The sequence below is a fragment of the Gymnodraco acuticeps genome, unplaced genomic scaffold (genome assembly GCF_902827175.1).
Source record: "Gymnodraco acuticeps unplaced genomic scaffold, fGymAcu1.1, whole genome shotgun sequence".
NCBI classification, from domain to species: domain Eukaryota; kingdom Metazoa; phylum Chordata; class Actinopteri; order Perciformes; family Bathydraconidae; genus Gymnodraco; species Gymnodraco acuticeps.
In genome coordinates this window covers 1,130,340-1,418,697 of record NW_022992085.1, presented here as the reverse complement: position 1 = coordinate 1,418,697, position 288,358 = coordinate 1,130,340, and the positions used below count along the sequence as shown (strand labels likewise).

Sequence of the window (288,358 nt, the reverse complement as noted above, 5' to 3'; positions counted from 1 at the left end):
TCACAAATGCTGCAAACGACACGAGCAGGGATTCCAGAGACAGAGCAAAGTACAAGGGCCTGGATGATGTGCTCACATCTGCAACGTTTGTCAGCAATCTGGGACTGATGTACGATGCGCTCACAGAGCTCAGCGACCTCTCTCGGCAACTCCAAAAAAGAGAGATGACACTGCCTACAGCAGATAGGCTCTTAACTCGAGAAATACGAGTTTTTGAATCCATGGTCACCATGCCTGGCCCACACATGACTACAGTTCATACAGCTCTAGCTGAGAAGTCCTTCAAGGGTGTTGCCCTGCGTGAGAATGGCAGGCTTGTACAGATTCATGCAGGTCAGTTTTTCCGCAGTATGGAGACACAGAATGACTTCCACAACCTCCTCTCATGTCAGCACAAGAGAAATCCCATTACATGGCCGGGAGGCCCGGGACAATCAGCTAATCCAGGACATGAAAGTTATCCATCCTGGAAGTTGGCCTGAAGAGGAGTTAGACGTACAGTATGGGGACGTAGAGGTGCTACGTTTGTGCGAAGTGCTGAAAGTGGACAGAAGAGAGACTGTTCAGGGCTTTCGCGAATACAAGGAAACCAGGGCATCCCGTACACCTGCTGCCATGGAGCCTCTACTGAAAGAAGTCCGAACCATCGCTGTCTCCACTAGTGAGTGTGAGCGGGCATTCAGCTGCATGAACGATATCCTTACTGCAAAAAGGAATGCTCTCTCTGTCAGCCGACTGTTCAGCCTGGTTTTCATTAAATGTAATGGACCATCACTAGGACAGTTCAATCCGGAACAGTATGTGAGGTCCTGGCTGGCAAAGGGAAGGAGAAGTGCTGATGAAAGAGCCTGTCCAGCTCCAGCCCCTGATACTGATGTTCCCAAGGCCTTCTGGAGCCTTTTCTAACAATGTGAAGTATATTGCAAAGCAGCTCACCCAGTGAGAAGACTTTTGGCATAATGTGCCGATTTGTACAGATCCTGGAGATAGAAGGACTTCAGACCAACCAGGGAGTTATCTGATCAGCTTGGTGTTCAATGTAACTCCTTACCATGGCTCAGACTTTGTTACTTGCAGTTACAGTTTCTCATTTTAGATTGTGCAAATTTTGCATTTGTTTTTACATGTTCTTTGTTCATGCTCTTTATCATTTTTCTGAGTTGGAAAGTTAGATTGCATCATAGTTTACTTTATACATATTTGTATTCTTCAGTGGTGAAGTATATTGCAAAGCAGCTCAGCCATGTGAGAAGACTTTTGGCACTTTTTCGTTTTTCGTTTTCTGAGTTGGAAAGTTAGATTGCATTCAAAATGTACAGAAATACTTAATTTTGTTAAAGCTTTTTATAAAAAATGCTTCTGACCAGAGCTTTGTTTCCTTGTCATTAATGTTGAACACCACCAGAGGGGCTCTCACCTGAAAGGTCTCTGCTTCATGTGTCTTCAGCAGAAGATCTAGACTTTGATTGCTATATTTTCAGTTAATATTGACCTTACTGAGCTTTAGCCATATCCGCTGCCTATCATAAAAAATGTTAAGTACAGTGAACCTTTCTAAAATATACAGTAGTAAAGAGACAAACCCACCAGCATTATAGTAGCCAAATTCTTGTTTGTGGGCTGTATATATAAAATTGACTTGAAAAAGTTGCTGATTTTAGAGTACTGGCACCTTTTTCATTCCAATTCAAGCACTGCTTAGATCTTAATAGCGACCGCATTAAGTTTTAATTTACGTCACTTAACTGCAGCACTTCTACGCTACTGCAGTCAGGCAATGTGTGTTTCCCTCGCTTTTGTTAACTTTTACTGAGCGATAGTAGGCTACGAGGTGCAGATAGTTTTAAACAGATAGTGCTGTACTTTTTTCACTTGTTCGTGTTCACTGAAAGACGTAGATTTTTTTTTCACCCAGTTGCTGTTTTTGTCACCTTTCTTTTAGTCGTGTGAGTCGGACACCACCCCACATTAAAAGCCGGATGCTAGAACCCTGCCACAGGCTGTCTCAGGCTTCCATCATAGGGAGAGGAGGATGGCGCTTGGACGGCTGCTTTGTGCTACTACATCAGGTGAGACGCCATTTAGCTAACATTAGCGACCACATTACGTTTTCAGATGTTGTTGATTAACGTCCCTTAAAGGTGGGGTATGTCATTTACTTCAGAAACACTTGTTATATTCCATGGAATGCTCTTAACATCCCGATAGCAATATGAAATGCTTTGACAATAAATACATACAAAATGTTCATCTGTGGAAGCCGTAGCGCTGTAAAAAGCACGACCAATCATTTTAGCAGGCCCGGCTAAAATAGCTGGATGGCCTACCTGCCTGTCAGCCTGACCCCCTGATCCCACTGGAAGCGTCTGCGCTGCGTCTGTGCCGCGCTGCGACCTCCTCCTGCGTCCTAACCCACCAGGCGCGTTTCAAAACGTTGCGGAAGCGGAGCGTCGTGTGTTCAGCCTCGCAGTTGTTGGATGAACATTCCACTTCCTGCCTGCGCCGCGTCAAAAATAGGATTCATCCTATATTTTAGAAATTCCTTGCGGCGAGGAGCTTCTGGGACGCTTCGAGCCGTGGCGCAGCGTGTCTGGTGGAATAGCACCCATTGACTAGAGTGGCCGCGATCGCTAAAAACGCCGCAGCCGCAGCGCAACGCAGCACAGCGCAGACGCTCCTGGTGGGATTAGGGGGTGAGAGTGGTCTGCCTGCAGGCCTCCACTCTCAAGACAGTTTCGGTGCAGGCTCCACTCTCAGGACACCTCCACTCTCACGGAGGTGATGAGTCCGCTCACCATGCACTTTGGGTCGGCCTTGGTCAGGCCTTTTGAACCCCCCATCCTGGTTCTCGTAAAAGTTGACTTAGCCATTTTTTGCTCAAATGAAACCATGGAGGAATGTCACGGGAGTTGACAGGGGACTCTGCCCGCCTCACGAGTGCCTGTTTTCGGACACTTTTTTTCACTTTTCCCCCCGGTTTTATAAATTTTTCTTTTTTTGGCTATTTCACCCGGTTCCTTCTAACGGGGACATAGCCCGGTCTCGGGTGTCCCCCCACGGCCTGTGTCCAGCTGTTCCCACCCCCCCACTGTAGGAGTTTTGAGGTTTTTACAACCCCACTCTGCTCCGCGTGTCGTTTTGACGAGTCCTGCTTAAAATCATAACAGGAAGGAAATCAGAGAACACCCAGATACCAGTTGAAACAATAATCTGTTTTAATTATCAAAGGTAATAATGCAATGCAATATAATACATTACAATACAATATAATATACTACAATTATATTGTAATGTGTAAGGAGTATGCCGGCCCACTCCTGCCCTGGTTCGCGTGCTGCGGAGATCCTTTCGGTCCTGACAGCCGGAGAAGAGAGACCGAACGCCAAGAATCAACAGGAGATATACCATAATAAGAAGGAGGGGTTAGGTCAGCTGGTCATCTTTTCAGGTCATCTCATTGGGAGACGCAAAATATGCTGTATCACAGTGACTCAGCGCTGGCCAGCAGAAAACCAAACAGGCTCACTTTGCAACAAAACACATCTTATCACCTAAGTCATGTGTTTCTTTATGAAAGCCATACTTGTTGGAAATGTAACAGTCATCATCCCATGACATCCTCAGAACCAGCAACAACGCTTAACTGTCTTCATACCTCCAGGCCATCTCTGAACTTCCATTCACCCGAAGTCAGCTCACCCATAATCAGAAGGACCATTGTCTCTCTAATTGTGTGTGACTCAATTCTCCTGCTCCTTTAGGAGTCCTGAAATGAACGCACATACATTTCTCTCACAAAGATAACACAAAGATTTCATCCCTCATATCTCCAACTTCTGGTTACACAGACTGCTTATTAATTAAACCCACACATATACTATTCAAGACATGTAGACTTCCCTGAAACATGACATGCTAGAGATCTTAAGCAGAATATACTCTCATCCACCTAGCCCCCTGTCCTGCATACCTACACCTCCCCCACAGAGCAATAAAACCCTGTTTACTCCAACCAGCCCAGAATGTTTATAGCCATTTTTAGTCCTTACATTTATGAAAGGATAAAACAGAGAAATCAATACAAAACACAAACACAGGTATTGTTTGAACAGTATTCACTTAACTGCTACTATTGATAACCACCAGAGAAACCCAAAGGACCTCTTTTAATATCTATCTGGAATTTGCAACAAGACTTTCTGCCATTTCAAATGTAACACACTTCTTACATATCAGATGATAATAATCTTCACCACTCATCCATATATTAACGGATTTTGACAATTCTTGTTGCATTTTTCTCCTCTCCTCTCACTGATCGAATGGCAAACGCGACCCACCATCGGAGGGCCTCCACCGGCCCGGCCTAGTGTCGGTGTCCTGGCGGTCGGTTCCTCCGAACTGCGGGTTCGACTCTGATGGCCGGGAGGGTGTGCTGCGTGTCTCTTCCCGGGCCAGCCGATATGAAGCGTGACCAATGCCCCTTTCACACCAGCGCTTTTTCAGCTCCGGCTCGGAGCTGGAGCCTGAAAAGCGCCGGTTTTTCCTGTTCCCACCGCAGCGGCGCCGGCTCTTAGCTCCGGAATCCGGTTCACTTCCAGCTCCAAAAATCGGTCTAGAGGCAAGAGCTTCGGAGCTAAGAGGTGGCGTCGCTTACGTCTCTCTTACGTCGAGGCGTGCAGGGAAACTAAACCCTCCTCCCCTGAACATGGGTCGACTGTCATGCCTGCCTACAAGCAGTAGTGCTTATAAACACACGTTATAAAGTCAGGCAACACTAACCAGGCTTCGTGTGATTCTGTTTATTTGTACCTTACTTTGACCATCCGTTCACTGTTATTGATCATTGTGGAGAGAGGCAGACGTTTTGTTTTGTATTGTAGCAGCTATCGGATGGAATCAATACCTGGGCGGCACAGGTTGTCGTGTCCGACTATCACAAGTAGAATCATAATAAAAATACGCCGGTAAAATGTGCCTGTAGAAAACGGTTTATGCCACAATAGGATAGCAAGTAGTCAGTTTGGCTTCGGTTGCTATGCTAACATCACCCATTTTATACCAGAGAAACTTTCATAACAGCGTTGTGATGCCAAACAGCATCAATTCAGACTGACACACATTCAGGGGAACTGGAGATATGTATCAGCTGCTTGTGTGAGTCGGACAGTGAATACTTTAGAGCGGCCGCTGCAGTGTGAGCTAACCGGGAGCTAACGGGAGAATAAACTCCCGTGGCAGAGCAGCCAACACTGCAGCGGTCAGTAAATGCCGCAGAAACACATTAATAAACAATGAACCACGGCACTCTGGAGAAAAGCATAAGGTTGGAGAAGTCGTTATTTAATTTAATCTGGCTTCGTGTGATTAAAAGCAACACGATCATCGACCCGACATAGTTGTTGTTGTTGTGAGCGCCGTAACGCCGTTGGGGAGCAAATCAGCGATGTAAACGGTGACGTCATGACGCAGCAGCGGCAGCACCAGTCGGGTGCTGGGCGGTGTGAACAGAGCGGGAGCAGAAAAGGGAAACCAGAGCTGAACCAGAAAAGCTCTAGCTCGGAGCTAGAAAGGGAAAAGCGCTGGTGTGAAAGCCGCACAAGACGCATCGTCTGACTCGGGGGTCCCACCACGGGTCCCCCAGCGGGGTGGAGGTTCCAGGCTGAAACCTCCCCAGGTTTGTTTGTCCTTTTGTGTTCTAAATGTAATGTTCATAAAATGTAGTTATATCCTCATACCTACTTAAATATCTGATTTTATTAAGATATTACTGTGAGAAGTGCACAGAGGCATCTTGAAAAATCAGATGGTGAAGCAAGCAAAAGCTGTCTATATAAAAAATGCACTTATTTGTTTCACCAAGGATGATTTTATTTGACAGTTTTACATGGTTTGTTCTCTTTTATGTTTCAGGTTTATTGCGAGTTCAACAAAGTGGTGGGGAAAAATCTCAAGGACAACTTCTTCGATGCACTTGACCGTTTCTCTCCGAGCTTGATGGACCTCTTTGAGAAGAAGAAGGGTGTCACTGGCCAATTTCTGTCTGAGCTTTTAAGTCAGACAAAGGTGGGTTTACTTAACATCTGTCTACCCAATCTCTTTCCTCTCTCCTTGTTCCTCTTCTGTCCCTTTGACTTCCTTCTCATCTCTTCTTTTCTCTCATTTGCTGCTCTTGTCCTGTCAATTTAATTGCATCTCTTCATGTGTCATTGTTTCCTCTTTTCCTTTGTTCATTTTGCTTTGCTCTCTTGTTTTGTTTCCTATTATATTCTTTGGTCAAGAAGAAGTTATGTTCTCTCCCTTTTCTATTCTCTCCCATCATGTCATCTCCTTTTGTCCTCTCCTTTACTTTCAAGTATATTTGCAATAAAGTAATTGTGTAGAGTTTGTAGAATGTATTTGATGAATACATGACCATTCTTTGTTATCTCCACTATATTCCAGACCACTGAGCCAACAGACATCAGATGCCTTTGTGTTTTTGTGTTCGGGGACTGCCAATCATCTTGGGGGATGAGCCTTCTGCCTTCTTCAAGACCTGCACCGTAAATTACTTTAACCCTTGTGTTATGTTCACATTTTGCACCCTTTGGTAATTTTTGGGTGAAATTGACCCGGGACATTATTCAGAGTTTAAAAAAATACGGAACTTACACTATTCCTTATATATATTGTCTTTAATTAATTCACCAACAATATAAACAAAATATGATACGTTTTTTTAAATATGTATGATGCTTTTCATTATAAACAGTGGAAGCTACTTTTTGGTGGACGATGTCAAATTATCTGTCAATCTCTTTATTTCTCTGTTAGGATGCGGCTGATAAGGAGGTGTACAGTCAAACTGCCGGAGAAAATCCTCAGCTCAACCCATCCAGTGTGGCAATCGTCTTGGAGGGGAATGTGGTGATGGATGGACCGGCTAACCTGCCTCAGGCCTTCTGTGTCCTGTTCAGACTCATTTATGCCCTGCAACTGGAGTACCCAAAGTGCATGAAAAACACTTTCCACTTTGCTCAGCAGGTGATGTTAAAACTTGGTAAAGTTGAGCTGGCACCCAAAATTCAGATTTGAAAAATGAGCTTACATTGTGAAACGGGGTTCTGAAAAGTTGGCTACTGTTACATATGGCAAGTATTTAGGCTTCCATATTGCATTTTGTTGTTGTTGCATGTTTGCACTTTTTGACCTATTAAGCTTGTTGGCATTTCCATTTGTGTTTTATTCTATAAACTACTGACAACATCTCTCCCAAAAGTCATTTAGAGCATTTATTTGCAGAAAATTACAACTGGTCAGAATAACAGAGAAAATGCTGTGTTTTCAAACCTCAAATAATCCAAAGAAAACAAGTTCTTCATTATTTAACAACACAATACTAATGTTTGAATTTAGGAAGAGTTCAGAAATCAATATTTGGTGGAATAACCCAGATTTTTCAATAACAGCTTTCAATGCGTCTTGGTTGCTCGCCACCTGTCTGTCACATTGTTGCTGGGTGACTTTATGTCTCTCCTGGCACACAAACTCAAGCAGCTCGGCTTTGTTTGATGGCTTGTGACCATTCATCTTCCTCTGGATCACATCCAGAGGTTTTCAGTGGGGTTCCAACTGTTCCATGACAGGGTCTTGATCTGGTCTTCCTCCATTCACACCTGAATTGAGCTGAGGGTGGGTTTATCCAGCAGGACAATGCTCCATGCCCCACAGCCAGGTCAATCCAGATGTGATCCAGAGGAATATGAATGGTCACAAGCCATCACTCAAAGCCAAGCTGCTTAATTTTTTTGTGCCAGGAGTGGCTTAATAAGTGACCCAACAGCAATGTGAAAGGTGTTGCAGAGCAGCCAAGACGCATGAAAGCTGTGATTGAAAATCTGGGTTATTCCACCAATTATTGATTCCTGAGCCCTTCCTATGTTAAAACATTAGTATTGTGTTGTTGAAAAATGAATTTTAAATTGTTTTCTTTGCACTATTCGAGGTCTGAAAACACTCCATCTTTTTTGGTTACTTTGAACATTTGGTATTTTTTGTAAATAAACGCTCTAAATGAGGATATTTGGAGTTTGCGATAAATGTTGTCGGTCATTCATTTATAGAATAAAACCAGTTTTTACAAACAGTAAAACGAGAGAAAGTGATCATTTTAAAGAGGTTTCTTAATTTTTTCAGAGCGATATATATCTGTTTATATATATATATATAGAGAGAGATTGCTATGGTTTAATGTGAAAATGTATGGTACAATATTTTTGCTACAGTTTTTATAGGATGCTCAATTTCATTGTATCCAAGTTTTAATAAAAGGTAAAACTTTATTTTTGTGTCTTTTTCTTTTTTGTAGTTGATGGAATAAAAAGGTAACACTTTATATTAAGGTACACAAATTAACCATCAACTAGTTGTTAATTAGCATGCATATTAGCAGTATAATGGCTCTCTATTAGTCATTATACAACACTTATTTGTCACAATCTTAAGGAGAACCCAAATGCAGCACTCGAGAAACCAAGGAGAATTGGTAATACACTTTATTGGAGATTCCACTGGATCTGAGGAATTCCAACCGAGCAGTTTAACGCACCGGAGGACAGCGGGCAGAAGGTGAGTCAGGGACAGGCAGAGAGTCAGGGAGTAAGCGAGGCGGTCAGCGGGGATACAGGCAGGGTCGGATAACAGGCCAGACAGGATAGTCGAGGGACAGGCAGGATCAGGGAACAGGCAGAGCAGGCAGATCGAGGACAGGCAGGGTCGGAACCGGGTAGGCAATCTAGTTTCAAACGCGGGAAAGACAAGCATGAGGCAAAGTACAATCTGGCAAAGAGTGTGTGTAAGGTGCGGGTTTAAATACTGGCAGAAGCTAATGGGTGCAGAAGAGAAAGAGAGTGAGCTAATGAGTGGGTGTGGAAAACAGGTGAGACAGGTGAATGGAAAACTACTGGTGAATGATGGAGCAGACTATGACAGAACCCCCCCCTTAATGGACGGCTCCTGACGTCCCTAAATGCTAATCTACAGAGGAGGGTGGGAGGTGGGATTAATACTCATCTGAAAAAGTTCTTTTGGCCTCGCTCTCCTGCCCCCTGTCGGAATCTGCGTCCTCATCAGAAGCCGGCCCCTCGCTGTCCTCCTCTGAAGAGCTGACGGTAAGAGGAGAGACTCTCCCTGTGTTTCTGCCCGTCGACGTGACGGTCTTAGACGGTTGCTCAGGATTACGCCGATGGAACTCCCTGATGAGCCGGGGGTCCAACACATGACGAGCTGGAACCCAAGCCCTCTCCTCAGGGCCGTAACCCTTCCAGTCCACCAGGTACTGGACTCCTCTTCCTCTGCGACGGGAACGAATAAGTCGTCGGAGAGTGTACGTAGGCCCGCCGTCAATCATCCGGGGCGGTGGTGGGGGAGGGACCTTAGGAACCAAGGCACTCTCTCGCACAGGTTTGATCCTGGAAACGTGGAAGGTGGGATGGATCCGCAGAGTCCGAGGCAGTCTTAGCCTTACTGCTGCGGGATTGATTATCCTGACAATCTCAAAAGGTCCAATGAATCGAGGTGCAAGCTTCTTCGAATCCACCCGTAAAGGAATATCCCGGGAGGAAAGCCATACCTTTTGGCCCACCTGGTAGACAGGTGCTTTGGAACGTCGGCGGTTGGCAGAGGAGGCGTATCGGTTGGCCGAACAAACGAGAGTTCTCCGGGCTTGATTCCAGGTCCGTCGACAACGACGGATGAAAGCCTGGACGGACGGACAGGTAACCTCCCTCTCCAGGGCTGGAAACAGAGGGGGTTGAAACCCGTAAGCACACTGAAATGGGGACAACTTGGTGGCCGAACTGACCAGAGTGTTGTGGGCGTACTCGACCCAGAGCAGTTGTTTAGCCCAGGCCGCTGGGTTCTTGGAGACTATACAGCGTAAAGTCGTCTCCATCTCCTGGTTCTTTCTTTCTGTCTGACCGTTGGATTGCGGATGGAAACCAGATGACAGACTGACCGTGGCCCCAAGGAGCGTGCAGAATTCCCTCCAGAACACTGAGGTAAATTGAGGACCACGATCGGAAACCACATCAGTAGGCAGCCCATGGAGCCGGAACACATGGAGCAGGACCAGCTCCGCCGTCTCTTTGGCTGAGGGGAGCTTGGGTATCGGCACAAAATGAGCCATCTTACTGAATCGGTCTACCACCGTCAAGATGGCAGTGTGTCCGTTGGACGGTGGCAGACCAGTAACAAAGTCCAGAGAAATGTGAGACCAGGGGCAATGAGGGATAGGCAGAGGTCGTAGGAGACCAGCAGGAGCTTGGTGAGAAGACTTGTTTTGATTGCAAACAGGGCAGGCATTAACAAATTCCCTGGTGTCCTCCTTAAGTGTTGCCCACCAGAACCTTTGCTGGACTACCTCCCATGTACGTTGGATCCCAGGATGGCAGGTGAGTCTGGAGTTATGAGCCAACTGGATAACATCAGACCTCAACGTCTGCGGAACGAACAGGCGGTTCGGCGGACAGGCACTGGGTCCCGGCTGGTCCTGCTGGGCGGCCTTGACCCTCTCCTCCACCTCCCAGATGAGGGCGGCGACGAGCTGAGGAGTCGGAAGGATGGTGTCCAAGCCCCTGGAATGTTACCTCCCTCTCCAAACTGACGAGAAAGAGCGTCAGCCTTAATGTTCCGAGAACCAGGGCGGTAGGAGAGGGAGAAATTGAACCGAGTGAAGAAAAGGGCCCATCTAGCCTGTCGGGAATTCAGTCTGCGGGCCGACCGGATGTACTTCCAAATTCTTGTGGTCGGTCCACACCAGGAAAGGTTGACTGGTCCCCTCGAGCCAGTGACGCCACTCCTCCAGAGCCAACTTCACTGCTAGCAGCTCCCGGTTTCCCACATCATAATTTCTTTCCGCTGGAGTCAAGCGCCTTGAAAAGAAAGCACAAGGATGGAGTTTTTGGCTGTTCATTGCTCGCTGAGACAGGATGGCTCCCACCCCCCATATCAGAGGCATCCACCTCCAAAACAAACTGTCTTACAGGATCGGGTACTCGGAGGATGGGGGCGGAGGTGAACCTGGCCTTAAGGTTCTGGAACGCCTCCTCAGCCGAGGAGGACCACTGGAACATAACCTTAGAGGAGGTCAGGGCTGTGAGAGGAGCGGCCAAGGTACTGTATCCACGAATGAACCTCCGGTAGAAGTTGGCGAACCCGAGGAACTGTTGTAGCCGCTTCCGGGATTCTGGAACCGCCCAGGAAGTGACTGCATCAACCTTGGAAGGATCCATCTCGATACTCCCCTGTCCCACAATGTATCCCAGAAAAGAGACAGAGGATGTGTGAAACTCGCACTTCTCCGTTTTAACAAACAGCGAGTTCTCGAGCAATCTCTTGAGAACCGCCTGGACGTGGTGCACGTGTTCTTTCAGTGTCTTGGAAAAGATCAGGATGTCATCCAAGTAAACAAACACGTGTCGGTCCAACATGTCTCGGAGCACGTCATTTACCAACGCCTGGAATACTGCAGGGGCGTTGGTAAGCCCAAAAGGCATGACTAGGTACTCGTAGTGCCCCGAGGTGGTGTTGAAGGCTGTCTTCCACTCATCCCCCTCGCGAATACGTACCAAGTGGTACGCGTTACGCAAGTCCAGCTTTGTGAATATGGTTGCTCCCTGCAGCAACTCAAATGCAGAAGAGATAAGAGGCAGTGGGTATCGATTCTTGATCGTAATGTCATTAAGACCCCGAAAGTCGATACAGGGTCTTAGGGTCTTGTCCTTCTTCTCTACAAAGAAGAACCCTGCGCCAGCAGGTGATGAGGACGGGCGAATAATCCCAGCCGCCAGAGAGTCATTGATATAAGTCTCCATGGAAACTCTTTCCGGAGCAGACAGGGAGTACAATCGACCCCTGGGGGGGCTGGTCCCGGGATGCAGGTCGATGGCACAGTCGTAGGGCCGGTGTGGTGGTAAGGAAGTAGCCCTCGACTTGCTGAATACTTCCTTGAAGTCCAGATATTCCGGTGGAACCCCTGTAACATCTGGAACTTGGCTGGGGTTTACCGAACGCTGAGGCGCGGCAGCCTGTTTCAGGCAGATCAGATGACAAGAAGGACTCCAACCCAAAATGGCTCCCGTCTCCCAGTCAATGTTAGGGTTGTGGCGGCGGAGCCATGGATAACCCAGGATCAGCGGAATATGTGGAGACCGGAGAACATGAAACTGAATAGTTTCGTGATGGTTCCCAGACAGGAGCATGTGAACGGGTACAGTCTGATGAGTCACTGTCCCCAGCAGGTGACCGTCTAAAGCGTTGGCTGGAACTGGGCGAGACAAAAGAACCCGGTCTATTCCCAACTGCAGCATAAGCTTCTCGTCCATAATATTCGCGTCCGAACCAGAGTCAATAAAAACAGCAAGCGCCTGAGAGCTATCCGGTAATAGCAACCTGGCGTGGCTCAATGGTCTCTGAGTGGGAACAAATCCAGGGGTTTGGCTCACCAGTATGTTCCCCATTACTGCTGAGCCTTGCCTTTTACCGGGCAGTGAGAAACAAATGGCCGGCCCGGCCGCAGTAGAGACACAGATTACGACGTCTGCGATGCTCACGTTCCTCCAAAGTGAGGTTGGTGCGACCCACCTGCATGGGCTCATCCCCCCCTGGTTGCGGCTCTGGAGTGAGGTGAGGTGTCGTAGCCAAACTCGGACGTCGGGGCGCCCAGGCATGTTGAACTCCCCGCCGATCGTCGCTCCCGTCTCCGTGTCTGGATGCGCCGATCCATGCGGGAAGTCAGTTCAATCAACCCATCCAGTGAATTGGGCAGATCAAACGACACCAGCTCGTCTTTAATGTAATCCGCCAAACCACGCAGATAGGCGTCACACTGGGCTGCAGAATTCCAGTTGCTGAGGCGGCTCCGGGTGCGAAACTCAATGGCATAATCCACCACAGATCCATTACCCTGGCTCAGGTTCAGTAGTCCTCCTGCAGCGTCTGGACCCACAGACACGGGTCCAAACACCTTGCGCAGCTCCGCAGAAAAAGCGGGGAACGAAGAGCAGGCGGGTGTTTGTTGCTCCCATTCCGCTGTGCCCCATAGTCGGGCTTTCCCAGTCAAATGATTGACCGTGAAGGCCACACGAGCAGCTTCAGAAGCGAAAGTGTGTGGCTGCAGCGCAAACAGGATAGAACAGTTCGTAAGAAACGGGCTGCAGCCCTCCGGTTCCCCGGCGTAGCGCTCCGGAGTTCCCACCCGAGGCTCCGGGGTAAATCCCATCAGAGGTGATGCAGAAGCCGGTGTCGACGGCATAGGAAGAGGCGCTGGAGCGGCCACTCCTGCCACTAGCTGCTGCACAGTAGCCGTTAGCTGCTGTAGCTGCGCAGCTAAATAGGTTAGCGTCTGGTCATGTGAAGAGTTAGCATGATGAGCCTCGGTGGCCAGGGCGGCTATCGAGGCTTCCTGCCTCTGGAGAGCGTCCTCAACTCTCACGAAACGGTCTCTAGGTGCAGAGGAGTGCGCTGGGTCCATGTTCTGGCCAGATTGTTCTGTCACAATCTTAAGGAGAACCCAAATGCAGCACTCGAGAAACCAAAGAGAATTGGTAATACACTTTATTGGAGATTCCACTGGATCTGAGGAATTCCAACCGAGCAGTTTTAACGCACCGGAGGACAGCGGGCAGAAGGTGAGTCAGGGACAGGCAGAGAGTCAGGGAGTAAGCGAGGCGGTCAGCGGGGATACAGGCAGGGTCGGATAACAGGCCAGACAGGATAGTCGAGGGACAGGCAGGATCAGGGAACAGGCAGAGCAGGCAGATCGAGGACAGGCAGGGTCGGAACCGGGTAGGCAATCTAGTTTCAAACGCGGGAAAGACAAGCATGAGGCAAAGTACAATCTGGCAAAGAGTGTGTGTAAGGTGCGGGTTTAAATACTGGCAGAAGCTAATGGGTGCAGAAGAGAAAGAGAGTGAGCTAATGAGTGGGTGTGGAAAACAGGTGAGACAGGTGAATGGAAAACTACTGGTGAATGATGGAGCAGACTATGACATTATTAATGCCGTATTCTACATGACCATATTCTACAAGTAATAAGCCATTAGTTGAGAGTTTTTCCTCAATAACACTCTAATTAGTGCTTATTTATTGCAAGTAAGGAAGTTGTTGTACATGAGTTTTGGTCTTAATATGCACTGCTTAATATGGGCGTAATAAGGCAGTAGTAGCACAAGAATAGTAATTCTCCCATAATAACACTTAACAAATATGATCTATTCTTATGGAACAAGACATGAAACTATAAGTGTTAATTGTGTCTAAATAACTCAAAATTAGGTATTTATATCTTATAATATGTTTTGGGGTATTGACAGTTCAGCTACCAATAGCAAGGTGATATTGACCTGTATGTTTCATATTTGCACATTTATATTTTTGTAAAATGTGTACTGAAGGTTAGACCCGGGTACAGGAAGTAGGAGACAGTGTTGCCAACTTGGCGATTTTCTCGTTAAATTTGGCGGATTTCCAAACCCTCCGGCGACTTATTTGTGTCAAAAGCGACTAACCCCCAAAACACACCAGGAGCGTCTGCGTCGTGTTACGGCCGCGCCGCGGCGGTCGTAAGGATCGCGGCCACTCTAGTCAATGGGTGCTATTACACCACACGCGCCGCGTTACGGCTCAGACGCGTCCCAGAAGCGGCTCGGCGCAGCGCTTCTCTAAAATTAGGATGAATCCTATTTTTGCCGCGGTGCAGCCGTAAGGTAAAGTCGGGCAGGCAGCCCCCCCCTCGCAGGAAGTGGAAAGGTGAGCATCCGGGCCAGGCCCATCCCCCACATATACTAATTTAGCAGACCCCACAACACCTCCACTACGAAACGCACCATGGACGACGAGGTGTTCATAATGGAAGTGGAGAAACACACAATTGTATATGATGTAACCAATGCTTTTTACAAGGACAACATCAGAAAGGACAAGGCCTGGTTTTTAGTCGCTGCAGTTTGTGGAGTGGAAGGTAACAACTACATATTAATGTTTTAAAGTTAATTAATACTTGTAGGTACAGTACAGAGCCATTCAGTAGTTTAACATCTTGTGAAAGTTGTTAAAAAACTGTTCAGTAAACTTGCATTTCACAATAAAGTAAGATCTTATTTCCTATATCAAGATTATTATATTATTACTATTTTGTATTTATATTTTTATAAATATTGTTTTTTTAACTATACTTTATCTTGTGAATTTCGCCCAGGGATCAATACAGTTGTGTTTAACTCTTTATAATGATATTATATTTTTGTATTATAATTTGTTTTTATTCATGTGTTATAACAACTACCCAAAATACTCTCAATAATGTTTAAATACAGTATGCTGTGGTGGAAAACCTTGCATTTATAATGGAAATATTCCAAAATCAACAACAACTGCGAGGCTGCACACACGACGCTCCGCTTCCGCAACGTTTTGAAACGCATCTGGTGTGTGTTGTCGCAGGAGGAGGTCGCAGCGTGGCGCAGCCGCAACGTAACGCGGCGCAGACGCTCCTGGTGTGTTTTGGGGGTAACGGCCCGTCCACACAGCGGCGTGCGTTGACGCTTGCCGGCGGGCGTGTCTGACACTCGACCAACAACCAATCACATGAATCTCCCGCCCCTGACACACAAGCAGCGGTTTGATTGGCTAGAGCTTGTACTGGCATATGATTTGATTGGCTGACGCTTCTGCCGAGGCGTCAAAAGTTGAACATTGCTCAACTTTTGCAGCGAGCCACGCCAGCAACGCTCCGCGTCACTTCCCACGATGCAGTTCGGCTAAAAGTGACGTCACCCCATTCAAAGTGAATGGGCAGAAGCGTTGGAAGCTTCAACGCACGCCGCTGTGTGGACGGGCCGTAACAACTACTCTAGCGATTTATAATGGTGTTATTAGCGACTTTTCCGGTGTTTGGAGACTCACATTGTTCTGCAGTTAACGAGCCGCGGGTGCTGACGTGAGCCCCGCCTCCCTCCCATAGTACTCACAGGCGCTCAGACTGACAGTTGCCTGGCCGCAGCAGAGCTGCTGCTGCAGTCAGAGCAGAGAGGAGACAACCACACTCCCCCGCGTCGAGACTGCAAATGAATTGCGCATGCGCCAACTGCCAAGCCGTCCTGGTTTTGAGCGGGATTTAAATGTTGAATGTAAATGTTTCGTCACTCACTTTCACACTATAATAAATAACTGCCTTTGCTTTGCTTTGCCTCACACAGCCTCAGTCACTCAATCACCTCGTCCACTGTGTGTGTGCCTCTCTGTGACAAGCTAAACATCATGGCACAGTCTAAATTGTATTCTCAAAAATACAGAAAGGAGTGGGAATCAAACCCTGAGTATAAAGGATGGTTGAAGCCATTTATTGGAGATGACACACGGGCATACTGCCTTTATTGTAAGGGGGATTTATATGCCAAACTGTCATGTTAAAACCCCAAAACATACTCAAAAGGCAAAGACATTTCTGATCTACTGTCGTCTGGATTTAACTCCGGTGGTTTCAAGTTTTGATCCTTGAAGGGTTGGGAACGTTTTTTGCCTACAGCCGCAATTACATGATATGCAAATTAGGCGATGACGTCATTTAGCGACTTCTGGCGATTTTTCGGACAGCCAATAGCTACTTTCCTTACTATGGAGTTGGCAACACTGGCTAGGAGAACGTGAACGGAATATAATGGCAGTAGACATCCATGAGTACACTGCCACTAATTTTCCCTATGCAACCTGAAGAGTAAAAGGGTCAAGTCCGTCAGAAAGCAATGACTGGAAGTGTAAGTGTGAGCCTTACACTTACACTGTAAGGATTAGTAACATGTATTGTGTTTATGTGATGACATGTGGAGATGTTTAAACTCAATGAGAAAATGCGTTAGCATTCGCGCTAGCGTTAGCATACACGGTAGCGTTAGCATACATGCTAGCGTTAGCCATACTAGCCTGTATACATGCTTATTGTACAGCTAGCATTAGCTATGTTTACCTTGTTTACACTAAGCGGTCCTAATGTGTTCATCTGTGTATGTTACACTTGCATGCATGAGATCATTAAGTGCCTTGTAACTTCTTTTTTTATAGTTTCACTCCGTTTGAATGTCACTGGACTGCAAATAAGTCAATAAAGGAGCATGGCTGCTCATTCCCTGGCTCTCAAAAGAGTTTGGCTGGCTGTTTAATCTATGTTCACACTGAGACAACACAGAGAGAGAACAGTACACCTATTGTGTAAGAACATACAAGCAGGTCACACAGTATGATAACAAATACATAAACTCTGTTAAAATCAGTTTTTATTAAAAAGTACAGGCTGCATATATGTTCTCAGCCTTGGAGAAACTTGACATGTTTTGGTACATGTATGTGTCTGAACCTCTCTTTAGTGGTTCATTAATAAAACAGATATTTCAACGTGTGCCTACTTTGTTCATATACTGTTGAGGTTAATTTCAGTAGTTGTGTTCTATAATGTATTTACAAAGTGTGAAGAGGAGGCAACTTTAGAATAGGGAACCTGTTCTGGTCAATTAGAGTCAAACTAATAGCTGATTGGTTATGAACAAGACTTCACTTTAGAATAGGGAACATGTTCTTAGATATAAATACCTAATGTTGAGTTATTTAGACTTAATTAACACTTGTAGTTTCATGTCTTGTTCCATAAGAATAGATCATATTTGTTAAGTGTTATTATGGGAGAATTACTATTCTTGTGGTACTACTGCCTTATTAGGCCCATATTGGGCAGCGCATATTAAGACCAAAACTCATGTACAATAAGTTCCTTACTTGCAACAAATAAGCACTAATTAGAGGGTTAATGAGGAAAAACTCTCAACTAATGGCTTATTACTTGTAGAATATGGTCATGTAGAATAAGGCATTAATAAGTGTTTTATAATGACTAATAAAGAGCCAATATAGTGCTAATATGCATGTTAATTAACAACTAGTTGATGGTTAATTTGTGTACCTTAATATAAAGTGTTACCAATAAAAAATATAAATACGAAATGTAACCACTTTCAACTAAAAATTCTAAGTTATATAATTGGGCAAAGCAATTGATATTACACAATATTTTAAGTAAAATAAACTTCACATGAAGTGCATTGTACTTCAAATAACAATTCCAGTCCTTGAATAATTTAAGTTAAATTCACTCAAGTTTTCCTAATGCATTACTTCAAAAAATAGAAAGTGGTTGACTTAAAAATGTACCGGTAAGTAAAATCAACTTGACATGAAGTGGATTGTACTTCAAATAATAATTAAAGTCCTTGAATAATTTAAGTTTAATTTACTCAAGTTTTCATAATGCTTTACTTAAATTTTTAAAGGCAACCACTTTACTAAATTTTTTTAAGTAGATTCAACTTATCTGGGTTTATAGTGATATATGAAGTGTCATGGACGCAATAAATCATACCCTCGTGGGGGTGCGCTCATGTGATTGGCTTAGAATGAAGGAGACATCTGATTGGCTATAGATAGAAACAATTACAAGTACGAATCGGGTGAGCGTCAGGGGAGTCTCAAAAAACCCACACACGAATGCGTGTGAATCCTTTTGCGGATCATGAAATACAAGTGTGAATCCTTCTGTGTGCATGTGTGTATTATGAGACTGTTCTGAGCCCATATTTATGAAGCTGAAGGAGCCTGGAGCGTCCCAACTGCACGCCTCGGGACCCTGACCAAACGTCGCTCCTGGACGCTTAGGGAGTGAGAGTGTGTTGGTTAAAGAGGTGACGTAATAAATGGATAAGCATAAAAGTAATGTGTGATTTTTAAGATTTAGCAATCCAAAAGTTCAATATTCTCCTACTTTTTTTTACTTAAAACTCGTGATAAACTGAATATCTTTTGGGTTTTGGTTTGGAAAATACACAAACAATTTGATGATGTCACCTCAGAATCAAAATGTACTTTAAAATAAATGTTTTGGCATTTTACATCAGCAAAAAAGATAAATGAAAATATACAATAGTTCCAGCCCTATTCTATTGATAGCAGTTTGTGGTCCACGACAACCAGACACACAGGAAGTGTCAGCTAATCGAAGAGAAGCTCGTCAGGCGTCCACAGTGGGCAGCGGCTCTTTAGAGTGATCGTTGTACATGAAGGTCTGCTCAATGTTGAAGTCCAGCGGCAGGTGGTCCTTGTGCAGCTCCATGTGTGACGCCACCATCTTCAGCGTGGAGAAGAAGCAGGGCCGCCCCTCCCTACAGGCCAATCACGCAGGCTGCATGGGGCCCCACCTTGCGCAGGTGGCCCCGCCCAGAGGGCCTCAGCTGCTGCGCAGTTCTCCGCTCAGTTATCCGCGCACCCCCCGCTGACACGCGAGAGTGAGAGGGATTCCACCGGGTCCGTCTGCGGCGTGTTACGGCTGCGCCGCGGTTTTGGTCCGGCCTCCTCCAGGCGTCATACCCTACCGGGCGCGTTTCAGAAGCATTTCAGAAGCGCAGCGTCTTGCCTGCCGGCTTGCATTTTTGGTTGATTTGGGCATATTTCCTGGACAGGCTACTTTGTACAGACACAGTTAATAATAATAATAATAATATTCCAGTTATAAACGACATGAATCAAAGATGTGTTGCTGTATTTTAGTGGTAAAAAAATGCATTCATCATCATAATTATTCTATATATATAATTCACACAGTGCCTGTAAACCGGAGGAGAACGCTGGCATTTCTCCTCCTACTTGAAAGACTACGGAGGGATAGGGTGATACGCAGAGTGAAGCAGGTAGGACCCAAACGCAGATAGCACTTGATAATACCTTTATTTCAAGGACTTAATTATACTTGGACAGACAAAACACTCTATGGTGAACTAGGTCACAAACAAAAGAAGCACCAACACTGAACACAGGAAGAGACAAGACTAAATACAGGGAGGGGTAATCACAAGACGAGAAACAGCCGGGCAGGGGAGGAGAAACACAAGGGCCACAGGTGAACACAATCAGATAACTAAACACAACAGGGAAACTAACGACAGGAGGAAAAACACAGGGAAAAGGACCAGACAATAACCCAGGAGGAAAACATGACAGAGAGAACAGCAAAAACACCCAAACCTAGACATAGAAATGTGACATGACATGATAATCGTGACAGAACCCCCTCCTCAAGGGACGGATTCTAGACGTCCCTAAACACAAAAACAAAAATCCAACAACGTCCAGCAGGGTGGGTGGAGGGGGTCCGGAGGACGGGCCTTGGCTAACAGCCCAGGGCAATGCAGAGTTCGAAGAGGGGGTCTCGGGCGGACGGCCCGGGGGCAAGGCAGAGTTCGAGGAGGGGGTCTCGGGCGGACGGCCCGGGGGCAAGGCAGAGTTCGAGGAGGGGGTCTCGGCGGACGGCCCGGGGGCAAGGCAGAGTTCGAGGAGGGGGTCTCGGGCGGACGGCCCGGGGGCAAGGCAGAGTTCGAGGAGGGGCGAAGACCACAGCGGGCGAACTCAGGGGACCGGGCTCGAGGGCGAAGACCGGACAGCTCCGGAGGCCGGGCAGGAGCCGGTGTCGACCGGACAGGATCCGGAGCCGGTGGGAGAGGTGTCGGCAAGATTCCCCACGGCAGAGGACTTGGAGTTGGCAGGACCCCTGGCAGAAGAACAGTCTGCGGGACCTCCAACGGCACAGGACATAGGGTTGGCAGGACCCCCGGCAGAAGAGCAGTCTGCGGGACCTCCAACGGCACAGGACATAGGGTTGGCAGGACCCCCGGCAGAAGAGCAGTCTGCGGGACCTCCAACGGCTCAGGACATGGAGTTGGCAGGACCCCCAGCGGAACCTCCAACGAAACTTGAGAGTTGACTTGAGAGGTGACTTGAGAGGGATCTCGAGAGGTGACTTGAGCGGGATCTCAAGAGGGAACTTGAACGGAGACTCGAGAGGAGACTTGAGAGGGAACTCGAGCAGTGACTTGAGAGGGAATTCGAGAGATGCCTTGAGAGGGAACTCGAGAGGAGACTTGAGAGGGGACTCGAGAGGGGACTCGAGAAGAGACTTGAGAGGGGACCTGAGAGGGAACTCGAGAGGAGACTTGAGAGGGAACTCGAGAGGGGACTTGAGAGGGGACTCGAGAAGAGACTCGAGAGGAGACTTGAGAGGGGACTCGAGAAGAGACTCGAGAGGGGACCTGAGAGGGAACTCGAGAGGAGACTTGAGATGGGACTCGAGAGGAGACTTGAGAGGGAACTCGAGAGAGGACTCGAAAAGGGACTTGAGAAGGGACTTGAGAGGGGACTTGAGAGGGAACTCGAGAGGAGACTTGAGAGGTGACTTGAGAGGGGCCTTGAGAGGGGACTAGAGAGGGTACTTGAGAGGGAACTCGACTGGGAACTCGAGAGGGAACTCAAGAGGAGACTTGAGAGGTGACTCGGGTAGGAACTTGAGAGGGGACTTGAGAGGGAACTTGAGAGAGGACTCGAGATGGGACCTGAGAGGGGACTCGATAGGGAACTCGAGAGGGGACTCGAGAGAGGGCTTGAGAAGGAACTTGAGAGGTGACTTGAGACGTGACTTGAGAGGGATCTCGAGAGGGAACTTGAAAGGGAACTTGAGAGGGAGCTCGAGAGGGAACTCGAGAGGGAACTCGAGAGGGAACTCGAGAGGAGACTTGAGAGGGGACTCGAGAGGGAACTCGAGAGGAGACTCGAGAGGGAACTGGAGAGGAGACTTGAGAGGAGACTTGAGAGGGAAGTCGAGAGGGGACTTGAGAGGGGACTTGAGATGGGTCTTGAGAAGGGTCTTGAGAGGGGACTCGAGAAGAAACTCGAGAGGGGACTAGAAAGGAAACTTTCGGTCGGTACGCCGACAGGACACGGGGAGCTGGCGTCGGCTGGAGAGCCAACAGGAGACGGGGTGCTGGAGTCGGCCGGTACGCCGACAGGACTCGGGGAGCTGGCGTCGGCTGAACAGCCAACTGGAGACAAGGAGCTGGAGTCGGCCGGTATGCTGACAGGACTCGGGGAGCTGGCGTCGGCTGAACAGCCAACTGGAGACGAGGAGCTGGAGTCGGCCGGTACGCCGACAGGCCTCGGGGAGCTGGCGTTGGCCGGTAAGCCAGTCCTGGAGCCGAAACTGGAGTCGGGACCATGGGTACTGGAGCCGGTACTGGAGCCAGAACCATGGCTGCTGGGGCCGGAACCATGGCTGTGTGGGCCGGTTCCATAGCCGGAACCATGGCTGCTGGGCACGGAACCGGAACACGAGACCATGGCTGTGTGGGATGGTACTGGAGCACAAAACCATGGCTGTGTGGGCCGATACTGGAGCATGGAGCCATGGCTGCTGGGGCCTGTACTGGGGCTGGAGCCATGGCTCTTGGGGCTCGGGCTGCTAGCTTGGCCTTGCGACTCCTTCTCTTAGCAGCCGCCTGAATACTCCGTGGACCTCCATAAGCCAGACGAGTTCCAGAATATTACTCCTGGACAGGAGCAGGAACTGGGGCAGAAGCATGGGTTGACTTCAGACGGAACCCAGCGAGGCGTATGGTACCAGGTTGGGAATTGGGAGACAGGGAGCTAGCATGCCTGGGGCTAGCAGGCCGGGAATCACACACCGGGAGGATCTTTGAGACAAGATTAAATACAGGGAGGGGTAATCACAAGACGAGAAACAGCCGGGCAGGGGAGGAGAAACACAAGGGCCACAGGTGAACACAATCAGATAACTAGACACACCAGGGAAACTAACGACAGGAGGAAAAACACAGGGAAAAGGACCAGACAATAACCCAGGAGGAAAACATGACAGAGAGAACAGCAAAAACACCCAAACCTAGACATAGAAATGTGACATGACATGATAATCGTGACAGAACCCCCTCCTCAAGGGACGGATTCTAGACGTCCCTAAACACCAAAACAAAAATCCAACAACGTCCAGTAGGGTGGGTGGAGGGGGTCATTCTGGGATGCTTCTGAGCCGTAACACGGCGCGTCTGGTGGAATAGCACCCATTGACTAGAGTGGCCGCGATCCTAGCGGACGCCGCGGCGCAGCCGTAACCAAGCCCACCTTAACCTGCCATCAGGCCCTGGGGCTGATAGGTTTTGTAGGCCCCCTATTTAAACAACAAATCAAAGTCATTTATAGCCTCAGCATGCTCTGTGATCGCACTTCTCCACTCTGCTCTACGCGCGCCTGGTCCTCTCCTCCAGATGAGTGACGTATCGGGCCTCCCTCATGTATTTGTCCGGTTGCCATTGGCTCCCCTCCACGTAGCAAGTCCTCGTCGTCCTCTCCATCTCCTCCAACAGATAATGTCCCTCCTGTCTGTTTTTCCTCTCCCGCTACTCCATCGCTATCAGAACCAGACGGCCTACTTGGCTCCGAGGCCCCGCGGCCGGCACCGCTGCCGCTCGTACAGAACTCATCTGTCCTTCCTCCTCATCCTGGCCTACAGGTTTAAAATAACCTGTAAGCTTCAGCATTTTTTGTAATAGCTGCTTGTCTCGAAACTCCTTTTCCCTCAACAATTTCCTTTTCCGTGTGCCACTCTCAAACTTTTTCTTCTCAAACTTTTTCTCCTAAACAACCTTCATCTGTCACTCAATCGCTCGCAATTTGAATAAGTCACATGTGAAACATATTCTCATTCTGATTGGCTGTTAAGTGGTGCCCACTGACTGTTTCGGAGTCATCATTTTTGAGAAAAATGGAATCCATCGATCTGATTGATTAGCGGAGCAAATGATCAAAATACTACGGAGGGAAGATATTTTCGTTTGAATTACTGGTCTGGGGGAAGCTCACGAGTGTGTGTGTATACGTGTTTGTGTATTTTTGCGTTTGTGTGTATTGTGTTTGTTTCCCGGGGAAAACACTCACGAGAAACACCGGCTGTTGTTATGCCTGCTGTGACGTCAAGTTACTCCGTTCTCCGGTTGTAATTATGCCGTTACAAGCTTCAAAGTTGTATTTATCATCTGAATTTGCCGAAACAAGTTTAATATTCTGAAAGCCAAGACATTTTGTTTATTGGAAATCAGATGAAAACAAACTGTAACGGACCCTGCCGTGTTATCTATGATTACTATACGCTTACATTCATAATTTCAGCGGAGGGAGGGGAACAGCAGAGTGGCGAGGGAGAGCTGTCTTCTTCCCTTTACTAGCTTCAAAAATGTATTTATCGTGTGATTTTGGAAATAAAAGTTTCATATTCTGAAAGCCAAGACTTTAACATTTTTTTAAAACATCCGAAATAAAAAACTTTTATTAATTTTTATTTATTTTTTATTGGCTCATGATAGGCCCCCGATCTCCGTAGGCCCCTGGGCTCCAGCCCAGGTCAGCCCGTGCATTAAGCCGGCCCTGGCCGTAACACGCCGCAGCCGTAACGCGCCGCAGACGGACCCGGTGGAATCTAGGGGTGAGAGGTGACAAGGGGAGCATGTCTGTAACCCGACACCGTTCCAATGAATCGACATCTGACAAATCACGGCTTTGATACGGCCACTGGTGCAGGTGAAGAGATGTTGGTGAAAAGGCTGTTTCAGTCCGGCGCGAGCAAGAGGGGAAAAAAACTAAACATGAAGAAACTAGAGCATCACTCGAAGGTGGGTTATTGTATGAGTCAAATGTACAACTTGCGAATGTTGTATAAGTCAAATTGCCAATTGCCATATTAAAACATCAGCTGCAATTCACGACATGAAGAAGGCAGTCTCTGCATAGCATATAGGCTAATGGAGATGCAGTTATTTCCAGCATTCTTTATTTAACATTCATTCAAGTATTTTATGCCTTTTATCTGCTAATGTACAGGAGGAAGAGTGATAAACTGTCTGTCTAGTTGGCTTACATAACAGTTAAAGTTTACAGCCTAAAAAACATGGAGCATTTTTTCCCCTTTTATTCATTTTTATGTCAATTTGCACATTTCATGGTGATGCTCAGCCTCTCCCCTTAACTCCTAACAGTCATCATCATGTCAACCACAACACAGAGAAATACTGATAGAAATGTGTGTGTAGTTGTTGATACATTGCTGACAGAGGGAACTACATTTGAATACAAATTTAAGAAATATCAGTTTTTGAGCATGTAATAAGCATGTTTTGTCTTGACTATATTACAACTATATTATAATAAAATAATATAGTATTTACATTATTGAATTGATTATGATTATTATTATTAGTAGAATTAGTTTATTTGCATTATTTGCATTTCATCTTTTTGAGGCTAGTATTTGGCAGGAAATGCAGACATAAGGCAAGGCAAGGCACGTTTATTTATATAGCACTTTTCAACACAATGCAATTCAAAGTGCTTTACAAATAATGAAAGACATTAAGAAAATGGCATTTAAAATCAGTCATTAAAAGAAAAGCTAATAGAATAAACATTAAAAGAAAAAAATACATGGATAAAAGTTACAGTGCAGGCTAAGATATGAATTGTTCAACTAAACATTAAAAGAAAAGAAAAAGTACATGGATAAAAGTTACAGTGCAGGCTAAGATATGAATTGTTCAACTAAACATTAAAAGAAAAGAAAAAGTACATGGATAAAAGTTACAGTGCAGTCTAAGATATGAATAGTTCAACTAAAAGCAGCGACAAAAAGAAAAGTCTTCAGCCTGGATTTAAAAGTAGTCAGAGTTGCAGCGGACCTGCAGGTTTCTGGGAGTTTGTTCCAGATATTTGGAGCATAATAACTGAATGCTGCTTCTCCATGTTTAGTTCTGACTCTGGGGACAGAAAGCTGACCAGTCGCTGAAGACCTGAGAGATCTGGATGGTTCATAATTTAGCAGGAGGTCAGAAATGTATTTTGGGCCTAAACCATTCAGTGCTTTATAAACCAGCAGCAGTATTTTGAAATCTATTCTTTGACACACAGGAAACCAGTGTAAAGACTTCAGAACAGGAGTGATGTGATCCACTTTCTTAGTGTTAGTGAGGAGTCGAGCAGCAGCGTTCTGAATCAGCTGCAGCTTCCTAATAGATTTTTTAGTGAGACCTGTGAAGACACCATTACAGTAGTCGAGTCTACTGAAGATAAAAGCATTGACAAGTTTTTCCAAATCCTGCTGTGACATTAGTCTTTTAATCCTAGATATATTCTTTAGGTGATAGTAGGCTGATTTAGTAACTGTTTTAATGTGACTGTTGAAACTCAGGTCAGAGTCCATGACTACACCTACTGTAGATGTCTGGCTTTATCTGTTGTTTTGAACATTGCAGACTGAAGCTCAGCGCTAACTTTTATACGTTCTGACTTGGCTCCAAAAACCATTACCTCAGTTTTATCTTTGTTTAATTGGAGAAAGTTCTGACACATCCAGTCATTGATTTGTTCAATGCACTTACTCAGTGTTTGAATTGGAGCATAGTCTCCTGGTGAAATTGTTACGTAAATTTGTGTGTCATCTGCATAGCTATGGTAACTTATTTTGTTGTTTTTCATTATCTGAGCCAGTGGTAGCATGTAGATGTTAAAGAGAAGAGGCCCCAAGATGGAGCCTTGAGGTACCCCACATGTCATATTTGTCAACTCAGATGTGTATTTACCTATAGAAACAAAGTTGTTTCTGTCCTTTAAGTAGGATTCAAACCAATTTAGAACTGTTTCCGAAAGTCCCACCCAGTTTTCCAGTCGGTCTAGTAATATGTTGTGGTCAAGTGTCAAACGCAGCACTGAGATCTAATAATACTAACACTGAAGTTCTGCCACTGTCTGTGTTTAAGTGGATGTCATTAAAGACCTTTACAAGAGCAGTCTCAGTGCTGTGGTTTGGACGAAAGCCTGACTGGAACACATCGAAACAGTTATTTAAATGCAAGAAATTACTCAACTGTTGAAAAACAACTTTTTCAATGATTTTACCTAGAAATGGGAGGTTTGATATGGGCCTGTAATTGTTCATTACTGAAGCATCTAGATTATTCTTTTTTAAGAGCGGTTTAATGACTGCAGTTTTCAGGGCCTGTGGAAAAATACCTGAGTGAAGAGATGTGTTTACTATATGAAGTAGATCTGAGGCCATGCAAGGCAAAACATCTTTGAAACATCCTGTTGGAATAATATAAAGGCAGCAGGAGGAGGATTTCAGAAGTTGAATAATGTCCTCTAGGTTTTTATCATTAATCTGATGGAATTGTGTCATGATGTCTGAATTGATGTTAAGTGGAGATAGGGACAACACATTTGCTGTTCCTGATGCAGAGGCACTGACTGCTTGTCTGATTTTCTGAATTTTGTCAGTGAAGAAGGCAAAATCATTGCATGTCCTGGTGGATAGAAATTCAGAGGCTACTGACACTGGGGGGTTAGTTAGTCTGTCGACGGTAGCAAACAAGGCACGTGCGTTGTTTTTGTTTTTGGTAATGATGTCAGAGAAGAACGATTGTCATGCGTTTTTCAATTCCAAATTATAAAGGCCAAGTCTCTCTTTATAGATTTCAAAGTGAACCTGGAGTTTTGTTTTTCGCCACCTGCGTTCAGCTTTTCGACATTCTCTTTTTTCTGTTTTCACGGTCATGGCCTTTCTCCATGGAGATATTTTCTTGCCAGACACTTCCTTTACCTTAGTTGGAGCAATGGCATCTATAACATTTTAAATTTTTGAATTAAAATGATCTACTAGCTCATTTACTGAAATGTTAGCAGGGGCAAGTGTGGAAGAAAAAATTCTGAGTAAACATTTCCCTAGTATTTTCAGTTAAACATCGCTTTGTGGTTATCTCTTTTTGAACATTTTTGTGAACAGAAATAGAGCTCTCAAAGAAAACACAGGAATGGTCAGAGAGTGCAACATCAGTCATCATAACCTTAGAGATATTCAGACCCTTTGAGATAATTAAGTCCAGAGTGTGCCCCTTATTGTGCGTGGGCTCCGTCACATGCTGAGTCAGTCCATAGCTATCAAGAACACAAAACAGTTCTTTAGCCCCTCTGTCCTGGGGGTTGTCAACATGGATGTTAAAATCACCAACAATGACTAGACGGTCAAAGTCAATACACACTATAGACAGCAGTTCAGTAAAGTCATCAAAAAAGCTTGCACAGTATTTGGGTGGTCTATAGATATTTAGGAACAGAGCTCGAGAGGAGCATTTCAGCTGAAGGGCCACATATTCAAAAGAATCAAAGTTTCCATACGATGTCTTCCTGCATTTAAGGGAATCATTGAACAGAATAGCAACTCCACCCCCTTTCTTATGCATTCTTTCCTGACTCATAAAACTAAAGTTGGGAGGGGTTGATTCGATAAGAACAGCTGCACTGTTATTTTGTTCAATCCAAGTTTCTGTTAAAAACATAAAATCGAGATTGTGCTCAGTGATAAAATCATTGATTAAAAATGTTTTTCCTGCCAAAGACCTGACATTTAATAAAGCTAGTTTAAGTTTGTTAAACACACTATCAGTCATGTTTTTTGTAATAAGCTGTGGCTGACATGGAATCACTGCTAAATTAGATAAACTCACACAAACGTTTGAGCGCTTCCTGTTTCTAAGATGATTCACCGCTCTTAATCTATTACCTATCAACACAGATATCGGCAAAGCTACTGGCAGGCAGGGCCCCGAAATTTCCTGGAAAGAGTTGAGAGTGCCATACGCCCTTGAGCCTGGACCCAGCAGATATCAGTAAGAATTTGTTGTGTTTTATACACACACATCCTTATCAGGCTTCGGAGACTGCAGATGCTTTCTTGAAGGGAGGGGAGGTGGTTGACCAGGGGGGGGAGGTGGTTGACGTAGGCGCGGTGATGAAGACAGGGGAGATGGTGCGCGTCTCTGCGGTGATTTTGGTGGGCGTTGAGGAGCGGGGGTAAAGGACATGACAGCCTTTTGTACACACACATCCCTATCAGGCTTTGAAGGGGAGGGAGGACCCACCACCCTGCTCCTCTCATCATAGGAGGGCAGGGTGAGGGCTACACTGTAGGAAGGGGGGTTTGGAAATCTGCTTCCATCTTCCTTGTATTGTTGTGGTTTTGATGATTGTGGTAGGCATGGTGATGAAGCCGGGGGAGATGGTGCGCATCTCTGCTTTGGTGATTTTGGTGTGCGTCGTTGAGGGGCGGGGGTAAAGGACATGCAGCCAGCCCTGCGTGTCGCCGTCATGCGGTCATCGAACTCCAGGGGGGTGGGCGAGGGTGAAAGGGTGAGCGGAGAGTAGAGAGAGCTGGGGGATGAATGAAGAGTATCCTCAAAGGCGTTGACAGGGAGGGTGACGGGCAGTGGAGACTCCTCCATTTGTGTCATAGGTCTCCCATAATCGGAACATTCCTCAGGCGGGTGCAGTGATACTTCTTCAGGGTTTTCTGCGCGATGTGTTGTGTCTTTCTGCTGTTTTGATTCCTCTTGCCACTTGTCCTTGGCAGAGGGAACAGATTGATGACGCAGGCAGTTGAATATGTTAGAGATAAACAATTTCACTCCTGACTTGTTCAGACAAACTCCATTTGCCTTAAAAAGATGTCTGCGGTCCCAGAAAAAGTTAAAATTGTCAATAAAATGGACAGAATGGTCAGTACAGACAGTTGAAAGCCAGGTGTTCAGTGCAAACAATCTGCTGAATCTCTCCACTCCTCTTCTGACTGGCGGTAGAGGGCCACTGATGAACACCTCTGCATTTAGAGAGCTGACAGTTTCCAACAAACATTTAAAGTCTTCTTTCAGCACTTCTGACTGTTGTTTCACAACATCATTTGTTCCAATGTGCAGTACCACATTTTTTATATTCTGATGTTCAGCCCCAATATGCAGGATCTTCTCAGCCAAGTCAGAGACCACATCCTTGGGAAAACAGAGTACTTTGGTGTTGTTCTTACTACACAGACCTTTTACATCTCTTACAGCAGAGTCACCCACAATCAGAGTTTCAGGCCCAGTCATTAGCTTTCCCTCTAGCCTTTTACTTTTGGAGTAGCTATTGGTCCTTACCCTGCTTTGTGAAGAGGACAGGTTATCCGGGTCATCAGAAAGAGATCTCCGGCTCTCGGTCAGCGGAGCGTATCTGTTCTGAATTGGCACACTTGGAGGTTTAGGAGGATTGTTTGTAGTTCTCCCTTTAGCAGCTGTCCACTGCTGTTTCCTAGTATGAATAGGGGTTGAAGAGGCGCTCTTCCTGGGTGATAACAATGCAGGCCAGCCGGTCGCATCACATATTTCAGAATGCTGGGCTCTGCCTGTTATCCGTCCTCCCAAATCCCATGGAAATGATTTACTCTTAGGCTTTGCACCCAGAGAGTTCCAGGGAGGACTACCACTTGTAGATTTATTACCCGGTACACAGCCCTCCTGTTCCTTGGAATCCTTGTAGCTGCTAACTAGCTGTGAGTTAGCATACCCTTTTCCATTATTTTGCAACACTGGTAAAGTGGTGTCATTCCCACGACATAGTCCATTCACTTCCACGTTAACTTCCAACCGTTGCATTTTCATTTCCAACACAGCCAACTTCTCTATAAGTTTGTGGAAGTCATCTGTAGAGAACGAAGGCATTTTGCTACCAACTAGCTTAAGCTAAACAGCATGCAGTAGCCTACCAGGCTTTAGCTGTTGCTAGGCCACGCTACTGTAAGACTGAGGTCGTCGTAAAAATGTTGAAATATGGCTGAAACCCTCCGTCTATTTACGAAGATTAACTGTCCCAGTGATAAGTTAATGTCCAGGAGCCGCTGCTCGAAGTTTTCAGGGAATAAGAATAGGAAAATCCGCATAAAAAGTAAGCAGAGGCAAGAGCAAGCAGAAAAGCGTCTGCACTGTAAGAAAGATAGACACCTGTAAACGCATACTGAACGACATACATGCACATTTACCATTTACCTCACTGTATAAAAAAGTAACTGTGTTGATAATAATAATAATAAACTGGAATTATATTTGCAAAATAGCCTACTTTGTTTCCAAAAAAAATTGTTTCACTCCTGTCGGTTGGGGGGGGGCCTCATCTCACAATGCTCGGGGCCCCAAGTTGGCCAGGGGCGGCCCTGAGAAGAAGAGTCCGCAGACGGTGTCTTCAGGTGGCAGATCATGGTGGAGCGGCCTCTGAAGAAGCTGTCACGATCTGTCTGTGTTGTGTTTTGTTTTGTCTAGATCTGTCTTTGGTTTTCTGTCTGCGTTGTGTTTTGTCTTGTTTAGAACTGTCTTTGGTTTCCTGTCTGTGTGTGTTCCCTCCTACCTGTTTTCTTGATTGTGTTCACCTGGTGCCCCTGTGTTTTCTCCTCCCACCTCACCTGTCTCTTGTTTCCTTGATTAGTCCTGTGTGTATTTAAGTTCTGTTTTTTCTGTCTGTCATTGTTGGTTCGTCATTTGTCTGTGACTGTGTTCACCGAGGAGTGTTCTGTTTGTCCGTGTATCCTTGAAATAAAGGTATTTTCAGTGTTATCTGCATTTGGGTCCTGCTTGCTTCGCTCACCCGTAACAGAAGCGCAGGCACACTTTGCACTGATAGCGTTTCTCTCCTGTGTGGATGCGGAGGTGGTCGGTGAAATCTCCCGAGTGTGCGAAGCGTTTGCCACAGTAGCAACACCGGTACCATTTCCCACGGACCCCCGCTGCCCCGAGCCCCTTGTCCTGCGCCGCACTCCCGTTGGTCAGGACCCCGAGGGCAGGCTGTGAACCTTGAAAAAACGTATCTGGCTAGCTGAAGCTCATCCATCCCCAAACCCAGGTTGCTAATTTGCACAACCTCACGCTGAGAGGAGGAAGAGGCAAGGCACTCCAGAGGCTGGTCAGCTTTACGTTTTCCAAACCAGCCCGGGCTTCAGTGCTGTGCAAGCCGAGGTGGTAGCAGGGGCGGATCTACTGGGCATGGGGTGGCAACTGCCACCTTAAAAAATAGCCTTGCCACCCCAGCTGCCACCCCAGTTGGCAGCTTTGTTTTGAAATCAAAGTTGTGGCTCATCAGACATTTATGAGAGAAAATCCCTAATGTCCGAGTGCAAGTGAATGTAGCACAAGACGGGAGTCTTGTAACCCCTCCCCTGTATGGGATTAGTTTTCTTTCATAACGATAAAGCAACACTTTCTAAGAATCAAGCAAAACTAAGAGTTTAACCTCTTCTACACCGCACCCCGATACCGGGGGTGAAAACGCGTCATCTGCAGGAAACAGTATCTGAGGGCATTTTAATATTCAATAAACTATGAATGTTTTATATCCATGTAACGGGAAGAAACTCAGCTAACTGATCTTTTCTTTTTTTCTTTTTCAAAAAAACCCACAAAGCTAGCGCTGAGCCTATGAATTAGCCACGAGCGAAAAATGCTAACGGCGTGTTGCACAGAAACTCACTCATAACACCCTTATTACTTATCGTAGCTGCACGTCCAACCCATCGATCTGATCGTGAGATGACACAGAATCGATGGGTACATACATCATCACTCCATGATAAGAACTTGCGAAGATATTAACAAGAACAGACATCAAAACACGTGGTGCTAGGTAGCTAAAAACGGCAGCATGGCTCACCTTGGTCGTTGTCTGGTCAAAAGTTGTCTTCAATGGTATTAAAACGATAAAAACGCTGCTGAACTTAATCCATAGGTTAATCCAATGTGTCTGTGTCCCTTTGAAATGATTTATGATAATCCATAAGCAATAAACCTGCTTTTCCATTTCCAGATGTCAGAGCGAGAGAGAGGTTCACTCTGATGCAAACCTTCATGTGCAAATTTAAGCCCCCCACCTTTTTTTTACCATGTGTGTGTATGGGGAAATTTCCCTTCGATTATATTGGCTCTAACGGTCAGAAAGAGATGTCAATCACCATAATCGACCAATGGGTTCCAGAGAAACGGTACAAACTGCCATTTCCACCCAAATCACCTCAGAGGTGGAGTTTTTTTGCTAAACTTCTCTAAAAAGGTCAAATGTTACTTGTTTTGCATCAATCTTGATACAGGGTACTTATTATATGTTGTACTTTGGATTCCTAAAGCTTTTAGTCTACCTTACCATCATCCAAGTATAAATAATTGTTGGACCTGACACTATAATTTACAGTTTTTTACTATGTTCAATCTGAATTTTCTTTAAAATAAAAAACATCTATATTGATTCTGACTTTTCTAGAAGATAAGTAAAGAAAAGCTGTGCTATGAAAGTTAGCTTTTGCTACCTTCAGATCCATAACAATGCAAGCTAAGTAGCCTAATAGCAGGGACAGTTATCTACATAGCTAGCAGTGAGTGAGCGTTCAGACACCGGCACACACACTCAAACGGACTTGTGTGCCTGACTCTACCAACAGGCTTTCATGATTCTGTTTATATGCAAGTATAAGCCATGATAGCTTATTTTATTAACACACTATAATTGAAAATCAATGGAGGCTGAGTTAACTTTGTAGGAAAACCTACCGTCCATGACTGCCCCTGAGGTGAGTTTTATTTGTTAACTTCATATTTTTCCTTTTTCAGTGTATGAATGCTTCAGCTCTTCAGACCAACATAGTAAGATGTGAGCATGTTCCTAATTGTGTTGGTATGCAACCTAGGTCTGTTTAATAAAGCAAATCTGCCACTTTTATATTGTAGAATTTGTTAAATTAAAGCAGTCTTTAATTGTTTGTCCTAAACATAACAATATATGCCTTTGAAATGTATAACATGTCTTTGAAAAAATAACAGTATACAGTTTATATTGTGAATATAATAATAATAACCTTTAGCTTGAAAATATGATGTGGTTTTTTTATCTATAAAATAAATAAATAGACAGACACTTCATCGATCCCAAATTGGGGAATTATTTAACAGCAGCAGTGTGTTCAGGTATTAAAATATTTAAAGTTGGAATAAAGTGTAAACTACACAACACAAGTATAATGCACAGCAATCCATAAATTAAGTCCGATATGTTCATGAAACTCCCCAGGAGCAACCCTGTCTCCTAAAAATTACGTTCCCACAGAACTAAACTGCATTCTGAATTACGTTTAGCTAGAAACGTATTTACTCCCACGTTACGTTCGTTATGAACGTATCTCAAATACGTTTATTTTCTACATATCTTCTAGAAACATATTTTCTCCCACGTTACGTTCCTTATGAACGTATCTTAAATACGCTTATTTTCTACATAGCTTTGCCATTTATTGTCTTGCTTATAATAATGATAATAGTCATTTATAAATATCATTTTAGAGCACACCTTTGAAATCGAGAATCGGGCTCGATATATGGTTAAATTAAAATGAGTAGGCGAGGCTGTAATTTCGCCAGCTGTTACTCTCATGAGCGAGGCAGAAAATAATAGTTTTAACATGACAAAAAGCTGCTGTGTCGTTTATTGCACCTCAAACATTAAAACAAATCCAGAGTTACGTGTTTCTGTACTTCCTATAAGAACAAAGGACAGTAACAGAAGAGCTCTGTGGCTTCAGGCTTGATCGCTGTTCAAATGACAGCGTTGGTTTCCCCAAAAGTGGGCAGGGCTGTAAAGTGAAGTAGATTTTCCTCTCATCTATTATTCAAAACCATTCTATTTATTCTAATGTAAATTACATGCCAGTGTTTTATCTTTTTATTTATTTGTTTTTATTTTAAATCGTATAATGTCTGACTTTTTTTGTCGTCTTTGAGGGAAATAAATGGGGCTTAGAGCCTCAAAATACTGAAATCTGTATTTTTAAAAATCTTTTCCTTCTAATTTGTTATTCTTTTCTAAATAACACACTGTTATTTACTCAACAATAACACACAATTATCCTTGTTTTTATTTATTCGTTTAATTCTATAATCTTGGGCTTTTTAGCATGCTTTTTAGCCGTAAATAAAGTCACCAGAAACAGACGGGACATTTCGAGATTTAGGATGGCCGAAGACACTACACTACCCATAATCCCCAGCTATCGTTTGGGACTACAGTCCCGTTGACAAACCCCGTGATGTTGAAGTGGCAGTGCGCCAAGGTTACGCTGAGCGTCAAGCTCTTTGAAATGGAACGAAACCACGGCAGACTATTCAATACTGGACTTGAACGCCCCCCGAGAAATACACATGTTTCGCAACATGTTCTCTATGGCACGTCTCTACTGAGAATTGTAGTTTTAAAAGACGTTTTTCCCAAATTTAGAAGTTGACAGTATTAAACTGTGTACAGCCCTGGAGGTTTAGGCGATAGGAAACACATTGGTGTGTACACAAAATAACGCACGTGCCTTGTTTGCTACCGTCAACAGACTAACCAACCCCCCAGTGTCAGTAGCCTCTGAATTTCTATCCACCAGGGCGTGCAATGATTTTGCCTCCTTTTTCACTGACAAAATTCAGAAAATCAGACAAGCAGTCAGTGCCTCTGCATCAGGAACAGCAAATGTGTTGTCTCTGTGTCCACTTAACATCAATTCAAACACCATGACACAATTCCATCAGATTAATGATAAAAACCTAGAGGACATTATACAACTTCTGAAATCCTCCTCCTGCTGCCTTGATATTATTCCAACAGGATTTTTTAAAGATGTTTTGCCTTGCATGGCCTCAGATCTACTTCATATAGTCCTTCAACATCCATGTTGACAACCCCCAGGACAGAGGGGCTAAATAACTGTTTTGTGTTCTTGATAGCTATGGACTGACTCAGCATGTGACGGAGCCCACGCACAATAAGGGGCACACTCTGGACTTAATTATCTCAAAGGGTCTGAATATCTCTAAGGTTGTGGTGACTGATGTTGCACTCTCTGACCATTCCTGTGTTTTCTTTGAGAGCTCTATTTCTGTTCACAAAAATGTTCAAAAAGAGATAACCACAAAGCGATGTTTAACTGAAAATTCTAGAGAAATGTTTACTCAGAATTTTTTCTTCCACACTTGCCCCTGCTAACATCTCAGTAAATGAGCTAGTAGATCATTTTAATTCAAAAATTTAAAATGTTATAGATGCCATTGCTCCAACTAAGGTAAAGGAAGTGTCTGGCAAGAAAATATCTCCATGGAGAAAGGCCATGACCGTGAAAACAGAAAAAAGAGAATGTCGAAAAGCTGAACGCAGGTGGCGAAAAACAAAACTCCAGGTTCACTTTGAAATCTATAAAGAGAGACTTGGCCTTTATAATTTGGAATTGAAAAACGCACGACAATCGTTCTTCTCTGACATCATTACCAAAAACAAAAACAACGCACGTGCCTTGTTTGCTACCGTCGACAGACTAACTAACCCCCCAGTGTCAGTAGCCTCTGAATTTCTATCCACCAGGGCGTGCAATGATTTTTGCCTCCTTTTTCACTGACAAAATTCAGAAAATCAGACAAGCAGTCAGTGCCTCTGCATCAGGAACAGCAAATGTGTTGTCTCTGTGTCCACTTAACATCAATTCAGACATCATGACACAATTCCATCAGATTAATGATAAAAACCTAGAGGACATTATACAACTTCTGAAATCCTCCTCCTGCTGCCTTGATATTATTCCAACAGGATTTTTCAAATATGTTTTGCCTTGCATGGCCTCAGATCTACTTCATATAGTAAACAAATCTCTTCACTCAGGTATTTTTCCACAGGCCCTGAAAACTGCAGTCATTAAACCGCTCTTAAAAAAGAATAATCTAGATGCTTCAGTAATGAACAATTACAGGCCCATATCAAACCTCCCATTTCTAGGTAAAATCATTGAAAAAGTTGTTTTTCAACAGTTGAGTAATTTCTTGCATTTAAATAACTGTTTCGATGTGTTCCAGTCAGGCTTTCGTCCAAACCACAGCACTGAGACTGCTTTGTAAAGGTCTTTAATGACATCCACTTAAACACAGACAGTGGCAGAACTTCAGTGTTAGTATTATTAGATTTCAGTGCTGCGTTTCACACTGTTGACCACAGCATATTACTAGACCGACTGGAAAACTGGGTGGGACTTTCGGAAACAGTTCTAAATTGGTTTGAATCCTACTTAAAGGACAGAAACAACTAACAACTTTGTTTCTATAGGTAAATACACATCTGAGTTGACAAATATGACATGTGGGGTTCCTCAAGGCTCCATCTTGGGGCCTCTTCTCTTTAACATCTACATGCTACCACTGGCTCAGATAATGAAAAACAACAAAATAAGTTACCATAGATATGCAGATGACACACAAATTTACGTAACAATTTCACCAGGAGACTATGCTCCAATTCAAACACTGAGTAAGTGCATTGAACAAATCAATGACTGGATGTGTCAGAACTTTCTCCAATTAAACAAAGATAAAACTGAGGTAATGGTTTTTGGAGCCAAGTCAGAACGTATAAAAGTTAGCGCTGAGCTTCAGTCTGCAACGTTCAAAACAACAGATAAAGCCAGAAATCTAGGTGTAGTCATGGACTCTGACCTGAATTTCAACAGTCACATTAAAACAGTTACTAAATCAGGCTACTATCACCTAAAGAATATATCTAGGATTAAAAGACTAATGTCACAGCAGGATTTGGAAAAACTTGTCCATGCTTTTATCTTCAGTAGACTCGACTACTGCAATGGTGTCTTCACAGGTCTCACTAAAAAAAATATTAGGAAGCTGCAGCTGATTCAGAACGCCGCTGCTCGAGTCCTCACTAACACTAAGAAAGTGGATCACATCACTCCTGTTCTGAAGTCTTCACACTGGCTTCCTGTGTGTCAAAGAATAGATTTCAAAATACTGCTGCTGGTTTATAAAGCACTGAATGGTTTAGGCCCAAAATACATTTCTGACCTCCTGCTAAATTATGAACCATCCAGATCTCTCAGGTCTTCAGGGACTGGTCAGCTTTCTGTCCCCAGAGTCAGAACTAAACATGGTAAAGCAGCATTCAGTTATTATGCTCCAAATATCTGGAACAAACTCCCAGAAACCTGCAGGTCCGCTGCAACTCTGACTACTTTTAAATCCAGGCTGAAGACTTTTCTTTTTGTCGCTGCTTTTAATTGAACTATTCATATCTTAGACTGCACTGTAACTTTTATCCATGTACTTTTTCTTTTAATGTTTAATTGAACTATTCATATCTTAGACTGCACTGAAACTTTTATCCATGTATTTTTTCTTTTAATGTTTATTTTATTAGCTTTTCTTTTTAATGACTGATTTTAAATGCCTTTTTCTTAATGTCTTTCATTTTTTGTAAAGCACTTTGAATTGCCTTGTGTTGAAAAGTGCTATATAAATAAACTTGCCTTGCCTTGCCTTACACATTTAAAACATGTAATTACTGAATGGGTGAAAATCGCTTGTATCCATAATGGGCAGCATTAATATATACCCACACGACAGCTCATTGTTACTTTGTAATTCTACTCCACTACAATTCAGAGGTTAACCTGGTATTTTTACTTCACTACATTTAGTTTAGTTACTTTGCAGATTCTGATTAATGATGTGGAATATAAACAACCCTTAAAGCAGACTTTAGTTACACCTGAGTAAAATTCAGGGAAGGTGATTGTCAAGTGCCAACAATCAGGAGAGATATTTGATAGTTGGTGCTTGAGAAGACTAAACATTTATCTGCAGATCTTTATAAAGAATATTCATTACTCGTTATTCTCTACTAATAGTTCATTAAAAACTGTATAATGGCTATTTTGCACATCCCTTTCAAGATTTCAAGATTTTCTAAGGTGTATTGATCATATACACAACTTGGGTCGCAGGTTCCTCAACAGCGCATTACAAGACATCTATCAATATGTGTGTACCTCCACCATTAAACTGTCATATTCTGCACATTTCTTATACTATCTACAAACATAAGAGTATAATTAATGTGTATAATATCAGTTAAAATAAGTGCTTCAACATAGTTAACATTGCAGGAAAGCAATATTTTAGACGTTAAGTACTTTGTTAGGCTTAATATTCATTGGTAGATAGATACCCCCAAGCTTTGTTCTTGTTTAAAAGAAGACCTTAACCTAAAGTATTCTTTAATGTGTTAATAAAGGTTAATTCGTTTTTCTGTTTTACACATCCTCCTATTAATATCTTTGTACATCCGGCACTAAACTGTTTTATTATAGAGATCACTTAGTATCTTCTTGACTTTTTATATTCTATATTTCTATCATTGACCTTCTACTTTCCCCCTATGAAAGTATGTACTCTTAATATTGTTTTAATCAAATAACATTATTCATCAAAAATAATTCAATAACATGCTTTAACCACTAGGCGGTGCACACAAGGTACACACAGCATACTAATAATAACTTTGTATTATTAGTGTAGGACACCTATGTGTAACATCTGAAGATGTGTAGTTGTATTCATGTTTTTACATAATTTTACAGGATATTGCTATACTATTTCTCTTGTTTTACTTCTACACATTAATATCTGATTTGTAAAACACAGTGTTGTGCTAGTTACTGAAAACCAGTAACTAGTTACCATTACTAGTTACTTCATTTCAAAAGTAACTCAGTTACTTTACTAGTTACGTACACCCAAAAGTAATGCGTTACTGTGGAAAGTAACGTTTTCGTTACTTGACAAAAGGGCTCCCATTAATGCCCTTATAGCCTTCATTTCAGTACTGTTATTGCATTGGAGAATAATACAATCTGTTGATCAACTTGACATGCATTATATGCAATCTGGATTGCATCGATATTAGCTGGCTTTCCATTTTTGTATATTCTTTCTCCAGGTAGTTGGAAAAGTTTTCCGTCCCATATGCCGTGTGCCGCCCGGACATGCTATCATGCTAACTAGCTCCCTGAAAGCGGGTGACTCCACTGTAGCAATAGCCTGCATGTGTTCTACAACATACCGTGCAATGGCTTTATCGACTTTTCCTTGGCTAGTAGTCTCTTGGTTAAAATCCAGCCGCTGTTGCTTAGGTGGAGGTGGAGTGGCGTCGGCTGAGTCTCTGTGGTCTTAGCTACTAGCTTCGTCCCAGCATGTTGTTTTTGCAGATGTTTTAAGAGATTTGAATGACTGGTTTGGGCAGTAGATAAGATCTTTGACCCGCCAAGACACAACTTACATTTAACTAAAACGTTATTTTCTTTGTGCTCGACAAAAGTGAAATAGTGAGAATATCTCCAGGTGGAGAAACTAGACTTGAGCTCCGCCGCCGCCATGATAGTCTTGTTAGTAAACAACACAAACACGCCCACAGCCCGTCTCAGCATGTGACACAGGAAGTATCTAAGTACATTTACTCAAGTACTGTACTTAAGTACAGTTCTCATCTCTGTTCGCCTGGCTGTTGACTATATAAAAAAAACTAACGGAGTAACGCACCATGTAGTAACGGTAACTGAGTAACTGAATTTAAAAGTAATGCGTTTAGAGTACTCGTTACTGCCAAAAGTAACGACCCTCGCTCATGAGAGTAACAGCTGGCGAAATTACAGCCTTGCCTACTGATTTTAATGTAACCATGTATCGAGCCCGATTGTCGATTTCAAAGGTGTGCTCTAAAATGATATTTATAAATAACTATTATCATTATTATAAGCAAGACAATAAATGGCAAAGATATGTAGAAAATAAACGTATTTAAGATACTGTAGCGTTCACAAGGTGAGTCGGAAACAGGCTTCTCGTTATTAGGCTTTAATAACTCTTGTTTGACAACAGATGATCACAGGTACATGTACACTTTGTGGGTTCTACCTCACACTAACACTAACTCCTACACATAACCATATATATAACAGTGTCTACGTCACAACTTCCCGCCCTCCCCCGTCTGCTCCCCCAACCACAGGCCCGCACCTCAACCAGCATCACTGTGCAGCTCTATGATTGGCAGAGAGACGGGGGATGCCTGAGTGACACCCTCAGCATCCTATACAGGGTCGCTACACTACCCCCCCACTACAAAGTTCCTCGCCCACGAGGAACAAATAAAACTCAGCACAAACACTACCCCCACCCTCTCCAGTATTCTGCAGGGACCAACCCACTGGCTGTCCAGTTTTGGGCACCGGCCTTTCTTCCGTTGTGGGCTGTAGACCCAGACCAGCTCCCCGGCCCGGAAATGCTGCCGTCTTGTCCTGGTGTCATAGTTCCGCTTCTGTCCACCTTGTCCAGTCTCAGCTCCATCTCCTTCAGTTGGCCTCCGAGTCTGAACCTCACAGAGTCCAGGGTCTGCTCCGCCTCTGCCTTCATCGAGCCCTCTCTGTGTTGGGCGTTCTGCTCCATGGTACTCCTCTCCGCTATAGCTACGCTTGCCTGCTTCTGGGCCTCATCCAGCTGAGATTTACAGGTATCCAACTCTGCTTCTGTCCTTTTCAGGTCTTCTAGAGTTTTCGAAGTCTCCAGTTGGGATTGTTCGAGCTTATTCTGGAGCTCGTTGTAACCTTGCTGCAGCGCCTTAGCGTCTCTACCCATCTCGCTGATCCTCTCCTGGTACTTGATGCAGTCCCTCTGCAGCTGCCGGACCTCCAGCTGCTTCTCCCTCAGCAGCTCCTCCAGCTGCTGCGCTCTGCTCTGGCTGCCTTCCCTGACCCTCTGAGCGGACCTCAGCTGCTGCTCCAGCTCCCTCTGCTTACCAGACTCTGCTTCTGCTCTCTCTCTCTGTGCTTGCCTCATGTCCTCCTCCAGCCTGGCGGCCCAGTCGCTCCCTCGCCAACCGCTCCACCTCCCGCTGCAGCTCGGCCAAGTGCTCCCGGTTGTCCGCCGCCTCCTGCTGGTAGTCTGCGATGCTGCCGTTGAGCTGGGACAGCTGGTTCGTCAGACGCTCCTCCAGGTTGTCCTTCTCGGCTTCCAGGCTCCTGAGCAGCTCTTTGAACTGCGCCTCCCTCTTGGCACCCTCCTCCACCAGGCTCCTTTCTCTCTCTTTGCCCTCTTGGAGGCACTTCTCCAGAGAGGCCACAAGGCTCTCCTTCTCTTTACTCTCCTGGAGATCTCGCTCAAGAGAGGCCAGCTCCGCTTTGAGTCTAGCCTCCTGTTGCTGCCGCAGTTCCCTCTCTGCATTGACAGCTGCTTCCATCTCCCTCATTTTCTCCTCTAATAAAACTTGAACACTTTCAGTCATTTCGGTAACCCATACAGGCTTCTCCTCCTCTCTGCAGCTCCTCACAGCCGGTGGTACCGGCCCTCCGTTGCTCCTCGCCGCTACACTCCACACAATCTCTCTCTCCACAGCCATCTCCAAGGCCGCCTGCAAGGACTGTGGATGCTGCAGCTGTACCCCAACCCTCAAGTCTGCAGGGAGGAGAGCCCTGATGAATTGATCACGTGCCAGCTCACTCTGCACTCCGGGTGGCATGTGTGCATATGCCCCGCCGCGTCAGGCTCTCCAGGTTGTTAGCCAACGCACGCAGCGTCTCTCCAGACTTCCTACAGCGGTTACTCAATTCGTTCCGGAGCAGCTCTGGCGGGAAACACTGTCCAAACCGCCTCTTCAAAGCCCCCGCTAACGCTTCATAGCTGTGTCGGTCCTCAAGGCTAAGTAGTAGCAGACATGAAAGAGCCTCGTCTGTGAGGCACAAAGCTAGCTGTAGTGCTTTAGTCTCTATCGAGTTAATTCATGTACTTATTGCAGCAGTCTTCATAGATTTGGTACCCCTGCTCTAAGAGTGAAACAAACTCATTCAATTATTGTTCAGTTACAATTCGTTAAATTATGTCTGCCACCTTATATATTTCTATTTAAGCTTTTGAGCTACTTATCTCATCAAACAGTGCTCTAAGGTGAGTAATATGCATATATAGCAAGACCAGAGATTGTCCTGAACATTTTGATATGTAACACATGGGGTGCCATGTTAGAAGAAATACATTTAAAAGGTGATTTAAGAAAACATCTAAAAATCGAGAAAATACCCTTAGACTCCAGAAGGTTAAGGCTTTACTGATGTGCCACAATAATGTATCCTGGTGTTATTAAGTTAAAATATAAATATTGTGGCTTTCCAAGTTCACATTGAACTGCTCTGACCCTCGGTCCTGACGGACTCCAACTTGTTCAAACAAATAAATAAACACAAGGATAATGATGTGTTATTGTTGAGTAAATAACAGTGTGTGGTTTAGAAAATAATACAAAATTAGAAGGAAAAAACGATGAAACAATACAGATTTCCGTATTGTGATACTCTCCCCATAACTGACGGCAACAAAAGTCCTACATTATTCAATTAAAAATAAAGAAGTAAAAACAATAAGCGTGGCTTGATATTGAGTAAGAAAAAGGTTGATAAACGCTGTGAGAATGGATCTGCGGAGAGCATTTCGCCGCGATCCCAACTCCTCTATTACCAACGTTCAGGGAGCTATATGCAAGTCAATGGGACGCCCTGCCCGTTGAAAACTGACTTCCAAGGGGTACCCTGTAGTGTACGTATAGAGTGACGGGGAGGGGCCCTGACCGTCCGTCAATATGTGACGGGTTGGGAGTGAGAATGTGTGGGAAATACAAGTGTGAATCCTTCTGTGTGCATGTGTGTATTATGAGACTATTCTGAGCCCATACTCCTCCACTCCTGCCGAACCCCCGTCTCCATCCCCGTCCGACCCGACTCTGAACGCCCTCAGCGCCAAACGCTCTCGCTCTTTCGCCACCGCCTCCTCTGCGTGCGCCGCCATGTGTCGGTCCAGCATGCAGCGCTGCACGAAGCAGAGGGCGCAGTGCGGGCAGCGACAGGTGGGCCAGGCCGTGCCACAGCAGCGAGCACAGGGAGAGCTGCGCGAGGCGACACACCCCACAGCTCAGGCTCTGAAGACACAAGTGGCTCTGTAAGGGAGGGGACTGGGAGAGTAGATATGAGATCATAGCCTACTGTATAGACATTTTGCACTACTTTTTATTTTGTATTTTATATGTTGCATTGTTGGAGGAGCTCAGGTCAGAAGAATGTCATTGCCATTTCTACACTGTAACTTTGTGCATATTTTTTTGCAGGGCCGTCCCTGGCCAACTTGGGGCCCCAAGCGACAATGTGAGATGAGGCCCCCCCCCCCCAACCAAAAAAAAAATGTTCATGTGCAAATTGACATAGAAATAAATAAAAGGGGAAAAAATGCTCCATGTTTTTTAGGCTTTAAACTTTAACTGTTATGTAAGACAACTAGACAGACAGTTTATCACTCTTCCTCCTGTACATATATATTGCGGGGAGAACTGTGCACAAGCCAAGCTCATAAGCCGAGGCCCCCTGCGCAATGTGAGGCCCCATGCAGCCTGCATGATCGGCCTGTAGGGAGGGACGGCCATGCCCGGCGCCGTGGGAGGGCCAAGGAGGGCCAGGCCCTCCCATTTGACATTCCTGCCCTCCCCCAATTTTTAAGTTTCTATTATTATTAGGGCCAAGACCTATTGAAATCGTCAGCAGTATTATTCTTATTTTACCGGTTCTGCACTTTCGACCTGTTTTTGAGGGGGTTACGACACTATTCATGTAGCGACATTTGGCAACGCCGCCAGGACGGGTGAAAATGTTGACATTCTGGATTCGATGGGTGAAACATTTCAAACTTGCTCTCTAGCGCCACCTGTGAACATTCAGTTTTTCAAACAAATGCACAAAGTCCCAGCGTAACTCTGACGGACCTGAAATTTTGCACACTTATCCGGGTGCAGCAGTTCTACATATTATCTCAAAATCCCCATCAAATCCCGAAGCTCCACCTACTTTCATTTTTTTTTTATTAGCATAATGTGAAAAACAGTGAAATATTAACTGAAATTCCAATTTCTTGATTTTCCACACCAAACTTAGTGCACAGCATCAGTGGAGGGTCAGACACATTACCGTAGAAAATGAGCACGAGGTGTGGACAAATGTGGCCAACATCAATCAAAACATATTAGCAAAAAGGTGTGGCCTAGACATAAATGCTCACAATTCATCCGAAATGTATCCAAATATCACAGATTTCGGTGGATAGGTTCAGTGTGTCTTGGGGAATAGGCATAACAAATATTTCTCATTTCGGACAATAGGGGGCGCCAAAACCACAACTAATTTATATCTCAAGAACCGATGGACTAAAAATATATATGTTGCCATAGACATACTGGCAGGGTGAGTATAAACTGAGATTTAAAGGGTCGCAACCAATGAAAAATGTGGGCGTGTCCTATTCCGTTTTTTCTCGAAATCGAAGGGTTAAAAAATGTACCGAGCCATAAGTAGGGGAAAAAATGAGTTACAGCCTTTAAATTCGGAACACATGTCACAGCCCACAACTTTTTCCAGACTGTAGAAAAAAATCGTACGTTTTAGCAAATACGGCTCAGTAGCGCCCCCCTATTGTGCGCTATTCAAATATAGTTTTCTTCGAACTACCCGAAACTTGGCACAGAGATTCCTCATGGAAATGCGGACATATTTCAAAATAGCTTCCATTATCCCCGCCCCCCCATGAAGTCGGCCATTTTGAAATATGTCCATTTTAAGCGTATCTTCGCATACTTCTCCTAGGAAAATGATCGGAAAATTTCCAAACCAGGACAAGATCTGCCCATATCCAATGTGATGCTAAATTGCAAATGAATAGTCGACTGCTCAAACGGGGAGCTCGTAAGCTAACGGAGAATGTACCAGTTTCGACGATTTTAATGTCACAAATTCGCTACAATGAGCTTCGGACGCGAAACTTGGGACACACGTCACAGCCCATGACCTTTTCCAGACTGTACAAAAAAATCGTACGTTTTTGTACACCAGCTCAGTAGCGCCCCCTATTGTGCGATAGTCGCATATAGTTTCTCCAAACTACCTGAATCTTGCCACAGACATTACTGATGGAATTGCGGACATATTTCAAAATGGCTTCCATTAGCCCCGCCTCCCAGAAAGTTGGCCATTTTGAAAAATGGGCGTTATTCATGCCTTTTAAGCGCATTTTCGCAAACACCTCCTCGGGAAAAGAAAGGAAAAATTCCAGTCCAGGACAAGTTAAGCCCATATCCAATATCATGTTAAATTGCGAATAAAATAGTTCCTAGCTCAATCGGGGCGAACGTAAGCTAACAGAGAATGTACCATTTTTGACGATTTACATGTCTCAAATGACTCCAAACTACTCGCATATAGTTTTCCAGATATTCACGAAACGCTGTATACACATTGCTATTATGATGGCACACACATTTACCAGCAACAGCTCTGCTTATTAATTTCCCACATGAACCATAAACACCCAATACATATAAAAGTCCAAAACAATGTATGGTGAAATGTTTTCCATCTTTGTTTTTCTATCTACGACTACAAACAGTCTTTCCACTACAAGCAGAACAGTAACAAATATTTATATGCAATACAATAGAACACATAATTTAAACCAGCAGGATGTAAACAGAGGAGAACAGACGACGCTGAAGTTGGCTTCCGATTCAGAGCATCCGATTCGGCAGTTAAGGGGAAAGTTAAGGGACATTTAATTTACAACGCTGAGCGAACAATCTTCCGTGTTTGAACCTCTTAAATCGCTGCATACCCGATTTATTTGGACTGGATTATCCCAGAGGGTCTAAAGATTCTTTATAACCCAGTTTGAGATTTGTGAAACCTTTATTCTATTTGTGAAAATACAAACAAGGGAGATTGCAGTGCTTTTTTCGCATCCTGACCACATTAGACCAGGTCCTGATCTAAAACCACTAGACCTAGACTCATCAAATCTGGACTGGATTATCCCAGAGGGTCTAAAGATTCTTTATAACACAGTTTGAGATTTGTGAAACCTTTATTCTATTTGTGAAAATACAAACAAGGGAGATTTCAGTGCTTTTTTCGCATCCTGACCACATTAGACCAGGTCCTGATCTGAAACCACTAGACCTAGACTCATAAAATCTGGACTGGATTATCCCAGAGGGTCTAAAGATTCTTTATAACCCAGTTTGAGATTTATGAAACCTTTATTCTATTTGTGAAAATACAAAAAAGGGAGATTTCAGTGCTTTTTTTACATGTAGACCACATTAGACCAGGTCCTGATCTGAAACCACTAGACCTAGACTCATCAAATCTGGACTGGATTATCCCAGAGAGGCTAAATATTCTTTATAACACAGTTTGAGATTTGTGAAACCTTAATTATATTTGTGAAAATACAAACACAGGTGGAAGGCTGAGGTTGCTGCAGCAGGCCAGGATCAGGATCAGAAAGTGAACCTCCCAGCTGGGCAAGCCTTTATGCCTTCTTGAGGCTCCACCTCTAGATGGGCGGGCACAGACAGGACAACACTCCCAGTACCTGCCAGAGGACAGCAAGGCAGGGAGCACAGACAGGCAGAAGGGGGAAGGGGTCGTCACAACATGTTCTTTTGTTTTGTTTTATTGTTCTGTCTTTTTATTTATTTAAGTATTGCAGTAATGTATGTTGCATGTTTTAATTTGATTGTATTTACTTGTTTAAATGAAATTTGTTTTAGGTTCACTTATAAAATCTGTCCAGGGACAACAGATGAAAAATAGCCTCTTGGCTAACTCTGGCACATTTACAGGAATGTTAATTAATGTGCACTGTCCCTGTTAAACAAATGAATAAATAAATAAAAATAAGTGTATGCTCCTCATTTAGGTGATAATTCTTTATCTAGAAAGTTTTAGTATCTTAAATACTGTTTCATAGCAAACAAAAAAATGAAAGAGATGTTAAAGGAATTCAGGTTCATGAGATAAAGAAAAAGGCTAACCTTCAGTCTTTCATCCACTTTGAACAGCTTCTGCTGCTTTGTCCTAAAGCAAAATATGAATAGCAATTATTTTTCTGAGAGAGAAGACAGGATTACAATGAACCAACTTTCTCATACCATTGTTACCAAAGTGTTATTTTCTAATCTTGTAATGTTTTTCACATTCCAAGCAATCCTAGTACTCAAGATGACATACTGTAATTAGGCAAACAAAGCTTGTTGCTTAAAGTAAACTTGAACAATGCTAGTTATAGACTATATTTAATTTCCTGTTGAAATGTTTTGCCTGCAACTGTAAATACATTAAGTTTATATAAGTATACCTACTTATCTGTTGAATTTTTATTTGCAACAAAACATTATAATACATTTGAGAAGTAAAGACTTTATTCTTCCTTAATTAGCTGTACATACTTACCCGATTTGATGAGTGTAGGTCTAGTGGTTTCAGATCAGGACCTGGTCTAATGCAGTCTACATGTAAAAAAAAGCACTGAAATCTCCCTTGTTTGTATTTTCACAAATAGAATAAAGGTTTCACAAATCTGAAACTGGGTTATAAAGAATCTTTAGACCCTCTGGGATAATCCAGTCCAAATTTGACGAGTCTAGGAAAAGTGGTTTTAGATCAGGACCTGGTCTAATGTGGTCAGGATGCGAAAAAAGCACTGAAATCTCCCTTGTTTGTATTTTCACAAATAGAATAAAGGTTTCACAAATCTCAAACTGGGTTATAAAGAATCTTTAGACTCTCTGGGATAATCCAGTCCAGATTTGATGAGTTTAGGTCTAGTGGTTTTAGATCAGGACCTGGTCTAATGTGGTGAAGATGTGAAAAAAAACACTGAAATCTCCCTTTTTTAAATTTTCACAAATAGAATAAAGGTTTCACAAATCTCAAACTGGGTTATAAAGAATCTTTAGACTCTCTGGGATAATCCAGTCCAAATAAATCGGCTATGCAGCAATTTAAGAGGTTCAAACACGGAGGATTGTTCGCTCAGCGCTGTAAATTAAATGTCCCTTAACTTTCCCCTTAACTCCCGAATCGGATGGTTTGAATCGGAAGCCAACTTCAGCGTCGTGGAGAACAGCCGGTCTGATTTAGTGTCATGTGATTATCCTGTAATGAGTAACATACACGGTGTTGATCGGCTATATAAACAGTTCATTTGTTGTCTCGATACATGTGTTGTGTAAGACATTTGAATCAATTTGATACGTCAATATTAAATGTACCTTTATTTTGAAAAACTTTATTGTGAAGGACAAACCGGATGTCACATTTCCGGTATTGCCGGTTTAGGGAGAGACTTAATTCTGGTAGCTTGCCTTGGCTGTGTGTGTGCTCATTAAACTACCCACTTCTCGGTACATATAAACCCTGCTCCACTTTGTCAAACGTGAGTAATATAGCAATTGGTGTGTTATACTGAAATGTGTTGACGTTGTATGCTTTTCATTGGAACACGCGGTGGGTGTGTGCATTGCTAATGCTAGTTAAGCTAATGAAGCATGTCCATGCTACCTCACGCGGATAGCAATGCCATTGAAGACCAGTTTAGACCAGACAAAGAGCTATGTTATCCTAGCGCATGTTAGTACCTAGCGCCACTTGTTTTGATGTACGTTTTTGTTGATAACCTCGCGAGTTTGTATCTTTCAGTGTTGAGGTGGGCACCGTTAGATTCTGTGTCTTTACGATCATAAACAATGTGTTGATGTGGAGCTAGGATAAGTAATAAGGGAGCTAGGAGTGATTTTCGGTGCAGTAATAGGTTAGCATTTTTCGCTCGGGGCTAATTCAGAGGCTCACTGTTAGCATTGTCTGTTTTTTTTGTTTTTTTAAATGAAAAAGATCAGTTAAATGAGTTTTTTCCCGTTATATGGATATACAATATTCATAGTTTATTAAATATTAAGGTTCCTTAGACGTTGTTTCCTGCAAATGACGCGATTTCGGGTCCGTGGGGCCTAAGAGGATAACAGAGTAGCCTATGTTTTTTTTTTTTTTCACAACAGTTGTATTTGGATGGAATGAATACCTATAGTGATAATTCAAAGTAATAAAATGATTTGTACAGTGAAAAAGTTCAAATGGAACTGATGGTTCCCAAATTACCCAGAGGTGAGTCCGCCTGGACTTTATTTTTCTAAACCTCTCTAAAAAGGTCAAATTTCACTTGTTTTGCATTAATCTTGATACAGGGTACTTATTATATGTTATAGTTTGGATTCCTAAAGCTTTTAGTCTACCAACCCATCATTCAAGGGTGGTTTTCACCAGGCCCGGACTGGCCATCGGGAGGACCGGGAGGTTTCCCGATGGCCTGGCCTGTTAAGTGGCCTGCTGGCCTGAGGATTTTTTTTTTTTATGTATGTATTGTGAACGCAACGCTGCGCAAATGTGGGTCTGACTCTGCCTCACAGAGAGTGACTGGCTGTCTACATGATGTGGCCTGCCGACATGGCCCGTCATACAGATCATACACTAAAGCCCTCGATTGGTCTCTCATTCAAGCTCGGGAGGGTGTGTATGTGTGGCGGGCGGGCGCGAGCGTGCGAGAGAGAAAGCGCGCGCACCGGTTACGTGTTTTGTTGTTGTTAGCATCTGGTGCTAGCGAGCGGCGCTAATGGATATAATGAGCTGACTGTCAACAAGGTGGAGGAGAGTCCTCTCCTGTCAGACTGAGAGACTGATAACTACAGCTCAGGTGAGGTAAAGGACTCTTGAGTGTTTAGATAGTTAACTTAGTCTGAGTTATCTCAGTGGGTTGCCCCCGGACCCCCTAGAGCAATTGAGGTCCACCTCCACTTAAAATATGTTCACATGGATAGGTTCCTAAATAGATTTGCAATTTTTTTTTAAATAGTAACCCATGTCCATGTTTATTCTGGGGTAGTAGATTTAAAGTTTAGGGCTATCACTATGGGCAGCAACGCTGTAAATATTGACAAATAAATCCAGGAAAATGGCACAAAAGAAAACTGGTAGTGGCCTGGCTGGGTGTATAATTCCCGGCCTGACTTATTGTCCCAGTCCGGCCCTGGTTTTCACTATAAGTAATGGGGTTTTTTTAGGCGGACATTAGAATGTACATGTTTTTACTATGTTCCATCTGAATTTACTTTAAAATAAAAACATCTATATTGTACGGTGGCCGTGAAGTGCAAGACACCACAGAATTTCACAAAACACAACAGCATTTCACAAAACACAACAGCATTTCACAAAACAACAGCATTTCACAAAACGCAACAGCATTTCACAAAACGCCGCAGCATTTCACAAAACACTGCAGCATTTCACAAAACGCAACAGCATTTCACAAAACACCGCAGCATTTCACAAAACACCGCAGCATTTCAGAAAACACCACAGCATTTCAGAAAACACCACAGCATTTCACATTGGACGGAAAGGGTATTCCTTTAGGGAGAACACTTCTTGTTTATGATTGGACAGAGCCAGCCAGAGAAGCACTGCTGTGATTGGTTGTTTTTGCTGCCAGTGAATAAATGACGCTTCGTGATATATTTTGTCATAGACATACTGGCAGGGTGAGTATAAACTGAGATTTAAGAGCCTCCTCTGTCGTCCACTTGTTAACTGTATTAATGGCACTTGTTTGAACTCGTTATCAGTATAAAAGACACCTGTCCACAACCTCAAACAGTCACACTCCAAACTCCACTATGGCCAAGACCAAAGAGCTGTCAAAGGACACCAGAAACAAAATTGTAGACCTGCACCAGGCTGGGAAGACTGAATCTGCAATAGGTAAGCAGCTTGGTGTGAAGAAATCAACTGTGAGAGCAATTATTAGAAAATGGAAGACATACAAGACCACTGATAATCTCCCTCGATCTGGGGCTCCACGCAAGATCTCACCCCGTGGGGTCAAAATGATCACAAGAACGGTGAGCAAAAATCCCAGAACCACACGGGGGGACCTAGTCAATGACCTGCAGAGAGCTGGGACCAAAGTAACAAAGACTACATTCAGTAACACACTACGCCGCCAGTGACTCAAATCCTGCAGTGCCAGACGTGTCCCCCTGCTTAAGCCAGTACATGTCCAGGCCCGTCTGAAGTTTGCTAGAGAGCATTTAGATGATCCAGAAGAGGATTGGGAGAATGTCATATGGTCAGAAGAAACCAAAATAGAACTTTTTTGGTAAAAACTCAACTAGACGTGTTTGGAGGAGAAAGAATGCTGAGTTGCATCCAAAGAACACCATACCTACTGTGAAACATGGGGGTGGAAACATCATGCTTTGGGGCTGTTTTTCTGCAAAGGGACCAGGACGACTGATCCGTGTAAAGGAAAGAATGAATGGGGCCATGTATCGTGTTATTTTGAGTGACAACCTCCTTCCATCAGCAAGGGCATTGAAGATGAAACGTGGCTGGGTCTTTCAGCATGACAATGATCCCAAACACACCGCCCGGGCAACGAAGGAGTGGCTTCGTAAGAAGAATTTCAAGGTCCTGGAGTGGCCTAGCCAGTCTCCAGATCTCAACCCCATAGAAAATCTTTGGAGGGAGTTGAAAGTCTGTGTTGCCCAGCGACAGCCCCATTTCTGTTTGAATTACAAAATGGACATCAGAAATTGGCTTATAAGGTCTAAGGACGAAATAGCGATGAAAGAACTACAGCCGATGCAGCTGCTGGCGACTCTGCACCTGCCGTTGCAGCAACACACCTTAATGTCACAAGCTTGACCTCGACAAACCCCGGGGCTGAGTTAGCGAGCCCAAGCCTTGACTCATCAAGGCGGCCACCACCAACGCTGTCCTCCGAGGCACAGCTCCTTGTGCCCCTACCATCACCACCTGCGTTGCCACACCCTGTACCACACCCGTCCTCCTCCTCCTCCGTGCCGGTGCCTCCACTACAGACGATACCTTGCAGCACATCAACAGGTACTATTGGGCCAGCAACCGCTTAAAGAACAACAGCCCTAGATGATCTTGGAGTTAATAAACCCAGCAGGTGAAACTGGATCCTTATCCAGGGAGATTGTTTTCAGGAAAGAAGCGCACTTTTGCCACTGCATGGTACAACAACAGACCATGGCTTGAATATTCGTTAAAAGCAGACGCAGCCTTTTGTTTCCCCTGTAGACAGTTTAAAGTATACGTCTTCATCTGATGCGGCTTTTACTGTCAAAGATTTTTGAGACTGGAAACACGCATTACAGACTGATAAAGGGCTACTAAGGCATGCCACATCAAAAGAACACATTTCATGTGAGAGTTTGTGAGGAGAGAGACAGATACGCGAGGAAACAAATAAGGAAATTAGTACTTTGGTGCAGATCAGCTGGCACGGAACCGTTATTACGTGTCAGCTGTCGTTGATATTATAGCTTTTTTAGCTGTCAACCAGAGATAGAGTACTCGAGTCCATGGACTTGAACTCGAGTGCCGATTTTCGGGACTTGTGACTCGACTCGGACTCGCGCACTGATTGACGCAACTCGGACTTGGACTCGTGAATTCTCGCGCATGATGACTTGGACTCGGACTCGTGAATCTTTCCCCCCACGATGACTCGGACTCGACTTGTACATTGATGCTCCGACTTGGACTCGGACTCGAGCACATTTTCTCTGGAGTCTGATGTCCTCTATCCTGGCGTGTGCACCTGCGAGGCGAGTTCACGTACTGGGCCCCGCTATTCCAGTCTAAAGATGTCTAGAGACACACCCCGCATCGTGCTGTATGCTTTCACACATTCTGCTTCCACATTGGAAAAGTATGGAGCCCCCTGACTAGGGGACATTGAGAAGAAAAAAAATTATTTGAAGAAACAAAAAACAAAAAAATGCTTTGCGAGATCTCGCAAAACCCCGTTGCAGTTTGTAGACGGTCCCTAAGCACTCCTCTCCCTCCTCAAGCTGCGGATTGTGAACAATTCTTGATGTTTAGTTCGGATGACAGCGCGTATCGAACTGTTCTGATAAAAACGACTCTGTAGCTCGTTGTCTACCTTGCTATGATTGTAAAGTCATGTTGTTTGTATTTTTACAACGTTATGTTCATGAGTTATTGATCCGTGAAATTCGAATCTGTCAATAACTCAGCTCAGAGTATGCTTTGCGACGTGCATGTCCCCTCGCTCTGAGTGTTCTCTTGAGGTGTCTTTCACTTATGTGAAACCCGTGCCTATTGCCGAGCACTGATGTTATATATTTATATTTAAGGCCAAGCTCAAAGTAAAATCGATGAACCGCTCCATTGTTGTGGTTTCTGTGTTGCCATAGCAGCCGAACTGACCAGGAAGTACATTGAGCTAAATGAAAAGTTTTGCGATCTCGCAAAGGTTATTTTTTTCAAATAATTTTTTTTTTCTTCTCCATGTCCCCTAGGGGGCTCTGTGGAATAGAGCAGCGCAACATGCTCGTTATGTGGAAACAATATTGAAGAGAAGGCTCCGTAACACATTACTCTAAGGATCAAGTTCAGACATATGGTCTGTCTTGCACACTATCATCGGAGTAATGTGATCTAATCAATCAATAAAGATTCAGCCAATAACAAGAAAGCACATGGCTACTTAACATGCAGAATGACTCATTTTGCATGCTAAGTAGCCATGTGCTTTCTGGGGCTAAATCTTTATCAGTACACCGATTTAACCGGTAAAAGTTCCTTCATCTTATTACTATCAAAATAAAAGTGCAAAACTAAAACTTTACCATAGGAAAATATAATCACTTCTCTAAAAGGTAACTCATTTTAAATATAATTTATTTATATATAATAATAATATTAATATTAGTAATAAGCTTTATATTTGTATAGCACCTATTACAAGAATTGTAGCCAAACTCGCTTCACAGCAGTTCAATAGACAGATTAGTATAACATGACAGGATAAAAGCAATGTAGAGGAGCAGCTACATTTCAACACATATATCCACGAAGATTAATACATGAAGACTTGTAACTCAGACTTGACTTGCGACTCTTCTTAGGTGACTCGGACTTGGACTCGGACTCGAACACAGGTAATGATGACTCGGACTCGACTCGGACACTCCTTGGGTGACTCGGACTTGGACTCGGACTCGAACACAGGTAATGATGACTCGGACTCGACTCGGACACTCCTTGGGTGACTCAGACTTGGACTCGGACTCGACTACGACTCTCCCTTGGTGACTCGGACTCAGACTTGGACTCGGACTCAAAGAGTGGTGACTCGAGAGTGACTTGGACTCGTGAATTGGTGACTTGACTACAACACTGCTGTCAACCAACTCCCTCTCAGAGGTGACCACGATTCACTCCACAGCATGTCCGAGTCAGGCAGTGGGCTCTTCCTGTCGCTGTTTGAGTATACGCTGCACAAAGATGCAGAGTTGGCCAAAATAATGGAAAGCATTCCCCACACAGCAACATACACCTCTCACGACATGCAAAATGCCATAATAGAACTAACAGCAGTTCATCGTCTCCGTCTCTACTATTTCTTTCCGAGTGCAACGATGAGGAAGCTGCCATCCTTAACCATGTGTGCCTTGCTCGTGATTTACCGGTGTTTGTGCTGCCCCGCACACAATGTTTCAAAAGTGGTTTCTATGTTGCCCTTTATTTGTGTATGTATTTGCGATAAGTGTGCGTCTTTGCGCAATGCTATTGGCCTTGCTGTTTGATATATATTGTGCTGCAGGCCCGCAGCACATGACGGTTTTGTGTGCCCTCCCATGAAAATCATATGCCCTCCCTTTAGATTTGTTCTGGCGCCGGGTCTGGGGACGGCCCTGTGCATATGACAATAAAACCTTTGAATCCTAAAACCTTTGAATCATGTGGCTGCAGGCAGGTATCAAAATAATGCAATAGGGTTACTTTTTCTCCATGATACTCCCAGATGTCTTTTGTAAAATCAGTTGGTATTAATTCTACTTTATTTGTTTGTTCTTCTATTATTCCAAGAGTAAACATTCACCAGAGTGACACAACTACAAGTGTTCTAAATAATCTAATAATATTGTTTATGTGGCATATATTGGGGGCAAATTACATTTTTTTGAAAATTATTAAACAATCTATCATCAAAATAGTTGCCTATTAGTTTTTTTATGTTGATCATTTAATGTAATGATTGTCTCACATTGAAATATGAGATCTCATGTGGCTGCAGGGAAAATAAATAATGCAATAGTCTTTTTTTTCTCATCATACTGTCAGATGTATTTTTGTCAAATCTGTTTTCTGGTATTAATTAATTCGGAGCTAGATTTCTACTTCCTTTTTCTTGAGGGTAGAAATTCAGTGACACAAGTTTTCATAATTAATCTAATAATATGATTTATGTGGCATATATCGGCAGCAAATAACATTTATTTGAAAATGATTTAACAATCTATTATCCGACAATAAATTCTAAATAATACTTTTCTATTTCATTTTTTTTAACTTATGAGCAAGAAAATTAAGAACGAAATAATTTACAGTATGCTTGTACATTTGAATAAAGGAATTCAATTAAATAGTGATGAGAAACAGCAGAAAATGGCAACACCCAAGTTTCTATGTCCTATTCTCACATGAGTGTTTAATATACATTTTGAAACACATGTTTATATTGCATACAACCTGTGTAGGCGTTCCTGGATTTCTACACCACTCCCCATTACCAACTGAGGATGTCCTGTCGTGTGTGTGTGTGTGTGTGTGTGTGTGTGTGTGTGTGTGTGTGTGTGTGTGTGTGTGTGTGTGTGTGTGTGTGTGTGTGTGTGTGTGTGTGTGTGTGTGTGTGTGTGTGTGTGTGTGTGTGTGTGTGTGTGTGTGTGTGTGTGTGTGTGTGTGTGTGGTGTGTGTGTGTGTGTGTGTGTGTGTGTGTGTGTGTGTGTGTGTGTGTGTGTGTGTGTGTGTGTGTGTTAAAATGAGAAATGGGAGGGTAGAAGCTCCTGCTGCTTGATTGCTCAGATATCCGTTAACATCAGAGCTGGAAGGAGTCACCTGGTGGCTTCAGGCTTCACTCAGAAACACAGCGAGGCCTCAGGAGGGACCCTAACCCTCTTCATCTACACAACGCGGCTCTTCACAACAAGGTACAGTAATATATTTTTTTGTGATGTAACAACCTGTTTCCACCATATATTTCTAAATAAAATGGAAAGCCTATCCATTCGAGGTCAAAGTCTAACTTTAGCTATTCAAGCCTACATATCTTGCAAGAGTTTTGCAAATCGAGGGTTACCATCTAGAAATCAGACTGTTAGTGAAATTATGGGTAATGTAGGTGTCATGTTTTCTTAGAGAGAAATGCATGTATACTAAAGTAATAAAACATTTCTTGATATTCAGTCCTTTGTGAGTACAACAGTGTTGCTAAATATATGCAGTAGTCTACTCTTTAAAGGGCCATCGTGCAGTATTTCGGGGAACAATTCGCAGAAATGTAATAAAATATACAGAACTATGTTTATATTAGTGTCAGGGTTTCCGTTATTATTATTGAAATATGACCGGTAAGTTTCAAATTTATCCGGTAAAATAAATTCTGCCCGGACATTTGACAGGCGAGAAAAAATCCTAGCGGAATCCCTGATTAGTGTATAATATAAAGATAGGGGAAAGGGTCCTCATCATGGAGTCTGAATACATGTTGCACCACCATGTTCCTACATTGGTTTAGAAAGGACAAATCAAATGCTCTCTAGACAGTGTATTTCACGCTTTAATGCTACCTGAAGTTGTTCTTTGACATGCTTGTAAAGCTGCGGTAACACCAGTCGCCTCCTGAGATGTATTGCTTTTAAAATATTGCTATGTCTGGGATGGCCTTTATACTAGGTAAAGTTGGTGAAAGATACAACGGTCTCTCAAAGGGACGGGTTAGCCTTTATTCAGTTTGGCTGCAACCAAAACACCAGATGTCGCCAAATCCAACCGACTGCTCCTTTTAAATCACAAAATGTGCAATGAGTCAGCAAGTATAACTTATAAACTAAACCAAATATTGTCCCAAGTGAGACATTTATAACTTCCATTTGTCGTTTTTTGCTTCTTCTCATATGTTGAGGCTTTTATATCCGACTCTCAAACTACTTTTTGTAATATTCCAACCCAGCACGTCTCCCACCCTCCTCCTGAGTTTCTATTGTGTAACATAATCAGATTAACCCCAGAATAAACCTGAACTATTTCCAGTTATATTAAACAGTTTTCCCTCTGCTTTTCACTCCAGACCATGAGCGCTCACGAGCACAACGCCACGCTGGATTTATATAATGACACATTATGGTTCTACCACTGCACCATTGACCTGGATTCTGCCAGAGACTACCGGCGCATCGCCCTCTTCCTCATCTACCTTTTCATCTTCATGGTGGGCCTGCTGGAGAACGTGCTGGTCATCTGGGTCAACTGGCGCCGACGCCACTCTGCCAACGGGGTCCTGTTCTGCATCCTCAACGTGAGCCTGTCGGACCTCATGGTGATCGTGACCCTGCCGTTCTTCATGATGGAGGTGACCACGAACAATGTCTGGCTGTGGGGTCGCTTCCTCTGCAAGGTGACCCACCTCGTCTACACGGTCAACTTCTACAGCAGCTCCTTCTTCCTGGCCCTCATGACCGCGGAGCGTTATCTGTCCCTGACCAGACCCTCGTTTCCCGCCTTCTTCCCCGTGCTGGGTCGTCGCCGCTGGGTGCTCTGTGGAGGCCTTTGGGTGCTCTCCTTGTTCCTGGCGCTGCTGGAGAACGTCCATGTAGATCTTCTGGAGTGGGACGAGCCGGGCTGCCACTTTGTGCCTGAACACAACTTCACAGAGTGGTTTGTCTCTGTGGGTTTCCTCTGCCTGGTCTTCCAGTTCTTGGGGCCCGCCGCCGTCATGATCACCTGCAACGTGCTGATTGCTCGTGCGGTTCGGACGGCGCCGAATGTTCAGGGCCGGCGGGACGTTTGGCTGGTTCACGTTTACTCCCTAGTGTTCGTCCTTTGCTGGTTGCCCTACCACTTCGTCCTGTTCCTGATGATCGTAGACGACATTGACCCCTTCATCTTCAGCTGCAACACGATGGATGTGCTGTACTTCTCGTTCACCGTGGTGCAAAGCCTGTCTCTTTTTCACTGCGTGGCAAACCCCATCCTCTACAACTTCCTCAGCAAGAGCTTCCAAGACAACCTGGTCAACACCGTGCTGAGCCAGTTACCCAGAGATGGAGCCGGGAACCAGCTGGGAGCCGGGACCAACGCTCCCAACGGAGGAGGGGGAGACCCGGGGAAGCAATGCAAGTTAAGTAACGCCAGCACCAGCCAGTCCGATGTTGAATCATAAAAATAAAAGAAGCTGAGTTGAGAAAACTTTTCGAGATGTTTTCTATAAAGATTTGACAGAACTGAATGGAGATCATCAGATCATCTCTTTGGTCAGAGACTCATTGTGATGTTTGTTACAGCCTCACTCTCATAATCCATTTCCTGTTATGTTTTTGTTTTTTACCATGTATCTGATCACAGAGGAAGGCAAGACATGTTTGAAGTGCTTTTTTTGTAGTTTAAGCTGCTCAACTCCCACAGGAACCCATGGCAGTCTAATGCAGGGGTCTCCAACCTTTTTTAGGATGAGAGCTTCAAAAAATAAAACAAGTCGTGATCTACTTTTACTCCTCCCTTTTTTCTTTTTTTTTTGCAGTTACATTTTAACATTATTATATGCTTACCTTTAACCTTTGTGTGCTGTTTGGGTCTGTGGGACCCGTTTTCAGTGTTTACTAAACTAAGAAAATGTATGCAATTTAATTATTTTAACCTGCTTTATTTGGGGGTGGACCTCATATCCTCTAGGGCAGTGGTTCTCAACTGCGGGTGCTGGTGAATTGTCCGACCGGCCCACCGGGAAAACTCCCGGTATTCCTAATGGCCAGTCAGCCCCTGGTCCGGGGGCATGCACCCCCGGGAAGATTTTCTTTTTAAATGTTGAAGTTAATTGCATCAGGACGGGTGGCGCAGTGGTCTGTGCATCTGATCATCAGATCAAGGGGGGTGCTGGGGAACTCCAGTTCGAAACCCGCTCCTGCCGCCACTTCACCCGGATTTGCTCCTGTGGGTAATGTCCACAGTACATGTATGATACTAATGTGTACTTGTAAAAGCGCCTCGAGGCGTGAAGATGGACGGTGTGGCGCAGTGCGCTGTGCAATGATCAAGGGGTGAAACCCGCCGCTGCTGCGTCTGTAAAGCCTGGGCAAGACACTTCACCTTGCTCCTGTGGGTATTGTCCACAGTACATGATTTGTAAAGCGCTTTGAGCATCTGGAAAAGCGCTATAATAAATGTAAGGAATTATTATTATTAGGGCTGTCAAGTTAACGCGTTAATAACGCGTTAAAGCAAAAAGAAATTAACGTCACTAATTATTTTAACGCAATTAACGCATGTGTATTTTTTTTCCTCGGCCACCCCGTCCGTAGTTTGAGAGCGCATCGAGTTTAAAATACCATCTACAAGCTGATGCTGACAGCCCCGCTCCTGCCGCCCGCTTGTGGCAGACCACACTTCCACGCTCACTGGCAGGCACCGACTGGCTATTGGGAGGACCGGGAGGGTGTGTGTATGTGTGGCTCGAGCGAGCGAGAGAGAGACCTTACGTGCATTGTTGTTGTTAGCATGCCATCTGGTAATAGCTAGCTGCGCTAACAGATATAAGGAGCTGCTTAAATGAAAACAGAGGAGCGACATTTCGCCGACAACTGTGCCGAGCACTTGACTTTATGCAGGCAGCCAGACAGTGGGACATTGTACGAGAAGTCAGCACACTCAGCACGGATAGTGCAACATGATTGCAGCGTCCAGGCAGCTCCCGTTCGAGCATATGCCTTGAGTTGCACATAGCTCCAACGATCCATCTCTCTCTCACTCACTCACTCACTCACTCACTCACACACACACTCACACTCACACACACACACACACACACACACACACACACACACACACACACACACCATTTGTATTGTATTAGGTTCCAGGTTGAATTGAGGCGAATATTTGTAATGTTCAGAAGTTGTTGTGTTTAATATTCATGAGTATATTTGTCATTGTTCAAATGATAATAAACATTAGCATAAAGCATATTTGTCCACTCATATGTTGATAAGAGTATTACAAACTTGAAAAATATTCCTCTAAGGTACATTTAAAACAGATCAAAAATGTGCGATTAATCGCAATTAACTATGGACAATCATGCGATTAATCGCGATTAAATATTTTAATCGACTGACAGCCCTAATTATTATTAATTATTATCAATCTGGTGCACTTTGAGCACAAAATGAATGTATGGGTACAGCTCTCAACACTCATATGAAAGGGAGCTGTATAATTTTCATTAATCCAAACATCTTTAGAATATGATCACAACCAATCATGTAAAGTTGTTTATTCATTGCTTTTCTTCCCGACTGCAACGCTGGTCCCGCAAATCAAGCAACAACGTGAATGTGTGTAAACAAAGCTGATCGTGCCAGATAATCCTCATAAACATCTTGCAACTGTTTAACTTTCAACAGATAAATCATTACTTCATTCTTATTATTCTGTTTCAGGATGCTACTGTAGTAGCAACATTTGCTGTAACATATAATAAAACTTCATAAAACACTGTTTGCGTTTAAGCTGCAAAACCTGAGCTTGCACTTTATCACAAAGAGCAGAAACGAGCTTTCGGGACGTGAATGTTTTAAGCCTAAATGTATTTAGCTAAAGAGAGATGTTGCTGCTCTTGCACTTAGTTATCTCCCTTCTCACAGTCTTTATTACATTTACTTCAATTGCTGTCCATCTGGAATGTGTCACTTTCAACAGTTTAAATGATAAGGAGGCAGAAAAAGGAAAAGGGGGTGTTCGTCCACACATGGCACAATAGCAGGAAGAGACCGCAGCTTTTAAAAAGGGCAAAGGTCACGTGCCCCTGGAAGCAGGAGGTTCACAAAACTGCACACATTTCTGCAAGTTCATCACTGGAAATCTGATGATGGATGTTTTTTTGTGATTCAGGAAAGGCACGTGCACACAGACATCAAAGTGGGCTTGAGCCCCGGCCCTTTTTCTTCCTCCAGAGAAAGTGCCCTTTTTCCCCCTTTTTTCTTATTTTTATAAATGAATATATATCTACTGCTGTTTGTGCACAGTTTCCCTTTCCAAAAATATATTGATTGAATACAAAATATCAGGTCGGGACTCGGGAGATTAGACTGTTCCGTAGCTCTCTCTCTCTCGCTCGAAATTAACTAATTAAATAAACGAAACGAAAAATAAAGCCTCTCTCTACACGTCTCCTGCACAGCGGTGCGGAAATCGGCAGTCACTTCAGACAGACAGCAGCACCTCCCACTTTACTATCCCATGTAATGCCAGCTTTTCGTGGCTTATTTTGAAGGTGACTGGTGATGAACAAATGACTAAACTGCCAGTGCCTCGAGTTTACAGCTAATTAGCTAAAAGACAATAACAAATATAGTTAACTAAGGTAGGCTACTAGCTAATGGACAAGTTAGCTCGAGGTTTAGCTAAGGCAATTTATCATGGGCATAGGCTACAGGCTAATGTACTGTACTTAAGGGGAGACACTTAAAGTGAATACAGTAAAATGTGTATCTAATAACGTCATCACAATCACCACATTGATATGCAAATGAGGCGTTAACTAGGCCTAATTAAAATGCGCTAATTTGCATGCAGTTACTTCAGGACACTAAAAGGTCGTTAAAACATCATCAGGCGGTGATAACAGTCTTCCAAAAGGCATTTAATTATTTTTAAGAATCCATATTTAAAAAAAGGCCAACATTCAAACATAGCTTGAAAAGCAGATATGTATAAAGGCAAATAACAGTTACACTGCCATCATAAATATGAGGTAAGACACATATCACACAGAAAGGTGATGGGCATTTAAATATCTCTATAACACGCTCTAAACAAGTGAACACAGCATGTGGCTAAAATGCACATTCTAAAATCATATAGAAGGAAACATTATTCAACATAAAACAACACGTTTCATGATTCAATGACGAATAAAAAGCACTCAAGTGGATGGTCATGCTGTACCTGTGGTTTCAATGTGACAAATAGTGACTGCAACTCTAGGAAAATAATTGATATGCTACAATGAGGTGCTACTTTAATAACAGTGTAATTATCAACCACTGACATAAAAACCTATCCTCATATTAAAGTTATAAAGTTACAGAGTCAATCGGAGTAGATACATATGATACACTGCCATCAAGTGGTTGCTTTTTATCTTAGTTCAAAGAGACACCTCAGACTCAATGAACAGCATCCGACAGATTATATATGTCCACTACGCTCTTAAAGTATAAACATGATAAAGAGGTGACGTAATAAATGAATAAACAGAAAAGTAATGTGTGATTTTTAAGATTTAGCAATCCAAAAGTTCAATATTCTCCTACTTTCTTTACTTAAAACTCGTGATAAACTGAATATCTTTTGGTTTGGAAAATACACAAACAATTTGATGTCATCTCAGAATCAAAATGTGCTTTAAAATAATTGTTTTGGCATTTTACAGACTACTCATCAACAAAAAAAGATAAATAAAAATATACAATAGTTCCAGCCCTATTCTATTGATAGCAGTTTGTGGTCCACGACAACCAGACACACAGGAAGTGTCAGCGAAGCGAAGAGGAGCTCGTCAGGCGTCCACAGTGGGCAGCGGCTCTTTAGAGTGATCGTTGTACATGAAGGTCTGCTCGATGTTGAAGTCCAGAGGCAGGTGGTCCTTGTGCAGCTCCATGTGCGACGCCACCATCTTCAGCGTGGAGAAGAAGAGTCCGCAGACGGTGCAGCGGTACATGAGCGCGCCGGCGTGCGTCTTCAGGTGGCAGATCATGGTGGAGCGGCCTCTGAAGAAGCGCAGGCACACTTTGCACTGGTAGGGTTTCTCTCCTGTGTGGATGCGGAGGTGGTAGGTGAATTCCCCCGAGTGTGCGAAGCGTTTGCCACAGTAGCGACACCGGTACCATTTCCCACGGACCCCCGCTGCCCCGACCCCCATGTCCTGCGCCGCGCCCCCGTTGGTCAGGACCCCCGAGGGCAGGCTGTGGATGGAACCTTGAAAAAACTTATCTGGCAAGCTGAAGCTCATCCCCAAACCCAGGTTGCTCATTTTCACAACCTCACGCTGAGAGGAGGAAGAGGGAAGGCACTCCAGAGGCTGGTCAGCTTTACGTTTTCCAACCCAGCCCGGTACCCCCCCTCCTCCACCAGGAGCCTCAGTGCTGTGCAAGCCGAGGTGGTACTGGAAGGCTGAGGTGGAGCGGAAAGACTGCGGGCACAGGAAGCAGTGCAGCTCCTCCACTCCTGCCGAACCTCCATCCCCGTCCGACCCGACTCTGAACGCCCTCAGCGCCAGACGCTCTCGTTCTTTCGCCGCCGCCTCCTCTGCGTGCGCCGCCATATGTCGGTCCAGCATGCAGCGCTGCACGAAGCAGCAGGCGCAGTGCGGGCAGCTGAAGACGGGCAGCGACAGGTGGGCGAGGCCGTGCCACAGCAGCGAGCACAGGGAGAGCTGCGGGAGGCGACACACCCCACAGCTCAGGCTCTGAGGACACACGTGGCTCAGCAGGTGGTCTCTGACCGACTGTAGGGAGGGGAGAGACAGGGAAGAGTAGATATGAGATCTCATGTGGCTGCAGGGAACAAAATAATGCAATAGTTTTACTTTTTCTCCATGATACTGTCAGATGCCTTTTTGTAAAATCAGTTTTCTGGTATTAATGAATTCTGAGCTAGATTTCTACTTTATTTGTTTATTCTTCTGTTATTCCAAGAGTAGAACTATACGTTTTCTTAATAATCTAATAATATTGTTTATGTGGCATATCCGCAGCAAATAACATTTATTTGAAAATGATTTAACAATCAATCTATTATCCGACAATTAATTCTAAACAATATTTTTCTATTGAATAGTTTTACTTATGAGCGGTAAAATTAAGAATGAAATAATTTACAGGGAGACTGTGGCTGCGAGGGAGTGCGGTCGTCTTTCAACCAGAAGGTTGTGGGTTCGATCCCAGCCCGTGCAGTCAACATGTCGATGTATCCTTGGGCAAGATACTTAACCCTGAGTTGCTCCCGATGGCCAACGGTGTGTGAATGTGTGTGAATGTTAGGTCCTAGAGCAAGTGGTACTGCTCTGTATGAATGGGTGAATGACAAAGCGTAAGTATGTAAAGCGCTTTGAGGGGTCGTAAAGACTGGATAAAGCGCTATATAAGTACAGTCCATTTACCATTTACAGTATGCTTGTACATTTTTATTATGTAACCCCCTTTTTTAATCTATTTTTTATAAAATGTAATTGTGTATTTGATTTTAGATGCCTGATTTTATTTAATTCTTAAGTTCTGAATTTGTTTACCTTTATTTCCCCCCCATGTTTTGAAAAGTACTTTTTAAATAAAGTTTGATTTCATTATTACTTTACATTATTTATGTATTCATTTTATTTGCAACTGTAATAATAATGATAATAGATTACATTTATTATAGAGCCTTTCAAGGGACCCACGGCCGCTTTACATGTTGTGAATGAACAAACAAACAAAGTAACAATGTGATAAATAGCAGTGGGAGTGGAAGCAGGGGGCTGTGATGGGTTAGGGGTCAAAGGCCATGGTGTAGACTGTGTAATAGAACAATATTAAACTCACTTACTTACTTGAATAATATCATAGCGTGATTCTTATTTGCTAATGTTGATCTATATTTATTACTTCTCACACTTGTTAGCTAAGCTTGCGAACATTCCTTATTAAGAAGATGTGTTGCAGTGTTGTTAGTTACACTGTGTGCACCAACAGTATGACCTTCCCCTCAGGTGAACTGAGAACTTCCTGATACGACCTCCTAACTCCCTAAACTTCCAGAATGCTCCTTTCAGTATCACCAAGCTTCCCTTTCTGCTCTCTGTGTTTAAATACCCAAACTCTATTCTTGGTCTTTCACTCTGCAGGCTGGACGCTCTCTGTACGACTGACTGAACTTGATTCTCTATCCACATTTGATAAATACATTCCCACCACAGACTGGCAACACATGTTCAGTGTCCCCTCACCTGGAAGTCCTTGCTGAGGGGTTTGTTGCACACGGCACACTGCAGCTCGGCGCCCGGCCCCTCCCCTCTGCTGGTCAGCGCCCCCTGGGGGATGGTGTAGCTGGAGGCCGTCTGCCGGTGGTGACGCAGCAGTTTGCTCTGGCTGCAGAACTGCAGGTGGCACATCTCACAGGTGAAGAGCTGCACCCCCACGTGGGAGTGGGAGTGGGCCAGCCCGGCGTGGCGGTCTGGGAACGAGGCCCCGCAGACCCTGCAGAGCCCCTGCTCCGTCAGGTGGGTTTCTGCGTGTCTCCTGATGGCCGCCGGGTCTGCTGGGAGCGCCGCCGCACACGCTTTACAGGAGAACACGTTGACCTGGAGGAGAGGAGAGCAGGACCGCTGAGTGAGGGGCAATATAGACATGTTGTTGCTATACTGTACAATAATCACTTTTATGTGAAAAACGTCCCAACAATTCTATAAGGTTCAAGGTTAGTTTATTTGTAGGGATGCACCGAATATTCGGTCACCGAAAATTATCGGCCGAAAATGGTTAAAAAGGCCCTTTCGGCTTTCGGCCGAAAGGGTTTTAGCACCGAAAAAATATCACCGAATGTCAGAACAGACTTACTTACGTACATTCCTCCGTCTGCATGCGGTGCACTTTTGCTAAATGTTTAGACAAATTGCTCGTGCTTACATGCTAAACTCTAATTGCACTTATGGTAACAAGTATTCTCCACATCGAGACAGGTAAAGTTTAACCACACCTCGGAGCGCGTTCTCTCCGCCATCTCCGCAGTGTGCTCCGCTGCATGTAGCAGCTGCGTGTGTGTAAACTGCCCCCGCCCCCTCGCACACAGACGGGGGAGAGAGATCTCGTCTGATCGAAAATACATCATAGACGCATTTGTTGTCTTTGCATATTAGAAACGAGTTGGCGACACTAAGACTGCGATATCATGTTTTTTAGCAATAATACATGACATCTATAAATGTACTGTATGCATTCAAAAGTGCTGAATAAATGTTTTATGGACCCATAATAGTGATTATTATTTAAGTTAAGTTTTGCCATAATCATGTCTATTTCCATAATCAGGTAGCTGAACAACATTGGTAAAAAATGTATACATTATATATATATATATATATATATATATATATATATATATATATATATATTTCTATTGATCATTTTCGGCATTCGGTTTTCGGCCAAGAATTTCCCATTCGGTGCACCCCTATTTATTTGTATGGCACATTTTAAGACACAGAGGCAATTCAAAGTGCTTCACAGGCATTTAACACATAATAATTAAAAAGAAAACAAAAACACAAACAAAATTCATAAAGCGATGAAATGCTGGCTGCAACTAAAAGTGCAATGATAAAGGCACGGTTAAAGGATCTCAGGATAGGCTGCAGGTTTTTAACCTTGGTTTAAAAGAACCCAGGGTTGGGGCGGACCTCAGAATTGCAGGCAGTTTGTTCCAAGCGTGTGGTTCGTAAGAGCTAGAAGCTGCCTCTGCAAATGTAGTTCTGACTCTGGGGACGACGAGTGAACCCGCTCCTGTTGACCTGAGAACTCTGGCTGGCTCGTAACAGTGAAGCATCTCTGACATGTATGTTGGTCCCAATCCATTAAAGGTGGGGTAGGTAAGTTTGAGAAACCGGCTCGAGATACACTTTTTGTTATATTCCATGGAATGCTCTTAACATCCCGATAGCAATGAATATATTAAATGCTTTGACAAAAAATTCATAAAAAGCACGACCAATCATCTGAGCCGGCCCGGCTAAAGTAACTGGATGGCCTACCTGCCTGTCAGCCTTCCGTCTGTGCACACACTTATCTCGTGCCCTCGTTGGTCATGTGCGCGTAAGGAAGTCTGAAGGAAGTGGCAGATTTTCTCCGGGTGTGTATTTTCAAATTCTAGCGCACTCAAGCTGGTTTCTCCAAAATGACCTACCCCACCTTTGATTGCTTAGTATGTTGAAAGTAAGATTTTTAAGTGTATCCTTTGTGTAACAGGAAGCCAGTGCAGATTGTTTTAATGTCTCAACACCTAATATGTCACTTAGTTCTTTAAATTGCTGTTCCTCATTTTTAGCCATGGTTGTGTACTTATTTGTATTCTATAGTTACTAATGTGAGCTTTTCTTCGCTATATTTAATACATTATTCCTATATTTTTCTATAGTATTTTATTTTAAATATACTGCTACTTTCTTTTACCAAGGTGTGCATATTTATTTCGTATTACTTGTGTTTTTATTATTAATAACGTGTTCCTACTTTTTTATATAATATGTAAGTCCACTCTTTTGAATGAATCTGCACTCTTGGTGTAAATGTTCCCATTGGGGACAAATATCTGCATGACATATTTCAGTGTTTTATTACCTGGCTGCCCTCTCCGTTCTCCACATACACCAGGTCATCTTCATCCTCTTCCTCCTCCTCCTCCTCACCGTCCTCCATGAAGTTCTCGTCGTCACTCAGCTCGATGATCTCTCCCGCCAGCTGTCTCCACTGCTCCTCCTCTGTCCCCTCCATACTCCCCTTCAGAGCCTCCCTCTGCTCCCCCTCCTCCACCTCCCCAAACAACATCAACCTGCCATCCCTCTGCAGCTCCACCACGCTGCCCTCCACCGGCCCCACCTGCAGGCCGCTCAGAGGGTCTCTCAGAGGGTCTCCTGAGGACAAGGAGGATGGGGCCTCCGCTCCGATCTGAGCTGAGGAGTCTGGGAAGGAGCAGGAGTCAGACGACGCGGCGTGGTTTCTGTGAGAGCTTCCTGCGCTCTCAGAAACCCTTCGTCCACCTGCGTCCTCACAGCTGCCTTCTGCCTCCTCTTCCTCCACCCCCTGCTCCATCTTCAGCTGGAGCACCGGAGGCAGTACGTCTTCACTGGACTGGCTGCTGGTTAAAAGACTGTGTCCTCCCGGTGGATCCGCTGAGATCTGCCCGTAGCCGATATGAGAATCCATGTCTTCTGCCTTCAGGTGCAAAGACGCAGTCCCAGTGTGAGCATCACAGCCGCGGGGGGTCGGGGCGGCAGATGGACCTGCTGATGAGGACAGAGAGGAGCAGGAGGCGGCGGAGGAGCAGGCCGAGACACCTGTGGACGCAGCAGCAGCAGCAGAGACCATGCCTGAGTCCAGCTCCCCGGGACTCCCTGCCTTCACAGACACAGAGGCCTGCAGGTCAGGGAAGGTGGAGTGACAGGCCTTCATCAGCTCGTTCACACCCAGCCTCTCAGCCAGCTCGTACAGCACCCCCACATCGATGAGGTCGGTCAGGATCTCCCCCGTGTAGACGAACGTCAGCACCCTCTCAAAGTTAGCCGGGGAGATGAACTCCAGAGAGAAGGCGGCGGAGGACGTGGCCGGAGCCCGGGTGAACAGGTTACGGAAGTACGACCCGGCGCAGGCCAGCACGGCACGGTGCGCTGCGAACGTGCGGTTGCCGACCTGCAGGAACACATCGCAGTACTGGCGTGATTGGCGGCAGCGGTTGAGCTCAGCGAGGAGGCCGGCAGCGTGGTCGGAACCCTGCAGCCGGATCCTCATCCTGCTGCTGCACCTGGAGCGCTACAGAACCACTGCAGGAGCACAGGAGGACACACAGGAACATGTTTGTTAGTGAAACAGTATGGGGAACTCTTCCTCCTTTCATAATGTATTCCATTATCATTTTTAAATGTTAAACTGCAAATTAAGGAATATCTTTGATACGTTTATGATTGTATGAGTTCATAAACACCAATGTCCTTAAAGGTTCTTATAATACTATATTTAGTCTTTGGGCACATTCAATAAAACAAAAACAAATATAAGGAAAAAAGGGTGTTCCCATATAAAACTAAATATACACTGATGTGGAAAACTCACCTTTTAGCAAAACAGTTTGAACAATTTTAACAAAAGCCAAAGAACATTTCTATCTAAATTAGACTCAGTGGTTTCAATGTTAACATAAATAATGTAATCATTTTTTTATTAAGTCAATGGTGACTACCCAACAATTGGTATTTCTCAATTTGGTTTCTGTCTTCAATTATAAATTATCTTTTAATAAAACAATAATTCATTATTATATTTTCTTTAAAATATGTAATAAATATATAGAAGAAACAGTATTCCCATGTACGAAACGACCTGGTACAGAATGATAACAAACTCACTTTCCAGTCAAACAGTTTGACAGATGAGTTTTGTTACTTTACAAACCCAGAGAACACTTATGTATGAAACTAAACTGAAGTATGCGACGCATTTGATGAGAGTATGGTAACCTCCCACTCCACTGGCTGTTTGTAACCCTGGCTTCGGTCTTGATTTTATCATCGACTAAAATAGTTTTTTAAAAAGATTAATTTACAGTTCAATCATTATTAAATACAGACCTTTAAACACAGAGAGCTGGGACTTTGGTGAAGTATTCACATGTATTAAGGACCTTTTTTTGTAAACCCTTAAAACAAATATAATAACTATCAAGACATACAGTGTCAGTGACAGAGATTTAGAAATAAATAAAGCTGTGGATAATCTTTACTCCGCCTCCGACATACCAAGACAAACACGTATGTTCTCAAGGAACCATAGAGGTATTAGTATTATACTCAAAATGTATTATAAGCCGTTAATTCCAACAAGAAGCTAACGCAGCTTAGCCATGTTTGTATTGACTGTCCACTAAACCAGACACATTTTACACACTTATTCGAAACAAAAATCAACCTATTTGTAATGAAGTCACCTCGTTAGTATCCTTGTTATGACTTACCCATTTAAAATGTGTTTGTAGGCGAAGAATACTCTTCTCCTTTTATTGTGATTTTCAGTCTGGAGCTCATTAAATCCCTTGTGATCTGCCGTCGCATTTTGGTGACGTATGTCAACAAAAGTGAACTGCGGACGCCCCCTTCAGTCTGAACGAGGAACTGCACCAAGTATGTTTCACTCAGTGATGGAGTACACTTTTTGTTTATTTAATTTTTGAAATGTCGTTGTGTTTTGTGAAAGGCTGTATTGTTTTGTTGTAGTGTTTTGTGAAAGGCTGTAGTGTTTTGTTGTAGTGTTTAGTGAAAGGCAGTAGTGTTTTGTGAAAGGCTGTAGTGTTTTGTTGTAGTGTTTAGTGAAAGGCAGTAGTGTTTTGTGAAAGGCTGTAGTGTTTTAGTGAAAGGCAGTAGGGTTTTGTGAAAGGCTGTAGTGTTTTGTTGTAGTGTTTAGTGAAAGGCAGTAGTGTTTTGTGAAAGGCTGTAGTGTTTTGTGAAAGGCAGTAGTGTTTAGTGAAAGGCTGTAGTGTTTTGTGAAAGGCTGTAGTGTTTTGTGAAAGGCTGTAGTGTTTTGTGAAAGGCTGTAGTGTTTTGTGAAAGGCTGTAGTGTTTTGTGAAAGGCAGTAGTGTTTTGTGAAAGGCTGTAGTGTTTTGTTGTAGTGTTTAGTGAAAGGCAGTAGGGTTTTGTGAAAGGCTGTAGTGTTTTGTTGTAGTGTTTAGTGAAAGGCAGTAGGGTTTTGTGAAAGGCAGTAGTGTTTTGTGAAAGGCTGTAGTGTTTTGTTGTAGTGTTTAGTGAAAGGCAGTAGGGTTTTGTGAAAGGCTGTAGTGTTTTGTTGTAGTGTTTAGTGAAAGGCTGTAGTGTTTTGTGAAAGGCAGTAGTGTTTTGTGAAAGGCTGTATTGTTTTGTTGTAGTGTTTAGTGAAAGGCAGTAGGGTTTTGTGAAAGGCTGTAGTGTTTTGTGAAAGGCTGTAGTGTTTTGTTGTAGTGTTTAGTGAAAGGCTGTAGTGTTTTGTGAAAGGCTGTAGTGTTTTGTGAAAGGCTGTAGTGTTTTGTTGTAGTGTTTAGTGAAAGGCAGTAGTGTTTTGTGAAAGGCTGTAGTGTTTTGTGAAAGGCTGTAGTGTTTAGTGAAAGGCTGTAGTGTTTTGTTGTAGTGTTTAGTGAAAGGCTGTAGTGTTTAGTGAAAGGCTGTAGTGTTTTGTTGTAGTGTTAGAGGTGAACAGGGCTGTAGTGTTAAGTGCAAGGCTGTAGGTGTTTGTTGTAGTGTTTAGTGAAAGGCTGTAGTGTTTAGTGAAATGGCTGTATGTTTTTTTGTAGTGTTTAGTGAAAGGCTGTAGTGTTTGTTGTAGTGTTTTGTGAAAGGCTGTAGGTAGGGTGTTTGTGAAAGGCTGGTAGTGTTTTGTTGTAGTGTTAGTGAAAGGCTGTAGTGTTTAGTGGAAAGGCTCGTAGTGTGTTTGTTGTAGTGTTTAGGGTTTTGTTGTAAGGGTTGTTGTGAAAGGCGGTAGTGTTTTGGTGAAAGGCTGTAGGTGGTTTTGTGTAAAAGGCTGTAGGTGTTTAGTGAAAGGCTGTAGTGGTTTTGTGAAATGGCTGTAGTGTTTAGTGAAAGGCTGGTAGTGGTTTGTGAAAGGCTTTTGTGAAAGGCTGTAGGGTTTTGTGAAAGGCTGTAGTGTTTTGTTGTAGTGTTTAGTGAAAGGCTGTAGTGTTTAGTGAAAGGCTGTAGTGTTTTGTTGTAGTGTTTAGTGAAAGGCTGTAGTGTTTAGTGAAAGGCTGTAGTGTTTTGTTGTAGTGTTTAGTGAAAGGCTGTAGGGTTTTGTTGTAGTGTTTTGTGAAAGGCTGTAGTGTTTTGTTGTAGTGTTTAGTGAAAGGCTGTAGTGTTTAGTGAAAGGCTGTAGTGTTTTGTTGTAGTGTTTAGTGTTTTGTTGTAGGGTTTTGTGAAAGGCTGTAGTGTTTTGTGAAAGGCTGTAGTGTTTTGTGAAAGGCTGTAGTGTTTAGTGAAAGGCTGTAGTGTTTTGTGAAAGGCTGTAGTGTTTAGTGAAAGGCTGTAGTGTTTTGTGAAAGGCTGTAGTGTTTAGTGAAAGGCTGTAGTGTTTTGTGAAAGGCTGTAGTGTTTTGTGAAAGGCTGTAGTGTTTTGTGAAATGATGTTTTGACTTGCACTTCAGGGCCACCGTATTTAGATGATACCTTAAAATAATCCTACTTTTAAGAACAGTTTACAGAACCAAAAGTAAAAGCCATCATCTTTCACAATGGCCGATTTTAGAAGAACATAATGTTACTTAATCGAGTTATAATTATTGATGCCATTTCTGTGTATATCCCATAGACTGTATATATAAACGTATATCCCCTTATTGTAGCTGGTAAAGGAGGATGTGTTATTTAAAAAAATTCTCCTAAATATACTAGCTGAATAGCTGAATTTAACCAAAAACGTTTAATGTTGATCTGCAATTATAATATATTATGTTTTACCTATAGTTGGTTACGTTTTGTATTATTACTCTCAAATTAAATATTCAAAACAATTAAAGGTAATAATTAAATTGAATAAGAGTTTTAGTGGAGTTGAACCATACAACCATAGACTAAATAAAATAGCAGAAAGTTCAACACAGAATAGTAAAAGTCCATTGTTATTGTCTGCCTATATTTCTTACATTTATAAAACCAGTAGATTACCAACAATTGCCATGCCACAAAGGAGAAGTATAGAAATTGTAAATTGTGATTCTGATTGTTACGAATCAACCAACGCACTGTAATGCGTATCGTGAGCACTGTCATAGTTCAGGGTCAAACCCCTACAAATGGTGACATAATCTAAAAGATAAAACTAAGCGAAGGTGAGATATGTAATGCTAAAACGGAAGAAAACAAAATATCTAAATATTGTATTTAAATAGTACTTGAGTAAATGTATTATATACATACATTCGACGACTAAGGCTAAGAATATGCCATAATGTTGATAGGGGCAAAGAGAGACAAAATAAAACACAAAAACGATCCTAATAATGCTAATTAAAAAAAGTTTATTTTATCCCAGTAACCATTTCTTTAGCTCATGAGACTCACACCACCCACAGTGTCAGAAACTGATGACACCTGCAACTCTTCATACTTCACTGTAAACTCATGGGATCGACCTACACAACAGTAACGTGAACAAAGTCTCTTTGCCGCCTGGCCCTCCCAAATGAAATACCCACATGTTCACATCATGAAAAAGCATTTTGTTTACTGGATTATGCTTTTATGACATGGATAGTAAGAAATCATAACATAGACAATGATAAAACAAACTTGACATATTTTCAAAACTACCAGTAGAAATCATTTACAAAATTGAGTCTTTGATTTTTCAGTTGTGTCTTCGTTACAGAGAGAACATTAAGTATGTAGTATAGATACATTTACAGTATAATAAAACGCCATATCTTTGACCTGTGAGAGTAACACTGACATATTTCTTATTCCAAACCATTCATTTTTCTAGTCTAAGCAGAAGTATTTCAGCTGATTCGTCACTGAAAAACTGTTTATATTGGCCAAACCAGCCTTTAAACTGCTGCAACAGGCACACATATCTAACAACATGACTAACTGTATTTGTAAAGCCAAAGAAAATAAGAGCTGTTTTGGTCCAGTCACAACACAATGGAATAAAAGCAGCACCCTCGACAGTCATCCGACACCTCTCAAACTTGTTGCTTTTCATCGTTGGATTATTGCACTTCTCCTGGAGGAAGTGAAACAAGAAGCAGTTCTCCTGCTCTACAGTTACAGCTACAAAGTTTCTACTCGAGTCATTTTGAAATGAGGTCAACGACAACACAGTATTTCAGCAACATAAGTCATCAACAAATCGAATGAATATTGCTTTTAAAGTTGTTTGATATGTTGTTCAGTCTTCAGAAACTACTTTTTGAATGCTTAGTACTACGGTGAAGTCCTGTCAAGAATCCATGTTTTTTTTTTTTGAAAGGTTCTCTAAAACACTGAGCGTCCTGCAGTCGTGTCCAGCTCCTCCTCCGCGCTACGAGACCCGTTTCCTGGAGCTGGTGCGGCCCAGGCTGGCGGTGCTGGAGCGGCGGGAGAGGACGGGCGTGGCAGTGGAGGGCGACGTGTCGCTGGGGCAGCCGTGCTGGAGCAAGATATCGATGCATCCTTTGCTCCCGTTCTTTGTGGCCAGCTTCATCGCCGTCTGGCCGTGGTTATCTTTCGCCTTGACATCGATTCCGTACTGTGAGGAGAAAGAGATGATATTCACTCATTTAAAGGTTTATTTAGAGATAAGATCAGGAACCTTTTCTCTTTAATGAATGTAAAACATATGATTTGTCGTATCCACTCTAGATTTGTCTGGGTTACCCCTTGTCCCATGCTACACTGGCCCAAACAATTACGAGAACCTTTTGAGGAACTCAAGAACTTGTTTCGATCGGGTGAAACCACAGGGTTCATTTACTGTTAATAATCATATGATACAGACAGACGTGAAGCTAATACACAGAAGAACAGTACCTTTCTGTGTTGTTGTTCCTTCTTTTTTTCGTTATCGGTCTAGTTTGGCTTATCTACACATCACTTTCACAGGGATGTGCAACTTTTAATTCTAAGTTAAGTTCCCGTGGTTTCATATGTGTACGTTCTGTCTCTACTGTGACATGTCACATGATTTAATGTTCAAAAAGCTCTTTGTTTTTCTCATACTGCCTGTGCTGCAGCACCTGTTTTCACCCTCTGTCTGAAACCAGAGCCCAGTCTGCTCTGATTGGTTAGCTGGGCAGGTCTGTTGTGATTGGTACACAGCTTAGAGATGTCCCGCCCCTTAGCCTATCACAAACAAAGTGTGGGAGAGCTAGCCAATAAAGGTGTGAGTGTTACATAGTGATGTCACAGAGTCCAAAGGAGGCATTTCAGGCAGGGGGGAGTGTGTGGGAGGAACCTCTGGAGGAAACTTTAGTTTCTGTAGACCATTTACATGCACACAAACCTATATAACACACTACAGGTAAGGGAAACCCCTAAAAAGCATAATAGGACCTCTTTAATTCTTGCTGTAGTGGGTCGCAGTCATCCCCTCTCTTTCCCCGTTCCTAAACGTATTGTACAAGTCTATAATTAAAACTATTATTTAGAAACCAAATAATTAATTAGACGTTTTTTAAGCTTCTTCTTGCCCCTGTTGAACATGATAGAGACTATTTGAGAAACTATTTATTAGAATTGTTTTTGTTTTTTTGCATCTCTTTGTTATAATTATTATTATATATATAAATATATTAAAAAAAGAAATGTTTTTGACATGTTCAATAAATGGACTAATAAAAATAAACTCTCTTTCAAGGCAAAAAAACAACAAAACAAGTTTTAAATGTGAAGGAAGTGGAGACCTACCCAGATGAGCAGCTGGGTCATGACCACGTCTCCCAGCTGGCAGGCGGCATGCAGCGCGGAGTGAGGCGCTGCGTCGCTCAGCTGAGCGTTGATCTGCTCCTTGGAGCTGTGGGCGAGGAGGATCAGCAGCCGGGGCAGATCTCTCTCCGTCACCGCGGAGAGGAGCCAGGCCGGCATGCCTCCGTCAGGGTGCTGGGGCCCCTGGGGAGGGACAAACAACCGCTGCTCGTACTTTGCACGAATCCACGACTCTCTTTCCTCCCTGGGAAAACAAACACACAGGAGATCCAGTCAGGAGGAGGTGACCACAGTTAACATGGTTCATCAGCACAGAGCTATAACACAAATGCAAATACAGATTCACATGTCATTTGGATTAGAAGTCACATATCTTGAGTAAATATTTGAGGAATTGTCCTTATTCCTCTGAAAAGACAAGTTATACAACTAATGCTTTTATTTTACGATTTGATATCCCACAAGTACTTTAATGCCAAGAAAGACCCCCCAATTCAGCTACTATAACATAATAACTAAATGGTTCGTATGCAAATATGAGACCACGTGTTTCTATCAACTAATGTGTAAATCTTCCTATAAAACATTAAGGAAGTGCAAAAAACTAAATGTCAATATACTGTCAATCCTTTTTTTATGAATACTCTTCGACAACTGAGCACATTCATTGAAGAAATGTATCTTTATTCCAATAATATAATATAAATAAATCTGAAAAAGGAGGCAACTTGGAGTATATTATTTTATATTTTAATTTGTACTATTAAGTAAGTGTTTGAATGCAGGACTTTCATTATGACACTATTGCTACTTGTATTTATTAGATCTGTGTACTTTGGTGGATTTGAAGCCTGTTGCTGTCTGAAAAGCATGAATCATCTCATATTCTGTGCTCGTGTTACCCACCGTGTCGCAGTGGGCGTGGGTTTGACCCGGCCCTGGGTGCAGCTCTCCCAGATGTTGTTGGCCATGTGGTTCCCGATGGCGGCCAGGACCTGCGTGAGCTCGCCGGGCCAGTCGTCCAGGTCCAGGGAGCGCACGCGGGACAGCTGAGTGCCGAGGTTACGGTGGACCCCCGAGCACTCGATGCAGATCAGAGCGCCGAGGTTCAGACTGGCCCAGGTGGGGTCTGCAGGGCGGAGGAATTATAAGAAAATGATCATTCACTTACACAGATTAATGAGATGCAGTGGTGAAGGAAGTGGTGAAGGAAGGACTTTAAATTGTAACGATATAGCTACTTTCTAAGATAAGATCAGATAAGAAGTACTTTATTGATCCCAATTTGGGAAATGTTTGGCATTGCAGCAGCATCAAAAGACATGGCATTTTACATTACAGAAATTAAAAGACTAGAAGTAAACAATCCAAAATGTAAACATCTCAAATAGAAAAAAAATTGCATTAAAAAAAATGAAGATCTGTGTTTCTATTTGACTTTTCTTTGATCTATTTTCAGCTGCTTTATTCATCTACTGCACTACAGTTCAGAAGCAAACAATATACTTTGTGCTGCAACACATTTCAATTGAAAGCTACAGAATATGTACTTTTCAAATTAAGATTAATAACACAAAAATAACAAACAAATATTATAAATAACACTTTATTGATCTTCAGGAGAAATTACCAAACTAACCAGAAGAATAAAAACAATTGCATTTAAAGAAATATGAATACATTAATTTAAATAGGCCAGCTGAAATATTAACGAGATGAAGAAATTAATAATTATAACCCTGTTATAAAATATATGTTATTCTGAAATGGGCCGGTTTTCATAGTGAGTACTTTTTGGTACAAAGTTTATTTTATTGCCTATGACACTTTTGCATTTTTACCTCGACTCATCAAAACGATTTGTTTGCATATATATTGCTTATTTTACACAACTGCAGGCTCTGGATGGGGAACATAAAAGACACATTTATCCTGCAGCGGGAGATAAAATGTTTCAACGTTAGAAACTTACTGGCTGCCTCACAGTCGACACACTGACTGTTGCCCTTGGCGTTGCGGATGGCCTGCAGCGCGACAGCTTCACTCTGGCTGCTCCTCCGAGCCTGCACAAACACAAACAAACACACATGAAATCCTTTATTTGTTCACACGATTACTTAGATTACAAGAACAAAGTGTTTAAATCTATCTTGCGCTCTATGTTAACTAGGGCTGTGTAATCAGAATCACAGTACTTTTACACATATAAGGAATGTTCTTTGGCATATAAGGAGCATACATTAGACCATATGTGTCAAACTCAAGGCCCGGGGGCCAAATCAGGCCCTTGGTGGATTTCATTTCGGCCCGCAGGATAATTTCTAATTACTATTAGATCTGGCCCGCCGGTATATTGCACGCACACCTTCACTCCATCCTGAGGGTCTCCTCAGCTCAGAGTCTGACCCCAAACATTGATCAACTTGCACCCAAGATGAGATGCCAAGTATCTGCTTGAACTATATCACAGAGCAGCACACTGAGTTTAATGGATGTTTCCTTCTGCACTTGTTCTCTCACAACAACAGGGCATGTTTGGTTTGTTCTTTGAGGGGAATAGTTTTTTTGAAGCTGTTGTTGGCCTGTGGAAAAATGTAATCATAAGAAATGATGCAGATAGAGCCATAAGAAATTAATGCAACTGATTATTTAATGTTGTTTTTATAGGCACTAATTTAAGCTTTGTTAGTTCCAGGTTTAATATGTGCAATAAGTTCATTTCAATATGTTTTGCAATAAACATTGAACCAGTCCGGCCCTCGACTAGTGCCGATTTTTAACATTTTGGCCCACTGTGTATTTGAGTTTGACGCCCCTGCATTAGACAATACGAGGAATAAAGTAGAAGAAAGTAGTAAGAAATATTTCCACGATATATAAATATACGAACACCAAAAGTACATCAAAACATGTAACAAAGTACTTTGAAGATCCCATACATATCTTGATTGTGTAGACGTGCAGGAAATGCAATAGAAAATCTCTACATTTTCTCAGGGTAGACACTCTGCAAAATGTCCCTACCACTTTCTAAATTAAAAGAATGCCCTTTGACATCCAACATTAAAACACACAATGCACATCTGTCTGCAAAGTATCAATGAATGTCAACTTCTAATTACTATTTGTTCTGTGTTGTTTAAGAATGAATACAGCATCAAAAACTAAAATGACTGTGATACTCTAAAACCCCTTATGTGAATGTTGGTATAATGGCATGTAGGGTGTGCAATGTGACACTGCATCATATGGTATTGATTTTGGAGACTCTCCGTCCCTCCTTTCAGCCCACTTCCCACTTATCCCAGGCTCATTTTCCAGGAAGTATATGGACATGCCGTTCCACCAGATGCCCCTTCAGATTGACCTATTAGTCCAAGTCAACTGACTCACAAATACTCACCTACTTCTCATTCCCTAATTACCCTGCAGTTGGACTCAGTGGGGAAAAGATGGTGCAAGATGTACTAATCTGCTAATCACAGCCTACCAATATTTATTTTGCTGCAAAATGCTCAGATTCCAAATGCTGCTCGCGACTCAAAACTCTGCTTTCCTGGCAAGTTTTGTCTTTATTAGATGTGATTAACAGTGCTGGCAGAAACCAAACAGCTGTGTGCTCATGTAGGATCCCGTCACTGATTGAGGAAGTCGTTTTTTTGGGGGGCTTTTAAAGCGTGTGTACCTTGTTTCTGCCGCTCTCACAGGACTGCAGGCTGGCCAGGATCTGGCTCTCGATGGCCGACACCCACGAGTCTCGGTCCTCCAGACTCTGAGCCTCGAAGTGCCACGTCTGCCCCGTGAACGACACGATGATGAAGTCTGCGTTCTCTTCATCTGCGAGTTAATTGGAAGCAGAACACACTCAAGTAAGATTTGCATGTGTGAGAAGATGAGTAATTTGCAATGGATTAATATGAATCCACCGTCGGTGAAGGGAGAACAGAAAATGCAAAACAAAAGCAGTTTGGTGGAAGGGGAGAACAGACACATGTTGGGGTTGTTACGAGGAGAAAAAGTCAAATGAACAACTGAAGCTGGGGATGTCAGACACTGAAAGGGAAATGTCATTGTATGTAAATCACAACACAAGCTCCGTCACGTGTTACCTGTCTTATTAATGTTTCTCAAGCTACCAAAGCTCTTTAATTTCCACATTTTGCGTTTGGCTGCGGAGCGACAGATAAGCCCAGGGAAAGAAAACAGAAGAGAAACAGAGAAAAGCAAGTACAAGTGTTAAGAAAAAGCTGTTAAGAAACATTCAGAGGAAGACCAACACTAATCTACTGTAAACCCTCACAACAGAGAAGGACAATAGAGGCTTTAGGAAAAGGAAAACTGCCTAGGATTATGTAAATATTGTGAATATATAAAAAAAAATGTACTCGGTTTGTTTAGAATAGCAGTTGCAGGAATTAAAAGCCTTAAGAATATACATGAATGCTTCATTAATGCATTCATTTTCTATTCGTTGTTTAAAAAACTCCCTATATCAGACTTAGACTTAGACATACTTTATTGTCATTTCAACAAGACACAGAGTGTACTATTAAAACAAAATTTCGTTGTACCGGCTTACAGGAACAGGACAATATAAAAACTTGCTAAAATTGTACATATAAATAAATAATAGTGACGTGGTGCTGATAAAATTAAAGATAAAGTGTGCGTTTAAAATATAAAGACTTACTATACATATAAAAAAAATAGACATACTATATAGAACATATGTGCACTTTACGCAGCGTAACGTAATATCACTATAGATTGTTCATATTTGTATATTTATACAAGAAAAATACTAAAAGCAGACACATTTTAAGCATTTACCTTCCGCCTGCCCGACGGCTGCGTCTCCTTTCTGATTCATGCTCTTCTTCCTCCGGTTCTTCTTCCTGTCGCTCATGGGCGATGACTGTCCGGGGTCTTTTCCAGCAAATGGACCGGCTGCTCCTTCAATGGCGTCTGACATAAACAAATATGAATCATATACTGTATGTGTAACGGCATTAAATGCAGACATAGGAGAGAGTGTTTTTTTTTACTTGAGGAAAATGAGTGAAAGGTTTTCATTAACCTTGATACGTACCAACACTCTGTGCTTTGGTGGACAGTGAGGAGGAGCAGCGCTGAAGTCCTCGGTCTCCACTTTTAGACGACAGACCCCCAGAGCGATCCTCCACCACAGACAGAGTGGACGGACACAACTGAGGAACTGAGAGACAGAGAGGAAGGGAAAAGCTTTAATACAGTATGCCATATGTTATACACAATGTTCCTATTTGTTAAAGCTTTTTGACGCAACGTAATGCAACAAATACTGGGAAAAATATATGTATTTGATTGTATACATACAGTATACTACATTACAGGTAATTGGAGCATTATAACTTTCACTTGAAACTACTACAATGAATATTTGTGAATTTGTCTCAACTTAGCTACTAATGCCTCTATATGATTAGCATAAACACATTTTGTTAGTAAGTTGTACATTAGTCAGTTAAATGGATAACTTGTAGTAAGAGAACAACATTTTTTACGGTTTATTTTCTATGTTTAAAAATGAAAAATAGTACTTAACAAAAGCAGTAGTAACTGAACTATCACCTTTTGGTTTTGGTCCTTTCGTGGGATTCTTGACAAAAATATAGCTTAAAGGTGACCTATAATGCAAAATGCACTTTTGTACGTCTTTTATACATGAATATGTGTCCCCGGTGTTCCAGGGAACTCACCAAGTGTCAGAAAACACAACCCTCTCTATTTTCCTCCATACCGAAATCTCTTAAAAAGGGGCTGCAATGGATCTGATACGGACTGATCCAGATTTGAACACTTCTCTGACGTCACAGAAGTGGCGCTACGGCTATTGGGCCAACTCCACCAATCAGGAGGAGACAGCCACGGACATTGCCGTTCGAAAGCGCTGGAGACGCTGTAGTACATATGCCAGGCCTGTAGATGGTGCTACACTATATTATTCAAATATAGCATGATAGGTCCACTTTAAGAAAAATACCAGACTAATACTAAAATTGAAAACCCCAGACCCTGAGGCCTCAGCGACAAAGCTCTGTATACACATTATACAGAATATCTACCTGTACTGGTGGTCTCGGCGGTGGTGGGCTCCTTGCTCAGCCCGTTGACCCCGGGTCCAGCGCCGGGCGGGGGGGGGGGCCGCAGGAGCCACCGCTCTCGGGGGTCGTTTACCGGGAACTTTAACCGTCACCCGCAGAAGGTCGATCTCCTTTCCATGGGTGTTCTGCGTGTAGTCCTGAAACACAGAATACATATAACATGAGACACTTTCCCCAGAAAAGGCGATGAGTGAGAATATTCAAGTTTTAAAAGAAGAAGTATGTCTTCCTCTTATAAATGACAAGTTTAATTCTGAAGTCAGGAGCCTAAGTAAGCAGAACTGTGCTATTACTGCCTGATATGCTGGAGGAAAATAGACATTGCATTGTTTAGTATCAGAAAAACCACAACTACATTGACTCAAGAACTGAAGTTTGAGGTAGTTTTACATACTTGAATTTCTCCATTTTATCCTACTTTTATACTGATAAATTCATATATATATATAATATACGTTAGCCTGCAATCTTATTCAATACTTTTGGTAAGGGAAGATTGTATATTTTACGTATGGAAAAGTAGAAACACAACAGTGAAGAAATACTCGGTAACAAATGCATTCAAAATCTTGCTTGAGTAAGAGTACACAAGAATATACTTAAAGTAAGATTATTCATAAGGCACAACGTCCAATTACTGAATAATATACAGTATATAATATTACTGGATTATAATTAGTAATGTATTTATCATTTTGAATGCATTACTTCTAGTTTTGCAGCTGGTTAAGGTGGAGCTTAGTTTAATGAATTCATTTTGTATTGTCTTTTTCTGAATCTGCAAAATAACCTAAGTTAGCAAATAAATGAAGTGGACTTAAAGGTACAATATGTTCCTTAATTGTAGTGGAGTAGAAGTATAAAGAAGTGGAGAAGAAGTATAAAGTACAAGTACCTACAAATGTCAACACTTACATAAATGTATGTGTAGGAAACTTAATGACATGCTCAATATACATGCGTAATCACTCTGAATGTCATTGGGTATAACAAATAAGAAATCAATAGTGAGTAAGAGTTTCAAAGCAGTTCCTGCGGTCTCTTTGAAGTAGAAACTGCAGTTAAATCTAAAAAGCCTCAGATATAATCCCCCCCTCAGAGAATCCTTCACAGTGTGTTTCACATCGACCCGCTCTTACACTGGAGCTGGAGTGGTAGGACAGCGGGCCGTTGTTGGACAGCGTGACGTATTTCTTCTTCCACTCCTTATTCAGAGAGCTGCCGCTTCTCTTCCACAGGATGCTCTGTCAAAAACAACAAGCGAGGTCACACTCTGCAGCGACAACACACCACATCTCAATCTGCCTATATTTAGAGTCGACATAAAAGAGACAATTTCCTCAAAGAGTTAATCAGTCTGACAACAATAGCTGAGAGCACTTGCACGATATAAATAGAACACCCTTGAGAAAGGTTGTTTTGTCTCTGGATACTCATGTTAGATGTACAGACATAGAATAACCAAGACATTTCAGATAATTGAATTAAATATATGATCGTTTTCTCTGTGCAGCCCCTCTTGGTGTAAAGAGAGAGCAGGTTACAGACCGGGCGTTCGCTCTTTACCATGAAGTGCACATATGCTCGATGATTGACAAGCTGTCAATATCCTCATCAGTTGCCATTACTCACAATAATCCCTTGCAATGCAGTGCTGTAAAAATAGTCTCTATATTTATACTACCAAGGACAAGAGCCTTAGGAGGCTACTGAAATAAATGACTTTGTTTTGTGCTCTGCGAAAATCATTTCTGTCAGGGAATAATTTGCTTAGGTATTCAACCTTCGACCCAGTTCATCATTTTCTCCTCTCACTGTCTCTTGTCCCAGGGCATAGGTCTACGGCCTTGGGTATTGCTGCTATCTCTCTTAAGGAGGAGCAGCTTGGGCGCATTGTTGTTGCCAGTCTATGACGGAGCACAAGCCGACATGAGGTAGTTTACTGTTCAGGGACGTAGGTTCCCTGGCGCACATTCTTTTCTATGGACGAGAGCTCTAGTTGGATTCAGGGTCCATATTGCTTTAGTCTCAGTGATGAAGAATGTTGATTATTACACTCAGAACTAGTTAAAACCTCGAGCTACAGAAGAGTTCTTCAGAGTTGGTTTGGCAACCGCTGTGTCAACTCGTGACGCACCACCTGTCTTGTCAATTCTCCGGCCGAAACTCCAAATAAACCCTCAGTGTTTGCCATCAAAGCTCCAGCTCTCCCGTGTCTCTCTGAGTCCTGACTCTCCATTGCTAAAGATGTTTCCCCCACAATTTCAATATTTATTTTCCTGCCCACAATAAAAAGAAAAGGAACGATTTATTTGTATTGGACCCTATGGTTAGGGTTATAATAAATCCTTGGCACAAATGAGTACCCTGTGTTTACAAAAGCATCAACACATTTGGGTTTTAACACTTTTTTTTTACCATGGATGTGTAGTTGTTTAATTAAAAAAAAACATGTGCTTGCCTTTATATTTAATATGTTAGTCTACTATTTTACTCTTTTTTTTGTGTTGCCTTTTATCTGAACTGTAACCTTTGCTCTCGCAATGCACATGTCCCCGCTGCGGGACTTGTAAAGGATGTCTGATTCTGATCTTAAATGATTAAGTCAAACTGAGGAAATTCTATATCTAAGAGCGCAGTAATAAGTCTTGGATATATAGTTGTGTTGTATCCCTCCATTAAAAAGGTGAAACAAGTAGCTTTTCCTCACTGTTTTACTAAAGAGGGAGATGGTGCATATGATTGTGCTTCAAGCAAACTGAAGCCTCATTAATATATCTTTTTTAATGTATTAACAGTTGTTTTTTGTACCTGTTTGATAGGGACGCCTCTCGTGTTGCTCTGATCTCCTTTACCATCACCAGACTTCTTATCTGAGTCCCGGTTCTGGAATAAAAATGTAAAAAAAGGTTTGAAAAGAGCAGAATATTACAGCAGAGAGAGTGAGATGGAGTGAGATGATGATGAGAGACGACGGGGGAGTAAGAGGTGTGAGACACTCGGCATTTGGGCGACAACTGACCTTGAAGAGGGAGGGCCGGCGGGGGATGCTCTTCAGCGAGCGTGAGTTGACACTTCCTCCTCCCCCCCCCTCTCCCTGAGCCACCCTCAGATCTCTGTGAGCGATCACGGGGGTGGAGGGGAGGGAGTGGGCGTAGCCACAAGTCGAGCCATTACTGGTCTGAGAGGAGGAGGAGGAGGAGGAGGAGCGGGGGGGTGGAGGACGGCGGAGGTCACGAGGCGAGATGGAGGGGGTGAGAATGGGATGAAATATGAAACACAGGTGAAGTACATGTACAATACAATAGGATCTGATCCACAGGGTGATTGCTGCAGATCAATGAGAGCGAGGTGAGGGGGATATTGATGGAGCTGAGATGGATGAATAGGAAGTGATGGACGGTCTTTGAGATGCCGGGGAAAATTAGATTTCAGTTTGATTGATGAGTTTTACTTTATAAGGCACCTCCTCAGATTTAATGCTTACACTGCTCCGAGAGAAGGCCACACATTCTCACTTTGAGTCTGGAAATAATACCTTAGTTTCACATGGTTTTTGTAACCTTATTCAAGAGATGATTTGTCTGACATGTGTAGAAAAATATTACTCTTTTGCAGTAGTGTAAAGTAAACGTACTCAAGTGCTTTACTGTTAGCGGTACATGTACTTTGCTTACTTTTTACTGTTCCATGTTATGCCACTTTATACTTCTACTATTGCTATTTTTACTTTATGGATGCTACCTGGCAGTAAAAAACGTTATTAATGGGATCTCATCCTTTACCAGCTGCACACTTAAATGATAGACACATGAATGCATCACCGATTATAAACTAGTGATATCAATTATACTGTTCAGAATACAGAGTACTTTAAGTATATTTTGATGCTATTACTTTTATACTTAAGTAACATTTTGAATGCAAGACGTTTACTTGAGTATTTCTACACTGCGGTATAAGATCTGAGTCTTTCTTCCGAGACTGCTCTTTTGGCATCGGGAATAATAAAAACGCTCCTGGATCTTTACAGAGGTGCTTCAAAAATGCTGAACTTAGTAAGAAAACACCAGCATGGCAACAGCAGATCACTTTCATCTGTGTCCTATTTAGATCAGGTATTATGTAATGTCTGTCTAGACTGCAAAACAAGATTGTGTTTACCCAAACAAAAGAGCAAGAGCAAGTTTCACACCTGGATGTGTTAGTATTCAGCGCTTTTATATCAATGCATTGTTTTAAAATATTTATTTCATCCTTCTGTCAGGGGATTGGAAATATGTATCTGTGTGAATCTGTGCTAAACAATGCTCATACATATTGATGATGAGCTTTGAAGGAAGCTTCATAGTGGAGTAAAAGAACGTATAAGGATACTTTACTTCCTCCTGTTTTGGATAAACAACTTTAAATCATGACAGTTCATATCGAGAAGTATTCTGATGTTTTACCTGAGTAAAAAGTAAAAAAGCAATAATACTATTTGACAATTCCTTATACAAGTGAATGTCCTGCATTCAAAGTAAAAGTACAAAAAGATACTTGGAAGTGTTTTTAGTTTATCAAATGTATGTGTTCATCACTTCAATGTCGTCGCTGGTAAAGGTGACTAATTATAACTTCCTTATATAATTACGATAATATGTGATTGCTAATCAGTTCATATATATATTGTATAAACAATCAGAATGTGGATCGTAAGCGTGGCTTTAAAATATATGTCGGACATAAAAATAACAATATCTGCCTCCAAAACAGAAGTAGATAAATGGAATATTCAAATAAAGTATGAGCACCTTGTCTCAAAATGAAGTATGGTACACTAATATATGTATATCTGTTAGCAGTTGTTTAATACTAATTAGCATTAGTATAATTTAAATTAGTTTTGTGTTATGTTTTGGATTTTTTGATATCCAGCAGTGTCTTATAACTCCACATGTGAGATGATCCAAATGTTTGTCATGTTGATGAATAAATTGGGCCCTACCTACAGCTATTAGAAAAATAGAGATGTGTACCTGGCTGGGGAAGGATGCGGACCCCGGGGTGGAGCCCCCTGAGTGGCTGGGGGAGTTGGGCAGAGACTTGCAGGCTTGCAGCGCCGCCAGCTTCTTCTGAGCGACTATCTTCTGTGCAGCTGGAAGACACACAGCAGACGTTAACATACTGTACGTTAACATACTCGTGCTGACTCAGACCTCTGACTCTGTGTTTTGCGTGAGAGATTTCAGCCAACTCACCCTCTGAAAACACTCGATCCACGTTGAACCCGTAGGTGGCGCAGGTCTCGTAAAACAACGAGTGACGCACATCGATACACAGCTGTCTGGCTCTCTGGTTCTCAATCACACGAGGGTTCGTGCTACTGATTTTATCTGGAGGAAAACAAGATCAAAGTAGAGAAAAACTGTTAATCACAATAAATAATGATGACATAATTAGGTTTGCTAAGGGTCTGAACATTTCTGGAGAAATACAAACACAAGTGTGTGCATTCTCCCGTCAGCCCACACTACTACCAAGTTGTACCAACACTGCTGTACTGCCGGAGCCAGGCACGGGATTACATGCTTTCAGGTACGTTTTGATAACTGGGGTAAATATATCTTCTTTTATTTTTGATATTTTAGTTAAACAATAGCCTACATTGACTAAAGCAATGTACAAAGTTATTAATGTGTTACTACTTCTTATTTATATTATATAATTTGAGCATGCTATTCAGGAGTTTTAATTAATCTGTTTCCGTTTATTATTTACTCCAAAACTGTTTATTTTTTAAATAAGTAATTATGCAAGATACCATAAAGTTGGATCAGAGTAATTGTTATAGCGAGCTAGTTCCAACAGTTGTTGATTGAACTTGGTTGGTTTCATATTTTCACAACTTTGAACCAGCTTTAAATGTGTTACAGTGTCATGTGTTTGACATGCATGGAAGGCCAATTTGTGTGAAAATGCTAAAAGAACAAGATAATGTGAGTCATTTTAGAGAGAAACTCCCTGAGAATACTGACTTAGTAACTCAAAATATTTAGTTGTGTCATTATTTTTGACAAAGCTTTTAATTATGATAAGATTCTAGGACATTATTTTGAGTTATCAAATCCTTATTTTGAGAAAGTAAGTATTATTTAGCGACTCTTAGTCATTTTCCCACACCACACCGCTCCTCCGCTCCCTTCACTGGCTTCCAGTAACTGCGAGAATCCACTTCAAGACAATGGTACTTGCGTACCATGCTGTGAATGGATCTGGCCCTTCCTACATCCAGGACATGGTTAAACCGTACACCCCAGCACGTGCACTCCGCTCTGCATCAGCCAAACAGCTCGCTGCGCCCTCGCTGCGAAGGGGGACCCAAGTTCCCATCAGCAAAAACACGTGGGTTTGCTATCCTGGCTCCAAAATGGTGGAATGAGCTCCCCATTGAAATCAGGACAGCAGAAAGCTTACACACCTTCCGGGGGAGACTGAAAACTCATCTCTTTCGACTCCACTTCGAGCGATAGAATTACTAACAAAGAATTGCTAACAAAACACTTATATACTAATAAAGGACTGGCTTACCTAAAGCCAGTTGAGTAGCACTTGAAATGTTTTTGCTCTATGAAACCTGATGTACTTATATGATTCTGTTTTCTTCAAATTTGTATCTTCTTCGTCGAACGCACTTATTGTAAGTCGCTTTGGATAAAACTGTCAGCTAAATGTAATGTAATTTTTGGGAAACCAAGTCATTATTTTGTTTCTGAGGATTCTTTACGCTGCTGACCTTGTGTGCCGACCACTATCACGGGGACGTCGCTGCGGTGTTTGCTCAGCTGGCTGTAGAGCTGGTAGAGCTCCTGGAAGCTGCTCTCGTTCTCCAGACTGAAGACCAGGATCACTGCGTCCACCCAGCTGCTGAACTGGGGGAGGAAGAGGAGGAGGAGGAGGAGGAGGAGGAGGACGAGGAGGAGGATGTTACAGTCACAGTATTGCACAATAACTCTCTGTTTCTCTCTCTCACACACACACCTGTGCATCAGGAGGTCCAGGTTCTTCTCGGATCAGTAGTAAATGACTCTGTCCGTCCACCAGTACTTCCTTCTTATACCTGCCACCTGACAAGAGTAGTGACGGATATGTTAGTCAGCAGAGTGACAAACAGAGGATGACAGGCACATAATAACCTCAGAACAAAAATGATTACATTTGACCAAACACCGTTTTTGACTAGCACTGAACTCTATTGAAAACTATTTAAAGGACCAGTAGTTGGGAAAAGTATTCAGGTGCTTTACATTAGAAAGTCAAATAAATGGCGTCATAATTAACAATGGCCCAAATGTTCTATTCTATCCATTGGTTAATGAACTAGTCATTTTAGCTGCTTGTATCTTTTCATATGTTTTGTGTGTAAAAAAGCCGTATACTCAATGGGTCAGATAATTGGAGAGGGGGACAAATGTATCTCCCCCAATATTCAATGTTTTGAAGTGTAAGTATAAAGTACCATGAGAAAAAAAGACTTCAATAAGTACACGTAACTCACATTTTTACTACAATACTTAGCTTAGAAATGAATGTGTTACTTGCCACCACAGTGAAGGACAGACATTATAGAAGACGTGTATAATATTTCTTACCCTCAGTCTTCTCCAGTGCAACATAACTGCCTGTGATGTATTTGTTCACGAGCGCTGACTTGCCGCTTTTTAGACTTCCCAGAATGCCCTGAGAGAAGAGGAGAGGAAATACAACACTGTGAAGTTCGTTCACGGTCAGCTAGCAGCTCGATCACAGTGTGCTGAATATAATATTACAGTCAGACCTCCATCCAATATGTTTCATTCAGTTTTAGCCGGGCAACAAATCTATAGTTTCAGCTATAAAATGCTTTAATGTTTTCTGCATCCTTATGTTAACATAAAGTCAGTGGGGGAGGAAGTATTAAATGAGCAATATCACATTATAATGATACTTTTTTACAACTAAATGTAATGTATTTGACATTTTGCATGAATTAAAAAGCACATTAATAAAGTATAGGCAGAATCATATTACATATTGAGATTCACTATCTAATATTACTGTACCCTCATTGCAACAGATTTAACAATCCACATGTATATAAAGTATATAATTGTCTCTAAATCAACCAAATTAAACTGATTTGATGTGTTAGCAGTAGTAATTTACTTTAAAACAAAATTATTATGATTAATATGAACCAAAAGTAATCAAATAGCCCTGATTATAGCCTAAATGTATATCTTGAGCATCAAGGAATAAGTTTAACCAATCTTCACATAGCATTTGAGAACTCCAGTGTGTGCTGTTTTCATAAAATGGCACAGCTCTTAATAAATTCAATCATTTCTTCAGTTTCAGATGCAGATACAATCACTTTTCTCCTCACCAGTCTGAGCTCGGGGATGGATCTGCTCAGGCTCCACTCCTGGCTGTTGGCAATATTTACTACAAAGAGACAGAGAGACAGAGACAAACTGTCAGCGAGGCAGAGACGCAGATTCATCATTTTGATCATGTACAGTAAAAAGGGCCGCCATCATAACGGCCTGTGGGAGAGCGATAAATCATACAGCTGCTGCGTGACCAGTCGCCATAAACACATGTGCAGCCTCGCAAGTCGTCTTAATGAATTTAACCTTTCAGTCGTGACGGGGATCCTACAAGTTGCAGTCACACTTGTCGTTATCCACTTTACTCCCCGTGTGCCGTAATGATGGGAAACTGCATGGAGATCACTGGCTGCCATTCAAAGAGTTAAAGGCTTGTGTGTGGATTCGTAAAGCATCTCCCCTCTGAACTAAAATGACCTAAAGGTGAAACTAATGATCATTTCATCCATTGATTAACCTTTGACTTGAAATGTCATAAAATAATGGAAAGATGTCCATCACCAATTCCTCTAGAGATCTAGTTGACATCCACAAATGTCTGATGGATAGATTCAATTTACGATTATATAATACACACAAGACAAATTCTCCCATTAGCAGGGAAGCTGGAACAAAAGGATGTTTGCCAATGTTGCTAGAAAAATAGTGACTAAAAAGGTTATTTCATTATCAAAATATTTGGCGTTTACTAATCACTTGACCAACTCATCATAATTGTTCAAAATAGGGTATGCCGTTTTCTGGAAAAGGAAAAAAGAAAACACCAGAATTGGAAAATAAACACTTCCCGCCAAACTATTAGCAACATTTCAGATGTTTTAGCCTCTTATGCTTTGCAGTGTAGGCATGTGTTGCCAATGCTGGAATCACGGATTATTTGAGAGGTTTACGAAGCTGACGAAGACATATTGAGGCAACCAAAATGTTACTTTTAACTTTCATCAACTGAAAACAATCTTAGAAAGTGTTGAATGAAAACATGGAAAGGTCACAGACCGCACAACACAAAGGTAGCGACCTGTCAATCACAAGATAGCCCAGCCTAGAGCATGAGGGCAGCGCAGACAGCAGACAGCGACCTGAGAAGGCACCACCCTGTCCCTCAAAGCGACCATGCCCAGAATAATATGTATATACCGTTATATAATTTAGACGAGTGAGTAATATCCACCCCCGTACAGTTGTCAAAAAGGGGGGTATAAGTTATAGAGACAAAAAAGGGAGTTGGAACCTCGCTGTAAACGTGTTTTTCTGCTGTGAAAATGGGCATTTAAACAGGGGGTTCTATGACCTTCGCTTCTTTTGGAGCCAACCTCCACTGATCACTCCATGAACTGCAGCTTTTGGCCCAAACATTCGTACTGCTCGACCCGGCAGGTTGCAGCTCTGCACTCACATGCACATCCTACAGTACAGCAGTCCAAGGGGGTTGGGTTGCACACAGCAGTGCTGCCCTCTGATCAAAGAGAGGTGGCCTTCCCCCAAATCTGATGTGCCGCTCACACCCTGACACCCAGCTGCAGCGCGAGACGGACGAGATTAAAGGGAGAGAGCCTGAGGAGGCACTAACACTGATTCATAGACAGAAACAAACATACACTCAGCTGCCAGTTCGTAAGGTAGATTTAGTTAAATTCAAATAGTCTAATACATTAATCTCCATTCCAAGGTTACAATGTTCAGTTTTGGTTGAATCTGTTTTAGAGACGTGTTGACTCAACCGTGTAAGCATTTTGGAGGACGTAGGTTGTGTCGTGTCTAGCTGCATTGAATTGTACATGCTATACTTAGCATTCTCATATTGATATAAATAAGCTGCACAATAGAAGAATCTCTCAAAAATAATAGCATTAGACAGCAACACAACCTAGAAAGAGTTTCAACACAAATTGAACATTTTAACCTTCAGGAAAGGAGGATTTATTGCAGAACTGTAGCATTAGACCAGAATAGTTTAAGCTAGGTTTATGTACCTTAATAACTGGTAAGTCTACAGCCACGTTGGCAAGATTCTGCATTGAGCTAAATGCTTATATCAGCAGGCTAAAATGCTCCAAAAACTCCCAAGACAAAGCTAACACAACAGTAAACACAAAGTCCTTGAGGGTTATGGAAATGTCAGTAGGCCTTGTTTTGTTGCATTTAAGTAATACATCTAAATATTGGGCAACATCTGAGAACCATGAATGCCTCTAGAAAATATAATGCCAATCCCACAATAACATAGTGAAATGTATCACTGGATACAAGAACATTTGGACCTGCTGATGGTGCTAGAGACAATAGGGCATGGGTAAACAGTAGTATTCATCCCCTGAGGAACATGTTAAAATATAACAGAAAAAACATAATGACAAATCACAGTAAAACAGAGAAAGACAACAGAGGACACCAGAAGGTTTGGCAGACTGTACTGCGTGCCATGCTGGGTGTGACTGTGTGAAATGTCCTTCAAAGACGGATGATGATTAAACTGCCTCTAAACACCGAGCAGATGCAGCCGGTGATGATGTGCTTCAGATGAAGACTAAAAGGGGCTTACATACGAGCCGTCACAGCAGGCATCTCACTGGGAAAAAGGGCAAGCCCTACCACACAAACACACACACACACACACACACAAACGTACACACAGAGGTTGACTATCTCTCTCTGAGTCAAAGCTCTCTTTATGGCCTGCTGCTGTAGCTCAAAGTGGTCGGACAGTGTTATCCCCCTGCTGCTTCGACTGATTTATACAGAAAGCTAATTATCCACACTCGCTGCAGCGAACCAATCGTGTGTGATGCACTATGCAACCCCTCCCATGCTACATGTCGCCTGTAGCATTTATCCATTTTCTAACTTACATTTGTTAGGGGTGAATTGTTTTACAATCATCTCAGTGTGTGTCAATGCACGGTCACACACACACACACACACATGCACACACACACACACACACACACACACACACACACACACACACACACACACACACACACACACACATGCACAGAAAACGTCTCCTCCTCCACCCTTTGGTTTTATCAGCCTCTGTAGCAGCAGTAGAGGCAGCAGTCCTGCCGGTTGCCATGGCAACACTTCCTCCTGCCTTCAGTGAGTGTGTATGTGTGTGAATGTGAATTTGTATGTATGTGTGTGTGTGTGTGTGTGTGTGCAGGCGGCAGGGCTAGTCTCACTACTTGCATGTGTAACAGTGTGAATGCACAATGAGTGAATGAATACATAAAACACACACACACCACACACACAGTGGCTGACACTTGGTCTCTCTCTGAGCAAACGTGTTTGTGAAAGAGATGCGTTGTTGTACGCTGCAGGGTAAAAAAAAAAGATGGCAACTAAACGATTCCTGATTCTTCACATGCATGCATTTGACATGATGGTGGAATATAAATGTGAGGCCAGACAAAGACATGACTGAGAGGACGGGAGTGCATGTGGTGGGTGGAATATCAAAAACAGGATTATAAATGTTCAGGCTGTGGATGAACACTTCCCCTTTTGACGTGGGCGAACAAATGTGTCTTTCCCTCTCTACGAAAATAAAGCCGGGGCTAAAAATCAACTGGAGCGTTGCAATATATCCCTGATTACGCCACCAGCTCCTCTCCCCTTTGGCTTCATTATGAGATTCAAACCCATGCTGGGAACACTGTGTGTGTGTGTGTGTGTGTGTGTGTGTGTGTGTGTGTGTGTGTGTGTGTGTGTGTGTGTGTGTGTGTGTGTGTGTGTGTGTGTGTGTGTGTGTGTGTGTGTGTGTGTGTGTGTGTATGTGTGTGTGTGTGTGTGTGTGTGTGTGTGTGTGTGTGTGTGTGTATGTGTGTGTGTGTGTGTGTGTGTGTGTGTGTGTGTGTGTGTGTGTGTGTGTGTGTGTGTGTGTGTGTGTGTGTGTGTGTGTGTGTGTGTGTGTGTGTGTGTGTGCGTGTGCAGAGATTACCCCTCCAGCGGTGTGAAATCTGCCCGCGCTCTGAGGGGAATTAGATTAAAACTGTCCAAGATGTGTCTATTGTCAGTCCCTCACATCACAGAACGTCATCTGTCGTGTTTTGGCTTCATGATAATGTTTCTCTTAAGCCTATAAATGTATTCTGTGTGGGGGTTCTTTATGAAAACATTAACCCCACCCTGACTCATTTCAAATGGATGCCTGTGCACAGATGAAGAGGCTACATGTCTGATGACTGTTTGGCAAAGGAACCGAAGACATGTGCGATAATGGTTTGCTGTAGTCGATGTGAAGATCTAGAGTTGATGTTACGTTAGCGACCCCTACCTTCTTCCTCACTGGAGTCTCTCTGTATGTAGACCGGCGGCGCTGTGGAGGAAGACCCCGCCGCCCCCGAGCTGCTCTTTGTGAAGATCCCGCTGATGAACTTGAGCATCTTCCTGTCTTTAGCGGAGCCTCGCTGCCCCTGCTGGGCCTGCTGGTTCTCCCTGGCTAACCCCAGGTCTTCAGACAGGCTGTTCAGGTCGCTGTTGTCCAGCGTGCGGCTTTTACCTTTGCGTCCCGGCTTGGTGGTCTGGTTCGGAGGCCCAGGTAGGGACGCCGACCCGGTCTTTAGCCTATCTTTTCTGGGTTGGTCTCTCATCACCGCAACCATGCTACCTCCGATCTCCAGAGGCATTCCTGCTTGAGCTTCGTCCATCCTCCATGCGTCGGGCCTGCTGGCCTCGGCCCACGAGGCCCTACAGGGGCCCGGAGACCGCGTGGGCATCCGGCAGTCCTTTCTGTCCAGGCTCTGCGCCGAGGTAGGGCTTCGCTCTCTTCCGTCCCTGGACTCGCGACCCCGGGTGGCCACGTTGCTATGAGACTTCAGCAGACTCACAGGACGCTGCCCCATCGGGCGGATGGGGAGGCTGGTCCTGGTCGGGGTGCGAGTCGGCTCCACCATCTCTGTTGGAGGCGTTGGGGTCAGTGATGGTGACCTGCATTGCTTCGCCTCAGGAGTTGAAGGTGTCTTCTGGACTCTTGTTAGGTCAGTTTCGGCAGACGTTGTCTTCTGAAGCGTTGCCCTCTCCGGAGGTAAGGGGATGGAGAGGTTGCACGGGGGCTTTTCACTCCCTTTGCTTGGGACGTCCACAGATGGTGGAAGTTTATCCTTCAGGGGGCTGAGGGGCTTTCTATCTCCATCTTTAAGTTCATCCAATAACTTGTCATCTTTCACATCATCTACAGCTTTTGGTGGTTGTCCAGCTCCATTCTCAGCCCGTGCTTCACCTTTAGCCTCAACTCCGGCCCCGGCCTCTTCTCCTTCCCTTCCTCCAGGCCCGGCCTCCACCACCTCCTTCCCCTGGTTGCTGTTGTTGGCCTCCCCTCCATTCTCCTCAACAGCCTCTACCTTGACCAGGGTGAGGGAGATGAGGTAGGTGGTGCGTTGCTGCAGGGCGCCGCCTCCGCTCATGTGTTCAGGCTTCAGTGGACACACAGTAGATGAATGAAACCAGACAGAGCGACATCAACGACTGACAGTTTGCCAGCGTGTTGGGACGTGAGAGAATCTGACTGCACAACGAAAAACGTACATTGAGGCAGATTAAGTTTCTCCTTTGAAGATACGACAGCAGAGTGGCTTTTGGTTTCATCCATCCCCCAAGTCTCGAAATTCTTTGTTTCGGATTGGAATTTCAGTCACGGATTTCTTCTCTGACTGTAAATTTCATTTCAGGAAAATCCACCATTCCTGACAACCTTCAGCACACTGTCAAGCTGCTCTATTGTTCCTTGAAAACAACCAATTAAAATCTATCCACTGCATATGTATGCAGCTACTCAAGCAAATGAATCTTCGTTATGGTGACTCATTCCAGATTATAATTATTTACATGACCTTATTTTCATGTGCAGAACCCCCCATATTGTATGTTGCTCAGGCAATCCTCTTCTGGATTCAATTCAGAATAACAACTTCCCGCATCATACGCCATCAAAAAATATGATCACCAGCAGCTGTAAAAAAGGTAAAGTCTTTAAAAATTAATCAGTGTCACCCTAAAGCAGCATGGCACCCCAGAGCAATCCAGTCCAGATCATGGGCTCTCACTGCGAGCCACACATGTGTGATGACAGCGGCATCCACTCAGCGGCAGGGAAGGACATTGACGAGGGCTGAAGGGGATCAGGATGAGAAGCCAGCAGAAGCCCGGGAGGATATGTGCAGCAGGAGGACCGAGTCAGGGCGCGTCCGGCCATCACCGGGCGCGTACCGGGCAGCCTGCGTCCTGCGCGCGGCATCAGGCGTGGAGCATGACAACACGGAGGAGCCGATAGAGACACCGACGCACAGGTTCAACGAGTCTAATCACACACACACCCGCAAACATGCACAGCTCACACTCTGCGTTTCTCTCCCCCGGTCTCCGATGTCCCTCCCTCTACATGCCCCTCCTTGTTCCAATAAGCAATCCATACAATGCAGAAGGATCCTGCTTCTCCCTCATTTATTTTCTCTCTGCTGCCTCTCTGAATGTGCAGGCGCTTTATTGCTCATCCCTCCCATCCCCACACCCATCATCCCCTCCCCTCCATCTTTCTCCCTGCCTGCGTGCCGGAGAGGAGGGGGGAGGCAGCGGGTGACGGCTGGTGGTAAAGCGGCAGTGCACAGACCTGCTAAATGAGGGGGGACCGCGGAAGGAAATGTGGAGAGAAAAGCAGGCAGGGTTGGTAAGGAAGGACAAAAAAGAAAGAAAGATGGAGGCATGTTTTTGGAGGGAAAAGGACACAACAGGGTGTGTTTGCAAAGTGTCTGCTCCCTCTCTCATGTATACAGCTGCCAGAACAGTTTCATCAGGATTATCCATCTGTCTTCAGCTGTCTGCTTGTGTGTGTGTGTGTGTGTGTGTGTGTGTGTGTGTGTGTGTGTGTGTGTGTGTGTGTGTGTGTGTGTGTGTGTGTGTGTGTGTGTGTGTGTGTGTGTGTGTGTGTGTGTGTGTGTGTGTGTGTGTGTGTGTGTGTGTGTGTGTGTGTGTGTGTGTGTGTGTGTGTGTCTGTGGCTCCTCCTCAGTAGGAGGCTTGGCTTGTTTGTTGCTAAGGTGTTGCAATCTTCCTGGCTCTGGTGGCACAATCATCATCTCTTCCATATCCTTCCTCCTCCTCCTCTTCCTCCATTCTGTAACGCAATCGCTCCCAGCATCTCTGTATCAAAATGGTGTTACTCTCTGTGAATGTACATGTGAGTGAAAGAGATTTCCTGTGAGTGTATTGATCTGTAGTCTATTGCCTGCTACGGCATGTGTTCATTAGCAGAAGTAAGCTCTGGGCTCGCAGCATGAAGCAGAGCATATTGGACATCAATACTTGGACCACAGAATGCAAAAACATATTAAACAGATATATTGCTATTTCTGTGTGATTAAAAAGGACATCCATTTAATCCTCTTATAGGATGAATGTCGATTTAAAGTAGGTGATCACGTGTCCTTTTGATTTAGATGCAGTAACTCATTTACAACCTCTTTGTGCATACACTATAATAAAACCAAATATTTTTCCATCATCTTCCAATATTATTTTCTCAATTAATCATTTTGTCCATATATCAGGAAATGTTCAGAAAAATGTCCCTAACAATTTACAAGAGGCCAAATTGATGTCATTGAATGTCACATTTAGTCCAACTAACATTTAGAAATCAACGTTTCTATAATGCAGGACAAGAAAAAGCAACAAATTCTCACATTTTAAGAAGCTGAAACCATAATATATTTGGCCTTTTTACTCGAAAATGTACTTAAAACAATGAGTACATTATCGAAATAGTTCCAATAAACACATTTATATTCGACTCATTCTCAACAAAGAGTTAGGAATTTATATGAAGTAAGAAAAACTGCTGCAATTATTCTGCATGCAAGAACAGAATCACTGCAGCAAACGTGATTACACACATCCATCTCTCATTACTGCCGGGTGTAATTTCATGTTAATCACTATCTGATACAAAAACAAATCCTTGATGTGAAATCAGAGGATGCATTTCCCCACAGTGCGCCAGCCTCCCTCCATAATACACGATCTGACTGTCCACCTGCTCGGCCCGCCCTCCCCCCCTCCCTTCACAGTCAGGGAGAGGGCAATAACTACTCCCTCTGAATACAAACGACCCCTGACAACACACTGCCTTTAACTCAAGGGGGAAACACACGACCTGAGAGAGGACAGCACCCTCCACCACTGAAATAGAGTCACGATTAAAAACCTCAGAAAGGTATAAATCCTAACAGGCGGGGTGACGTTATACATGTGTAAAAATCCAATTTCAACATGAAGCGTGAGGACTGGGTGAGTTAAAGTGCACATCGGGCTGCTGCAGCTTGCACTGCTGCACAGTTAATCTAATTATTGTGAAATAGACACCCACATACTGTTTGAAAATCAGGTTGTCTTCAGTCAGACACTTTTTAGAAACACTCTCAGTGAAGAGACTCACATGCATGCATACAGGCTAAGCACACACACACACACACACACACACACACACACACACACACACACACACCTATGAGTGTGTGCTGTCAGATGGACGCTGGCCAAGGGCAGTGGTCATGCTGGGTGGTTTTTCATTTCTCCTTCACTGGAAGCTGTCCTTTCTATCTTTCCCCCCTCGCTCTGCTGCCATGCTGCAGTGAACACCACCAGTTAGATTCACATTGAAATGCCTTCATTTAGCTCCACCTCAACCCTTTTCTCCATCTCCATCTCCATCCCCTTCCTTTACTCTGGCACACAGTCAGTCGACCACATCCCGCACGCTTATTAAGTCCAAAAGACTGAAAAAGAGAGGTGGATCTCTTCTTAGCCCCAGTGAACCCTACATTCACAGATCCAGGCCCCCGTGGAGGATACACTGACTTTGATCCTCTCTCCAGCAGCCTAATTATACAAACAAAATATTCAGATGAATGTTTTAACACAGAGAGGATGTGCTTTTGGGAGCGTGTAGGTCTGCCAGATCCTAAAAAGACCTCAAAGCTTTACCAAAATCCACCCGGGGGCTGATTGACCCGAATTTCACACACAAACAGCTAATGAATGGACGGATGAAATCAAAATGTAAACTGGTTATTATATTCCACCCAATCTGACCACAGTGTAAAGCAGTCAGGTACAATCCCAAGGTATGTGTGCTTTACTTTATTTCTACAGCTTTTAACATCAATGATACATCACAAAAGGGAAATACTTTATCTAACTATCATTGATTTTCCTTTACAGACAAACATGATTTGGTGAATATGATATGTGTTGCGATATACGGGTATTGACGTAACTGTGATATAATGATGTTAATATAATAATGCTATGTTAATAATCCATTAGAAAGTTATTGTTATAGACTCACTCCACGATCATATTTGGAATGTAATTAAAACGCACAAAAACGTTAGATGGATTTGACAGGAAGCATAACGTTTTCATTAGATATCACTATGACTTTATAATATATTATTTTTTGTGAAAATCTAATGTTGTGACAGCACTGTTGATGCATTGTGACACAACACTGCACTGGTGTTTCCAGTTATGTGTATGATTTGTTATGCTCAGGTTTGGCTTCGCCGTGATTCATCAGGTGGATGAAGTATGACTCAGTATGACAAATATTCCACCACAAGTACAAAATATTGCATTTACAATTCTGCTTAGGTAATGGAAAAACAGTATCAACAGTATCCTTAAACGAGTACAACAATAACTATTTTTTAACATGTAAGTATACTGTTTGTTATGTTATTATTTCGATTTCTACTTAAAATCTTAATCTGAAATGTTACTTTAACCCTCAGATAACTGTTATTGAGCAATGACTGCAATATTTCTAAGTAAGTGAAAGTATAACGGTAATGGAAATATTCAAGTAAAGTACAAGTTCATCAACATTGTTCAGTACTCCAGTAAATGAGCTTAGTTTTAAAATACTTAAAGTACTTTTCTTTTTATATTTTAAGTACATTTTGCTTATGAAGAATTTTAAATGCATGTCTTTTTTTTACTTATAACAACATGCTCTTACTTTGTGATTGCAGCTTTTTCTTAATCAAAGGATCCTATGTGCATCTTTTGCAGTAAAATGTTGCATGTGAGCAGAGAGAATTCGACAGTACATTGTGTCACATTAACAAGAAAAGATGGGAAGTACAGATTAAGAGGAAATGATGTCAAACTGATCAGCTTCTCATGTAAAAGGCCTCTGTTTGTCTGAAAGGAAGTGGCTTTGAGGGCAGTTGCAGAATGGCAGACAGGAAGTAGGCCGCACAGCAGGTTTCATCCTGCTGCCATGGCGATGGCTGCTGAGGGATGTTGCCATTGGTCGCCTCGTGTCCAGAGGCTGACAGATAATAAATAAACGTCCGGACGACAGGAGGTGGATTTTTGTCCCCAGAGTGACATGAGAATGAAAATGCGCGTCAACTTCCCCGAATGAGACACACTGACTGACACAGGAAGCACATATCTGTCACCTACGCTATCATGTTACCCCACACACCAAATATAATGTGGATGACGAGAAAAACTCACTGTGAACTAAAAGATTTTTCCTGTTAATGATGACAAGAAATCTATTAAAGTGAACACCCTGAGACTGAGATCATGCACCTGTCGATACAAACCTTAGCATACAGGTAATGTGTAGCTTTCTTCCCTACAAACAACGAAGATGAGCTTACCTTGAATGCTGTGCAGGAACACTTTAAGACCTGAGCGTAGCTGTGGATTTTCCACTCTTTCAAACTGCTTGGAGAGTCTGTTGATTGCACTCTGGAGAGACTCGTGCCTCTTGATCTCTGCTCTTATTGCAGTGGAGTTGACTGACTTGCTGCTGTTCATCCTGACACATGGATCTCTTTTTTAAACTGAAGCTTAAAGAGCCTCGCTTCAGCCCATTTGAACTCCCGGCTGCTCTTGTTCTCACAAGACGAACGCAAACTTTTCAGGACGCAGTAAAAGAAGCTGCTGCGCCTCAGGGTGTCTCTCTCGTTCTCACAGACCACAAAGTCAACGCACGACAAAGTGTCTCAGTTTCCTCCTCAGGTTCAAACTGAACTGAATTCACTTCCTTATTTCAAACCATATTTTCCGAATACACGGCAGCTCTGAATGCTGCGGCCACACAAGTGAAAAGATGACGCTAGCTGCCGTTTGTCTCACACAACACTTCACAGCCAATAATAAAGAAACAATAATGTAAAAACACATTCATTCTGAAACTTTAATGTGTTGGTTATAAGACACTTTTAGCTGTGACATATTCACTGCTGTCAGAGGTTGTGTACTAACTTGATAGTATTACATGTTTGCTTGCTCTTTTTTAAATTATGTGTATCTACTTGTTTTAATGTTGCCTTTCAATGCTGTCCCTTTGCAGTTGTAACATGTCCCCGCTGTTGGACATAAAGGATTATCAGCTTAGTGAGTATTTCTATGGAAGCTCCTGTTAAAGGATGTGTTGGCCTAACATTATGCCACACATTAGGTATCAGGATGTGCTGTCATAATTCTGCAGAGCCTTTTGTGAAACAAGATGATTAAGCTTGTGAGAATATTCGAATTACACAATACTTTTCCCTTCTCAAACCACAAGTCTATTTCAACAAAAGTTACATGTTGCTTATTTGCAATCATGTTATCTATTCACACACATTTTAGCAATCACATTCATAATCAGATTTTTTGTTGTTGACAAAACTAAGTTGGCAGTGAGTCAGATGCTAATGTTTATGTTCTGGTTTGTAATTCAATATGAGCAGCTCCATGCTCCACAGCAACAGGATATTAGAGATTAACTTTCTGAACCGTGCAATTTGCGGAATTGGTTAGAAATCAAATTTATGAGGAAATACATGACTTTAAAACAGAGCTCAACATTTCCCTGTCTTTTTTGGGTCATGCTGTAGAACAGATGTCTCCCTGATGTGTTGCCAGGCCTCATTGTGTAATCATTGCAACAAGTGTCCTGTCATCGCCACAGAGTTCATATAAAACTTAACGTGCTCACACACACACACACACACACACACACACACACACACACACACACACACACACACACACACACACACACACACACATACCATGTATACATCACTTCAGGGGACATTACATTAATTTACATGCATTTCCTGGAGACTTATCCTAACCTTAACCATAACCAACACATGCCTAACCCTAAACCTAACCCTTACCCTAACCCTAACCCTAACCAAGTCTTCACCCTAAAATTAATTATTCCCCTTATGGGGACCTCCATTTTGTCCCCATAAGGGAGGCGAGTCCCCACACGTGACTATGTAAACAGATTTAGGTCCCCACAAGTATAGTAATGCTAGGCCACACACACACACACACACACACACACACACACACCTCCATCTCCAGTCCTTTAAACCCTTTTAAATGTTTTAATGTTATTTTATTGATTTGTTTTTACATGTTTTTAATAACAGCTTAACTTTCCATATTGAAAATCTCAACACATGATGATTCCAAACGCAGTGTTTGGTTATATGTATGCTATGAAACACTGGAAATAAATATTCAACTAATTTACGTTAAGACAATGTAAACTATAGCCTAGTTTTCACAGCTAGTTTGCATTTGCACTTGTTTTTTGTACTTTGTTTTGTTTGTGTTTGCCATTTCTTCAAGATAAATTCATGGTCATTTGTGAAGTCTATATGTAATCTAACATATGTGTGTTCAATCACTTCCCCCCACCCCCTATATGTTTTTTTAAATATACATCTAAAACAAAGGTCCCATAACATTTGCTGGATCATAAATAAACATTTGTAGAATTGGAATAAGATAAGATAAGATGAACCTTTATTAATCCCCAAGGGGAAATTCAGTTGTAAGCGTGAAAAAAACAGTACAGCAAAGATTCACACAGATCAATAAAATCTAAAATAAATAATAAATAACGTAAAATCAAGGAAATAATGATAATAATAATAAAAGACTATGAAAATAGGAGATGAATACAAATAAGAGTAAAATAACTGTCAGCATATATACATATTAGGTCATCATCTAAGTTATAAAGTGCGGAATAAGTTAAAGTGACAAGTTAACATGGGTTGTGGAAACAGTGTATATTTATGACCAGTGATTTAATTTGATTTCTTTTTCATCCAAATCCAAAAATCCAAAGCACTTCAGAACAGGCTGAAATATTGGATAGGTATAATTGAACATATAGTTTAAATATTAAGAAATTATTTCTTTATCATTACAGATTTTTCCAGATTTGTTTTTTGCCCTAAAACGATGACGTATGATTTGTGTTTACCCCCTACGTCAGATGCGGTGTTTACGTCATCAGCGACGCCCTCTCCGCTGACCAAAAACATTTGAGTCCAGACGTTTAGCGCTCCGGAGAGACCTTTTATTTTATTATATTCATCTTTATTAATTAGCCCATAGAGGTTTTTCGAATATGGTCTGTGGCGGCTTCACCTGTTCCAAAAATGCGCTTTGTTCCCTGAATGTGGTGTACATGGTGAGTGTTCAAAATGGATCATCATGCTAACTTTGAGCTAGAACCGTTAGCTTAGCCTTACTAGCTTCTGAATAAACGACAACTAGCTAGCAACGTTAGCTACGACACAGAAAGATGACTGATTTTGCCTTTTGTTTCATATGTTATGCTTTTATTTTGCAGCCAATTAAAGGTATGAAGTATTTTCTCTTCGGTGTATGTTTTAAAACGTTAGTAATGTCTAGTGTACGGTAGCTATGTAGATAGACATGTAGTTATTTTTAGCTAGCCTGTAAGCTATCGCCATTATGTGTACGAAGCTACCGTCAGCTGGGAGGCCGGCTGACCCCCTTAACAAATTAAATGTGAAATTGAGATTCTTGAATGGTTTATCACCACATCGCCTCTTCTCATTAGCCACCCGAGCCTGTCACAGCTAGATGTATCGGTTCAGAGTTTGTTTGTGTGTCAGTCATGTGAGTTGTGATAGTCAACATGTTGACTTCATCACAGCTAACTCACCCTGAACTGATGGTTCAACTGAGAGACTGTATTTAATAACAATGGATATTTAGGCTTTGGTTAATGGTGTGGATTATGTTATTTTGTAACTCTGCTCTTCCTTATATTTTTAATGAGGTGGAATTAGGTTGATGGCCTTAACAATGTCAACTTAAAAATAACCAGCTGTCAAAGGCATGGGATGATACGAACATTAATATATCCAGATACTCATCAAAATATGTCACTATAACGTTTTAGAATTGTTTAACATTTTGTTAAGAAACAAGTCTTTTTTGATAACATAGGGGACCTACAGCTAACAAACAATCTTCGATTTGTTCATTTTAAATAATGAGGTCCCCTGTACATAATGGATCACATCATTGTGCAAATAGTTTCTTTTTCACCTGATAATTCCTACATTTTGAAACCAGGCTAGATGTGTCACCTCTCTGCCATGTCAGTGTGCTTGACAGCTTTTTCAAGGCACTGATGTGAGGATATAAGAAATGACTTCCATAACCAAAACGATGTTGTTTTGCTGGGCTGTTGCATTGTGGCGCATTGACAGCTGTGTATTTGGTTTTAGTCTCTCACTGTTACGTTACTGAATTGTTCACACTCTGTTAAGTATTGTTGGTCAATGTGTGTCAGTGGGCAACAGGGCATTAATGTTTAACTGACCTGTCTTTTTTATCTGCAATTCCTCTGTATATTGAGGTGAATAGATTAGCCCATTCAGATAAGAACTTTACATGTCAGAGGGAAATGTATCTGCTGGAAAGAGAGTACCAATGAAACAATTAGATTATTATTAAGGTGCCAAAAAACAAATGTACGAAATTAGTTAAAAAAAATACAATTGTTTAAATCCTATTTATACAATATAATTAATAGATCTAACTTCTTAAAAGGGAGTATTTTATGCATTTCTTTGCCTTTTTATTTTAAAAAGATATATAATTTGTTGGTATTTTGAACCAACAAAAGGAACATATAGTGTAACGTACATGTAGTTGAGAATATAACTGAGAATAATAATAGATTAATAAGCCCTAATATTGTACTATAATGGTTAAAGGTTTTGGCAACTCCAATATCTTTATCATCATGAGATGCATTCCTAATATTTTTAGAGATTATAAAAAACGTCTTGATAGTGTTAAAATCGTCTTAATTGTGTCTCACGTTCACCTGCTGTCGTAACCCTTTCTAAGCCTGCCAGGTATGCACCGTGGGGGTAAAGGTAGCATTGCGTTGTTTGCTTTCTGTTGTGACACAGTGTTAGCCTCACTGCTGCTGAAGGGAACTCTTCAGACGCCCCCCACCCCGCCTCCCACCCTGTCCCAAAACTTTGGAGCATGTGCACATGCCAGAAATCATGTTGGCAGATGAGTCACTCAGTGTCACGAGTGTGATGCTGCTGAGTAGAACCAGAACAGTGACGGCAGACGAATAAAGACAAGAAGGACAACAAGCCTCTTTGTGAGAAAGTTCAACCTTTTGTGATCAGACAACAATCAATCAAAAATTGTGAAGTTATATTTCTTTTTTATAGTCATCAAGGCAAGTTTATTTATATAGCACTTCTCAACACAAGGCAATTCAAAGTGCTTTGCAAACATGAAAGACATTAAGAAAAATGCATTTCAAATCAGTCATTAAAAATCAAAGATAATGGAATAAACATTAAAAGACAACATACATAAATACAAGTTTACAGTGCAGTTTAAGACGTAAATAGTTCAATTAAAAGCAGCGGCAAAAAGAAAAGTCTTAATCAATTAAATAAATAAAAATGTAACAATGATTTCAGTGTTTTTAGATCATTGGAAATCCCCCAGATACCAGCAGTCTCACGAGCCAGAGGCATGGGAAGAGTTATTAGCATTTCAACTTTGAGTCAGCTTTTTTTCTTTTTCTGTGACTGCGCTTCACCTGCAATATTTAGCATTATTTAGGAGGCTTGCACTTGTATTTGAATCCTCATAGAGTTCTTAAAGACCTGAAAACATAAGTAACTTGTATTTAAAAGATGACTGTTGTTTGTGGTAGCGGTGACCGTGACTTCATGATGAGCTCAGTCCCACTAAATGCCCGCTGCCTCTGGTTAACTTCCTCTCCTCAGCTGGTGGGGCTGCTGCTGATCGGGGTGGCAGCATGGGGGAAGGGGTTCGGCTTGGTGTCGAGCATCCACATCATAGGAGGGGTCATCGCAGTGGGCGTGTTCCTGCTGCTCATCGCTATCGTTGGACTCATCGGAGCGATACACCACCACCAAGTCCTGCTCTTCTTTGTATCCTTATTCAATTCAATTCAAAACCTTTATTTATCCAGGTAAAATCCCATTGAGATCAATGATCTCTTTTTCAAGGGAGACCTGCAGGGGTCAGGTGCAGTTAAATGTCACTGATTTGGAAATGTAGTTGCATTTTCCATGTTCTTGCACTTTCCTTAACTTTGCTCCTCAGTACATGGTGATTCTTTTCATCGTTTTCCTGTTCCAATTTGGAGTTTCCAGTTCCTGCTTGGCAATGAACCGTGGGCAGCAGGTGAGATAACTCTTTATGTCTGCATACATACATCGTTTTGAGACTGCAGGAAACTGGATTCAATTTAGGGGTGGGCGATATTGAAAAATATAATATCACGATATTTTTCAAGCAGTATCACGATAGACGATATTTATCACGATATTTTTTCATGTCGGTTATTATGGTTATTTGTCAAGTTACTTAACAGTACAACCACCTACAAGGTAACACAAACTAAAACAAAAAGGAGTAACAGACCAAAATACCATTTCAAGCTGGTTTTGATTCTGCAATGAATCCCTGAATGAACAATTCAACAGGAATGTTGATATGGCTTCCTCAGTGTTCAAGTAGCCTTTTTCACCAAGTAAAGTGCACTCTCTTGCTAAATAAAATAAAATATTCAAGGCACAGTTTCTCAGTATAAAAATGCACTTTCTGTTTTAGGTAGCACGAGCAGTGATGTAACATCAATAAACATGAAAAGGAGAGTAAAACATAACCAAGTAAAACATAAAACACCAATGAAGAAAAGTCAGTGCCAAACAATTAAAATGTAAACTTTAGACTTGAAGTGCAATCAAAGACTTTAGCATAACTGAACATCTGTTTCAAAAGACACAATATAAATACCTTATTGATCAAGTGCAATACTGTCTGCATCCTGACAGCTTGGTTTTTACTAACCGTTATCAGTATGTAGTTACTTCGGCATCACTTTGAAACGTGTATTACAATTAAATCACGGTAAAATAGGTTAATTTTGTCGTAGTTGGTTTCCACCACAGTATTTACATGGATATAAGCCCCGCCCCCTCTCCAGCGCGTCCTGTTTGAGTGACAGGAGTAAACACAGCTGACAGCCGTGGTGAAACTCCAGCGGTTAGGGTGAGAATATTCGCATTGCGTCCGTTGTGAACGCAGCATTACGCAGTTCAGAAACCACTGTTCTGTCGCTTTTAAAGCAACTTCGAGTTTTAACAGTATCAGGGGCACGCAGGCCATGGTGGCCGTAGGACGTACAATTATTTTCGGGGCTTCACGGCCAGACAGGCCGTCATGGCCGCCGTGAAAATCCTACCATGGTGCACTCACATTCTATGACTGAGTGACTCTCTGTATCACGATATGATATCTCTGAAAAGGCATATCGTGGAGACCTAATATCGTCTCGACGATATATATCGTCATATCGCCCACCCCTAATTCAACTGTTGTCTTATTTGCAGGAGACACTTCTGAATTCCACTTGGGGAATGTTGGAAAACAAGACGAAGACGGACCTGGAGAGCCAACTGAACTGCTGCGGGCTGCTCAACTCTACCTCCACCCACATTCAGTTTGAACAGGACCTGCTGAGCTGCCCCGCTGTGAGTCTAACATGTTCACATCTTCATCAAGACAAATGGCTGAAACGGTGCAACCGCGGAGTTAGGTTTCTGTGTAGTGAAACAAAATGAACATTCCGTATCTCAGACATTATATAAGGGGTTCTTTAAATACAAATGTTACTGCATCAGAGATAGCTGCTGCAGTCTCACTATATAAATCCTGTTACACAATATACCCCCAGGGTAAGTTAAAAGCAGTCAACATTCTGAAGTTCTCAGAATAGATTTTGGTAGAGAATGCTGATAACACTATCTGAAGACTAAAGGCCTCTTTTCTGTGTCTTTGCTTCCAGTTATGCAAAAAGAACACTAGCTGTTTCACCTGCGGGGACAAAATGCTGAATCATGCAACCGAGGCTCTGAAGATCCTCGGGGGTGTCGGGCTCTTCTTCAGCTTCACAGAGGTGAGCGTCCGTTCTACAAACCTACATCTGCTCATATAATACCTCATTCACACCAACGGTGTTTCGGGGCCGGTTCGGAGCCGGTTCGGAGCTGGAGCTTGAAAAGCACCAGGTTTTCCTCTTCACACCGCAGCGGAGCAGCCTCTTAGCTCCGGAATCCGGTTCGTTTCAAGCACCAAAAAATTGTCCGGCCAGAGCAAAAGCACCGCATACGTCACGCTTACGTCGAGGCGGGGGCAGGGGCGGGATCAACTCCTGAACAACAACAAGAAGCCGGCGTTTTATCCAGTTTGTACACAACGATGGAGAAACTTAACAAGCAGCAGTGGTCCACTGAAGAGACCAGCTACCTACTGGGAATCTGGTCTTCCGAAGAGGTACAGAGGAAGCTGGAGCACAATCGGCCATTGTTGTTGTTGTTGTTGTTGTTGTTGTCGGTGTCAGCTGTGAGGGGTTTCCGCGCGGTTTGGCTTTATGAAGCAGGCACGCAAACGGTTACGTCATGACGCAAACGATGACGCAATGACGCAGCACCAGTCGGACTCTGGGCTGTGTGAAAAGAGCCGGAGCTAAACCGAAGAACCGGTTCTGAACCCGAAAAGCTCTAGCACGGAGCTTGAGCCAGAGTTGCGTTGGTGTGAATGAGGTACAAGTAAGGGACAATGTGCAGCGAGGCGGTCATTATCGCTGCACATTATCCCGCTTATTACATGGCCACATTCTCGACAAAGTAACGATATGACTCCCAATATTAATTGAAATGCTTTTATAGATTTAGAAAAAGTTTTTATTGATTTAAAAAGTAGTAGGCTATTATTTATTTAAATTGACAAGCATCCGCTAAGAAAAATAGTCCGTTGTTACTGTTTGAGCTACGTAGCAGGAAGTGCTTCCATAGCGTTTTCGAGGAGCTTTTTGATTACAGATTTGAAAACATCGCTGCTTGCTTTAAAAGTAGCACAACTCATTATATCAAACCTTGGAGTATCTAGATATCCCTGCCCTGATGACAAAGTAACTGGCAACTGAATATGTGACCCGCTCTATCGAAATCAGTCGGAAGTCGCAACGGCTCATTTCAAAATAAACGTGGATTTGCGTAAAAAACTATTTTTTCGGGGTTTGTGTGTTTTGTTTGATTTTAAACAAACAAAGTCTTGGCTTTCAGAATATGAAACTTTTATTTCCAAAATCACACGATAAATACATTCTTTAAGCTTGTAAAGGGAAGATGACAGGCAATCTGCTCTTCCGCAGCGCCGCCCCCCCTCCCTCCGGCTGACATTATGAATGTAAGAGTATAGTAATCATAGATAACACGGCAGGGTCCGTTACAGTTTGTTTTCATCTGATTTCAATTAAACAAAGTCTTGGCTTTCAGAATATTAAACTTGTTTCGGCAAATTCAGATGATAAATACAACTTTGAAGCTTCGGCATAATTACAAGCGGAGAACGGAGTAACTTAACGTCACAGCAGGCATAACAACAGCCGGTGTTTCTCGTGAGGGTTTTCCCCGGGAAACAAACACAATACACACAAATGCAAAATTACACAAACACACACTCGTATACACACACACACACACACACACTCGCGAGCTTCCCCCAGACCAGTAATCCAAACGAAAATATCTTCCCTCCGTAGTATTTTGATCATTTGCTAATAATCAATCAGATCGATGGATTCCAGAGAAGAGGAAACTTTACGGCCTTTTTCTCAAAATGATAACTCGGTGACAGTCATTATATAATGTGACATATTTCGCTTAATATTTGGAGTACAAAAACAATCCTGATATCATTAGAAAGCTAGGAATCTCCTCTTTCCAGCAGTGTATACAACTCAAAACGTGTCTTCGGGTCAATGCGAATTTCGATAGAGCAGGTCACATATGTGTCGCCGTTTGATGTCTGTCTGGACGGTTGCGTAAAAAGGAGGGTTTCTGCCCCGTTACTTCCCCGCTGTTTTCTTGTCCCAGTTTGAAAAGTAAATTGCATGCCGTTTGCTTTTCGGCCAAACTGTTTACAGTTAAATCGAACGGACTTCTTTGTGCAGATGTGCAGATGTGAGCGTCCTTAAGTCAATAGTCCTTGACAGCGTTCTGGATTAACAACTGTCTGTTCTGGATTAACAACGTGTCACGTGTTCTGAATTGACCAATCGGAATCGAGTATTCAACTAAGCCATGTAATAATAAAGATTATCCATCAAGTTCATATTGGTGTTTTCTCAGAGAGCAAATACTCCAGGAATCTCAAGGTTGTCAGTTTAGATTTTTGGACCATTAAAAATGGCAACATCAATTCATCCATCGTTAGTGGACCATTGCTTGCGAGGGCAAAATAAATATGTGCAAATATTTTGAGTTCAGTCTAACTTTGGTGAACTTTAACACCGACATTTTGAACTGTGACCAAGAGCATACTTTAATATATCTGTGGTGATATAAATGTAATTCATGGTGCTGTGTTGCTGCTGCCCTGTAAACAGCAGGCAGGAGAGCAAACAGTCTGAACGCATTACATTTGTTGTTTTTTTAAACTGTTTGACTTAGCAACGATTAACAGTTCTTGCATGGCACCCCCACATGTTTTGTACTGAAGCCTAAGCTTCATCTGCTGCTGTGCAGAAAACGAGGTTTAAACAGAATAAATAGACAGGCAGAAAAAAAGCTGCGCAGCAACTCAAATGATGATTTGGCATTTGAATGTCAGCGTTATGAATGAAGCTTCAAAGCTTCACTACAGCCCTGGTAGCTTATCGCCCACTTATACTCCCTCTGACTGGATGTTATATCCTCCATTCAGAGGGAATGTAAACAGTTTGCGTACAGTTGTGAGACAGTGAAGTAAACTGTATGAATATCCCTTTGAGTGAAAAAGAGTTAAGTGACTGAATGAAATCATGCACGATGCTGAGAGCAAAAGCCAGAGGGATTATGATAATACCCTTATAGCCTTTTTAAAACCTGCAGTTACAACATATATTTCACAAAATATACACAAACAAATACAAGCGTCCATAAATACCTAAATATTTACTATCATAATACAAATACTTAGGAATTGTGTGCTGGCTTAAATAAACAAACCTATAGGCAACAGCAGCTACTCCATTCATTTATGGAGGTGTTTAAGTCGCTGCATTTTCAACAGTGTCTTGCTAATATATATTTGTTTTAAAGGTCCCATGTCATGGCCATTTCTACTGATCATAATTCCATTGTTGATGTCTACTAGAATAGATTTAAATTGTGCAATTTTCCAAACTCACATTGGTTTCTCAGCATCTCTGTAAAGTATGTGTATTCACTCTCTGTCCTAAACCTTGTTGGAGCTCCTGCCCCCCCCCCTCCCTGTGAGCCCAGTGTGCTCTGATTGGTCGGGACGTTGCGAGGCTCGCTGCTCAGTGAGCTGGCTTACTGGTGTGGTTTCCGGGATGGCGAGACAGCGCGAAACTCATCCTGAGCACACACAAACACTCACAGCCGAAGTAAAAACAATAAGTGTGGCTTGATATTGAGTAAGAAAAAGGTTTATAAACGCTGTGGGAATGGGTCTGCGGAGGGCGTTTCTCCGCCATCCCAACTCGTCTATTACCAACCAGGGAGCTCTATGCAAGTCAATGGGACTCCCTGTTAGTTGAACATGTACGCTAAAGGTCCCCCCACTGCGTTTGATAGTGACGCCAAGGGATCCTGGTGTGTGAGGAGCTCCGTGGATTGGTCCATTTTGGTTTCCGGAAGAAACCAATGGAAAAGGAGAAATCTCCAACGAGGCGTTCTGTGGCAGCACAGACAGGTCTTTTCTGTGTTAGAGCTTTACTCGCTACAGGGTGTACTTTGAGGGTTTTTGACTCTGCATGCATAAAAAGCTACATAACACACAAGGGGACGGGTAATAACCGGAAAAGCATGACATGGGACCTTTAAAATACATTTGTACTTCCTATTATGTATGTGACATATTCTCTAAATATAAACATTGAGATGGTGTTGTTGTTCAACATTAAAGAACCTTTTGGCCGTGACCTGCTCACGGCACATAACTGAAATAAGCAGGGTTCTTACGGTCATTAAAAACCTGGAAAAGTCATGGAAATTCAAAATGCTAATTCCAGGCCCTGGAAAAGTTATGGAAAACAATATTTTTCCCAAAGTTTTGGAGAAAGTCATGGGAATGTAACTAAAGTTGCATCAAATGTAATTTATATTTTAGCTAATCGCCGAAATAGTAATACTATAATGATAATAAATACTGTATAGTAATGAAACGTAAAATGGAATTTAACTGACGAGGTATTTTGCTGGTGAGAGATTTTAGTCGCTTTAGTCTGTAGAAGCTAGTAAGCCTATTTGATTTGTTTTAGTAAGGCACAACATGTTTCAGACCTTATTTTCCTGTTCCATGTTCAAATAAACCATTTTCAGTGGTACCGCTGAGAAAGAGTAATTTGTTTGATCATGGAAAAGTCATGGAAAAGTCATGGAAAATCATTGGTGAAAAAGTGTATGAACCCTGAATAAGCCGACACCATGAATCTGTAGCTGTGACGGTACGCCGCCGAATTGCGTTTCTCACACGGCCTGCACGGCTATGACCAGTTCACAATCACGCCGAGATCATTTTAAGCATGTGCGCTCCTCAAGTGGGCTGTGAGGCTCCGGCGTAAAAGAGATTGAGGTATAACTTTAATGTTTTTCACTTTCTATTATCATTATTGTCATTCTCTTTGTCCTATTATATTTTATAATCTATACACACAACATCTTTTGAGAGGAATCTATCTTCGGTTGCTTTCCTCGGGGTGTCTTCCACTTCGATGTGGAATATGTATACATTTCATATCAAAAAGGATACGTTCGTAGAGGCAGTGTTGATGTGTTGGCTGTTTCCCGGCTACGGTAGTTTAACAACCAGCTCTACATCACCAAGCTAATTTTGAGATGAAGTGCTGACACATTTAGTTCTCTTTTCCTGTGTGAACATGCCTTTATTTATTTCCCCTTTCTGTGTTGAACAGATCCTGGGAGTGTGGCTCGCCGTGCGCTACAGGAACCAGAAAGATCCACGAGCTAACCCAAGTGCTTTCCTATAGTCGGCCCCCCCTCTACACAGCGCTGTAGGTTTCATACACACTGGTACACATAGAATCATGCACACCTAGAGGCAGAAACACCGGCTTACAAAACAAAACCACCACAATACACAGAATGGACGAGCGCACGCAGCACCTGACGTACACTGAGAAACACACACACACCTCCACCTGAGACTGAGAAACCACAACGACGACCTGGAACCCCTGGATACTTGTGTATGAAAGGATAACTTGTTATGCCAAGGAGTGTGACTTGTTGGCATCATGACCCAGCCTTGATTTGAGTACCAGATTTCCAACTATGTAACAAGGGAATAGACATCTCTGCATGTTTCCTTCGCCTGCACACAGCCTCTCAGTTGATTTGTAATCCCACCCACACCTACCAAATGACCAACAAAATAACCTGTATGCACCTTGAATTGGTCCCTCTTGTCTCTGATGTAGTTCCACCACATAGATATCAGTATTGGTCAGTGCTGTGGGTGATGTGTCGAGCTGTAAACATGTCCAGTGTGTGTTCTCAAACAGGGAAAAGAAGGAAAATACTGGACATGTGGTGTAAAGTAGTTTTTGAATTGTATGTAAATGTTCTTTTTTTGCCACATTATGCCAGGATTTAACAGGATTAGGAAACAGGATTAGATGTTAGGTTATGTAGTTGATAGTCCTTCGGGTTCAACGAATATTTATGAACTGTATCTGAGCCAACTAACTGTCACGAGTCGGAGATGTTGAGATGCCTGAGAACGGACTGCATTCTTGATGTTGTACATACACTTTTAGAAATCACTCTGGATGGATTTGATATGTAGCTTGCCTGCATAGTTGAGGTCTTTAAAAGGCCGCAATAATCCACCTTTTCTGTATTTACTATGTTTCTCTGTGTCACACCGTGATGTAGCTTAGCATAGATTCTGGTACGTACCTTTACCTCCTGTGTAACTGGAAGAAAACACGACAAATGTAAAAAGAAAATGTGGTTTTTGCTTTGAAAGAACTGGGTTAATTTGGCAAAAACCGCTCATCGCAAACCCAATTTTAGTGTTAATTGTGAACGTGTGCTATTGGTTGCAATTATTTTCCTTTTTTTTATATATAAATATTTTTGAATTATTCTTTAATGGAATGGTTCTGTTTTCAGCTCTTATTTCGTTCATCAGTGTTAAATGCTTTGTAAAAAAAACTGTGTTAAATGTGTTCAGGATGTCAGTTAATTTAAGTTTAAGGATGCACATTAGGCTGAGGTTGTATTGTAGTTTTAATGATATCATTTTACTGCCTTGCTCGATGTTTAACATTTCCTGTTGATAAATCACTGCTTATTAACTCTCTCTTTTAAAGGCGTGTTTTCTCTTTTTGAATTGCTTGAGGACTAACACAAACTGTATTTACTTGTCTTACTTGAACCTGTCATTTTGGCCGATATGGATTTCCTGCTGCTGATTTGGAGTCATCGCTGGTGTGAGCAAACTCTTTGACAGATCTTAAGCATTATTATGCCATATATTAAATCTCACTTTGAATTTGTGTGCCCTTGTTATTCAATTGTATCTTGACTTTTTGAGACTTAATTTTCCAGATAATAAAACCTCAAATTGGAAACTGTTTCCCTGAGTTGTTGCTTGAGATGATATCTTTGTGTCTTTTAAAAATGAGTTCATATAATGATGTATTCAATGGGTTTTCTTCTTTTTAAAGTTTCTTTAGTGTCTATTTGAAGCTTACTCTCTGCATTACTGCTTTAGACTTCTACATTTCAGAGAGAAATAGTGTGGTCTTTTAGTCCTAATTCATTTATTTGACAACTTTAAATGCTTAACAGATTCAGATTAACAGTATGTATAGGTAAGAAAAAGCATTTAAAACATGTTAAACGACATTACCAACAGAACATATGTTATCATGTTTTGTTAATGTTCTTTATTCGTGTTTTTGTTTGTGTGTTCTTCCATAATTCTATATTTTATAAAACAATATATGTTATAAATATTTTTTTTTTCTTTTCAAAACATGCTGAAATATACATGTGTATATATATATATATATATTATTTTTAAATATATTTATAACATATATTCTGTTTTATAAAACAGAATATATGTATGCTGTATGTATATGTATTTAAAGATGACAATGATCTCCACAGAAAACAATAAGGGTTCAAAACATAGTCATTGTCCTGAAAAAAGAATTTGAAACCAAATAATCCTAATAGGATAAGGAAATAATTCCAGTAAAATAACTAAGAGGAAACCTCAACCTCAGCACTTCTTCTGTGAGGTTATTTTTGTCAGTTTGGGTGTGATGATACCAAAGGTCTGACCACACGGTGGCAGCACAGAGTCTCTGCCCGCCTCTTCCTGTTCGGGGCTGCTCTGACACGGTAAATACCTCCAGACAGGCAGAGAATCCAGACACAGTGGGCTCTTTCTCCGCTGATTATTACAGAACCGCACAGATTGATTGCATCCGAGCTGAAGGTGGATAGCATCAACGTGGCAGCACAATGTATTTACTCAAGCTGTAGTTTTTTGAGTCCCTGTGATCAAGCCCGCCTTAACCTGCCACCAGGCCCTGGGGCTGATAGGTTTTGTAGGCCCCCTATTTAAACAACAAATCAAAGTCATTTATAGCCTCGCAGGCTCTGTGATCGCACTTCTCCACTCTGCTCCACGCGCGCCTGGTCCTCTCCTCCAGATGAGTGACGTATCGGGCCTCCCTCATGTATTTGTCCGGTTGCCGTTGGCTCCCCTCCACGTAGCAAGTCATTGTCGTCCTCTCCTCCAACATCCCTCCTCTCTGTTTTTCCTCTCCCGCTACTCCATCGCTATCAGAACCAGACGGCCTACTTGGCTCCGAGGCCCCGCGGCCGGCAGCGCTACCGCTCGGTACAGAACTAATCTGTCCTTCCTCCTCATCCTGGCCTACAGGTTTAAAATAACCTGTAAGCTTCGGCATGTTTTGTAATAGCTGCTTGTCTCGAAACTCCTTTTCCCTCAAAAATTTCCTTTTCCGAGCGCCACTCTCAAACTTTTTCTTCTCCGACATTTTCTCCTAAACAACCTTCATCTGTCACTCAATCACTCGCAATGTGAATAAATCACATGTGAAGCATATTCTCATTCTGATTGGCTGTTTAGTGGTGCCCACTGACTGTTTCGGAGTCAACATTTTTGAGAAAAATCTCTGGAATCCATCGATCTGATTGATTAGCGGAGCAAATGATCAAAATAGTATGGAGGGAAGATATTTTCATTTGGATTACTGGTCTGGGGGAAGCTCGTGTGTGTGTGTGTGTGTGTGTGTGTGTGTGTGTGTGTGTGTGTGTGTGTGTGTGTGTGTGTGTGTGTGTGTGTGTGTGTGTGTGTGTGTGTGTGTGTGTGTGTGTGTGTATAGCCTATACATGTGTGTGTTTGTGTATTTTTGCGTTTGTGTGTATTGTGTTTGTTTCTCGGGGAAAACACTCACAATAAATACCGGCTGTTGTTTTGCCTGCTGTGACGTCAAGTCACTCCGTTCTCCGCTTGTAATTATGCCGAAGCTACAAAGCTGTATTTATCATCTGAATTTGCCGAAACAAGTTTAATATTCTGAAAGCCAAGGCTTTGTTTATTTTAAACCAGATGAAAACAAACTGTAACGGACCCTGCCGTGTTATCTATGATTACTATACGCCTTACATTCATAATGTCAGCGGAGGGAGGGGAACAGCAGAACAGCAGAGTGGAGAGGGAGAGCTGTCTTCTTCCCTTTACTAGCTTCAAAAATGTATTTATCGGCGGATTTTGGAAATACAAATTTCATATTCTGAAAGCCAAGACTTTGTTTATTTAAAAAAATTAATTAAAACATCCGAAAAAAAATAAATAAAAATTGAAAATATTTTTTTTTATTGGCTCATGATAGGCCCCCAATCTCTGTAAGCCCCTGGGCTTCAGCCCAGGTCAGCCCGTGCATTAAGGCGGCCCTGCCTGTGATATATTCCTTCTGAAGGCCAATAATCCCTTCAGCTGGGATGGGTCCAGAAATGTGGGGGTGGGTTGAAGGGGGGAATGCAGAGCAGAAGGAGAGCTCAAGTATGCTCTGAGAGGGGAATGGAGACAAAACACAAGGAGATATCCAGGTACCTTTCAACCAAGGTTGTCCTAAATGAGGATAAATTGCCTCTCTGCCCTCGTCCTAACGGCCCGTGGCAGACTCACCGTCCCTCGGCCCCCCTTTTATGAGAAGGCGTGACCTGATCTCTGGCGTTGGTGGCACCCTGCTGGGGAAGCACCTGCAGATTCACTTTCCTGAGCAAAGGAACAAGTTAAATGTGCCACAAAAAAAGAGAGACTGCGACACCACTGTTCTGTGATATGTAGCCTAGTTAACATTAATATTATTACTATGCTGCCAGTTTGACAATTGCAATACTCTAAGCTTTAAGTAACTCAGTGCAATATATAATTGTACCTCTGTTATCCAGCTTCAACCACACTGTATTCTACATGTTACACTCAATGTATCTCATAAATACTGCTGTTGCTGCTACTTTTCTACCCGAATGTGTGTGTTTTTATTCTTATTGTAAATATTATGTGCATGCCCTTTATCAAATAGTTCTTTATATTTTGTCTCTACCTTTACTTTTGCTGTCACGATACATTTCCGCTTTTGATTCTGATAAGGACGTTGAGTTTTGAGTTTTGCTTGGTGGCTCGGGACCAGCCTTCTTTAGGAAATGTGCACCACACATCGTATCCCCTGCCGCCCTGAGGGCCCGGTGCCAGTCCCCACCCTGTGATGCATGTCCATATGCCGGGTGTATTAGCTCGGAGAAGCTGTGGAGAATTGCACCAACAGGGATGGCCATCTGTCCTCCTACAGATATAGCATGGGCTCTGCAGTCGCATGATACGAAGGCAGGATCTGAAAACATTTGGTCCATTATATCAAAGCGACACGGTGAATGGGTTTTTATAAGGGCCTTGTCCTATAGGCAGAACTAATTATGTATAGCTTTTCAGCATGGGGCATGATAAGGCCACCTTCAGATAAGTAGGAGCCAATTTATTGTCTTATATAGTCTTGTTCACGGTGGTGGGGGAGGTATTCAGATCTTTTATAAAAATACCAGAAGATACCGTGAAAGTACTCCATAGCTTGAAAGGGCAGCTGTTGCTTAAGACGTCGTTAAATAAATTACAAGCCATTAATTGTCTGATCTGAAAATATGGATGGACGGATGGATGGATGGATGGATGGACGGACGGACGGATGGACGGACGGATGGATGGGTGGATGGATGGGTGGATGGATGGGTGGATGGATGGATGGGTGGATGGATGGATGGGTCCAGAGCCTATGTTCATGCGATCCGTTATAAATAGGAAGAAGTGTAGAGAGCCTGAAGCAGGTACCAATGGCCATGTATGTATGTATGTATGTGTGTATGTATGTATGTATGTATGTATGTATGTATGTATGTATGTATGTATGTATGTATGTATGTATGTATGTATGTATGTATGTATGTATGTATGTATGTATGTATGTATGTATGTATGTATGTGTGTGTGTATGTATGTGTGTGTGTATGTATGTATGTGTGTATGTATGTATGTATGTATGTATGTATGTATGTATGTATGTATGTATGTATGTGTGTGTGTATGTATGCATATCAACACCAGAAAGGTATGTATCCGTAGAGTAATACATACAGAATATATACACAAATATATACAAACATAGGATATTATAGGCCTACTATATGCATCATACTTAAGTTATAATACCAGAAGCTATCAGGCATTGCAAATTAGTGACAAAACATAGTAAATGTATACATATCAACACTAGAAAGTATATATTAATACCTACCTATAGAATACAGAATGTAAAGAAACAAGTTAGAATACACCTTAACAGGTCACCTCTGTGCTCATTTTCAGGTTCATATTAGTATTTTGCGTCTCTATGACATGTGTATATGCTTTAATGTTCAAAAAGGTCTTTATTTGTCTCGTGTCCTTGGGCCAGATATTCAATCCTCATTGTGTGAGTGTGTGTGAATGAGCATTAGATTAGAGCAGTGGTTCCCAAACGGTGTGCCGCGGCACACTGGTGTGCCGTGAGGCAAGTCCGGTTGTGCCGCCGGATTTTGTGACAACCATACGTTATTATTGCAATATACAACTACACAAAAATAATACTTTTTTTATTTACTATAATATCAGTACTTTGTAGGTTTATATGTACGTAATCTGCGCGACTTGTGCGTCCACATCTCCACGTGCAGTGCTGCATAAACATGGCTGAGTCAGCGATAACTTTCGAGGGGTGGAGGTATGCCCATTATTTTGAGTTCGTCCGAAGAATAGACAGGAATGTGACGGTGAGGTGCAAACTGTGTCCAGGCCAGAAGCTGTTATCCACTGCTGGAAACACCACGTCAAACCTCAACAAGCACCTGCAAAGAACACATGCTAAGGCAGGGTTGCCAACTTTGGGTAGGTACCTGGCTGGAGTGAGATTTTGATATCATGGGTTTAATTACACATATGCGCACGAAATGACTGCTATCGTGTCAGCAGCGGGACCTTAGCATATATATAGGATATATATACAATATATACAAATACACAATATTGGACACAGACTATAAAGGGCAAAAAGTTTCATTCACTAATGAAAGTCAAACACATGTTTGTTTCCACTGTTTTATTGTGTGCCTGATAAGCAATTAATTGACCAGTGGCGAGCCGTGACTTTTATACCTAGGCCCTCTGACCCCCCCCCCCTTCCCTCGAAAAAAAACGCATCAATGACAGCGACCCTCTACCACACAAAACAACACCATTTATATAAACACCTATCATGACAGGGCACCCACAGCCAAGTAACAATTACAAATGAATTAAGTCGGCACGGCGGCCCACATTGAAAATGACTTAGGCCTACCTTTGATAATAAATCACTGAAACACAAAGTCCATCCTCCTGTCCTTTTGGATGAAGCACTTGATGGCGGGTCATGCAGCTGATCCTTTACCACTCCAGTTTATCATTGTAACTCAATCTTGAAAATGACTCGGTTAATAATTTCGCAACGATGTCATCACTATCACTGAACAGAGCCATCATGAACGAACTTATGCTAATTATAAATCTATCGACCGTAAATCTATCGATTAGATTTATGATTCGAAAATAATAAAAGTAGGGTAGACATGTGGATATTATCCGGCTGAACAAAACGTGCATTTATCTAACAGGTTCGTTTTCCACAGACCTTATTTCCAGCTATTTTCCAAAACCCTATGGAAAAATCTCACTGCTTTCTGTCGAGGGAATCCGAGCGCAGCTTACTTCCGAGTTTTAGGACGCGTCACTGCACCACTTGCATAGACCTCACAGCGGGCGGAACTGGTCATAAAGTCCGCGAAAATAAAGCCCGCCCATTTAGAGGAGAGATATGATTGGTCAATTGTACTGTCATTTGACTTTACTCTCTCGTTGAGTTACTATAGCGGGCCCTCTGTGAATGTAGAGAGGGACCAACAAGCTCTCCCGTCTTCACATAACTCGCAGAGACGGCATTTAACCCTTCACATTCCAACAGAAACTGAACAGGCAGATTCGAAGGATTTATTTCTTTGGAAATATTATTTTAAATACAATTAAATCAAGTTATTTTGGTAAAACTAATGAAAAATGTAACAACAAAAAAATATAAAAAATAATATTTAAAAAAATATGTTTTTTTTAATGTTTTCAAATATTATTTTTTAGAATATCTTAGGCCCTCACAGAGGGCCTAGAGGGCCCTGACGGCTCGCCACTGTAATTGACTTATCGTACGATAAATAAAAATGAACTCGATACATTTCCATTTACATGAGGATGTGACTAGCAGTTTGAAAGGATGTACTTGAATTATTATTATATATTATCATTATGTCAGTGGTCTAAAATGATACAACGGTGCCGACAATATTATCGTTTATCGCAATAATTTCCGGGAAAATGTATCCAACAAAATTAATTATCGTGAGAGGCCTATACATGAAACACACACACAAACAAAGCTACAGACTTACTTCAAACTGCCAAACATATTAATTAACACACTCTCACTCTCATACTCTTTGACTCTATTTTGGCCTAGTAGAACAATAAGCAGCAGACTTTTACTTTTGTATCATTTCTACTGGATCTTAGATCTGCGCATGCGCAATACGTGTCGGCAGTTGCGAGAGAGTATTTTTGTTGGGTAATCTATGGTGGGGCTCAAGTCAGTATTTGCATTGTAATTACATACACGCTCCCCTTGACAGTGAAACGCCACGCGTGAGGTTTAGATTATTTCCCTGTCTCAATCCAAATGGAACTGTATGAAATAAAAAGGCACATTTGTCTTGTAGTAAATAAAAAGGGCGACCTGGAGCCAATCCTGCAATTTCCCTACAGGTGAAAGAGTTGACATGCTGAAAACCCAACCCCTGCAGAGGGGTCTGGGGGGATTCTCCCCCAGGAGATTTTTTGAAATACTAACATAAAATACACATTCTGGTACTCTCTTGAGAAGAGAAATTAATAAATCTATTACTACACGACATATTAAAAAAAATTAATGCCATTTTAGTTTTTTGTTGCTTTGTTCTGAAAGCTGAACCTGCTGCTCCTCACAGAGAGAAGAGGGAAGAGGCTGTGAATTACTTTACATTGTGGATAAGGGTGGATAGCCCCCATTGTTCTATGTGTCAAAATGAAAGACAGACCACACACCTATCAATCATCAAACCGTGGGGTCTTATTTCATTACGTGTTGATTTCTATCAACACGTAATGTTGTATCGATGTATATAGAGATGTACTACAGCAAAAGTATTCTCCGTCAGGACTTCCTGCAACAACACCACGCCGTTATCTTGATTCTGATTGGCCAGAAGACATTATCAAAGATGTTCTATTGAGAAGACGATCACTACGTGACAAAAGTTTTCAAAACCGTTTCTAGTCTTCGGTATTCTTGTTTTTTGGCCTGAGAATAGTTTGGGCAGCGTGAGAGCGTGAGATTGAGAGTGAAAGCGTGTGTCACACACCCAGATGCGTGAGAGTCGGCAACCCTGGCTAAGGTGAAGCTACCGCACAGCTATTTGTTGTTTGTTTATATATCACGTCGTCTGTTCTTCTTCTCTGTTTTCCGGTTGTTGCCTGTTTTGAATGACAAATACACACTACCGCCGCCTGCTGGTAAGGAAAGTTATTGCCACTCAGGCATGCGCAAGTTCGTACGTGCTCGGCGAGTAAAGTAACGAGTTACTTTATGTAGATAGTAACGAAGAAGTGTAATATATTGCTTTTTTTTAAAGTAATATGTAATATATTTTTAAAAAATAGTAACGACCCCATCCCTGGAGTAGGCGTTCTCTACTCTGATTTACATGAAGAACAACAGGAGGTCACGGGACTCACGGCTCTCTGTTGAACAGGACTTGCGAGTGGCCCTCTCCTCAGTGCCACCAAGGATACAAAAATTCTGCGCACCCCGACAGGCACATGTATCTCACTAATTTGTAAGTCGGCAAAAATATTTACAATAGCACATGTTTCAATGCTGATTGCTGAAATGTTAATTTTGTGACCTGTCTGGTTTAAATGAGTGTGTTGCTGCTTTGATGAAACCTAATTTGATAAAGTTTCAAATTAATTTTTGAAATATTTCGTTAATAAATATTTCATGAGTAATATAGTTGTCTTTGTCACATTTTATTTGGCATTAGCAAATAATTATGCACATTTACAGATATTTTACATGATATGAGTGATAACACGTGTTATAAGGGCTATTTTGCACAATAGGTGTGCCTTGAGATTTGTACTTGTCCTTTGGTGTGCCTTGGGCACAAAAAGTTTGGGAACCACTGGATTAGAGGATGAGCAGCTTGGCACCTGATGAATGTGTGCAAATGTTGGCATGTAGTGTAAAAGTGCTTTGAGTGGCTGAATAGAAAAGTGCTTTAGAAAACCATGTTCAGTTTTACAATTTACCTGAAGCTACTTGTGTGATCTACATTATTTATACTGATGCATTTGTGCATTAATAGAGATGTACTTAAGAGCTGGTTTAGATTGGTCCAGTGTTTCCGTGTTTCAAACCCCTTTAAAAGGTTCACAAGATAGATCTGTGACGATTGATGGGACGAGGAAATAGAACTCAATGTTTCAAATCTTGCCTTTTCGGTTGTCTTAGATTTTAATGAAATTAATTATACGTTGACCTCTTCTAGCCTCAATTACATGGTTTTCCGGATCTAGATTCTTCTCACAGCTCGACGAGGACAAACAGGAAGGCAAATCGTTATCATTAGTGAGAGGAGACAAACAGGTCAATAAGGTCTATCAATAATGAAACACAGCATGTTATTAGTCATCGGATGGAAAGTGGTGCAGGTGATGTAGAGTTAAACAGAGCGTTCATGTCTTAAAGTGATATGTCAAATTAAAATAATGAAATAACATTCAGTTTTAAAATTGCAATTGAACTGAACAACACTGTTGCAAATGAAACATTTTTACCGTTGAATGAATAACAATTTTCAATGAATTAAAAAGCACAATTTTAGAAGTGACGGTCCTTGTCAATATGGGAACTTATTTAATATCCTTTTGTCGGGGTTGCCAGGGTACATCACACACAAAGGCAACCAGAAATAGCCTACATGTATAACCCGTTAGAAGAAGTGACGGAAGAGAAAGGGACACACGAGGTGACACATTCAGGTTTACAGTACATTAAACACAAGTGTGACTTCCTGTTGTGCAGATCTTATGAATCCAGGATAAAGCCGCATGTACCGTGCTTTGGATACAGACTCCATTACATACAGACCTTAAAATGAACACATCATTAGCATATATCACCGTCCTGCCCCCCACACAGAACCATCATAAAATAACCCTCCCACACCATGAACCACGATGAATTACATTACAAACACATAGCAGACGCGTCTCCACCAATGTGTACTGATGCTAATGTATGTTGGTCATGAAATATAGGCAAGAAAGATGCACGTGTGGCAGCAGATTTAGCGTTTTTAATATCATTTGGCACCAGTTGGTAGAAAGAGAGGGAGCTCAAGGTGAAACACTTTCTCAGTTTAAATCTTGAAGAAATTAAACCTTCACCAAGGATGTAGAAAAAGAATAGAGTAGAAAAAAGAGTAGAAGAGAATGAAAATATGCTGAATTATTATTATTCACTGGGTGTCATTTTTCATCTCGTATTTGTATGAAGTGATCTCCTACAGACTGTCTCATATACGTTACATTGTTATTTATCTATTTTCCCTTAATGGAAATACTTTAATGTTGCAATAATTGTATAAAAACTGCTAGGCGGGTAAAGTTTATTATTATTATGATACATATATAGTTGCCTTACATGACAATAATGTGGGGAAATAATTGTGTTAATAGATGGTCCACTGTCCTAACAATATTTAGTTTATTTTCATTAGTAAATGTAGTTTGAACTGATACTCAACTTCAATCAAAACCAATCAAAAAGGTAATTTATTTCAGAAACACTTTTTGTTATATTCCATGGAATGCTCTTCACATCCCGATAGCAATGAATATCTTAAGTGCTTTGACAAAAAAAATCCATCACAAAATGTCATCAGTGGAAGCCGTGGCGCTGTAAAAAGCACGACTAATCATCTGAGCCGGCCCGGCTAAAGTAACTGGATGGCCTACCTGCCTGTCAGACTTCCATCTGTGCACAAACTTATCTCGTGCCCTGATTGGTCATGTGCGCGTTCGTGTGTGTTGGAGGAGGGGCTCTGTAAGGAAGTGGCAGATTTTTTCCGGTTGTGTATTTTCAAATTCTAGCGCACTCGAGTTGCTTTCTCCAAAATTACCTACCCCACCTTTAAGAAAGATAATGTAAGTATTATCAGCACATTATAAATTATGGAAAGTATAGTCATTATGCAGTCAAATGTTCCCTCTCAATGTTTCACTATTTTATGTTTTATTAATACTACTGCTGCATGATTTAACTGCTAGCTGTTTAATGTTGTGCTCATTTTTACTCTTCTTTGCACTGTTAATCTACACAGCCATGCATCATATTACATTATATAACATACAGGATTTGACTTAAGTCGTGGACTTCGAGTCGTGGCTGAACCTGTCTCTGCGGTCCTGCCTTGGGTCTCGTCATGCTGCTTCCCTGATGGCTTCCACAGGATTGTAGCTGACATCCTCGTGGATTCATCTTCTTATTATAGACACATGCATTTCCTAACATTTGGTCTATATGCTGTAAAATGTATTATCTCTTGGATTTACACACGGCATCTATTGCACGTCTGTCCGTCCTGGGAGAGGGATCCCTCCTCTGTTGCTCTCCCTGAGGTTTCTGCATGTTCCCTTTAAACTGTGGGTTTTCTCTGGAAGTTTTTCCTTGTACGATGTGAGGGTCTAAGGATAGAGGGTGTCGTATTTCTCATACTGATATTCTGTACAATCTGTGAAGTCCACTGAGACAAATGTAACTTTTGTGATATTGGGCTATATAAATAAACATTGATTGATTGATTGATAAGATCATCATAGGTTTTTTTTTATTTGAAAGCCACATTTCTACACAAATTCAACTAGTCACAAGCTCAGAAAAACCGCCCTGTTTTCATCTTTGTGACAATGCATTTTTCATCTGATCCATGAGGGTTTCTAAATAGTTGATGATTAGGCTTAAGAAGTAGCAGAATCTTGAATGATTGAAATCTGAAAAGGGACTCAAATTGTCAGCCACATGTAGTGGAGTAAACATTTACAAAATGTATCCCCCAGTGGAGTGGAAGAATAAAGAAGCATACAATTGAAATGCCACTGAGTGTATGGCACAGTGTTTATAAGCAAAAGGCACGATGGCCGAGGTACAGCGTTGCATCTCCAATGAAGTGTGATGCTGAAAATAAATCTATATCTGTAACAGGCAGAGTGTGAAAAATCAATCAAGATCAATGTGACGGGGGGAAGTGTTGCTATGGATGAGAATACAGAGTGTGTGTGTGTGTGTGTGTGTGTGTGTGTGTGTGTGTGTGTGTGTGTGTGTGTGTGTGTGAGAGAGTGAGTGACTGACTGACTGACTGACTGACTGACTGACTGACTGACTGACTGAGAAAGAAAGAAGGAGAGGCTTCTTCCTCTCTTGTGCAGATGAAAGTGTTTCTGGACTTGTGCCTCTGATGTTTCCATAATTACGTTGTCTCCCGTCCTGATAAACTGCTCGGAGACGGTTTACTGCTCGGCTGTTTACGGCTTCAAAAACCTGACACAGTGACAAACACACGCTGAACCCTCAGTACGAGTATTGTCTGTGTGTATAGATTTTGGAACAGTACCAGCTTAGTGACGTGAGTTATGTCTGTTAGACACCTCTGCAGTGGTGCTGCTGACAGAGACAGAAGAAGTATTCAATTATTTTGATTTACTTAAGTAAAAGAAGTAATGCCACAGGTTGGACACGTTGAAGTTCTACATTCAAAATGGTGCTTAAGTAAAGGTAAACATTTACTAACGTCAAATGTACTTTAGTATCAAAAGCAAGAGTTGGAGAGAAACTCCATCTGGAGGGAACTTTGGGATTTTTGCCTTTGTAGACCATTTACGTGCACAAAAACCTATAACACACTAGAGTAAAGGGAAAACCCCCAAATGTATATGGGCCCCTTTAAAGTTACGCTTTTGCACAACTCTTTGGGGAGTTTTTCACATGAAATCAAATTGTAAATGTTATGATAAATCATTGGTGTGAGTCAACTTACGCCGGTTTTCGTTTTGACTTTCCTGGCTGAGACAAAAGTTGATTAAGAAGACACCAAAAATCATACACTCTTCCGGCAAACACACTCACTCACACACACACACACACACACACACACACACACACTCTCTCTCTCTCACATACACAACACACACACACACACACACACACACACACACTCAGGTCCGGTTCGTACTTCGCGGGCTCCGGTGAATGTGGCTGCAGAGAGCGCGTCACAGCGGGTATGAGCACCTCGGACAGCGGCTGGTCAACAGTAAAGCAGCCGGAGCTCCTGCACCGGGAGGCACACATCACCGACTGGAGGTGGATGTGTGAGCAGTTATAAAGAATACCTCCTCGTTTACAGGATCACAGGTTGTTTTCTTCTTGTTCTCCCTATTCCGGAAGTAGCTGCTGCGTTGGTTCAATCTCCAAGCCGACCATTTCGAGGAGGAAAATCAGCGCCAGCAGTATCATCACCTCCATCTATGTGATCCAATAATCAATGCCATTACTGCTGTGTAATTGCTCTCGGATGCGAAGACGTCTCCAGTCTTTGTCTAATTAGAAAAATCGCAGGGTGCCTTTTTTTTAAATTAATTCTGCCTCTCTCTTTCTCTTTGGCCGTATTTTTTTTCTGGGGCTCGCAATGAAATGCTGATGGATATCGAGGAGGCGAGGATGGGAAACATGGGGCATTTTTTGGTACTGCCGTTTTTCTAGCGAGGCTTTTTCTGAAAACATGACAAGGATTGTGTTTTTATTATCGACCAGGATTGTCGGGGTGAATGGCTCCGTGGATCAACCAGAGGCTTTACAAAAAGGAGATGATTTAGAGAGAAAGAGAGGAGGGGGGGTTGAAAAAAATGGACCATGATCTGACGCTTGGGATGCTACAGTGAAGGGACAATCAAAGAAATATCTAGTTGTCATCTACTTCCATTTCATCTTTCATTTCCTTTTTTTTGGATTATGTTTCTTGGCGAGAGCCCCAGATGTGACTGTGTGGATGGCAGGTCGTTGTATTTTACATCCCATCTTCTATTTCCTGCCTCTGTGTTGCTCTCTCTTCCTCTCGTCCACCCTCTCGCAGTCTTCTGCTTTGGGTAGCAAAACAAGTAGGCTATTTTTTGCTGCAAGAAAAAGAGGTGTCTTTGAAGAGAAAAGCACCGTGGAAACCAGAACCTGTGCAAGTTGTAGTGTTGTTTGTATTATTATCCTGGGGTGCGGTGGAAGATTCATATAGACAGCGGAGTTGTTTGAGTAATGAATATTGAAAGAGTGTGTCGGCCAGCTGAAAGGGAAAATCTTTCATCCGCATTGGTTTAGACACACATGCCATCAGTGGGGCGATTTTTTATTTCTCTGGATTCCCAATTACATGTGGTATACACAAAAAATAGAACAATGAACATATTGGGTGTACAATAATCACAATAACAATAGAGGCAGAGGAAGAGCTTTTTTTATTCCAGTCTGGCTGTTTCTTTATGTAGCCAAACATGTTCAAGTATCGGATTCGCATGTTTTTTAATGAACTGAAAGTCCTGGTGTTTATGCGATCCGATTCGAGGCAGTCCGGCTCAGACACAGAGAGACGGCCCGCCTCCACCATGCGAGGTCTGGGGATGGGCGGCTGCGGTTGGCCGCCTTTCGACTGCCATTCCCGGGATGATGAGGAGGAATACTACGGCACCGACCCGCGGCCCCGGAGCCTGGCGTTTGAGGACAAGGAGCCCAAGCTGCAAGTGGGCCTGGACGCAGTGTCTCTGACCAGCAGCACCAGCAGCATGCGGAGCCCCCAGTGCCGGATCTGCTTCCAGGGCCTAGAGCAGGTACTTTATATATCTATACACAGTGTATGGAGACATGCAGCTGCAGCCTCCTCCTGTTGTTTGTTTTAAATGTGCTTTTGTAAGGGGGGTGTCCCACCGTCCATGCATGCTGATTTTTTATTTTTCAGGAAGTTGTTGTTCAACAGAAATGTAGTGTAAGCTTCCATTTTGATTTTAGTTTTTTTTATCACAAAGGGTCTACTACAACAATGTCCTACATCTCTCTCTCTCTCTCTCTCTCTCTCTCTCTCTCTCTCTCTCTCTCTCTCTCTCTCTCTCTCTCTCTCTCTCTCTCTCCTCCCCTTTCTCAATCAATTCAGTTTGATTTATTGGCATGAATGTAATAAGGGCAGTAATGGCAAAGCGTCAAGTAATAATGAGATATAAGGATTATAAAGAAAAGATAAATGCATAAAACAAGAAAATAGCAGAAAAACAAATCCTATTTCCCTTTTCAAGCAATGCAATTTGCTTTATTGTAATGTAATGCCAGCATTGCCAGAGTGTCAAATAATAATGAGATTACAAAGGAAATGGTACAATGCATAAAATTAAGAAAATGTCAGAAAAACAATCCTCTATTTCCCTCCCAATCAATGCAATTTGCTTTATTGGCTTGATTGTAACATGCCAGTATTGCCAAAGTCTCAAGTTATAATAAGATTACTAATAAAAAATAACATGGTACGTTGCACAAAATCAAGAAAATAGCAGAAAAACAACCTCTTTCTCTTTCTCTCCCACCCACTTTACCTTCAAACACCTAATTTGAACAGAACAAAAACAATCTAGGATGAGGCCAAGATAGTATTCATGGGAAAACAGTCCAATCAGTCTTATTTGAGAAGCCCAGAATCACGACGTTGGATTGTGCGCCGCCTCAGACACTATCTGTAGTCTAAACCCTGGATTTAGAGGCAAATGTTCTCTTTTCTCCGATGATTGCTCAGTGATGTGGTTATCTAAATAACACTGTTTTCATTGCTAATCAGCGGTGGAGTAGAGAGGCAGCAGTTTCCCACACATCTGAAATCCGGCCAGCATAGCAACAAAGAAAGTTAGCCAATTATGTCTGCAGGATGACAAACAGAGTGAGAGGGACTGAATATGCATGAGTCACAATCATTTTGTCAAATGTAAATCAACTGTCCCCCGTCTGCATGTGTCACAGAACAGGATGATCAACTATTGATCCTGTTGGTGTTGACGAATAATGACACATTGTCATCCCTTTTTTTGGGTGGTATTTTGTCCATTGTTTCTCTCAGTCCTTTCTCTCAGAGCATGCTTTTTGTTCCTCTGTGGAGCTGAAAACAAAACAATAAGTATCTCTTTGGTCCGTGGCCAAATGTGGATCTCACCAGATGTGCAGAAACCTGTGCAGCCTGGATCAGCAGGCACTCCTGAAGCCTGAGATAATTAGAAACACTGTAAATCCTGTAGGAGCACAGATGGATATTACCATTTAGTCACTTCTGGAAGATAGGCGTAGGGTATACTTGTTATTACAGCCCATGTGCTAAATTATGACATCTGCCTTATAGTTTCTATTGTAGTAAACTGGAGAGCCACAGGACGGAGTATACATCTGCTTTGTTCAGGAAGCACTTTAGATGTTATAATAAGATAAGATATACTTAATTAATCCTAATTTGGGAAATGTTTTTGTCACAGCATGTAGATTAGACATTGCACATGAATTAGAAGTAAATACAAATAAAAATGTAATGAAATAAAACTACAATGAAAATACAAATAAAATAAAAATCGAATAAAAATGTAATAAATAAAATAATGTTTATAAAAAACAATAAAGATATACATATCAGCATAAAGGACACAATGAATATATACATGAATAATGAAACATATCTATAGATTATATATATTGAATACACAATATCAATATGCAAATATACATAATTGAAGGCAGTGTACATTATGCTTGTCCAGCTTATCAAACTCACAACATGTAAAACATTGCATACATTTTACATTTGAGTTGGCAGAATAATAACAGTTTTAAATAAAAATTCCTCAAGGGACCACCTGAAAACAATATGAGTGAATGAGTGAGGATCGGAACAAAGAGCAACTCCAGAGCTCTGTCACAGACTCGGGATCATCCAGGTTCCTGTCTTACCCGTAGATCCTGCTTTAATACGAGGTGTGTGTTTGGGCTCTCCAGCAAGGTGACTCATCGAGCAACATGGCTCTGAGCTGCCTCTTTTAGGTACAGACAAAGAGCAGGCAAACAAAGCACAGAGGGAAAACCTTGAGACTACTCTCATATCAGCGTGTTGTTTCTTTTTCGCCTGCACAGCACTCAGAGTGCCTATACCTCTCAGGGTGCAGTGTGTGGGGGGAGCTCACTTTTGCCATTTTATTGTTATTTCATTATTCAGGCAGGTCACAACAGGGGCCGGGATCATGTCTCTGTCAGCGGGCCAATTACCCGCCGACATAATCGCCTTGCTCTGTGTGCTGCATGGAGTACGAGTCCTTATCAACTGTCTGTCAGAGGCGTCAGAGTGTGTTGTTGTACAGTGGCTCGGGAGTCTCAGAAGCAGCGAGAGAGAGGACTTTTATTGTCTAAAGGTTACAGCTGAGTAGAAAGACTATTCTGTTAGTCATAGAAGTGACACACCAAATTAACACCTTCATGCTCTGTGAGGTGGCCTTGAGGGACAAACCCACGTCAAATCATCCGAGCAGGAAGGGTGTGTGTTTATTTGTGTGTGTGTGTGTGCGTGTGTGTGTGTGTGTGTGTGTGTGTGTGTGTGTGTGTGTGTGTGTGTGTGTGTGTGTGTGTGTGTGTGTGTGTGTGTGTGTGTGTGTGTGTGGTATGTGGTGGTGAGCAATCTTTATGTTTGTTGGGACACTGCCTACTTGTCGTAAAAACTGTAATTATGTTTTTCTTATTGTCTAAAATCCCACAAAAGACAATCATTAATCGATATACTAACATGTATTGTGTGAATATAAAAAGCCCAGTGTATTTTATTTAGCTGTAAAGTATTTGTTCCACAGTGTAGAAAAACAGTAAAGGTACATATGACCAGCCTTAAAATGCACTGTTGTGGATCCGATATCTTAAACACTCACAACATAACCAAACAACAGCACTTAAAGGGGACCTATCATGCAAAATGCACTTTGTGATGTCTTTTATACATAAATGTGTGTCCCCGGTGCGTTGGGGAACTCACGCAGCGTCAGAAAATAAAACCCTCTCTCTTTTCCTCAGTACCCAAATCTTTTAAAAACGGGGGTACAACGAACGGATACAGATTTCCATCCAAACTGACGTCAAATCGGCGGCGGACCCACAGAAAGTTGCTATCAGAAACAATGCCTGACGTGTTTTGGACGTAATCTCGTCTTTGTTTACATTAGCAAGCCTCGCTAACACTCAGAGCTAACCTGTACTGTACAGCACAATAAAAAGCAGGAAATAAAAAAGGAACTCACCTTGTGATAAACTTGCAAGAGAAAAAGCATTAGAGCTCCATACTGTTTCAGACATAATCCTTGATGTGGTTTAGAACAGGATGGCGTTTTATCACAGCAGAATTTAACTTTATCTCCGGTAGAATTCTGATCAGGCATTAGCTCCGCCTCCTCTTTTTTTTTTTTTTTCAAGCTAAGGACCCAAAATCCACGTTTCTCTAACAGGGCTGCAAAAGAGGGGTATGCGCAGTATGAGGCATGGCTACAATGGGTGAACTGTTTGGTATTTTAATCAGAAAACTTCACAGACATGTTTCGTATAGGTATGGCCCTACAATATATGTTTTCCAATATAGCATGATAGGTCCACTTTAAATTACCAAAAGCAGTCATACTAACTCAAATGGACCCCTACAGAGTAATGCTTTATATATTGCTGGGTAGTTTGATCTATAACATCATCATTTATCAGTCGATATATGTTTCATATGAATAACTTGAATATAATAGATATCTTTTTTTTAATCAAATGTAGTAAGAATATAACTGCATACATTGGCCATATTAAAGAGCAATTGTAGAAATATAAAATGGTACTTATGTACAGTAGTTGTGTAAATGTACCTTCTATTCTTCTACATTTCAATAATGCTATCAACAGGACGACAAACAAACAGAGCAGAATGTCTTCCAGTTTTTCCTGAAACTACTACTGTGGATTTTATTTAGGATATTCTATGTTTTCCAAGGCCCAGATGTCAAAATCAGTCCTCTCTCTGACTCGTGTTAACCCTCCTATTGTCTTTGTTTTACCCCCTTACTTACTCAAGTTTGACCGGTCCTGTTTTAATTGCTATTACAGTAACACAAAAACCATTAATCATCACCAAATTGCATTTAACACCCTTTCAAACTGTAAATATTCTATCAGACTACTGGTATACATGAAAAACTGCAGCACATAAACAAAGAATAGACACTGAACATGTATTGCGTGTGCCAGGTGTGATCCATGTGGGGGGATGGGCACATAAGGGGGGGAACACATCTAGAGTCTGTGTGTGTGTGTGTGTGTGTGTGTGTGTGTGTGTGTGTGGGGTGTGTGTGTGTGTGTGTGTGTGTGTGTGTGTGTGTGGGTGGGTGTGTGTGTGTGTGTGTGTGTGTGTGTGTGTGGGTGGGTGTGGGTGTGTGTGTGTGTGTGGGCTAGCATTACTATACTTGTGGGGACCTAACTCTGTTTACACAGTCACGTATGGGGACTCGCCTCTCTTATGGGGACAAATTGGAGGTCCCCATAAGGGGAATCAACCACCTTTAATCCTAGATATATTCTTTAGGTGATAGTAGGCTGATTTAGTAACTGTTTTAATGTGACTGTTGAAACTCAGGTCAGAGTCCATGACTACACCTAGATTTCTGGCTTTATCTGTTGTTTTGAACATTGCACACTGAAGCTCAGCGCTAACTTTTATACGTTCTGCCTTGGCTCCAAAAACCATTACCTCAGTTTTATCTTTGTTTAATTGGAGAAAGTTCTGACACATCCAGTCATTGATTTGTTCAATGCACTTACTCAGTGTTTGAATTGGAGCATAGTCTCCTGGTGAAATTGTTACGTAAATGTGTGTGTCATCTGCATAGCTATGGGAACTTATTTTGTTGTTTTTCATTATCTGAGCCAGTGGTAGCATGTAGATGTTAAAGAGAAGAGGCCCCAAGATGGAGCCTTGAGGTACTCCACATGTCATATTTGTCAACTCAGATGTGTATTTACCTATAGAAACAAAGTTGTTTCTGTCCTTTAAGTAGGATTCAAACCAATTTAGAACTGTTTCCGAAAGTCCCACCCAGTTTTCCAGTCGGTCTAGTAATATGTTGTGGTCAACGGTGTCAAACGCAGCACTGAGATCTAATAATACTAACACTGAAGTTCTGCCACTGTCTGTGTTTAAGTGGATGTCATTGAAGACCTTTACAAGAGCAGTCCCAGTGCTGTGGTTTGGACGAAAGCCTGACTGGAACACATCCAAACAGTTATTTAAATGCAAGAAATTACTCAACTGTTGAAAAACAACTTTTTCAATGATTTTACCTAGAAATGGGAGGTTTGATATGGGCCTGTAATTGTTCATTACTGAAGCATCTAGATTATTCTTTTTTAAGAGGAGGGTTAACTGACATTTGGCCTCATCTTAACAAATGCCCACATTGTTTGGTGTTTTCATAGGATGTGTAGGCAATGGCACAATATAGAAGAAATCCAGACCTATCAATTAAAATATAGGTTAACATAAAGTGTGACGTTTCTTTACAGTCGATTTCACTGTTTTACACATTATAACTCCACATGTTTATTTGAGCATCATTACATCCCTCCAGGCCAGATGTGACCTTTTGTTTTTTTCATTCTGTGTTTCCTTTCTGTAGTTTACTGCCCTTAGGTATAAAGATTGACTCTCAAATAGAAAAACATGCAAATAGAAAAGCACCATGACATTAAAAATGATATATATTTATGTTTGTTTGTTTTACTTTTTTAATGAGTTCATTGCTGTGGGGTTTGATACATTTGATTTAATTTAGTTAGGTAAATTGCGAAGCTTTTTATTTGCCCTGCAGCATTTATTCATTTGAAAGTCTAAGTTGTTGTGTTTTGGAAATAACATTATTAATTTGATTCATTATTAGAGTTACTTTCTTTCTGTTATTCTGGTAACATTTCTGCCTTTACTATGCAGCTCTCTGCATTGACCTCATTTTTAACACACTTTTTACAGCATGAAGCTCAACACAAGGTTTGATTTCCTGCAGGTTGTTGTAGAGACACAAAGTTTTCACAAAAATCGATTATATGTTGAATCGTTATGAGCCTCTAAAACTTCAAAAACACCGATCACACCCTCAGTTTGGTTTCCCGAACAGGAAGATCGATATTTGTGAACATCAAACAGAAATCGCTCAGAGTTTCAACCCTGATTTGAGCAGAGAAATCCCTTCAAAATATGGTGTCTTTTATTCATCATTAATGGAGCAGCTCTAGAAAATTAGACATTACATTTAGACAAAATTATCACAATTTCTGTTTAAGCAGCTTCTCTGTTTGAGGAGATGGTTGATGGTGACATTATCATCTTTGTCAAAGACAGACACACACACACACACACACACACACGCACACACACACACACACACATGCACACACACACACACACACACACACACACACACACACACACACACACACACACACACACTCACACACACTCACACACACACACACACACACACACACAAACTCACTATCCAAACACATTTTGACATTTAAGAAATGTTTGCTTTCATAATGGTTTTATAGTTTCTCATATACTTCTGACCTTCTCGGTGTTATCTTTATAATGTCAGCAGGCAAGTTATTTAAAAGTTTATGAGTGGCATGTGGCTCATCTGCCAAACCCAATCTTTGTTACGCAGTGGGAAACTCAAAGTATTTTATTATAAGTGGGAAGGTCAAGCGCGCCAGATGGGGGACTGACGGAGGGCAGACAAACAGAAACAAATATTTAAAGCATTGTTATTTGTGCCAGCACAGTCCTCTGGTGCATACAATCTGTATTTATTAAACTGCTAATACTCTGACAAGTTAGTATAAATAATAATTGAACGATTTTAAAGAGTACTGACTAATGAGCGAATAGACATCATCAGATTTTATTCTGCTATTTTATTCAACTTCATTTGAACCATTTTATGCTCACTACATTACATTACATTGCATTGCATTTAGCTGACACTTTTATCCAAAGCGACTTACAATAAGTGCATTCGACCAAGAAGATACAAACTTGAAGAAAACAGAAGTACATCAGGTTTCATAGAGCCAAAACATTTCAAGTGCTACTCAACTGGCTTTAGATAAGCCAGTCCTTTAATAGTATATAAGTGCTTTGTTAGTAATTCTTTGTTAGTAATTATATCGCTCGAAGTGGAGTCGAAAGAGATGAGTTTTCAGTCTGCGCCGGAAGGTGTGTAAGTTTTCTGCTGTCCTGATTTCAATGGGGAGCTCATTCCACCATCTTGGAGCCAGGATACCAGGATGCTGATGGGAACTTGGGTCCCCCTCGCACTGCGGGTGCAGCGAGCCGTTTGGCCGATGCAGAGCGGAGTGCACGTGCTGGGGTGTACAGTTTAACCATGTCCTGGATTATTTATTTTTTATATTGCCATATTTTATCCAATATGCTCCTTTAGATATCTTTTTACTTATTTTTCCTTATAGCTTTGTGAAGCACCTCGAGATGACGTTTGTCTTTAAAGTGTGCTATATAAATCAAATGTATTATTATTATATTATTATTAGGAAGGGCCAGATCCATTCGCAGCATGGTACGCAAGTACCAGTGTCTTGAAGTGGATTCTAGCAGTTACTGGAAGCCAGTGAAGGGAGCGGAGGAGCGGTGTGGTGTGGGAGAATTTAGGAAGGTTGAAGACCAGACGAGCCGCTGCATTCTGGATGAGCTGCAGAGGTCTGATGGCACATGCAGGTAGACCAGCCAGGAGGGAGTTGCAGTAGTCTAGGCGTGAAATGATGAGAGCCTGGACCAGAACCTGAGTCGCTTTCTGGGTCAGCTGGGGACGTATCCTCCTGATGTTGTAAAGAGTGTAAAAACAAAAGGAAACTCAATTATAAATCAGATTTTCTGAGCAAAGTAAATTAAGTTGGGAGACACTTTTGTACTAAAATGTTATCCTTATCTCACTCTGTTAATATTTTAAAATTATATTTTCCAGAGAGAAAACCAGACATTCAGGTTCACATTTGTATTTTTTGCCTTTTATGTCGAATATTTTGAATCCTCTGTTGTGATTGGTCAACCTCTTAGAGATGTCCCACCCCTTAGCCTATTGTGTACAATGTGTTGAAGCGCTAGCCAATAGAAACGTGAGTGTCAGTAGTGATGTCACCATGTCACGGAAGTAAACAGAGGAGTCCAATGGAGGCATTTCAGGCAGGGGGGGAGAGAAACTCCCTCTGGATGGAACACAGGGATTTTAGTCTTTGCAGACCATTAAAACCTATATTACAAACTACAGGAAAGGGGAAACCCCCAAAAGCACAATAGGGCCCCTTAAAGAAGAATGTAATGTCACATATAGAATTTATTTGGTATAAGCTGAGATGATAAAAAAAGGTAGGCTAACAGCAGAGGTTGCGCTAGAGTTTTTCGCTGCCGATGGGCAGGGTCGTAACTTTCCGTCACAATCCATTATTACCCGTCGGTCTGTACACAACTCTGACAGGGGGGGGGGGGTGCTTGTGAACTGTTAGCGCGGTGTTATGCATGCCCACTGCACCTTGCGGGAGCGCGCTACAGCGTAAAGCCAAAACTCACAGACATTTCAATTATTTTTCAAAGTTAGGTTTGGAAACGATATCATCTCCTTTTTGGCGGGCATGCATAACACCGGAGCCTCGCTGCGGGGAAGCTTTGGCGCTGTTCTGAGTTCGTTCTAATCTGTCAAAATGACGGACTGCTTTCAGATTTTTCCGTCATTGTTAAAAAAAAAAGGGTCATAGGCGGAAAATATTCGGTTAACGCAACCTCTGGCTAACAGGTGCGATCTCTACTGAGAAACCAATCAAAAGAGCAAATGGTGTAGCGCCGTAACATTCAGTGTAAACACGCTATAAGCTAACCAGTTTCACATCCAAAGGAAAGTTAGAAGGAGTTGTCAGTTGCATATTGTAAACCCAACATTTAAATTTGGCTAATTTCCTTCAAGGGTTATGTTGTTATAATGTCATACATTGTGTAATGAAAGCCATACTCAAAGTGCCGCTAAGAGAGGTATTCTCATGAAACTCTGAGCATAGAAGCGTACAGATATTTGGTCCGTGTTGTTTACTTTAGTTTCCAAAAAGTTAGACAAGCTTCTGATCTTTCTGGAGTGAACTCTTCCACCTTCCCGACATTGGATGTGTGTTTTATGTCTGAGAGATGTACCTTTTTTCTGTGAGTTCACTCAGAGTTTGTGTGACACGTCTTCAGCAGCTCTTCTCTCCTCCACCTGTCTTCCCTTAAAGCAGATTCACCAACGATACACACTCATATTCTTCCCCAATACTGGTGTTTTAGAAGCTTTCATTCGGGTATTGTGACAGTTTTTGTGGGGGGTTTAGTGAAATGAGGACTTTGCTGACGTCCAGGCCCGGTTCTACGGGGGTGCATAAGGGTGCATTGCACCCTCAGTTGAGTTGTTATGCACCCTCATTTGAACAATTAAAAGTGAAAAAAATAAAATAAAAATAAAAGTGAATTATTATTTTTTTTTTTATTAAAAGTGAAAAATATTACATATATAATAACAATAATAATAATAGTAATAATAATAATAAGAATATAGTTTAAATACAATAAATTGTAAATGTGGTTAAATAACTTTGTCTGCTGCATTTATTTGGTCAATTTAAACGGTAAGTAACGTTATTATGTCAGGTGCGCGTGACCTGTGCCGCTGCGCGTTCGTCATTTGCAAAGTGCTTACACAGCAATCAATGATGGACATCAGAAAATGGTTAAAACAATCAGCCCTAATCACCAGCAGTAACACTGCATCTACTGCAGGTAATAACAGTTCAGATCATGGGGAGATTACGTTACCCGCGGCCACTGTCGTGCACAATAACGTCCTCCCGCTCGACTCGCCGGCTTTGCCCGCCTCGCCCACGGAGGCGGAGCAGCCGCAGCCGTCTTCGTTGCCCCAAACACCGCCACCCCTCTGCAGCCCGCAAGTGCCAGAGGACCTCGGGAAAACAGAGCCTGCCCAGGTATATTTTAAAAAAGTACCCAACTCGCCTGTAGAGTGGGGTAAGGCGCTCATTTTGCAGCTCATGGTTTCACAACAGAGATTGGCTGGAATATTCCTCTAAAAAAGATGCCATCTTCTGCTATGCCTGTAGACATTTCGGTCTTGAAAGGGGAGTGATCTGTAAAATATCCATAAAGAAATAGTAAACCTGCTTACAGTTCTGTTTTATATGGGTGTTGAGATGTATCCAGATCTCTTCATTTTGCTCTCAAAGTGCACCGGATTGATGCTTTTAACTTCAATATTTAAAAAAAAAAATCTTCCTGGGGGAAAATGCCCCCGGACCCCCCTAGAGGAGGTGAGGACCCCTGATCAGCGCAAAAACTATTTGTTAAGGAAAAAATGCCTATAAAGAGGTACAGTACAGCGCTGCACCATCAGTGTCTGATTTATTAAAACAACAACATTGTAACTGAGAAACACTTAAATGCTACATTTCAAATGTTTACAATCATCACTAAATTCATGGAAAACCAATTTTAACATCATGCCATAACACTAAGACGACATTAGTTGCATTGAACTGATCTTTTTAATAAGTTGTACTTACAATGTAGTGAAACATGGGCTTGTGCTTCACTGAGGATCTTTGTCATTCTGACAGGGAGGCATGCAGTTATTACACTTCGCGTTTTGAAATATGTGTAACTGTTAATTATAAAACCCACACTGCTCAAACTTCATTACTTTTCCTAAAATTGGTATATCTATTTATTTATTTGTTTTGGGGCGTGGGGATTGAAGAGAAAAAATACACGCCGTTGCCAAGCAACGCTTATTGTTTAGGTGTCCTTTGATAAGCAGGCAGTCAAATAATTAACTAGAACTAGCTAGATCTGATAGATTTGGACATAAACGCGAGTGAAGTCTAACCGGACGCGAGAGAGAGATCAGAGATCCGATCAGCTGCTGCTGACGGAGAACACGCAGCTCTTCCGGATCACAGCTCCGCCGCTGTGACGGACCGTTGAGCGAAGCAAAATACACTAAGAGTTAGACCTAACACACTTAGCTAGTTTATCTACTCTGGAACTAGCTAAACTAGTTCTACATATATTTATTCTTTACTGTCGGATCACTTATTACAGGTTCAGCGAGCTGCACGAGACTGACGGGCTGTCAGGAGAGGGAGAGCAAAAGAGAGCACCCCGTTTATTTTTCCCATCTTATTATCCAGAATTACTGTAAACCTTTGAAGAAAGTAGTTAATCTACGATTAGTAGTTTGTTTAAATGCATTACTTATGTTTTTTTCTTTGTCATTAACATAAAATAAATCTCACGTACCCCCTGCAGTACTCCAACGTACCCCTAGGGGTCCGCGTACCCCAATTTGAGAACCACTGCCCTAGAGGGTGTTATGTCCACTCCCCATTTATAAAAATAGCACTTTACCACTGCACCCTCTTTAATCTCAGATGCACCCTTAGTCATTTTGTTCTGGAACCGGACTTTGCTGACGTCTGAGGCTGTCAAATTCTTCTGACAAAATGGATGTTTGACGCTGAGCGGTGATGACAGACTGAACGTGGTCATCCTTAATGTGGCGAAGGTGCCAACAGGCCTCACACGCTGCTGCGATGCTGGAGAGACACTCATTTCAAAGAGACTGAACCAACATGAGTAGAAGGGGAAGGGGTGGTCAGAAGAGTAGGAGGGTGTTGTTATTCGTAGTATGGCTGTTTTTGGTCCAACATTTTTTTTTCTTACCTAGTATTCATATTTTGAACCATTTCTTGTAAGATTTATTCAGTTAAAAGAGATTTAAATGGTGTATTGATGTGCGCCACTGGTCATAAAGCAGCATTTCTGACTAAGCAGAGGAAACAATATGGCTGTTTGGAAAAACACATGTGGATCTTTCTTTGTAATCATATCTGTTGCAGAAATACATGTTCATAAACTTAATACATATATTAAAGGTCTGCTATTATACTCTTTTTCATCAATATATTATAGGTCTCAGATATATACAAAACATGTCTCTGAAGTGATTGGCTCCAAACACCAAACAGATCATTGCAGCATTACCCATAATCCCCTCTGTTTCAGCCCTGTTTCAAAAGTGCTGATTCTCTGTCTGTTACTTTAGATCAGGGATGGGCAAATGGCGGCCCGGGGGCCCTCAGATTAATTTATAAACAACGTAATTAATTAAAAAAAAAAAATAATATATTTATTTTTTAACTTGTAGTACTGATACCGTCCACTAGACTCCTAGTTACGTCGCGAGCTGTACATGATTTCGTTCGGAAGCCAAATACCGCGAAATAATCTTTGACGCGTTTGTGTGTATTGTGTTTGTTTCCCGGGGGAACACTCACCGGCTGTTGTTACGCCTGCTGTGAATTTAAGTTACCGCTTGTAATTATGCCGTTACAAGCTTCAAAGTTGTTTTTATTACATTACATTACATTGCATTTAGCTGACGCTTTTATCCAAAGCGACTTTTATCATCTGACTTTGGCGAAACAAGTTTAATATTCTAAAAACCAAGAATTTGTTTATTTGGAATCAGATGAAAACAAACTGTAACGGACCCTGCCGTGTTATCTATGATTACTATACGCTTCATTCATAATTTCAGCGGGAGGGAGGGGGGGCTGCGCTGAGGAACAGCAGAGTGCGGGTTGACAGGTCTGTGTTGACAGAGGGTTACCTTGGTTGGTGATTGGCTAATGGTTACACAAGCTGGTTGGCACATTTTGTAACTGTTGAACACAGCATGGCTAGCTGTTTCCAGTCTTTCTGCTAAGATAAGCTAACAGGCTTCTGGACATGAAGACATAGAGACATGCAGTAGTATCTCTCTCTATCTGACTCACTGGAAAAAAGCACGTTTAAAAAAGCCCAGACTTACATTTTTCATGTATACCATCTTGGTGTAACTGAGAGCATTTTAGATCAAATCAAAGTCTAATATCTCATTTTAAATGTCAATCATTCTCTATTCAAGGGCAGAGTCCAGAGGATATATAAAATCATTAATGGTGATTTTAAAAAACAAGGTTCAGGCCTCCTCTCATGAAAAATAATTTGTATTCATCCCCTTTAGTCAAACTGCATTTCATGTAAGCAGCATCTCTGTTTGTATTCTAACTGCAGGTCCTGATTGTACTTTAACATCCATATATAATTGTACTATATCTGTAAATAACATCAGAAGAAACTGGTTAAAATTGTATTTGTGTCATTGTGTTTTGTACCCATTCATTGGTATTTTCACATTTATCTTGTCACTATATTCTCAGATATGTTTGTTGTTTTTACATTATCATTCATGTTTGTTGTTTTGTGAAGCCCTCTGAGACAAATGTGTGTGTTTTCTATTGTTTTTAACTTATTCTTTATTAGTTATTTTCTCACATTCCCCTTTACATCCATTAGTATGAGGTGTGTGGCGTAGTGGGTTAGTGCGCTGATCTTTGAATCAGAGGATAGCAAGTTCAAGCCCCACTGCAGTCAGCATGTTGTTGTGTCCTTGAGACACTTCACCCAAATTGCTCCTGTGGGGATTGTCCACAGTGATGAGTATGTTAGTCGCTTTGGATAAAAGCGTCTAACAAGTGACATGTAATGTAATGTAGTATTCTAATTTAGATGAAACGTTTCTTCAACAAGGGGTAGATTAGAAGGTCTCAAATCCAGACATTCAACATGAGAATATGAAAAACAAAACGTATAGAAATCAAATCAATAATAACATTGAGCACGTAAATAACACAGGTAACAAAAATAAAATAAAAGATGGGTTATATATAAGGTCATCCTACACATTATAATAATACAGTACAATATACTTAGGAAAAGTATCCATGTACCCTCCTCATTTAAAAAAAGCCATATTATATTATTTTGGGGTGTCACACAGTCCAGTTCCTTTTTTTAATGCAGCCTTAATAATCCTTCCATTATTAATCCCAGCTTCCTCCTATTACCTCCACCAATGGCGTCCATCTTTCGTCCATGTGTTTTTTGAAGCCTTTTGCCGCTGCTTTTGATTGAGCTGTTCATATCCACACTGCAGTATGGCTTGTATTCATGTATTCTGTTGTGTTTATTTTATTATCTTTGCTTTTTAAAGGTGGGGTAGGTAAGTTTCAGAAACCGGCTCGAGTGCACTAACATTTGAAAGTACACAGCCGAAAAGAATCCGCCCCTTCCTTCAGACTTCCTTACAGAGCACCTCCTCCAACACACATGAATGCGCACATGACGTCAGCAGACTGGTGAAAGTGGCCGCCTGTTGCTGGCGAGTCATCGAAGTACTGCTGCAATGCACGCGCAATGAGGGCACGCCCAATGAGGGCACGAGATACATTTGTGCGTGCACGAGATGGAAGGCTGACCGACAGGGCGGCAATCCAATCCGTTTAGCCGGTACTTTTTACAGTACCACGGCTTCCACAGATGACGTTTATGGATTTTTTGTCAAAGCACTTAAGATATTCATTGCTATCGGGATGTTAAGAGCATTCCATGGAATATAACAACAAGTGTATCTCGAGCCGGTTTCTCAAACGTACCTACCCCACCTTTAATGCCTGTTTTTAAAAGCCATTTTATGATGTGTTTCTGCTGTATTTCTTCTTAAATGTGTTTTATTTTATTTTGTAAAGCACTTTGAATTTCCATGTGCTGAAAGGTGCTATATAAATAAACTTGCCTTGCCTTGCCTTTTTGATATTGTGCTATATAAATACATTTGAATTGAATTGAACATAAATAGTAACTGATGGTGCATTTGTGTCCTCAGGGGGAGCTGCTGAGCCCGTGCCGCTGTGACGGATCCGTCCGCAACACCCACCAGCCCTGCCTCATCCGCTGGATCAGCGAGCGAGGGTCCTGGAGCTGTGAGCTCTGCTACTTCAAGTACCAGGTCCTCGCCATCAGCACCAAGAACCCTCTGCAGGTAACAGGAAGCACTTCTGCAGCCAAATAATCACCAAACCCAAAGAAAACTACAATTTGGGGGGAAAACGAAGCTTCACACTTGCGTTTTGAATTATTAAAGAAAAGCAGCTGTTTAAAAGTTACAAAGAACATTTACTTATGTACAATTTTGAGATTTTCTTTTACTTAACCTTTGGTTTTCTTTTCTTTTCTTTTCTGAAATTGTTGAATTTTCTTTTATTCTTTAGTTATTAATTTATTTTTATTTCATTTTTAATATAACGATTATTTTTGATCAGATTGTGTTCATCACCTTTTCAGTGATCGAGAAAACCAAAAAACTAAAAATATATTATTATAAAAGTGTTATGCTACTTCACTACAATTCAGAGGGAAATATTGCACTTTTAATTCGACTACAATAATTTGACAACTATACACTTCATCTGCAGATCCAGATTAATAATACAAAACATAATGAAATATTCAATTGGGATGTTTTATTATGGATAAGATAAAACTTAATTGATCTTCCGGGGACAATTCCCAATCCACCCAGCAGTATATAAAGCAATTAAAATGAGCTCCACTCTTACCTGCTGCAACAATAAAGAGATGAACACATTAATGCAAAAACAATTGCAATCCAATTATATTTTATATATATATATATATATAGTATTCTGAAATAGAATGTGCTGCATAATGAGTCATTTTACTTTTGGTAAGTGTACTTTGATTTATGCATAATACTACTTTAAACTAAACTACATTTAAACCATATAACAAAATATCTGTGCTCAAAAGACGCTTAGGCGCTCGTTCAGGGGAATCTGACTCTCGCTGCACTTTGGATTTCATTCACAAACAGTCAGGTGTAAGAAAGGTCTTCTCCTCCGTTTTCTTTACAAACACAACTCTCTTTAAAATCCATGATTCAGCCGCTCGGATAACAAGATGGAGACGCTACGTGAATATGTAAAGCTATTTGTGAAATGAACACAAATTGTCATTCTGTGAGAGGTGTGACTTTAAATGCATTTATTCATTACTCATTCGGGGAGATCTTTATCGTATGGGATTTAAGAAAATACCACATTTCCTTACAACACATACAACATACAAACGCTGCGGCATCAGACCCAACACTCTGTGCTAGAACAAATCTGGGGCCGGCGCTGCGGTGTGAGGACGGTTTGCCATATTGTGCTGACACATTTTCGCTCTGCGTCACCGTCCTTCTGCACTGCTGTTCAGAGGCAGCCAATGCTCCCAGACCTATTGAGAAGTTGCCATGTGTGTGTGTGTGTGTGTGTGTGTGTGTGTGTGTGTGTGTGTGTGTGTGTGTGTGTGTGTGTGTGTGTGTGTGTGTGTGTGTGTGTTGTGTGTGTGTGTGTGTGTGTGTGTGTGTGTGTGTGTGAGTGTCCTTTTCTGTGTGTGTTTGTTTATCGTGGAGTCATAGATGGTGATATTGTTCTCTGATGATATGTAATAAGATGAAAAATCATTGTACATTTACTCAGAAAATTACTCATGTACAATTTTCAGTAGAGTACGTACACCTTCTGCTACTTTGCACTCCTACTACACAACATTTCAGACCGAAAATATGTGTATATGTGTCACAAAGAAGTACAAATAGGTACATTCTGACACAAAAGTGTGAATAAAGCTTTATTTCAACCTATAGCTTAACGAAACTTGTCATCTCTGTGTTGTGTATGTGTGTGTGAGTGTGTGTGTTTATCATGGAGTCATATATGATTATTTTGAGATACAATGACTTGGAAAGTAACTGTACATTGACTCTGTACTACAATTTTCAGCACAGCACGTACACTTCCTGCTACTTTACACTACTACACGACATGTCAGACAGACAGTGTGTGTGTGTGTGTGTGTGTGTGTGTGTGTGTGTGTGTGTGTGTGTGTGTGTGTGTGTGTGTGTGTGTGTGTGTGTGTGTGTGTGTGTGTGTGTGTGTGTCTGTGTGTGTGTGTCTGTGTTTGACTAATCTGTGGTACTGAGTTTCTCAGCAATTAATTATGTGGAAGCAATTTAAATCACAGCAACATTTACAATGTAGTGCTAAAAAATAAATATGAATGCAAATCAAACCATAGCTTACCTTCTTTACTACGTAAGGTGTGCAGTTAATCTTTACCTCTGTTTATAGTGTGTTTTGTCTCTGTTCTAACAAATGAAATACACTACAAATGTAGGTAGACAAAGCAAGAACAGAAAGAAATGGAAAATATTACTTAATATTTCCTTACATAATATCAATATTTCATTTCTTTTTACAATGCCCTTAAATCACAACACTCCCTAAGTAAAACAAAATACTTTACAACCCTAAACAATAAATAATAACCTAAATTATAATATGAGGGATTAGCATTCTAACATCCACCTTTGTAATATATATTGTGGTCCTGAAAGCCTTATACTTTGATATGAGTTATACATCAGATGTATGCCTATGTTTGAGCAGTACAACGAGATCACGCCTGTGGGGTGAGGACAATTCAAAATATGCTAAAAAAAAACACGAAATTAATGCATAGAAACCACAAAAAAACTTGATCCACATTTACATTGTCGTATTGGTACTTAAGTAAAGATGACTTTTTTCAAAATATATTAAAGGTCACCTATTATGCAAAATCCACTTGTTCATGTCTTTTATAAACATGTGTCCCCTCTGTGGAAAGAGACTCTGAACGTTTCATGAACAAAGATTCCCTCTCTTTTTGCCCTGATCCATTTCTATAAAAACCTGTCTGAAAATGAGCTGTTCAGATTTTGGCCACTTTATGATGTCATAACGATATTTTGTCTTGTGTAACCATTAGCCAATCACCAACCAAGGTAACCCCCCCCCCCCCCCCCCCCCCCCCCCCCCACCTTATCGCCTGAATCTCCTCCTAGAGCACCATTGAGTTCTTTGTAACCAAATCTCTCTCAGAGGGGCGTGGGGAGGGGCTCCTTATTTTCATCTAAAGTAACAGACACAGAATCAGCACTTTGGAAACAGGGCTGAAACAGAGGGGATTATGGGTAATGCTGCAATGATCTGTTTGGTGTTTGGAGCCAAACACTTCAGAGACATGTTTTGTATATATCTGAGACCTGTAATATATTGATGAAAAACAGTATAATAGGGGACCTTTAATGATGTGTTGTCTCCCCTCCAGTGGCAGGCCATCTCTCTGACGGTGATAGAGAAGGTGCAGATAGCGGCCATCATCCTGGGCTCCCTGTTCCTCATCGCCAGCATCTCCTGGCTCATCTGGTCCTCCCTCAGCCCCTCGGCCAAGTGGCAGCGCCAGGACCTGCTCTTCCAAATCTGCTACGGCATGTACGGCTTCATGGATATCGTCTGCATAGGTAAAGGACATGTGCAAACATAAAATAACGATGCACTTTTATAAATAGCAGCAGTGTTTATTGAAAAACTGTATAAGAATAATACATTAAAAAAGGGGCGAAGTAGAAGGTTACAGAGTACGACGTGATGCATTATGCAACAAGGAGCTCTGCAACAACACAAAAATATATTAATAAACATAGGTTGAATTATGCAAGGACAAACTAAAAAGCATGTCTTCAGTTCACATTCTGTTAGCAGTTAAGGTCATACTAAATAACACACACAGGCAAAACTAAGATGAACAGATGGTGCAAAGATAGGAGGACGACAACTACAGGAACAAAGCGCATTTTGAAGATGTCACAGAGACTTATTGCAGCAACCTGGTCGACTGTTTTTGTGTGATTTTGAGCAGAACAGATGGCATCAGATATCTGTGATTCTTGCCAGTTCTCATCACACAGGCAACATGGAAAGTTCCCACCTATGATGCTGAGCTTTTTAAGGCTAGTGTATGAGACAAGAAGTACCTTAGTTATATCTCGCACAGGCTCCGCCCTCTACTGGACTCTATGGTTACTACCTCTCAACCATACTATGTGAGCATTCATCAACTGAGATATCTATAACCGTAGCCGGCCCCCTGGGGCGGGCCTACCTGAATGCGTGCGCAAGCCCACCGTATATAAGGCGGCCTCGCCTCCTGACTGTCATCCTTCTCTCTTCAGCGAGCAAGGGAACAACTGAGCGCTAAGACATGTCTGGCTCCTTCTCATCATCTGTGCTTGCTGCGGCAACACAGGACTGGTGAGGGGGGGAGGGGCTGTGAGTCAGCAGGTATCTGACCCCCCCCTGGACATAGTGCACTTATGTGTTCCCATGCTCCTTAGGGACCCGGGAAGCATGGTGCACAGTGAGCCCCATACAGGGCTGGGAGCCCTCCTCACTGTTTTCCAGGCACACTATTCACGAGGTAAGCGTGTCTGAGTGTGCCCACCAGCCAGGTAAACTGCGGCCCCCACTTCTCCCCGGTCACAACCGGAGGAGAGGAGGTTGCGGTGCAGTGGCTGTTAGCGAAAAGCCGGTCAGGGGCAGTGTGGTGACTCGATGTTGTTGGACGACAGGGCGTTTAGGCATCAGGGCTCCACCCACTGTACCCATAGAGTCCAGTAGAGGGCAGAGCCTGTGTGAGATATAACGGTGGGTTACGTATTGTACCCATAGATTGTAACCCTAGTTATATAAGCACAGGCGGAGCCCTCTACTCGGGGCCCTGTCTGTCCTTTGCCGCTCGCTGAAGAGAAGTGTAGGATGACAGTCAGGAGGCGAGGCCGCCTTATATACGGTGGGCTTGCGCACGCAATCAGGTAGGCCCGCCCCAGGGGGGCGGCTACGGTTACAGATATCTCAGTTGATGAATGCTGACATAGTATGGTTGAGAGGTAGTACCCATAGAGTCCAGTAGTAACGGTAGTAACCCACCGTTTTCTTATTCTTTTCCTAAAAGATGTAGATTTGGATATATTAAAGAGGACATATTCTGCTCATTTTCAAGTTTATATTTGTATTGTGTGTCTCTACTGGGACATGTCTCCATGCATTGATGTTCAAAAAGCTCTTTATTTCTCTCATACTGCCTGTGCTGCAGCACCTCTTTTCACCCTCTGTCTGAAACCAGAGCCCAGTTTGCTCTGATTGGTTAGCTGGCCGGCTCTGTTGTGATTGGTCAACCGCTTAGAGATATCCCGCCACTTAGCCTATCACGTACAATGTGTTGGAGCGCTAGCCAAAAGAAGCGCCAGTGTTATGTAGTGATGTCGCGGAAAATGTTACCATTTGCAGACTATTTACATGCACCAATACTTATATAACACATCCCATGAAATGGAAAATGCCACAAAGCATAAAAGGGCCCCTTAACTTTATTATTGTAAATCTAGATTAGACTTGTATTCATATTCTGTAATGGTTTATTTTTACTGTAAGAGATCGCTCCCCGGTGCATTTATTTCAGTGATGCTGTGGATGTAAGGAGTTTAGTGGAAGCTGCTAGACTAGTTGTGGAGACACAAGGTTTTCCTACTGTTTCATGTCCAATCAGTTTTAAGTTTTATCACATCCAGCATCATCTCTTTAGATTTACCCGCTTGACACATGTGGAACTAGGTTTTTTCCCCCCCCCTCAACTCTAAAATGGACCTCAAAAAGGATTTTATAAAGCTAATCGGATAGACACACGTAGTCCATGACAAAAAACATTCGTGCAGTTACAGCTGACAGTTGATGTTAAGCAGAGGGGATTCATTGATGCACTCTCCTTCACCCTTCTCCTTCTTCTCCCTGCCCAGGCCTCATTATCCACGAGGGATCGTCAGTGTATCGGATCTTCAAACGGTGGCAGGCTGTCAATCAGCAGTGGAAAGTACTGAACTATGAGAAATCAAAGGACCTGGGCGACCCGCTGAGCTCGAACAGAAAGACGGGCGCGCCTGGATCCCGCGGAAATCCTCACGGTCTGGCCAGCAGCAGCGCGGGGCGACAGAGCAGGAGGTTAAGAACTATTCTGAACCACCACTGTGGATACACCATCTTGCACATCCTCAGCCAACTGCGGCCTCACGACCCGCGGATCAGCGCCGTCGCCAGCAGGGAGGTGGTGATGAGGGTCACCACCGTATGAGATGCACCGGGGGCATGCGTGGTGGGATACACCTGATGTAAATGAGCCTCGTGGACCTATTATTAAAGAACTACAGACTCATGTGAGTGACGCCTCATCGACAGACACTTGAGGATTTCTCCTCGTGTTTTGTAAGAGGCCAGATTCTCCTTTTCAATAATTAAAGAACTGATGGATGCATTAAAAAGACATGAAAATGAAATGTGTGCAGGAAAAAAAGTGTAACAGGCTTTATAACCTAATCCAAGATGACGAGACGTTTTTTCCAGTTCAATATCAGGATGCACAAAGACATGTTTCTTTGATTTTAACCTCTTGGTTTGATTTGTATCTTCTCTTTGTTTGTTTTTTACTCATTTTAATTTTGTACGGATGTATGATTTTAGAGGAAAACATGTAACTCCATACATGCCAAGCATTTTCAGACGACTATGTGTAATGATCTTTCACATTTCTACAAGATAACCAATGCTGGTTAAAAAAAAGACCGAAAACTGAAACAAACAACACGAGGGAGAAACACAGGGGCGACAACAGAACAATAAGTCATAACGAGTAAAAAAAGAAAAAAAAGAATTTCAGTGACACTTTTCTGCAATAAAGATACGTATGTACATTTCACAGGGAATTTTGCATGGGTATATAATTTATTCTTCATCACATAACATAAGCACATGACAAAGTTGCTCTATTTCGAATGGTGCTTGCCAAAAATAAACACTTTAGAAACATCTGATTTCATTGCACCCACTTTTTGTCAACATGACAAATGGCAGTGTGTTACAGCTATTTCAGCTAACATACAGATTGTTGCTGCTGTGTGCTGATTCAGATTTGATAATAAGTAAACTATTGGATTAAAAATGGGGATCAGACGATCTCTTACTACTCATTCTCACTCTGTCTCTTCTTTTCCTGAATCTTAAAGCATGCGTGGCCTGCAGGGTCTCGTTGTCTGCTGTAAAGTGATGTGATGTTGTTTCAGCGTCATCAACTGCAAAAAGGATTTGTATTTATTACCTTGTTTAAAAGGGCCCTGTTTTGCTAATTTTCAGGTTTCGTAATCGTATTTTGTGCCTCTAACATCTGTACATGCTTTAATGTTCAAAAAGCTCTTTATTTTTCTCATACTGCCTGTGCTGCAGCACCTATTTTCACCCTCTGTCTGAAACCAGAGCCCAGTCTGCTCTGATTGGTTAGCTGGCCGGCTCTGTTGTGATTAGTCAACAACATAGAGATTTCCTGACCCTTAGCCTATCACGTACAATGTGTTGGAGCGCTAGCTAATAGAAGCGCAAGTGTTACATACATAGTGATGTCACTATGTTACAGCAGTAAACAAAGGAGGCATGTCAGGCAGGAGGAGGGGGGGGGGGGGGGGGGGGGGGGTGCGGGAGAGAAACTCCCTTTGGAGGGAACTTTGGGAGGGAACTTTGGGATTTTAACCTTTGCAGACCATTCACATGCACTAAAGCCATATAAAACACCACAGGAAAGGGAAAACCCCCAAAAAGCAAAATAGCGCCCCTTTAATCTGACTAAAACCCCTCGAAAGCAAATTACATTTAATCAGAGTAAAGCTGCATCAAGTAGGCAATTCATTGAGTCCACTTGAGCCATTTTCACGCAATATTTATATTTTGTTTTATTGAATAGTAAAAAGACTATTGGGGGGTGTTAAATAGCACACGATAGTTTTTGGATGTTACACTAATTAATTGGGAAAGTAGTTGGTCTATTAACCATAAATGAAAAATCATAATTAGTTGCAGCCCAAATAAAACTGATTTTATGTTGTTTTAAGCGTCAAATATATAAACAACTGTATTCAAGCTGCTCAGATTCAATTGATCAATTCAAGTAAAGTCAAAAACAAATCTGGTTAAATCCAGACACCAATGTTAAAACTGATACATTTCGTATGACTGGGCTCCTAAGGACAATCAATGAAGCCTGAAAATAAAAATCTCAACTCATATTTTCAGCTTTTATAGTAGGCTTTACACAAAATAACTATTACATTACTTTAATAACATAAGAGGAAGTAATACATACATCCCAAAGTCAAAATATGATAAAACAGATATATAAATACACTGAATAACGTAAAGTAGAAAAACACCTCAGTTTACATCCCATGTACACACAAATAAAACCTTGTGTGTAAATGAAATGTGTCAAAGAATAGTTCAGTCAGTATTTGTCTCCACCCAGTGGCTGCTGCTGCTCTGGTCAGCTTCTTCTTCACCTGTTCCTGTAGTAGGATATTTAAAAACACACTCCTTTCTGCTGCTTGATGGTGTTTTACAGTCTTTTATTTTGAAATATGTTAGTCTAGTTTCCGGCTGATCCAGGATCAGTTTAGACTGTTTCACTTTGGAATCCGGGTCATGTGACTTCAGGAAAAGTTGTGAAACTTGCAGGTGTGTGTGTGTATGTGTGGTCAGGTAGCTTCCTCCTCCGCCACCCTCCGTCCTTACCTGTCCGGTGAGTCTGCGCCTCACACCGGAGGGACGGTGTCCAACCTGCCGCTGTGCTCCACTGAAACACCTGGGAACCGAGAGGGGACAGCATGAGTCACATCACACCGGAGAGGAGTTTCGATTGAAGTTTTAGACCTTTTTTTATAGATTAAACAGCCCGAAAATGACACAGAGGAGGAAGATGTTTTCCTTCCTGCGGTCAGGTAAGTCAGTTTGATTAAATGTCGCAACACTATTTTCATCCTAAAGCAAACAAAAGGGGAGTTAAAAGTTTAAAGTAACCTGCTAAACCTCTTGTTCCTCGCCATATACCAAAATAATTTGCTCTGATGTCCTAATAGGAAGAACATATAGTTAAATACTTCAGTCCTGGATCTTTTCATAACTACCAAGTGTGAATTAAAGCCACACGAAATTACTTTCTACTCAATACTAGTTTTTTAATGTAATGATTTAATGATATGACATTGTTTGTAATGCATTGCATCATACACTTCATACAGCAGACATTACCCATTGGGAACCAGAGAAATAGTATGTTTCTGTCCCATAGGACACACATAAGAAAATGGCTAAATCATAGTTAAAATAATAGTAAAAACTACAATTAGGAAGTCTGTATTCTAGATTAAAGTCTGGAATAATATAATACATGTTGTTTTGCTGTTACGGTGTACACATTGTGGTTCCAATGAGTTTCAATGGGGACATTTTGTACTTGCTTAATGTATGCTATTTAAATGAACACATCCAAAATAATATGTTGAAAACTGTAAATATCAAGTTCACATTTGAGGTACTTGTACTTTATTTGTTTTGGTACTTTCTACTACCCCGCTACATTTTGGAGGGAACTTGTACTTTTTACTCCTAAATGATATGTCCACTTTCTATTTTACATTTTAAAAAAGTCTGATAAGTTTTGAATCGTTATTTTCTGTCTAAAGGGGTCACATTTACCTACTTTTACCTGAGATGACTCTTCTCCTCACACGTCCCCTGATTTATGTAAAAGGTTTTATAGGGTAACAAAGTTCACATTGAGCTCATCGTGCTCAATGGGATCCATCATTTCCTGAGGTGTAATCTAACGTCCCCATAAAAATCTCACAGAAAGTCACTGTTCTGCTGAGGTGAGGCTGCATCACACTCAGGTGGCACAGAAAGAAGTACTCAGAGTATTACTTACTTACGAGTAGCATTACTTTATTACAGGTACAGGTTCTTCCTTTAAATTAGGGCTGTGTGATTATGGCAAAAATCATAATCTCGATTATTTTTGGTCAATAATTGATATCACGATTATATTTACTTTGAAAACATCCAAAATGTGAACGGTATGTTTTTAACAGTTGATTACCCTGAACTTTAAGTATAATTCAACTGAAAAACCATTAAAGAGAACAAATAATAATAATCTTTTTATTTCGATTATGTTGTTTTCATAATCGTTGCAAGCCAACATCGTAATTGCGATTTAAAATATGATTCATTGAGCAGCCCTACTTTAAATCTTACTTTAGTAAAAGTATTATCATCAAAATATAAAGTAAAGTAAAAGTACTCATTATGCAGGAGGATGGTCCATTTTAGATTAATCCATTATATATATAGCTAATTTGAAATACATCTTGTACTGCCGGGTAGCTTCATCATTAATAATACATCATATGTTATTATTTAATTATACTTATATTAATAACCTTAGGCTGTTAAATAGTTATATAAGATTTGCACATTATTTTTGTGGAGTAAAAGTACCTACATTTGTATTTATGTACAGTATGTGAGTATACTGTCATGCCATACAAGTGACCCCTTAAAAAACACAAAAAAGTACCTGTTGCAGAGGTGAAATACTTTCCGACAACAACAAATTACTGACATTATAACTTTACAATAATGAGGTGATTATTTTTGCACTTCTTTCTCATGGTTTGTCTGTATGTGAAGATGTAGTTCCGTGTGCTCTGTGATGAAATAGGTGGTCATTATAATCTCAGTTTAATTACCCGTTTGCCTGCAGTGAGAGACCGTCCTCCGGAGGATATCCACATCTCCTCTCTGCCTCCCAGTGTTCCCACAGACCAGGAGCCAGAGCAGAACGGAGGACGAGGTGAGGATGTTTGCTTGTTGACAACTTATGTTTTTGTGTTGTTCCTGCACACTAAAGCATTATGCTAATTTTCAGGTTCATGTTTTTATTTTTGCCTCTACTCCTGTCACATGTCTCCATACTTTATTTATCTCATACTGCCTGTGCTGCAGCACCTCTGTTCACCCTCTGTCTGAAACCAGATCCCAGTCTACTCTGATTGGTTAGCTTAGAGATGTCCCGCCCATTAGCATCACTTACGGCTTTTGCGGGATCTGAGTCTTTGTAGACCATTTACATGCACCAAAACATATATAACACACTACAGGAAAGGGAAGACCTAATAAACATAATAGAGCCCCTTCAAGGCAAAATGACTTTCTTGATAGAAATGGTGGTGGTTCACCGCTTTGGTCCTGACTGATATTTCTAAAATATCTCAACGACTGCCATTACATTTCAGTATGTGCATATATTCCAAATGAATCCTGAATGAATGATGAATCCTGGTGACCTTAGTGATCCTGTGACCTTACGTTTAACACCAGCTGTTAAACGTTTTACCTTGACATCTACCGGGCAATTAAGTTTTATTTCCAGGAAGCCTGTAATGCATATTTACAACTCAGAGGCAATTGAGAGTGTTTTACACAGGACAATAACAGCAATATAATGAGTTTTAAAATGCTGTGATCAGCAAACATTAAGATGACCTCGAGGGATAAAGGTGTTTTATTTGTAGATTTTAGCTCAGATTTTAATACAATCCAATCATACCTGTTTGTCCAGAAGTTAGATGACGTGTAAGTTAATTCTCGTATTATTTAATGATTAAAAGACAGATGTTAAACCTGTTAAACATCACCATGTTAGCGTATTCATTGATGGACTTTGTGCCCCCGCTAGCATGGCTGTAGACTCTTAGAATAATTCATTTTAGTTCAGTTTCTTACGGGAACATTTGAGTTATTTACTGTGTGTGATACTCTGTACATAACTTTGCTATTCACTGGTAGGTACACTTTTGTGGTGAATTTTCTTTACTTGAGTATGAAGTGAAGTTAGTTCAGATTCCGATTTTACATTAAAAAACATGAAAAGCTTCACATATGCGTACATTGTATTTCCATTTCTAACTAAGAATGGGTTTGATTACCTCATCTTTCTCTATCATCATCTAACCTGAGCTTTACAGGCTCAGTTGTGCATGAATAAAGACTCAGCTGCTCATACAGGATGTTTTCTTGCACCCAAAACACACATCAGAGTTAAAAAACAAGTGTTACTTTGCTATGCTAATGAACAGAAACTGCCTCTTCACGATGCAGGTGCCGACATCAACTGTGTCAATGTGTTGGAGTCATTTACTGTGGATGTGTGTGTTTACCGCAGTGTATGATTTGTGATGTGTAGTTTTTGTTTTCTAAGATATTTCAGCTGGGGACATGGAGGGAGAGATATCAGTGGTCCAGACGACGCACACACACAGAGGCTCCGCCCCCTCAGTCTTCCTCCAGAAACAGAATAATGAACCGGTTTCTAGTACCTACTTTGAACAAAAGGTCCCTGTTCCCGAGGAGGACGGCGAGGTAAATCAATGCGAAACACCACATGAGAAAACCCGTAATCAAAGACAAAGCAAAGAAAGACAAATCATTGTAGAGATTTAAAGAATGTTTTTGCTACATTTATAAGCAAGTATTAAAGTATGAACTGTTTGATGTTGTCAGTGTTACAAAGGGGTATAACGTACATTTACTAAAGTACTGGATTCATTACAATTTGGGATACTTCTGCAACACAATTGCAGTTTTATTCAAGCTTCAGTTACTACTACTATTACAGATGTATATCACGCATTTTAATCATTAAGTAATTGGTAGTGTTTTATATGTTAAGATACATTTATTTGATATCTTGATGTAATTACAAGCTAACCCCTAGCCATTAAATAAGGCTCCTTAATTACCAGCTGCAACAGTTAAGTGATCAACACAATAATGCATTAATAATTCAAATCAATATTATCATATACATTTTTCTGCAATGGAATCAATACAGAATCAATACTTCTTGTTTTTATGCTTTTTCTGTGTTTTGATGCTACCACGTTTTTACCTTTACTTACATTTTTTAATGCAGGACCTTTGCCAGTAACATAGTATTTCTACCCTGTAATTGTACTACTTTCCTTGAGTTAAGATTAGAGTGCTAACTTTACTCTCTGTGTCCTGCAGAAGTGCTTCAGTTTCAGGAAGCTGTGGGCCTTCACGGGGCCGGGCTTCCTGATGAGCATCGCCTACCTGGACCCCGGGAACATCGAGTCGGACCTGCAGTCTGGAGCTAAAGCTGGCTTTAAGGTAACCAACGTCAAGTTTAGACCACATAACAGACACTTTGACTCAGTGTGGAGGATTACTGTCCATCAGAAACACTGTCTATTGAGAGAAAAGCATTTTTAATCGTTTTCGCTGTTTCAACAGCATACAGTTATTCTATCAGGGCATGTATCAAAAGTAGGCTAAACAAATCTTCACTTTATAGAAAAATAGATAGAGTAACAATGTAAATACTGCTTAAATCGTTTTGTTTAAAGTGTGAATCCATTAGGAATTTTAGGGAGATAGGAATTTTGATTCTTGCATTAATAAATGTTTCCCTCACCACTAATTTCTATTGTCACACCCAATCACATAAGGTTATCAAATTCAGACCAGAAGTGACAAGGTACAAATGTAATGTTGTAAGCCTGTGAGTAATGAGTAATAGCACATTGGGTTATGATTGTGACTGTTTTAAGTTGTCTGTAACTGTGCTGCTGCCGCCTATCTTGGGCCAGGACTCTCGTGGGAAATATTTCTAATCTCAAGGTGATCTATCCTGGTAAAATAAAGGTTAGACAGGCAGCTTCCCTCCCACTCTGTTGTTTTTGTTCTGTCAACACTCAGTCATATAAAAAGATAATACCATTCACACTTCCTGAATGCTGGGTCACTTCCATTCCCTCTCAGGTTTGCCCGACATCAGAGAGCCTATCAATACTGCGGGTCAAAGTTTAACACAGGTGAACTTTGTCCTGAGGGAGCTGCTAACACATTCCTGAATTCATTAGTGAAAAGAGCTTTTAATAAAGTGAATGAGAGGCTGAGTGAATATTCACAGAGAGTGACCGAGCCCTCCGCCTGACCCTAGGTCCAATGTTGGGTCATTCTTCTCCAGTTTCAGTTCACTTAAAGCTGCAAAATACTGACCAAAAACTCCCTTTTTGTGTTTCTTAAATACTTAATGTCCCAACATTATTCGGATAAAATGCACAGAAACTATTTTGGATGATTTAATTCACCAACAGTGTTTAAGACATACTGTAACAACAACAACTTTATCAGACAATATCCTGTGTTCTTTAAGTAGGTATATAAGTATTATATTGATGTTTTATCAGGATGATGCAACAATAAAACACCACTCCCTTTGTGTTTAGACTTTAGGAGCGTGTTGCAGAAGGGGAAGTGGATGCAGATGTTATGGCATCAACACAGAGCTTAAAAGATTTAGTCGTTTCTTTAAATGACACATTGCCAAAACAAATGTACCGTCTTAAATTGTAAATTACCCCATAGAAAGTTTCAAATGTTGAAAAGAATGTGTTAAGAAATTATTGTACAAATTATGAAACATTGAGGTTTTACAAATACTTTTTAAAGTGTGGTTTTGGTGTTTGCAAATTAGTGTTTTCTAGTTTTTGTAGCAACTTAATGTCAATAAAGAATCACTTGCAGTGTGAGACATGAACACGTCTTTCTTCACATATTTCTATGTTCAGGTGGCAAACAGCTCGACAGCATTGACCATACTTCTATCAAACTATTGCTATTGTGTTTAAAATGACCAATCACAGGTGGGGAATGGCAGGTATCTGAAATAACAGAAGTGAATGACTGGAAAACAAGACAAATGTGCTATTCATATAAAACCTTGAATAAATGTTAAATCCAATGTGCTAAATAACTTCCCAAACTTGGCTTTTTTCAGGTTTACAAAGAAAATTTTACATCTACAAACTTATGAATTATTTCTATTGTCATTTCACAACTTTAATGACTGTGTTGACTCTGGGTTAAGCTCATGAAGGCGTCAGATTAACAGCTGTCCCCTCCTTTCAGCTCCTCTGGGTGCTGCTGGCGGCCACCATCATCGGCCTGCTGCTGCAGCGGCTCGGCGCTCGACTCGGCGTCGTCACGGGGATGCACCTCGCCGAGGTCTGCAACCGGCAGTACCGCACGGTGAGACATCCGCTGTTTGCATGAGATCTTCAGTGCCTTGCCTTCTCCAAAACCTGATCTGATGCACAGGAACGATCTTTCTTAGAGGCTCTTAGCAGAAGTAATGTTGGTTTAATGAAAAAGCCTGAATGAATGACCAGCTTTAGCTCTATTTTCAATCTATACAAACAACATTTATTGCATTTATGTTCTTCCTGGGAGTTATCTTCCCTTTGTCCCCATGGGGTTTCTATGGAGGTTTTTCCTCACCTGCTGCAGGGGTGTAAGGACAGAGGGTGTCATGTGCTATACACACTGTAAAATACAATTACAGCTATAAATGATAGATAAAAGATTCAAACGAAGTCAATAGTATCTAAATATATACATATTACAAAGTATGCAAACAGAATGCTTTGCAATATCTGCAATATTCAGACCTTTGACTGCTTCCATATTGCATTTCCTTCTTTTACAGTAATGTATATCTGAATTTCCATTATCTGTTATTTCCCTCTAAAAGTAATCCAAAACAAATGCTCACTAACCTGTTGTTAGCTTGAATACTGAATGTCTGCTGACATTAACAACTCATGTCTCTCTCCTGTGCGTTGTGTCAGGTTCCTCGTATCATCCTGTGGTTGATGGTGGAGATCGCCATCATCGGCTCCGACATGCAGGAAGTGATCGGCTGCGCCATCGCTTTCAACCTCCTCTCCTCCGGCAGGTGACCTGAACACAACTTCTTTATATCCGTCACTGGGTTGGCGCTGGAGAAGTATAGAGATCCTTTAGTACAAAATACCTTGTAAAAATACTCTCTGCTGCGAGTAAAAGTTCTAGATTTCAAATGTTAATGCTTGATAAGGTGGGGCAGTAGCACTCTGTCTATTGAGCTATTAATGGCGTTTCTAACTTAAAACGGCGGTAAAGTCTTGTTTTAAAATGTGAATAACTCCATTTCTACATGATTTTGTGATTGAAATATTTGCAAATAGAAACCAATAACTTTTCAATTAGAAAATACATTTTTTTAAAGTTACCAATTATACTAACTAATTGATAAATCAACTACTCGTTTCAGCTGCTTAAGCTTTGGGAGGTTTTATTTATAAAAAGAAAAATACATCATATGTTATCGTATATTTTTTATATGCAAACGTCATCATTTATAAAGTAATTCAAGTTAAAGGTGGGGTAGGTAAGTCTGAGAAACCGGCTCGAGATACACTTTTTGTTATATTCCATGGAATGCTCTTAACATCCCGATAGCAATGAATATCTTAAGTGCTTTGACAAAAAATCCATAAACGTCATCAGTGGAAGCCGTGGCGCTGTAAAAAGTACGACCAATCATCTGAGCCGGCCCGGCTAAAGTAACTGGATGGCCTACCTGCCTGTCAGCCTTCCATCTGGGCATAAACTTATCTCGTGCCCTCATCGGTCATGTGCGCGTTCGTGTGTGTTGGAGGAGGGGCTCTGTAAGGAAATGGCAGATTTCTTCCGGCTGTGTATTTTCAAATTCTAGCGCACTCAAGCTGGTTTCTCCAAAATGACCGACCCCACCTTTAAGATAAATCTGGTGAAGGTAAAAGTACAATATTTACCTCTGAGATATAGAGAAATGTATTTTCAACTTTCCAAAAAACGTTACACTACTTAGTAAATTAACTTTGTTACATAACTTCACTGTTTCAAACATGCTTTTACATGGCTTTAATACTACTTTTTCCCCAATGTGTGTGTGTTTGTCCACCTTTAGGATCCCGTTGTGGGGAGGCGTTCTCATCACCATCATCGACACCTTCGTCTTCCTCTTCTTGGACAAATACGGTTTGTTGTGCTCGTGCTCTCACGGTAAAATATGTTGCTAAAACAAGAATGAATTAAAACCTCCTCGTTTCTGTCCTTGCAGGCCTCAGGAAGCTGGAGGCCTTCTTCGGTTTGCTCATCACCGTCATGGCCATCACCTTCGGATATGAGGTAAAAACATTTACATATCTGCAGACAAGACTGAATAAAACGAATTCTTTATCACGCTTCTCCTTTCCCTACATCAACATTTATTTGCCTGTCAGTCGGTTTGTTATATAACATCCAACCTAATAATTCTGCGGCCTTTCACCAATATTGAATGATACAAACCGGCTCAAGAACAGTAAGAACAACTAGATTTAATAGAAAGTAAAACAGTTCTTACTTGCACTGCCAGGCTGTGGCTTATAATATACTTATCCCCTTCATTCAAATCCCCAAAAGTTCAACCACAGATAATAAATGGCAGGGTCAAGGCACCTACATTTCACATGTGAAAACAAGTAAACGCATAGTGTCAGTACTTATCTTGGGGTTGTAGCTATTTGCCCTCAGAAAGTTGAAATATGGCACAAACAAACAATAAAATATGATTTCAAGTATAGAAAATAAAAAAGTTGTCTTTGACTACCCAACTAAGCAATCTAACACATCTGATATTGTTACAGCCCTGATAATAGATTCAAATTCTCTTTCTTTTTTGTAATCTCTGCTTTTTTTTCTTGCTTTTTTAAATCTAAGCTCACAGCCAATTTATATTATGCTGCCAATAGTCACATTTAGTTTTGTTGATTGAAGTGATTTAGTTAGTTTTTGCTTTTACTCTGCATACTATATATCTAGTATGTGGTTCTTTGAGGCTGTGAAAATGCTTTAGAATATATATTTCTGTTTTTGGGAATTGAGGAGATCTTTGCTCGATGTCCGATGTTTTTAAACTGGGCTTACATCAGATCTGAGATGGCTCTGTTAAAGTGTAATCCTGTTTGCCTTTTTGACATTTCTGAGTGACCTTTCTGCTTTCATTCTGTAGTAATATCTGGCCTAATCTTGTGACTCCTTCTCAGTTTAAACATCTTCCATCATCAAATTAAAGAACAATCGCAGACTGCTACATAGTCACCATTAAAATACAAAATAAAAATGTGTTTGAAGCTGATGTACTTGCAGGATTATGCTGCTCTGAATTTGTTTCTTTATGGTTGATTGCCCTTCTCTCTCTCTCTCTCTCTCTCTCTCTCTCTCTCTCTCTCTCTCTCTCTCTCTCTCTCTCTCTCTCTCTCTCTCTCTCTCTCTCTCTCTCTCAGTATGTGACGGTGGGTCCGGATCAAGGCCAGCTGTTGAAGGGGATGTTCGTGCCGGGCTGCGAGGGCTGCGGCCCGGTTCAGATGACTCAGGCCGTCGGCATCGTAGGGGCCGTCATCATGCCTCACAACATATACCTCCACTCTGCTCTGGTCAAGGTGAGATCAAATGCTTGTTAAATCAGGGCAGCTGTAGCTCAGGTGGAGCAGTCGTTCACCAATCGGAAGGTCGTGGTATAATCTTCTGCAGTCAAAATGGAACATGTCAAAGTGTCCTTGCGCACAAAACTGAACCCCAGGTATCTCCGGAGGGCCAGCGGTGTGTGAGTGTGTGTGAATGTTAATAATTTCTAACAAGCAGGTGGCACATTATATGAATCCCTCTGTCACAAGTGTGTGGGAGAGAAACTCACTCTGGAGGGAACTTTGGGATTTTGGCCTTTGCAGACCATTTACATGCACAAAAACCTATACAACACACTACTACAGGAAAGGGAACACCCCAAAGAGCTTAATAGGGCCTCGTTAAATAATTCATTCACACAGAGGCAGAAGCTTTAATATAAAATGCCACCTGCTCTGGGAAGCTAACATTCACACACTTTCACACATCGGCAATTTGGGGTTCACTTTCTTGCCAAAGGACACATCAACAGTGGGGTCAAACCACCGATCATCCAGTTGGAGGACGACCATCTACCTCCTGAGCCATAGCTGCCTAACAACAACGTTTAATAGTGTTTGTAAATGTGTGTGTGAATGTTGACATCGGTGCCTTGATTTGTCACAAAGAAAAGTGGTATATTATTTCAGTTAAATCTTCATTTTTGAATTCTCCTGTGTAAATCATTAAGTGTCCAAATGTCCTCTCAGTCTCGAGACGTGGATCGGTCGAACATGAAAGAAGTAAAGGAGGCCAACAAATACTACTTCATAGAGTCGACCGTGGCGCTCTTCATCTCCTTCCTCATCAACGTGTTTGTGGTGGCTGTGTTCGCCGAGGCTTTCTATGAGCGAACAAACGAAGAAGTGGTGAGTATCTCTGCGGCTGCTCTTATAGTGTAATAAGAGGGAATCTTAAGGGAATATTTGTATATGTGTATCTATGTATGTATTGTTTGGCTACAGATGTGTGTTTTTTATTTATTTATTCCAGTACAACGTCTGCAATCAAACGGGAAGTCCTCACTCACATCTCTTCCCTCTGAACAATGAGACTCTGGAGGTGAACCTCTACAAAGGGGTGAGTTAAAGTTGGGTTGATTGATCGTTGTTAATTTAATGAATTTCAATTCCAGCTATTTAGAGTTGTTCATGCATGATACATCTTGAAATGTACAAGCTACCCAGCAGATAATGCATATGAAACAAAACTAGCTCCACCTTCACCAGCTGCAACATAATAGTCACGTACATATAGATGCACCAATATTTTAAATACTGTTAAAGGTCACCTATCATGCTATTTTTAGGCAATAGCATAGGTCTCAGATATATAAAAAACATGTCTAAAGTGTTTTGCTCAAAATACCAAACAGATCACCCATTCTAGCCATGCCTCATATCTATGGGCTCAGAACAGTCTCATAATACACAAATGCACACAGAAGGATTCACACTTGTATTTCATGACCTGCAAAAGGAGTCACACTTTTTTTCAATGCACACACAAATGTGTTCTGTTTCATATACAATAAAAAACAAGGTCCAATGTTGACAAAATTAATCAATAGCGGGTGTAACTAAAATACAAGATATATATTATTAATAATAATAATAATATAAAAGATTGTATTTACGTGTATTTTTAAGTGGCGCTGTACTGAGAGTGGCAATTTTATTTTGTAATTATATAATGATATAATACTTGTAATAATGGTGCGTTCACACCCGATGCGATGCGAATAATCGCTCGAGTTTCACGGCGGCTGTCAGCTGTGTTTACTCGCCTCATTCATCTTCAGCTTCTCGAGCCGTATCTGGCCGTGCAACACTTATAGTCACATACTGTATGCAGAAGTGTTATTTCAAACAACACATTAAGTTGACGAAACACTTGAGTCAAATGTAATTAAAGTCAGATCCACTCATGTCTTAGACGGGGCAGTGCTATCGTAAACCTGTTAATGTACGCGTTCAAACACTCTGTATTGTTTCTGTATTCACCTTGCAGGTGCAGCTATGTTGCTTTATCCTGGATTAAATGTTTAAATCATGGATGTTTAAAGTGTAACTTCTTCATATTTGTCTACTATAGTTTACTTTTCATTCATGAAGTTTGACGCTGCGCTCTCAGTACGCTTGTCCATGTTTGTGATTGGTCAACTGTTGCTCACCCCGTCCCTTTCACGTGAACGCGCTCTCGGCCGGACAGAGAAACCCTGGGTTGATTTACCGAGTTGATAACCAGCGTCGTAGACATACTTGCCAACCCTCCCGATTTTCGCGGGAGACTCCCGATTTCATTGCCCTCTCCCGGTTTTTTCACGGGGTCATATTTGTCCCGCATTTCCTTTTTTTTTACAAGTCTTTTTATTTCATTATAGTGTACAGTAATCGATGCCATTTCATTTATATTGTAATATCACAGTACCACAGTACACTCACTACACTCCCCCCTCCCTCCCTCCACCCGCAAAAAAAATAATGCTTATCAATATAACTTAAACAACAGAGCCATGAAGATAAACATAAAATGGGAAAAAAAGAAAAAAAATCCACATCAAAGTAAAACAAACAAATAATTATACAATTCATTATACAATACAGCGACAATATAGACAATGACAACACAACTAGTATTTCCGGCCGTCAGGAAAAATAGCCACAGAGTGCACCATTCCATCACTGGTCATATCTCAGATATATTTTCCAAATAAGAAAACAATGGCAACCACAGAGCTTGAAAGATATGTCCACGATTATATTTTTCCAATGTCATTTTCTCCAGAGGTAAAAAATGTGTTATCTTATCAATGAAAAGTTTAAATGTTGGAGGACATTCATTCTTCCAGAGTAAAAGTATACATTTCTTGGCAAAATATGTTATTGTGATTAGTATTCTGTAATGTTTGGGGTTCAGTTTAAAGTTTGGCATGTAATTTAACAGGAAAAAACATGGATTTTGGCTCATTCCGATGCCTAAAACGGCTTTTGTGAGCGCATGAATCGAATCCCAGAAATGTTTCAAGAGATCACATTCCCAAAACAGATGCATAAATGTTCCTTCTTTTACTTTACATCTCGGACATTTTGAAGAGTTTTCTTTGGAAATGTTATGCATCTTTATGGGTGTGAGGTAACATTTGTTGAGAAATTTAAAATGTGCTTCTTTGATTTTATTGCTTGTGAATGGAAAATGTGTTCTTTCACAGATATTCAGCCAAGTTTCATCTATCTGTATCCCCAAGTCCTTTTCCTTAGGAAAAATCAGATTTACTCACGAATGTTTCCACTCTGACTTTAATACAGGTACACCATTGTTTGGTTTCCATGGTAGCGTGTCTCTTTAGTAGCGTGCGCAACTGAAAGTGTGAGAGGGTGTTCAGAATGGTGAGGAAGATAGTCACAGAAAACAGAACAAGAAAGGACAACTCTACCCTCCGCTCACTCCTTTCCTGTCAAATACAGGTCCAGCCCACACATATGCTCCATCAAGGATGGTGCTACAGGCAGCAAGGCATTGCACTTACAACTACAATAAGTATGTGTAGATGTTCTTTTCATCTTTAAAAGTCTGTTTCCTGGCGCTAACAGTTCTAACAGCTTGAAATGCTCCCAATTTCTGAGGTCTCAAGGTTGGCAAGTATGGTCGTAGGACCGCTTAGCGGGATCTCGCTTGTTAGGGTTATTAGTTAAGCCAGATAACTCAGAGATATCCAGGGTCTGTAGAACTGGCTTCGTAGTACAGGCCACTGACCGATCAGGCTAAGCTAACCTGTAGCTGCTCCCTCCACACTCACAACAACTTCATACAGACATAAATAAAGCAGCTGTATTCGCCATACAGGAAACACACATTTAAAACGGTTTTGCCTGCCGTTTCTGTGTACACAACTATTCATTAATGGTTCGGAAAGTGGCGCTGTACCTTAATAATATAAAAGATTGTATTTGCGTGCATTTCCTGTTCGGAAAGTGGCAATGTACTGAGGGTGTTTCTTAATGTCGAGGACGCTTCCTTGGTAGGACATGTCCCTCCGAGTCAGGTCCATCAGAGTCAGGCAAGAATCTTTCCTTTAATTCGGAGAACGAAGAATGGGACAGGCTAGCAAGTGTGAAGGGGGGGGGGAGCCTTTGGGAGGCCCCGCCTTAAATTATCCGCCAAAGATTTTGGAAATTGGTGAGTGCGCAAAGCATTTTGGGGATTTTAAGACCGCGGAGGATACTGTGGGTGTTTCTCAATGTCGAGGAGGCTTGCTTGGTAGCACATGTACCTCCGAGTGAGTTCCTTCAGAAGCGAAGCAAGAATACCTCCTAGCCACGGAAAACGAAGAATGGAACGGGCTAGCAAGTGTGCAGGTGTGCGTCATATGAGAGGCCCCGCCTTACATTTTCCGCCAAAGATTTGGGAAATTGGTCCATGCTCAAAGCATTGTGGGGATTTTAAGACAGCGGAGTCTACACATGTGCGGCCTCGAAATTTTCCGCAACGAAGTATGCCGGCCTCTGTAGAATTCCAAGTATCCTGGACATTGGAACAGTCCTTTGGCGGCACTCGAGGATGTAGTATCCTTGAAATAGTGGCTCTGGAGCAGCTTTCCTCGACATTGAGAAACACCCACTGGTGCATCCTCAAAATTTCCTGCAACGAAGGATTCAGTCCTCGGTAGAATTACAAGGATCCTTTACATTGGAACAGTCCTTCGGCGGGATTTGATGAAGTAGCATCCTTGAAATAGTGGCTCTGGAGGAGCCTTCCTCGACATTGAGAAACACCCTGAGAGTGGAGGTGTCCTGAGATTAGCGCCTGCAGGCAAGCTCCATGGAGCTGTCAGCTCCGGACAGCGCGAAATGCGTACATGAAGCGCTACGTCATAAACGCAAGAAATCATACCCTCATGGGGGCGCGCTCATGTGATTGGCTTAGAATGGAGGAGACATCTGATTGGCTATAGATAGAAACAATTACAAGTACGAATCGGGTGACCGTCAGGGGAGTCTCAAAAAACCCACACACGAATGCAAAGCGATCCGTGCACAGAAAGCTGTTTGTGTTTGCAGGTGCAGCGGTTTTACATGGAAAACAAATATGTGTGGATCAAAAATACACATGTAAAACTTGTTTCTGTATTTGGATTTTATTTACATGTATATGAAACGGAACACATTTGTGTGTGCATTGAAAAACACAAGTGTGGATCATGAAATACAAGTGTGAATCCTTCTGTGTGCATGTGTGTATTATGGGACTGTTCTGAGCCCATACATATCCCTCTATTTCTCTTCCTGTTACACAAGTGCTGATTCTGGGTATAAACAGGTCTCTCTTGAGAATGAGACCCTGTGTCTCAATGAGATTTTCACCTGTATAAATTAAAAAACGTAACTGAAAAAAATTAAAATAAGAGGGGGCGGAGTTTATGCCGGCTCATGCAGGACCTGGCAGATACTGTCTAAAGTGCTGCAGTGATGAAATGTAAGGATTATTAGATTAAGGATCATCTCTGAAACAGTATGGAGCTCAAAGGCTTTATCTCTTGCCGGTTATACCACAAGGTGAGTTCCTTTTTTATTTCCTGCTTCTTCACACACATGCTCTCCAGTACAGGTTAGCTCTGAGTGTTAGCGATGCTAATGTAAACACCGACCATATTATGTCCAAAACAGTCGGGCATTGTTTCTGATAGCAACGTTTCTGATAGTGCTGTGTGTCCGCCGCTGATTTGACGTCATATCGGCCGCAAATCTGGATCAGCTCCGTTGTACCCCCGTTTTTAGAGATTTGGGTACGGAGGAAAAGAGAGGGTTTTATTTTCTGACGCTGCGTGAGTTCCCAGACACACCGGGGACACATATTTATGTTTAAAAGACGTCAAAAAGTGCATTTTGCATGATAGGTCCCCTTTAAATCATATATTACTCAGAAATGAATGAGTTTTTTTACTAGGTAGAGCACCTGCCCAAACTATGAGCTAAAAGGTGCCTAAATGTTGTGGATGACATTATACAGAAATCATGTTCTCCCTCTCTGTGAGACTTAGCTTGTTTTCAGCTCTCTGTTTTTGTGTTTTTCAGGGAGTGGTGCTCGGCTGTTTCTTTGGCCCGGCGGCGCTCTACATCTGGGCCGTGGGGATCCTCGCAGCCGGTCAGAGCTCCACCATGACGGGAACGTACTCCGGACAGTTTGTCATGGAGGTCAGTGAAGGGCAGAGGAATCAGGCGTGCAGTGTTTTCTCTATAAATGTCACTGACTCATGTGTTTTCTGCCTTCAGGGTTTCTTGAACCTGCGCTGGTCGCGTTTCGCTCGGGTGTTTTTGACCCGCTCCATCGCCATCACCCCCACCCTGCTGGTGGCCATCTTCCAGGACGTGCAGCACCTGACGGGCATGAACGACTTCCTGAACGTGCTGCAGAGCATGCAGGTAAGCGAGAGGGGGGGGTGGACTGTTCAGTGGGAGCTTCAACATCTGTCCACCTCTTCTGTTTTATCTTTCAAGTATCTTTCCTTCTAGATCATCTTCTGATCTCATAGCACTTTATCTGTGAAGTGCTTTTCAATGATTCTGATAACCGGCAATACACAAAAGAAGGACATCCAATCCAATCCACTTTATTTATATAGCACATATTAAAAACAGAGGGTTTACCGTAGCGCTTCACAGCCACATAACATTATAATAAAATATAATATTACAATAATAGATAAAAGGCACACATAAGAATAGATAAAAGGCACATAATGGCTATGGACAGACAAATAAAAGCATACAAATCGATAAAACATAGCTCAAACTGACTCGAAAGCGAGGGAAAAGAGGTGGGTCTTCAGGCGGGACTTAAAAGTTGGAAGGGTGAGCGACAATTTGACATGGGGGGGGGGGCAGGTCGTTCCAGAGCCTGGGGGCTACCGCTGAGAAGGCTCGGTCTCCCCTGGTCTTTCTCTTTGTTTTAGGGACTACCAGCAGCAGCTGATCAGCCGACCTCAAAGCCCTTGAAGGGGTGTACACCTGTAGGAGGTCGGAGATGTACTGAGGGGCCAGCCCATTAAGCGACTTAAAAACAAACAATAAGATCTTAAAATGAACTCTAAAATGGACAGGAAGCCAGTGGAGGGAATTAAGGACATTAGTATGATTTTAAATGATACCTGCAAGAAGAGTTTCATACAAGCTACATTTTATTGAATTCAATAACACTCTGTTCAATACTACAAAAAACCATTGGAGAAGGTAGTGGTAATGGAAAGCAGTTCATTGAATACCAAAATAATTAGATGTTATACAAATTGAGTAAGAAAAATATCTGTTATAAATCTAAAATATAACTATCTTGTGTTTAATTTAATTAATTGTTGCCATTGATGAAATTATTTGTGACGTGTTGTTTACTATCAGTTCTGTGTTTTTTCCCCTCACTTTCCGTCTCCCTCCATGTCTGCTAGATTTTAAATCTGATATGTTTGAATAATACCTGGCAACTGTAATTTCATACATCATGACCACTGCTAATTGTTGTTGTCAGCTTGATGGATATACCCTTATAATACTGCCTTGTTTTAAGACTTGCATCCAGAGATGAGTTAATAAATAAATGCCTTAAGATCTTACCTATAGTACAATCTGACGAGGGACAATGTATTGACTGTTTCTGTAGTTTGAAGTATTTTAAGTTAATATACCCAGCTTTAAGAGATTGGAAAATGATGCTGTTTGATTATCATTCACTCAATAAGGTAATAGAGTAAACACTGTGTACATCAGGTTGTCAATAGTTATTGAAATGTTATTAATAAGGGTCTTTGAAAAAGTCATGGAAAACTTAAAAATAACACATTTTCATTCTTCTCTCACAGCTGCCATTCGCTCTCATCCCCATCCTCACTTTCACCAGCCTGCCATCTCTCATGAACGAGTTTGCCAACGGATTGTACGTTCATCCGCATCTTAAACACATCAAATAAAATGATATTAGTTGCTCATTTAAACACACTTGTTCTCTCTTTCCTGCAGAGTGTATAAGATCGGGGGAAGCCTGGTGATCCTGGTGGTCTGTGCCATCAACACGTACTTCGTGGTGGTCTACGTGACGGAGCTGAACAGTGTGTGGCTGTATGTGCTGGCTGCGTTCCTCTCCATAGCATACCTGACATTTGTGGGATATTTGGTAGGTAACACAAGAGCCACGGATCTAAGATGAGGAGCCTTTGAGAAACCTGAAACTGGTTCCAGTAGCCAAATATTCCACAGGAAGTAATGTCGGAAAGAATAGTCAAGGCAACTGAGAATGGTGTATTAACACAATTTACAATGCTGTCGATTTGACCTGCTTGTTATTACTATCGAAGTATTATTACTGCTATTATTAATGTAACTTATTCTTGAAATGAGATCACATGCATTTGGCAAATCTGAAAAGCCCTTCTCACTCCAGGTGGTTTCAAGATTATTGAAATGTTCATGTAAAACTAGACCAGAATGTTTAACGCCATGAAAGTAGTGTTAGTCGTAAACACTGTTATACATCTTATTATGTCATGGTGAGTGGAATAGAAAATGGACGTACAGCCTAAACCATTAGTCAATTAGTTAAGTTATTTATCCGTAACATTTGGTTCGGCAAAAACAGATTAAGAGAAACAAAACTTCAGACCGTGTTCTGACATTTTATGAAACAAACAATTAATTACGAAAACAAAAAGCTTATAAGTCTATGATAAGAAAGAATCATTGTGACTTTTAGCACCCCTTATGTGCACATATATAAGATCTTGTGAATGAGCTGTACAAACATATATCTTTTAGTATTATTTATCATTATTGTATATGTTTAATGTAATGATGTAGCCTCTTTACTGATATTGAATATAACTAGGAAAATAAGGTAAATACAGTTCTAAAGAAAAGGAAATATTGTATTTTTCTTCTACGTCTTTTCCTTAGTTAACCTTCATAGCTGTATCTTATACTAAATACCTGATCTTTGTCTGATTGATAGACTGATAATAATCTGATAATCTGTGTGTGCTGCAGGTGTGGTTGTGTCTGATCGCTCTGGGAGTTTCCTGCCTGGATCCGAGCACGAGGAGAGGGAACGACACGAGGATCCTGATGGAGACGCAGCCGGAGTTTGACTCCTGAATCACATGAGGACTTTATTTAAAAGGTGCAGCTGTGAGCAACCACACTGACATTTGACTGTTTTCTCTTCCAAAACATGTAGTCTTCTTAAGTGTTTATTTATAATAGGACTACAGAAATGTATTTTTTATTGGAATACATATTTCATTTCAAATCTCCGTTAATGATTCTTTAAAGCAATTAAGATTCTTTTTGCTAAATTATCAGCTCTAGGTGTGTGAAAGCAGGTTTATTGTAACGGCAGTTAAGATTACAGTTAAATGTAAACCTAATAGTTAAATTAAAACTACTTTGGGGTCGGGGTAAAGCAAGTAACTCAATACCTCACTGTCTCATATGATATCACTTCACCACTCTGCAGGCTTTCATCGAAATGAAAGAACAAAATAAAGTGTTTATATGAAGATATGATAAATAAATGTATGTAAATTGAGAAAAGAGAAAGTAATGCATGAAATAAATATTGATGTTTTTTTAAACAATATGTCTTGAGAAAATGTTTAACTGTTCCCTTAAACAAAACATAGCAAACAGCGTCAGACAGTAACTTTTGTATTTGATTAGCACAAAGCTCATATTGAAAATCAGTGCAAAAAATTCAAGATGGAAACATGCTAAAGACAGCAAAAATACTTATTTACATCGATAGTCCTTAGGTAGGTAAAAAAAACAGAAACATATAAAGTGAAAATATAAATAAACACGTACATAATACACAAGTAGGTGGATCACAGTGTGGGTTTTCCTTAAGCTATTGTTTAAGGTCATTTTACCATACAATATTTAAACAAAAAACATTTCAGAGTTTGTGCAAGTTCAATTAAAGACGTTTTCATTCAGTACTTCCCAGCATTATACAAATTAAGTTCCTGATGATAAAGTTAATTATAGTAATTTGAACCCGACCCAGAAAAGCAATAAAAAAATAAGATAAGAACTTTATTGACCCCAATTTGTGAAATGTTTGAATTTCCCAAATAGCTTCCTTCAGCACAATCTACTGTTGCAAACATTCCACTTTTAGCTTAGATTTATTTGTAAGTTTAGCAACACAAGCAGGCACGCATTAAGAGGCTCTTAAAATGTAAAGTGAATTGCCCTCAGAGGCCTTTGTTAGGAAGCAGAAATCAATGTTTTGTAAAATGCAATTTCTCTTTTGGCCACAGGGAGGCAGTGCAGTCCCTCCTCAGATCCTGAACATGCCTCTCCACCAGAGCTGAACAACATAACACATTTAATGACACGGTGTGTTACATCACACTTCATGTTGTTATGGCTGCACAGAAACAGCAGGATTCTATCAAAGGAAATCAGATAAATCAAATGAGTGTCAGTGACTGGCTGTAACGCTGCTGTACATTCAGATGTGGTTGAGATGCCTGTGGTGAGGTCTGAAGAGTTGCAACTATTGTGTAACTACAAGCAAACACGGCTGGTTTCACTGTTACTTGAATTCCTGACCTGAAGTGCTTCGACATTTTCAAGCCGAGGAGAGGCGGACGGACAGGTTTTTCTTTGCATTGTGGCGGGGAACTTTTTTTTTTCCTGTAATGGAGGCAGAGTTATGTAAGGGAGTCTTCCCACCGCCCCTCTGTGTTTTTGTTTTTCTCAATGAGCCAAATGTCTCCCTGCCGAGGCCTCACAGCCTGTCCAGTAGGCCCCTTTCCTGGAAACATAGCCTAGCAGAGGCCACTCGGGGGCAGGCCCGCGAGGTGGGAGGAGGGGAGGGAGGGAGGGCTCTTCCAGCAAATCACATGGTTTTAGCCCCTACAGTCCCAGCCCTACATGAGGCTCAGATGCTGCAAGCACATTTCAACAGCTAGTTGTCATCAACGTGATTGGATGTAGCTATTGCATGGCAAGAGTGCATGAGGCTGTAAGTAGACGCCGTGGATTCCCAGGTGTGAAGTGTAGAAATAGAACCACAATGCCTGATGTGTGTGTTTGTTTGTTTGTGTGTTAAAGGTTAATGTGAGGTTTTGTTCATGTTTGTTGCCATACATCACAGATGTATCCATGCTGTATCAATTGAACAGAATATTTTCTCATTAAGATTAAAAGATTGAAATGATCTATTTTATCAGTATTTTATTTGTACATTTGCTTATAGTTGTTGACAGTGTTTAGTCGCTGATTTATCTTGCAGAAAGGACATCCTTGCTGCATTCGTTTTAGCAGAAAGCCCCATGTCGTTTTATTGCTGCAGCATGGACTGATTTAATGGGTTGCAATTATAAAAAATCATTAAATGCGCTATTGAATTGTAAACAATCAGGTCCCACTGAACACACACAATAAACCACAACATGGAAATACAGGATTTGTATATCAGGGTTGTTAATAAATGAATGTATTCATATATGTTCCTTCCACTCTGCAATCATGATGAATTTCAGGGGTTTGAACGTGCCACACTTGGTTCATTTTTTCTTCCACCTTGTGTTTTCACCTTGACATCAGTTCTCATAACTGATGAGAGATGGATGGAGCTTTAACTTGTACCTGATGTTTGAAGAAACATGTTTTTATGTGGTTTTCACCTTTAACACTCAGCGCAGGACCAGCTGACCCCCTTTTCTTCTCTTCTCCTCAGAGGTATGCAACGTTACAAGAAGAAGAGGGCACCAGAATCAGGCACAGATAATGCATTTCAAATTGATTCAGTAAAAAGTGGCATCAGCTGAAGACCACATGACATTTTCCAGCTCTCGGACCATACTTATTTTTGTATATATTTTTACATAGATCTGTCAGTGCTGCCTCAAAATGTCCGACACCAGGAATGCAAACAGCGGGGCCATTGCTGTTTATGTCTTGCATTGTGGCCTCTGTGGGCCTGGCAGAGCTTAATGGGCCCATGTGTTTGGAAAGGCTACACTGACTATTTCAACTCTACTTATTCCTTTAAGTGTTTCTTTGTGTTTTCATGACCTAAATGTCTTATTGATGAATGTTTTATGATCTGCTGTTGCTAAACTCCTCATCAGTTGCTCAGGTGGAGAAAGTACTTGGATCCTTTACTTCAGGAAAAGTAGAAATGAGCCTAAAATACTCCATTACAATTTAAAATCCAGAATACAAGATGTTACTTTAGTAAGTAAATGAAAGAAATGTTATCAGCTAAATGAATGTGACGTATCAAAAGTAGATTAATATATTACTGTAGAATATTATATCATGTTTTTATCCCTAACAAATGCATGTCAAAACATTTTAATATTGTAGTTTATTAATGTGGAGCATAGATTATCATAATTGTATAACAGTATTGCATCCTATAATATCAGCCATGCTCATATTATAAAATGCAGTGCAATACTACAAATATATATAAGATTATTTATGTGCAAAGAGTAACTGTATTTATGTACAAATGTAACTACTATTTTGAGTGAAATACATGAAGTGTAGTAAAAAGTACAATATTTACCTCTGAAATGTAGTGGAGTAGAAATATAAAGTAGCATAAATGGACAAATAAAGCACCATAATGTCAAAAATAATACTAAAGTATGGGACTTGAGTAAATGTACTTGGTTACATTCCACCAATGCTCACAATGCATCAGGTTTAATCAGGTTTTAGAGGATAAGGAGGCGCTGCGTGCTGTAAATAAAAAAATATCCGGGGACCAACTGGTCGACCACATTGCCAAACACGATGTCAAACCCACTTCCATTATTTGAACACGGTAAAACATGTGTTTTAAGTTTTCCCACCTTTCAGGAAATCACTTTACAAAAACAAAGTGAAAAGTGATTCCAGCTGATTACAACTTATTTTCATAAATAAACAGCAATAAATTATTCTTTTTTGTATTAACAACAGCGTTGTGTGAGACTTGTTTGTATTTTAACATGATGCAACTATTGTGTATTGTGTATGTTCCTTAAGTCTGTTGTTGCACATGAGAGTGATTGACACAACGCAGTGGATCCCAGAGAAAAACTCCTTCAGCAGTTTTCAGACAAACTATTTCATTTTTCTTTCTTTTTTCTAATACTTACAAATAAGCTCCTGCCTACTATCTAAAAATATTTGTCAGTGATCTTAATCAGGCAAAACTGTGCCAGTAAAAGGAAGTCAAATGAAAGAGAAAATGAAAGGAGTCTAGGTCAGTGGTTTCACTCTGCCCTCTGTTACCCCCACAGAGAGCCAGAGTTATGTACTGTAGTTCTGCATGGAGTTACAATAACCACCAACTCGACTCCTGAGGAGGAGATGCTTTTCACTGCATACCGAGGAGGTCTTTCCGATTAATCTAAACTGGAAACATCTGCTATAGGCTGTTGCATGCATCAAGTTATTTATTCACAACAGAAGCAAGCTCCCCGAACAATGCTAATTAAATATCTATGAAAAAGAAGATCACGTAAGTACTAAATCCTGCCATGGTACATATTGTACGTTTAGTGTTTTTGACTGAATATAGACTTTTCATTTAATAAGCCTGTTTATCAATAAGCCTGAACCCTGTTTTTGGCTGCCATCCTAACCAGATGTTGTGATTTTTTTTTAATGCAACCCTACTGTAGTGCTAAACCATAATTAGCCACTTCTGGACAATAACTAAAGCATTAAACATAACAGGTAAATATGATGCATTTTTTTGGGAGATAATTGCATTTTTTCTGTTTTATAAATGATGTTATCTCCAACTCCTGGAGGAACAAATGCATACTACAAACAACAATTTAATATATTTGTAGAAAAGGAAATGCTAAAAAATAACGAAAACTAAACTTTTTTAAATGATAATAATTGGGGACAAAAATGGAATATGGTAACATATAAGTAGTATATATATCATATTGAAAGTTTAATAATTAAAATAATTACTTTTTGTTTATAGGCCTAAACGTTTTTTTAAATGCTATGTTTAAATATGCAAATGAGGCATAACCTAATAATAACTTTAGGCGACTTCAGGAGAAATATTCGAGAGCAAATAGACAAAGTGAGAAAAATAAACACCTACATCTGTTTGCCGGACGTTTTCCTGTCACTACTCTTAGTAAGAATATGTTATGGAAGCAACATTAGCCCAACAATCAAAAAATTAAACAATGCAAAATAAGACAATGTTTTTTCATGTAGTGTCTCACCTTAGGAGAAGGAACTGTCTTCTTTTATGTGTAAATAAGTATTTGCAAAAATTACTATTATTTTTTAAATAACTTACAAACAATGATCTCGAGCAGCGCTGGAATGTGTTTGGTGCGGCGCGTGCAGGACAGGGAGGAATGCATTAGCCACGCCCCTCTTCGCCAGGGCGTCCAATCAGAGAGCGGAGACGGTTTCAAGGCGCCCTCAGAGTCCCAACCGTAGAAAAACAAAGCCCCGGATAACAACAAAACTCATATTTTACATCTAACTGCCCACTGAAATCCTTTTAAATGCTTCGAAATCGACCGTAGAGATCGATTATCGGTGTTTTTCGTCGCTCTTTAAGGCCTTTCGGGCGATGTTGTTTATCTGTAGTAAAGGGTGGCTTGAAACCGCCCCACCTTGCCCCATTTCCTCGGTTGTTTTCCTCCTCTCGCCTGGATTCTCCATGTTGTTGCTGCAAGAGTACGGACATCGCAGCGTCGCGCTAGAGTGAGCTGCTCGGCAATTTTTACCCGGAATGGTAAACCCGAGACGACGGAGCTGACAGAGTCTCAAATAGTCTCCCCTAAAAAAAACATCCAAGTGCCTTTGCCCCCCTTTTCCCCGGGCGGCGGACCTCCGAGAGACGAAGAAGGAGAAGAAGCGGTGGCGTTGGGAATAAAGAAACCCACGAACAAGACAAATCCTGAGGCGGAGGACACGTTACCTCGGTGAATACTTGAGTTTACTTGTCAATAAAACCCAATGAGGGATGCCCATCAGTGCTCGGGGACAGGATTTGAGGATTTTGAGGGCTCCGTGATTGTCAGATGGAAAGTTCTGTTATCACCCAAGTGCAGAAAGAAGACGTGCAAGTGTCACCGAAAACAGGTGAGATGGGCCTGTGCTTTTGAAGTGTTATTATATCTGCTTGATTTGGTGCTGTATTGAATGTTAATCGGTGTGTATGTAGTGCGCCCATTTGACAGTTGAGATCTGCGGAGCGCGGTCAAAGAGGCGCATTGCCCCCCTTTTTTTCCTTTTTTTTTTTTTACATTTGCCAAACACATCTGTCATATTTAAATCTAATCACTATAAAACCCACATTCACTGAATCTTAAATAATCCAAATGTGTTTTGTTACTAATACTATTGTGCCTATAAGCTGTTTTTCTTCACCTGCACGTAAACAAGTGGTGTTTGAATACAAATGACATCCTTTCTTTTACATTTGTCAAACACATCTGTCATATTTCAATTTAATCCATATAAAACCCCGCATCCACTGAATTCGAAATAATCCTACATTGTTAATTACTAATGTGTTTTACCCAGTAGCTGTTTTTCTTCACTTGCACATCATAAAGTGGTGTTAGAATACAAAAACGTGGGATTATTGTGTAGCTTTACCACAGTTTAGTTCTCCTTTCCTATTGAGTATAGGTTCACAGTCTCCATTTCGCACTGGGTTTGCCATTCAGATCTTAGCAATTCTGGTTGTATCTATTGTTATGTGTAAATCTTCTTAACATGTGGTGTTGTGATCATGGCTGAATTCGTCTTGGTGTTTTTGCTGCTTGTGATCATGGCCAGCTCTCCAAAGCTGCCGTGTATTTATGTCGATCAGGTTCCAGCTTGTTTGGCACCATCCCACATCCTACTACTATACCAGGTACACAGCGTGAAGGAGCTCGTCTGTCACCACAGGCAGCACTAGTACAGTAAAACAAGGCAGTTGGGTTAATTTCTGCTGTTTTTCTTCATATTTTATAGGGGGCAGGGGTCACAGATGAGTGCACGTAAAGACTGCTGCACTGATCCCACGTTTGCCTGTATTTGACTAGTCAAGCTTCTGTATAAAAAGATTAAGCATTTAAAAGGTTGAATCTAGCTGTTGATTATTAACAGAGTATAGAAATACCAGGTGCCGCGGTGTTGACAGCGGAATGCACAAACACACCCCTCTGCACACGCCCATTGTAGCACCGTTTCACAGATTTCCTCAGGCTTGAAAACAGGCTTTACTTGGTTCTTGTGCATAATGCATTATTGCAGACAGAGAAAATGATTCGCAGTGCCCTTTTTTGCATTGCTTGGCATGTTTCGTTATATCACAGACATGTCTGTAGGACTAATCTGCTGTTATGTGTCCTCTCACATGCAGGGGAGATATAATGCATGTGTTATGTCATACATGGCAAATGCTGCCCTTCCTGTGGGAAATCAATATGCTGGTTTACACTGATTGGCTGTCAGGATTTATATTAATCATGTGGATTACATTGGTTAAGTTTGGTTGGTCATTGATTATAAGGGATATATTGTTATTGACTAAAAGTGTGCAGGACTAATGAAGGACATCTGAGGAATGACCAAATCTGGCTCCTTTGTCTCTTAAACATGGTGTTGTGTAACATGGCCCTTGGTGTGTGTCTGCATTATGTCTTCACGGCCTGGAATCTGTAGATTATTAGAAACAAATCTTTCTGATTTGACTTTTCACTGTTTCTCAGCAGTTCCTTTTCCTAGTAAAGTGCGAGTGTGTTTACGATGAGTCTGTTTTAATGGGTATATCAATTATGTTTGCATGTCCTCACATGAAACACACTAGAGGAGGACTGGGAAGAATGTTTTTCTCCCTTTCTTTCACTACAAGTCTTGTGTTGGCCTGGGACTCTTGTTTAGGGTGACTGATCAAAGAATTGCACAGAGCGCTGAGGTGTGACTGCTTGTCCGGATCACTGGCTGTCTGTCTGTTCTGGATAGCTTCAGGTCGCCCCGTAAGGTCTTGGAGTTTAAAATGGTCGGAATGTGTTCTGTCTGTGTTTTCTGTTGAAGGTAGTGCTGAAAAGTGTGGCTTTTCCCGCCCTCTGTGATTATGTAACATGTACCAGCCATTTGCAGCAGCAGAGGCAGGCGCATTAAAAACAGATTTCATGTGCGGGCTGTACCATCCCCATAGACAGATGGACGGTGCCTTTAGGAAAAGAGGAAGCTCATCATTCTACAAGCTACAAATACCTCACAACTGAATTCAAGTGGTTGATTTGAGTGTTTTTCATCTGTTTCCATGTGTTTGGAAGAGATGAGGTATATCTGACGTATAATTCAAGCTCCTACTTAACATTTCAGCGTTGTTCCATCATGCAGCTTCCTCATGAATGTCCCTTTTTTTTTCTTTTTGCATAGCAGGCCAGGTGAGCCGGTCTGCCTTGAAACAGCCTCGAAGTTGTAACATCTTCAAGGCGCTCTTCTGCTGCCTTAAAGCTCAGGATGACCCCAAACCACCACCAACACCACCGCCTTCCCATCAGGCCCTGCTGGAGGCGCAGGAAAATGGGATGGTTGTCAAGGTAACACTATTCTTATTCCAGCAATGTTTCACACCAGCTGAAAACAATGTGAGGAGTTCAGGCCCGGATTTATTTGTGTTTATTTAAAATGTCACTTCCTTGTCACACACACACACACACACACACACACACACACACACACACACACACACACAAAGCTTGAAAAGGAGTTGTTTGAATAGTTTTGCCATCTGTGGGAATAAACATGCTGTAAAAATGTTGTCGTCAAGCAACATTATTTTTTACAACTGCACACTACTGCACCTGCTCCAAACATCTTAAAAGCTAACCGCAACTGTCTGCGGATATGGAATCACTTTGATGTTCACACTTGATCCCCCCCCCCCCCCCCAAGGATGATCAGAGTGACTATCAATCCTTTAGCCTGACGGTGAGCAGAGAATGGTGTATTGTGTGCCTCGTAATTGCTGAGGTGGAGAAAAAAGAAAGCCTTGAGCGCCTGCTGCACACGGCTGGTGAACGCTGTCAGCCTGATTAGAGCTTCAGTCGCATGTAAGAGCCATTTTAATGAGATGCCATGTTTGCTCACATTGAGGATCGTCCTCCAGCATCAGGAGCGAGCAGGATCGGTAGCGCTGGGTTATTGTGGAATGAAACCAAATTAAAAGACTAAGGGCCAATGGGGTTAAGATACATTGCATTTGTTTATCCTGTGAAATAAGATTGTTGTTGTTCGTGTAGGATTTGTTCTCAATCTAAATGTGCCTCCCTTAAAGGTATGTCATATTTAAATAATTAATTTCACATTGACTCTGCTCATAAAGATGACATGAATATCAAGAGGACACTAGATATCTAAAAAAGGGAGATTATATCAAGCTAATGTGTGAATGCCAGGTGTAGAGAGGCTTTTGGGAAGTATAAAAAACACATTAATATGCTTATCCTAAACATGTGCAACATAAAAAGTGCCTACAGTAAATAATAATGCTTCTCCCACACATTCATGCATCTCTAAAACTGAATCGTATCTAATTTCCCAGAGGTAAAATGTATCAACCAAGGTCTGATTTTCATATGAATCACTGCCCTATTAGGACTAAGCATGCTTATTCTGTATAAACATAGCACAAGATATATTACATATATGTGTGTGATGGACAGTAACATTAAAAAAGCTTGTTTTCTGTCTTCTTAGCAATCTGAATATAGCCTCCTGCCTGAGATAGAGGCCCAGGACCAAGGGAAGTTATGTGTGGTCATAGATCTGGATGAGACCCTGGTGCACAGCTCATTCAAGGTATTCAAGCAAAACACGAGTTCATTTTCTTATTCTGATTTACCGATAATAAAGCATCAAGTAATTGTTTGTTCATGTTTTTAATCCACTTAATAGTATGTGGTAGCAACCGTGCTAGTTCTCCTTTTGATATGTCTTCTATTAAACATCACATGTGCCCGTGGAACAGCAAGTCAATTATATTCTGTTTGTGTAGGCTCTTGCTGTGATTTGTAGTAGCAGTGCGTAGTCTGCTTCTGAGTGTTCAGGTGTTATGTAATGCCATGTGAATGTACACAGCGCTGAGCAGGCCAACCATCTCCCTCTGTGTCTTCCCCCTTCTAGCCTATTAGTAATGCAGACTTCATCGTTCCTGTGGAGATAGAGGGGACCACACACCAGGTAAACTTGTGTGTGTGTGACGCGTGTGTGTGTGGCGCTGTTGCTGAGCTGAAAAGGGATGGGTCTTGTAACTGATCAGCCAGGTTTCAGTCCGACAGCCCCACGGAGCCCTCTACTGGCCAGATGTTGAAAAACGGAAATCACAGGAGAAGTGGATGCATCAGCAGGAAAAAATAGTCATTACAGCAGAGCTCATCTAAAATATCATTAATAAGTGATGTATGGAGAAGAAATGCTCAACTAGCACTCTGTGTCTGACCGTTTTGTTCCCCTTGGACTGAGAGCTTCCCACTTTTGGACATATGGAAATGTTATTCACTCAGAAACGTGATTCTTGGGACCCCGGGTGCTGGTGCGCGATCCTCTGTGGGCCTCTGCCTGGTTCAAGTAATCCAGGATAGGCTGGTTAACTCTGGCACGGCCTATTCTTGATTACTTGTTTCAGGAACTGGCCGTTAGCAGCCGACCGACGGGAACTCTCATCAACCTTTATTTTTAAATCTTGAGGAAACACTGCCCTTGTTTTTGGACTGATGTCAACGAGAAACATTGTTTTAAAGAAATCCACCAGACAACAGTTAAAACAGTTACATTAAAGAGTTGTGTAGTGCCACGTTTTTTAAATTGACCTATAGTTTTGTTGTTAAATGTGTGTGCAGCAAAAAAAGATATGCCGTTTCCACAGATGTAGTGCTTCAACATGAGACTCAAAGGATTAAATTATCACTTGAACAAGTCTATTAATGGATAAAGGACCATTTTAATCAAATAAAATGTAGTATATGATCTACTGTATTGAGGGCTTTATAAATATATGTTATCAATGCCTGTTATGTTTTGTTTTTAAAAATATCTAACCAACATTTGTATATATATGCAATTATAAGTAGGCATATGTGTCAGCGGTAGAAAATCCAATTGACAAAAAAACAACAAGTTGATGGTACAAATGTGACAAAAGATTTAAATGACATTAAAATAGTCCTGTTTGCTGATGGTGTGTTTGTCTTGCAGGTGTATGTGATGAAGAGGCCGTACGTGGACGAGTTCCTGCAGAGGATGGGAGAGCTGTTTGAATGTGTGCTGTTTACAGCCAGTCTCGCAAAGGTACTTTACAGCAGATACTTAAAATAGATATTTTCTCCAGCTCTCAGTATCTGATGTCTGATCTGTCGGAGCTTGTTCTGTTTTTTCTAGTTCTCCTTTCACTGTGATCGCAGCTCCTTAACATGCTGTTAGACACCTCAGTGTTTACCTCAGTGTTCACATTCAAAGCTATAGTTTGTTTCTGTGCTCATGTTGTAATTCTAACTAAGCCTAGTTATAGGGTAGATGGAGATATATGCATACATACATTAAAATGGGTTGCACAACTCAGCGGAGAGTTGTAAATACTTACACAGCCAAAGTGCAAGGTCAAGATGCTACATGGCTAACTGAACCAGCTGCCAAAACTAATGTTAGCTTGCAAACATATGACCCGTTATGATTAAAGATGAAGAGGAAATATCACATGGCCCACATATCTGAAGTTTTTAATCATAACGTAAACTGGTGCCATTTTAAATGACTTGCACATTTAGTAACAATAGTGCAATTCATTTCCGATAACCAAACTTTATCCAAAAATGCGAAATACCTCTCCTGAAGTTAGCATAATCATGTATTTACCCCTCCTTCTAAAATGTAAAAGTACTACTAACTGAAAGACATGCATGTATTTATCCTGCAAATTAAACAAAAATAAAGCCTAAAGCAAATTTGACAGCTATTTTAAAGCTTGTGATATTACTTAAGTTTTATTGGTGTTAAGTCAACCTAAATTAAAATAGTTCACAGTTACTAAGAACTTAAAGATGACTAAACAACACAAACATATCTGTTGTTGCAACCTAATCCACATGATTACAGTTTGTATGTGTGATGCTATTTCTTAGCTGATTGCTCTCTGATAGCTATTACCAACCATCAGTAGAACGTGCTTCATTAGTCCAACCTGCCTCCCCCCCCCCCTCCTCTCCCCTTCATCAGTATGCGGATCCAGTGACGGACCTGCTGGATCATTGTGGTGTGTTCAGGACCCGGTTATTCCGGGAATCTTGTGTATTCCACCAAGGCTGCTATGTCAAAGATTTGAGCCGCCTGGGCAGAGATCTCAACAAAACCCTCATCCTGGATAACTCCCCCGCCTCCTACATCTTCCACCCTAATAATGCTGTGAGTTTCCATTCCGTCAGTAATCATATCTCTTTGTGTTCAAAATAGCTTTTACAAATGTGATGAATATTATAATTTTTCCGTCAATCAAAGGATGTGACACCTGATCTAAGATCTGTTTCATCCTGCTCACAGAGGCTTTCAGGCTCAAGTTGTTTGTGCTAAAGCATAGATCTTATGTTCCCAATTGATTTGAAAGATTTATAATCGACCTCAAGCTCGATGAGAGGAGGTTTGGTAATGTGAGATTAGCTTCTTTCTTCAATGTTTAAGAAAAATAGCCATGGTCAAGTGTATTATCAATGACGTCCCGATAACGGCTGCAACAAATCATTGGTAATAATCATTAAATCGGCAGATTACTTAATAATAAAAGTTGTATTTTATTGCTTGTAATATGGTGCAACATTGTGAAAAATACCCATTATGACGCAAACGTCTTTTATTTGTCTTACTCACTCCCAACAACAAAGACTGACTTGATTTTATGGCTTGAAAAATTAATTATAAAGTTAATCGTTTACCAATAAGGTCTCTTATTGTGTCAGTTCTAATCCTAAATGTAGAGGAATGTACATTCCAGATCCACTATACATTAAAGATTGATTAAAATAGGTTAAATGTATATTCATTTGTATCAGAACTGTACTGACAACACTCTCAGGGGATGTTTTGATGTGATTATTCTGTTTGTGAACAGTTTGTGAGTGACTCTTTGTCTTGGTCAGGTTCCTGTGGTGTCATGGTTTGATGACATGGACGACGCTGAGCTGCTAAACCTTCTGCCTGTGTTTGAGGAACTCAGTCAGGCTGAGGATGTTTACACGCAGCTGGACCTGCTCCGTGGACATTAAGCTCTCCGAGGACCTCTCCTGCTAAGACCTCCAGCCTGAAGCTTCTTCAACTACAATAAAACCGTATTTTGACAATAGATAACAGTTTTCAGACGTTGTTCTCCTTGCCTCTGCACGAAATCTTCTGTTTAGAACATTTGTATTAGCCGTGGGGTTAAGGAAATACCAAGCTTGTAAAACACAATGTGTTTGGCTCAGCTGAAACTAAAGATAGCAATCTGAGGCCTTTCCTCTGAACCTCAGTGCTGACATTATTGACAACCACTATTTGAAAGAGCGGGAAACAACAACCAAAGCAATCCCATCACAATCTCTCCAGTTAGAATATTAAAGTGGTTATTTTGCCAAAGCAGAAGCCTGCCTGCTCTGACTTGACTTTTGGACATTGTTTTATTTTTATTGTTTTAATTCTTGTGCCTTTTTTAAGGAACAAAAAAAAACATCAGCTCTTTTTTGCAATTTCCACCAGATTTTATACATTTATGGATTTCTTTTAAATCTTTTAAAAGGAAATCTATTTTTAAACACGGTTCCTCTATGCAACCCACTTCTGTGATTACATGGACAGTACCTCGTAAGTAGCCAGTCAATAATTGCATTCAGCAGATGTAAACATTACTGTAGCCTTATTTACCTGTAAATGAGCAGAGAAACAAAAGTGTATTTTACCTATTTGTACTATAAAAACCATGCAAATATACATCATGAGTGATTTATATCTGACATAAGTTAAGTTAACAGGGTGAAATCTTGTCTTTAATGGCAGACACACTGGAATATGTTGGCACATAGGACGACAACAAATGCCATGGTTTTCAGTCGAGGTTTAATTATGATTCATTTGTTACTATGTTTTTCATTTATTACTATATGACAAACAACTTGCACTTGTTTATATTGACAGTGCTGAAAGTAAAAACTGTGCCTTTTTAAAAATACAATCGGACAGAGAATTGTGTTCTGCCTGAAAAGAGATTTGTGGGCCAACACACTCTGATGTGTCATGCTGAGCGTGAGAAAACACTGTCGAGAGCAAGTGTAATGCCATTGGGCTGTGGTACTTGCAGTGCAACACTTGAAAATATCAAATTTGTGTGAGTGTTTTTTCTATATTTATTGGCCAAAAATCTGTATTGTCCAGTACTTCTTAATGCTTAACATTTTATATTGTAATCCGTTTGCCTACTTTGAGGCTGGCCTTGTGTTTTTATCTGTGCCTAAATGACACAAATGTCCCTGTCAAAATTCATAGATAATTCAAATACTCAAACAGTTAATCAAACAAACCAATACATGTAGATGCAAGATTCAATCAGCAAGAAAATGTTTTTTTTTTCGTTTTTAGTTCAGTACAACATATTTTGTGGGGTTATGTTTCCTGGGTAATGTGGTTTTTCTATGATGTTTAATGTCTGATGCAATTATTGCCTGCATGTTAGAAACTAAAAGATGACAATGAATTTGTACCAGTTGTGATGACCAAAAGTATTTGTTTAGAAAGTCACAATTTGTCTTTGTGTTTCAGAAAAAATCCAACTCTAATTTTGTCTACCTGATCTGACCAAAACTCTAACGGATAAGGTGCTACCAGTTTTTATATTTAAATAAAAATTGGTTATATTATTCTGTCTGTGTGTATGTTTTCTTCCCTCTGACACTAAAGGACGCATCTCTTTGTTAATTATCCTTTTAAATCACTTAATATTCAATTACTTCAAATAAATGCTGTTCTCAGTAGCCTACTACTTGCAGACGTAAAGAAATTGGTTTTCAACACATACAGTGGTGGTATTAAACTATGTACATTTACTTAAGTAGGCCTACTTTATAAAACAATTGTACGTCTTTATTTGAACATGTATACTTAAGAACTACATACCTTTTCAGAAAAAAACTATTGTCCTTTTTATACTACATGTATGACAGCTATCGATTTATGATTTTATTTATAATTTCGATTTGCCATAATAACTTTTTCAGGCCATTGAAACTCTGAACCCTTGAGCTCAGTAGGCTACTATTTTCTCTTTACTTTTAAACCATCCCTTTACCCATAGCTATGTATTTATATTTTTGAAACTAGTTCAACATTTGTTTCTTCTGTCTTGGTTCCAGATTGTGCTTTAATTGGCGTAATATTTTTAAATTATAGATGATAATTTTCTGAGCATTTCTGGAGGGTGCCTGAGGCATTTTCTTTGTATTGACAACGACCCCTCTGCTGCGCACATGATAAGAATAAAGACAGTGATTAAATTAACTGATAGCCCACTCACTTAAAATACATGTGTGTTTCACTAAAAGCATTATAAATCCAAACACTGATTAATTTACTTTCAATGGGAAATATTCAACACGTTGCACGCAGTTGCACCTAATGATGGATATCTTCAAACTCAATTACACTCTTGTGTTTTAGGTTGCATCAGCCTTCCTTTTATTTAGTACTTCATAGTTAAGGAAGCTCCTTCTTTCAAAAACAATTAATACATATTATGGTGGAGCCAAACTACGTACGTTAACGATATAAAATACATAACAATCCTTGTTTTTCTCCAGTTTGGGATGGTGCGGTTGAATTTACGAGTCGGCCATTTTAGGTGTACCGGGGACTTTTCTCAGTGACACACCAGGAAGTACTCTTTAATATACATGTTTTTTCTCTCTGTAACGAGTAACAACCATAGGTAACAACACATGTGTTTAAACGATCAGTAAATATAAAAATAGACTTCTTAATTAGTACGTCCAGTAGCTACGTGGTGACATTTGTACATAAAAGGACTACAGATTTCGGGGCGTTTCCATAGTGACATCACGCAGGCAACTGACACGTAACGGCTAATGTTTTGTTGGGGTAAAAAAATAAAAGTGAACAGGAAGAAGAAAGGCTGCCAAACAGTTGTTATCTTGTAGCAGAGCAAAGGTAAGCGCTATCTTTTTGGTAGCTTTCTGGGTTTGTTTTATCGGTGTATCGTATTAATGTCAGCTGTAACATTAACATCGTTATGTGCTGAAGAATGAACGACACGTCGAGTTATGTTAGCCACTTAAGCTAGCTTGGTATTTAACTGAACGCTTAGCTCGCCAGAAACGCTAGCCGTTAATATGATAGTCTCCTGCGTCAAACACATAGTTCAGCTGTTGTTGGATAACTAATCCCTGCTCACAACAACACATTTATTTATTGACAACACGATGGCTTTTGATTGTGTTGCCAGCTAACGTCTGAATTGTTCAACATGAATTGATAGCATTAAAAGCTACTTAGCATGATAAGCACTCAGCGCTAGCATTTTAACCTGTTGTGCAATTTAATGGTGCAATCCGTCATCTAACTTTAACTATCGCACATTGATCTGCGACATGCGTGTGTATCATATCGTGTGGAAGCAGTATTTAGACTAACATTTGGTGTAAAGTAACTAAGTAGATTTACTCAAGTAATGTACTTCAGTACAATGTTGAGGGACTTGTACTTCACTTGAGTATTTCAATGTTTTGCTACGTTGTACTTCTACCCCTAGAATTCAGAGGTAAATAGTGTACTTTTACTCCACTACATTTAGTCAACACATTTACCAGCTTTGATAAACACTTTATTGCATCGTTAACTATATTTTATATATATATTATTCTGAAATTGGCTAATTTGTACTTTTATTTTTGGTACTTTAAGTATATTTTGATGCTAATTTTTTAGGTGTGTAACATTTTGAATGCAGGACTTTTACTTGTAACAGAGTATTTCTACACTGGTATTTCTACTTTCACTTAAGTACACGATCTGAGTACTTCTTCCACCTCTGCTAATGTTACTTAGTTTAACACATCTGTAACCTAATACTATATGAAGTATGATGAGAAAATATGCCACAACAATGGTTAAGATTGAACCAAAATGTCTTCAAAGTGGACATTCTTTGGTCAAGTTATTACCAATACAACTTTGACATTTAGATAACATGAAAACACACTTTAGTAGTCAGATTTTTTATTTATTTAAAGTGAAACGCGTAAACATTGGGTTTATTAATTCAAAACAATTGACATTCAATTCAAATAGCTTTATTGGCATGACCATAATGACATACAGTATTGCCAACGTTTTGTACAATTACAACGTCTATTTATAAATATACATTTGGGATGTACTGTTATGTCCAATCGTTGCTATGAGTTCATACGTGCACATGCACTCATTTGATAGTTACTGATATTAGTGCTGGGGGGAAACGATTATTTTGAAAACGATTAATCGGGCGATTATTTGATCGATTAGTCGACTAATCTAACGATTATTTTTCTGTTGTTCAATTCATAAAAAACGTAATGTAAAAAAAACGTAATGTAAAGAAATTTTTTTTCACGATACTGTGTCTCAGGGGATCTTAATATTTAAGAACCTATTAATGTGTTATACCAGATTAACGGAAATAATCTCAGCTAACTGACGATACAAACCATGTTTACCAAAACAAAACAAGTCTCATAAGAAGCATCTAAATGACCCCTGAGCGAAAAATGCTAACGGACATTGGCACAGAACTCAAGATAAAAGTACCCTTATTACTTATCGTAGCTGCACATACAATATATCCGATTAAAGCTGAGACTCCACAGATTATGTAGGTATATAGTATCATCACTGAGTGATCCGGACTCGCGACAGGGGAAGCAAATACAGTCATCACAACACGTACCTTCACAGAGCTTCTAGGGAGATCGTTTCACCACCGTAATCTGATCAAAAGACGTGTTCAATGGCATTAAAATGAGAAAAAACGCGGCTGAATCGGTTAATCCATAGGTTTTTAACGTATATGTATACAAAAATGATTGAATTTATAATCCATAATTCCATTTTATGTAAAAATCGGAGAGCAAATGCTAGCTGCTAATGGTAGCCACCACAGCTAGCTGCTGCTTCTGCTAGGCTATGCAGCAGTCTCAGTGAGATATAAATATATAAATATCTTTGCGTTTTGGACTAACTTTAAAATATTCCCATGCTTTTGAAGACCTAGGGCGAGATGTTTTCGTTTGGGGGCTTCGTGCGCAATCCTGTGAGGAGGAGGTGGTAGCCGTTTCAGTCTCCATTGTGTTTGAAGTGCGATTGCGAACTGCTTGTTGCTTTGGGTGACCCACGTGTGTGTAGCGACGCGTCGACGCGGAAATATGTCGTACTAACTGATATACAGCCATGTACACACATTAATAAATGCCTGTCGGTTTGCTTTATTTGAGTGCTTCAGTAGTTGTAAAATACTTTTGATTCTGACCGTGAAAGTGGAGAGAAAGACTAATCATTACCATTTCTTTTCATAGGAGACTTTGTCCATTCAAGAATCACTTCAGATCTCGATCACTGGCGCCATCATGAACGTGTTCGACCGCAATATCAACTTTGACTCCCTCTTCAAGTTCTCCCAAATGTGCGTAAATATGCCGTAGATCGCTATCTCAGTCTTGTTTTTATTTCAACTATAACTCAATAGTCTGCCGCCCATCATTGTTGACCGTTATCTTTTTCTCTCCATTGCAGATCTCACTCCACCCAGGTGCACTTGAAGAATGTGTACTCCAGCCTGGCATTGTGTATGTTTGTGGCTGCGGCTGGCTCCTACGTCCATGTCGTCACACGCCTCTTTCAGGTGATTCTCACAAGATGCAACAGAGTCGACATTGTGCAGGTCCTTCCTGTATATCACTGCAAATAGAGCTCTTAAGCAAAACACAGATAATGATTCTTTATCCTACCTCATCGAACCCTATCTGTGCAAATGTTTAGTTACCCATGGGGTTGAAACAGTCCGTTTTCTCATTAGCAAATTATAGGAACTTGGTAAATGTTTAATTTGAGTCCAGCCTAATCCAGTTTTGGTTTAATGAAGGTGACCCAGTTACTCTTTCCATGTTTATTTAACTTGTTAGAGGTTTTAAACAATAGCTGCACACATTGACTCGAGGCATTTGCTGTGAAATATAGCAGCTCTTCTTACCTGAAGGGTACATGTTTTATCTTAGTAAAGGAAGTGTAATATTTTTAGTGTAAGGTTTTTAACACTTGGAATGATTCTTAAATCAATGTCTTTTGTGAAGTTCTCAGTGAGCATTGGAAACACTACTCTCGCCTCTATCCATGTTTCATGCAACAACAATCATGTTCCTGCAGACGAAATAGAAACTAAACTGAACAGACTGCATTTGTTTTTGCTAACCGCATTTCCCCGTTGTTACACGGTGTCCGCGGGGTCTTACAAAGTATTACAAGTTGATAAATCAATTTAGCGAAAGTTAAGGCTATTAAAAGTATTAAACGGCATTTTCCAAGGTATTACATTTTGTAGCTTGTTTTCAATAAGTATATAAATCTTAAAATGTGTGGAAAGGGTCTTAAAAAAGGTCTTAAAAGGTTTTACATCTGACTTCAGGATCCCTGCATATACTCCGTTGTTATTTTGGGAGTAAAGGTTTTTAATAATGGATAAATTATCTCATGGCCTCAACGTGAAAGCATATAGCAAAAAGGATCATCGTTTTTGGAAAATATAATGGCTGCTCTAATTTGTGTCCGACATTTCTAGAGCTTTTTCTCCCGTGCGTCTTAACATGTTATGGTGAAGGAACAGAACAGTTAAAGTGTTTAGTGCTTGAGAAAACAAGGTCACACCACCAATTGTATCAAGATAAGTTTCCCATTTAAAAACAACTATTTAACCATTTTAAACATGTGTTAAGTGTATAACATCGGACGCTATTAGATGTCGAAAAAGACAGAACTTTATTCGTTTGAAAGTCCTTTTTCTATAATATTTGCAACTAATGGTTATTCTGTTGCTTCAGTCATAATGAATTTGACTTCAGAGAAGAAGCCTTGAGTGTTAATGTGTAGCTTATCTCACCACCTCGCCCTTGTCCTCAGGGAGGTCTGCTGTCCGTGCTCGGCTCCCTGGGCATGATGTTCTGGCTCGCCATGACGCCTCACAACTCTGAGACGGAGAAGAAGAGACTGGCCATCCTCGCTGGATTTGCCTTCCTCACAGGTAAAGTACTGATTTTAGGTGAAATGGTCTCACAGCTGAATTTACTGTCCGGTAAGAGTCTAAAAGCAGTGTTTGTCTTCCTCTCCCTCTGCAGGTGTTGGCCTTGGTCCCACTCTGGACTTTGTCATCGCTGTCAATCCAAGGTTTGTGAGAAGTTGCTCAATGTTTAATACCTGCAGCCCACAGCTGGCTGAGTAACAGTTTAACATTATACAAACTAAACACCACTAAGTCTAGTATTGTGTGACGATTGATAGCCATCTTTTCTGTGACTCCCCCCCGCGGTCTCACGGAGAGATACCGCAGGTCTTTCCTTCCTGCAGCGGTCATACTATACAACCAGCACAGCCCCTAGTAGACCCCCCCACACACACACACACACACACACACACCCACCCACACACACACACACACACACACACACACACACACACACACACACACACACCACAACACAGACTATATCACCCCTTGCTGTTAAATACCAACCACCTATGTGCTAGATGTGCAATATATAGATGCCGTTAATAACTGTAATATATATACCTGCTAAATCCGTAGAACTGTTACAGGATGTGTGTTTTTTGTAAATTATGTAACTTTTTATTTTGTATTATATTTTGTATTATATCATAACTTAGTACTTTTTAACATATGTAACATTAAGCTGTCTGTGGCTCTTTGTCCTGCTGTAACTACGCACATTTCCCCTCTGTGGGATAGGGCTGTGCAATGAATCGTATTAGAATCTCGATTTTGGCTTGCAACGATTACGAAAACAACGTAATCGATATAAAACGAGTATTCTTTTATTTAAAAAAATGTAATAATTTTTTTTAAATAATCTTTTGTTTTTGTTTTTCAGTTGAATGATTCTTAAAGTTCAGGGTAATCAACTGTTAAAAAGATTTTGTTCACATTTTTTCCCCCAATACAGTTATGTTTTCAAAGTAAATCGATAATCGTTTTTAATAATCATGATATCAATTATTGACCAAAATAATCGTGATTATGATTTTTGCCATAATCGCCCTACTGTGGGACTAATAGAGAGATTCTGATTCTGACTCCGTTCAAATCCGATGAAACGTTTTTTTAAAGTTTTCGTTGTGGTTTCTTTCTCCTCAGCATCATCATGACGGCTTTCATGGGAACCTCCATTATTTTCGTTTGCTTCACTCTGAGCGCTCTCTATGCCAAACGCAGGACCTACCTGTTCCTGGGAGGTAAATGCTTTCATTTACAACATGACTTTCAATGACCCCAGTTTTTTAGCCTATTAAACCCATTCTCCCTTATCTTATTCTCCTCCTAAGGCACTCTGATGTCTGGCCTCTCCCTGCTGTTCCTGATGTCTGTGATGAACCTGTTCTTTGGCTCTGTGATGCTCTTTAAGGTAGATAAACCAAGTCACACCATTCCTCAAGACGTGCTCATTCAGACGTGTTTCATGCTGTGTATGAATCACCATCTCACGTGTGTGTTGCGTTCTCTCCCCACAGGCTCACATGTACCTCGGGCTGCTCATCATGTGCGGCTTCGTCCTGTTCGACACTCAGCTCATCATCGAGAAAGCAGAGAACGGAGACAAGGACTACATCTGGTGAGGACTTGTCTGTGTGATAACCAAATACCATGCAAATACACCCTCCCACAGTGAGGCGTACAACTTTGCATCGGTGCTTTGAAAAGTCGTTCCTTTTCAGAGTTGCTGCGTAATGACTTTATTCATTGCTTTTGTTCAAAGATATAGAATGTTTGGTTGTTTCTTTCTGGTTATCCACATTAGCTTCTCTTGATTCTAAAACAAAGTGTATCTGCGTAGGCACTGTGTGGACTTGTTCCTGGACTTCATCACCATCTTCAGGAAACTGATGGTCATCCTCGCCATGAACGATAAGGTACCCAGTCTGCCTCCTCATTCTCTTTCTGTAAGGTCCTGGTCTGCTCATGTTCTGAGTGTCAACCAATCCAATGAAGAGACCCAAAGCTATAAGAGGCGCTTTCACACCGGAGTACTTTCCCCGTTTAGTTCCGATAGTTCCTGGTTGCGTTCACACCAAAAAGAGAACTTCGTTCAGAGAACTTTTCCTCCCTTTTTAGTGCCTGCTAGAGAGGTGGTACTATCCTGGGGAGAAAAGGTTCCAATTTCTGATTGGCTGGGCGGATTGCAATCCACGTCCGTAAAACTCTGAAAAGTTTTTTGAAGCCGCCATTGTATTTGCTGGCATTAGCATTATTAGCATTATTAGCACACCAACGCAGAGAGAATAACTTATGGCAACACAAAATAAAACATGGGAGCGGTGGAGATGAGGAGGTGTCGGCGTTCTGGCGATTTACTCGGAAGGCTTCAGTAGAAGCTGCTGGGACTCCCAGCAGCTTCTACTGAAGCCAGTCCCCAACTCCGGGGACTTCCGGCCGGGGACTTTGGGCGGCAGTATACGCCGTGAAGTGGTTTGCGGCCTGCCAGTAAACCCAAAGCAGAAGAAGAAGAAGTGACGTCAGCGGCTTCATTTGCCTAATCCTCCCCCAGGGAACTTATTCCAGTGTGAACGCGATCGGCTCTTAGTTCCATGGGAGAACTAAGTGCTGGGAACTAAGTGCAGCAAAGTACTGGGTGTGAAAGCGGCTAATGAAGTGATGGTACTTAAAACCATTATCTGTGTATTTAAACTCTGGTATTTCTTATTCCGTATAGCCATAGAGCTCTGCTGTTTGTTATTTATAATAAAGAACACATGACAACTCATCAACAAGCCGCAGTGAAGGGTGGTGACACAGTGTTAACGTGCATGGTAATAACTATTGCGTTACTATTTGAAATAAGACAATATTCAGATGTGATACAAGTCGTTTGAACGGCATATTCTGTTTGGATGTTCCCAATTAGGCCTTTTGGTCGTCTATTATATTCAGGTTTAAGGAGCATTCGTTGGCCATAAATACAGCGCATTTTACATATGCGTCTCAATTGGTATTCCCCCCAGTTTGTTGCACACACCCTCTCGCCTTTTGACGGTCCGCTCTGTTGTGGTATATCATAAAAAGTCAAAGTATGCAATGTAAAGTCACAGTAGAGGTATGTTATTAAAATGCCATGTGAACAGATTGCTAGTAATTCGACCTGCTGCTGGAGATTCTCATTATCACTCCAAATCCATGTCTGAGATTATGAACACTTTACTCCTTGACTATTGAGAGAAGGTCTACAATCTATTTGTATAGGATTTGTTAAAAATAACATTTCCAATCATGTTATTGAAAAACAATGATGTAGATTAACTATTTTGGAAAAGGTCGGCTCAACCAAATCACAAAACATCACATGTTACATTTAGTTCTGGTAGAAGGTCGTAGCAGATACTTTTTTGTTATTTTAGATATCTGGTCCAGTCAGCGCTGCAGCACAATGACCTGTTTGTTTTTATGACGAGGAAGTAAAACGCATCCAAATAAACGGCAACATCTTTTTCAGATATGCTTTTGAATCTCTGTCAACATTTCTATTGGAACTACTTGTTTTACGTTAAACATGCATCCTATTACAAACGGTTTAACCACATCTATCAGTATGGCTTCATACCTCTAGAGTGTTTTTGTTTTCATAACCTTTAATAACTCGGAGTGATGCGGGCAAGTCGTATAACTCTTGATTATTTGTCTCTTGCAGGAGAAGAAGAAGGAGAAGAAGTAAAGAACTCTTCGAACTGTCAAAAGGCACAATTTGCAGCGGTGCTTTTCACTCTCGGTCTTCATTTATTAAATTAACTCCTATGTGGTCTTATATTATTGAAATTTCTTTGATTTATCTTTCGAACTTACAACAAGGGTTGAATGTAAGTTAATGGTAAACTAACGCTAGTCCCCCACTATGGCTGTGAATGGAGAATTAGAGTAACGCTACAGTGACCCTGCTCGGCCTGTAGAGGGGAGTGTTGCCCTGCGAGGCTCCCATTGGCTGAGCAGCTTTTAATGAAGAAACGTATTTAGTGCCATACATTAAAGACTTGATAGGCTCCTTTGTAGTGGGTCATGTGAGCTTCTGAGGCTGATCGTTGTTTTATTTCAAGTTCTGTGATTTCCATCGTTGATTTGCTTATTTATAGTTTTCCTCTGTTCTCTTAGTGGAGTGTCACAACAAGATATGCTGTCCCATGATTTAGACAACAGATTCCCCCTTTGAGAAATTCTCCCTGTGATGGTTTTGTTTCCACACATTTTGTTTCTGACCACCATTGGAGTGGCGAAGCCCGGTAACACCGACACAAACCCTGAAAGCCTGTCGGAGTCTTAAAGAGCTGCAGCGGCTCATCAGACACACTTTTATGGATTCTGGATGTTGGCGGGCGGAAGAGGACGAGGAGGAAGACTTCGGAGCCATCTGTCCATATTTCCATCTTGGATAGGAGGATACGAGTTATTCAAAACCTCTCTGTAAATTCTCTAAATATCTGTTGTCTAGAAATTAGTTTGCCAAACGATGTGATGTTAACCTTAACGATTTTTTGAAAGTGTATACTGTGAAGAATTTATTTTATGGATGTAAAATTGAAACTAATAATTTGATACATTTGCTCAAATAAATGTGTTGAACGTTGAAACAAAGTGCCTGTTTTCACTCGGGGTTACTCCAATGATCTCTGCTTATATATTGCAGCCGTTCACAGCAGTGGAAGAAATATTCAGACACATTAGGTCTGTAGCAGACTCAGTTTGAACAAGAGCAATCTAAACAATCACTTGTGCAAACCATGTCATGCTCGGCCGTCAGGGAAGAGGCTAAAAGACGCTCCAAAATGTTGGCGAGGGAAAAGCTACAGATTTTTTTCTTCGCTTTTTGATATAAAACAACATACATTACAACACATTTATACTATGGTGTGTTGTCCAGATACTCTACTGTGATGTTTTTTATTATATTAGAGTTTTTTTTATTATAGTATATCGACATTTTCAGAAAAAGGTAATGGTAGGCTATGTTGAAAATATCAGAAAAATCATATATCGAAAATATCGTCAAATTTGACAGACCCTGTTTTAACTGCTATTACATTAACACAAAAAACACTCATCACCAAATTTCAGTTAACACCCTTTCAAACTGTACATATTGTATCAGACTACTGTATACATGAGAAACTACAGTAAATATACAAAGAATAGACACTGAACATGTATTGTGTGTGCCAGGTGTGATTCACATGGGGATTGGGCACATAAGGGGGGAAACACATCTAGAGTGTGTGTGTGTGTGTGTGTGTGTGTGTGTGTGTGTTTTATCTGATCCGGATGGTTACTAATTCCTTTTCTTTATGGCGGCCATTTTTGACCGGGAACACCATGGGTGTTACAAAGTTGAATAAATCATCCAGAATTCAATGAAAGTGGTGATCAGCAATTGTATGTTCAAATGTCTACTGTGAAGGATATCATGAAGCCTTAAAGCAATCGAATGTAAAACAAAAAAGTTATGATTGATGAAAGTAGTAAATCGGTCAGATTTGACCCGAAGACAACAGGAGGGTTCATTGTGTAATACAGGGCTATTGCGGCCCGAGAGCCAAATCCGGCCCCGGGGTGATATTTACTGGCCCTTTGAGTATAATGTTAAAAGTAATCTACTTTTTATTTGTTAAAGATTTTCTTTTGGGCCAGAGTGCCTTTATTCCAGAGAGGGTGTTACATTGAGAGATAGAGGGGAAGACATTGCCTGAAAACGTCGGCGGGCTCGGGTTTCGAACCCACCTACTAACTACTGTAGTGTATTGCATCTCTGCGTGAATGATTAGATCATTTCACCTAAATTAAATCAAATTAAATGATGTTGATGGTTAAATTAGCTTCACATGTAGGCCTACTGAGTTCTGAACTTGCCATTTAGATCTAGAAAGGCCTTGGGGCTATGTTGTTTGATGGAATTAAACACAATATATGCACTCCACTATGCTGTTGTAGTATTTACTGTATCTGAAGCTCTTAATATGATTGCTCATATTTCAAGCCATCTTTTTCCCGGCCCCTTGCTTTGGATCATTTTCATCAACCGGCCCCCGTTCCAAACTAATTGAATAGCCCTGGTGTAATAAGTCGAAAACTTCATAGTAGGTCTATAGCATGCTCAAAATATCAGAACATATGTTCAAAAACGCCAAAGACCGGAAAAATACCAACACAGGTTAGTATCATACTTTACTATGAGTTTCTATCCACCGTGTGTCGAAGTTATTGATGCCAACGGTCAAAAGAACGACGTCACACAACCAAATAAATCAGAACATTTTAATTAGAAAGTTGAAAAACGGCAGTAGGTACATAGACCTCTATGGCTAGGGAACGAACAGCAACAGATGTTGAAATACAAGATATGAACATAATCTACTAAAGCCAGGAGACTGCAATTTTCACAGAAAGATTACAAAATGAAAAAAAAGAGATGAATGCAAACGATGCACATTGAAAATAAATAAATAATAGAAATACATATTCATTGAATAGTGTAGCCATTTCTCTTATCTATGTTATTATTGCTGGTATATATTACCTTTAAATGTATTAAGATTTCAAAACAGACGTATTCTGACAACCTTCATGTGTCGCAAAACAATATCAACATGATCAATAAAATCGTTTATACATTTAAAATCGTGATGCATGAATTCAGCAATAAAGAATCACAGACATGAACATTCATTTTTTTAAGGAGCTCCATGTTTAGTTTTTTTCTCCAATACATTATGATGTCCAGAGCAGAAGGCTCAGCTCTTCTTCTTCGATAACAAAGATATGTCTACCACGATGATTCAAAACTAAAAGACGCGTTGCTGGAACAACTACCGGGAGTGATCACTTTGTGCTAACCATTAGCTTAGCCATGCGTTTTGTAGTCCTGTATACATCAAGTGTCCACAGTCCAGTCTGTGGGACAAAAAGTGAACCTATTTTATTTGGGGGTGGCTTTTGGCTTAGAAATCCTGAGGAGAGTCCATCGAGCGTCTTTCCAGTTGCTTAAAGAGAACGCATCACCACATTGTTCCTGTGGACATCAACAGGAAGTCCTCAAACATGTGGGCGAGCAGCATCACAGTAAGTTCAGAGCGGTGCTGTTGTTTGTGTCCTCGTTCACCCCTGGCTGCCGCAGGAGGACAGGCTGTCGTACAGGGAGTCGCTGAGGGACTCGGGGGTCTCCACGACCTGCGGGCGGCTGGGGGACAGCGCCTCCTCGGGACGCTCCCTCAGGAGCTCCAGCCCCCCCTCCCCCCGGCTCACCTCCGGGACACTGGGCGCGCGAGTCTTCCCCCGGCGGCTCCCCCCCGACGGGGCCGGGATTGGCAGGCTGCCGGGGTCCGCCGCCCGGCTGGAGGAGGGCCCGACCGCCTTCGAGCTCTGAGAGGATGCAGAAACAAACAGTGTTACTGGATGCTTTTAGAATAGCCTTTTACTCCCACTTGTTGCCATGCCGGCGGAAACGTTGCTGCTTTTATTTTGTTCTTTTAAATCGTTTTGTTTCAACCATTTTACTCTGTAGCACTTTCAGTTTTGTTTTCTCAAATGAAAAGTGCGCTTATAAATAAGATTATTATTATTACATTTTATAACGTGCAATTTGGTATCTGCCACTACGGTTGTTTTTTTGCACCACGAAATACTGTTAATATTTACATTACTGATGTGACCGTCTATGTTTCCTGTACAGTTGTATTATCATGCTGTTTATTGTATTTGTGTAACTCTGGCACAACAATTTCTCAACAACCTTATCTCTCTTTACATTCTGTTCTTGTTTATCTTGTTTTATTTACATGTATATAAACTCCTGTATTTACTTGTTCACAACATTCTCTTTTGGACATGTATTTAGTTTACTTCATCTGCGTTACTGGCTCATTGGTTTGGCAAGATCATCTTTTTATTGATTTGACTGTTTTTAAAATGAGTTTGATTGTTTTTCGATCTTATATTTATGTTGCATTGTGGGAGGATCTCGGGACTTAAGACTTTCATTGCCATATCTACACTGTAGATTCTGTGAGTGACAGGAAAGCCTTTGTATCTTTGAAAGCCTTTTAGGTCATGTGTTTCCAGTTATGTAACGCCTTAAGGTGCAAAAAAACTAAAGTGGGTTACATAAATCATCCGATGGTGAATCTTTAATATTCAGCGGATTAATAATTTGTGGCTCTGTGTTTTTACATTATGTAAGATGTGAGTGCAGATTTAAAAATGTATCTCGACTCCACTGCAAAGTATTTTCAGTCTGAGAGTGACCCAGATAGTCCTGCACAGCCGCTTTTCAACAAGAATAGACCAAACACAACTATATCAAGTCTATAACTATATTTTCCATCACTTTGCTTTTTTACTTTCCAAGAAATACACATGATCTACTGCATGTCTGTTCGTCCTGGGGGACAGACCCCTCGAGGTATCTTTCCTTTTCTTCTTGGTTAAAGTTTGATTTTGAGAGTTTCCCTTTTTGAGGGTCTAAAGACATTAGGTGTAATAAACCTTTTTCAACCCTTAGTTTATCAATTCATCTTGAGAAAGGGAGGAGGGAGAGAGAGAGGCAAAAGAAGAGGGAGGTGGAGGTGAGGAGATAAGAGTTCTATATTAAACAAACAGAAATTAAAACGTCGTTGTTCCACGAGGCAGTTGTAGCCATAGCAAATGGATTAATAAGTGAATTTAGGTACTTAAACTTCAACTACCTGCTGCCTGAAATCCCTGTAGATTGTTGTAACCAACTAGCTGTGTGGGACATTATCACAATACATATTTAAGTTAACTGACTTGGATTTTAAAGGTATTTTGCTAGTTACTAGCTTTGTCAACATGCTTTGGTGAAGGCCTATTCTTTCAATATGATGGATTTGAATAGTTGGATATTATTAGACGTCTAAAAGGACAACATAGTGTTGGAGAAAATACTGTTGCCTCCACTTTGGGTTTGTTTGAATGCACTGATATCATGTGTGACTCTGAACTGTGTATGACCTTGCAGCTGTCTCTTCATGATAGGCAAGGCAAGGCAAGGCAAGGCAAGTTTATTTATATAGTACTTTTCAACACAAGGCTATTCAAAGTGCTTTACAAAAAATGAAAGAGATTAAGAAAATGGCATTTAAAATCAGTCATTAAAAAGAAAAGCTAATAAAATAAACATTAAAAGAAAAAATACATGGATAAAAGTTACAGTGCAGTTTAAGATATGAATAGTTCAATTAAAAGCAGCGACAAAAAGAAAAGTCTTCAGCCTGGATTTAAAAGTAGTCAGAGTTGCAGCGGACCTGCAGGTTTCTGGGAGTTTGTTCCAGATATTTGGAGCATAATAACTGAACGCTGCTTCTCCATGTTTAGTTCTGACTCTGGGGACAGAAAGCTGACCATGATAGGAGGAGGCAGGGCATTTCAGGTTATTGATCTTTATGAGGAGACGGACACATACTTGTTGTCTCCTACATATCTCATTTCTATGAGGCGTGAAGGAAGTCCAGAAGACGTCACAGATGACCCGGCGCTTTTCCGACACCCGAGGCTGATATTAGCGCCACCTCGATTTACGACTTTGTTGTTATCTCCTGTGTTTTGGACTAAATAAGCCTGATGTTCTTTCCTGCTCCGTTGAGCAACATACGGGATTTAACTCTGCTCCTTCTTGCAAGAATAAATTGGTACCTGATAATTGATTCTCAACCTGGTGTCGAGTGATATTTTCCTAACATAAGGAGAGGAGAGAGAAATCTTATCAAATCAAGTTTTATTTATATATATATATTGGTCGAGCCAAAGTGCTGTACATATGAAAAGGGAGGAAGAGAAAAAGAAGGAGGGGGAGGAGAAAGGCAGATAGGGATGGGGAGGGACTGACAGGGGAGGTAGGGAGTAAGAGATGGGGAGATGAGAGAGGGGACGAGAAGGAAGATAGGAAGAAGTGGAAGGTCAGAGGAGGAGTGTAGAGTGTAAGTGAGGAACAGGGAGGTGATCTTCATCGTACCGCTCTGAAGGGAGACCCGAAGCTCTCCTCCTCCTCTTCCTCCTCCTCCACAGCGAGGTAGACCTCTGCAGGCCCGGCAGCGGTCTTCAGGTTGGGGAAGGTCCAGGTCTTTGAGCGGGGGGAGAACATGTTCGGAGCGTGGGACTCTCTGTCTGCGGAGGGAGAGCAAACACATTTTTACAATCAGAATCACAATCATCGCCAAGTAGGTTCACACATAAAACTAAATGTACCACATCTCATCGGCGTTCAACGTTTGTTGTGTTAACATGCTAATGCAGTACTGAAAGATTGAGACCTATTAGATGACCAACACTTGTATAATCACTGTTTCAGTGTGCATCTTAGTGCAGTATGAGTCTGCATTCTACATCACAGTACTCTGTAACATTGAGAAAAGCTCCAAGTTTGAGTGACCTCTAACAATGTTGTGAGTTATCATCAATTATGCTCCAGTGAGGACGTTTTAGGGCACCTATTAATCACTGTTTCAGTGTGTATCTTAGTGCAGTATGAGTCTGCATTCTAAAACAAAGTACTCCGTAACATTGACAAAAGCTCTAAGTTTGAAGGCTATAGAAAAAAACTAAGTGACCTCTAACAATGCTTTGTTTTCTGTAATAATGCGCCAGAGGGAGAGTTTTAGGGCACCTTCACGGATGACCCCGGCGGAGCCCCTCCCCTCGAGCGCGGAGGCGTACTGGATGGTGGGGATCAGCTGCTTGTGAGCGGCGTAGTTCTCCTCCTGGGTCACGGGCTCTCTGTCCAGGGTCCTGGCCCGCCGCCCGGCCCGCCCCGGGGAGCCCGAGGAGTGGCGCTCGGCTCCGGCCCGCGCCTTGGAGAGACCCCGACCTGCGGCCCCGCTGCTGCAGTCGGGCAGCGGGAAGGTCCCGATGCCGCTGTCCAGCGTGTAGGTGGAGGCACCAGAGCCTGAGGAGGAAGGAGAGACAGGGGCTGAGTGACCACGAAACGCATTAATTAATGATCACATATTAAGGAACAAAATAAAAAGGCAAAATTAAAGGTCACCTATTCACTTGTTCTTGTCTTCTATATATAAACATGTGTCCCCTCTGTGGAAAGAGATTCTTTTTGTCCTGATCCATTTATATAAAAACCTGTCTGAAAACGAGCTGATCAGATTTTGGCCACTTTATGATGTCATAACGATTTGTTGGCTTGTGTAACCATTAGCCAATCACCAACCAAGGTAACCGCCCCCCCACCTTATCACCTGAATCTCCTCCTAGAGCACCATTGTGTTCTTTGTAACCAAATCTCTCTCAGAGGGGCGTGGGGAGGGGCTCCTTATTTTCATCTAAAGTAACAGATAGAGAATCAGCACTTTGGAAACAGGGCGGAAACAGAGGGGATTATGGGTAATGCTGCAATGATCTGTTTGGTGTTTGGAGCCAAACACTTCAGAGACATGTTTTGTATATATCTGAGACCTATTATTTATTGATGAAAAACAGTATAATAGAGGACCTTTAAGGACAAAAATAAAAAAGGCACAATAAAGAAATAAATGTGTTGAATTCCACATGATTTATTCCAGCTTTGCCTGAGGGTTGATGTTCCTCGGGGGCGTGGCCTCCTTTACTTACCTTTGATATGCTAATCAAAGTCTGAGACAATTAGTTTCCCCCTCAATATGCAAATTAGGTTTCAGTTAAACCCCTCATGGATTGATGCAAATTTAAAGTGCTGGAAGAAATACTCACATCCTTTACTGAGGGAGACAACGTAATACCACAGTGTGATATTCCTTAAACGATGTTTTTAAAGAATTGAATTCATTTATTATAGGAATATATTGGCAGCTGGCCGGCTCTGCTTTATTTGAAATGTATTTATTAGGATAAACCCCTTGAGATGGACCATCTCGTTTTCAAGGGGCTCCTGGGTCTGTTATGATTGGTCAACCGATGTCCCACCCCTTAGCCTATCGCAGACAATGTGTTGGAGCACAAGCCAATAGAATTGCGAGTGTTACATAGTGATGTCCCTATGTTACTGAAGTAAATAAAAGACTGCGAAAGAGGGCCTCTTATAATGAAGTAGAGTACAATTAGAGAGTAGCTTAAAATGGGAATACTAAGTAAAAGGTCCTTGAAAGTAAACTTAAGTACACTCTGCTGTGATGTGTTCCATGTGTTCCTGTGATAGTACTTTAACAAATGTCTCACCCTGTGAATTTCTCTACACTTTCATTCATCTATTTCCAGACCAGTTCCACCCAGGTCTGGTTTGATCTTCCACAAGGTCCTAACACTCGTAAACTCCAAAGAATGTGTGATATTTCTTTGCTCTGATTACATCCTGGCACACTCGCTTTCTTACCTGCGAAGTGTTGGGAGTGAACTGAATCGGCGAGGTTTTCATCTGATGTGATCTTGCCGATTCTGTCTGATCCCTGCATGAAAGAACAACAAAGCGGCAGATGGAGGAGTGAGTGTGCCGAACGGCGGCTCTTCACATCAGCGTGCAGGAGAATAATCCAACAGAGGAGAAGCTAAGGTTAGGTGTGAAAGTGAACACGTTTCACATGTGGTGAAGAAGTATTCAGATCTTTCACTCTATCAAAAGTACTCATAACACACTTTGAAAGTTCTCCACTACAAGTCACAGTCCTCCATTCAAAACCTCCCTTAAGTAAAGGCATACAAGTTTATAGAACCTTATATATTTTAAGTTTGAAGAGGAAAAGTACTAATTATGTAGTCAAATTCTACCTGTTATAGGATTTTGTGGATTTCAGATTGCTGCAGCACGATGCATTTTGATGCTGCAGATGTTTAATGGTGTGCTGATTTTAACCCCTTTTTTTAATACTGTTAGGAAGTTTAATTTAAGATATTGCATCAAATTCCATAAGATCTTCATATTTGTGCAGCCTGTTGTCTTAAGTAAGAATCATGCCTCACTCAAAAGTACATTTGTTACGAGTTTCTCAGAAAAACAGCCGTGTTTTCAGCGTAGAGAAGATGCATTTTACGTTCAATCCAAGAGGGTTTTTAACTAGTTTGCTAAGGAAGGAGACTTTTCTCAACAAATTAGGAAAAACGTCATCGTCTAGTTTACCACCAACATTCAAAATCGCACTCTTTTGGAGATAAATGGTTTTCACTGGACAGGAAGTGGATGAATTATTGTATTGTGCTCAATAATAAAAGTGAATTAAATAAATATGTATTCCTCTCTGTGTTGAAAAATAGAATAGAGTTGCATACAATGCAAAAAATCCAAGACCTTGAATTTGTACACGCCTCGCTCAATGCATTCAATGAAAGTGCATTTGGTTTTGAGCAATATTGTAAATGTATAATCTTGTCTTTGTGTGAGTCTGAGGAGAAATGAATAGTGTAGAGTGTAAAACCTGATGTACCTTCTCCATATCGTCTCGACTGGTGGTGTGACTGATGACGTCGCCCTGCTGACAAAACATCGGCTTCGAGGTCTTACAGTCGAAGGAGAGCCGGCGCTGCGGCACGGTGATCATCTCGTTCCCGTCCACTCTGCATTTATCACACACAGATAACATCTCAGTAAGGATGTCGAAACTCAACCAAACTAAATGGTGGCGTTAGCAGTATTATCAGAAGTGTTTTTGGGTACGAATACCGAATTTAATCCCAGATTAGATGTTTAACGGTCTTCAGTGATGTTATTTTAATATCTGTTTTCTTGTTTCTTAAATATTTGTCATTGTCGATGTTTCAATTGAGCTGCAAGACAATTTCAGACTTAATCGTGACAATTAAATCATATGTTCTTGTATCGTAACATACGTTGTTTGTATTTGAATATAATTACAAATTGTTGTTATTTATTTGTATTTCATTGCAGGGCAAATGTATTTGTTCATGGCCTCTCTGTGGCCATATAGTGGTTATGTTTAAGTAGTAGTCTTGTCTGTAGGATGTGACCTGATTTAGTTTAGGTGAATTCTTGCTGTTTGTACTATACATTAGGAACCCCTTGACCCCTTGACCTTATCTCAAGGGGTTTATCCCTCATAACTTAATATCAGTTAACATCTTGTATCGTAAATACGCTTATTTTCTTTCAGCCAAGCTAGAGGAGAAGATAAAATAAGCATATTTTAGAAGCTGAAAACATGTCTTCCTACTCCTCAAATAGAACAGTTTGTTACCCAGCCGGCCCTCACCTGTTGAGCAGCTGCTGCATGAAGTTGTCTGAGCGCCCCCCCCCGGTACATGACGGCCAGCTGTCCCTGAGATTGGTCCATCACCACCTCGCACGAGTGACCTCTGCCCGACCTCTCCACATACGCCCTCTCCTCCTCCAGAGCCCTCCGCAGCCCCTCCGCCTTCTCCATCAGCGTGGAGATGTTCAGGCCCTCCACTCCTTCTTTACACCTGCTGGCCACCTTCACAGGGTCCCTGCCCACCGAGGGGATGTTGATCTTCCACTCCCGCTTCTCATTCAATTTCGTGGCGTCCGTTTTGCGCAGCGCGGGCAGTTTGCTCTTCTTCAGGCCGAACCAGCTGGCGATGCCGTTGGAGGCTTTCTGCTTCACCTCTGTGGGCTGCGGTCCCCGGTCCTGCACCTGCAGCTTCAGCATGTTCTCCTCGATGCCCTTCATCACTTTCTGCTCGATGGCGGACGTCGGGCTGGTGGCCGGCGGCGGGGGCTTCTCCACCTCCGACGTTGGAGGTCTGGGAGGAGGAGGCGGCAGGCTGTCTCCAAACATCGGATTCTTCTTCCCTTTCCCGCTGATCTTGGTCCTCTCCTCTGATTTAGACGAGTAACGAGGCGACTCCGCGGGTTTCACTGCTTTGTGGACGGACGGGCCCTGGCATGGTTTGGACGGTGACTTTGGGGGGATTTTATTGGGGCTGTTGTTGCTGTGAGGGACTGGTTTAAGGTTATAGGCCAGATTCAGGGAGCCAGGACATTTGATGTTGTTGCGTAGCACCTGTGGAGCGTCGGCATTAGGGGACGGCAGACCAATTTTACTCTTGGGGCCTTCGGTTTTGGTCACGCACAGTTCTTGTTTCACCGCTGTAGATTTCACAGGGTGTTCATACAGCTGAGACAACCCCGGGTATTTTAAACCGCCACTACTAACTTTGCTTTTACTATCCAACGAGTCGGTGTATTTTGAATGTCTCTGCTCCTCTTTCTGGAGCTCCATCGGCCTCTCCTCTGTTTTACACCTTTCTTCTGCGTAGGTGCCCTCTTCCACCGGCCTCAGACCGACCTGTAGATCCTCCGAACTCCTCAGCTTCCCTAGAGCAGCCAGCCTGTCTTTGAAAGCGTGGTGACTGGAGTCCGGCTGGGGTCTCGCTGCCACCGCTGCAGGCCTCTTAGGGATGGAGGAGTCGGTCCTCCTGGCTGGAGGAGGAGGCGGCGGCTGCTGGGCCACATCGGACCTCTGCGTCTCCCTCACATCGACCTCTTGTTTCTCTCTGGTTTGTGAGAAGTTAAGTCTTCCCTGTGTGAGCTTACCTGGAGCGGACACACCGGGCAGATTGTGCTGGTTGACCCACACTGGGCTGTCCGAGTCCTCATCGTCTGACGAGGACTCGGACGAGGACGTGGTCGACTCCTTTCTCTGCGGAGGAGGAGGGTTCAGGACACTTTCTGGTAGCGACTTGACGAGCTTCCTCTCTCCGCCGTTCCCCTTTGTTTGAGATGGAAGTGTGGTTCTTTTCTGGCCTTGTGTTGGTTCCTCTTCTCTGGACATGACACAGACATTTTCATAATGAGGGACCCTCTGTGCTATTTTCGGTGAGGAGGAGGATGTGGAAGAAGGAGCGGCCATCTTTGGAGCAGCTTTAGGCGCTGAGAGGCTGCTGTAGCTTACTTCCTTAACGGGCGGGGAGCAGACGTCTTCAGACTGAGGAGGGGACGTCGGGGCGGAGTGTGTTGCCGGGTAGGACTCGGACCTGGCGGGGGGTGGGGGGGGCTGCCGGCACCTCTCTGTGGTGGTGGCTCTGCGGGGGGGAACAGGGGAGTGGTACACCTCGTAGTTGTTGGTGCGGCAGGGGATCCTGGAGCTGCGGGTGAGCTGCGGGCTCAGCTTCACGGTGGGCGTGGAGGGTTGGGACTTCTCTCCCATCGTGGGAATCTTCAGGAACTTGAGCATTTTGGACGGAGAGTTCATGGCGGCGGTTTTGATCTCAGTGAGGCAGGACGGGCTGGGGCTCACGGAGGCGCTGGCCCTGACGGAAGAAGCCTGCAGATCTGGGACGTCTTTCTCCGGGACTGCTGACAGGTCGTTCGACAGGGAGGTGCTGACGCCGTTGTGAACACCGTTGCTTGTTTCCATGTCATGGTGGAGGATTTGTGCGCTTTCCTTCACAGAACTGGTCAGATGTGATGTGGGATAGAAGCCGGTGAGTTCTTCAGAGACATTTAGACTCTCAGAGCTCTCCTGCTCCACATCCATCACCATCACCTCCAGGCTCTGATCAGGTTCTGGTGCTGAGACCCGTGCTGCAGCGCCTGCCGGTGGCTGCTGGGCTTCATTCTTGGTGCATTGTTTGGACGGGGGTTCTGCTGTCCTGCTCTTACTGAGACATTCGCTAATAGCAGCTGCAGGAACGACATGGTTCTGGGGGGCTTTTGAAGGACTACAGACATGGTTGCAAGGTTTCGGAGGACTGTCAGGGCTCCTCTTGCAGTGTAAACAGCAGGTGTTCCCCGCCTCACACTTCACTCCCCCGTCACCGTTCACATGTTGGTGTGAGTCGGTGTCTGAGCGGGAGCAGTGGCAGTGTGTGTGGTGGGGTTTGCACGGTAGTGGGAGGGGGTCCGCTGCTGTAGCCAAAACAGCCTCTGTGGACATGAGCACCTGACTGTAGTCGCAGAAAGACAAGCTGGTGGTGGACGGGTGGAACTTCAGAGGGTCTGTCTCCTCCATCTTGCGGAGGACCTCCAGGATGTGTGCTTTCTTCTTGAAGAAGGGAGAGAGGGCCTCCATGGAGGAGGCGGGGCCACGAGGGCCCGGGGAGGCATGTTGTGTGCGGTAGCCATTTCCCTTTAGACAGAAAGAGATTTCAATTAGAATTAAATTCATTGCTGCAGCTTCAGTGAATGTTAGAGAAGACATATTCTGCACATTTCCAGGTTCATATTTCTATGTAGTGTCTCTACTGTGACATGTTCACATGCTTTAATGTTCAAAAAGCTCTTTATTTTTCTCATACTGCCTGTGCTGCAGTACCTCTTTTCACCCTCTGTCTGAAACCAGAGACCTGTCTGCTCTGATTGGTTAGCTGGCGGGCTCTGTTGTGATTGGTCAACAGCTTAGAGATGTCCAGCCCCTTAGCCTATCACGTACAATGTGTTTGAGCGCTAGCCAATAGAAGCGATAGTTTGATATGGTGGTGTCATTATGTTTCAGAAGTAAACAATGGATTCCAATGGAGGCATTTCAGGCCGGGGGGGGGGGGGGGGGGGGGGGGGGGGGGGAGTGTATGGGAGAGAATATATAACACAATACAGGAAAGGGAGAACTCCTAAAAGCATAATAGGGCCTCTTTAAACAATTAAGTTCACTAAGACCTTTAGAGTATGTGCGTGCAGGAAATGAGTGCAGGGCTGATTCGCTTTTTAAAGCACAATAGTGGAAAACAGAGCAAATGTCAGAGCATGTAATGACGTCACACAGGACCCACACAGAGGGTTTCATGTAATCCCACTGTTTCACTCTTAATGTTTTTGCAATAATCACCTTGGCTTGTGCTTCAGTCTGTGCAGGCTCCACCTGTTTTGCAGAGTCATTGTGCAGCTGTGCATTGTAGTCTGGGAGGGGTCCCGCCTGGACCTGCAACGGGAGAATCACGAGGCAATTATGATGACACTGTATACACTACGGGTTATTACACAGACAACTAGGAGCTACATTGCCCCGGCACACAATATAGAGCAGAAGGGAAAAGCCCAGATGATATACATGACTGGCTCTGCAAAGAACGAGCCGAGGTGAAGAAAAAAAGCAAATTAAGACTCATTGTAAGTTAAGTGCAGTACTTCTCATATATATATGACACACTAAACTATGACTTTTTTATGACATGCTATAGTATGATGTTTTTATGACACTGTACTTTCATGATAGTGATTGCTTGATTTATAGTTGGGTTTAATGACTTATAAATGTAACTACCTGGTAGTTAAAGTAGTTAAAATGACCTTCAACTTGTATTATAGAATATCACACACTGTTTTATGTCTTTATTTGCATGCCAACAAAATACATACATATCTATCCATCATGACGATAGATTTAGTCTTTGTTATTCCAGAGAAAGATATGTTTTCCTCGTCAGAAACTGGTGCCTACATTACCCATAATGCAACTTGAACACCAACAGGTCATTAAACAATTCAGGTGTTTCATACACGCTGATGTATAGAAGAAGCAGGCTACAGAGATCTGGTTAGCTCACTTATTTCTAACTCTATACACAGATGGAATATTTTTTGTACATTGTTGTAGTAGTACTTTTAAGGATAGTGAAGTATCTGATTAGAGCAGTGGGAAAGAGTTTAGTTTAAATCATTACAGTGGATTTACCTGGTAGTGAGCCGTGGGGTGGTTGGGCAGTTTCTGCTGAAAGAGCTCACAAAGTGCTCGGTTCTGTCGCTCCAGGTCGAACACCAACATCTTCAGCTTGATGCACTCCTCCCTCAGATCCTGATCACACACACACACACACACACACACACACACACACACACACACACACACACACACACACACACACACACACACACACACACACACACACACACACACACACAACACACACACACACACACACACACACACACACACACACACACACACACACACACACACACACACACACACACACACACACACACACACACACACACACACACACACACACACACACACACACACACACACACACACACACACACACACACACACCACACACACACACACACACACACACACACACACACACACACACACACACACACACACACACACACACACACACACACACACACACACACACACACACGCACACACACAGTTAGACAACAGCTGATGGTACAGGTAATTAAAATACAGACACAGAAACAGAAGTGTGGCTTTATGTTACCTTTTGATTCAGCAGAGCTTGGACCACGTGGTTGGCCACCTGGAAACACATGAAACATATACAGAGAATGACATATCTGAGCAGAAATCATTTTATGTATTTATTTATTGTTAAGATGATATCCTGCAACATGAACTCACCTCATCCAAACATCTCTCATAAGCCTCTCTCTGACTCTCATTGGCCAACATCAGAGCCGAGTTTTCTGCCTGTGAGGAAAATATTAAAAAATACATTTTATTTACCACATTTAATCATAAAATACACATTAAGTGTAATCCTGAAAGCTCCTTCTATTTGTAAAAAAATAAAAGTATTATTAAAGAATAATACTGTTAAAAATGGGAAATAATTGACTGAAAAATAAATGAATATATTATAACAGAAACAATAGTTATTAAGCAAGTTATGGTATTTTACCATTTTCAGCACACATGTTATTCGGTAGACTTGAACACAAATTAAATGTAAAACATTACAATGCAATTAAATAACAAAAGAAAAACTTCCTTTCAACCACCAACAAATCTTTTCATAATCTTCCAAAATAAAGTATTTAAAAAATATATACTTTTAAATATTCTTTGTACCAACATGGCAGCATTACGAGTTTCAGAAAATCACATTCAATCAACTTAAATGTTTCCGTCGAGAATATTAATGCCTTTGAATGTCTTGTATATGTTTCTTTTGTTGTTATTATTATTTATTTTATTTCAATGTTGTTTTTTGTGGTTAAGGTCTGTTTTTTTTTTGTGGTATTGTTGACCCTGGTAGAATGGTCTCTTTTACTCCATGTATTGTACATGTGAGGGTCTATGTATGTATGCTTTCTGTACTTGACAATGTCACAAATAAATCATATATAACAAAAATAAAAGAATGGAATGTTTCCTCACCTCCAGCTCCCTCAGGCGGTCCACCAGCTCGCTGCTGTTGTCCTCCATGAACGACTCCACGTCTCCCTCCTCTCCTTCCTCGTCCGACCCGAAGTCTTCGTCACACATTCTCTGCTCTGTCTCATCAGACATCGTTCTCATCTGAAACACAGAGAGGGAAACTTCAACTATCACCGTCACAGTCTTTATAGAAATAAAATGGTTCCCTTCAGGAAACATCTGCTGCTCTGGAGGGAGATCGACATAATGAGAGTGAGTCACAGCAAATATGTTTCACTTTTACTGCCCTGCATTGGAGCTCAATTTATTTTGTGTTCTGTTGTCCTCTACACGACACAACTAATGATTTTTGATTCAAATCACACATCAGATCAGGGTCCAACACCTGGTAGAATTCCTCACAGGTGAGCGGTCACAAGCTGTTCCTGCTCCTGCTCAGCAATCTGTTATTTAGTCAATTAAATAACCCTTTCGTTGCCGAATCAAAGTAAAAATCCATCGCTGAAATCTGTCCAAATTAATGATACATGAATCTAAATCCCCACTTTGTACAGAGAGCTAAAATGTCAAAGTCACTATAATGATATCTTGATCAGTGCCTGCTCAGCATGGGTTATGTTTTAGAAGTTGAAGACTATAATAAAATCAGTGGTTTTCACTCATAAACACCCTTTACTTATCAATATAGGACAACACATATTATCATGAATGTAGAAGCACTCTTTTCTGGTTTCCAAAAGTAACACGACTTACTTAAATTAAAATCATTGGAAAGGAAAATAATCTATATCAAAAGTTTACTCTAATAAATCAAATGTTACAGGTCAAAAAGATCCATTGTCATTTAAACACATTTCCTGCTCAACAATCAAATTAACTAAATAATTCTAACAATAGGTTAGGCCAACATTAAAGGTTAAGAATGATATTAATAAAACTGGCACGCAACAACAGTTAAAGTAAATACTCAATTTTCCACGCCACATGTCAATATTTTCCTATAGTAAATCATTTTAAACATGTTATGGTATATATATATATACTATACAACAATACATATCTTCAAATCACTAATCATAACTGACTTAAAAATAAGATATTGTGCTTTTCCTAATAACGGTAATCGAATAACTAAGAAATAGGAAATGACAAAGAATATTTAAAGGTCACCTATAATGCAAAATCCACCTTTTCATGTCTCTTCTACATCAACATGTGTCTCCTCTGTGGAAAGAGACTCTGAACGTTTCAGGAGAAAAGATTCTCTCTCTTTTTGTCCTCATTTATATAAAAACCTGTCTGAAAATGAGCTGATCAGATTTTGGCGACTTCATGATGTCATTACGATGTTTTGTCTTGTGTAACCATTAGCCAATCACCAACCAAGGTAACCCCCCCCCCCCCCCTTATCGCCTGAATCTCCTCCTAGAGCACCATTGTGTTCTTTGTAACCAAGTCTCTCTCAGAGGGGCGTGGGGAGGGGCTCCTTATTTTCATCTAAATTAACAGACAGAGAATCAGCACTTTGGAAACAGGGCTGAAACAGAGGGGATTATGGGTAATGCTGCAATGATCTGTTTGGTGTTTGGAGCCAAACACTTCAGAGACATGTTTTGTATATATCTGAGACCTGTAATATATTGATGAAAAACAGTATAATAGGCGACCTTTAAAATAAGATATTGTGCTTTTCCTAATAACGGTAATCCAATAACCAATTATATTTAAAAGCCCTGAAAACCACCTCCAGCGATAACCTAGTGCAGCCTGTGAGGTGAAACTCAGGGCAGAAGAAACCCACTACGCCCTGCTGCTGCTGGAGAAGCTGCTTGCTGGGAGCGCACAGTAATAATAACTGTATCAACATTTTGATCTCAGGGCGTCTCTCATCTAGACGTTGGCGGCTGCACTGTAAGAGGACGCTGTTCAGAGAGATTCAATAAATAAATCAATACGACTGACAGGGTTTTGAAAAGTGAAGAGAGGGATATCTCCTTCTGAAGCTGCGGTGCAAAGAGAGTGACAAGAAAGCATTTCAAAGTTCTGTTGGAGTTTACTTAGCTGATTAATCCTTTAGACAAAATGTTCCCAAAGTGCAAGGTGACATCTTGAATGTCCTATTTTGTCCCACAGTCCGATACACAAAGATAGTAGGTAACCTCTGCCAAGGACGTTATGTTTTGGGCTCGATTTGTCTGTCTGTCAGCAGGATAACAGAAACACTACTGGGATTATTTTGTATTCAACTTTATGAAAGGGTGAAGCACGGGCTAAGGAAAACCGCATTACCTTTTGGATTGAATCTGAATCACGGGAGGGTACATGTAGAAAATTGTAGAAAATAGACATTTGCGTTGCATTCATGTGGGGTCGGAATAATCGGAAAAAAGTATTTCAGACGGGAAAACAGCTATCAATCAGCGGCAGCAATCTTCTTTATGTTGATTCCACATTACTGTGTTTGTTAAAACAAGTCCAATTTAATCTAATCTGATTTCAAACAGAGAAAGACGGAACATCCCCACATTTCAGAAGAAAAGGCAAACGTTGCATCAGGAATGACTTCAACGATTAATCAAAAATGTTGGATGATTTATTTTCAGTGTCAGCTCTACTGTCTGTATCTGAATCCTCCTGCTGCAGTAAACCCCACCCGTCTGCTTCATTCAAGCAAAAACAAATCAAACACCATTTAACGGAGCGGAGGTCTGCTCCACATCACCGTCTCACACGCTGACTAACATTATTATCTCACGCTTTCTATTCTGTCTGACGGCCGCAGAGCTTCTCTTCGACACGTCTACAGGCCGAGGCCTCTGCCCTGCAGCGTGTTGTGTACTCACTGTTTACTGAGGATTACAGCAAACCTGATAATCCTGCAGAGCTGCAACCAAAGATTATGTACACTCGGATTCATCCGCTGCTTTTTTTCTAGGTTAGGTCCATTACGGACAGAAACCAGTGAGGGACGCCTATTCTACTTTCTAAACTTCAAGGGTGACATCTTTAAATGTGTTTTTTGTACGTCCAAAACTCAAACATATTCAGCCTAATTTGACATAAAAGCAGGACATTTATATATGAGAGGCTGAAAACAAGAGTATGCGTGAAATGACTTTAACTATTAATCAACTTTCAAATAGTTGGTGATTCTTTTCTTTCAATTTACTCATAGTTGATGAACTGTTGCAGCTCTACTCTGGAGAAACATAAGTGTCTATAAAGCTTCACCAAGTCCCCAGTTTGAAAAGTGTGTTTGCTCTTGGATTGAAATTGAGATCTGTTTGAGGGGATAAAGATACAAGTGGATGCAAAAATATGGACCAAACTCCAGGACACTCTCTTTTTAATCTCCACAGCTGAACCTGCAGAACCCACGCTGAGCTGCAGTCTGTGAGCGTGTTACTCTGCAGGACATATGGCTGAGGACCCGTCTGCTAGGCATGGCTCCAGGTGTGTGTGTGTGTGTGTGTGTGTGTGTGTGTGTGTGTGTGTGTGTGTGTGTGTGTGTGTGTGTGTGTGTGTGTGTGTGTGTGTGTGTGGTGGACCCAGATCCACCTTCACATCTTAAGGACACATTAAAGCTGATGAGATGAGACTGATTCTGTTGCTGCAGGCCAATCAGGAGCTGGCACAGCTTTCAGGTGACACACACACACACACACACAGCAAATTACAAGTAACACAAAATGTAATTAAGCGGTCAAAAAACTATGAAATACTCGGTTCAATTATCACGCTTTTTGAGACCAAGTCTAACAATATTCGTCCAAACAAACGAGTCTTGTCTCTGTATCCAAAGCCGGATTTATCGTCCTTCTGGCCAAAAGCTCCATTGTTGTCCACTGGAACACATATACCAGTCACACTGCTGCACGGGGTGACATGCTCCTTTATTACCATGCACGCACACACGCACGCACGCACGCACGCACGCACTGTTTGCTGCCGAGGAAGACACAAAACATAAAGTTGTGGTCCATAAAAAACAAAAAACAATGAGCTGGAAGAAGCTGAACGCTCTGTATAGCTGAAGGGAACTGCACAGCTGTGTGTTGTGTCTCTCTGGGTTTGCAACCACAAATGACTCCTTTCACATACACATACAAATGATGTCAGTATGCAAATATTGATTATAGCTGCTAAGAAAAGATTGATGTTTTCAGCAGGAATGAATGGTCTTAGAGCCACAGACAGAAAAGTGGGAACGTACTGAGAGACGGACAAAAGGCGGAGTTGTTTTTGGTCCTTTCATAAGATTTGTTGATGATAATTATACAGATTTACAGCAGCCTTGTCATTTAAGTGGGAAATAAAAGTGCTTCCTAAAGAAAATCAGTTTTCAATGTCATGTGAGGTTGCAATGGTTTACAGAACTTGGCAAATGAGGCTTCAAGGAAACCCATATTAACTCGGAGAGCAATATATCATCCATTTTTATAATTATTTTAGCTGAAAACAACCCCTGAGTTTATTTTGTTTTCTTTGTTTGTTCATGTATTTATTTATTTATTGTTTGTTGTTTTGGGATCGCTTTATGGATGTAACTGTCAACAGAGCAAGTCAACATCAATAGTATGTGACTACAAATAATGAATAAAAGAAAGAAGGAAAAGGCATTTTACCCATTAATTACTTAAGGGAAAAAGAGACAATCATACCAGCTACTCAAGTGTTAAAAATAGCTTCTTAATTGTTATCACAAGACATAAGACTGTTTAAAGACAAGAAGATACACCCGTAAATAAAGCGAATAATCAGCAGATGAAAAAAGGTATCATTTTAAATAATCATTATGTGCAGTCCTATCCCATTACTTGTGTAATACATTAATCATTTAAGTAATTCGTGAAGCAAAAGAGCCCAAACTACCAGATTCCTCATCCCATCAACACCACTGAAAACATATGGAAAGCAGATTTTTGATGTGAGAAACCGAGAACTTATACTGAGCATTGTTTCGATGTTTAAAGACCAATAGATAAATCCGTTAATTGTGAAAATAATCATCAGATAAATGGATCATTTTAAATAACCATAAGCTGCAGATGTGATGCATCCTGTGGGCTCAGGTTAACGTGTTGGCTCTGGTATCAAACAGAGAGTGTAATGATGGGAAATGTCCAATAGTTTCATAAGAGATCAGAGGTCTGCCGCGCCTCGTGTAACCCGAGCTGTTTGCAAAGCGTTTACAGGAAGATTATTGAACGTCACTGGCCTGTGGATTTCTAACGCAGCCTGACAAACCTGAGCAGCAACATCTAGAGTGCAGCGTGTTTATTTATTGAGCTGCGATTGACTGAATGGCAGCCAAATCTAGACGTATAATGGAGGGCCGATCGATGCAGCCCATCTAAGAACGGAAGCAGATATTAGCGTTTGACCTTGGATACCGAGCGGGTTTATAAATACCAGCTGTTTTCTCTCCTCACTAATGCACATTAAAGCTCGGGGCAGCAGCGCACAGATCTCTCGGTGGGAACGTTCGCATTGAAATTACAGCGTGGAGCAAAAGACAAACAAAAGTGCAGCTAAATATAAACATGAGATGTGGTTCTGCTGTGCGGTTTGCTTTGATGTGCAGAGCTAACGTCACAAGACCTCAGTGAAAATGCCACCAGAGAGAAGCAGCATCTCTTAAAACGAGTCCCATTTCTCCAGAACACCACTGCTGAAGTCTGACTGATATACGATCACAGAGAAGATGGACTGATGAAGGGTTTCAGTCATTATTCATCACCGGCTTCCTGTGAATTGATTTTAAACTCTACTGTTGGTTTCTAAAACAATGAAACTGCAACCACTATTATTTGACTCAGTAAATCCGTTTAGTCTGTAGAACTTCAGAGAATTGTAAGAAAGATATTCATTTAAGTTGAATAAGTAGGTAGTATAGTCCAAGATGAGCACACGACATGTCTTTTTTGTCTGTAAACCCACAAATATCTTGCAAACTATGATATGAAACGGGGAAACAAAGTAAATTCTCACATAAGAGAAGCTGCAACTACAGAATGATTTGAAATTCTTGAATTGAAAAACCTCTCACTGCACTGTTGCCTTATTTTCTTATAAGATTCCTTTTTTAAATCTATTTTAAAACCTTTTTTCTTATTGTCTCGCAGTTATTTTATTTCTCATCGTAATGCATTTATGTCCTACTGCGTAACGCACTTTTAATTGCGTTGATGTGGTTTCACATTTTAAATATGTGTTATAACGTTACATGCTATGTGTGGGACCATTAAAGTCACTTTAGAATAAAACATACATCAGTTTTTTGTGTGTCTTCGTCGACTGTGTGGGTGTTTCTGAGTCAGGGCTGCAACTAGCAATGCTCTTAATCAACCGGTCTATAAAACGTCAAAACATTGGGGAAAATACAATTTCCCAGAGTGCCTATCAGCCCGACGTCCTGATGCATTCAGTTTACTCCGACAGAAAAAGCATCAAATCGTCACATTTGAGAACCTGAAATATGTCTGGACATCCACGAAATCCTGCAGCTCTAATCTACAGCTCGTTTTTCTTTTAATGCCATATATTTTTAAATCTGACAAACAGCACTAAGCTGCTCAATGAATAAATGTGTCTTAATGTCTGAATCTAAATCCTCTGTAGAGGCAGAGAGAGCTGCCAGCTGCTTTGTGAACCGCAGTATTGTCATCATGGTGTTGTTGGGGGGGGGGGGGATGCACACAGAGGCTCATTGAGGGCGGAGGAGCGGTCACTGCGTCCCGGTGGAGCTGCAGGAGCTCCTGACGCTGCTGCTGTCACAGAGACGCCATGAGGGGAATGCAAAGAGAGATAATGCTGCCGTCTGCACACTGCACCACGCCGCAGCAATAATTAGAGGCTTAACTCCAGTAAAGATAGCAGTGCGACTAAATAAATAAATACAAAAAAACGTCTAATGTACGTATACATTTTGTCTGTTTCTTTGTACATGTGCTGTTTTGGTGTTGTTGTTGTTTGTTTTGTTTCTTTCCGTTAACTGTCAAGTGGGAACTAAGTATTTGTTGTAGTACGTTCTATTTTTTTTAGAAAGGGTAATATAAGATTAGTTTCTTCTCCCTGCTCCGTTTCGGTCAATGGTGTGTTTGTAGAGATGCGTTTTGTAAACCATTATTATACATTAAGTAGTGCATACCATGAGCGGAATACAAATAAATAAATGAAATGAAAATATATATATTTATATGAAATAAATATTTTATACATTTGTATTCAGGGTTGTGGGAAACGGTTTGACTTGACTTTTTTTACTCATGTACTTGCAGTACTTATGGTTCATTGCGCTTCTTGTATGTCAGCTAAATGAAATGTAATGGGAGAAGTACTTCCCTCTTTGACAGAGATACTATACACACACTAAGTACTACAGGGTCTATGCAGGAATCCTGAGGTCAAATGTAATCCCTTTTAAGACCTTTTTTAAGACCCTTTCCACACATTTTAAGACCTCATCGCCACTTGGAGTTTTAACCGGTTACCTTGGCGACACACTTTACCTCACATTGACTATATACAGTATTGATTGTCCTTCCTCCTTATCTTCCAACCATTTGGACGCAGACTTGCATTTCCCCATAACGATGTTGCTTAGCAACCGGCGTAAACGGACCTTCGCTTGCTATCAAGCAGTGAGCGTGCGATGTCCTGTTCAGATGACGTCAAGTCCAACGGGATGCCATAAATAAACTACACAGAATCACACTACACACCTACGCCATGATTACATTCAGGCAGACTGTAGAACACAACCTCTTTGGACAATTTATATACTTATTGAAAACAAGCTGCAAAATGTAATACCTTGGAAAATGCCCTTTAATACTTTTTAATAGCCTTAACTTTCGCTAAATTGATTTATCAACTTTTAAGACCCCGCGGACCCCCTGACAATATATGATATAAATCGATCATTTTTACACAAGCTCTTTGGGGTTTTCCCTTTCCTGTAGTTATATAGGTTTTTGTGCATGTACAATCAAGGCTCTTCAATTAGTTTGTAATGGGGGGACGTCGATGAGAATGATCCAAAATAAGGGGCTATGAAAATGATGTCTAGCAATCTAAGCGATCATGTTAATAACTACACATACAGTAGCTGCAGATTGTCACAAAAGAGAAGCTTATCGTAATAAAACCTTTAATGAATAATCAATTACAGTAAAGTACGACCACAACATAGGAGTGCATATGTTGTATTCAGTAAAAGCAGTGGAGCTCTTTTTAACAATACAACTATAATGAAAAAACAGACCGCTTCACATTGATATTAAAATAAAAGTCTTTGTGAAACTGAAACCAAGGCATTTGGAAAAAGGACTTATTGTTATTAAACACATTTGTCCATGCCCTAAAGGTTAGAGCTTTAATGATTAGTTGATTAAAGGATTAGTGAATAGCTAAAATATTTAATTACACTTTTTCCAGGCGGTCTAATGTGAAACTGTAATGTTTTTTCTAGTGATGCATCATAATAAATATATGTTTGAGTCTGTGACTGTTGGAGATGTCCCCTTGTGTCACGAGGAAGTATTTTCGGATGTTTTACGGACCAACGATTACTAGAGGAAGCAATAATGAGTAAATAATGAAAATGATCATGAATTGCAGGGAATGACAAACAGTCCTTTTTGATCTTGAGAACATCTGCGATCATCGAGTCATAACAACTTTTGGTTTAGTTTTCTGCAACGTTACCAAAAGTGATATAAGAGAACATACAGAGGACGCTGTAGAAGATAACAAGGAGACGAATAGAAGCAAACAGATAACACTAAAAGGGTCAAAGTCAAAGCTTTTTGTTTTGTTGTTGGAAATCCAGCCTTCTCAAAAACACACGGTCACATTGCCAAGTGTAAACAAAGAGCAGCGAGGCGCTCGCAGCTTAAAGGTCTGATCAGCGAACAACAGCGAGGGATCATGTGTTCACCCCGGGGCCCACAGAGCATGAGCTGCTTTGTGCTCCGATGGATACCTGGACATGAAGAATGTGAGCTGTGGGGACATTCATCAGCAAACAAATAAAGTGCAACGCGACACCAGGGGAAACTAAACGTGTGTAGATAAAAAGACATGGTGTCCTTTATACAAATCGCCCAGCTGCGACTTACACAAAGGTCGCTTTAACTTGTTCGTCTGTTTTATCTCCGAGGCAGAAAGTGCTGATTTATTTTCAGGAGAAAAAAGTTTCTGCTTAACGAGCCGAATGAAAAACGAGCAGAGAAACGAGACGATGGTAAATTCTTCTTTAGGTTTATCGGTTTTAGAAAGCTGATTTATTTTCTATAAATGCTTTCAAAATGCTGTCACTAACTACTAAAGGATTGGTTTATCATATTTGATCTTCAGAGATTCAACCACACGGTTAATTGATTATTCATTAAAGGTTTCATTAACTTCTATTTGTGATTTGCAGCTTTCCACGTTATTACAGGGTGTATGCAGGGATCCTGAAGTCACCTTTTTTAAGACCCTTTCCATACATTTTAAGACCTCATCGCCACTTGGAGTTCTAACCGGTTACCTTGGCGACACACTTTACCTCACATTGACTATATACAGTATTGATTGTGCTTCCTCCTTATCTTCCAACCATTTGGACGCAGACTTGCATTTCCCCATAACGATGTTGTTTAGCAACCGGCGTAAACGGACCTTCGTGCTATCAAGCAGTGAGCGTGAGATGTCCTGTTCAGATGACGTCAAACCCAACGGGATGCCATAAATAAACTACACAGAATCACACTACACACCTACGCCATGATTACATTCAGGCACACTGTAGAACACAACCTCTTTGGACCATTTATATACTTATTGAAAACAAGCTACAAAATGTAATACCTTGGAAAATGCCCTTTAATACTTTTTAATAGCCTTCATTTTCGCTAAATTTATTTATCAACTTTTAATACTTTTTAAGACCCCGCGGACCCCCTGTATAATAAATCTATCACTGAATGCGTTTTTTAAAAACAGAAATGGGAAGTATTTTTTGCTTCTGACTTTTCAAATGTTAGTATTTACTGCTCGGTTTTTTTTTATCATTTAAAAACAGAATAGCTTTGGGTTTTGGCAAGTTTCTTTTAAAACAAGACATTGGAATACATCTCATTGGGATGGGGGATATGCACTTTCTCTATTTATACAAAAACTGTGAGAGTGTGAAGATTTAGAGGCTGAAATTATTATTATGCTCTTATTGATTTGCAGACATTTAAAAAAAGAACTATTGTTTAAATGTTCTCTGGCTCCTGGTTCTAGCGCAGATCCGCTTAATTTCTCAGATTGTTATCATTTCAAATTGAATATCTTTTGTCTGGTTTTGGACTGCTGGTTTTGGGGCAAAACAAGGTAAAGAAAGAAACCTTGTGTTCTCGGGAATGCTGAGGGCTTCTGTCGCCTAATTGCCCGCATTTCTATTTGATTGATCAAGAAAAAACGTGCACATTTATGAAAACAATTGGTAGCTGCAGTCCTTAGAACACTTACCAGATGTCTGCGAGAAACTAATAGCCTTTATCTCTTTTTCTAACATTTTAAAGCCCAAACTGTTATCGGGGTGAGTAATCTAATTAACAGACAATGGTTAGTGGCAGCCCGGCATAATGAAGACACTCACCGGTGGCTTGAGCTCTCGTTAGGATCCTGGAAGAGGAGTCAGTCTCCTGTCAGGCGCCTCTGTCTCCCAACAACAAAACCAAGGAGCTGAGGAAGAGAAAACACACAAGGAGACATTTTTTAATAAATAACCTCATCTGGTAGAAACCTCCTGACATCTGAGTGTACTATTAATCTCTTCAAATCACAAGACAGAAACCACAAGATGTGTCCGTGTATGATAAGGTCTTGATGGACCGATGTCATGTCTTTTTATGTGGCGGGCAAAAGCTGCAGCTTCCCTCCGACCTGTGAACAGGAAGCTGTGAGGAGAAGACGCTGCGTTGCCCTCGGGAGAAACCAGCGCTCTGCAGACGCCAGCATTGCCAAGACCACAAGCCTCCCCCCCACTGCTCGTCTTCCCTTTCATCTCTAAGTCATTGTAAAGTGTAATGAAAGAAAGATTGGATGAATAATTCAACAGACACGGCGTTTAAGAAACTCCTCATTTTATGCATCTTTCTGATAGTCTCACGCGTCGAGTGCTTCTTTCTCCTCATTAACAGAGTCTGCTAATTATGTTCACTTTCTATAAAAGGTCTTTATTTAAAGCCGCAATGGGACTTTCCGTCTGGTGTTTGGACGGGGAGAATTAACTCTTCATTTCCAAGGGTAACACGGCCTGATCCTTTTAGGTCTTGTCCGACTGAAATGGGATTAGGAGTGAGCATCTGCCCTCTCAATCTGGGTCCTAACCTCCTCGGTACACCTGGCTCTGGGAAAAAAGATCTGTGACCCGTGTCAAGTTCACAAAGACGGCAAATTGTAAAGCTCAAAAAGCACTTGAGATTTTTGCAATATCCCATCACTGGTGTTTTATTCACAGAGGACAGACTTTGATTTCAGATGGCTGGACGCTGAGAAAAGGATGAAATATTGAGTGAGGTTTGGCGAGATGCTGCAACGACTAGATGAGATTCATGGAATGAGGGCAGAAGAAAAAAAAATCGAAAAAAGCGACTCAGCCGAAGCAGAGAGAAGAAAATGCACAAAAGCTTCTTAAATCATGTCAGTCTCACTCTTGGGGGTTTGGCAGAAGCAGGGCCGTCTCAGGATATGTCAAACAGCACCCTTTCCATCTGCCAATCCGGGGCAGATTGAAGTTCTTGCTGTGTAGGCAAAGTGTGTAGGCGGGACATGTAAACAATGTGACAAAAAGCTAAATCCTCACATGGTGGAATTAAGGATCGGGGAAGATTGGGCGAATGTAGGCCAAAGTCGGGTTTTTTTCTTCCACCAGACAAACCATTACCACGCGATTGTCTGCTTCGTTAATACAGATACATATCAAAGGCTAGGAGGAGGGGGGTGAGACAGAATCAGGCTGCGAGAGCTCCCTCAGTGGTGCTTCCTGTCTGATGTTTGGCTGCGAGGACCGAGGCGAATCGTACACAAGCAATATTTGGGATGAGGAGGCGGTGGAGACGAGGAGGTGGGGGATGGGGGGGCGATTGGAGGAGGGGAAGGGAGCTCTCTTCCCAAAAGGGCCTGACAGGTTGGATGAACGCCATGGATGTCTGAGAGCAATCAAACGGATTGCTTCTTAAAAATCTGTGCCAGGCGACCTCCACACCCTGCATCCTCCATCTCTCATACAACACACACTGTGTTTCATCAAACACACAGACAACATTTAGGCGGCGCTTTCCCCCAACGGCAACACATTTGGCAGATTTATGACACATTGTTAGCTGCGACCAAAACAATGCAGACATTATGCTGTGCTGAGAATAAAAACGACACTGTGTGGAAACGGAGAGATGTAAGCTAGCCCAAGGATATTGATGCTAACCTAAACACACACACACTAGCACACACACAGGGTAAATCCGACCTGCCTTAAGAGCCATCAAGTCCATTCACGTCAAGTCAACACCATAAACCTCACTAAACACTTGCTCTCTCTGTGTCACCTCACTTTAAAGCTCATACAAGTACAAATCTGCTTTATTTGCTCTCACAGAAACGCTGTCACACCAGGAAAACACAGCGTGAAGCCGAATAACATCATGTCAGCCGTAAACACTAAATCAATATACACATATGTGCTAAATCCCTCTCCAACATGTACACATTTGAGGCGAGCTCACCCTCCTCCTGCTGCCTTTACAGTCATCCAGTCAGCGCATCCAGAGATCTCCTCTCAGCAGAATAGATGTAAGGCACCAGAAGAAGAAGAAAGAGAGCGACAGAAGCCACAACCTCACATGTCTGTTGTCCGGCTGCAGAGGAGATTATCTCTCTCTCTGGTAACGTGCGAGTGAGGCGAGGAAGCCGGTTTCCTCTACACTTCAGCTGGAAAAAGGCCTGTCCTTGGAAGGCATGTGCATTGTGTGTGTGTCTGCAGAGGCTGCCATGTCTCCCATTGTTCCAGGGCGAGTGAGGCAGGCTTCCTACCCTGATAGACCCTGCCTACTACAACAGCTGTGGACCAGCCCCCACCTCTCTTCCTCCTCCTCCTCCTCCTCCTCCTGCTACAACTCCTGCCTCTCTGCTGCTGCTGCTAAACATTAACCCTGCAGCTGCCGGCTCCAGCCCATAAAGAGGTGGGAGAGGGGGGTTGTGTTTCAAAAAGAGACCCTAGCATGTAGCGGACAAAGGAACTTAACAGAGAGAGGATATCCGACAGCCAGGCTCAACTGACAGGACTTTCTGCAGAGAGCCGTTCAGTGGCCTAGAAAGAAAACAGGCTCTGAGCTAAGAGGATTGACTTTCTCAATCACAGCGCTGATAAGTGCTGGACTGAGCCATGTGGGACTGAGGTAGAGGAAAGTGACAGGAGATAAAGGGGCTGCAACTAATCATTGAATTTGTTATAAAGTGTTGAGTCTATAAAAGGCTGGAAAGTAGTGAAAACATATTCGTCCACTTCTTAAAACCCAGGATATTGACTGTAATGTTAAACCAACATATTACAACCATATTACATTAGTTTAGATATCTACATCAGTTCATACTGGCTGGTTTGTAAAACAGTGACACCAATATATATTTTGTCCACTAGAGAGCCCTGACAATGTCAAAGGTCCCACCGTTTATATATACAGTCTATGGTCCCACCATAAGCATAAGTAACAATACGCGATTGACTCGTGATCGTCATGACATATCCATATTTGTTTTGGTTTAATTCAAAAGTACTATCCGCAGATATAGCTCTGAAAATCCAGTGTCAGTCGGGTTATGGTAATATAAATTAAAAGCAGCACATTTAGGAAGGTGGCTAGCTGCTAATGGCGCTAACAGCTAACGGCGCTAACAGCCCAAACTGGGCACACAGCGGCAACAGCTCTTGTACAGCCGATTAAAAATTGAATATTTTTAAATATATTCAACATACTATCACAATAAAAAGCCTCACAATTGAGAAGCTGGAAGTGATTATTGGTGATTGAAATATCAATTATTCAGCCAGGCCTTCAATCTTTAGAAATTGGAATTATAATTGGAAAACCTAAGGATATTAAATGTATAGTACTTTAAGTAATGGAAAAGGTTATTTGTGGTTTTTGCCTGATTTACAATGATTCATCTATTATCAAAAATAGTTGCACATTAAGGAAGATGGAGAGTGACTTGTTCAGAATGCTTATTTTGTCCACAGCTCACAATATATTAGAAATCACTATCACATAAAACAAGGAAAGCATCATTTCTTAACATCTGAGAGGCTGGAACAAGATAAATGTAACACATTTACGTAAAAAAACCAGACTAAAACAATTAATTATTCATCAAAATACCCGCAAATTCGTCTTGTCAATCAACCAAATGATTGACCAATAGTTTCAGTACAGTAACTCTTTCATAATAAGAGATGATTTTGTGAATGAGTAAGTTCAGATAACCTGTGTCGTGTCTAAACTGGTGAGCAGAATAAAGGAGCTGTTGTCCCGCTGTGGTTTATCTCTGCAGGTTTTCTCCCTCTGTGACTCATCTGCTCTCGTCGTTAATGGAGCCTCATCATCCTCAGACAGACCAGACACACTAAACCGAGTCTGATGACAGAGGGACTCTCGCCCACAGCAACAACACCACTTCAATGTGGGAGGATAATACGATAAAGTAATAAGGGAAGGCAAAACATCCAGACGTCTGCCTCTGCCAACAATTATTCTAAAACAGCAGATCTATACGTACTCATTTCAAAGTTGAGCTTTTTCAATTTGACCCTAATTGAGTCGACAAGAGACCTGACCTGAATCGACTTCGCCCCTCGACAGACTTCCTATAAATCCAGCGCCTCGGGGTGCTCACATGAATGTCAGTTGTTTTGAGCTTTTGTCATTCAGATCTGACCAAAACAGTGTAGCCAGTTTGGTGAGTATTCAACTTGTCCCAGATACACAGCAGAATATCAATTTCTGTGTCTCAAAGGTTGTGGTAGAATACAAATAAATACTATTTCCTTTATTCCCTACCTTGTACTACATTTGAGAGGGGAGAGGGAAATGTACTCCACTGGATAAGTTTAAGAGTTTTAGTTTGGAGGGAAAACGATGTCCCTCCAGATGTGTTTGTTCATCATGTTCATGATATGTGAAGGGTGAAGTGTTTCCTTATGTGTTGAGAAATTCTCATACTTCTTAAACTAAATAACATTTTAAAACCCACTTGGATCAGCAGCGTAATGCTGAGTCAGAAAGCTAAAACCAGGGCTGATTTAGCATAGACACTGGGGGAAATGAACTTATTTTAGATAGAATAATAAGACAAAAGCTACAAAACATGTGATGATCTTACAGAAAATGATTCATAATGTACACAGAAAGATATAATAAGAACCACCATAATCTACCGCAGTAAAATGCAACATGCACATGAATGTAGCAGCACTATAAACCCACAAACTAAATAAATATGTATAATAATAAAACACTTAGAGTAAACAGCGTACTGCACAATGACTCATACTCTGAGTAGATTTCACTGATAATACTTACATGAAAAAGCTTTAAATGCAGCACTTCTACTTGTAGTGGAGTGCATTCAAAGTGTGGCACTTTTTCTTAAGTTAATTTAAAAAAAGGTTTCCACCGTGGGCCATGCTTCCAGACAAAAAGACACTGATGAAAAATCAGGGGGAAATCCCCAAAACAAAATGCACAGGTCATCAAGACTGGACCACATCAAAGAAACAAACAAAAAAAGAAGAGAAACGACAGACGGCGAGCTTCAAAGCATCATAAGTCACCGGGATCAAAAGAGCTCGTGTCCGGTGAGGATTTATCCTCTTATTACTGAACACATATGGTCCGCCCTGACCTGCCTCACCACCTTCAATCTGTCTCCCCCTAGTGGCTGAACACAGACACAACACTGCTTCAATTAAAACCTTCAAGATGCAAGGCTTTATCATGTGTGCATAGCTCCAGTTTAGATATGACAATGAAACTCGTAGGTCACAGGCTCCAACAGTGCAACATAATAAAACAGATACAATAGTGCAAGTAAATGAAATACAATAGAATATAGTAGAAATAGTGCAGAATAGTCTACAAGTAATTGGAATATTGATATAAGTTGAAACAGATGAATGTTATGGATGTTCTTTCAAAAGTTCAGGTGTTTAACAGTCTTATGGTCGATGGGATGAAACTGTCCCTGAGTCTGTTCTTAAAGATAATAATAATATAATAAATTATATTTCTATAGCGCTTTTCTTGAACCCAAAGACGCTTTACATTTGGGAGGGAGGGTAGACAAACAAAACAAAACAGAAAAGCAGTCAGGAGGAAGATGTGCTAACAGTCAGTGTTTCTTTGCTGTACATAATCCAGCACGTGTTCTATGTTAGTTTGTGTTCATTTAACCTTCCTTTCTAAATGTGTATATGTCAGAATAACGCGTTCATGAATCAAATTGCCAAGAATAATAACATTTAAAGTTCTTGGCACGAAAAACTGATGATCAATGAATTGAATTAAATAATGTGTTTCTTATTTGAATGAATAGCATCTGGTGTCATTTTGTGCTTCTATTCACACTTTGGAAATCGTTTCAAAATCTTGTGATAAATCAGATTCCCTCGAGAGCGAGTTTCTCTCCCACACACTCCCACATACTGTAAGCCCCTCTAGTGGTCTTTTCAATTATTCTGAACAAATGTAACTCCACTATAAAGATAGCTTTACCAAGTTTTTATCTCAATTATAAAACTCAAGATATTTATATGACATGAGTCGTGGATTATGATTTTCTGGAATTTCCTATACATTGATTTTATGCAATATATAGACCAGCAGACACAAAGAGGGACTAAAAGACTAAAAGACTACAACATATATGATGTCCTTACAGAGGAGGATCTATATCTTCAGAGCGTGTACAGACTGTAAAGCCCCTTGGCTAAATTGACTTGACCTGTAAGTATTGTCAAGTCTTATCATTTTAACAGAGAGGCGAAGTCCCTCCCCTTCCGGTGGTCCTGCATGGGACCTTATTTCGGAAAAAGTATGTATTGAAGTCAATGGAGAGAGAAAGATTATCTTTTGATCCCGTTTGAATTGTGCCACGAATTACACATATGATGTTTGTCAATTTAAAAGTACATTTTGCAACTCAAAAAAAATAAAATGCGTCGTAAAACTGTGAAGTAACACTTTTGTTTGTGCTCAATGAACTACATCTCCCGTCTCGCACCACACTCCAAGACGGCCGTCACGTTGGAACATTTCACTTCTTTCTTTCAGAATGAGGCGAAAAGTATTAAAAGAGGTGAAAATCACTCCAAGTCTGGGCGTGTTGAGAGCTGTACACAGTTAACCAGTTCTTAACTTTTAATGTGTTTGGGTAGATGTGTTGTAGAGGTGTATACAGACAGAGTGACTAACGTTCACTTTTTCCTATCTTCCCTAAAGCAAATGGAGAGGATTTTGAACAAGGCATCAAAGACTCACAAACTGAGAGTGGAGGTAAGTCATGGCAAACATGTCATAGCACCATTCAGTGGACCTATTCATTGCATTAGTTTAATAATGTTAACACAAATAAATATATTCTATTGTTTTTGTTCTTTTGCAGGACTTCAAGAGCTGTACACACAAAAGGGGAGTTAGTCGGTTCCGTGAGAGCCAGCATGCGGGACCAGGATTCTGGGATTTGTAGTCTTTCTAGTTGCGTATTTTTCATAGTCTTATATTTCAACAGTTTTACGACAAACTGTGACTTTTTTGACATGGAAATTATTTTTTAAGATTGACAAACATCATATGTGTAATTCGTGGCACAATTCAAACGGGATCAAAGAGAAAGATACGTTTTCTCTCTCCATTGACTTCAATACATACTTTTTCCGAAATAAGGTCCCATGGAGGTCCCCGGAAGGGGAGGGGCTTCGCCTCTCTAGAGAGAAGTTTTACATTTCTGAACAGAGCCAGGATTATGGATTATTGTAGTCATTGACTGAAAGCATGTTAAGAAGGGATCTTTAAATAACCAATTATCTTCACTAGCTAGGTTTCGTTGTAAATTAAAAACTGTTTGCAGAAAACCAGGAAAAAGAAAATGTATCATATGTTTGTATTATTAACATTTGTCATCTACTGTTTTGACATTAGGTGTTGAGTGCGGGAAGCACCGTTTTTGGCTTGTACTTCAGTCAGGTGCGATAAGGATAAGACCTTTGCAGAAGAAGATGACTCAACAAGATGACGTAATAAAAAGAGCCTCGGGTCAAAACCATAGACCGTGAAAACCTGATTCACTCTTGGTGTTGTTGTTAGTGTGGTGTCTAAAGAAACGTAACAGTCCCCTGAAATGTTATGTTTTTACTTCTCTTCAGTTTAACCCTTATGTTGTGTTCGGGTCTCCCGTGACCCGTTTCAAGTTACAATTATATAATAACTAAGCTCTAGTTTTTTTTATCGGAACAAGGCTTCCTCCACAACAGCTATATAAACACTACAAAACTGATTTTGACAATTTTAGCCAATCTGAAGGTCTCAAAAAAAAAAGTGTATAATTTGGTGTTCGGGTCTGGGAAGACCCGGCAGCATGTTGTGGGTGACTCGGGGTCAAATTTGGCCAGATCAAAATTCATCTTTGACTTTAGACACCCCTCCCCCTTCATCCACTGTAACAATTCTTTAAAACGTATTTTGGGGAGATTGTATTCTAATATTATTCTATTATAGTCAGATAACGTAATGATCCACTGTCTTCACTATAGGAAATATAATGAGTGAATTGAATCACATGTTTTACTTAAATATGTGGTGTAATGTTTTTTGGGGCCATAAAATAAAATTACAACTGGATTGTACGGTTGTGAATGCATAATAAGTTAGTTATGATGTAGTTAAAACAATATTGGATGATAGTCATTATTTTTGAGCGTTTTTGGACTGAGATAAATCATGGGTCAGAATTGACCCGCGAGCACCATGAACGGTAACAGCTTTTGAACACAACACAGGGTTAAGTCACATGTTTCATGATATATTCGGGGGCTACATTAAGTCAAACAAGGCCCAAATCAGATTTTAATTCAGCCTAATGGGACCTAGTATTTTTGTCATAAGAGTGAGAACAATTTACATGTTCTAAGTCGCTCTAGAGTGGCGGTGTATTGCAACAACAAAAATCAGCCCTAGTCAGAATATTCACAATGTTTGCTGGCTAGAATACAAAAAATAATGTTTTCCTTGTTATCATTTGCTCACAATTATGCAGGCTTACACTTCCCATCAAAACGAAACCCCAAACAGTCACTTCAGTGGTCTCCATGTTTACTTCTGTAATGTGGCGTCCTTGTTTTAAATTGCACATACAGGTCAGTTCAGGAATGTGAAAAGTCCACATTGGAAGATGATATCGGCCACAATAAAAAAATCAGAAAACAACTAAACGAATGAATCAGATCTGAGGAATACTTCTGATCTGAGCAATACGTCTCGAAGTGTAAGCGTCTTTTGTATATTGTCATATTTAGCTTTTATGAAAATTATTTCTCAAACTGAAAATTGAAATGAGCATAAAACTGCTTTACTAAAAAAAATGTGGAGCTGAGCAATGGGGAGAAATGTAATGTGTCGACATCTTTGAGTAAAATTGTTGACTATTGATGCTTCAACATAATATTTCAATAATGAGATTTTCACATCTCATAATATCATAATAATCATCACTAATGTGGAGATAATGACAAAACGTGTAAAGACACATAATAAAGCAGCTAGAAAAGTCTGTTAACTTCAGATAATGACACCTATTACCGTAACACAGCCTTTAAACCAGGAAACAACACTTCAAATATCCCAATATTCAAAAGATATCTAGTTTCACAACACAATACGGATACAATACTGATATAATTCCCAGCCCTAAAACAGAGGAGGTCACTACAGAAACCAAAAATAAACTTCCTTTAGGTATCTCAGTATTGTTTCAAAAACGATATTTTCATATCTCATCATAATAATCATCATTAATGTGGAGATAATGACAAAACGTGTAAAGACACATAATAAACAGCTAGAAAAGTCTGTTAACTTCAGAAAATTACACATTTTACCGTAACACAGCCTTTAAACCAGGAAACACTTTTTAAAATATCCCAATATTCAAAAGATATCTAGTCTCGCAACACAACACAATATATCTCCCAGCCCTAAAACAGAGGAGGTCATTAGAGCAACCAAAAACAATCTTCCTTTAGGTCTCAGTATTGTTTCAAAGAAAGAAAACAAACTTGCCCTTTCATCACCTAACGGAGGGATCCATAACATTCATCTGTTTGCACCTCACATATATCAATATTCCAATTACTGTATATAGACTACTCTGCACAGTTTCTATCAATTCTGTTTCTATAGAGAGGTGCAGGGATGACGTATTTACCCGGAAGTAAGCTGCATGGGTTCCCTCGACAAAAAGCAACGGAATTTCTCCATAGGATTTTGGAAAATAGCTCGAAATAAGGTCTGTGGAAAACGAACCTGTTTGATAAATGCACGTTTTGTTCAGCCGGATAATCTCCACATGTCTACCCTACTTTTATCATTTTCTAATCATAAATATAATCCCCAGAAGCAAAATGCTAACGTTATGCTATAAAAGGAACTACAGCCGAGTCGCTGCTTCAACGTCACGCCAACTTAAGATCCATATTCAAAAATACAGCTTCAAAAAAGTTGAAGCGTTTGTTTTAACAGTTTGCAGGAGGCAGGTACTTGCTTTCAAGCAGAACAGGGCAAACAAACTTAGAGGAGTGTTTTACGTGTTCGGCGTGATGACGTAAAACGGCCAGGACAACTTCTGTAGTCCTATTCAGCCACTTGGTAACAACCATCGTTTTTCAGACACGTCAACTCTTCAGAAATCACCAGTGGGGTCACTGCTGATGTATTTAATGTCGTAGAACAAAACGTGATGCGTCTCTTCAATTTGTGTCAACCACAGACCTTATTTTGAGCTATTTTCCTAAATCCTATGGAGAAATCCCGTTGACTCTGAGACAGTGGTAAAATGCTAACTCACTTCCGGGTTTTAGGACTCGTCACTGCACCACTCTATTATATTATATTTACTTGTACTATTTGATCTGTTTTATTGTGTTGCACTGTTGGAGGAGCCTGTGACCTAATATCTCAATTGTCATAACTACACTGTAGCTATGCACACACGACAATAAAAGCCTTGAAACTTCAAAAACCTGTTTCGTTGTCACCTTTGCAGACGTCACTTCCTAAGCACAGAAACAGTGATCCGCTCCCTTCTCTTGAATGAAGCGGCTCGTCATACCTCTGCAGCGTCAGACGTTAACACACACGGACATCTGCAGGCCATGAATGGGACATTGAGGGACGGGCTTCCCTTCTAAGAGGGTCAAAGGCTGACATGACCTGAATGAGAGGCGGTCACATGTTCCCCTGGAGCTAACACAGGGGAACGAGGATAACTCTCAACATAAAAGCTCTATTGTTGTCACCTCCCTCCAACATCCACTTTCCCCTCAAGTGAGAATCCTCAGCAAGTCAAAAAAGCCTCTAATGTGAAGAGGCAATAAAAAGGTCTTAGTGGAGAGAAACCTGGGAGAGGGAAGAACTTCTCCTGCAGGCCAAATGAAACTCAATGCAAACAACATGTAAAGCAGGACGTCACGGTTTTCAAACACATGCCGATCCTCCTGTCCTGATCACATAGGACGACTACAGGAAATCCTCCAACCCCCGAAAACATAGAACAACAGACAAAAAAGTCCAAGCTGGAAAAACCAAGCAGCCATTATCTGTTTCTAGCGCCTCCATTTTAAGGATGTCATGCTTTTCCCTTCTATAAATGATCGTAAATTGAATATATATTGGGTTTGGTCTGACAATCGAGCAAGATGCAATTTCAATTGAGTCAGATTGAGCTCTGTGAAATTTAAAATGGCAGTTTCTAAAGACTGAATGCTTGGATGGTGACGTAATACGTTTGATAAACTGAGCAGAAATAAACAAATATTGAGGTGAAGGTTCTCAATTCAAGGCTTTTTAAGATATTTAATATGTGTTTTGGACTATTTGTTGAACAAAACAAGTACATTAAATAATTATTTGTTTTTGGTATAAGTGACAGGACATTTTTTGAAATGTTCTGCAGCCAAAATAAATGAACAAAATCCAAGATTCATCAATAATGAATGATGCCGATGTGAGAATTGAATCGCATGGATTTTATGCCCTTAACTCATTGTCACATTTCATAAAAAGGTTTTTGGTGCACAAATAATCTTTAAAATAATATATGAATTAAATAATAAATATGAAGATTAGTACTATAAGATAAACAATTAGATTTTCTGCTCTAGACTTATGTTTGTCACATATCATTGATGCAATATGTTTGGGGATTGACTGTCGGTTGGACAAAACAAGCAATTTGTTCGAATGTATTCTCTGTTTTCTGATATTTTATTGACAGTAATGGAGAAAACATTTGGTGAATTAGTCGCTAATGGTAATAATGGTTAGTCAATAATGATCATAATGGCAGTCGTATAGTAAAAGGTTTAGAAACCAACGATCAGTTAGCAGATGGCGCACTGTTAGATGTTTAATGGCGGCTAAAGCAAGGGAACTGTCAGGGAACTTCTGAATGAGAGTTGTAAATCAGACCGGAGGGAACAAACCTCCATTGAGGGTCGGACAGTTTAACGGGCAGCGATGGCCGTCATGTGAGGATGGAGAGCTAATCCACCAACGCCTAAATGTGACTCTCAGGCCTGGACGAGGAGACGTGTGGGGTTTAAAGACGGGGCTATAAACAGTCGGTGTTCGCTGGAGGACTCTGGAGTTAATTTGCATGAAGCTCAGTCGGGCTTCATTAGGGAGTCAGGAGTTGAAGCTGAGCAGCCATTAGCAGCGGCTTTGTGAGGGAGGCAGACTTTGTGTAAAGCAAGGAGACATCAGTGGACATTTTTAAACGACAGCTAAAGACACATCTTTTTAGATTAGCTTTTTATAAGCAACCGCCCACTTTAAATGTTCTTTTAGTCTTTATTATTGACCTACCTTCATATTGTTTTGTTTATTTTATAGTCTTTTTATTTGTGTTGCACCTATATGTTTCATATTTTATATTGTTGCATGACGTCAAATCCAACGGGATGCCATAAATAAACTTCACAGAATCACACATTACATGTCACTTGTTAGACGCTTTTATCCAAAGCGACTTACATACATTCAATACTGTGGGCAATCCCCACAGGAACAATTTGGGGTGAAGTGTCTTGTCCAAGGACACAGTTGACTGCAGCGGGATTCGAACCAGTGCCCCCGTGGTACGAAGATCAGCACACTAACCACTGAGCCACAACCTCCACACACCTACGCAATGATTACATTCAGGCAGACTGTAGAATACAACCTCTTTGGACCATTCATATACTTATTGAAAACAAGCTACAAAATGTAATACTTTGGAAAATGCCGTTTAATACTTTTTAATAGCCTTAATTTTCGCTAAATTGATTTATCAACTTTTAATACTTTTTAAAACCCTGCGGACACCGTGTTATCTGTCTGAGAGAAACCATTATTTATTTTTATTATCATACATTTTACCTCCTTGTGTCGATCAACATGATAAAATGTTATATTTTGCTGCATGTACCTTTTAAAGTTCTTAACAAATAATCTGAGGGGAATTTCTTGTTGTTTGTTTTTAACTTGTGATGTGTCATTTTGTAAAGCACTTTGAGTTGTATGAAAAGTGCTTTATTATTATTATTATCACCTTTGAATATAAAGCTGACTCAAATAGTCAGATAATCAAACCTGAGAAAAATAAATTTGCAGGTAATTCTGATCATCATTAAATGGTATTTAAGTTAAAAGACCCCAAAAAACTATCAACCAGGGATGCATCACAAAAATTGGAGATTTATATTATCATGAATTATTCCTAAAATTAAATTATACTCAATAGATAGAAGCCAAAATACAAAGCAAAGTATGTTTGTGAAGTTATTTGGTATGATATGGTATGTTCTAATAGTGACGCCAGTTAGATAATGATAATGTGTCACTTCTTGTCAAACTGGATATTTTTAGCCTTAGGATGAACTATTTGTTAGTCAAAACAACAATTTAAATTTAGGATAAGATAGAACATTAAATGCCAGAGGGGAAATTGTTGTGCAACTGTTGCAGACAAGGCAGTTTTATATGAACTATGAAGTCAAAGAGCTCAAATCCAAAACACACACAATGCCAAACATATCCAGGTTGGATGTAATTGGCACATCAGAATCAGCTATCATTGAATTAAAGCATGTGAACACATACAACGATATTGACTCTGGTATATTCAATATTAAAGGGCACCAATGCATTCATTTAACTCAAAAAGGACATATTGGGTTCATTTTCAGGTTCATATCTGTACTTTGAGTGTCTCTCCTGTGACATGTCTCCATGCTGTAATGTTCAAAAAGCTCTTTATTTGTCTCACACTGCCTGTGCTGCAGCCCCTCTTTTCACCCTCCGTCTGAAACCAGAGCCCAGTCCGCTCTGATTGGTTAGCTGGCGTCTCTGTTGTGATTGTGTATAAGATTAAAATATAAAAACAATTGTGGAAGCTGTGTTTCTTTTGGTATTCTGATTAGAAAAATTAATAACCGATAAATGAAGAAAATGTTTAGATTATTCGATAATAAAATCAATGATTAGTTTGAGCCCTTTTCACAACTTTATTAGTAACTTTTCTTTTATTACTGTCTCACTCCAGAGCTTTATTGTGACCTTCATCAATCCCTCACATGTGAAAAGATTCAAAGTTCATTTCTGCAATCGTAAAAGTGCAGTAATGAAAACCATTCGTCATGGCCTCCATTAAAAGGCAGTTTCATACAACCGTAAATACTCCGCAGAGAGGTGGTGTTCCCCGCCAACCAGACTACGAGCTGACTGTTTAACCAGACTGACATGTTGTCCAGCTGCACACAACATTTCCATGCATGTCAGCAAACAGCTTGAATACCTTAATAAATACCTGATTCCTCCGTGAGTCACATTCGCACCAAACTACTGAACTCTTACATGCCTGGAAAACATGTGGAGGTTGAACAAGACACGATGGTAAGGAGGCCAGACGAGTTAATCCAGGTCATGTCAAGTTTTATAGAGCAGCTAGATGTATATTTAAAAAGGTACCAAAAAGACAGATGTGTCCAGATTTCTTCGGGCTTAAGTCAGGTTTTGAAGAATGGCAAAGGCTCACTTTCATCCCAATGCAACCCGTGCCGCACAGATCAACATTTGTACAAACAATGATCACTGATGCCGCATTTGGGGACAACCGGAAAGTTACCATCCAACGGGTTCCCTCAACAAAAAGCGAATGGGGTTCTTCCATTGGATTTTGAATGCAGTATTGCAGGAAATAAGCTATATACACAGGTCTATGACACAGATCACCTCAAATAAGCACTACTATTATAGTAGTTGAAGCAAAAATGCAATTCATAGAAGTAAAGCTAACGAAAGGCTATAAAAGGAACTAAAGCACGAGCACATGTCTACACGTCGCCACCGCTAAGCTAAAGGCGGCTAATGTTCGGCGTGATGACATTTAATAGTTTCATTTAGCCACTTGTAGCAACAGCTGTTTGCATACAACATAGAAGCTTCCAACTTTTGCCAGTGGGGTATTTACTGACCTATTTTATGTCGTAGAACAAAACTTGAATATCTCCACAGACCGTATGTCAGGTCTCTAACCAAAAATCGATGAACTTTGAGACGAGGAAAGCTAAAGTGCTAAAATGCTAACTCATTTCCGGTTTTAAGGAATCAGAACTGCACCACTCTCAGACAAGAATCCAATGTGGAGTTTACAATAAAAGGTATAAAGAACAGCAAATAAGAAACGCATAGTAACAGAAATCCCCTTTGAAACAGATATTTAAATATATGCCCTTGCGTGATATGGCGAGTTTAGCTACGAGTCCCCTTCTAGTGTCTTTAGTGGAAACTTGAGTGTCCTTTAGGTCACAAGCTTCATGTTTGTCATGATTTATTCACTTGCACTTTATTCTTTTGCTATAATGGATACATCCACTATCCGCCTCCACCACATAGAGTTCAAATGTCCTGTCATTTTGAGTTTCAATCTTATCTTTGTAGTTTCTATTCAGGGCTATTTATAGATCAACAATGTTTTATATATCATAATGTATTTGTTCAGTTTTTTATTTCAAATCTGAACCTGTAAAGTAACATAAAGCTGCCAGATTAACGTAGTTGCGTTAAAGCAGGGGTCTCAAACTCAAGGCCCGGGGGCCAAATCCGGCCTGTGACTTCATTGTATGCGGCCCACAAGACCTTGCAAAGAATATAATATGTTTATTATACGGTTACATATATATATTTTCAAAATGTCACTTCTTTTTTTTCAAAATGTCACTTCATTTTTTTGATAGTGACTTTTTTTTCCAGAATATGGCTTTTCTTTTAAAATAATTTTGTGACATTCTCACTGAAGAGACTTGCAATTATTTGCCCTAAACTTTAGCTTTCAGTCATAGTTAATTATGAAGTTATTACCCTATCCGATAATAATCCAATGCAGAGGCAATAATGTAATATAAATAATACATTATTTTATATGATATATTTATATATTCTTAAAGTTACAACCGGCCCTTTGAGTGCAACCACAATGCTGATGTGGCCCGCGATGAAATTGAGTTTGACACCCCTGCGTTAAAGTAATAGAAGTTCCCTCTGAATGTCGTCAAATGGAAGTATAAAGTAACATGTAAAGTACTTCATGTAATGTACTTTAAAGTGCACCTATCATGCTATTTTTAGGCATTATTATGGGTCTCAGATATATAAAAATATATAAAAACATATCTATGATGTGTTTTTCTCAAAATACAAACAGATCATGCATTTTAGACATCCCTCATATCCCTCTGTTACAGCCCTGTTAGAGAAACGCTGATTGTGGGGCCTTAGCTTAAAAAAAAAAAAAAAAGAGGAGGCGGAGCTAATGCCTGATCAGAATTATACCGGAGATAAAGTTAAATTCTGCTGTGATAAAACGCCATCCTGTTCTAAACCACATCAAGGATTATGTCTGAAACAGTATGAAGCTCTAATGCTTTTGCTCTTGTGGGTTTACCACTGCTTTTTCACATGTGCTCTCCAGTACAGGTTAGCTCTGAGTGTTAGCGAGGCTTGCTAATGTAAACAAAGACGAGATTACGTCCAAAACACGTCAGGCATTGTTTCTGATAGCAACTCTCTGTGGGTCCACCATCTGAAATTACGTAATATCGGCAGCAAATCTGTATCCGCTCGTTGTACCCCCGTTTTTAAAAGATGTGGAAGGAAAAGATGTGGGAGGAAAAGAGAAAGGGTTTTATTTTCTGACGCTGCGTGAGTTCCCTGACACACCGGGGCGGGGACACATATTCATGTATAAAAGACATCAAAAAGTGCATTTTGCATGATAGGTCCCCTTTAATGTTACTTTCAGCCCTGTATCACTCATCATTATCAGGATTAGAGGCAATTCATAACCAGATTTTGACACCAGAATCACATACAAGTGAAGCCAGGTGAGCTCCAGAGAGCGGACTAAATGTAACTTCATGGTGCAGAGAGCCATGAGAGCAGATAAAATGAGATATATGAGGATCGTGCATGTTCGTCTCTCCACATCTGGCCACCAGCTGCAGAGACTCAAACTCAACCAGGAGTCGGCCATACACATCATCCACATCCTTTTCCCAAGGTCTGGCCAAGAGGAAGCCCTATTTATGGTACAGAATCAAAGATAATATGGGAGGGTTATATATGGAGATCCTTTTTTAAGCGTCCAAACAATCTGCTCTCCATCATGACGACAAACACCACCTCCCTGGGAAGAGAGGTTTTTTCGAGGCATATAGGTTAGAAACAGGAAGCTCATGAGAATTTTAACACACTGAAAGCACCTTGTGGGAGAGGGTTTAGGGATTGAAGGGGGAGGGGGGGTGTAAAGCTCCTCAATAACAGCCTTATTTTAACACAAATTAAAATAAACTGCAAGCGGTGCACAAAGGAACTCTGTCAGGATACAAGACGGCGTGGATTTAGAGAAAAACCTCCCACTGTCTCTGTTATTCTTCTTCTACACAATCTTAATCCAACGGGTCATTAATCTGAGGAATCTGATAGATTGTATCTGGATTAAAAGGGAATCAAATGATGGCCGTTTAATCCTCCTTTGGCCAAACAGGACGTGGAGGAGACCCGGTTTGCTTGAATTGATTAAAAACTACATTCCTAGCCATATTTTCTTTGGCCAGTCGATGAATTGAGTGTTTGTTGCAGCTGAAGCAGCTAAAGCAGTGTTTTGCCAACTTTCAATGTTTGTATGACCACAGATTCCTCTGTAGGGTGGATTTTGAATGAGGGTGAGCTCTCCCTCTCTCTCGCCAATACTATTAGGATTCCTCGAGCATACATCTCCAATATTTCATGAGTAGGCAGTATGCAGTGCACTGGAGGAGAAGAGCCCGTTTACTCTGGGAAAATGAACTGCGATTCACAATATAATCCCAATATTCCTCCAAATATCCTGAAGACTTTTAAAATGCAACTACATTTTATTGCTTCACAGATAGGACACATCTTTATGAAAATAAAAAAGTCAGATCTTATTGACTATTTAGCCAAATGGTTACAGCGTACAGAAAGCACACGTCGACGGTTAAAGGTGAGAAATGGCACAAAAAAGGATGTACAAAGGAACAATAATGTAGAAATCAATAGGTCCCCCTGCATAGATTAAAGATAAATACAAATTGATATCTATGGCTGCGTTAAAAATCGCATACTTTTTATTTTGACTTTTATTTTATACTGTGGCTGCCAAATAAAGTATGAACTGTCGCTTCTTTATGCATACATTTGGCCCTTTGTCCTGACATGGCGCCTTGAACTCTGACCCTCTTGATGATAATGAAGAACAACAAAATAAGTTACCATAGCTATGCAGATGACACACACATTTACGTAACAATTTCACCAGGAGACTATGCTCCAATTCAAACACTGAGTAAGTGCATTGAACAAATCAATGACTGGATGTGTCAGAACTTTCTCCAATTAAACAAAGATAAAACTGAGGTAATGGTTTTTGGAGCCAAGGCAGAACGTATAAAAGTTAGCGCTGAGCTTCAGTCTGCAATGTTCAAAACAACAGATAGAGCCAGAAATCTAGGTGTAGTCATGGACTCTGACCTGAGTTTCAACAGTCACATTAAAACAGTTACTAAATCAGCCTACTATCACCTAAAGAATATATCTAGGATTAAAGGTGGGGTAGGTAAGTTTGAGAAACCGGCTCGAGTGCGCTAGAATTTGAAAATACACAGCTGGAACAAATCTGCCACTTCCTTACAGAGCCCCTCCTCCAACACACAAGACGCACACATGACCAATGAGGGCACGAGATAAGTTTGTGCACAGATGGAAGGCTGACAGGCAAAATGATTGGTCGTGCTTTTTACAGTACCACGGCTTCCACAGATGACATTTTTTTATGGATTTTTTGTCAAAGCACTTAAGATATTCATTGCTATCGGGATGTTAAGAGCATTCCATGGAATATAACAAAAAGTGTATCTCGAGCCGGTTTCTCAAACTTACCTACCCCACCTTTAAAAGACTAATGTCACAGCAGGATTTGGAAAAACTTGTCCATGCTTTTATCTTCAGTAGACTCGACTACTGCAATGGTGTCTTCACAGGTCTCACTAAAAAAAATATTAGGAAGCTGCAGCTGATTCAGAACGCCGCTGCTCGAGTCCTCACTAACACCAAGAAAGTGGATCACATCACTCCTGTTCTGAAGTCTTTACACTGGCTTCCTGTGTGTCAAAGAATAGATTTCAAAATACTGCTGCTGGTTTATAAAGCACTGAATGGTTTAGGCCCAAAATACATTTCTGACCTCCTGCTAAATTATGAACCATCCAGGTCTCTCAGGTCTTCAGGGACTGGTCAGCTTTCTGTCCCCAGAGTCAGAACTAAACATGGAGAAGCAGCGTTCAGTTATTATGCTCCAAATATCTGGAACAAACTCCCAGAAACCTGCAGGTCCGCTGCAACTCTGACTACTTTTAAATCCAGGCTGAAGACTTTTCTTTTTGTCGCTGCTTTTAATTGAACTATTCATATCTTAGACTGCACTGTAACTTTTATTCATGTATTTTTTCTTTTAATGTTTATTTTATTAGCTTTTCTTTTTAATGACTGATTTTAAATGCCATTTTCTTAATGTCTTTCGTTTTTTGTAAAGCACTTTGAATTGCCTTGTGTTGAAAAGTGCTATATAAATAAACTTGCCTTGCCTTGATAAACTGCTGCACAAAGGATTGTGGGTGAAAATAACCAGAAGAGCATGCTGGCTTTCATACTTCAAAATACGACAGGATTCAGGAGGACATCCGGGTATTTTTGGCATAATATGCATTGGGATATAATAAAAAAATGTCAGGCAAACTAAAAAGGTATGGTATTGTGAGTAAAGACATGTTCAAATAGAGAAAACAAGGTCAGCGTCTTGGCTTGTTCGGACTTCTAATGCTGATGTTTACAAGCAAATAATCACCTTCAGGCTTGAACTGCGGGGGCAGGGCTGTGAGGAGACAATGCAGGAGTAGATAATATTCCTTTGATCTGAATATCTGTGTAAACAGCCACGATGATGATGTTGCAGGAGTTCTGTGTCACTCTCCTCTCCCGCTGAGAGCTCTGTTGTATCGCACTGACTCTACGGGGTACTTAATGAATATTTTGCAATGCTAATGCAGGCTGCAGAAGTGCCTTTGGAGTATAACCATGGTAACTACAGAAACTGCATGCATGCATCAGACAGTGGGTGATAAACCTCATCGCTGATAAGGAGGACCCCGGCTAGCCTATCTTCAAAGCCCGGTCGTTGGTGCAGTAAGGGGGGGGGGGGGTAATGGAGAGATAGGCGACTGCAGGAGGCTCTGACCTGTCTGCGCTCCCCTACAGGACTTCAAACCGACTACATTATCGTCCCGTTGCTCTTCCCTCCCTGTAAAACGGCTGAGCTACGACCCAATAAAGAATATTCCTCAGAAGGACTGACCTTGAGAGTCTTCAAGGTCTTTTACTCCATAAAACCAACATTTTTAACCTCATCATCCTCAAGATGTTTGAACAGATACTGCCACGTAAAGATTCAACTGTTGGTTGAATAACAAACAACAGAGAACTATTTTGAAGTGTTCAAGGAATGACAGTGAAGGAATGCTAAGTATTCAAACATTTCAGGATCTCAATGGGTGTATTTCGTGCAGAGAAATCTGCTACCTGAATGGAAAAAGGTCAACAATAATAGGCTTGTGTTGGCGCTTCCTCGTTTTATCCACTTCCTCTGTCACTTTGCGTGTTAGTAAATACTCGCTTTGATCAACTGTCAAACTATAATCAAGTATTCGACTTATCGCTCCAGCTCCGCCATGTTTCTTGGTGGACGGCAACGCCTTGTAAATAATTTAATAACCAAAACCAGTTAACAGAACCAGCCGCCAAATTAAACACTTACTCCATGCCACGTTTCCCTCGCTGTAATAAAGTCTGAACGCCGTCTGTGGCTGCTAAGAGACGCGGGACACAAAGGCGTTCAGAACATCTGCGAACAATTAGAGGCGAACAGAGCGAGCAGCACTTATACTGCCCATTACACTCGGATAAGTCACCGGCTCGGCTCTTCGTGATGTAATGCGGCACAGCTTGGATATGCAATCTCAAAGTTGCACTGGGACAGAGACTCTCACATAAACTTCAAACATGGAGCACACGGGCCGTAAATGTGATCCAGAGTGGAACCACATTTATCTGCAGCCCTGAGCTCATTCCTCTGGATGAAATGTTCCTCATGTTCTCCACCAAGTATTGTTCCAAATGTGACACGTTTGTTCTTAAATCCTCCCTAGCCTGCGAGCTCATGTTTAAATTACTTCTGTTACATGCATCAAGTCCACTGCGCCGATCAAACTGCCAGATTTTTGCTAGATTTATCGATAACTCGTCTGTAACCTGTCAGATTATAGTGAAAAATGTTCCTCCCAGGTTCTCAAGGTCAAATGTCTTCTTTCATCAGTCCAAAACCTAAAGATATTAAAGGGCCCATGTCATGCTTTTCCAGTTATTACCCGTCCCCTTGTGTGTTATGAAGGTTTGTATGCATGTAAACGGTCTGCAGAGTCACAAACCCTCAAAGTACACCCTGTAGCGAGTAAAACTCTAACACAGAAAATACCTGTCTATGCTGCCCCAAAACGCCTCGTTGGAGATTTCTCATTTTCCATTGTTTGCTTCTTGGGTTCTGTGACGTGTGAAAACCCAAATCAACAACAAATGACCGGATTGGCCCAAATGGACCAATCCGCGGAGCACCTGACACACCAGGATCCCTTGGCTAACTAACAGGGAGTCCCCATTGACTTGCATAGAGCTCCCTGAACGCTGGTAATAGACGAGTTGGGATCGTGGAGAAATGCTCTCCGCAGACCCATTCTCACAGCGTTATAAACCTTTTTCTTACTCAATATCAAGCCACACTTATTGTTTTTACTTCGGCTGTGAGTGTGTTTGTGTGCTCAGGATGAGTTTCGCTGGTTCTCGCTGTATCGCCGACCCGGAAATCTGTCCGCTCCTCGCCAGCAGCGGCGAGCCTCGCAACGTCCCGACCAATCAGAGCACACTGGGCTCACAGGGGGGGGGGGGGGGGGGTGCAGGAGCTCCAACAAGCCGTTTAGGACAGAGAGTGAATACACATACTATACAGAGATGCTGAGAAACCAATGTGAGTTTGGAAAATTGAACAATATAAATCTATTCTAGTAGACCTCAACAATGGAAATATGATCAGTAGAAATGGCCATGACATGGGACCTTTAAAGATGGATCTCTTATCAAAAATGTTTGGTGCTCATTTTACGAAAGACTAATCCATTTGTCAACTCATCATGGCAGCTCTTAACATTCTTAAAAATGTTACCAAACTCTGCATTTCGGTCCTTGTGGTCCTTATTGTCCCCCCCCCCCCCCCGATTTTTTTTGTTTTAAACTGTCCATCACAAGTCCAACAATGTTACAGGAGTACAAAGATCAATCAATGGAGTCTTCTTTAAAAACACGTTTGGAAATGACCGTTTATAAGATCAAACTTTAATCTGAAAGACCTCAAACACGCTTAAAAGACAGTCAGATCCCCTTGTCTCAAACAGTTCGTAGTTTGAATCATCACTGTTTCGAAGGCTCTTTGTGCCACAGAGTCTTAAGGGTTTTCTAACATGATATATTTATCTGCAAAAGCCAAAAAACTGCAACATTACATCAAAAGACAATTTGGAAAAAGGAAAGAGGGGCACGTCATTCCTGCAAACACTAAAAGATTCATCGAGCATTTCATGGGAGATTTTCAGGGAAACTTAAATATTTTACAGCCTGAACGCAGGCCATCTCTGTGAAAGTCCAAAAAGGGTTCCAACAATCCTTGCATCCTCATTTTTACTGGGCTAAAGAGACAATGAAAACAGCCTGAGCGCAAATGTGGCCCTAACCCAACAGACACAGGTCATTAAGCGTGGATGTTTTCCCTTTCAAAAAGGACTCAGTAATAGCAGAGCAGCATTGTCTGACAGGTGTTACATCTTGTTGGCCTCACAACTTATTAAGATTACGGGCATTACATGTTTTATGGCCAATAAAAACCCTCCACAAACCAGAAACAATTCACTCCCCGTGACTAGGATGCCATTGAGAAAATGTGGAGGGTTTCACATTTACTGAAAAGCAGCATTGTTCAAGTTTGATCCAATAACACGTTATTTACTGCCAATAACGCTCCAGAAATGTTTCTCTCCTGGCCAACACGGGCAGCATTCCAGTGCCTTACTTTGGAGGAGAACCCCTATAAATCCAAAATAATTAGTCAATTATTTTTCAAACAAAAATGCCAAACATTCTTTGTTTTGAGGATTGGCTGCTTTTCTCTGGTTTACATGATCATTAAGTTTCTTCAGACAAAACAAGCAACTTGAAGAAGTTCAAGGCTTACAGAAACTGTGAGTTTTACAGTTTTCTAACCTTTTGTCGTTCAAATGATTCAACGACAGATCAATAATGACAATAGTGATTACTCTGTATTTGTTTGGAGTTACTAACAATAAACTCCAACTGTTTTAAATAACATTTTTTATTTGTGCATGAAAAAACCCTGAGTGGAATCGCAAAGTAACAATTCTATGAAAACAAAGTTATTCAAATAAACAGGACTTACTTAAAGCATGTGACCTGAACTTCCTTAAAAATGGCAGCTTACGTAAACGTCAGCCAACCAATGAGCAGTCTGTAACGTTTCCTTAAATTAGTACACGAAACAAACGTGAGTATCAAACTTTTATACACATTTTCATAATGTGCAATGTGACCAGCCGGCGCTAATTTAATGATGTTGTTTTACGGAACAAAAGTGAGTGGACACATTTTCTTTTGCCTTATATAGCACTTTTCAACACAAGGCAATTCAAAGTGCTTTACAAAAAGTAAAGCACTTTGAATTGCCTTGTGTTGAAAAGTGCTATATAAATAAACTTGCCTTGCCTTGCCTTGCCTTATTTGCTGAAAATGTGGTTCAAACTTTACCCTACATTTTTAGGTTTGTCAGTCTTGTTGCTGTCTTCACGTTTTTTTGCACCTGGATACTATTTAAACTAACAGGTGCTGATCACTAGATTTCTGAGGCTGTTATTGTGTTGTTATTGTTCCAAAGTTATTTTAGGGTCACTTTACCAACAACATTTTAACCAATCCAATGCCTCTTTCTATGTTTTGTGTGAAATTGTGACATACCCAGTGAAATATCTTACTGTGTGAAATAATGTCTGACAACATACGCTGCTTTATATGGACAAGTCTTATCATGCAGATAACCTGCAGACATGTTGTATGATAAGAATACTATTGTGTTTTGCTTTCATTTTTTACAAAAAGGTTGAATTTCACAAGATATCTATATTCTGCCACATTGCAAAGAACTTTCCTTTCACTAACTGTTTCTAACTTATCAAGTGTGTTTTCAGTTTGTGTGAAGAAAGTAAATTATGAGATCAGCTTTGAAAGTAGTTAACATGCCATTAAACCAAACACATCTTTCCCCCTTTGGAAACAACCTTCTCTATCAAACTCTGCACAAACATCATTCTGCACAGAAATGCATATATAAGCACATTTTCAGTGGAAATCAGCTAATAGAAATGAACATCCCTGAAGACTAGTGAGGAGCTAAACTATGATGAATGTGCTTTATCCTCTTTAAAAATTAACTTCCTTTAGTAAAGTTTAGTATGAACCAGAGGTTTCTCCTCCTCTACACCCTGCTGCAGACACATTCCCCTTAATTCATTCATTCTTTGGGCTGATTTAAGCCTGTTTCTCTGTCTCCAGTCACACAGCCAGGATGGTTGACACAAGGGTTTTTATTTCCACCATAAAATGCTTTTGCATCCTTGTGAGAAATATACAAAATGTACCGTTAGGAGTCAGATGTCAGTCGCGTTTTCCATGTTCCCCTTTCTGGTTTCTACACCTTAAAACGAGGCGAGAACTGCGACATGGATGTATTTAAGCTAGCATGTTCATGCAGTTAAACAAAAACGCAGAAATATGTCATTTTTGTGGATTGGGACAGGCCCTTCCATAAAAAAACCTGCACCGAAAAGCGTCCCCTCCGACCGGGTAATGCTGTTACGCCCTTGCGTCTCTCCCAAAAACGCTGTAAAACACCGGGGCGTTTCACGGTTTCACGTTAAATAAAACAAACCCACACATTTAGCTTCATTTCCGCTCAGCCCTTCACTTCGCCGGTGCTGTTAAATCAATGAAAAGCCAAAAGCCTCTGTCGGTATTCCGGCAAACCTCTCGACCAGGCGAACATGAAAATGAATCGACATTTTTCTTGTTTGAAAAACTCACCTCATTTGGATGGAAACTGCCGAAGACGACGCTGTTCCTCCATTGTTAACTAAATACTTACATATACTAGTTATTTCATTTAAAAAATATATATCTTGTGCTCATTGTGGCAGCGTCCTCCCCCTGCAGCCGCTTTCTTCTCCTGCCTCGGCTTCAGTGTTTTGGGTTGAGGAAAAGTGATGTCATTGCATGAAATTGCATTACCCGCCCCATTTTTTCAGAGGCTGTCCCCATGCTGCCAAACATAACTTTAACATTATACTTTAAAGAAGCGGCTGGGTTTCTAGTGCCTTAAAGTGTTCTGTGCTTGCTTTAAATAGGCCTACTATCTGGAGATCATTAGGTTCAACAAATGCACCATAAACGTTTTGTGAAAAGAATAACCATTTATTTCAACAGACTGATGGGTACAATTTAAAGGCAATTTAAGTTATTTTGATAGTGTTTTTTATATTTACATTGTTTAAGACGGTTTTATTATGCATTACAGTTTGTTTATTTTTTGTATACTGATTTGGTCCAATTGTATGACATTATAACCCAGACTAAATGCAACCAAACAGAAGAAAAATCAATTAATTTCTAATAACAATATATTGAAAACAGGCTGTAATTGTTCTCTAACCTCATCATCAGCGTTTGTGGAAGTGAAATTGTTCTTTAAAGAGACGCTGCATCAGATGGAGCTTCGGCTGCAGTACATTGAAGTGAATAATCTGCAGTGTCTTCCTCTTCTTCCCCTCCAACCTCTGACACCACCTAGGTGGAAGAACAGGAAGTTAGGACTGTGGTTTTGACTGTAATTTTCAACCAAAGAATGCTTTGATTATTGTGTTCATGTCATAGTTTAAGTTCCTACATATTTGTGTCAACATACAGCTGTGCAAAGATGTGGAGACATTGACGTGCTTCTGTGGGTTGTTTTGCAAAGTGTTGTTTCAAGTCTTGTTTGTTCAGGCAAAATGCACTTTTTGATGTCTTATACATAAATATGTGTACCCGGTGCATGGACGCAGGAAGGGGGGGTGCTGAGGGGGCTGCAGCACCCCCATCTGCGGCGTACCTACAGTGTAAACGCGTCACAGTTTCTCTGCTGCGAGGCTCCACTAGCATGATAGGTGCACTTTAAAGCAGAAGATGGTTGAGAGAAACAGTGAAATCTTTTGTGAAATTAGTTGTCATCTGGAGTTGATTCCACTAGTGGCCAATATGAAGTTATTCAAGACTAAAGGTGCATTTCCATCCTCTTGTTCCTATGTGCATTTTCAGATTGCACGTATACAAACACCTGGAAAATGTGCACTGTGTTCCTAAACGGCAGATTAAAAGCCTTAGACATTTAAAATGGGAGAAAATGTGCTAATATTCAGTAGGCTGTGCTAAAAAATATAACCATTTTAACCTATATTGAAAAAAGGAACTGTAATGTAGTCTTTGCCAACTTTATATGATAGAGCTCCCTATTTAATTTATAACCTCGTCTGATTTTCTTAACAATAGTTATTAACGTGTCAAACACATGTTTAAGTATTTGGAAATCAAATGAAACAAAAGAGCCTCAGTCTGACTTTAACAGCAGCTACCTTAAACCTCTAAGCATTATTATATTATAGTTCCCTCTTTCACCAGGTAATGAACAGAAGCTATATTAAATAATATGCTGTAAAACAAGAGCCAAGTGTGATATTAAAGTGCACCTATCATGCTATTTTAGGCAATAGCATAGGTCTCAGATATATACAAATATATAAAAACATGTCTTTGAAGTGTTTTTCTCAAAATACCAAACAGATCACCCATTCTAGCCTCATATCCCTCTATTTCACTTCCTGTTTCAAAAGCGCTGATTCTGGGTATAAAGCTTTAAAAAGAAAAGAGGAGGGGGCTGAGCTCATGCGGGACCCGGCAGCTACTGTCTAAACTAAATACTGCGGTGATGAAACGCCATATCATGGATTATCAAGGATTATTTCTGAAACAGTATGGAGCTCAAAGGCTTTCTCTCTTGCCGGTTATACAACAAGGTGAGTTCCTTTTTACTTCCTGCTTCTTCACACACATGGGGTGTTTCTCAATCGCGAGCAAAGCTGCTCCAGAGCCACTATTTCAAGCATACTACGTCACCGAGTGCCGCCAAAGTACTGTTCCAATGTCCAGCACACTTGGAAATCTACCGAGCCCGGCGTACTTCGTTTGGAGAAATTTCGAGGCTGCACATGTGTAGACTCCAGTCTTAAAATCCCCACAATGCTTTGCGCACGGACCAATTTCCCCAAATCTGTGGCAGACAATGTAAGCGGGGGCTCTCATATGACACACACCTGCACACTTGCTAGCCTGTTCCACTCTTTGTTTTCCAAATGCCAGGAAGTATTCTTGCCTCGCTTCTGAAGCAAGACGCTTTGAAGACATGTGCTACCAAGGAAGCGTACTCGCGATTGAGAAACACCCGTGCTCTCCAGTACAGGTTAGCTCTGAGTGTTAGCGATGCTAATGTAAACACCGACGGGCATTGTTTCCGATAGCAACGTTTCTGATAGTGCTGTGGGTCCACATTTCCGATATTACGTCATATCGGACGCAAATCTGGATCAGCTCCGTTATACCCAGGTTTTAGAGATTTGGGTACGGAGGAAAAGAGAGAGGGTTTTATTTTCTGACGCTGCGTGAGTTCCCCGACACACCGGGGACACATAGTTATGTATAAGACATAAAAAAGTGCATTTTGCATGATAGGTCCCCTTTAAACATTAGAAGAGCGTTTGCTTGCAGCAACCATTCCTCCTCTTCCTACTGGCCGATGAAGAGATTCCTTCCTGCTCCTAATGCATGATATGGATATAAAATGTCACAGTACTGATTCTGTGAAAACATTTACAAAAATGTTTTGATGATAATGTGCGAGTTTGCATCTTTACATTGACATTAACACAAAGATGGATTTGGGTTCCTAATATAATTAGTTTGTAAGAAATCAACTTAATTGATGCAGATTTCTAAAGCGTTGTTTACTCAGATAAATCTAAGATTGTGTTCTCCATCACCAACAATACAAGCAGTTAGGAAATAAACTCTGGAGTATGATCAGGAGGAATCATTGTAATAAATTAAACCGTTTGAATGTAAATATTGAGATGAAAGCATTTTGTTTTGCTTCCCCACTCCTCCAATTATATCGCAGCACCATGATTCACAAACTGACACGCCTTAAAATTGATCTTGTATTGACAGATTGTGGTCAACATTTTATTAGACCCACACAATTATACAGATTGTTGTCATCTCAGTGTATGGGTGCCATCTTTAAAAGAGTTTTGTGATATTCAAGATGCCCCTGATCGAGAGTTAACCTGCTCATGCATGATGGCAGCCATGTCTCTCTCTGAGAGCTCGTGTCCCGAGGCGTCCAGGTCCGCCTGGTCCAGGTCTCCTCCCATCAGGATGTCCATGGGGGCCTCAGCGATGGCTCTGATGGTGTGGTCCTCCAGGGCCAGGGCTGTGTCAAACTGTAGGGGGGAGGGCGGACCCTGCATCCCGTCCCCTTCCACATCCAGGTCCTGTGTAACAGGAGGAAATCTAAATCTCAACGCAAAACTTGTGGGGGCCATTTTAAATGGTATGTTTGTTTCCTTTTACACCTCATACCACCAGGCAGTGTTATTTATGTAAATGCAGATTTGGTTAGGAAATCAGCTTCAGGTGCAACTGCTGCCAGGAAGCCACATTTAGAGTTAAGCTTTACATAGAACATTGCACAATACTAACAGCCGACGGTGAGCTGTGTAGTCAATCTGAACTTTTGATCATCAGCTTTTTTGCATTCACAAGATCACATCTGAATCTCTCAGTAGCATTTCCCCAAGGGCTTGTTTAGAGTTACAAATACTCACTACAGCTACACCGTCTTCTTAAGACGCCCGCCATAATATTATGTGGGTGCTTTCACGTCTGTAGTTTGGTGCATTTTCCAGAGGAAGCAGAAAATAAAAGGGATTACAAAGTATGCCTTTTATGGTTCTGGAGCTCACCCACAGACCCCAAGAGACCGACTTCACTACTGATAATGGGCATACATCTCAATCTTGTAATTCACAATCATTGGAAAGAAACAACGATATTAATCCCATTTCAAATGTCAATAATATATATCGACCATCACAAAGCGATCTGAGATCCTCTTTTTCCAATAGTGGCCTGGGGCTGGTTTCTTCTTCCAAATGCAAATAAGGAACAAAATGTCAGCATTTACTTTTTTTTTATATCAGCTTTAAACGCATGATCAGGGGAAAAACTAACCCTGGAATTAATCTTAATTCCTCAAAGTAATGTTATATCATTTTAACTGCACCTAAAGAAGCTACAGTGGTTGTGAAAGCACCCCAAAACTGCAGGAATCATTTCCATTGATAAGTTTGGAACATGATATTCTTAATAAAATGAATATGTGCTATAGGACAGTGGTAGGAGATCATCACTTCTACGTACATCACTGAACTCTAGGGGCATGCTTTCTGTGGGCTGAAGCTCTGCTGCACTCAGGTACATGTCTCTGCTTGCGGTGGTGATGGGCTCCTGTGGGGGGGGCTCCTGCTCGGGCTGGAACATGGGGGGCGGCAGGGTGAGGTGCAGTGGGCAGCGGGGGTCCTCAGACTGTCCCATGTGCACTGTGCGTCCACACGGGACATCTTTCAGGCCCGGACACATCTGGAAGAGCACCTGGTTGCTGTCCTGGAAGATGTCTGAGCGGCGGGGGTTAGGGACAAATCATGAAGACAGAAAAATAGTGACAACAAGAGTCAAACGGATCAAGAAGTTGCCCCCCAACTTAAAACTAAAACCATAAGAGTGTGACTTTTTCCTATACAAGAATAATCCTGTAATCATTTCTCAACATACGGGTTATGGTAAATTACGAAAGGCTGAACTGTACTACCGATAGGCCGACACCACGAGTTGGTCATTATGTCTGAGCTTTGCAGGGTTTGTACAGCTCAGTGCAGCTCTGGTAGCAGCAGACAGTTTAATGAAAGTACTTGCAATAATATTTGTTGTTGTCGTCAGCAGATAAAGAAAAGTACACGATTTAAAGCATGTTAAATAAAAATATATAAAAAGCATTAAACTACCCTTAATGATTTGGGGTTAAGATTAAGGGATTTTGTTCCTTCCAACTGAAATGATTAGCCCCTTTGTTTCTCTGGGAGAAATCAACAGACCACAGGAAGGAGTTCATGTTGGCGCCCTTTGAAACCTGCAGCTACTGCAAGCAGCACGTCTTGATCGGGGCCGAGGTGAAGAACACTCGGGAACTTTTATAAAGAGACAACTCATGTGCTGAAAACATCTTTGAGGATACGTGAGACGCAGTGCCGGGTCATGGGCAGGCAGGGGTTGGTACATCGGGATCCCTCCACAAAGGAGGTGCACTTCTCATGCACTGTTCTCGAATGTGTCTACAGAGGAAAGAAGTGTTAGATAACATCCAAACAGAACCATACTAGCTATAATTATACTTTTTAACATTCCTGGATGCCACAAAATGGAGATAAAAATCCACTCTGCTGCACACAAATATGTTGAGCAAAAATCTCAAACAAACAGCCCTGAGAGCCAACATTGACATTTTAAAAACGAGGCATGTTCTCTTTGTAGGAAAAAATAACTTCACACCAAGTCAAACATTAGAAACAACGTCTTAAACTCAACATCCTGCATGTGTTGGCTCTGTGCCGCAGTGCACTGGATTGTAGGACATGAAACAGGAACCAGGTAACCAAATGACCCACAAAGAGAAACAGAACATCCATTCTACTGGCATCGAGACATGCAGACTTCAGAAATGTACGGCTCAGTGGAAAATAAAAGCATTTTCTGTAGCATTCACTAAAGTCCTTCCCCATGTTGTGAGAAGGGTACAAAATAAATGTACAGTGACTACATTTCCTGACCTATCAGAAATAACAATGTCGTAGTTTTTTATTGAATAAATCTGCGAGTAATATTGCATTTTTTCTACTATTGTGAAAGCCTGGCACCGTAATGTACACGGTGTTTGACATCTTGGATTTTGCACTGCCAGTGAAACAGACCTTTCCTAAAGTTACGCTGTGGAGCCTAAACTCAGGGTAAAACTAAAGCACTTTGTTACTGTGTGGCCTGTGTGTTCAAAAAGAGTTGCAGGCGTTATTTTACAGTTGAGTCTGAACAGCTCTGGAAAGACAAACTGCTCTTGGGTTTAAAACCTCAAAAACATTTCCCCTCAACGTGCACAGTGCGATGGCCACATATGTTGCAGACATGGGAATCTTGAACCAAATCTCATGGCTGGATATCACCAGAGTTTGGGAGGTATGTTTGTGGTTTGGTAAACCGACCCTTTAACATTGGGTTTAGGTGTTAAACACACCTGAAGAGCTCCTTCTGTCACCGCCTGCCTCCTCTCCCTGAGGCGCCGGTGCAGCAGGGCTTCCACGCCGTACCGACGACGGTATCGGCGCAGAGCTTTGAGCTTCTTCAGGTTCTCCCTCTCCTTCATGGACAGACCTTCAGGCCCCGTCAGCAGACTGCTCCCTGAGAGCAACACAAGCAAGTTCAGATAATGCTCAGTAAATAAACATAAAAAGGTTTGGGAGGATTTCCAACAAAGAACTGGTACGTAATCAACACGTAGTCAGATAGTAGTTGCCATTACCTAGAGTTTCATGCTCCACCTTGCGGTTGTGAAGGTATCTGCGCTTTTTCTCCTTAAGCAGGTGCTGCAGACGTTTGAACTGGTCGATGTAGAGGGACTGGAGCCGGATGAGCTTTTCTCGAGTAATAAGTGCCACTTCCTCGGCTGTGTATACACCTGCATGTCTGCGATTTCAAAAACAAAATGTTTTATTAGTCACCATAAAGTTCAGAAAGGAAAAGAGTTCTGTTACAGCTGTACTCATGTCTTCAAACTAGCTCCAACCAATGTGACAATCACTGATCTTAAAGGTAGGGTAGGTAAGAATGGAGAAACCAGCTCGAGATCGCTAGAATTTGAAAATACGCAACCGGAAAAAAATCTGCCTCTTCCTTCAGACCTCCTTACAGAGCCCCTCCTCTAACACACAGGAACGCGCACATGACCAATGAGGGCACGAGATAAGTTTGTGCACAGATGGAAGGCTGACAGGCAGGTAGACCATCCAGTTACTTTAGCCGGACCGGCTCAGATGATTGGTCGTGCTTTTTACAGCGCTACGGCTTCCACTGATGACTTTTGTATGTATTTGTTGTCAAAGCACTTAAGATATTCATTGCTATCGGGATGTGAAGAGCATTCCATGGAATTTAACAAATTAACAAGTTTCTGAAGTGAATGACCTCCCCCACCTTTAAGCACAATGAGTGGGTAATGGACCACAGAGTTCACATAACATTTTAAACAAAGGGAAAATGTGAGTTTGGTTGCAAAACTTGAGAATAGGCCAGATCTTTGGCTTACTTCAGAGGATCGTCGTGGTCACTGTCAACGCTGTCTGCTTCACTGTCAGGGTCTCCTCTCCATGTTTGGTCTAGTACCAAAGGACCCTGCTCCTCCTCACTCAGACTGTCCTCATCTGTCGAGAGAGAGGTTAAAATCCTCGTCAAACATCTCATCACGGAGGAGAAATGAGCACACCATACCGTCAGAGCTGCATTGACTTCAATGTTCTCGTATTAAAAACATTGACCATTAATCAATTTACATTTTCTCCAAAACTGGTACAAGTTAAAAAAGGAGATTGTTTTCATAACCTTGTTCCTTTGTGGGCTATTTTGGACGCGTAGATGTTACAAACTACAAGCATTATCTTTTACTCACACTAAGAACTTCCAAAACCATTATGCGTGTGCCTACCGCAGATGCAACTGTGTGCATGATTAACAGATTAGATACGGGCCAGTTTTCCTGTGCGTGCAACATAAAACCATCACGCATGTGGTGATTTAAAAGAGGTAGTGTGGAGAAGAAATGTGCAACATGTGCAGGATTTACAATTTTAAAAAGAACAAGATCGCATGATGTGCATGTATAAATATGACTGTTTCAAACTAAACAATTGAAATATGGTTGCAGTCTGAGTGGGCAGGGGTTAGGATCAAATCATGACAAAGAGAAAAATAGTGAAGAGTCAAACTGATCAAGAAACAGCCTCATAACTTAAAACCATAAGAGTGTGAGTTTTTCCTATACAAGAATAATCCTGTGATCATTTCTCAACATACGAGGCGGGTTATGGTAAATCACGAAAGGCTGAACTGTACTAATGATATGCCCGAGTAGCTGACACCACGAGTTGGTCATTATGTCTGAGCTTTGCTACTTTGCAGGGTTTTTACAGCTCACAGTGCAGCAGACAGTTTAATGCAATAATATGTGTTCTTGTCGTCAGCAGATAAAGAAAAGTATATGATTTAAATCATGTTAAATAAAAATATATAAAAAGCATTAAACTACCCTTAATGATTTGGGGTTAAGATTAAGGGATTTTGTTCCTTCCAACTGAAATGATTAGCCCCTTTGTTTCTCTGGGAGAAATCAACAGACCACAGGAAGGAGTTCATGTTGGCGCCCTTTGAAACCTGCAGCTACTGCAAGCAGCACGTCTTGATCGGGGCCGAGGTGTATTAACAATATTTACATATGAAAATACTATATACTGTATTTAAAGTGGAGTGCTGTGGTGATTTAAAATGGGTAGTGTGGAGAAGACATGTGCAGGATTTACAATTTCAAAAACAACTGGATGTAATGTGCATGTATAAATATAACTGTTTCAAACTAAACAAAAAAATTGGAATATGACACTAATGAACAGTCAGTGCCTCTTTACAAAGTGCTGATGCAAGTCATTGCAGATGGGATAAACCTCTGTCCAGATCATTTACCTAGAATCCGGCTAGCTTCAGAACGGCCCCCGTCAGCGCTGTGAGTCTCTGCACGGTTGTATCCACTGAGCTGAGACAACAGAGACTCTGGGGAAGGACCAGAAGACGCCTTTCTCATCTGAGCTCGAAGGGCCATGGCGTTCCTGCGAGCATGCTCTGTGCAGAACGTCACTCTAAAGAACACAGAAGAAATACAGTCAATGGAGAAGAGAGATTTGACCAAGCAGCTTGGATTTGTTAACCTGTTAAGCCCCGAGCCTGTTTTTCAGGTCTCAGCTCGAAAATGACATTCCCAGAACAAATGACCATATCTTCCCTTCTAAAAGGGTTACATTAATAATCTTTTTTCTCAAAGCAAGGTTACACCTGTGAGTTGGATGTAGAAGTGTCAGACTCAATATAGATGTTTTTATATTAAAGTAAATTCAGATTGAACACAGTAAAAAAATTGTTTTCATTATTGTGTCCGTCCAAAAAAAAAGAAATTACTTATAGTGAAAACCACCCTTGAACGATGGGATGGTAGACTAAAAGCTTGATGAATCCAAACTACAACATATAATAAGTACCCTGTATCAAGATTGATGCAAAACAAGTGAAATTTGACCTTTTTAGAGAGATTTAGCAACAAAAAAAACACTTCTGGGGTCATTTGGGTGGATTTGACCCATCTCTGGCCCCCCTTGCTCGATTTTGCTGATTGACATCTCTTTCTAACCGTCAGAGCCAATGGAATCGAGGGGAACTCCCACATACTCCTTATTTGGTAATGTGTGTGTGAGACTGACGCATAGCCAAAACCGGAAGCTGCGATAACTCTGGTGGCTACCATTAGCAGCTAACTGTTACTCTCCGATTTTCACATAAAATGGAATTATGGATTATAAATTTAAAAAAAATCCACAGAAACATTATCAACCTATGGATTAACCAATTCAGCCGCGTTTTTTCTCGTTTTAATGCCATTGAACAAGTCTTTTGATCAGATTGACAGCTACGGTGAGACGATCTCCCGTAAAAGCTACGTAAAGGTACGTGTTGTGATGTCTGTGTTTGCTTCCCCTGTCAAGAGTTCAAATCACTCAGTGATGATATATATATATACCTGAATAATCTGTAGAACCTCAGCTTTAATCGGATATCTTGTATGTGCAGCTACAATAAGTAATAAGGGTATCTTTTATCTTGAGTTCTGTGCCAAAGTGCGTTAGCATTTTTCGCTCAGGGGTCATTCAGATGCTTCTTATGAGACTTGTGTTTTGTATCGTCAGTTAGCTGACATTATTCCCGTTAATCTGGTATAACACATTAATAGGTTCTTAAATATGAAGATCCCCTGAGACTGTCGTGAAAAAAAAAGTACCCACCGAGGGGGACCTTGGGGCTTAACAGGTTAATGTGTGTTCGTGTCTTCCATAGTAAGAGTTATAGTTGATAATAAAGCTGAGGTTCTACTTTTTCTGACTTGTTAAAAGCAGAAGAATATTAGATTGTCCACACACCCGTCTTTCCTCTCGACTTTTGGTGCAGCGTTGGGGCAGCGCTTGCCGTTCTTTGCTGAGACATAGCTGCACTGCTTGTACGGAGAGTTCTTATCCTCCAGGATGTGTTTGACGCAGAAGTCCAGGCCCTCCAGGCGAGGCTGAGAGCATGGTCGCTGTGTGAAGGAGCAGGCCTGGGGCTCCTGGGGACGAGGAGTCTGGGTCACCCGGTTCCGACTTGAAGGTAACACGTGGATTCGTATCCTATTCATTACAAAGTCTGGGGGAATAAAACGAAAATAAAGTTAAAACAACAAGGCATTTAGTTTTACTGGGTAACACCATCTTTTCTTGGACTTCTCTATTGTGAAGATTTCCTGTTCAGGGAGTTGTAATATCAGTAGGACAAACCCATACTTTAAATAACCAGATATTTTCTGACATTTAATAGAAGACAAATATTAAGAGATACAAAAATGGAGACTAGAACTGGCAAACTAGTAGATATTAGTTAAGTGGCCGACACATTTAATTAAACAAGTATTTATTTATTTTTTAGAATCAAAAATCTCTTGACAGCTGCTGCTATTCCCACAATAAAAAAACAGAAATGTGAGAATGTCTCATTGTCAGCGTGTGTGCCTAGTGTTGAAAAGGTGCTATATAAATAAACATGACTTGCCTTTAATAAAATGGAGGCTTGGGGTACACTATTGTCACTAATTGCCAATAAAACTGACTGGAATAAATGAGTGTACAAAAAAAAGTGTCTTTCAAGCCCACATTTCCCTTAAGTCACAAATTGGGGGAAGAGGTAACAGATGTTGAAGGTAAACCAATTAAGAAACGCAGATGGCTAACAGAACTACATAAACACAATATCAAAAGCAGTGGTAAGAATACCTGGTCCAATTAAAATATTATTGTTAACGTTGGAGAAGGCGTTGGCAGGTCAGGTGGCTTGTCAGACACGACTATGATTAACATATGTTAACTTGCTATAGGTTAATATTGTTCATTTACATACAAAACTTCCATACTTCGTAAAAAAGTAAATACGTAAAATAAATTATAAACAATTATTTTTAGCTAATATTACAAATGTAGAATAAGTACATTTCTCTGTCTTTAAGAATTCTAAGCAGGCGCCACAGCAGCGTTCAGCCCGCCTCTATTTACTGCGTCACTCTGCCCTCTTTCAGTTATGGCGTCGCCATCTTTGTTAGCAGTTGCTAATATTAGCCAACCGCCGTTTCTCACAATTTGTGGCCAATAAGTGAGTTTTACTGACCGATAGTAACACATGGTCGTTCTCTTCACATTGTAGACAAGGCTCTTTACAAGAAGATGCAACTATCTGCATTTTTTGCTCAGAATTGCTTACCTTCTTCACGACGGTCCTACAGGGTTTAGCTTCCGTGGCACACTACGTCGGTTTGTCCAACTGCCACACAACAGCCTCTGCAGAATCTCCACGGATCCCGCCCACCGAGAGCTCTGATTTGTCGAAGCTCAGGGCATTTCATTGGTCAATCAATCAGCCAACGCAAGTGGCATCAGCTGCAATCATTTTACACCACAGTCCTGCAGAAGTGAAGTTTTATGAAACACACATTCAAGCGTTTTCTTAAAATATTTATTGTCTTTTTATTTGAGAATAAAGCAACCACATTATATAAAAAAGAAAAGGGTTCACATATAACGTTTTAACAGAAAACAAAAATTCCAAGTTTCATTTCCAGACCTGAGTGTCACTTAAACACCAAGACGTGAAAAATAACAAAACATTAAACTCATTGGAGCTATGTGACTTTGCATTGTTAGGTTGCATGTGTCTTTCATTTGTTCCACATTCAGGTTTTATTGAAATGTGTGTCCTTTTGTATGACTTTCCTCAAAGCATAACGTTGAAACCTAAATTTGAAGATGTGTCGGGATCAAATAAAAATACTTTCAGAGGGCAATATATTTAAGATCTTCTAATCTAATAGTCCAACTGTTGTACATGTAACACTTTGTCAATTGCATTGTAGGCAAACCTACTGATAAATATTCAGTGCATTTACTGTTTCCCTTTTACAAGAGTTGAAAAACCAATAAAACCTCTGCTGCCTGAGCAAAGGGCTGTACCATATTAAACTTATATTTCATACAATGAAGGGCACACAAATATTTTACAATTGTATGGCTGATGATTTGTTGTACTGCATTACTGTAGACTGCCTAAAACAAATGAATTGTGGATTACAAACTGTTAAAAAGAGCAAGTAAAGAGCAGTAATACTATACAATCAAAACCACAAAGATAATATGAATTAAATGTACAGATGATACCCGAATCTTTGCCAACAAGTGGCCCCTCCTCCACTATACTTTTCACATCATTCTTTATTTCATGCTCATGACCCTGTAGTGGAGGTATGTCGATAATCAGATTGACGCATTTGATTTACACAACTAAAGAACACATACAAACTTTTGTTTAATCATGGCTTACACATGGATTATAAACAACAATCTGAAGCTTAATATCCACTTGGTTTTGTTTTAAAAGTATGAAATTATAGACAGCTTCAACATGATTAAACCAGACGTGCATGAATTGACAAGTGTACACTGGAGTTCAGACATTTTCAAAGGAAACTGCATAAATGAAAGACTATAAAAAAAACAGACACATGGCGTTTGATTACTTTTTTGATATAGTGTATTGTGAATACTTTTATTGTAGATTGTGCTCAATATGGTCACTACAAAGTGAGCACCAGCAGAAAAAAGTGTTTTCTTAAATCCGACAGTTTCAGGGCTCCGCAGATAACAACTAAAAATGTTGTATTGAATCTGCCTATTTGTTTCTCTGCATTAAACCACAAAGACTCGCCCCCAGAGGAAACTGATGAACAAGTGACGGGACAGGATTTTAAAACTCACATTTCTTCTCTAGAGGGATTTCTTTGATGCAATTCCTTCATTGTGACCATACCGTAGATATGTTTGAACTCTTTGAACCCTTTTGATAAAACCATAGATGTACATCCTTGGTATGAACTTCGCCCATTAGTGTAATTATTAGAGAACTGAATATATGAATATTTTACAACCATTTAAAACAATGACTGCAACACTCGAAAAAAAAACAAGCGTCAGTAATTTACATATTTTTTTGCGTTTTTTCACAATAAAAGTAAAAAATATTTGATGTTTGTTTTAAACATTTTACAGTCTTTGTACAGGTTTTGCCAAATAATGAAGAAAATAAAATACAGGGCCTTTTTTGGGGGGTTATGGCTGTTTCAAAAAAATATTGAAAAGATGGCTTTGGAGACATGCACTAGCCTGTACAGTCTTGATGAAGATCCCTCTGCCTGAAAAAGAAGAGGGGGAACCTTCAAAAAAAAGGTAGAAAAGGGGATTGTTTTTTTGTTTTTCTTAAAAAAGCATTCAATGAATAAATAACATACTATAAAAACATTATAAAAACACAATCGGAAATGAGACCCAACATCTTTTAGTTCCCCCATGATTTCGAGACAATGACAGTGTTGCTAAAAAAATACCAGGTCCCCTCATCACATTTTGTTTGCGTTAAACAGAAAGCATTGTATCTACACCTTCCTGTATCTTTTTCTCACATGTTGCAAGCTTTAAAAGCCTTTCATTATTGCCCCTGTGTGAAGTGGAAAAAATAGTAATGATGTATCACGCACGCCAGTACATTTCACTGCTGTCACACAGAAACCTATTCAAAATGCTGGGCGAGTTGAACAAAAAAAAAAATACCATATGTAACAAGATGTCAAAGTACAATGTACATAATAAGCCTCCTGATCAGGAAGCTATTTGGGCAGCGGAGGCAGTTGGGGAGGCGGTTCTGAAGGGAGGGGCGGTGGCCTGCCGTTTCCTCGGGTGCCCCCGCTGAACCGGTACTCCCCAAACTGGGTTCTGTAGTCAAACATGGACGGCTGGGCTGGCTGGACCCCCTGCGCGCTCAGAAGAGAGTTTAGCATTTCAAAAGTGTCTTGGTACTCGTTCGACTGGGGTCCGCCCACCGCACCGTGCCCGTTCGTGTCCGTTTTGTCGCCTTTCGAGAAGCTCCCTTGGTGGTGGGAGAGGCCCAGGGCGGGGAGAATGTCAGCGTTGTGCCCCAGAGTTTGCCCAGAGGAGGAAGACAGGGACGGTATCTGGTAAGCGTTCCTGGTGGACTTGCTGACTTTGGAGGCAGGGCCTCCTGCTGTGGGCTCCTGGGAATGCGTCCTCTTACGAGACGCCGAAGAAGACGAGGAGCTTGTTCTAGAGGAGTCGCTCGGGACCTTTTTGCTACCTCCGACTGCCCCGCTAGAGTTAGATGAGTGTTTGTGTGAGGTGGAGAGAGAGGCACTGGTGGAGGAGGAATGGTGGTTGTGGTGATGATGGTGGTGGTTTGAGCGGTCCCTGTGTTTGTCTCTGCTCTTGCCCTCCTCTCCTGAACTCCCCCTCTGCTTCTCAGGCACTCGTATTCTGACCTTGATGTCCGTGTCCTGACCCTTGGCGCCGCCTCCTCCCCCGGCTAAGGGGAAGCGCATTTTCAGAGACGACCTCTCGTGCCTCTCCTTCTCCAGGGGGATTTTCAGGATAATGGGCGAAGGGTTGTCAGAGGAAGAGGAGCTGGACTGCTGGTGATGCTGCTTATCCTTCCTCTGCTGCTGTCCGATGAGAGCCTGAGCAGCGTTGGCATAGTCCCTCTTCACGCTGGCCTCCATGTTCTCCAGCTTCCTCTTTTGGGCGGCAAGGACGTCTGCATTCTTGGCCCGGTATTCACTCAGCGACACCTTAGCGGGAACATGCACCTCGTTGTTGAGCTCGGATGCAGGCTGACCTTTTCCACTCCACGTGGCGGCGCTGCCAGCGTCCCCCCTGTCCTTGTCACCGGCGGACGAGGAAGACGAGGCGTCAGGTGGAGCCGAGAGACTCATCAAGCCTGCCACGGTGCTCTCTGATGAGGCCATGGAGATCATGCTCATCATGGTGTCCCTCTGGTCTCCCTCCTCCTGGACTTTGGGCTTGGCTTTTGGGGTTGAGCCTCCAGCCTGGTAGCAAATAAAGAATTACAGAGAGGTCAGTAAATGTGTGTACAATGCAAGATGTCTTGGCTTTAGGTCTTTGGTTGCAAATGAGAAATAAATCTGTACCTTCCAGTTGCGAATCCTTTTCAACCTGCTGGGTGTTTTCTCAAGAATCTGCAGGAACTCGTGTGTGAGCTCTGAAAGAAGATATACAAACAAGATCAGCTGGAGAAATGTGAAAGTTCAGACTGACCTGTAACTGCTTTCCAGGCACATTCAAAATCAAGTGAATTTCGGGGTCATAAACAGCACATACCATCCAGCAGCTCAAGGGTAACTGTGGGATCGACATACTCCCACCAGTGTTTGCCGTCTGTAGACACGGGGATCTCCCAGTTGGACCATTTGCAGGCGAGGTGGATGCACACGCAGGCCACGACCGGCGGACTGTACTGCAGGCAGAACGTGGTCAAGTGGAGACTACGTGGCAGGATACATCCCAGAAGGCAATACAAAACAGAAACAGGGGAAGAGAGAGAACAGACATGTCGAGTTAGAGGATTATACACAAGTAATGCGGTGGTATACATGATGATAAAAGATGTCAGCAGTGAACTGTGAATATACCTGTTAGTGGCCATAAAGTAGGATGTTTGAGCCAGATCCTTACTCGCTGGAACAACAATAGAACAAAAAAAACACACTTAAAACCTGCGATAGTGATTCAGCGTGCAAACACACAACGATAGTGAAATATACAAATCAAATTCTCTAAATTGAAGAGTTAATGCTCACCTCTAACAAGCTGAGTGCACTTGACAACATGAGTATGTGGATGATCAATGGTGATTTCAAAAGCTGTAATAAAAAAAAAAGGACAAAAAGAGACTCGATAAATGAAATGCAAAAGTCAAGCTAACATTTGCACCACACAGATTTCTCCCTGAAAACCAGAAAATGAATACTGTTATTCAAAACTATGTGTTGTGGAGAATAACGTGGAATATCACTTTGCATGGGCTCTTCCAATAACATCCTAGACGATGTGAAAACAACAGATGAGTGTGAAAAACATTAAAGGCATGCCGGTACAATTATTAAAACGCTCGCTTTGTCTGATGACCCTGAATCTTGTTTAAAAAGTAAAAACACAATTTGGTGTTTTATTAAAAGCACTTTTATCTTCTTCAACTGCCTACAATAATGGGGAAATGTGACCGGAGTGATTCTGTTTATGATGCATCAACATAGTCCTTAAAGAAATGGTTTAAAAATATGTAGATAAAAGAAAAAAGGGGAGAGTGGAAATGTTAAAAGTTATGGACATATTAGAAACAAAAGCGTCATCACTGCAATGCAACAGTGAGAAAGTGCTGTTAATATGAAGCCTGAATGTCTCTTTCCTGTGCTGCTAACCGTATATGGGCTTTCTGTGGACAAAGTAAAACAGGTTAGCAGTATTTTTTTTAAATCACATGTGTTTCTAGAGGGAAATTTAAAGGGCCCAGTTTCTTCCATCCCAACTTACCCAAGGTCTGGAGTATTATGCTCTCAAGAATGACCAGGTCTTGGGCTTGTTGCAGGTAGGCCTGAAGTTGAGAGGACAGGCACGTTACTCACTAGGAGGCCTTCATCCAAACACATTTAAACCACCTTTCATATAGAGCTGAAGAAGCCTCACAGATAAGTGGTGAGACAATTAGAAGCTACACACTGAGCAGTACAGGTGACCCATGTGTCAAGAAGGACCAACACATGAGGAAGCTTAAACCAAAACACCCTCACAAAGTATTTGTACACAGTTTAAATGCAATTTTAAAAGAAGTAAAAGCTGAACTTCAGTTGTTAAGTAATTGCCAGACAAAAGTCCCATAAAAGAGCACCTGCATCAAAGCTGCTATTAAAGCAACAACATTTTCTAGGAGAACAAAGATGATTCTCTCTTGGATTAAACTGAAAGTGGGAGCGCAAGGAAGCATTACAGCCAAATCATTGCTTCTGAACAAACACAAACATCGCTAAAACACAAAACAATATCTTCCCAAGTTCTACTGATAAAATAATACATTTCCCTTAAAGGTCCCATGTCATCCTTTTCCGGTTATTACCCGTCCCCTTGTGGGTTATGAAGGTTGTTCTGCATGTAAACGGTCTGCAGTCACAAACCCTCAAAGTGCACCCTGTAGCGAGTAAAACTCTAACACAGAAAAGACCTGTCTGTGCTGCCCCAGAACGCCTCGTTGGACATTTCTCTTATTCCATTGTTTTCTTCCTGGGTACAGTGACGTGCCCATACCCAAATGGACCCAATCCGTGGAGCCGTTACGTCCGTGGATCGGTACACCCAAATTGACCAATCCACGGACTTCCTCACACACACAATCTTTTCTCAGCTGCAGCTCCGCCGATTTCTCCTCCCTGAGACGGCGGGACGCGGCGAGGCTGTGAGTCGGTGTGTGAGCACACACACACAAACTCCCAGCCAGGCTGTGGGTGTGTGTGTGTTCGGGCTGGGTTTTGCTGTCTCGCAGACGGCCACTGGGCTCACAGGGAGGGGGGGGCAGGAGCTCCAACAAGCCGTTTAGGACAGAGAGTGAATACACATACTCTACAGAGATGCTGTATGAGAAACCAATGCGATTTTAGAAAATTGCACAATGTACATCTAATCTAGTAGACCTCAACAATGGAATTATGATCAGTAGAAATGGCCATGACATGGGACCTTTAAAGATGTAATACTGTGGAGATTACATCTCTACCACATCAGGTAATCTTAGGAGGAGATAGAGCACAATTGCTGGCGATGTTGACCAAAGCCCAATACTTACATCACTGCGTACATCTGGTGAAGGATCCTGAGGATTGAGGCATGCATGTGCAACCTTGATAACATGTTCCAACTTCCGGGGCTGCTCCTCAACCTTTGCAGCGAGGAAGAGTGCGGCTGGAGAAATAACCTAGTGAGGGTAAAACAAAAATAAGTTCAACACAGGAAGTAACTCGCCACTGTGTCTGAGCTTAAAGAGACAAAGAATACTTACATTTCTGTGAAATCTGGTGAAAGACTGGACCATGTAGAATCGATGCATGTACACAATGGCTGTATTAATTGTAAGTTGGGACCTGATAAATGGGAGTTGAGGAATAATGTAGCAAAGAGTTCAAGTACATCACAACACCGGCATTAGGTCTAGTTTAGCATTTGTTCTTAAGGGGTCCTTAACGACCAAATCAATTACACATTAGGAAAATACATGCATTGTACCAGATGTAGGTACTGGACTATTTCTCAAGCCCCTTGGTAGGTCAAAACAAAAACTAGTTCTGATGCAGTTACACAATTGCATGCAATACATACTAAATCTCAATAACAGATCAAAACATACATAAGTGTATTAATAAATACACTTTGCAGAATTTCTATATGTAAATCGGAAATAGGACCTGGGTCTAAATGTAAAATAACACAAGTGAATGAGCTTTAATACTGCTAATGACTTTTAAAACTCAATAACACACCAGTGGCAGAGCAACAGCTAGCTTCACATGTTAGCCGAGAACGGTTGTTTTTGCAAATGAAGTGGTCGAATCTGAAGTATACACATTAATACACTAAAACATAATGTGTGTTAACCTTGTTTACCCACTTTAGCTGCACATGTTCTTTACTAGCATTCACAGTCAGAGGTAAAGCTAAAGCTAACGTCCCGAAGGCCCGCCTACCACACAGGCCTTCGTGGTTTAGCCAACTACGCCGCTCTTAGATAACGCTTGCAAGCTAACGTTAATGTTGTAAAACCACAAACCACCGCTTGAAACTGATGTAAACCCTACAAACAAACTAAAAAACCTTCGAACTAGACACAACAACAAGTAGCAGCCATGCTCTCCGCTGAACCGGCTTCACGGGTAAAGTTCGCTAGCCAACAAGCTAATGATGCTAACCAACAAGCTAATGTGAACGCAAGTCGTCCCTCCGACAAAAGATACACATTGAGCCGCTGTCCCATGTCCTGCAGCAGGTTGGCCGCCTGTTGTCTGTAGGACAGCTCCTTGTCCGGATCAAGTCCAGCTCGCTTAGACGGGTTGTTGTCGATCTGTTCCCGGGTGTAGTACCATTTGTTGTTACAACTTGCAGGGAGAGAACCAAACGAAGCCGCCATCACTGAGAAGGACGATAGTTTAAAATGTCTGCGCGTCACAGGAACATACGTCACAGCCCGGTAGTAAGGTCGGTGCAGCTCTGCCAGTGACCAGCAGGGGGCGATAAAACACCACATTGAAACATTAATGAGAACCTGTGAATGGAAAACCTTTGAATGTAATGTGTTGTATGCGAAATTATTTTACTATTCTTTGGCAACAATATATTTGATTTATAAGTCAGCTCTTCTGCACAAGCAAGACAAACTCAAGTTTCTTCCTTTTGGATGGAACAAATAGTCACCCTGAGTGCAAACAATAATAATTAATGTAGATGTGTAATATCTATATTTGCATTGTGAGGACTGAATGTGGAAATGAGTATATATCAGAAAATAGCAACGGTGGGAGAAGTACCAGAGTGTAGGAATACTATGTTACAAGTAAAAGTTCTGCATTCAAATATTACTCAAGTAAAAGTAGAACAAGTATTAGCATCAAAAGTACTCATTATGCAGATTGGCCAATTTCAGAATAATATATATTAAATGTTCTGATTATTATTATTGATGCATTAAAGTGCTATCAAAGCTGGTAAAGGTGCAGCTAGTTTTAATGACTTTGTGTACTGCAGGGTAGCTTGTGATTTTGCTCCAGGTGGAACTAAAGTCTGATTTAAGAGTTATATATATATATATATATATATATATATATATTAATCAAACATCTTCAAAGTAAGTAAAAGTATGAAGTAGAAGTACAAAGTAGCCTCAACAGAGCAGGCAACATAATTGCAAACTCTTCGCACCCTGGACACTTCCTGGTTGCTCTTCTGCCCTCCGGTAGACGCTACAGGTCAATTCAATCAAGGACAAACCGACTGAAAAACAGTTTCTACCCCAGAGCCATACGAGAACTGAACACCGTCAAACGCTGAACTAGCACACACACAGTAACAATTTGCAACTGCACTACTTTTTAATAGTTGTATTAATTTATTAACTGATCGACATCAGAGATGCCAAATATCATCCCTGTGTTTTTTATATTGTAAACTGTATTTAAATTATGGGCGGGCATGTATAGGTATGGATGTGTGAGCATATGTTTTATTATGTTTATATAGATATATATTTGTTCGTATTATGTGGAAATGCACTGCGAGGATTGCTTCTTAAAATGTCGTTGTACCTGGTGCGATGACAAAGGAATTCTATTCTATTCATAAAATGGAAATACTCAAGTAAAGTACAAGTATCTCCAAATTGTACTAGGCCTACTAGAGTAAATGTACTTAGTTACTTAACACCACTCTGAAATTGTTTCCATACTATTAGAATTGTGTCTCAAACTAATACATTCAATTGCAAAGTATGCTACTCAGATTAATGTGTAGTGACAGTAGTGTCCAGTGAAAACAGTTGTGATACGTTGAGAATGAGTCGCGCTTTCTTCGGTTGTATCCTAAGAGTTAATTATATCTATATGAAATGAAATAAAAAGCTTAGTTTGCTATCGCTAAAGCTTGGTTAAAAAAAGTGATCTGATACATTATTTGTAATTGACATTGCTACTCCGGCTTCTTTTTTGACATATTGGTGCTTTGTAAACCCGGGCATATTATCTATCCAAGATATTAACTATAAAAACTATGAACTACTTTAAGCATTTAATTATTTGTATCTTCTGTCACGTATCAAGTCCAGTCAGTGGCTAACTGTGGATAGAATAAAAATACACAGATACAATAAACAAGTATTTGAACCAAAACAACAACCAAGAGTCAAAAGAAGCAGATATCCAAAAGTTGAAAACAATTTATTTTAAATCACAAAATGTTATAAAATGGACAGATAACTGAAGCAGTGTACCAATGGAATCCCAAAGATAAAACACAGAAAAAAACAATAGGCTGTCTGATAAATCAAAAGTACAATTAAATACACAGGTACAGACAAATGAGTGAGTTAAAGCACTTGGACAGAAAAATCATAGTTCTGTATTTACGTGTGGTATGTATAAGTATATTAACGTACTAGTTTGCTTTTAGTTCCTGCTTAATCTAGTATGTGACACAGATTGAGTTCATGTGTATCCAATCAGTTCGAGCCTCACTGGTCTTTATGATGCTTTGTCAGGACTCAGTTTTAAGTTATGACCATTTAGGAGGACTTTAATCAAGTGGCCTTCACGCTTCCTGTAGATTCTCCCAGTAAATGCATTTTTGTTTTGCCTCCTCTTCCTCATTTGATTCGGGACCTTTCTGGTGGATGAGTGCACCATTATGATTTAAGATTGAACAGCACATATTTCCTGAGACTTAGAGTTCAAATGATTTCCCCTAAGCAGCTGGAAGGATTTGACTGAAGATACTGATCAATGAAAAGGCAGTGATTGAATTCAGTTGCGGGACTGAAATGTTGCTCCAGTCGGTTTGAACTAAACGTTTGTTGAGATTATTTTCTCGTTTGTTTTAGAGGATCTAACCCATCCATTTATCTTTGCATCTAATTATACTTTTGATTGACAGGAGTCCTATCGGAGACATTTGTTGTCTTTCGGGATCTCGGTTGTGCAGTAATGAAAATGCTTTACAAAAAAAACACAGGCTCTAAAATGTTTTCACACAATCCCAAATCTTTCCGCGCGCTTCATTTTCTTTGCCTGTAGGGAAAGAGAAAGACATTAATACACAATATCTATTTCTTGTTTAACTCGTTGCATTGTAGGAAGATATCCCGTCTAACCAGTAACACGCTAATCAAACCTACCTCTACTTCAGGTGAAGCGGGTGAAGCGGCTGTAGCGACTGCAGCAACTGCACCTGTTGAAGCTGCTGTGACCCCGAACCGCTCCTTCCTCTTCTTCAGCTTCTCATCCTCTTCAATCTGAAAAACCCCAACACATTTAGCATCACTTTCCATGCTAAATGTAACAGTTGCAACATGATCATAATGAAGCTCGTCGTCACCTTTTGTGAAACGGAGGAGACGTTCATGCCAAATCGTTCTGCTCTCTTCTTCAGCTGATCAACGTTCACCTTCACGAGACATCAGAAAGGTTTTAATCAACATCGTGTCATTGAGCAGAGGAATTCAAGAAGTGTGTCGGGTAAAGGATGCAACACTTACAGGAGCTTTAGCGGCCGCAACACCGCCTGCTTGGAAGACAAGGAAATACAGTTGTGGGAAACAGTATAAGAAAATACCCCAACAGAAGCTTCACAAGTTAAAACGTGAAATGACTAAACTTTCACGAGGCGTCAACTACACATCTTTTTTGTTTTGGTTCCTTGAGAAGATGACATTCAGTTGAGGAAAAGACGAACCTGCGGTGGGAGCTGGAGCGGACTTCTCCGTGGTTTCACCGAACCTAAACAAAAAGGAGCATCCTTATTTTAACATTGCTAAATACATTTACTAGTTTAAATCCAGTGGACTGATAGCTGCAGTTTGTGGAGGGCATAGACTTTCATTTTGAGTGTAGAGCGTCACATTTCAAGCAGGGCTCGAGCTTAAGGACGTCCCGTCGTCGGAAAAAATAGTGTCGGGGAGGATAACAAATAATTTTGGGACGAGAGTTAAAATAAAAATACCCTGCTAACTCTACTACAAACGGCGATGAAAATGAAACCGACTGCACGTTTTGTGTAGCACACAGTTATTAAACCTCCCTGTCAACATAAACACACACAAAACATTTAGCAACCCCCGAAATACACACACGTAGCTACAGCTGTGCCGCTGGCTGTGTCCGCGAATTCCTGGCCCGCAAAATCGCGGGTCTAGCTATGTAGGCTACTGAGTGTGTGTATTTCGCGGGTTGAGTGATGTACAATGGCATCCCGTGGAGGAATTCTGAAATGTTTTCCGTTACATCACAAAAACGCACAGCAGTACCAGACCCTGGAGCGCCGGCCTCTTTATTTACTTACTCCTCTTCATCCCCTATGGGTAATAAGGCTGAGAAGAGAACCCTCCATCGTATTTAGTCCTTAGCAATATGCTGCGCCTCTCCCTTATCTCCTAATTATTAAAGACAGTGGTAACGTTAAGCTCCGACGTTATCGGACTTTTTTATCGGTACTGGAGACATTTAAAAAATATATGTCATATGTATTATTGCTACATACACATTATATCGCAGTTTTAGTTTCGCCAACTCCGTTTCTAATATGCAATAAGACTACAACATGCGTCTATGATGTATTTCCAATCCAGATGAGATCTCTCTCTCTCCCGTCTGTGTGCGAGGGGGCGGGGCCGTTTGTAAAGGTCTCCTGACTGTGTTACAGACTGTCATCCTGGTTAGTGGTTACTCTGGGTTCTGTCTTCAGGACAGTGTTGGATTGTTTTGTTAATTGGATGGGACTTGATTGGATTCAATATTAGAGTAATTTTCTTGTTTGTGTGTTTGTTTAAATATATTTGGCCTTTGTTTATGTGATTGAATGATTTACTCAAATAAAAAGGTTGATGAATTATCATCTAATGATTTGTATGATGTTTTATTTATGTTAAAGGTCACTTTGAATGATTTTAACTAATGATAATGTAGAAAAACTAACATTTTAAATTCGGGACGGTCCACATTAATTTCGGGACGGCTTAGATTGTATTTCGGGACGGTTCCGGGAGGATGGGGAAAAAAGTTAGTCGAGAGCCCTGGTTTCAAGTATTATGTACTCAGCTTCCAGGAGTGATATTAGCTGACTTTTAAAAAGGGGTGCAGAACATGAAAACATTCCCAAATAAGACATGAAGTTATTTAAAAACAAATAGAGTGCAGGGGGCATTTACTGAGTGCATGCTAGATAGACCCCATGAATGCTTCGCTTCAGTTTTTTGTATTTATTTTTAACACCGTAACTGCTCATAAGCGTTTTCTGTTTAAAGAACATTTTGTTAACCTTGGAGTTTTTAGTAACTGGGTGTTTCTCAATGTCGAGGAAAGCTGCTCCAGAGCCACTATTTCAAGCATACTCATCGAGTGCCACCGAAGGACTGTTCCAATGTCCAGCATACTTGGAACTCTACCGAGCCCGGCGTACCTCGTAGCGAGACATTTTGAGGCTGCATATGTGTAGACTCCAGTCTTAAAATCCCCACAATGCTTTGCGCACGGACCAATTTCCCCAAATCTGTGGCGGGGCCTCTCACATGACGCACTTTTTCCGAATGCCAGGAAGTATTCTTGCCTCGCTACTGAAGCAAGTGACTCCGAAGACATGTGCTACCAAGCAAGCGTACTCGACATTGAGAAACACCCACTGTTACATCCCCTCTAATCTCAAGAAGGACCGTTGTTATTAATACCCGTAAGAATAACGGCCAAATCACAGAAATAGAATAGTAAAAGCCGGAAGCATCCCGTCCTACCTTGCTGCACGGATAGCCTTTTTGCTTTCAGCTGTGGCCGGCAGGTTGAAGCGTTCAGCTCTCTTCTGTAGTCTCTGCTCAACAGAAGGGAAGCGTTTGAATCAGAACACACGCTGCTGCTGCTGATCAATATTTGCATTTTCTCTCTTCTTTCACATGAGTGCTGAAAGTTACCGTGGATAGATTATCTTGGTCTTTAAAGATCAGATATCACTCCCACATGTATTCAAATGTGCAGATTAAAGGCTTGTCATACGTACTTCACCAGTAGATGATGGAGGAACGATTTTCACCACCTTCTTATCTTCAGCTCTGAAGGAAGTGACACAAAGAAGTTAGAGAATAAACATGTATTAGTGGTGATAACTAAAGACTCGTTTTAAACCTGTGTTTATGAGTATGGGGCTAACTATGTCAGACATTTAAATACAAACCCTGATAACTAATAATACCCGAAATGAAGTCATGTCAATGAGATGTATGCATTTTGGGCATAACATTACATTTAAACACCTTCAATTCAAGGTGGAAGACTGTTGTTTAAAGTGCCTTCAAACTGCCTTCAACTGAGTTTAAAGTGGACGCAGCGTTTTCACTCCACAGCAGATCAATTTCAAAAATGAGTGTCCCCATTATGCACTTAGAAGAGAGGGAGGGTTTCTGGTTGTTGAAGCTTAAAATATATTTTAAAGTCAAAACTCCAGCAACACATTGGGGGTATGTGATTTGTGTTTGATGCCCTTAGTCACACACAAAATAGGGTTCAGGTCAAAAAATAATACATACGTTGCATGAAATAACTTTAATATAAAAAGGTTTATTTTCTCTGTTTTGAACTAAATACAAAAATAACGTACGTCTCTTCCTCAGTAGGCTCCTTCTCGCTTTTCAAATCGTCTGCACCATCGACACCATCGACCTTAGTGAATTCCTAAAAAGAAGAAATGTAAACGTTGACAACGACTTCACAAAATAAATTGATCAGATTTTAAAGGGCGAGTGAAAACATCAGCCATCACATTACCTCCGTGTCCTCTGCCAGCACATCGTCGACATCAACATCTTCCTCTGTTGGGATTAAGGGAAGGAGACGTTTAGAACCAGCAGAGAGCAGGAACAACAAATAGTTAAGAGATATCCGTGATATTGATCGGAATAGAAAAGAGATACCACCATGTTAAATAAAAAATGTAGGCAGGCAAATAAAAAATAAAAAATCAAGTCCATGCGTTTCAGATTTCACTCCATCCACCAAGTTAACCAAGTATAAATACCATGTCTAAGTGTGAAGTCTGTCGTCTCACCGTGCTCCTCCAGGTACGCCTGCAGTCGGGCGATGAGCTCTCCTTTGTTTCCCTTGGTGTCCAGACCTCGAGCCTCACACTCCTGCCTCAGTTCAGCAAGCTGAGACAACAAGGGTTACAGCACTTTCATTTGAGTGTGTGCTGATAAGGATGTGTAGTCGCCTGCATGAGACTGCCCATCTCCTCCCTGTCTGATCACAGAGCTATCTAGCCCGACTCATTGGGGGTTTGGAACAGCTTGGCTCTTTTGAAAATTGATTTTCAATTTGCCTGTTGTTATCATTTCTGAGCTGATAATGGTTATTTGTGTTGTATTGCTTTGTAAATCTAGTTTTAAGGTAGTTTGAGAGAACTGTGCAAAGCGGTTATAAAACCTGATTTCACTCCCGCAGAAAATGTAGTTTAGTTTGCATTAAATATCTAAGCTCCTTGTTAAGAAATACCTTTATTTTACCAAACACATCTGGTTTGAAGTTGCTTTCATGTCCTTTAACGAGCTGGGTGGTAACCTGCACAAAGTTTCTTGAAAATATTAAAACAATTGACTTGTTGAAATTAAAGTGATTTGACCAAAAGATTGAAAGCCTGTTCACTTTCCTTCCAAAATTATCCACATGGAGATACCACCAAATGAGAAAAAAGTGTGTAGTTAATAGAGGTTTACTTTAAACACAAGTGTTTATAAGACAAGATCACAACAAAGTCCATTCAGTAGCTATACTGGAAATTCAGTAGACAAATCCCATGAATATTATTCGAATAAGAATTTATTTGGTCAAAGACCACGCAGTAAACATTTGTCCTTGTCATTTTATGCGGCTATTATTTCTATTCTCAATCATGTGTCCTATTATAAATACAGCGGGAGAATTTGAAGTTGTTTTGTGGGATAAACAGTCCAAACCACTAAGAGGAACTCCCTGTAAAACCTGAGTGGACAAAGAAAAACTGATAATACTCACATTTGCGAAGCGGATCCTACGGTATTTTTTGGCATGATTTAAGCATGAAATATTCAATGACTCAATATTGTAATATTCAATATTACTGTGTGAGCATTTTAAGGACTTAGCTTTGCAGTATATCGTTTTTCAGAGAGCTTTTGAAATAGCATCCCAGAGGAGTAGCCATTTAATTTGCCGGCTAATGTTTGGCTAACATGAATTATGACCGTGGGAGGTCAAACATGATGTTGCGAATTTAATTGGGCAGAGATGGCGGGACACTTCACATCCAACCACAGGAGATATATTTCCGTTTCTAAATAAATACCACACCGCTTTGTGTTGATATAAACTAGTTCCCAACAGCTTATTGTTGTCAACGGTGTGTTTGTAGCGTGTCTCGGAGCGGTTTGCTCGGCTAGCTCCGCAGCTGAATGAACAACACGCCGGTTGTTAGCCGGGCACATTTTATACTTCAAAAACCCTATTTATCCGTATCCTTCTTCTCTGGAATTACAACTAAAGATTGTTACAACATATTACTAACTAATAAAAGCACTCAATGTTTGTAATAATTACATATTTATTCTCAGTACCTACCTTAAGTTTCTGGAGCTCTATCACTTCAGCCATCTTTCTTTGTTGATGTACCACTTCCTGGTCACTTCCTCCAATCAGAGTGCAGCGTCTCTCCTTCTGAACCCCTGGGCGCTGACTCACTTTATTTCACAGCGCCATCAGATGGACGGACTGACGAACTGCATGTTGTTGTTTATTAAACAACGTAATCTGCGCTGGGGACGCTGGGGACATGTCCCCACAACTTTTTGGCTAATTGTGTCCCCACCACCACTTTTTGAAAGTTATGGTGTTCTGTATGTTGAGATTTTGCATATGAAGATTGATCAAGTCTACACAAATATGTGCAAATTAAACACAAATATACTGTTGTTATACTTTTAGTTGTCTTCAAACGAGAAAAGGTGCAATATTCATGCACCATACATAGTTACAGTTGTGTAAACAGTACACTAATGATGCCGGGGTCAAATACAGTCAATTGAACGGAAAACTTTCAGGAAAAATAAATACAACAAATATTTGTACCGAAAAAAAGAGGAAAGAAGAGTGCTTAGTCTGCATTTCACCACCTACCTGGGTCTGGCCAGAGCCCCTCATCAACCTGCAGAAGAAGCATGTGGTGTCCAAACTATGGCCTGGGAACCAAATGCGGCCCGCAGACCATTTTGAATCGGCCCTCAGCAAATTCAAAAAGTACAATGGAATATGGCCCACAAATTAAACTTGTGCTTGTCTTATATTTTACTTTTTAAATAAAAATGTAAAAAATACATCACACAGTAGTATTCAGTTAATAAGAACACTTTTCAAATAAATTCAGTCAATTAAAGTTGGAAACATTTTCTAACATATCTTAGTTGAAAAGATAAAAAGCCCAATAACTTATTTACATAACAAGCTTGAAATAGACCCTTCCTATTTCTCCTTATTATAATCAGTCTGAGGCTTCTGTTTTAAGGGATGAGCTGCCAACACTCACAAGAATAATTTACCAACGTTTGATTGAGTTTGCTAACTTTTGTATGTGGCCCTCAGTGATAAACATTTGGACACCCCTGACCTATAGCCTGACGGTCAGGGCCGGGCCTGACCAATTTGCTGCCCTAGGCAAGATTTTAGCTTTTCTTTTTATTTATGGATATTTTACGAATCACTCCCTTTTTAAACTGTATTCTTGTTTATTAATAACAACTTTTTTTTACTATCATATAGTTTTTCATACTACTCTTATTTTTGTATAACTATAATGATCATATAAAGGTGTGCCTTTACCTCACTGAGCTGAGGTTATCAGAGCCTCTCAGTCTTTCAGGAGAGAGCTCAAAGCTCTCCCCCCCGCGGCCACTTACACAGTACATTTCAATGTTAATAAAAGCTGTATACGTTTTTTGGGAGTTTGATTTATTTTAAATGAACACAAATACAAAATTAAAACCTATAATTGCACACTAAAACCATTATTTCCAAAAAAGAACTATTTCACATAAACCTCTGGTTTTTACTGGGGCTTGATTTAGATTTGAGGGGGGGGGGGTGCGCCATAGTTTATGGGCGCTGTACGCAATATAGGCGTGGTTCTGTTAGTATAAGATAATAAGATATACTTTGCTGATCCAAAATCGCGAAATTGTGTTGTTATGAAATCAAAAATAATAATCTTTTTTTCATTACTAACTTCTTTTTTTCTTTTTCTTTTTTCGGCGCCCCCCATAGTTGATGCGCCCTTAGCATTCGCCTATACTGCCTATGCCAAGGGCCGGCCCTGCTGACGGTCACTCGGGCCGTTTCTCAATCGCAAGTAAAACTGCTGCAGAGCAACTATTTCAAGTACTACGTCATCGAGTGGCGCTGAAGGACTGTTTAAATGCATGTTAAATGCCCAGCATTCTGCTCCACTCTATGACGTAGTATACTTGAAATAGTTGCTCTGCAGCATGTGTACTCGCGATTGAGAAATGGCCACAGCTTCAACCGTTATGCTTCAAATATCTCTTCAACTGACTTCAGTTCATCCTCCCTCTTCCTCTTGCTGCTGTCCATATATCCATTGTTGTTATACATTTCTCCCATGAAGCCTTTTTCTAGTGCTTACATCCTGATTGCTGAGTCAACTAAAAAGCAGTTTGGTGTTTGTGGTCATGTGGAATGAGTATTTGTTGCTTGGTTCATGTGTGTAGCATTTTTAATAGCACTGTTTTGAAAATGGCAAACAAGTGAATATGTCAGATGTCTGTGTCTTACTTCGGGAACCGTGTGCAGTGTTTTGCAAAAAGTGCCGAGTTGAACTGCAAACTGGGTGCAGAGCTGAACGTGTGTTTAGAGTTTTGGAGATTTGAGCTGAGGTTTTGCTCTTTGAGTGAGAGTTTAAATGATTATGCTTTATGTGAGATGTGTGTGTGTTAGCAACTGAAACTGTAACGTACTACCTTTACTGGTAGTTCGGAGCTGTCTGCTCCAAAAGTCTGAGGGGACAGGACATATTTTTCAGCTGAAGACTGCTTTTCAAATGTAGAGCAGGTTGTAAGCGAGGCTCCGTTTGTGAATGAGGAAACAGTTCAGAGTGTCTGCTCCTCCTCCTGGAATGAGTCAGAGTTTGATGAGCCCTCCCTCTTCTTCCTGCTCTCAGACACAGCCAGCTCCATTTCCTGGTTCCTCCCCTTTAGATCCACACTGAGGAGGATGGGTGTAACCAAAACGTAAAGTACAAGAGCTGATAGGTCAAATTCACCGCCCACACACATGTTGTTCAGATCACAGCTCATAGTTTCAGCTCTCAGGAAGTGAAACTCACACACTCGCTCCCACTGAGAGGTGAAATGGCGCAGAAAGGAGTTCAGCATGACCGGGAAATCTTATCTTGTTCTATCTGTCTGGATCTACTGAAGGATCCGGTGACGACTACCTGTGGACACAGTTACTGCATGAAGTGTATTAAAGGCTTCTGGGACGGAGAGGATGAGAAGAAGATCCACAGCTGCCCTCAGTGTAGGCAGAGCTTCACACCGAGGCCTGTCCTGCTGAAAAACACCATCATAGCAGCTTTAGTGGAGGAGCTGAAGAAGACTGGACCCCCACCTGCTCCTGCTGACCTCTGCTATGCTGGAGCTGAAGATGTGGCCTGTGATGTCTGCACTGGGAGGAAACTCAGAGCCTGTAAGTCCTGCCTCGTGTGTCTGGCCTCTTATTGTGACAAACACCTCAAGCCTCATTATGAATTACCTGTCTTTAAAAAACACAAGCTGGTGGAGCCCTCCAAGAAGCTCCAGGAGAACATCTGCTCTCGTCATGACGAGGTGAAGAAGATGTTCTGCCGCACTGATCAGCAGTGTATCTGTTATCTCTGCTCTGTGGACGAACACAAAGGCCACGACACGGTGTCAGCTTCAGCAGAGAGGACTGAGAGGCAGAGAGAGCTGGAGGGGAGTCGACTAAACATCCAGCAGAGAATCCAGGACGGAGAGAAGGAGGTGAAGCTGCTTCAGCAGGAGGTGGAGGCCGTCAATGGCTCTGCTGATAAAGCAGTGGAGGAGAGTGAGAAGACGTTCACTGAGCTGATCCGTCTCATGGAGAAAAGAAGCTCTGATGTGAAGCAGCAGCTCAGATCCCAGCAGAAGAGAGAAGTGAGTCGAGTCAGAGAGCTCCAGGAGAAGCTGGAGCAGGAGATGGCTGAGCTGAAGAGGAGAGACGCTGAGCTCAAGCTGCTGTCTCACACAGAGGATCACAACCAGTTTCTGCACAGCTACCCCTCACTGTCAGCCCTCAGTGAAGCTACACACTCCTCCAGCATCAACATCCGTCCTCTGCGCTACTTTGAGGACGTGACGGCGGCCCTGTCAGCAGTCAGAGACAAACTACAGGACGTCCTGAGAGAGGAATGGACCAACGTCTCACCGACTGAAGTGGATGTTTTACCGTCAGCAGCAGAGCCCACCACCAGAGCTGGGTTCTTACAATATTCACAGGAGATCACTCTGGATCCAAACACAGCACACACACAGCTGTTATTATCTGAGGGGAGCAGAAAAGCAACACGCATGAAACAACAACAGTCTTATTCTAGTCACCCAGACAGATTCACTGGATGTTATCAGGTCCTGAGTAGAGAGAGTCTGACTGGACGTTGTTACTGGGAGGTGGAGCGGAGAGGGGGAGGAGTTCGTGTAGCAGTCGCATACAAGAATATCATCAGAGCAGGGAGGTGGGGGGAAAGTCTATTTGGAAACAATGACAAATCTTGGTCTTTAGATTGTGACCAAAACAGTTATTCATTTCGTTACAACAATATCAAAACTCCCATCTCATGTCCTCTGTCCTCCAGAGTTGGAGTGTACCTGGATCACAGAGCAGGTATTCTGTCCTTCTACAGCGTCTCTGAAACCATGACTCTCCTCCACAGAGTCCAGACCACATTCACTCAGCCGCTACATGCTGGAGTTTGGCTTTATTATGTTGGAGACACAGCTGAGTTGTGTAAACTGAAATAGCCTGAAGTCATTTGAGGAACTCTTCTACTTCTTAAACTCATTGAGTCCATCATTGTTGCTGAGAGCTGATTGTTCATGTCTTCACTGCACAGAGATCAGCTGTCAATCAAACATGATGGGATGTGCTTTAACATCTTCTCATGAGTTGTTCTGTATGTTGGAGTTTCTTCAGGCGGTGCTCCTTCCGGTGTCTGTGTAGCCATGGAGGCTGTCACTGCTCAGGAGGATTTCTGTTCACCTCAACTCATATTTCTCTGCATGAAAATGTAAAGTTTGCTCTAAATATGTATTGAATATTTCCATTGATGCATTTATATTGAGTTCTTTCTCTTTGAATGCCTGAGTCTTAAGAGAGAAAGCAGCAGAGCTTCTTTCATTATAGATATTTTATTCTCACTGCTCTGGAAAAAAGAAGATACATTTATAATGACGTGTATTTTCACAGACTAAATGTTATTGTTGTTTCCAAAATCGACTAACAAATAAGATACTTTGATGTTAATAAAATGTGTTTGATCAGAAAATGTCCAGTTCAGTTTTTTTCAGTTGCTAACACACACATCTCACATAAAGCATAATCATTTAAACTCTCACTCAAAGAGCAAAACCTCAGCTCAAATCTCCAAAACTCTAAACACACTTTCAGCTCTGCACCCAGTTTGCAGTTCAACTCGGCACTTTGTGCAAAACACTGCACACGGTTCTCTAAGTAAGACACAGAAATCTGACATTTTCACTTGTTTGCCATTTTCAAAACACTGCCATTAAAAATGCAACACACATGAACCAAGCAACAAATACACATGACCGTAAACACCAAACTGCTTTATTGTTGACTCAGCAATCAGGATGAAAGCACTAGAAAAAGGCTTCATGTGAGAACTCTATAAAACAACAATGGATATATGGACAGCAGCAAGAGGAAGAGAGAGAGGGAGGTTAAGAGGGAGAGGGAGGATGAACTGAAGTCATTTGAATAGATATTTGCAGCATAACGGTTGAAGCTGTTTGACCGTCAGGCTACAAGTGATGCTTCTTCTGCATCTTGATAAAGGAGCTGAGGTCAGACCCAGTGAGGTGGTAAAATGCAGACTAAGTATTTTTCTCTCCTCTGTTTTTTGTAAAAAGATTATTTGTATTTATTTTTCCTCAACATTTTCATTTCCATTTACTGTATTTGACACAGACATCATTTGTGTTCACACAACTATGTGTTGTGCAGGAATGTTGCACCAATTAGTTCGGGAGAAAGAGAAAAGGATAACAACAGTATATTTGTGTTTCTGCACATATTTTTCTAGATTTGAATAATCTTTATATGCAGAATTCTCTACAGACAGATCACCATAAAAGATGAGTGTGCTTTAGATAAAGCACCACAGTGTGTAGTTGGTTGGACAAAGAGTCGTTTACAGGGCCGGCCCTAGACGTTTTGGGGCCCTAAGCGAGCTTTGGCTTGGGGGCCCCTCTCCCTCTAGCGCGATCTCACTACACACAACACGGAACCAACTTTTGTCTTATGATGTTAGTAGAAGCACACATATTGTATAAATAAGCATGTAAACACCGCAGACCTAACCTCCTCTAGGGGGGTCCGGGGATTCCCCCCCCCCCCCCCCCCCCCGGGAAGATATTTTTTTAAATATGGAAGTTAAAAGCATCAATCTGGTGCACTTTGAGAGCAAAAATAAGAGATCTATGGATACATCTCTCAACACCCATCAGTGGCGCCTCCAGAAATGTATCATAGGGGTGGCCAAATGGGGCCACTGAAAATCTTGGGGTGGCCCACCAAAACCAAGAATTGAATCGTTGTAAAAGTATAGACTAGATGAAAACAATGGCAAAGAGAATCACCTACTGATATACTTTGGTTTCTTATTTTACATTTTCTGATACTATTCACCGGAAGTGAATATAATACGGATAGTTAACATTTTACTTTCAAACAACATTTAAAATAACCTTGTTTTGTGTTATGTATACATGTGTTAGGTGATTTTTATTTATTTTTTTATATATGCTAGTTGTTCTTTCCTTTTTAAAAAGACAAACACAGCTTAATTTAAATAAGTTCCTTTATTGTAAGGCACGAAATGTTCAGCATTCTCAATACATACAATACACAACAGCAACACAACATGTTCTTCAGTTATATTATGTCTCTAGGTTATAAATAGTTTTAGACTGAACAAAGCTGTTTGTGTCACACTGGGATCAAAGATGATTGACATGACTTTATTAAATCAAGTTTTAAAACATGAATATTTTATTTCAACAGGACCCAAAAACACAAGGGGTATACAATGGTAAATACATACTGTGATGGAACACAAAAACACCATCTATTATTGACCTTTATAGCTAATTCAAAACATTATAAATGATACAAAACACCACCTTTTAGTATTAGACAGAAAATAGGTGACGAGACATATTTCTATTTTTTTTAGATTAGGCCACTGTGGTGAGAGTAATACATATAGCTTGTATTCCATTTGTTTTGAAAATGTATATTTATACTTTATAAACAAACTGGTTACCCTTTTTTGAAATTAGCATACAGAACATTATGAAAACAAACTTGACTAATGGTCGGCTCATAACCTCAGAACACAGAAGAGGAAAAACTGCATAGATTCTCGTTTCATTTTGAAGGAGCTGCAGACCTAAAGTGTGTCGAACACTTAAATGATTAAAAAGATCACAATCACATTAATAAAACTGTACCTAGGTTTTAGTTTCACTTTTACAACACAGAGTTCCACATGTACTTTCTCGCATGTATGGCCATCTCCTCACTAGCCCTATGCTGCTGCTCCCCTGCCAGCTCTGTCTCTCCTTTACTCATCTTCTTCTTCAAATAAGAAGAGATGTCTGTTGAGTTTCTCTTCATTTTCTGCAAATTGATATTACACACAGCAGTGATTAATAGTAGCCTACGCATTACACCAGCCCAGCATACCAACATCAGCTAACGTTAGCAAGCTAAACTAACGCTAACTAGGATAGCCGCCAAAGTGTGTTTACAGACGAATTATACCTGGAGTCAAGCCAGCCTTTACTGAGCCCGAGCCTGTTTTCCAGGTCTTCCAGCGTTTTTCTCGTTTTAATGCCATTGAACACACATTTTGATCAGAATAACAGCTAAAGGTAAGCATATCTCCGTTTTTTGCTACCTAAAGCTAACACACTAAAGCCTAACGTGTTGTGGGGCTTAACAGGCAACGAACGTATACGACTTACCTTCTAGAAGTCTGGTGGATTTTTGTCAAGTCAGTAGAAAGAAACGTTTTGCTGCAACCTGGCACTGCTGCTGTCTGTGCGAGTATCAGAGTGGTGCGCCGAGTATCAGAGTGTTACCATGGTAGCAGAGGGAGAGGGAGGGGCTGCAGTATGAGCGTTGGAAGCTCAAATCAAGCGACTCGCTGGCTGTGTATTTGTTGTTAAATATCAGATAAACTACTACGCATACGTGACTGGCGAGGCGGTGTGTGTGGTGGGGGGGCCAGTGGGGGGGGCCAACAAATATATCAGGGTGGCCATGGCCCCCCCTGCCCCCCCCCCCTGCTGGCGCCACTGACACCCATATGAAACAGAACTGTAAACAGATGTTTCTTTATGGATATTTTAAAAATCACTCCCCTTTAAAACTGTATTCTTGTTTTGTCATATAGTATTTCATATCTGTTTTTCATTTATTCTCTCTGGCTGTCCATCTCATAAAGTTCACATAGAAACTAGCTGTCAATAGGAATATCATTCAGAAGAATTATAATTTCATGCAAAAATCTGTCACAAAAAGAGGTTGCACATTTAAATGCAGGTGTTGTTATGGCAACGTCAGTGGCCAAACAGCCACATTTACTGCTGCAAATACGTTCAAACATCCCGTCGACACGTAAATTAGTGGCAACTATGTCACCATTTCAGCTGACTTTTTCTCAGAAATACTGTCACATAACATCCATATATTTCAGTGCTAGGTTGATGCTTAGCTAAGCTAACTATGAAACACTTTAACTGACAGGACTCCGGATCAACTGTGTACTGTAAGGTAGCTTCTAGCTTCATGTCGAACAGTAAGTCAACATTTCCCAGAGAGCTTCCTTTGAAATCACCAGGTAACGCTAAAAAACACAACATTTAGATTGTATGACAAAGTGTTTATTTAATATATCTGGCTAGCTATAGCTACTTGCTAACGCTTTAGCTTACCCCAAGATTCAAAGTAACGTCAACGTAGCTGTAATTTATGCTTTGCTTACATGTCCGCATAACTTGGAAGTTTACTGACATTTACACATTTTGTTTACCTGGCTCAAGTGGTGGCTCTGGGGTTGTTGTGTGAGCCACCACTTGAGCATTTTCGTCTTTTTTAAGAAATGTTTTTCTTATGTCCATCTTCAAAAACTCTGAGTCCGACTGACAGTTTATACATTGTCACAGCTCATAGGATAGGTAAGTAAGTAAGTACAACTTTATTTATAGAGCACCCTTCTCAACACGGATGTACAAAGTGCTTTACAGTACAGTACACAGGACACAATTCAAAGTACAACTATAAAATGTAGAATAAAAGGCATAAAACAGCAGCAGGTAATACATAGGATAAAACATAGGATAAAACATAGGATAAAACACCAATAAAAGACAGCTACTAACTCACCTCCTCTGACGACCCAAAGGCCTGTCGGAAAAGGTGGGTCTTTAACTGCCCCTTAAAAATCTCTATTGAGGCAGAGGTTTTTATTATCTGGGGGAGTTTGTTCCAAAGCCTTGGGGCCACCACCTCAAAGGCACGGTCCCCCTTAGTCTTTAGCCTGCATGGTTCGGGGCACCCTTAGGAGGCCTTGCTCAGAGGACCTCAGCGCCCGGGTTGTGATGTGAGGGTGGATCAGGTCATTGATGTAGGCTGGGACTTGGCCATGGACAGCTCCATATGTGAAGACCAATACTTTGAATTTGGTTCTGAGATGGACAGGGAGCCAGTGCAGGGCAGAAAGAATCGGAGTGATGTGGCATGTTTTTTTGGACCGAGTGAGTAATCTGGCTACAGCATTTTGGACCTGTTGTAACCGGTTTTGTTGAGGCAGGAGAACAGAGCATTACAATAATCAAGCCGGGATGAAATGAAGGCATGGATAGCCATCTCCATTTCTGCGTTGGATAGAACCCCCCTGAGCTTGGCAATGTTCCTGAGATGGAAAAAACAGGTACGGGTCAGAAGTTTTATGTGTTTGTCTAGTAGCATAGACTGATCGAAAATTACACCACGTTTTTTTTATGTTTGCCCTTATGTTACCACTGAATGAACTCAGGTGGCTTGCTACCTTGAGGCGATGTTATCAGCCGCTGAGATAGGTACCTGTCAGCCAATAAGACAGATGTTTATTTCCATTCAACTCTCTGGTTGGTCTGGTGTCTTGCCTCTGTTGCATTCACTTAACAAGGGAAATGACATTCCTGCCGTCCTCTCTAGTGTCATGATGAGGTTCAGGTAAAGCACGGTTAATGTATTATATTATTGACTCAATAATATAATACATGACTTTGAGAGTAGGCAATCTAGGCATATTAACAAAATTAATTAAACATACTTATCACGGCGACCGTGTACTGAGATCATTTCTTTTTTTTCATCTTTTTTTGTTGTTGCTAGGGGGCCCTTAGTGGCTGAGGGGCCCTAAGCGGCCGCTTATGTCGCTTAATGGGTCGGGCCGGCTCTGGTTGTGTACTATAAGTGAAGTGTGTGCCATTTGGTGCGGAAGTTTGGTTTTGGTAAGTGTTTATGTAGTTCTGGGAGCAGTGCTTCATTTTGCAAGATGTATGAGGTGTTTTGCACTTTGGGTGTGTGGTTTTGTGAATTGTGTTTAGGGTTTTGACAAAATTAGCAAAACATTTGTTTTAGCAATTTAAAAAAACTGTAACTCTTCAACTGATTTATGTTCATCCTCCCTCTCTCTCTTATCCTCCCTCTTCCTCTTGCTGCTGTCCATATATGCATTGTTGTCCTGTCTCTGCGGTCCTGCCTTGGGTCTCGTCATGCTGCTTCCCTGATGGCTCCCACAGGATTGTAGCTGACATCCTCGTGGATTCATCTTCTTATTACAGACACATGCATTTCCTAACATTCGGTCTATATGCTGTAAAATGTATTATCTCTTGGATTTACACACGGCATCTATTGCACGTCTGTCCGTCCTGGGAGAGGGATCCCTCCTCTGTTGCTCTCCCTGAGGTTTCTCCCATGTTCCCCTTAAACTGTGGGTTTTCTCTGGAAGTTTTTCCTTGTACAATGTGAGGGTCTAAGGACAGAGGGTGTCGTTTTTCTCATACTGATATTCTGAACAATCTGTGCTGTTGTATTTGCTGTAAAGTGTCTCTACTGTAGGCTATTTTTATTTTATGTACAGCACTTTGGCTCGACCAAAAATCGTTTATAAATGTGTTATATAAATAAAACTTGATTTGATTTGATTTGTTGTTGTAAAAAGTTCTCACAAGAAGCCTTTTTCTAGTGCTTCCTGATTGCTGAGTCAACAAAAAAGCAGTTTGGTGTTTACGGTCATGTGGCATGTGTATTTGTTGCTTGGTTCATGTGTGTAGCATTTTTAATGGCAGTCTTTTGAAAATGGCAAACAAGTGAATATGTCAGATGTCTGTGTCTTACTTCGGGAACCGTGTGCAGTGTTTTGCAAAAAGTGCCAAGTTGAACTGCAAACTGGGTGCAGAGCTGAACGTGTGTTTAGAGTTTTGGAGATTTGAGCTGAGGTTTTGCTCTTTGAGTGAGAGTTTAAATGATTATGCTTTATGTGAGATGTGTGTGTTAGCAACTGAAACTGGAACGTACTATCTATACTAGTAGTTCGGAGCTGTCTGCTCCAAAAGTCTGAGGGGACAGGACATATTTTTCAGCTGAAGACTGTTTTCAAATGAAAAGCAGGTTGTAAGCGAGGCTCCGTTTGTGAATGAGGAAACAGTTCAGAGTGTCTGCTCCTCCTGGAATGTGTCAGAGCTTGATGAGCCCTCCCTCTTCTTCCTGCTCTCAGACACAGCCAGCTCCACTCTGTATGTCCTGGTTCCTCCCCTTTAGATCCACACTGAGGAGGATGGGTGCAACCAAAACTTAAAGTACAAGAGCTGATAGGCCAAATTCACCGCCCACACACATATTGTTCAGATCACAGCTCATAGTTTCAGCTCTCAGGAAGTGAAACTCACACACTCGCTCCCACTGAGAGGTGAAATGGCGCAGAAAGGAGTTCAGCTGGACCGGGAAACCTTATCTTGTCCGATCTGTCTGGATCTACTGAAGGATCCGGTGACGACTACCTGTGGACACAGCTACTGCATGAAGTGTATTAAAGGCTTCTGGGACGGAGAGGATGAGAAGAAGATCCACAGCTGCCCTCAGTGTAGGCAGAGCTTCACACCGAGGCCTGTCCTGCTGAAAAACACCATGTTAGCAGCTTTAGTGGAGGAGCTGAAGAAGACTGGACTCCCACCTGCTCCTGCTGACCTCTACTATGCTGGAGCTGAAGATGTGGCCTGTGATGTCTGCACTGGGAGGAAACTCAGAGCCTGTAAGTCCTGCCTCGTGTGTCTGGCCTCTTATTGTGACAAACACCTCCAGCCTCATTATGAATTACCTGTCTTTAAAAAACACAAGCTGGTGGAGCCCTCCAAGAAGCTCCAGGA

At 41.3% G+C, this 288,358-nt stretch overlaps 14 protein-coding genes across 25 annotated transcripts in view; 8 read left to right on the top strand and 6 right to left on the bottom strand.

Annotated features, from left to right (window-relative positions):
• Nucleotides 1–56,479: 56,479 nt before the first annotated feature.
• LOC117537412 (G-protein coupled receptor 182-like) lies at nt 56,480–59,199 on the top strand. Its single transcript, XM_034202620.1, has 2 exons — nt 56,480–56,640; nt 57,780–59,199. Exon 2 carries the CDS (start codon nt 57,783–57,785, stop codon nt 58,869–58,871), a length of 1,089 nt encoding a protein of 362 aa, XP_034058511.1. The 5' UTR covers nt 56,480–56,640; nt 57,780–57,782; the 3' UTR covers nt 58,872–59,199.
• Nucleotides 59,200–62,324: 3,125 nt separating this feature from the next.
• LOC117537385 (zinc finger and BTB domain-containing protein 39) lies at nt 62,325–70,569 on the bottom strand. Its single transcript, XM_034202587.1, has 4 exons — nt 70,463–70,569; nt 68,077–69,275; nt 65,691–66,044; nt 62,325–64,211 (listed from the first exon to the last, which is right to left on the bottom strand). Exons 2-4 carry the CDS (start codon nt 69,241–69,243, stop codon nt 63,264–63,266), a joined length of 2,469 nt encoding a protein of 822 aa, XP_034058478.1. The 5' UTR covers nt 69,244–69,275; nt 70,463–70,569; the 3' UTR covers nt 62,325–63,263.
• A 2,895-nt stretch (nt 70,570–73,464) lies between these two features.
• Nucleotides 73,465–97,099, bottom strand: agap2 (ArfGAP with GTPase domain, ankyrin repeat and PH domain 2). The gene is given in 20 exon segments (XM_034202586.1): nt 73,465–74,695; nt 75,853–76,114; nt 76,777–76,999; nt 77,843–77,933; nt 79,556–79,707; nt 79,980–80,039; nt 80,701–80,835; nt 80,960–81,085; nt 81,975–82,045; nt 82,047–82,150; nt 83,153–83,257; nt 84,825–84,899; nt 85,036–85,194; nt 87,035–87,153; nt 87,257–87,391; nt 88,792–88,927; nt 89,037–89,122; nt 89,648–89,735; nt 90,421–90,479; nt 94,704–97,099. Coding segments are annotated over 20 exon segments (3,522 nt in total). The 5' UTR covers nt 95,833–97,099; the 3' UTR covers nt 73,465–74,488.
• Nucleotides 97,100–103,746: 6,647 nt separating this feature from the next.
• On the top strand, nt 103,747–115,451 carry tspan31 (tetraspanin 31). The gene is made up of 6 exons (XM_034202604.1): nt 103,747–103,926; nt 106,538–106,705; nt 106,881–106,961; nt 108,173–108,313; nt 108,628–108,738; nt 113,764–115,451. The coding sequence occupies exons 1-6, from the start codon at nt 103,864–103,866 to the stop codon at nt 113,836–113,838; spliced, it is 639 nt and encodes a 212-aa protein (XP_034058495.1). The 5' UTR covers nt 103,747–103,863; the 3' UTR covers nt 113,839–115,451.
• A 12,433-nt stretch (nt 115,452–127,884) lies between these two features.
• march9 (membrane-associated ring finger (C3HC4) 9) lies at nt 127,885–151,661 on the top strand. The gene is made up of 4 exons (XM_034202544.1): nt 127,885–129,503; nt 144,576–144,731; nt 147,908–148,100; nt 150,432–151,661. Exons 1-4 carry the CDS (start codon nt 129,171–129,173, stop codon nt 150,761–150,763), a joined length of 1,014 nt encoding a protein of 337 aa, XP_034058435.1. The 5' UTR covers nt 127,885–129,170; the 3' UTR covers nt 150,764–151,661.
• Nucleotides 151,662–153,155: 1,494 nt separating this feature from the next.
• Nucleotides 153,156–175,095, top strand: LOC117537353 (natural resistance-associated macrophage protein 2-like). 4 transcript variants are annotated; one of them, XR_004567712.1, is made up of 18 exons: nt 153,156–153,449; nt 155,273–155,362; nt 156,770–156,930; nt 157,579–157,701; nt 159,505–159,624; nt 160,224–160,330; nt 161,366–161,436; nt 161,519–161,586; nt 162,726–162,881; nt 163,596–163,754; nt 163,879–163,965; nt 168,960–169,079; nt 169,158–169,307; nt 170,738–170,811; nt 170,895–171,048; nt 171,915–172,047; nt 173,189–173,267; nt 174,616–175,095. XR_004567712.1 is itself a non-coding variant. In XM_034202540.1 (17 exons), exons 1-16 carry the CDS (start codon nt 153,410–153,412, stop codon nt 172,020–172,022), a joined length of 1,788 nt encoding a protein of 595 aa, XP_034058431.1. In that variant the 5' UTR covers nt 153,156–153,409; the 3' UTR covers nt 172,023–172,047; nt 174,616–175,095. The 4 variants fall into 4 exon arrangements, 2 of the variants coding, with proteins under 2 accessions (XP_034058431.1, XP_034058430.1); XR_004567711.1 differs by having other exon boundaries at nt 173,189–173,898; XM_034202540.1 differs by lacking the exon at nt 173,189–173,267.
• Nucleotides 175,096–177,328: 2,233 nt separating this feature from the next.
• Nucleotides 177,329–186,799, top strand: ctdsp2 (CTD (carboxy-terminal domain, RNA polymerase II, polypeptide A) small phosphatase 2). Of its 2 annotated transcripts, none has more exons than XM_034202542.1 (7): nt 177,329–178,001; nt 180,303–180,463; nt 181,623–181,724; nt 182,049–182,105; nt 183,120–183,212; nt 184,137–184,322; nt 185,051–186,799. In XM_034202542.1, exons 1-7 carry the CDS (start codon nt 177,941–177,943, stop codon nt 185,174–185,176), a joined length of 786 nt encoding a protein of 261 aa, XP_034058433.1. In that variant the 5' UTR covers nt 177,329–177,940; the 3' UTR covers nt 185,177–186,799. The 2 variants fall into 2 exon arrangements, with proteins under 2 accessions (XP_034058433.1, XP_034058432.1); XM_034202541.1 differs by having other exon boundaries at nt 180,300–180,463.
• A 1,030-nt stretch (nt 186,800–187,829) lies between these two features.
• Nucleotides 187,830–196,826, top strand: tegt (testis enhanced gene transcript (BAX inhibitor 1)). Its single transcript, XM_034202632.1, has 10 exons — nt 187,830–188,102; nt 190,505–190,611; nt 190,722–190,830; nt 192,102–192,222; nt 192,317–192,365; nt 193,351–193,448; nt 193,539–193,618; nt 193,725–193,825; nt 194,048–194,123; nt 195,896–196,826. Exons 2-10 carry the CDS (start codon nt 190,556–190,558, stop codon nt 195,917–195,919), a joined length of 714 nt encoding a protein of 237 aa, XP_034058523.1. The 5' UTR covers nt 187,830–188,102; nt 190,505–190,555; the 3' UTR covers nt 195,920–196,826.
• A 1,664-nt stretch (nt 196,827–198,490) lies between these two features.
• nckap5l (NCK-associated protein 5-like) lies at nt 198,491–225,280 on the bottom strand. Its single transcript, XM_034202630.1, is given in 14 exon segments — nt 198,491–199,608; nt 202,217–202,368; nt 202,868–203,146; nt 204,560–204,632; nt 205,605–205,734; nt 206,388–206,428; nt 206,430–209,225; nt 209,922–210,014; nt 210,768–210,887; nt 211,327–211,365; nt 211,467–211,535; nt 212,226–212,366; nt 222,859–222,944; nt 224,987–225,280. Coding segments are annotated over 12 exon segments (4,197 nt in total). The 5' UTR covers nt 222,859–222,944; nt 224,987–225,280; the 3' UTR covers nt 198,491–199,344.
• A 23,740-nt stretch (nt 225,281–249,020) lies between these two features.
• On the bottom strand, nt 249,021–260,254 carry kansl2 (KAT8 regulatory NSL complex subunit 2). Its single transcript, XM_034202631.1, has 10 exons — nt 260,162–260,254; nt 258,799–259,057; nt 257,297–257,469; nt 255,870–255,984; nt 255,087–255,250; nt 254,802–254,965; nt 253,752–253,848; nt 252,881–253,134; nt 251,746–251,952; nt 249,021–249,154 (listed from the first exon to the last, which is right to left on the bottom strand). Exons 2-10 carry the CDS (start codon nt 259,047–259,049, stop codon nt 249,056–249,058), a joined length of 1,524 nt encoding a protein of 507 aa, XP_034058522.1. The 5' UTR covers nt 259,050–259,057; nt 260,162–260,254; the 3' UTR covers nt 249,021–249,055.
• Nucleotides 260,255–260,404: 150 nt separating this feature from the next.
• Nucleotides 260,405–268,005, bottom strand: ccnt1 (cyclin T1). Of its 2 annotated transcripts, none has more exons than XM_034202614.1 (9): nt 267,813–268,005; nt 266,864–266,945; nt 266,651–266,779; nt 265,348–265,408; nt 264,615–264,677; nt 264,447–264,501; nt 264,136–264,299; nt 263,946–264,016; nt 260,405–263,843 (listed from the first exon to the last, which is right to left on the bottom strand). In XM_034202614.1, the coding sequence occupies exons 1-9, from the start codon at nt 267,983–267,985 to the stop codon at nt 262,614–262,616; spliced, it is 2,028 nt and encodes a 675-aa protein (XP_034058505.1). In that variant the 5' UTR covers nt 267,986–268,005; the 3' UTR covers nt 260,405–262,613. The 2 variants fall into 2 exon arrangements, with proteins under 2 accessions (XP_034058505.1, XP_034058506.1); XM_034202615.1 differs by having other exon boundaries at nt 262,614–263,843; nt 264,447–264,492.
• A 1,759-nt stretch (nt 268,006–269,764) lies between these two features.
• sarnp (SAP domain containing ribonucleoprotein) lies at nt 269,765–276,329 on the bottom strand. Of its 7 annotated transcripts, none has more exons than XM_034202622.1 (12): nt 276,192–276,255; nt 275,091–275,156; nt 274,618–274,747; nt 274,368–274,411; nt 274,201–274,274; nt 273,604–273,655; nt 273,344–273,417; nt 271,294–271,337; nt 271,097–271,122; nt 270,937–271,005; nt 270,737–270,853; nt 269,765–270,629 (listed from the first exon to the last, which is right to left on the bottom strand). In XM_034202622.1, the coding sequence occupies exons 1-12, from the start codon at nt 276,222–276,224 to the stop codon at nt 270,588–270,590; spliced, it is 771 nt and encodes a 256-aa protein (XP_034058513.1). In that variant the 5' UTR covers nt 276,225–276,255; the 3' UTR covers nt 269,765–270,587. The 7 variants fall into 7 exon arrangements, with proteins under 7 accessions (XP_034058513.1, XP_034058512.1, XP_034058514.1 ...); XM_034202621.1 differs by having other exon boundaries at nt 271,097–271,125; nt 276,192–276,253; XM_034202623.1 differs by having other exon boundaries at nt 271,097–271,125; nt 274,648–274,747; nt 276,192–276,251.
• Nucleotides 276,330–278,913: 2,584 nt separating this feature from the next.
• On the top strand, nt 278,914–281,181 carry LOC117537395 (tripartite motif-containing protein 16-like). Its single transcript, XM_034202598.1, has one exon. It carries the CDS (start codon nt 278,990–278,992, stop codon nt 280,655–280,657), a length of 1,668 nt encoding a protein of 555 aa, XP_034058489.1. The 5' UTR covers nt 278,914–278,989; the 3' UTR covers nt 280,658–281,181.
• A 6,714-nt stretch (nt 281,182–287,895) lies between these two features.
• LOC117537396 (tripartite motif-containing protein 16-like) overlaps nt 287,896–288,358 on the top strand; it is a 2,160-nt gene continuing 1,697 nt past the window's right edge. The window contains exon 1 of the mRNA XM_034202599.1: nt 287,896–288,358. This exon is cut by the window's right edge and continues 1,697 nt beyond it. Coding sequence (XP_034058490.1) covers nt 287,907–288,358 — 452 coding nt within the window. The 5' untranslated portion in view covers nt 287,896–287,906.

What these genes read in the sequence shown, in the direction of transcription:
- LOC117537412 (XM_034202620.1), top strand. Translation starts at nt 57,783, where the DNA reads ATGAGCGCTCACGAGCACAACGCCACGCTGGATTTATATAATGACACA.
- LOC117537385 (XM_034202587.1), bottom strand. Translation starts at nt 69,243, where the DNA reads ATGAGGATCCGGCTGCAGGGTTCCGACCACGCTGCCGGCCTCCTCGCT. An exon ending in AGAACGGAGAGGGCAGCCAG is followed by an intron (nt 66,045 to 68,076) that starts GTAATAAAACAC and finishes CCTCTCCTCCAG; the next exon opens with GTCAACGTGTTCTCCTGTAA. An exon ending in CCCTCAGCAAGGACTTCCAG is followed by an intron (nt 64,212 to 65,690) that starts GTGAGGGGACAC and finishes CCCTCCCTACAG; the next exon opens with TCGGTCAGAGACCACCTGCT.
- tspan31 (XM_034202604.1), top strand. Translation starts at nt 103,864, where the DNA reads ATGGTCTGTGGCGGCTTCACCTGTTCCAAAAATGCGCTTTGTTCCCTG. An exon ending in CAATGAACCGTGGGCAGCAG is followed by an intron (nt 106,962 to 108,172) that starts GTGAGATAACTC and finishes TCTTATTTGCAG; the next exon opens with GAGACACTTCTGAATTCCAC. An exon ending in TCTTCTTCAGCTTCACAGAG is followed by an intron (nt 108,739 to 113,763) that starts GTGAGCGTCCGT and finishes TGTGTTGAACAG; the next exon opens with ATCCTGGGAGTGTGGCTCGC.
- march9 (XM_034202544.1), top strand. Translation starts at nt 129,171, where the DNA reads ATGTTCAAGTATCGGATTCGCATGTTTTTTAATGAACTGAAAGTCCTG. An exon ending in GCACCAAGAACCCTCTGCAG is followed by an intron (nt 144,732 to 147,907) that starts GTAACAGGAAGC and finishes TCTCCCCTCCAG; the next exon opens with TGGCAGGCCATCTCTCTGAC. An exon ending in CATGGATATCGTCTGCATAG is followed by an intron (nt 148,101 to 150,431) that starts GTAAAGGACATG and finishes CTCCCTGCCCAG; the next exon opens with GCCTCATTATCCACGAGGGA.
- LOC117537353 (XM_034202540.1), top strand. Translation starts at nt 153,410, where the DNA reads ATGACACAGAGGAGGAAGATGTTTTCCTTCCTGCGGTCAG. An exon ending in GCAACCGGCAGTACCGCACG is followed by an intron (nt 159,625 to 160,223) that starts GTGAGACATCCG and finishes GCGTTGTGTCAG; the next exon opens with GTTCCTCGTATCATCCTGTG. An exon ending in TCCACTCTGCTCTGGTCAAG is followed by an intron (nt 162,882 to 163,595) that starts GTGAGATCAAAT and finishes ATGTCCTCTCAG; the next exon opens with TCTCGAGACGTGGATCGGTC.
- ctdsp2 (XM_034202541.1), top strand. Translation starts at nt 177,941, where the DNA reads ATGGAAAGTTCTGTTATCACCCAAGTGCAGAAAGAAGACGTGCAAGTG. An exon ending in AAAATGGGATGGTTGTCAAG is followed by an intron (nt 180,464 to 181,622) that starts GTAACACTATTC and finishes CTGTCTTCTTAG; the next exon opens with CAATCTGAATATAGCCTCCT. An exon ending in TAGAGGGGACCACACACCAG is followed by an intron (nt 182,106 to 183,119) that starts GTAAACTTGTGT and finishes TTTGTCTTGCAG; the next exon opens with GTGTATGTGATGAAGAGGCC.
- tegt (XM_034202632.1), top strand. Translation starts at nt 190,556, where the DNA reads ATGAACGTGTTCGACCGCAATATCAACTTTGACTCCCTCTTCAAGTTC. An exon ending in GACCTACCTGTTCCTGGGAG is followed by an intron (nt 193,449 to 193,538) that starts GTAAATGCTTTC and finishes TCTCCTCCTAAG; the next exon opens with GCACTCTGATGTCTGGCCTC. An exon ending in TCCTCGCCATGAACGATAAG is followed by an intron (nt 194,124 to 195,895) that starts GTACCCAGTCTG and finishes TGTCTCTTGCAG; the next exon opens with GAGAAGAAGAAGGAGAAGAA.
- kansl2 (XM_034202631.1), bottom strand. Translation starts at nt 259,049, where the DNA reads ATGAATAGGATACGAATCCACGTGTTACCTTCAAGTCGGAACCGGGTG. An exon ending in TGACAGAAGGAGCTCTTCAG is followed by an intron (nt 253,849 to 254,801) that starts GTGTGTTTAACA and finishes TTTCCTCTGTAG; the next exon opens with ACACATTCGAGAACAGTGCA. An exon ending in TGCCCCTAGAGTTCAGTGAT is followed by an intron (nt 251,953 to 252,880) that starts GTACGTAGAAGT and finishes CCTGTTACACAG; the next exon opens with GACCTGGATGTGGAAGGGGA.
- ccnt1 (XM_034202614.1), bottom strand. Translation starts at nt 267,985, where the DNA reads ATGGCGGCTTCGTTTGGTTCTCTCCCTGCAAGTTGTAACAACAAATGG. An exon ending in TCACCAGATTTCACAGAAAT is followed by an intron (nt 266,780 to 266,863) that starts GTAAGTATTCTT and finishes TACCCTCACTAG; the next exon opens with GTTATTTCTCCAGCCGCACT. An exon ending in GTGCACTCAGCTTGTTAGAG is followed by an intron (nt 264,502 to 264,614) that starts GTGAGCATTAAC and finishes TTTGTTCTATTG; the next exon opens with TTGTTCCAGCGAGTAAGGAT.
- sarnp (XM_034202621.1), bottom strand. Translation starts at nt 276,224, where the DNA reads ATGGCTGAAGTGATAGAGCTCCAGAAACTTAAG. An exon ending in AGACTTCACACTTAGACATG is followed by an intron (nt 274,412 to 274,617) that starts GTATTTATACTT and finishes TAATCCCAACAG; the next exon opens with AGGAAGATGTTGATGTCGAC. An exon ending in CGCTCCAGCTCCCACCGCAG is followed by an intron (nt 271,126 to 271,293) that starts GTTCGTCTTTTC and finishes TTGTCTTCCAAG; the next exon opens with CAGGCGGTGTTGCGGCCGCT.
- LOC117537395 (XM_034202598.1), top strand. Translation starts at nt 278,990, where the DNA reads ATGGCGCAGAAAGGAGTTCAGCATGACCGGGAAATCTTATCTTGTTCT.